At 41.6% G+C, this 234,265-nt stretch overlaps 5 protein-coding genes and 1 long non-coding RNA gene across 21 annotated transcripts; 1 reads left to right on the top strand and 5 right to left on the bottom strand.

The window, feature by feature from the left end:
- Positions 1–63,783: 63,783 nt before the first annotated feature.
- LOC132330202 (uncharacterized) lies at positions 63,784–67,226 on the bottom strand. The gene is made up of 2 exons (XR_009487244.1): positions 66,524–67,226; positions 63,784–65,448 (listed from the first exon to the last, which is right to left on the bottom strand). It is a non-coding gene; the product is annotated as an uncharacterized LOC132330202 (long non-coding RNA).
- A 1,281-nt stretch (positions 67,227–68,507) lies between these two features.
- On the bottom strand, positions 68,508–96,538 carry MSH4 (mutS homolog 4). Of its 5 annotated transcripts, none has more exons than XM_059852265.1 (20): positions 93,471–96,538; positions 91,375–91,539; positions 90,403–90,566; positions 87,695–87,805; positions 86,859–86,974; positions 86,047–86,220; positions 83,671–83,843; positions 82,828–82,895; positions 80,175–80,249; positions 79,644–79,708; positions 78,914–79,083; positions 77,946–78,082; positions 77,420–77,523; positions 76,403–76,527; positions 75,338–75,538; positions 74,046–74,164; positions 73,389–73,517; positions 71,722–71,896; positions 69,913–70,001; positions 68,508–69,566 (listed from the first exon to the last, which is right to left on the bottom strand). In XM_059852265.1, the coding sequence occupies exons 1-20, from the start codon at positions 93,886–93,888 to the stop codon at positions 69,381–69,383; spliced, it is 2,964 nt and encodes a 987-aa protein (XP_059708248.1). In that variant the 5' UTR covers positions 93,889–96,538; the 3' UTR covers positions 68,508–69,380. The 5 variants fall into 5 exon arrangements, 3 of the variants coding, with proteins under 3 accessions (XP_059708248.1, XP_059708249.1, XP_059708250.1); XM_059852266.1 differs by having other exon boundaries at positions 75,338–75,406; XM_059852267.1 differs by lacking the exons at positions 77,420–77,523; positions 77,946–78,082; positions 78,914–79,083.
- Positions 96,539–96,679: 141 nt separating this feature from the next.
- On the bottom strand, positions 96,680–129,407 carry ALDH18A1 (aldehyde dehydrogenase 18 family member A1). 8 transcript variants are annotated; one of them, XM_059852273.1, is made up of 18 exons: positions 129,277–129,407; positions 120,035–120,155; positions 117,227–117,444; positions 115,582–115,731; positions 115,365–115,469; positions 113,878–114,036; positions 113,255–113,345; positions 111,499–111,623; positions 108,981–109,125; positions 107,267–107,340; positions 106,520–106,619; positions 105,228–105,448; positions 102,396–102,533; positions 102,091–102,310; positions 101,822–101,943; positions 99,397–99,583; positions 98,418–98,513; positions 96,680–97,471 (listed from the first exon to the last, which is right to left on the bottom strand). In XM_059852273.1, the coding sequence occupies exons 2-18, from the start codon at positions 120,123–120,125 to the stop codon at positions 97,290–97,292; spliced, it is 2,424 nt and encodes an 807-aa protein (XP_059708256.1). In that variant the 5' UTR covers positions 120,126–120,155; positions 129,277–129,407; the 3' UTR covers positions 96,680–97,289. The 8 variants fall into 8 exon arrangements, with proteins under 8 accessions (XP_059708256.1, XP_059708258.1, XP_059708257.1 ...); XM_059852275.1 differs by lacking the exon at positions 129,277–129,407 and adding an exon at positions 128,746–129,232; XM_059852274.1 differs by lacking the exon at positions 129,277–129,407 and adding an exon at positions 128,784–129,232.
- Positions 129,408–130,609: 1,202 nt separating this feature from the next.
- Positions 130,610–145,644, bottom strand: TCTN3 (tectonic family member 3). 5 transcript variants are annotated; one of them, XR_009487242.1, is made up of 15 exons: positions 145,487–145,644; positions 144,657–144,778; positions 142,987–143,097; positions 141,812–141,942; positions 140,793–140,901; positions 140,600–140,718; positions 139,107–139,142; positions 138,695–138,769; positions 138,467–138,592; positions 137,129–137,224; positions 136,837–136,934; positions 136,096–136,261; positions 135,245–135,382; positions 134,382–134,469; positions 131,854–131,992 (listed from the first exon to the last, which is right to left on the bottom strand). XR_009487242.1 is itself a non-coding variant. In XM_059852277.1 (14 exons), exons 1-14 carry the CDS (start codon positions 145,591–145,593, stop codon positions 131,771–131,773), a joined length of 1,656 nt encoding a protein of 551 aa, XP_059708260.1. In that variant the 5' UTR covers positions 145,594–145,644; the 3' UTR covers positions 130,610–131,770. The 5 variants fall into 5 exon arrangements, 3 of the variants coding, with proteins under 3 accessions (XP_059708260.1, XP_059708261.1, XP_059708262.1); XR_009487243.1 differs by having other exon boundaries at positions 134,382–134,466; XM_059852277.1 differs by lacking the exon at positions 134,382–134,469 and having other exon boundaries at positions 130,610–131,992.
- A 3,886-nt stretch (positions 145,645–149,530) lies between these two features.
- CFAP46 (cilia and flagella associated protein 46) lies at positions 149,531–220,047 on the top strand. The gene is made up of 59 exons (XM_059852299.1): positions 149,531–149,829; positions 150,175–150,299; positions 151,247–151,378; positions 154,185–154,249; positions 154,762–154,926; positions 156,223–156,346; positions 157,676–157,770; positions 158,550–158,657; positions 159,677–159,776; positions 161,447–161,545; positions 162,813–163,003; positions 164,309–164,537; positions 165,542–165,662; positions 167,396–167,519; positions 168,415–168,545; positions 169,873–170,018; positions 170,538–170,671; positions 172,214–172,426; positions 173,660–173,864; positions 174,206–174,355; positions 175,102–175,209; positions 176,688–176,869; positions 178,668–178,799; positions 180,117–180,282; positions 182,987–183,071; positions 183,179–183,317; positions 183,856–184,039; positions 184,472–184,631; positions 186,844–187,070; positions 189,065–189,187; positions 189,566–189,733; positions 190,091–190,239; positions 191,654–191,752; positions 192,014–192,143; positions 193,047–193,193; positions 194,482–194,682; positions 195,850–195,956; positions 196,761–196,943; positions 198,267–198,402; positions 199,131–199,310; positions 199,722–199,910; positions 200,617–200,751; positions 201,643–201,822; positions 202,829–202,996; positions 203,832–203,929; positions 204,595–204,674; positions 205,091–205,242; positions 207,633–207,754; positions 208,151–208,236; positions 209,157–209,321; positions 211,005–211,081; positions 211,692–211,752; positions 211,844–211,879; positions 212,812–212,914; positions 214,105–214,217; positions 216,378–216,459; positions 217,984–218,120; positions 218,608–218,694; positions 219,472–220,047. The coding sequence occupies exons 1-59, from the start codon at positions 149,781–149,783 to the stop codon at positions 219,606–219,608; spliced, it is 7,920 nt and encodes a 2,639-aa protein (XP_059708282.1). The 5' UTR covers positions 149,531–149,780; the 3' UTR covers positions 219,609–220,047.
- Positions 220,048–224,582: 4,535 nt separating this feature from the next.
- LOC132330197 (opsin-VA-like) lies at positions 224,583–233,731 on the bottom strand. Its single transcript, XM_059852264.1, has 5 exons — positions 233,389–233,731; positions 231,718–231,928; positions 230,994–231,111; positions 228,457–228,696; positions 224,583–227,348 (listed from the first exon to the last, which is right to left on the bottom strand). The coding sequence occupies exons 1-5, from the start codon at positions 233,729–233,731 to the stop codon at positions 227,151–227,153; spliced, it is 1,110 nt and encodes a 369-aa protein (XP_059708247.1). The 3' UTR covers positions 224,583–227,150.
- Positions 233,732–234,265: the final 534 nt, after the last annotated feature.

Genomic DNA, 234,265 nt, shown 5'->3' with positions numbered 1-234,265 from the left:
CCTAACCCTAACCCTAACCCTAACCCTAACCCTAACCCTAACCCTAACCCTAACCCTAACCCTATACCCTAACCCTAACCCTAACCCTAACCCTAACCCTAACCCTAACCCTAACCCTAACCCTAACCCTAACCCTAACCCTAACCCTAACCCTAACCCTAACCCTAACCCTAACCCTAACCCTAACCCTAACCCTAACCCTAACCCTAACCCTAACCCTAACCCTAACCCTAACCCTAACCCTAACCCTAACCCTAACCCTAACCCTAACCCTAACCCTAACCCTAACCCTAACCCTAACCCTAACCCTAACCCTAACCCTAACCCTAACCCTAACCCTAACCCTAACCCTAACCCTAACCCTAACCCTAACCCTAACCCTAACCCTAACCCTAACCCTAACCCTAACCCTAACCCTAACCCTAACCCTAACCCTAACCCTAACCCTAACCCTAACCCTAACCCTAACCCTAACCCTAACCCTAACCCTAACCCTAACCCTAACCCTAACCCTAACCCTAACCCTAACCCTAACCCTAACCCTAACCCTAACCCTAACCCTAACCCTAACCCTAACCCTAACCCTAACCCTAACCCTAACCCTAACCCTAACCCTAACCCTAACCCTAACCCTAACCCTAACCCTAACCCTAACCCTAACCCTAACCCTAACCCTAACCCTAACCCTAACCCTAACCCTAACCCTAACCCTAACCCTAACCCTAACCCTAACCCTAACCCTAACCCTAACCCTAACCCTAACCCTAACCCTAACCCTAACCCTAACCCTAACCCTAACCCTAACCCTAACCCTAACCCTAACCCTAACCCTAACCCTAACCCTAACCCTAACCCTAACCCTAACCCTAACCCTAACCCTAACCCTAACCCTAACCCTAACCCTAACCCTAACCCTAACCCTAACCCTAACCCTAACCCTAACCCTAACCCTAACCCTAACCCTAACCCTAACCCTAACCCTAACCCTAACCCTAACCCTAACCCTAACCCTAACCCTAACCCTAACCCTAACCCTAACCCTAACCCTAACCCTAACCCTAACCCTAACCCTAACCCTAACCCTAACCCTAACCCTAACCCTAACCCTAACCCTAACCCTAACCCTAACCCTAACCCTAACCCTAACCCTAACCCTAACCCTAACCCTAACCCTAACCCTAACCCTAACCCTAACCCTAACCCTAACCCTAACCCTAACCCTAACCCTAACCCTAACCCTAACCCTAACCCTAACCCTAACCCTAACCCTAACCCTAACCCTAACCCTAACCCTAACCCTAACCCTAACCCTAACCCTAACCCTAACCCTAACCCTAACCCTAACCCTAACCCTAACCCTAACCCTAACCCTAACCCTAACCCTAACCCTAACCCTAACCCTAACCCTAACCCTAACCCTAACCCTAACCCTAACCCTAACCCTAACCCTAACCCTAACCCTAACCCTAACCCTAACCCTAACCCTAACCCTAACCCTAACCCTAACCCTAACCCTAACCCTAACCCTAACCCTAACCCTAACCCTAACCCTAACCCTAACCCTAACCCTAACCCTAACCCTAACCCTAACCCTAACCCTAACCCTAACCCTAACCCTAACCCTAACCCTAACCCTAACCCTAACCCTAACCCTAACCCTAACCCTAACCCTAACCCTAACCCTAACCCTAACCCTAACCCTAACCCTAACCCTAACCCTAACCCTAACCCTAACCCTAACCCTAACCCTAACCCTAACCCTAACCCTAACCCTAACCCTAACCCTAACCCTAACCCTAACCCTAACCCTAACCCTAACCCTAACCCTAACCCTAACCCTAACCCTAACCCTAACCCTAACCCTAACCCTAACCCTAACCCTAACCCTAACCCTAACCCTAACCCTAACCCTAACCCTAACCCTAACCCTAACCCTAACCCTAACCCTAACCCTAACCCTAACCCTAACCCTAACCCTAACCCTAACCCTAACCCTAACCCTAACCCTAACCCTAACCCTAACCCTAACCCTAACCCTAACCCTAACCCTAACCCTAACCCTAACCCTAACCCTAACCCTAACCCTAACCCTAACCCTAACCCTAACCCTAACCCTAACCCTAACCCTAACCCTAACCCTAACCCTAACCCTAACCCTAACCCTAACCCTAACCCTAACCCTAACCCTAACCCTAACCCTAACCCTAACCCTAACCCTAACCCTAACCCTAACCCTAACCCTAACCCTAACCCTAACCCTAACCCTAACCCTAACCCTAACCCTAACCCTAACCCTAACCCTAACCCTAACCCTAACCCTAACCCTAACCCTAACCCTAACCCTAACCCTAACCCTAACCCTAACCCTAACCCTAACCCTAACCCTAACCCTAACCCTAACCCTAACCCTAACCCTAACCCTAACCCTAACCCTAACCCTAACCCTAACCCTAACCCTAACCCTAACCCTAACCCTAACCCTAACCCTAACCCTAACCCTAACCCTAACCCTAACCCTAACCCTAACCCTAACCCTAACCCTAACCCTAACCCTAACCCTAACCCTAACCCTAACCCTAACCCTAACCCTAACCCTAACCCTAACCCTAACCCTAACCCTAACCCTAACCCTAACCCTAACCCTAACCCTAACCCTAACCCTAACCCTAACCCTAACCCTAACCCTAACCCTAACCCTAACCCTAACCCTAACCCTAACCCTAACCCTAACCCTAACCCTAACCCTAACCCTAACCCTAACCCTAACCCTAACCCTAACCCTAACCCTAACCCTAACCCTAACCCTAACCCTAACCCTAACCCTAACCCTAACCCTAACCCTAACCCTAACCCTAACCCTAACCCTAACCCTAACCCTAACCCTAACCCTAACCCTAACCCTAACCCTAACCCTAACCCTAACCCTAACCCTAACCCTAACCCTAACCCTAACCCTAACCCTAACCCTAACCCTAACCCTAACCCTAACCCTAACCCTAACCCTAACCCTAACCCTAACCCTAACCCTAACCCTAACCCTAACCCTAACCCTAACCCTAACCCTAACCCTAACCCTAACCCTAACCCTAACCCTAACCCTAACCCTAACCCTAACCCTAACCCTAACCCTAACCCTAACCCTAACCCTAACCCTAACCCTAACCCTAACCCTAACCCTAACCCTAACCCTAACCCTAACCCTAACCCTAACCCTAACCCTAACCCTAACCCTAACCCTAACCCTAACCCTAACCCTAACCCTAACCCTAACCCTAACCCTAACCCTAACCCTAACCCTAACCCTAACCCTAACCCTAACCCTAACCCTAACCCTAACCCTAACCCTAACCCTAACCCTAACCCTAACCCTAACCCTAACCCTAACCCTAACCCTAACCCTAACCCTAACCCTAACCCTAACCCTAACCCTAACCCTAACCCTAACCCTAACCCTAACCCTAACCCTAACCCTAACCCTAACCCTAACCCTAACCCTAACCCTAACCCTAACCCTAACCCTAACCCTAACCCTAACCCTAACCCTAACCCTAACCCTAACCCTAACCCTAACCCTAACCCTAACCCTAACCCTAACCCTAACCCTAACCCTAACCCTAACCCTAACCCTAACCCTAACCCTAACCCTAACCCTAACCCTAACCCTAACCCTAACCCTAACCCTAACCCTAACCCTAACCCTAACCCTAACCCTAACCCTAACCCTAACCCTAACCCTAACCCTAACCCTAACCCTAACCCTAACCCTAACCCTAACCCTAACCCTAACCCTAACCCTAACCCTAACCCTAACCCTAACCCTAACCCTAACCCTAACCCTAACCCTAACCCTAACCCTAACCCTAACCCTAACCCTAACCCTAACCCTAACCCTAACCCTAACCCTAACCCTAACCCTAACCCTAACCCTAACCCTAACCCTAACCCTAACCCTAACCCTAACCCTAACCCTAACCCTAACCCTAACCCTAACCCTAACCCTAACCCTAACCCTAACCCTAACCCTAACCCTAACCCTAACCCTAACCCTAACCCTAACCCTAACCCTAACCCTAACCCTAACCCTAACCCTAACCCTAACCCTAACCCTAACCCTAACCCTAACCCTAACCCTAACCCTAACCCTAACCCTAACCCTAACCCTAACCCTAACCCTAACCCTAACCCTAACCCTAACCCTAACCCTAACCCTAACCCTAACCCTAACCCTAACCCTAACCCTAACCCTAACCCTAACCCTAACCCTAACCCTAACCCTAACCCTAACCCTAACCCTAACCCTAACCCTAACCCTAACCCTAACCCTAACCCTAACCCTAACCCTAACCCTAACCCTAACCCTAACCCTAACCCTAACCCTAACCCTAACCCTAACCCTAACCCTAACCCTAACCCTAACCCTAACCCTAACCCTAACCCTAACCCTAACCCTAACCCTAACCCTAACCCTAACCCTAACCCTAACCCTAACCCTAACCCTAACCCTAACCCTAACCCTAACCCTAACCCTAACCCTAACCCTAACCCTAACCCTAACCCTAACCCTAACCCTAACCCTAACCCTAACCCTAACCCTAACCCTAACCCTAACCCTAACCCTAACCCTAACCCTAACCCTAACCCTAACCCTAACCCTAACCCTAACCCTAACCCTAACCCTAACCCTAACCCTAACCCTAACCCTAACCCTAACCCTAACCCTAACCCTAACCCTAACCCTAACCCTAACCCTAACCCTAACCCTAACCCTAACCCTAACCCTAACCCTAACCCTAACCCTAACCCTAACCCTAACCCTAACCCTAACCCTAACCCTAACCCTAACCCTAACCCTAACCCTAACCCTAACCCTAACCCTAACCCTAACCCTAACCCTAACCCTAACCCTAACCCTAACCCTAACCCTAACCCTAACCCTAACCCTAACCCTAACCCTAACCCTAACCCTAACCCTAACCCTAACCCTAACCCTAACCCTAACCCTAACCCTAACCCTAACCCTAACCCTAACCCTAACCCTAACCCTAACCCTAACCCTAACCCTAACCCGTGCCCTAACCCTAACCCGTGCCCTAACCCTAACCCTAACCCGTGCCCTAACCCTAACCCTAACCCGTGCCCTAACCCTAACCCGTGCCCTAACCCTAACCCTAACCCGTGCCCTAACCCTAACCCGTGCCCTAACCCGTGCCCTAACCCTAACCCGTGCCCTAACCCTAACCCGTGCCCTAACCCTAACCCGTGCCCTAACCCGTGCCCTAACCCTAACCCGTGCCCTAACCCGTGCCCTAACCCGTGCCCTAACCCGTGCCCTAACCCTAACCCGTGCCCTAACCCTAACCCGTGCCCTAACCCTAACCCTAACCCTAACCCGTGCCCTAACCCTAACCCTAACCCGTGCCCTAACCCGTGCCCTAACCCGTGCCCTAACCCTAACCCTAACCCGTGCCCTAACCCTAACCCTAACCCGTGCCCTAACCCTAACCCTAACCCGTGCCCTAACCCTAACCCTAACCCGTGCCCTAACCCTAACCCTAACCCTAACCCGTGCCCTAACCCGTGCCCTAACCCGTGCCCTAACCCGTGCCCTAACCCTAACCCGTGCCCTAACCCGTGCCCTAACCCGTGCCCTAACCCGTGCCCTAACCCGTGCCCTAACCCTAACCCGTGCCCTAACCTGTGCCCTAACCTGTGCCCTAACCTGTGCCCTAACCTGTGCCCTAACCTGTGCCCTAACCTGTGCCCTAACCCTAACCTGTGCCCTAACCCTAACCCTAACGTGCACCCTAACCCTAACCCTAACCATAACGTGCACCCTAACCCTAACCCTAACGTGCACCCTAACCCTAACCTGTGCCCTACCCCTAACCTGTGCCCTACCCTTAACGTGCACCCTAACCGTAACGTGCACCCTAGCCCTAACGTGCACCCTAGCCCTAACGCGCACCCTAACGCGCACCCTAACCCTGACATGTGCATATTACTCCTGCATGTAGCTCTAAGTGTACACCCTAACCCCTGGCAACTGTGGGGCGGGTGCTTGGGTCTAACCCTAACGTGCGTCCTAACCCTAATGTATGCATATTACTCCTGCATGTAGGTAAAAGTGTACACTCTAGCCCCTGGCAGCTGTGGGGTGGGTGCTTGGGTTGGGTGTTTGGGTCTTGGGCCTGGGTACTGGCATCTGTGGCCTTGGCCCCAGCTGTACCCACCAATCATGGTGTGTGGGTGTGGTTTTGGGTGTGGGCTTGTGGTCTTACCTGTAGGCCTTCAGATTGTACGCTGTAATGTCTTTGAAACCGTTAAAATCGTCGTGGATAGGTGTCTCCCTCTAATTTCCGGGTGGCATCCAACATGGCGGCGCCCATGCGCTCCCGTGGTGCCGGAAGAAGATGGCGGCGCCCATGCCGGCACGTGGTGCCGGAAGAAGATGGCGGCGCCCATGCCGGCACGTGGTGCCGGAAGAAGATGGCGGCGCCCATGCCGGCACGTGGTGCCGGAAGAAGATGGCGGCGCCCATGCCCTCACGTGGTGCCGGAAGAAGATGGCGGCGCCCATGCCGTCACGTGGTGCCGGAAGAAGATGGCGGCGCCCATGCCGGCACGTGGTGCCGGAAGGAGATGGCGGCGCCCATGCCGGCACGTGGTGCCGGAAGTAGATGGCGGCGCCCATGCCGGCACGTGGTGCCGGAGCAAAATGGCGGCGTTCGGGACCGGGGTTTTTTTTTCGCTTTTCGGCGCTTTTTTGCTGGACTGGCTCCGGTTCCCGGTGTTGGTTAGTGTGTTGCGGTACTCTCGTGTGGCCTGGGGTTGCGTGGGTTTGTTTTTTTGGGCGTGCGGGCCCTCACGCGGTGCCGGAAGAAGATGGCGGCGCCCGTGCCGGCACGTGGTGCCGGAAGAAGATGGCGGCGCCCGTGCCGGCACGTGGTGCCGGAAGAAGATGGCGGCGCCCGTGCCGGCACGTGGTGCCGGAAGAAGATGGCGGCGCCCGTGCCGGCACGTGGTGCCGGAAGAAGATGGCGGCGCCCGTGCCGGCACGTGGTGCCGGAAGAAGATGGCGGCGCCCGTGCCGGCACGTGGTGCCGGAGCAAAATGGCGGCGTTCGGGACCGGGGTTTTTTTTTTCCGCTTTTCGGCGCCTTTTTGCTGGACTGGCTCCGGTTCCCGGTGCTGGTTGGGGTGTTGCGGTACTCTCGTGCGGCCTGGGGTTGCGTGGGTTTGTTTTTTTGGGCGTGCGGTTTGTGTCGGGATTTCGATCGGGCATCTGCCCGGTCATCTCTGTCTTGGGGGTCCTTTCTGGGGGCGCGTCGCTCTGCTGACGTAGGACGTCGGTGTTGTGTGTGTAGTGCGCGGAGCGGGTCGGCAGGGGGCGCTGTTCTTGCGCCTCGCTATGTGTTACGGCATGGCGTGCTGTGGACGCAGCGCGTTGTGTGCGGCAGCAGCGGCTGGTGCTCGGGCTAGCGGGGGGCTGCGTATGCGGTCGGGTGTGGTGTAGGTGGGGGCTGGTGGTTATTGTGGACTGGTACCAGGTGGGGCATGGATTATGGGTCCCTATAGGGTATATAGGTAAAAAGAATAAAAACTATATGTCTGGTGCAGCAGTAGAAAATTTCAGGCTCCCCGGGAGTAAAAGGGTGTGGTTTTTTTTTTTTTTTTTTTCTCTTTTATTCCCGGGGAGCCTGAATGTTTCTACTGCTGCATTTGTATTCTAAAGCTAGAAAGGAAGACAAGTTATAGAAGAGGGGGAGAGAAAGGAGAGAAAAGAAGAGAGAGAGGAGAGAAAAGAGAGAGAGGAGAGGGAAAAGAACAGAGAGAGAGAGAGAGAGGAGAGGGAAAAGAACAGAGAGAGAGAGAGAGAGAGAGAGAGAGAGAGGAGAGGGAAAAGAACAGAGAGAGAGAGAGAGAGAAAAGAACAGAGAGAGAGAGAAAAGAACAGAGAGAGAGAAGAACACAAAGGGGGAGAAAAGAAAGGTAGAGAGAGAGAAGAGGTAGAGAGAGAATAGAGAAAAGCGTGAGTAAAAAAGAGGGAGAGAGAAAAAAGATTGAAGGAAGGGAGAAGGAAAAGAAAAAGGAGAGGGAGAAACTGAAGGAGAGGAGTTAGGAGTTAGAATGAAAATAAAAAGGAAAGGGAGAGTGAAGGAGAGGAGGAGTTAGAAGGGAAAGTGGTTAGGGTTAGAGTTGAAGTGAAGACTTGGGCTAGAGTGAAAAACAAAAAGAGTACGAGCAAAAAAGACAAACAGAGTAAAAAGAGAACACGGAGCAGAAAAGAAGGGAGAAGAGTTAAGGTTTAGAGGGAAAAGAAATAAGGTGCAAATTATAGACAACAGACAGAAAAATGAATACAGTCAGAGACAAATAGTGAAATGGACAAACAGAAAAAAGGAAGCATATGGAAACAGAGTTACAGAGGCAGAGGCACGGAGCTAGAAAGGGTGAGAAACGGAAACAAAAGGTTAGGGACAGATGGAAATTAAGTCAAGTCAGAAATAGAAAAGTAAAGTGAGGAGCAAAAGGGAGAAATACAGTGGAAAAGAATGAGACAAAACCACACGGAAAGGAGGCAGGGGCCAGGGTGGGGGTAGGGGTTGTCTTTATTAGGGTTGATTCAACTTTATTAAATGAATATTTTTATTTACACTTCAGCAAAATACATGGAAACAGTCTATACAAATGCAAGTACAGATGCAAGTACAGATACAATCTATAGACACACTGGTAAAAGTCTAATTTACATACAGAGCAATATGGGGAAGTGCAGCAGCTGATGCCAATACAGAGCAATATGGGGAAGTGCAGCAGCTGATGCCAATACAGAGCAATATGGGGAAGTGCAGCAGCTGATGCCAATACAGAGCAATATGGGGAAGTGCAGCAGCTGATGCCAATACAGAGCAATATGGGGAAGTGCAGCAGCTGATGCCAATACAGAGCAATATGGGGAAGTGCAGCAGCTGATGCCAATACAGAGCAATATGGGGAAGTGCAGCAGCTGATGCCAATACAGAGCAATATGGGGAAGTGCAGCAGCTGATGCCAATACAGAGCAATATGGGGAAGTGCAGCAGCTGATGCCAATACAGAGCAATACAGAGCAATACAGAGCAATACAGAGCAATACAGAGCAATACAGAGCAATACAGAGCAATACAGAGCAATACAGAGCAATACAGAGCAATACAGAGCAATACAGAGCAATACAGAGCAATACAGAGCAATACAGAGCAATACAGAGCAATACAGACCAATACAGACCAATACAGAGCAATACAGACCAATACAGACCAATACAGACCAATACAGACCAATACAGACCAATACAGACCAATACAGACCAATACAGACCAATACAGACCAATACAGACCAATACAGACCAATACAGACCAATACAGACCAATACAGACCAATACAGACCAATACAGACCAATACAGACCAATACAGACCAATACAGACCAATACAGACCAATACAGACCAATACAGACCAATACAGACCAATACAGACCAATACAGACCAATACAGACCAATACAGACCAATACAGACCAATACAGACCAATACAGACCAATACAGACCAATACAGACCAATACAGACCAATACAGACCAATACAGACCAATACAGACCAATACAGACCAATACAGACCAATACAGACCAGCACACTATGATAACCTTTTTCATATTTTCATTACAGGTTGATTTATTGTTACAGGAAACCCAAAACAACAAAAGCACATTGAAAACAACGCTCATCTACCATTTACACCCCCTTCCAACACAAAATCACCATTGCTCTGAGCACAACTGCTAAATTACACACTGGCAATCTTTGGTCCTCAGGAACACTGTTCCTGGGAGCCTCCAAAAAATCCTCCTGCCTGACGAAAACCCCGGTCCCTGGACGGTCCGCGCCCAAACTTTGGCGATGAACGTCGCCTCGCAGACCGGCCGGGACCGAGGAAAAAAAAACCCAGCCGGGGGGAAAAAAAAAAAACCCCCCGGCTGGGGATTTTTTATTCTAAATTTAAAAATGAGTTGAAAAACCTGAAAGGCAAAAGTCATACAAGGTGTTAGAAACCTTCAACACACACGCTTCCTTCAGCTTACACACAAACCCACCCTCGCTCACACCTCAACAGCTCTGCTAACCCCTGGCACTCATTCACAGCACTCCTCGGGAACACGGTTCCCGGGAGCCTCCAAAAAATCCTCCTGCCTGACGAAAACCCCGGTCCCTGGATGGTCCGCGCCCAAACTTTGGCGATGAACGTCGCCTCGCGGACCGGCCGGGACCGAGGAAAAAAAAACCCAGCCGGGGGGAAAAAAAAAAAAACCCCCCGGCTGGGGATTTTTTATTCTAAATTTAAAAATGAGTTGAAAAACCTGAAAGGCAAAAGTCATACAAGGTGTTAGAAACCTTCAACACACACGCTTCCTTCAGCTTACACACAAACCCACGCTCACTCACACCTCAACAGCTCTGCTAACCCCTGGCACTCATTCACAGCACTCCTCGGGAACACGGTTCCTGGGAGCCTCCAAAAAATCCTCCTGCCTGACGAAAACCCCGGTCCCTGGACGGTCCGCGCCCAAACTTTGGCGATGAACGTCGCCTCGCGGACCGGCCGGGACCGAGGAAAAAAAAACCCAGCCGGGGGGAAAAAAAAAAAACCCCCCGGCTGGGGATTTTTTATTCTAAATTTAAAAATGAGTTGAAAAACCTGAAAGGCAAAAGTCATACAAGGTGTTAGAAACCTTCAACACACACACACGCTTCCTTCAGCTTACACACAAACCCACGCTCACTCACACGTTAAATCCCTCTGCTAACCCCCGGCACTCATTCGTAGCGCTCTTCAGGAACATGGTTCCCGGGAGCCTCCAAAAAACAATCCTCCTGCCTGACAAAAACCCCGGCCCCTGGACGGTCCGCGCCCAAACTCTGGCGATGAACGTCGCCTCGCGGACCGACCGGGACCGAGGAAAAAAAAACCCAGCCGGGGGGGAAAAAAAAAAAACCCCCCGGCTGGGGATTTTTTATTCTAAATTTAAAAATGAGTTGAAAAACCTGAAAAGCAAAAGGTCATACACACAAGGTTAGTTCCGGTCAGCATGCGCTCACACGTGCAGAGACGAGCAGACACAGACGGCCACGTGCTCTCACACGCTTCTGACTTGGATGCTCACTGCGGCCCTTACTTGAAACGCTGGAGAACGTGCTTCGACGCATCTTCTGGCTGCTGCTCCTTGATGTCAAATGGTAGATTCTGGGGAGAAATCGGTAGCCTCGGGGACCTGCGAGACAAGAGGAAGTGGTCAATGAGGGGCTGACAGCTAGGACTTGTCCCCGCTCCGGACCAATAAAATTTCTACCCAAAATCCCATAGAAGACAGATGAGCAGTAAAGTTTTTTTAACTGTTCTACCTAGCTGTGACTAAGTGCCAGGGCAGGGCAGCTCCAATCGTAACAGGTACAAAATAAGTAAACACGATATAAGCCGACGCGTACAGTGCAAGTGTACATATGGTGTAAGTACAGACACTAAGTACATACACTATAAGCCAACGTAATTACAGACAATGTAGGCCAACGTAGGTACATACAAGTACATACACTATAAGCCAACGTAATTACAGACAATATAAGCCAACATAGGTACAGACAATGTAAGCCAACATAGGTACAGACACTATAATTACAGACACTATAAGCCAACATAGGTACAGACACTAAAGGTACAGACACTATAAGCCAACATAATTACAGACAATATAAGCCAACATAGGTACAGACAATATAAGTACATACACTACAAGCCAACATAATTACAGACAATATAAGCCAACATAGGTACAGACAATATAAGTACATACACTATAAGCCAACATGGGTACAGACAATATAGAGTACATACACTATAAGCCAACATAATTACAGACAATATAGAGTACATGCAATATAAGCCAACACAGGTAGATAAGGTATAAGCCAGGACTTGACATAACTCTCTGAAAGATTAATTCTTGAGCCCTATACCCTTTGAGAAGATGGAAACTACAGAACTACTGCAGTCACATGAAAAGGGTGTAAGACACTCCCTCTAAAAGTCCAAGAGAATGGCATGGAAGAAAAGGCACTACCAAAGCCGGTAGTGAGAAGGAAGATGGATGAGGACATCTTGTGTAATCCTTCCTGTCTCAAAGAGTAAAGATGTAAAGATGGCGGAATAAGTGAAGGAATGTGTGTAAAATATGGCCGATATGGCACAAAATAGTGCCCGTAAAGAGTTGAGATGGAACAAAGGCCTATGACGTGGAAGACAGTGGACACGGATGACATAACACAGACACGGATGACATAACACAGACACGGATGACATAACACAGACACGGATGACATAACACAGACGAGACGAGTGGAAACCGCCTGGCGCTTTCACCTTATGGACCCGAGATTCCTAGCGCAAGATGAGCTGGGGGCTGATGATGCCAAAGGAAAGAAAGCCCTATGACGATAGGATGTAATGATGAAATGTAACTCGTTAAAAGAAGTTAGTGCCAGAGCAGTTAAGAGGATGCTCGAGAGGCTCGGTGGGCCTAGAGAAGGAAGCGGAGACCGCCGGTTGACGGTGGCCGTAGCTCCGGACCTGAAGGCGAGCTCCTTGGGTGAAAGATCTGTGACGATGTCGAGTTGAAGAAGGCTGATGACTCGGTTTACGACAATGTGGAGATGGGTCGGAACTGCCCTGCCCGGCAAAGGCTCTGGTGAGGCTGAAGAGAAACCCTCTCCCTTTACTTCCAGAGAGCTTGTCCCACTACAGACCTCTGTGCTAAGCTGACATCAAATTGCCCCCTGTGATAGTAAAGGTTTTTCCCCTTCTCCCAACTACTGGCCCCGACACTTAGCTTTTGGAAAACGGGCGGACGAATTCCATCGTCGGTTGGACGTGGACGTCGAGACGTTCTCCGCGTGTGCTTCGGTGCTGCCGCTTGCAAACTTTGGCTACGAATCTCCACGGGGTGCCTAAGACAAAACAGAAAAGGTGACTATTGCCCTCAAAAGGAGTAATCCCCAGGACTCCTCCCCACCGCTGCCCCAGATCACCTCAAATCTTGATTTGACTCCGGAAGCTGCCCAGAAGATGCCTGCAAAAAGAGAAGGTACACGCTTAGCATGCTGCTGCTTAAAACTCACCTATGAGTCACCCCGCCTAAACACCGACTCACCTGCTCTCGTCTGTTCCCTGGCATGCCTAGGGCAGCGACAGCACCTGCAAAGAAACGAAGCAGAAAAGCATGCTGAGATACTGTGAAAACCCAACCTCCCTAATCTGACAATTATGCCACACCGATACCTTAAGATTACACCCACCTGGCATGGGCGTGCTTGGCCATGATAGATAGCAAGTGGACCACCTATAAAAAAAAATTGTAGAAACTTAGAGCCGCCCCAGAAACTGAGACCTCAGCAATAACAACTGCCTCTGTACTCTACTCAACGCTCACCTTGCCCACTCAGCCTTGACTGCTGCGCCCTGCCTTGACTTCCTGAAAGGAAAGACAAAGAACAGTGCTGTAACAGAGTCACCATTTATGCTTCCCCTGCAGGCGCAAGCAGTGACTGACCTGCTCGGGGGAAACGCCTCACCCGGGATGGGGTGCTCTGCCATGGATTTTATCCTTCTGCATCTGAAAAAAAAGTTAGGACAAAAGTCAAACTGTTGCAGGATAACTTAAGAGCACCAGATATCTTGTGTCTGTCTACAAATCCCATCTAGAGTCCAACAACACCCCACATTACAAACTTCAAGGCCCCGGGACTTCTCCTACTGCACCAGGCTGTGCAGCAGGGCAGAGCGGCTCCGGCACAAATATGTGCAGACACCAGTGACATGGGACGGGACGTGACAAACAAAGGGGGACACGACACACACAGACATCTCTTGGCAAGGGAAATGACTGCAAGGACCGAGAGAATGCAAAATGAGATGACCGAGGTGGGACCGATGGAGAGCTGATGAGGCTCAGAGAACCCTGGAGGAAGAAGATGCTAACTGAATGATTTATTCCAAGAACCGCAAAGATGGATGCCTGAGAATCCTACGGTCAAAATCCTCTGCCTAACCTTGCATTCTGACAAGCCCTAACCTGCCATAATGGATCTTTGTGGGGCGCAGCTGTCCATACAGCTCGGAACAAGACCTGAGAAGACATCTGTCTGGATGCTTCTAAAGAGACATGCGAGTCTGATGGCAGTCTGAGCTCCCAAGTCAGAGGTTCTAAGGCATTGGTGCCAGAATAAAGAACGCAGATCACAGATGCCAAGACTGGTTTCTGATCGGCCCCTCAAAGGCCTGAGGTAAAAGACATGACATATACAAACAACACAGAATGCACGCTAGACAAGTGACACGACACACACCGGGACTGCTCTGCCCTGTGCACCTCGGCACTGTGATCAAAAGCGATACTTTCCCTTTACAGGGCCTAAGGAGGCATTACTTGGACTTCCCCATCTCCAAAGCCGAATCAAAATCCCCTCCCCGTGAGTTGTGACCCAGACCCCGCTTTCATCCCCTCTGTGGGTCGTAGCCCTCTACTTATCTCTCGGACAGGTGGGCGTGCCGATCCGTGCTGGGGGGAAAGAAGGCGGACCCGCTATCTGGGAAGTCCCTGCTGACACCGGGCTGTTGTCTCTTAGTCTGCCAGAAGAAAGGAAACCAAACGTGATTGCACGATCTTAGCAGCACAGCGGCCAAAACGTGACAATTTTCCTACTCACCGTTCTCCTGAGAATGCCCGGCTCCTCGGGCCACACACTTCAGACCTGCTCGGCAGCTGATGCCGTTGTCGCAGGGTGCACCTGGGTTAAAGTGGAGACAAGGGGATCTGGCATTGCTGAGACCTGAGTGGAGCCTCCCTCCTCCTCCCTGCCTCCTCCACTCACCGCAACTCCTCGGCTGTTCCTGAGGGCTGCCAGGATGGGACCATGAAATAGAAAAGTTGAAGGCTTCATCACAGACTCCTGTAACACTTCCACGGGGCTCACATTTGCAGGAAACCAGGTGCATCGGCCGGTGGGTGACGGGGGCTGCACGTACGCCGGGTCGATTGCCTAAAGTGCGCAAACGAAAACAGATGCTTAGAGCTGCAGCGGAACCTGCGACCTCAGCAATAACTGCTTCTGTACACTACTCAATGCTCACCTTGCCCACTTGGCCTTGACTGCTGCTCTCTGCCTTGACTTCCTAAAAAGAAAGAACACTGCTATAACAGAGTCACCATTTACACTTCTGCTGCAGAGACAAACAGTGAGTGACTTGCTCAGGGGACCCCCTCACCATGGATAGGGCCCTCTGGGACAGATTTAATCCATCTGGATCTGAAAAAAAGTTAGGGCAACAGTCAAACTGTTGCAGGATAACTTAACTTGCAGAGCTCCAGACATCTTGTGCCCATCTACAAATCCCATCTAGAGTCCAACAACACCACATTACAAACTTCAAGGCCCCGGGACTTCTCCTACTGCACCAGGCTGTGCGGCAGGGCAGAGCGGCTCCGACACAAATGTGTGCAGACACCCGTGACGGGACGTGACAAACAAGGGGGACACGACACACACAGACATCACTTGGCAAGGGAAATGACTGCAAGGACCGAGAGAATGCAAAATGAGATGACCGAGGTGGGACCGATGGAGAGCTGATGAGGCTCAGAGAACCCTGGAGGAAGAAGAGGCTAACTGAATGATTTATTCCAAGAACCGCAAAGATGGACGCCCGAGAATCCTACGGTCACAATCCTCCGCCTAACCTTGCATTCTGACAAGTCCTAACCTGTCATAATGGATCTTTGTGGGGCGCAGCTGTCCGTACAGCTCGGAACAAGACCTGAGAAGACATCTGTCTGGATGCTTCTAAAGAGACATGCGATTCTGATGGCAGTCTGAGATCCTAAGTCAAAGGTTCTATGGCATTGGTGCCAGAATAAAGAATGCAGATCACAGATGCCAAGAGTGGTTTCTGATCGGCCCCTCAAAGGCCTGAGGTAAAAGACATGACATATACAAACAAACAACACAGAATGCACGCTAGACAAGTGACACGACACACACCGGGACTGCTCTGCCCTGTGCACCTCGGCACTGTGATCAAAAGCGACATTTTACCTTTACTTGGCCTAAGGGGGCATTACTTGGACTTCCCCGTCTCCAAAGCCAAATCAAAATCCCCTCCCCGTGAGTTGTGACCCAGACCCTGCTTTCATCCCCTCTGTGGGTCGTAGCCCTCTACGTATCTCTCGGACAGGTGGGCGTTCCGATCCGTGCTGGGGGGAAAGAAAGCGGACCCGCTATCTGGGAAGTCCCTGCTGACACCAGGCTGTTGTCTCTTAGTCTGCCAGGAGAAAGGAAACCAAACGTGATTGCATGATCTTAGCAGCACAGCGGCCAAAACACGACGGTGTTGCTACTCACCGTTCTCCTGAGAAGGCCCGGCTCCTCGGACCACACGCTTCAGGCCTGCTCGATGGCTGACACCGTCATCACACCTGGGTTAAAGTGGAGACAAGGTGATCTGGCATTGCTGAGACCTGAGTGGAGCCTCCCTCCTCCTCCCTGCCTCCTTGACTCACCGCAACTCCTTGGCCGTTCCTGAGGGCTGCCAGGATGGGACCATGAAATAGAAAAGTTGAAGGCTTCATCATCACAGACTCCTGTAATACTTCCACGGGGCTCACCGATGCAGGAAACTCGGTGCATCGGCCGGTTGGTGACGGGGGCTGGACGTACACCGAGTCGATTGCCTAAAGTGCACAAACGAGAATGGATGCTTAGAGTTGCACCAGAAAGTGAGACTTGAGCAATAACAACTGCTCCTGTACACTGCTCAACGCTCACCTTGCCTACTCGGACTTGACTGCGGCTCTCTGCCTTGACTTCCTAAAAAGAAAGACAAAGAACAGTGATGTAACAGAGTCACCATTTACGCTTCTGCTGCAGAGACAAACAGTGAGTGACTGACCTGCTCAGGAGGATGCCCGCACCCAGGAGAGGGCCCTCTGGGACAGATTTGATCCATATGAACCTGAAAGAAAGGTTAGGACAATAGTCAAACTGTTGCAAGATAACAACCTGCAGAGCTCCAGACATCTTGTGCCCATCTAGAGTCCACAACACCCCACATTACAAACTTCAGGGCCCCAGGACTTCTCCTACAGCACTAGGCTATGCGGCAGGGCAGAGCAGCTCCGACACAAATGCGTGCAGGCACCCGTGACACGGGACGGGACGTGACAAACAAGGGGGACACAACACGGACAGAAATCTCTTGGCAAGAGGAATGACTGCAAGGACCGAGAGAATGCAAAATTAGATGACCGAGGTGAGACCGATGGAGAGCTGATGAGGCTCAGAGAACCCTGGAGGAAGAGGATGCTAACTGAATGATTTATTCCAAGAACTGCCAAGATGGATGCCTGGGAATCCTACGGTCAGAATCTTCTACCTAAGCTCGCATTCTTACAAGTCCTAACCTGCCGTAATGGATCTTTGTGGGCCGCGGCTGTCCGTACAGCTCGGAACAGGACCCGAGAAGACATCTGACTGGATGCTTGTCAAGAGAGATGCGAGTCTGATGGCAGTCTGAGATCCTAAGTCAAAGGTTCTATGGCATTGGTGCCAGAATAAAGAAAGCAGATGACAGATGCCAAGACTGGTTTCTGATCGGCCCCTCAAAGGCCTGAGGTAAAAGACATGACATATCCAAACACACAATGCACAATAGACAAGTGACACGACACACACCGGGACTGCTCTGCCCTGTGCACCTTGGCACTGTGATCAAAAGTGACACTTTCCCTTTACAGGGCCTAAGGGGCCATTGCTTGGACATCCCTGTCTCCAAAGCTGGATCAAAATCCCCTCAAGGTGAGTCATGACCCAGACCCAGCTTTCATCCCCTCTGTGGGTCGCAGCCCTCTACTTATCTCTCGGACAGGTGGGCGTGCCGATCCATGCCAGGTGCGAAGGAAAGCGGACGCGCCGTCTGGGAAGTCCCTGCTGACACCAGCGACTGCTGTCTCTTAGTCTGCCAGGAGAAAGGAAACCAAACATCAGTGCACAATCTCAGCAGCACGGCAGCCAAAATATGACAGTTTTGCTACTCACCCCTCTCCTAAGAACGCCCAGGTCCTCGGGCCGCATGCTTCAGGCTTGCTCGGAGGCCATCGCCATTGTTGCAGGATGCACCTAGGTTAAAGTGGAGACAAGGTGATTTATCATGGCTGGGACCTGAGTGGAGCCTCGCTCCTCCTCCCCGCCTCCTCCACTCACCGCAACTCCTCGGCTGTTCCTGAGGGCTGCCAGGATGGGACCATGAAATAGAAAATTTAAAGGCTTCATCATCACAGAGTCCTGTAATACTTCCACACGACTTGCATTTGCAAGAAACCCGGTGCATCGGCCGGTTGGTGACGGGGGCTGCACGTACGCCGAGTCGATTGCCTAAAGTGCACAAACGAGAACGGATGCTGAGAGCTGCACCGGAACCTGAGACCTCAGCAATAACTGCTTGTGTACACTACTCAATGCTCACCTTGCCCACTTGGCCTTGACTGCTGCTCTCTGCCTTGACTTCCTAAAAAGAAAGACAAAGAACAGTGCTGTAACAGTCACCATTTACACTTCTGCTGCAGAGACAAACAGTGAGTGACTGACCTGCTCAGGAGGATGGCCACACCCAGGATAGGGCCCTCTGGGACAGATTTGATCCATATGAATCTGAAAAAAAGTTAGGGCAACAGTCAAACCGTTGCAGGATAACTTAACTCGCAGAGCTCCAGGCATCTTGTGCCCATCCAGAGTCCAACAACACCCCACATTACAAACTTCAAGGCCCCGGGACTTCTCCTACTGCACCAGGCTGTGCGGCAGGGCAGAGCGGCTCCGACACAAATGTGTGCAGACACCCGTGACACGGGACGGGACGTGACCAACAAGGGGGACACGACACACACAGACATCTCTTGGCAAGGGAAATGACTGCAAGGACCGAGAGAATGCAAAATGAGATGACCGAGGTGGGACCGATGGAGAGCTGATGAGGCTCAGAGAACCCTGGAGGAAGAAGATGCTAACTGAATGATTTATTCCAAGAACCGCAAAGATGGATGCCTGAGAATCCTACGGTCAAAATCCTCTGCCTAACCTTGCATTCTGACAAGCCCTAACCTGCCATAATGGATCTTTGTGGGGCGCAGCTGTCCGTACAGCTCGGAACAAGACCTGAGAAGACATCTGACTGGATGCTTCTAAAGAGACATGCAATTCTGATGGCAGTCTGAGCTCCCAAGTCAGAAGTTCTAAGGCATTGGTGCCAGAATAAAGAACGCAGATCACAGATGCCAAGAGTGGTTTCTGATCGGCCCCTCAAAGGCCTGAGGTAAAAGACATGACATATACAAACAACACAGAATGCACGCTAGACAAGTGACACGACACACACCGGGACTGCTCTGCCCTGTGCACCTCGGCACTGTGATCAAAAGCGACATTTTACCTTTACAGGGCCTAAGGAGGCATTACTTGGACTTCCCCATCTCCAAAGCCGAATCAAAATCCCCTCCCCGTGAGTTGTGACCCAGACCCCGCTTTCATCCCCTCTGTGGGTCGTAGCCCTCTACTTATCTCTCGGACAGGTGGGCGTGCCGATCCGTGCTGGGTGGAAAGAAGGCGGACCCGCTATCTGGGAAGTCCCTGCTGACACCGGGCTGTTGTCTCTTAGTCTGCCAGGAGAAAGGAAACCAAACGTGAGTGCAAAATCTTAGCGGCACAGCGGCCAAAACGTGACAATTTTCCTACTCACCGTTCTCCTGAGAATGCCCGGCTCCTCGGGCCACACACTTCAGGCCTGCTCGGCAGCTGACACCCTCATCGCACCTGGGTTAAAGTGGAGACAAGGTGATCTGGCATTGCTGAGACCTGAGCGGAGCCTCCCTCCTCCTCCCTGCCTCCTTGACTCACCGCAACTCCTTGGCCGTTCCTGAGGGCTGCTAGGATGGGACCATGAAATAGAAAAGTTGAAGGCTTCATCATCACAGACTCCTGTAACACTTCCACGGGGCTCACATTTGCAGGAAACCAGGTGCATCGGCCGGTGGGTGACGGGGGCTGGACGTACGCTGTGTCGATTGCCTAAAGTGCGCAAACGAGAACGGATGCTTAGAGTTCCACCGGAAAGTGAGACTTGAGCAATAACAGAAGCTTCTGCCCGCTAGTCACTGCTCACCTTGCCCTCTTCAACTTGGCCACTGCTATCCAGCTTGACTTCCTGAAAATAAAGGCAAGGAACAGTGCTGTAACAGTCACACTTTACACTCCCCCCGCAGAGAACAGAGACTGACCTGTTCAGGGGAACCCACTCACCTGGAATGAAGCGCTCTGGCACGGATGTAATGCATCTGCATCTGAAAGAAAGTTAGGACAAAAGTCAAAGGTCTGCAGGACAACTACACAGCTCCAGACATCCCATGTCAATCTAGGAATGCCATCTAGAGTCCAACTGCACCCCACATTACAAACTTCAAATCCCCGGGACTTGTCCTATTATTCGAGGCTATGCAGCAGGGCAGAGCAGCTCTGGCACAAATATGTGCAGACACCCGTGACACAGGACAGACAGGACGTGACAAACAACGGGGACACGACACAGACAGAAATTTCTTGGCAAGATAAATGACTGCAAGGACCGAGAGAATGCAAAATGAGATGACCGAGGTGGGACCGATGGAGAGCTGATGAGGCCCAGAGAACACTGGAGAAAGAAGATGCTAACTGAATGATTTATTCCAAGAACTGCAAAGATGGATGCCTGGGAATCCTACGGTCAGAGTCCTCTACTTATCCTCACATTCTTACGAGTCCTAATCGGCCATAATGGATCCTTGTGGGGCACGGCTGTCCGTACAGCTCAGAACAGGACCTGAAGAGACATCTGACTGGATGCTTCTAAAGAGAGATGCCTGTCTGATGCCTGGCTGAGCTGCCAAGTCAAAAGTTCTATGGCATGGGTGCCAGGACAAGGAACGCAGAGATCACGGATGCTAAGAATGGTGCCAAGGTTTCTGATAGGCCCCTCAAAGGGCTAAGGTAAAAGACATGTGACGTGGGATATCCAGACAACACATAATGCACGATAAACATGTGACGTGACACACGCCGGGACTGCTCTGCCCTGCGCACCTCAGCGCTGTGATCAAAAGTGACACTTTATGGGGCCTAAGGGGCCACTGCTTGGACATCCCGGTCTACAAAGCTGACCCAAAAACCCCTCCCAGTGACTCCTGACCCGGCACCCCCCTTTCATCCCCTCTGTGGGTCACAGCCCTCTACTTATCTCTCAGAGAGGTGGGCATGCCAGTCTCTGTCAGGTGCAAAAGAGGCCTCGCCATCTGGCAAGTCCTTGCTGTCTCCAGTCTGTTGCCTCTTACTCTGCCAAGAGAAGGAAAACCAAACATCAGTGCGCAAGCTTAGCAGCACATGTGACAAAACCCAACACGTCTGCTACTCACCATTCTCCTAAGAATGCCCGGCTCCTCAGGTCACACGCTTCAGCCGGACTCTGAGGCTGACCCTGTCGTTGCGGGGTCTGCCTGGGTTAAGCAGAGACAAGGTGATTTGGCATTGCCGAAACCTGAGGGGACCCTTGCTCCTATCCCCTACCTCCTAGACTCACCGCAACTCCACGGCCATTCCCGAGGGCTACCCAGACTGGACCGTGAAACAGAATATTTGAAGGCTTCATCATCAAGTCCTGTAATACGTTCAGAGGGCTCACGGGAGCAGCAAACCCGGTGCATCGACCGGTTGGTGACGGGCACTGGACACGCGCCAAGTCGATTGCCTAAAGCGCACAAACGAGAATGGATGCTTGGAGCTGTACCAGAAGGGGAGACCTGAGCAATAACAACTACTTCTGTGCACTACTTAATGCTCACCTTGTCCACTCAGCCTCAACTGCTGCTATCTGCCTTGACTTCCTGAAAATTAAGACAAAGAACAGTGCTGAAACAGAGTCACGATTTATGCTTCCTCTGCAGATACAAACAGTGACTGACCTGCTCGTGAGAACCCCCTCGTCCGGAATGGGGCCCTCTGGCACAGATTTTATCCTTCTGCATCTGAAAGAAAGGACAAAAGTCAAACAGCTGCAGGATAACTCAGCCACAAGCACCTTATGTCAATCTAGGAATAGCATCTAGAGTCCCCACATTACAAATTCCAGGTCCCTGAGGCTTGTCCTATTATAACAGGCTATGCAGCAGGGCAGAGCAGCTCCGGCACAAACGTGTGGACACCCGTGACACAGAATGTGACAAACGAGGGGATGCTAAACACAAACAACACATTATGCTGCAAGCAGTGTGACACAAGGATGAGAGAAAAATTCCTGTCAAGATTAATAATGGCAAGGAGTGAGAGGATGCCAAAAGAGATGACTGCTGCTAACGCAACAGCGGATGCATGAGGCTCCTCCAAGGAGCAGAAGAAAAGACTGGAACAGAGCGACCTGTTATAGGAACTGTTGGTCACGATGATCAAGATGGCTGTGAGAAAATGCTATGTTTAGAATGCTCTCCATATCAGACAATCTTATAAGCCCCAGGACATTACAACTCACAGCCAGAATGGATGGATGGTGATACAGCTGGGAACAAGGCCTCAAAAGACATCCAACTCGACGCTTCTGAGAAGGGACTCGGACATCGTGCCGAGGAGTGCAAAAGTTCGAGACCCGAGAGGTGACGGCTGATGCTTGTGATAAGGGCCTCGAGGGGAAAAGGCAGAGATATCTGATCCCAAAGATACACCTGGTAACACAGTACACAACACGACACAGACCAGAGCTGTTCTGCACTGCACATCCTACAGCTGCAATCAAAAGTAAAGCCTCTCCCTTTAGCTGTCCTAAGAGACCTCTTAGAGGATATCCCTTTACCCTCTGCTAATTTTTACATCAGTCCCAGGAATTTCCAACCCAGTACTCTCCTATCATCCCATCTTCAGGCCGCGGCCCCTGGCTTATATTTTAGATGACCGGTGATGTGAGTCCACGTTGGACCTCAAATGAGTCTGCCTCGGAGGGCCCCATGATCGCCTGTTAGCCTCTCACACAGCTACAATGAAGAAAACAAAAAACAATGTATGAGTTTAGTGTTATGTGGGCCAAATCCCAGCAAGTCAGCTACTTGCCCTCTCCAGAATGTACCTGGGTCCTCGAGGCTCCAGCTTCATCCCGAGTCCAAGGCTGTGCCTGTTATTATGAGCGGCACCCGGGTTAGAGAGAGGCAAAGTTACATGGCATTTCTGTGACTGCAGTGGATAAGCTTGTATGCTATAAGACATGTAAATGCCTCTACTACACAGGTAAAAAGCCTTGAGGGGCCCTTGAATAGACACTGTTTCTCACCCTGCTGCCTTCAAAGCCCACCCCCCCCCCCCCAATAACTCCTAATCACATACCTGCTCACCCTCCCTCTCCTAGTCACAATCCTCAACTCATCTGAAGCCTCAATCTCAAACATCACCTTTGAAGCTGGGCAGATGCTTTTTTGTGACACAACAAATCTGTTGAAAAAAAGTGTTGCATTTGACACAATCTGGAATTTCAGGGAGTTGCACTCCTAAAAAAAAAAAAAAACACAAAACAAAAGAAAAGAAACCAAAACAAAACAAAGAAACCCCCAGAAATTACAAAAGTACCTTACCATTCCTGAACACACACTCCAAAATCACAAACTTAAATACTCTGTATTCAATGCTGTTTTCTTCGCAGTATCTTCAAAGCCTCTGTTGCTTTAGATGCCCAGAAGCACCTGCTGAAAACAAGCTAAGAAAAACCGAAAAAGCCTCTTCACTGAAATGAGAGGAGACCTCTTATACTGGATGATCCTAGAGAGGGAATGAAGGCCCTTAGCAAAGGCTGGGGTTAATATACCCCTGATGATGCCCCACCTCTCGTTCCCATGGCACCCAGGAAAAGGGAGGGGGCAAAGCCCACCAGGTATAAAAGCCCTCAGAGCAGCTGCAGCTGTTTGGCTCTTCTGACTTAAATTCAAGGGAAGTAAATGGCTTGATAAAGGAGAAAACTGTGCAGGGAAATAACAATGCTTTCTTTTTTGCTACAACTACCTGGAGTAAAAGGGCAGAGAACTGGTAAGAAATAAAGCTTTCTGTTTAGGCAGCATAACTAGATAAATTGGGTAATTTGCTGTTAACTTACATAATAATTCCTTAGTGGCTACTTAGTACTTTGCATGTGACTAAGTAGGGTGGCAAAGAATACTAATGATATGAATTGTCTAAGTCACCTTAGGACCTCTAATTAGGGCTATCTACATTATAAATAAAAATAAGAGAAATAGTACCCTCCTGGGCAGTGTAAGGGTTAAGTACATGCCAGGCTCACCCTTCTCTGAGATATTTGGTACTAGGGCACAGAAAGAAGTGCCCTGAAATGTAGTTTTAAACCCTTAAAATGCTGAAAAAGGCAGAGCTTCCTTCAAGGGGTCCCCTTAAAATGAGGAAATGGGGCAGTTACCTTTACTGCAAGAAATACAACGGCAAATAAATAGCTTCTGCCCTTTAATGTAATCTCCTGAAGTTTTGGGAACAGAGGGGTTTTCATCGCTTTAAATCTCTCAATTGATGAGAAAAGATGGATTTTCCCCTCAATTCAAACCCTTAAGATGGGGGGACAGCTGGACTTCCCCCTCACTTTAGGGCTTAGGACAACAAAAAGGGGGCAGTTACCCTTAACTCAAACCCATAAGAAACATCATCGAGGTTTTCCCCTTCTAATTAAACTGGAATACATCAAAAATGGGGACTCGCTGTCAATTAACAGCCCTAACAGCATAGAAAAGGCAGGGATTCTTTCAACTGAGACCATTAAAATTATAGGGGAAGCAGGGTCCCTCGCAATTTGAACACAAAAAATAATGGGAAAGGAAGCTTTTTCCCTGTTTTAACCCTTTTTCTCCTAATAACACCTCTCTTTTCTGGGAGTGCTGAGGAGGGTCTGGAGGCTCTGGGGAGGGACTGACACAGTAAAAGGGGAAAGTTGAAATCTCTCCCCTGGAACCCCACGTGCTGCCCGGCCCGCTCAGATGCTGCCCCTTGGCAAGAGGGCTCTTCCCTTGGCGTTTTCTCGAAGCGATGCTCTGCGCCCGGGTTGGTCTGGCTGCTCCCTAGTCCCTGCTGGATGCTCCAACCATAGCTCCTGGAGGGGCGGTTGGGATACCCCCGTTAGCCCCTCTGGACTAGGAGCTCCCTGTGCGGGTGTGCCCGGGTACCCCTCTGAAAGCAGCTGGTCACATGGGGGGCTGCTAGACCTTGGAGTGGGGGGTGAGGTGAAGAAAGGTCCTGTGGGGAGTTCCTTCCTCTACACAGCCCTTTGTCTGCCCCTTAAACAATGGGGTGCCAGACTTTCCTTTCCAAGGAAATTAACAGTCTTTCCTCTCTGTGTGCCCGTGGCTGAAACTGGAATTTGCCTCCAAAACTGCAGACATAGAACAATTTCTTGGAGACTGCAGCTACCAACACCAAGAACTCTTGCTGCCCTTGGAGTGCCACGTGCCTGCTGTGAATGGACATCGACACAGAGGAGAAGTGGGTTTGGTTTTGCAGGGAAGACGGCCAGCGCAGGATTTCTCCAGGAGTGAAACTGCCCCTGCCGAGAACTCGGGCTGCCCTGGCGGTGCCAAGCACCTCCTGCAAACTGGCATCAGGAAACTCAGGGGGTGAGTTTTTCTGTGCAGAAGTTCTCCCAGACTAAAGCTGAGATCATCTAACCCTAACCACAACAACTTAGCTGGGTCTAAAGCTTACAACCTTCGGACTGGCAGTGTGGGACCCAATCCATTGTGCCACCACTGGCCCACTTCTAAAGCATTCCGCTGCAGTCCTAAAACTTTGCCGTTTCAGAGGGTGTTTGCTCTGACCCTGACCATAATCTTGAAAATATGCTAAAGAATCCTAAAATGGCTTTGAAAAGGCCCCAACAATACCCTAAAAAATCCCAGAAAAGTCTTAAGAAACCTTCCAAAATCCCCTAGATATCTTTAAAAGTCCTGGAAAAAACCTTCAAAAGACATGCTCAGACTCCAAACTTTACCTCTTGCTCTCCAGCCCGCAGATGCCATCACTACCTTTTTGCAGTGGGTCTTCTTGTCCTCTGAAGGTTCTGTCATTGTCCTGGTATGAGGGTTGCTGTCTTGTCCGACCGGGAGGGTTCCGGGGTGATCTCGCTGTTAGGGTTGCTGTGTTGTGCTGCTCTTGGGGGAAAAGGCTGCTGTCAGGGGAGCTGGTTAGGGGGAGGTATGGGCTGGGCTGAGGGGTGGTGCGCCTGTACCCTAACTTGCCTCCTAAGCTGTACCCTGTAGCCCTGATCTCCATGGGACTGTCCAGCCCTCAAGACCTCTCCCTTTACCCCTCAACCCCTCCTTCTGTCCCCCCTCAGTTCCTGTGTGTCACCCTTAACCCCTCTCCTTTGCCCCTCAGTCCCCAGCTTGTCTGTGTCATCCTCCAGCTGCCCCTGCCACCCTCAGCATTTTTGTGTCACCCACTGCCCCCTCTCCCTGTTCCTCCCTCTGCTCCCAGCCTCTGCCACCCTCAAGCTGCCCCACAGTGCCCCTCAAGCTGCCCCTCAGCCTCCATGTGTTGTGTCATGAAAAGACCCTAAAAACCCCTAAAAACTCCCTGAAAAAACCCTTATCTTCAAAATGCCCTAAAAACTACACAAAAACCTAAAAATAGCCTTGGAATACTGTTAAAATACACTAAAAATACCCTACTTTTAAAAAAACCCTAAAAATTCCCAAAGAGCCTTTAAAAAAATCCCTAAATAGTCCTGAAAGAGCTCTAAAAATGCCCAAAAAATCCTTAAAATGCCGTGACAAGACCCTAAAAAAGCCTAAAAATTCCCTCAAAAACCCTAAAAATACCCTAGTCCTAAAAAGTCCTCCACATACCCTCAACAGTCCTAAAAAAGCCCCAAGAACACCCAAACCGCAGCCCCAAATATTCTTAAAAGTACTAAGAAAGCCCGTAAAATACCCTAACAAAATCTTTTAAAAGTCCTGAAAAAAGTCCTAAAAGTATCCTAAACATTCCCAGAAAATTCCTGAAAAACTCCTCTGAAAAAGCCCTAAAATATCTTTTCAAGGCCATGAGAAAAACCCTAAAAAAAAAGCCCCAAAAAACCTGCTCAGCCCCCAACTCCTACCTGTCACTCTCCAGACCACAAACATCATTGCTACCTTTTTTATTAGGGCTGCTGCCTGCAGCTGCTGGGAGAGTTCTGGGGCTGTCCCAGCATTACCGTTGCAGCCTTGTGCTGCTTTTGGGGAAAACTGGGGTCCTAGGGGTGCTGTTTAGGCTGACCTTAGGGTTGGGGTGAGGGCTGCTGCACCTGTACCCTAACCCTACCTGGTACCCTGTGTCCTTTGTACCCCTAACCCTCGGTGTGAACTCTCCACCTGTCAAGCCGCCCCTCTTTGCCCCTCAGCCAGCAATGTCTGTGTGTCACCCCAAGCCCTCTGACATTGTCCCTTGGCCCCCTAACCTCCACTGTGCACTCTCCACCTGGTTAGGGGTGGTTTTTAGGGTGAGGTTAGGGGTGGTGTTAGAGCTGGTTCACCAGTCACCCTCAAGCAGCCCCCACTTTGTCCCTCAAGGCATTTGCTCACCCTCTTCTTGTCAGCCTCAGGTTCCCCACTGCAGCCTCTCAGCATCTCTGTGCCACCCTGGGCCCCCCCCCAGTTGCTCCTAAAGCCCCCTTCTGCCGCTCAGCTCCCCCCATGCTCTGTGTCACCCTCCAGCCCCCTCCCCTCAGTCCGCAGCCCTTTGTGACACCCTGCAGCCCACAGACGTTGTCCCTGCCTGTCTTATTTGGGTGTTGTCTTGCGGCGAGAGCTGCACTGCGCGCCGAGGGTTCAGGCTCCCACGTGCTGCTGCAGAGTCACGGCCATGCGGTGGGTGAAGTAACGGATGGAGCGGGGAGCGTGGTGGGAGGGGTGAAGGGCGGAGTGAGGGATGGAGCAAGGGCGGGCTGGACAACAGTAGGGATTAGTGGCAGAGAAGGGTACAAAGCGTAGGGGGCTGAGCTGAGGAGATGAGGGTTAGGAGGAAGCACCCCGTAAGTCCAAGAGCAAACCTGCAGCCAATGAGAACTCTGAGTGACCTGGGAGTGCCAAACGCCTTTGGCAAACTGATGCGAGGAAACTGGGCTGGTGAGTTTTGTTTCCCATGGAAAAGGGACGGCATTCGTGTCCGTGGGCCTGCACCCTGCCCAGGACCTTTGGTCTCGAGTGGGCTGCCACCTCCTAAAATTTCAAACATCGCAGGTGAGAAGGGGGGTTGGAAATTTGACTTGGGGTAGAAACCAATTTTGGATTTAGTGAAGTCTGCTGGTGAAACTTGTGTAGTCTGTTAATTGGTGTGCTTGCAAAAAGGCCTGCAGAGGGAACAAAGGAAGTTCAAGGCTACTTAGAAAGGAATGCAGGCATCCAAGCTGAAGATAGATAAGGAGAGGGGGCCCCCACCGTAGGAAAAAGTGAATCTAGGTTACAACTGAGTGCAGGGCCTTGTCCCTGTGCGAGTAAAAGTTTGAGGATTTGCCGGCAGCCATCGCCGAGTGCTGAGGGATCCCCTGGTTGATAGGGACCCCTTGGGGCAGGTATAATTTTAACTCAAGTCTCGGGACAGAGCTGGTGGCTCCTTTAGCACAAGAGTATTTACATGTAGAAGCAATTCCCTCACTTTCATCTCATTTTTATTTAATCCCAATAATTCAATACATATCACAAGCAATGTGCAGTTCTGGTTTTTCCCTGTACACCATTTGTACAAAGGACTTGGACACAACATGCAGTCATGATTCAATTGAATAAATCCTGGTTTACATTTCAAAGGATCTTGCTGTGAATAACATGTTCACTCTCTTGTGAAGATTTAAAAAGTTTATTAAAGGACAAGAGGAGACAAGGACCATAAAGCAAAGGTTATTATGGCTGGGTGCATCTTGGCACTGAGCCAAGACCACGATGTTACCTTGGAGGATACTCCTTAAATACCTTTTCCTTTATGCCTTTTTGCATATTCATAGACCCTTATGCATGTCCATAAACTAGGGTACATTTTCCAGGAACTATTTTATGTGGCTCCTCCTCACTTCCGTCTTTTAGAGCATGCATGTTTCTTGGCTGTGGGTTTGTCTCCTCTTTACTGCTTCTAGTTTGGGCCTTGGTCCGTATTTTAGACAGATGGAGAGTGCCAGTTGGCATATCTGTAGCAGGTGTCCTCATTCTGTGTTCATTGGATGTTTTCCCATCCAAGCAGGCATTTGACTGCAAGCATAGATATTTCACTGCTATGTCTAGGCTTCATTAACAGTAAAAATACAAGCTATATCTTTATAACAAAGTTACCTTAACATCACACATAAAAAAATCCATTTTAATATATGTGAAAAGCCAATATTATAAGATGTATCTAAAACATGGCACTGCATATTTGCAGATCTGAACTGCTCAACTACCCTTGAGGCCACATTCAAGTATGTGTGCAGCCCCAATCACAGTCCTGCAGTGCTTACAGCACGAGCCCTACAAGTCCCCTTTCTAAACCCGAGTGATTTTAGCTCTTAACCCACAAGCTTTACTTCACTACCAGCTCTGTTCTTCCAGCTCGAGCTGCACATTTCTCCAGCTCTGCTTCAGGGCAGGTTCTGTTGCCCTTGAAAGGGCAGCATCTTGGTCTTGGCTACAGCTCTGCAACAATTCAGCTCCCCCCGAGGGTCGTTAAGCCCACCCCACCATCAATATCCCAGCTCCACCAAGACTGCTACTCCTGACCTACAATCCCCTGTCACTGTGACAGCTCCTGCATCAGTTCACCTCGATGCCCACAGGCCCATTCTCAGGTCTAGTTTCTTTTCCAATTTCATTCAAAGTCCCAGCCCTGCAGCCCACTTCCCAGCTCCAGAGTGATTTCACCTCCAGCCCTACACTGGCCATCACAGACCTAGGCAATATCCTGGCATGTCTGGGATTTTGAGGGACAGTGTTGCAGCTCCCTTTTCAGCTCCAGGCATCTTTCAGTCACTATACCCAGCGCTAGCATCGACATCCTGGACCTACAAGTATATTGGCGCAAGACCACTACAGTCTTTGTGCCAACTCGATAGTTCCTATCATGTGTTAATCCCTGATGCCAGCCCAACAGTGATGAGAGTTCCGGCCCAAGAAGTCCCCTTCCAAGCCACAGTAAATTTGGCTCTTGTCATGTGAGCTTTATTTCACCGCCAGCTCTCTTCCTCCAGCTCTGTGCTACCCCAGCTTCAAAGGGCAGCATCTTGGTCTTGGCTCCAGCTCTGCAACAATTCAGCTCCTACCCAAAGGTCTCAAAGCCCACCCCAGCATCAATATGCCAGCCCCACGGTGAGTTCAGTGCCTGCCTTACTGTTCCCAGTCAAAATGCCTGTCCCAATATGATTTCTCACTGCTGCACACTGCCCAGATCCCAGGACTGGAATTTTCCATTTTCACTCCAAGTCCCAGCCCATCAGTCCACTTCCCAGGCCCTCAGTGTTTTCTGCTCCATGCCAGGAGGTGCCCTCCCTGGCCCAGGCAATATCCTGGCACCGACGGGGCTTTCGGCGTCAGCAACGCGTCAGCCCCCTGTTCCTCTCCACACAACCCATTTTTATTTCAGTCACAATACCCAGCCCCTTCACCCGTGACACGGGCCGGCAGTGTTTTCGGCGCAAGGAGACTACGGTGCCCGTGCCAGCCCTGTGGTTCCTGTGCCACGTTCAGCCCCGATCCCAGGCGGGCAATGATGAGTCCAGGCCCAGTGATGTCAGCCCTTTCAGCTGTAATCCCACAAGCTTTATTTCACTGGCAGCTCTGTTCTTCCAGCTCCAGCTGGACGGTTGTCCGGCTTCGAAGGGCAGCATCTTGGCCTTGGCTCCAGCTCTGCAACAATTCAGCTCCTAGCCAAGGGTCTCAAAGCCCACGCCAGCATCAATATGCCAGCCCCCCATGGTTTCAGGTCCAGATCCTCAATCCCCAGCCACGGTGCCAGCCCCTGCTTAAGTTCACCTGGATGGCCACAGCCCCGGTTACAGGCCTAGTATCTTTTCCATTTTCAATGCAAATGCCAGCCCCTCCGTGTTCTCTGCTCCATGCCAGGCGGTGCCCTCCCTGGCCCAGGCAATATCCTGGCACCGACGGGGCTTTCGGCGCAACGTGTCAGCCCCCTGTTCCTCTCCACACAACCCATTTTTATTTCAGTCACAATACCCAGCCCCTTCACCCGTGACACGGGCCGGCAGTGTTTTCGGCGCAAGGAGACTACGGTGCCCGTGCCAGCCCTGTGGTTCCTGTGCCACGTTCAGCCCCGATCCCAGGCGGGCAATGATGAGTCCAGGCCCAGTGATGTCAGCCCTTTCAGCTGTAATCCCACAAGCTTTATTTCACTGGCAGCTCTGTTCTTCCAGCTCCAGCTGGACGGTTGTCCGGCTTCGAAGGGCAGCATCTTGGCCTTGGCTCCAGCTCTGCAACAATTCAGCTCCTAGCCAAGGGTCTCAAAGCCCACGCCAGCATCAATATGCCAGCCCCCCATGGTTTCAGGTCCAGATCCTCAATCCCCAGCCACGGTGCCAGCCCCTGCTTAAGTTCACCTGGATGGCCACAGCCCCGGTTACAGGCCTAGTATCTTTTCCATTTTCAATGCAAGTGCCAGCCCCTCCGTGTTCTCTGCTCCATGCCAGGCGGTGCCCTCCCTGGCCCAGGCAATATCCTGGCACCGACGGGGCTTTCGGCGTCAGCAACGCGTCAGCCCCCTGTTCCTCTCCACACAACCCATTTTTATTTCAGTCACAATACCCAGCCCCTTCACCCGTGACACGGGCCGGCAGTGTTTTCGGCGCAAGGAGACTACGGTGCCCGTGCCAGCCCTGTGGTTCCTGTGCCACGTTCAGCCCCGATCCCAGGCGGGCAATGATGAGTCCAGGCCCAGTGATGTCAGCCCTTTCAGCTGTAATCCCACAAGCTTTATTTCACTGGCAGCTCTGTTCTTCCAGCTCCAGCTGGACGGTTGTCCGGCTTCGAAGGGCAGCATCTTGGCCTTGGCTCCAGCTCTGCAACAATTCAGCTCCTAGCCAAGGGTCTCAAAGCCCACGCCAGCATCAATATGCCAGCCCCCCATGGTTTCAGGTCCAGATCCTCAATCCCCAGCCACGGTGGCAGCCCCTGCTTAAGTTCAGCTGGATGGCCACAGCCCCGGTTACAGGCCTAGTATCTTTTCCATTTTCAATGCAAGTGCCAGCCCCTCCGTGTTCTCTGCTCCATGCCAGGCGGTGCCCTCCCTGGCCCAGGCAATATCCTGGCACCGACGGGGCTTTCGGCGTCAGCAACGCGTCAGCCCCCTGTTCCTCTCCACACAACCCATTTTTATTTCAGTCACAATACCCAGCCCCTTCACCCGTGACACGGGCCGGCAGTGTTTTCGGCGCAAGGAGACTACGGTGCCCGTGCCAGCCCTGTGGTTCCTGTGCCACGTTCAGCCCCGATCCCAGGCGGGCAATGATGAGTCCAGGCCCAGTGATGTCAGCCCTTTCAGCTGTAATCCCACAAGCTTTATTTCACTGGCAGCTCTGTTCTTCCAGCTCCAGCTGGACGGTTGTCCGGCTTCGAAGGGCAGCATCTTGGCCTTGGCTCCAGCTCTGCAACAATTCAGCTCCTAGCCAAGGGTCTCAAAGCCCACGCCAGCATCAATATGCCAGCCCCCCATGGTTTCAGGTCCAGATCCTCAATCCCCAGCCACGGTGGCAGCCCCTGCTTAAGTTCACCTGGATGGCCACAGCCCCAGTTACAGGCCTAACATCTTTTCCATTTTCATTGCAAGTGCCAGCCCCTCAGTGTTCTCTGCTCCATGCCAGGAGGTGCCCTCCCTGGCCCAGGCAATATCCTGGCACCGACGGGGCTTTCGGCGCAACACGTCAGCCCCCTGTTCCTCTCCACACAACCCATTTTTATTTCAGTCACAATACCCAGCCCCTTCACCCGTGACACGGGCCGGCAGTGTTTTCGGCGCAAGGAGACTACGGTGCCCGTGCCAGCCCTGTGGTTCCTGTGCCACGTTCAGCCCCGATCCCAGGCGGGCAATGATGAGTCCAGGCCCAGTGATGTCAGCCCTTTCAGCTGTAATCCCACAAGCTTTATTTCACTGGCAGCTCTGTTCTTCCAGCTCCAGCTGGACGGTTGTCCGGCTTCGAAGGGCAGCATCTTGGCCTTGGCTCCAGCTCTGCAACAATTCAGCTCCTAGCCAAGGGTCTCAAAGCCCACGCCAGCATCAATATGCCAGCCCCCCATGATTTCAGGTCCAGATCCTCAATCCCCAGCCACGGTGCCAGCCCCTGCTTCAGTTCACCTGGATGGCCACAGCCCCGGTTACAGGCCTAGTATCTTTTCCATTTTCAATGCAAGTGCCAGCCCCTCCGTGTTCTCTGCTCCATGCCAGGCGGTGCCCTCCCTGGCCCAGGCAATATCCTGGCACCGACGGGGCTTTCGGCGTCAGCAACGCGTCAGCCCCCTTTTCCTCTCCACACAACCCATTTTTATTTCAGTCACAATACCCAGCCCCTTCACCCGTGACACGGGCCGGCAGTGTTTTCGGCGCAAGGAGACTACGGTGCCTGTGCCAGCCCTGTGGTTCCTGTGCCACGTTCAGCCCCGATCCCAGGCGGGCAATGATGAGTCCAGGCCCAGTGATGTCAGCCCTTTCAGCTGTAATCCCACAAGCTTTATTTCACTGGCAGCTCTGTTCTTCCAGCTCCAGCTGGACGGTTGTCCGGCTTCGAAGGGCAGCATCTTGGCCTTGGCTCCAGCTCTGCAACAATTCAGCTCCTAGCCAAGGGTCTCAAAGCCCACGCCAGCATCAATATGCCAGCCCCCCATGATTTCAGGTCCAGATCCTCAATCCCCAGCCACGGTGCCAGCCCCTGCTTAAGTTCACCTGGATGGCCACAGCCCCGGTTACAGGCCTAGTATCTTTTCCATTTTCAATGCAAATGCCAGCCCCTCCGTGTTCTCTGCTCCATGCCAGGCGGTGCCCTCCCTGGCCCAGGCAATATCCTGGCACCGACGGGGCTTTCGGCGCAACGTGTCAGCCCCCTGTTCCTCTCCACACAACCCATTTTTATTTCAGTCACAATACCCAGCCCCTTCACCCGTGACACGGGCCGGCAGTGTTTTCGGCGCAAGGAGACTACGGTGCCCGTGCCAGCCCTGTGGTTCCTGTGCCACGTTCAGCCCCGATCCCAGGCGGGCAATGATGAGTCCAGGCCCAGTGATGTCAGCCCTTTCAGCTGTAATCCCACAAGCTTTATTTCACTGGCAGCTCTGTTCTTCCAGCTCCAGCTGGACGGTTGTCCGGCTTCGAAGGGCAGCATCTTGGCCTTGGCTCCAGCTCTGCAACAATTCAGCTCCTAGCCAAGGGTCTCAAAGCCCACGCCAGCATCAATATGCCAGCCCCCCATGGTTTCAGGTCCAGATCCTCAATCCCCAGCCACGGTGGCAGCCCCTGCTTAAGTTCACCTGGATGGCCACAGCCCCGGTTACAGGCCTAGTATCTTTTCCATTTTCAATGCAAGTGCCAGCCCCTCCGTGTTCTCTGCTCCATGCCAGGCGGTGCCCTCCCTGGCCCAGGCAATATCCTGGCACCGACGGGGCTTTCGGCGTCAGCAACGCGTCAGCCCCCTGTTCCTCTCCACACAACCCATTTTTATTTCAGTCACAATACCCAGCCCCTTCACCCGTGACACGGGCCGGCAGTGTTTTCGGCGCAAGGAGACTACGGTGCCCGTGCCAGCCCTGTGGTTCCTGTGCCACGTTCAGCCCCGATCCCAGGCGGGCAATGATGAGTCCAGGCCCAGTGATGTCAGCCCTTTCAGCTGTAATCCCACAAGCTTTATTTCACTGGCAGCTCTGTTCTTCCAGCTCCAGCTGGACGGTTGTCCGGCTTCGAAGGGCAGCATCTTGGCCTTGGCTCCAGCTCTGCAACAATTCAGCTCCTAGCCAAGGGTCTCAAAGCCCACGCCAGCATCAATATGCCAGCCCCCCATGGTTTCAGGTCCAGATCCTCAATCCCCAGCCACGGTGGCAGCCCCTGCTTAAGTTCACCTGGATGGCCACAGCCCCAGTTACAGGCCTAACATCTTTTCCATTTTCATTGCAAGTGCCAGCCCCTCAGTGTTCTCTGCTCCATGCCAGGAGGTGCCCTCCCTGGCCCAGGCAATATCCTGGCACCGACGGGGCTTTCGGCGCAACACGTCAGCCCCCTGTTCCTCTCCACACAACCCATTTTTATTTCAGTCACAATACCCAGCCCCTTCACCCGTGACACGGGCCGGCAGTGTTTTCGGCGCAAGGAGACTACGGTGCCCGTGCCAGCCCTGTGGTTCCTGTGCCACGTTCAGCCCCGATCCCAGGCGGGCAATGATGAGTCCAGGCCCAGTGATGTCAGCCCTTTCAGCTGTAATCCCACAAGCTTTATTTCACTGGCAGCTCTGTTCTTCCAGCTCCAGCTGGACGGTTGTCCGGCTTCGAAGGGCAGCATCTTGGCCTTGGCTCCAGCTCTGCAACAATTCAGCTCCTAGCCAAGGGTCTCAAAGCCCACGCCAGCATCAATATGCCAGCCCCCCATGATTTCAGGTCCAGATCCTCAATCCCCAGCCACGGTGGCAGCCCCTGCTTCAGTTCACCTGGATGGCCACAGCCCCGGTTACAGGCCTAGTATCTTTTCCATTTTCAATGCAAGTGCCAGCCCCTCCGTGTTCTCTGCTCCATGCCAGGCGGTGCCCTCCCTGGCCCAGGCAATATCCTGGCACCGACGGGGCTTTCGGCGTCAGCAACGCGTCAGCCCCCTTTTCCTCTCCACACAACCCATTTTTATTTCAGTCACAATACCCAGCCCCTTCACCCGTGACACGGGCCGGCAGTGTTTTCGGCGCAAGGAGACTACGGTGCCTGTGCCAGCCCTGTGGTTCCTGTGCCACGTTCAGCCCCGATCCCAGGCGGGCAATGATGAGTCCAGGCCCAGTGATGTCAGCCCTTTCAGCTGTAATCCCACAAGCTTTATTTCACTGGCAGCTCTGTTCTTCCAGCTCCAGCTGGACGGTTGTCCGGCTTCGAAGGGCAGCATCTTGGCCTTGGCTCCAGCTCTGCAACAATTCAGCTCCTAGCCAAGGGTCTCAAAGCCCACGCCAGCATCAATATGCCAGCCCCCCATGATTTCAGGTCCAGATCCTCAATCCCCAGCCACGGTGCCAGAGCCTGCTTAAGTTCACCTGGATGGCCACAGCCCCGGTTACAGGCCTAGTATCTTTTCCATTTTCAATGCAAATGCCAGCCCCTCCGTGTTCTCTGCTCCATGCCAGGCGGTGCCCTCCCTGGCCCAGGCAATATCCTGGCACCGACGGGGCTTTCGGCGCAACGTGTCAGCCCCCTGTTCCTCTCCACACAACCCATTTTTATTTCAGTCACAATACCCAGCCCCTTCACCCGTGACACGGGCCGGCAGTGTTTTCGGCGCAAGGAGACTACGGTGCCCGTGCCAGCCCTGTGGTTCCTGTGCCACGTTCAGCCCCGATCCCAGGCGGGCAATGATGAGTCCAGGCCCAGTGATGTCAGCCCTTTCAGCTGTAATCCCACAAGCTTTATTTCACTGGCAGCTCTGTTCTTCCAGCTCCAGCTGGACGGTTGTCCGGCTTCGAAGGGCAGCATCTTGGCCTTGGCTCCAGCTCTGCAACAATTCAGCTCCTAGCCAAGGGTCTCAAAGCCCACGCCAGCATCAATATGCCAGCCCCCCATGGTTTCAGGTCCAGATCCTCAATCCCCAGCCACGGTGCCAGCCCCTGCTTAAGTTCACCTGGATGGCCACAGCCCCGGTTACAGGCCTAGTATCTTTTCCATTTTCAATGCAAATGCCAGCCCCTCCGTGTTCTCTGCTCCATGCCAGGAGGTGCCCTCCCTGGCCCAGGCAATATCCTGGCACCGACGGGGCTTTCGGCGCAACGTGTCAGCCCCCTGTTCCTCTCCACACAACCCATTTTTATTTCAGTCACAATACCCAGCCCCTTCACCCGTGACACGGGCCGGCAGTGTTTTCGGCGCAAGGAGACTACGGTGCCCGTGCCAGCCCTGTGGTTCCTGTGCCACGTTCAGCCCCGATCCCAGGCGGGCAATGATGAGTCCAGGCCCAGTGATGTCAGCCCTTTCAGCTGTAATCCCACAAGCTTTATTTCACTGGCAGCTCTGTTCTTCCAGCTCCAGCTGGACGGTTGTCCGGCTTCGAAGGGCAGCATCTTGGCCTTGGCTCCAGCTCTGCAACAATTCAGCTCCTAGCCAAGGGTCTCAAAGCCCACGCCAGCATCAATATGCCAGCCCCCCATGGTTTCAGGTCCAGATCCTCAATCCCCAGCCACGGTGGCAGCCCCTGCTTAAGTTCACCTGGATGGCCACAGCCCCGGTTACAGGCCTAGTATCTTTTCCATTTTCAATGCAAGTGCCAGCCCCTCCGTGTTCTCTGCTCCATGCCAGGCGGTGCCCTCCCTGGCCCAGGCAATATCCTGGCACCGACGGGGCTTTCGGCGTCAGCAACGCGTCAGCCCCCTGTTCCTCTCCACACAACCCATTTTTATTTCAGTCACAATACCCAGCCCCTTCACCCGTGACACGGGCCGGCAGTGTTTTCGGCGCAAGGAGACTACGGTGCCCGTGCCAGCCCTGTGGTTCCTGTGCCACGTTCAGCCCCGATCCCAGGCGGGCAATGATGAGTCCAGGCCCAGTGATGTCAGCCCTTTCAGCTGTAATCCCACAAGCTTTATTTCACTGGCAGCTCTGTTCTTCCAGCTCCAGCTGGACGGTTGTCCGGCTTCGAAGGGCAGCATCTTGGCCTTGGCTCCAGCTCTGCAACAATTCAGCTCCTAGCCAAGGGTCTCAAAGCCCACGCCAGCATCAATATGCCAGCCCCCCATGGTTTCAGGTCCAGATCCTCAATCCCCAGCCACGGTGGCAGCCCCTGCTTAAGTTCACCTGGATGGCCACAGCCCCAGTTACAGGCCTAACATCTTTTCCATTTTCATTGCAAGTGCCAGCCCCTCAGTGTTCTCTGCTCCATGCCAGGAGGTGCCCTCCCTGGCCCAGGCAATATCCTGGCACCGACGGGGCTTTCGGCGCAACACGTCAGCCCCCTGTTCCTCTCCACACAACCCATTTTTATTTCAGTCACAATACCCAGCCCCTTCACCCGTGACACGGGCCGGCAGTGTTTTCGGCGCAAGGAGACTACGGTGCCCGTGCCAGCCCTGTGGTTCCTGTGCCACGTTCAGCCCCGATCCCAGGCGGGCAATGATGAGTCCAGGCCCAGTGATGTCAGCCCTTTCAGCTGTAATCCCACAAGCTTTATTTCACTGGCAGCTCTGTTCTTCCAGCTCCAGCTGGACGGTTGTCCGGCTTCGAAGGGCAGCATCTTGGCCTTGGCTCCAGCTCTGCAACAATTCAGCTCCTAGCCAAGGGTCTCAAAGCCCACGCCAGCATCAATATGCCAGCCCCCCATGATTTCAGGTCCAGATCCTCAATCCCCAGCCACGGTGCCAGCCCCTGCTTCAGTTCACCTGGATGGCCACAGCCCCGGTTACAGGCCTAGTATCTTTTCCATTTTCAATGCAAGTGCCAGCCCCTCCGTGTTCTCTGCTCCATGCCAGGCGGTGCCCTCCCTGGCCCAGGCAATATCCTGGCACCGACGGGGCTTTCGGCGTCAGCAACGCGTCAGCCCCCTTTTCCTCTCCACACAACCCATTTTTATTTCAGTCACAATACCCAGCCCCTTCACCCGTGACACGGGCCGGCAGTGTTTTCGGCGCAAGGAGACTACGGTGCCTGTGCCAGCCCTGTGGTTCCTGTGCCACGTTCAGCCCCGATCCCAGGCGGGCAATGATGAGTCCAGGCCCAGTGATGTCAGCCCTTTCAGCTGTAATCCCACAAGCTTTATTTCACTGGCAGCTCTGTTCTTCCAGCTCCAGCTGGACGGTTGTCCGGCTTCGAAGGGCAGCATCTTGGCCTTGGCTCCAGCTCTGCAACAATTCAGCTCCTAGCCAAGGGTCTCAAAGCCCACGCCAGCATCAATATGCCAGCCCCCCATGATTTCAGGTCCAGATCCTCAATCCCCAGCCACGGTGCCAGAGCCTGCTTAAGTTCACCTGGATGGCCACAGCCCCGGTTACAGGCCTAGTATCTTTTCCATTTTCAATGCAAATGCCAGCCCCTCCGTGTTCTCTGCTCCATGCCAGGCGGTGCCCTCCCTGGCCCAGGCAATATCCTGGCACCGACGGGGCTTTCGGCGCAACGTGTCAGCCCCCTGTTCCTCTCCACACAACCCATTTTTATTTCAGTCACAATACCCAGCCCCTTCACCCGTGACACGGGCCGGCAGTGTTTTCGGCGCAAGGAGACTACGGTGCCCGTGCCAGCCCTGTGGTTCCTGTGCCACGTTCAGCCCCGATCCCAGGCGGGCAATGATGAGTCCAGGCCCAGTGATGTCAGCCCTTTCAGCTGTAATCCCACAAGCTTTATTTCACTGGCAGCTCTGTTCTTCCAGCTCCAGCTGGACGGTTGTCCGGCTTCGAAGGGCAGCATCTTGGCCTTGGCTCCAGCTCTGCAACAATTCAGCTCCTAGCCAAGGGTCTCAAAGCCCACGCCAGCATCAATATGCCAGCCCCCCATGGTTTCAGGTCCAGATCCTCAATCCCCAGCCACGGTGCCAGCCCCTGCTTAAGTTCACCTGGATGGCCACAGCCCCGGTTACAGGCCTAGTATCTTTTCCATTTTCAATGCAAATGCCAGCCCCTCCGTGTTCTCTGCTCCATGCCAGGAGGTGCCCTCCCTGGCCCAGGCAATATCCTGGCACCGACGGGGCTTTCGGCGCAACGTGTCAGCCCCCTGTTCCTCTCCACACAACCCATTTTTATTTCAGTCACAATACCCAGCCCCTTCACCCGTGACACGGGCCGGCAGTGTTTTCGGCGCAAGGAGACTACGGTGCCCGTGCCAGCCCTGTGGTTCCTGTGCCACGTTCAGCCCCGATCCCAGGCGGGCAATGATGAGTCCAGGCCCAGTGATGTCAGCCCTTTCAGCTGTAATCCCACAAGCTTTATTTCACTGGCAGCTCTGTTCTTCCAGCTCCAGCTGGACGGTTGTCCGGCTTCGAAGGGCAGCATCTTGGCCTTGGCTCCAGCTCTGCAACAATTCAGCTCCTAGCCAAGGGTCTCAAAGCCCACGCCAGCATCAATATGCCAGCCCCCCATGGTTTCAGGTCCAGATCCTCAATCCCCAGCCACGGTGGCAGCCCCTGCTTAAGTTCACCTGGATGGCCACAGCCCCGGTTACAGGCCTAGTATCTTTTCCATTTTCAATGCAAGTGCCAGCCCCTCCGTGTTCTCTGCTCCATGCCAGGCGGTGCCCTCCCTGGCCCAGGCAATATCCTGGCACCGACGGGGCTTTCGGCGTCAGCAACGCGTCAGCCCCCTGTTCCTCTCCACACAACCCATTTTTATTTCAGTCACAATACCCAGCCCCTTCACCCGTGACACGGGCCGGCAGTGTTTTCGGCGCAAGGAGACTACGGTGCCCGTGCCAGCCCTGTGGTTCCTGTGCCACGTTCAGCCCCGATCCCAGGCGGGCAATGATGAGTCCAGGCCCAGTGATGTCAGCCCTTTCAGCTGTAATCCCACAAGCTTTATTTCACTGGCAGCTCTGTTCTTCCAGCTCCAGCTGGACGGTTGTCCGGCTTCGAAGGGCAGCATCTTGGCCTTGGCTCCAGCTCTACAAGGCTTGGAGCCCCCGGCAAAGGGTCTCAAAGCCCACGCCAGCATCAATATGCCAGCCCCCCATGATTTCAGGTCCAGAGCATCAATCCCCAGCCACGGTGCCAGCCCCTGCTTAAGTTCACCTGGATGTCCACAGCCCCAGTTACAGGCCTAACATCTTTTCCATTTTCATTGCAAGTCATAGCCCCTCCGTGTTTTCCACTCCATGCCAGGAGGTGCCATCCCTGGCCCAGTGATTTTAGCTCCAGTCCCACAAGCTTTATTTCACTGCCAGTTCTTCTGCTCCACTTGTTCCTCAACATCCCCCCAGGAGTGCCACATAATGCTACTTGGGCTCCTCGGGGCAGGATCTTTGTTTTAGCTCTAGCTCTGTGTGGTTTGAGCTCAGATCGCAGCCCTTACAGCAATTTCAGCTCGGACCATGGAGTTCACCTCCCAGCTCCACATTCCCTATCCCAGCTCCACAAGGGTTTTACCCCAAACCCTACCATATTTCTGTCTCCTCCAGCTCTGCTGCCTCAGCTCCAGCTCCTCTGCTTTCTACTGCCTGCAGCTAAAAGCTGCTTCCGCTTCTCACTTGGGGCTGTTGATAAGGTCACAAATCAGTTACTGCCATCATTTCAATGTCTCTAGAAGCTGTCCCACCCACCCACCCTAATGGGATCCCAAGTTTGGGGACACTTGAGGCCTGAAGCCCAACATCTACCTTCCCCCCTCACCCTAGGCCTCAGCCCAGCACCTGCACTAAGACCCCCTCACCTCCCCCCAGGCAGCTCCAGGGGCTGGGAATAAGCCCCTGGGCTCCTGCTCCCCCATCCCAAACGGCACCCTTGGGCTCATTCTTGGGCCCTTGAGGTCTCTGAGCCCCCACACACTCAGCCTCTACTTGGTACCAAGGGGAACCCCCAGGCATGTCCTGCAGGCCCTGCGCTGCCGCTCCATGCCCTTCTCCCGGTGGCATTTATCCAGCCCCAGCATTTCCACTGCTCCATGCTGTTTCGGGCCTGCCTCATGCCAAAGTCCTTATTCCACACCCTGGGGCTTTATGTCCCCACTGATCTCACAACTGGTGTTTCAGCCCCAATCCCACAACTCTTACTGAATTAACATCAGGTATCTAGTAAAGAAAACACATCAAAAAAAAAAAAAAAAAAAAAGACCAAAATAATAAAACAAAGCAATAAAGAAAGAAATCATGGTTATTACAAGTAAAAACAAAATAAAGTAATTAAAACGCAAAAAGCCAGCTTTATTCCCGGTATTCGGAACGTTACTTTAAATCCAAAAACGGCGAAATGTCTAGCTGCTGGCCAGCAGTAACAGCGGGCGGTCCCCGCCTGCACCACTCCAGCCCCCGCCTACCCGAACCGCGCAGGGTGCGGCGGGGAGAACTGGACAGCGCCAGCCCCCAGATACTGCCGCAGGCGTCCCACCCGTGCTCACCGGCGCTCCCCGGATCAGCTGCCGCGGAGGGGCCGTCCTGGCGCAGCGCCGCTCCTCGAATCGCGCAAGCGCACCTCTCGTCGCTCCCAGCTTCACCGCCGAACTGACGCCTGCGCCGCCCCAACGCACGCTATTTATCCCCCAGGGCCGGGCCAGCCAGCCAATCACAACCCGAGGCAGCGCCGGCCCCACCAATCCCAGCCCGCCCCTTCCCTCCGCGCTCGGCTCCGAGACCCCCCGCGGTCCCCTCAAGCCGGGCTCGCGCCGCCGCCATTGCCGGGGCCGAGTCCGCCAGCTCCCAGCCCTCTGCCCGCTTCCCTGGGAGAAATCCAGGCAAGGACCTCAACTGGAAGCTCCCGCCCGCCCTTCCCGGCCCCAACAGCGCCTGCCGAGGCTGCGGCAGCGGGGACACAGTATCTTTTCCATTTTCATTGCAAGCCCCAGCCCCTCTGTGTTTTCTGCTCCATGCCAGGAGGTGGAAAGGGGAAACACGTGCTAGTGAACAGCAGCTCAGAAACAATTCTTGTCCAATGTTACCTGCTCTACTTGGCAGCTCACTAACACAAGTCTAATTTTATCACTGCAGGGAGAATTCTGTAAGAAAGTGTCTGATGAGCAGCGACAAGGGCTTCACTCCCTGCTACGCAGCCTGCAACACCCTTGAGAGAGCAGAGCAGCAAAATCACCAAACTCTTCTTGCCATGGGGCAGGGTAGAAGATCACTGTGGGAGGCACATAAAAAGAGGGGAAATGGTCTATAAATGCACAGACATTTGATTTCAGAAGCCCAGAGATACGGATTTTCTCTAGGAAGCCAGACGTGACATGATATTTCTAAGATTTTCTTCTTCATTGAAGGAAATGTATGTGTATATATACACATCTACAAATGATTGTATGAGGTTTTTTCTTTTTTTCTTTTGAAGCTCCAAGAATTATTTCCCATCTTGAGTCACTCAGGAAGAAATGGCCCCTGTGACTCAGGACAGAAGGGCTGCCTGCTTTTTTGATCATGACAGCTTTTGGCTGTACCCGGGAAGCAGGAGCAGCAGCCAGAGCTGAGGCTCAGCAGAGGCTGAAACCGGCCAGCCCCTTCCTCACTTCCCTGTGTCACAACCCTTCCAGGCAGAAGGACGCAAAGCAGGTTACGATTTCTCTCCTAGATAGGTTTTTTAAAAATAATACTTCCAGGGGTGATCACAATGGGGGCACAGAAAAACACAAAGAATGAAAACTACTGTGTTTGGTGTTTTATCAAAGGGTGTGTCTTCCCTACCATGTCCGGAAGCTGGATCGATGCACCAAACTTTTCACTGCACTCCTGTCATTGCTTCTGAGCCATCTTCACCAGCTGCTCTTGGGAAGTGCTTGTATTGCCTTGGAAAGGTGATTACCCTGCATGAAACTGTAGGCTGAGCTTTCGGCCTCTGGAGGAGGGAGCTGTGCCGTGGATCCCGTCCCGATGGCGCTGCAGACGCCGACACCCGCGGGAGGACTGGGGGGACTCCGAGCTCCACCTCTCTCTGCCCAGGCCCTGGGGGAGATGGGGGAGCTATTCTCCAGAAGCATCACCCCTGCAATCATCACCTCCCTCAACATTCTGAGAGCGCTTTTGTTTTTAATAAAGAGCAACCCTGATTTGCCATTTGCAGATCACAATAGGAATGAACCTGGAAGACAAAACACAAGATCAATTCACAGCTGGACGTTCAAATCTTTTTCTCCAAAATCCAATCAACATGCAGCTTTTCCCTTAAGCTGAAGTACGGACCAAAGTCATAGAATCGTTCAGGTCAGAAAAGACCTTCAGGCAGTGAAGATGAGCATTTAGGTGTGGCATGAAGCTTGGGGAGCACTGAAGAAGCGGTAAAGGTCAACTGATATTCTTTGGAAATTAGAAACAAAATGAAGTAATTAACTAACAAGGAATCCTCTGCGGAAACGACACAAGGGACAGCCTGCAGGGGAGATGCCTGAAAGCCAAAGCTGCGCTTCAGTGGCATCTAAGGTGGGAATTTTGCAGAGTGCCTGTACACAAGTTTGTTTTCACTGGGATCAGTGAGCAGTGGCCACCGCAGAGCAGGAGGTGCTGTGGCTCAGAAGACCTGGCTGTGAAAAGTACAGGTTATTGTCCCCAAACACATGCCAGCGGTCTGGAAAAGGGTGATCTGGCTTGACACTGCTGGTGTGCTTGCTAAAGGGGGGGAGCAGCTCAGTCCTCGTCACTTACCTGATGGTCCCAGTTGTGGTGCAGTCGAACGGCACCAGTTGGCCGTGTTTCACCTCCCTGGGTATTTTCTGTGCAGGGAACTGCAATGCCATTGCAACTTTTCTGTTCTTGCATAATTCTTCTAGAAAAAACCAATACGTTGAAGGGGAAACTGCCTTGTCACCGTCCCAAAATCCTTTATCGCTTGTGGTAACCCACGGCACACTCCCTGCCCGTGTTATCTTCACGTTAACTCTGTTTACAAGTGCTGTGAATAAACCCAAATCCAATTGAGAAAGCTCCTCTTTCCTCACATTTCAATACAAGGCTGGAACTATCACCTTGCAAAGAACTTTCCTCTACCAGTGCTAGATGCAAAAGAAAAAAAGCCAACCTAGGAATGCCTGCCACACCGGAGTACACAAAGCTGCTGCTGCTGCTTTCAATGGCTTAGGCTGATGGCTTCTGTGTTCTTCTTTTGCCCTTCTAACGGGAAGGACTGGCTTTGACTGTCTTTGAACTAGCTACAGATATGAAAGATTTAGTAAACAAGTATTCTTTATCCCATTTCTCTTAAGAGTGTGTCCTGACAGATGTCTTCTTCCTCCTGAGGTTTAGACCACTGTTTGATCTTTTTTTCTTTTCCCCCCGCTTTTTTCCCCCCTTTATTCCCTGAAGCATTTCACACCATGATGGGCAAAGGCCCAGCAGTAATTAGACGGAACACTGGACACGGAGACAAAAGAAAAGGCTGGAAGTTACTCTTGTTCTCCAGGCTGGCACTGCCAGCTCCTGAGGGCTCAGTCAGGACAGTCAACATTTCTGAGAGTACCTGTACACAGGCGTGTGCAGACCTTGGGTCCTGCTGCGGCTCGGAGCTGCAGGCTCAGATACGCACACGGAGCTCCTGGATCCTCCACGACAGAGCCGCCTCTCCCTGCTGATCCCGTGCTGTGCCTGCGGAGCAGGGAGGGAAGGAGAGGCACACAGGTTAGCACAGTGGCAGTGCACAAGCTGCCAGGCCTCACCCATCGGACCTGCACCGAAGAGGAAATCTTACTTTTCAAAACTCTCCATCGTGCCATACAAAACACCGAATCCTTCCCAATCTGGAAGGGACAGCCTGGCGTGATGCCCCTCAGGTCACATCTTACATAAAGGGTTCTTCTTCTCCTGCACAATGCTCTATAGTCTACTTTTACTTTTTATCTTTCTATAGATATAAAAATATCTACAGAAACTATCGATATTCACTAAGCGACCTTCAATCGTAACAGCCAGGCCTCCGCATGACTGCACTTAACTCCTGCTTAGCTCAGGGCATCTACCCGGTCTTCAGACTCCAGAAACCACTGAAACTCCCCTGTTTTCCTGGGGGCTGCCTGCTGGCAGCTGCCCTCCTCTCTCCAACGGGGTCACCTGCCAGGCTCTCTAGAGGGCACAGCAGGGCACAGCATCCTCCAAGGGGAGCATTCGTCTGTTTGAGAAGTGAATAAAGGCCTGGGGGGGAAAAAAAAGCTGGGTGATACTGTGGCTCTGAAGGAGCAAGAATCACCAGCCCTGGAGATGTGAAGGTCCCCTGGCTCGCGCTGAGCACGCTCTCTGGTCGCTTCACCTGAGTGCTCAGCTGGAGAGATCCATTTCCACGTGCTGGGCTGGCTCCATCTCTGTCCCTGCTGTGAGAAGGTGTTCTGGGGGGATGGCACCGCCTGCTCAGCAGAGGCTGCACACACTCTGCCGTCAGCAGGGGCAGCCTTTGAGGCCACACCAGCCTGGTGGAGAGTGAGCGAGCCATTCTGACAGTGTTAACATCACCACTGATCAATCAATCCTCAACTTGAATGCAAAAATTGCACCAGAGCAGTTCTTCCCAAATCTTCTGCTAACAGCTGCACAGAGCAGTTCCTCTGCTCTTTCCCAGCTGCAGATATGCGCCAGCACAGGAATATCAGTGTTATTTTTTTCCTCAACATCTATCTGATTAAGACCTTTTGGCTGTAATATTGACATTGTTGTGACTATTGAGTCATTGGAGACTCATCCACGCTTAAATAAAATAAACCCCCTACTTTTAAGTACTAAATTCCCTACCAAAGCACGCGTTTTACTGACGCCTACACGGGCATACCGGGCAGCTTATTTTCATTCGGAAAAATAAAATAAGCTTCCCCAGTACAAAACTCCCCTCCAGCAGCAGAGGATGCACCGTGAGTACCTCGGCGAAGAGAGGCCACCACGCCAGTGCCCGTCAGCGGCCCCCCAAAACCCGCCCGCCCGCGGCGCTGCCGAGCCCACAGCCCGCCAGCCCCGCACCGGAACCACCGCGGAAAGCCCCGACGGGCCGGCGCCGCCACGGGGGCGCCGTGCGGGCAGCGCAGCGAACGGACCGCGAGCCTCGACTGCGCCCCCCTTCGTGCCGCCATCTTGGGAAGGTCACCCGGCTCCCGGCCGAGCCTCTCCCGAGTCCCGGGACGGCGGCGGCTGCGGGTCCCCGGCAGAGAGAGGCGTCCGTGCCATTGCCTGTCGGCGCCCGCCCACCACCCGCCCGCCAGCGGCGCCACTGACCCATGGCCCGTGTGCTCGGCGCTGCATACCTCACGGAAAATCCCGCCGGGGCGGCGTCGGGGCGGCGGGCAGGCAGTCTAGTATACAGACCGTGGTGCTCCTTTTTCCCGCCCTTTTTGCCGCCATCTTGGGAAGGTCAAGCGCGTCCCGGCCGAGCCGCCCCCCAGGGCGCGATCGCGCGCGGGCCTCGGCACGGACGCGTCCCGGCCGCTGCCCGTCCGGGGGGCGGTACCGCGCTCTGCTGCGGGCGGGGAAGGCGGGCAAAAAACCGGCTGCCATCCCCTAAAAAATCCTTTGAAATAAACGCCGAAAACCTGCCTCTTACCCAACAGGAACGAAACAAGCGCCCTTTCCTTAAAACCATATTTAAATATATTTTATATTTAAATTTTTCATGTTTACATTCACATGCATCTTTATACCGGACATGATGTGTTAGGTAATTTATATAATATATTACATCTACTCCTACGGTTTCTATTTATTTATATTTTGCGTTTTTATAAATATCTGTCTATATTGACTGTATATTTCTTTATTTATATTTATATTTATATAATACTTCTATTATTCAAAATAAAAACCCTGTCTCTAACAAAATAAATACAACCCCCCCTTATTTTAAACGACATTGAAATATTTTTATTTATACTTTCTAATTTTATATTCACATATAATTCTTTCGTTTCTTTTGATGCATTATAATAATGATTACATATAAGATATATAAAATTCTAAAAAAGTATTTAAATTATTGTTTCTATTATGTATCATATCTACTGCTACAACTAATTTTTTCTTATATTTTAAAATTTTATATATATCTGTATGTATTTATGATATATTTCTATACTTAGATTTCTACCTTTATATTATTTGTATTTAAAATTTTTAGAATCAAAACCCTGCCTATTGACAAAAAAAAAAACCCGCTTTACTATTTAAAAATATTTTTATATTTATAATTTTTATATTTATAATTTGTTATATATTATACGATAACATAATATATTGATGTACTATACTTATATATATCCAATACATATTTCTATAATATATTATCATAAGATATATACAGTATTACTTGTATTATGTATTGTATCGATTTTCATAATTCTGTATTTATAATTATCTTATATTTTTATATATGTCTGCATATATTTGTCATCCATTTCTATATTTATATTTTGATTGGGGCTTTGTTTCTATTTATAATCTATATCTTTATATATCTATAAACGTATATAATACTCTGTATTAAAAATTATAATAGCCTATTGTAATATATAATGATTCATGTTACATGTTTCACTTTTATATATTCGGTCTATATTTAAATTTTAAGGGGGTTTATTCCCATTTTTATACATATATTTGTTTTGTTTAGTTATCGTTATAGTTATAATGTTACATTTAAAATCCAATTCCTAAATAAAATGACAAAACAAACAGCATCAAATTCCCACCAATATCCTCCAAAAACATCCAGATACCTCCACCAGCCAACCAACGGCCAGCAAAAAACCACACAACGCTCTTTGCCGTAACAATTCTCATCACATCAGAAAAATGCAACGAAAAGAAAACCCAATGGAAACAGACACAGCAAATCACAAAAACTACGAAGAAAAATTCAAACCACCTTACTAAACTCCAAACAGTGCCAATGACCCTGAACTTTACTAAAAAAAAAAAACCAAAATTCTACCTCTACACTAAGTCAAAGAATAACCAATACTCTGTAAAAATAACTTTAAAAACCGAACTAATTAACGAAATAGAAAAAAAATTCTCAACCACTGCAAAATAAGAAAATAACTACCCAAATAAAAAAACTACTTTAAAAGACCCACCCTATAAATACCCATGTTCCAAAAAAAACCCTGATAAACAACAACCAAATACATCAAAGGCAAAAAAAAAAAAAAAACACACCAAAAAAAAACCCACCAAAAACCCAACCGAAAACTTAAATTTAAATAAACTTAAATTTACAACAACAACAAAAAAATCCTAACTGAATAAACCCAGAGTGCCTCAATCTGTCAAAATAAAATGCCGCCTAGAAATAAACACAAAGCCTAAAGAGAAACATAACCATAAACAATATCTCCCAAATGATCCGTAACAATAAAACATACAAATGATCCGTAACAATAAAACATACGCTACAATCGAACAAACCAAATAAATGAAAGCCCTGTAAGACGATAAACACAAATGCAATTATAAATATTTTAAAAACCCCGCTGCTATTAACTACCTGACGCTACCTCAAGCCCACCAGAACAAACGCTACACACTCACGCTAATAAAAGCCACCACAACAGTATTAAACGCCTAACCTCTTCTTCACGCTACGACCCATAAAAACCATCGCACACCTTTAAAAAACATCGCACACCCCGGCAAAAAAAAAAATATATCTGACAACAAAACTCCATTCAAAACAAACCTTTATCATCACCACCTGAACCGAGATCCATAGCATTCAGGAAAAACACCCTATCCCTTAGCATCCACCAACTGCAAACAGAACAAACTGATGCAATCGATTCCCAAAACCCGCCTCGAAACCACGACGTCCAAGAACTTTCAGCAATCGAAGCCCGCGCTGCCGGCACGGACGGAGCGCGGCTGCCGGCAGGACAGCGGCTCCTCCGGCGCGCAGGGGCGGCGCCGCCCCGGAGCCCCCCGCCCGCTCCCCCGGCCCGGCGGGGCCGGCACCGGGCCCAGGGGGCCCCGGCGGCGCCCGAGCCCCGCGCCCGGAGGGGGCAGAGCGGCCGGCACCGGCCGGGCCAGCGCAGGGCCCGGGCCGCCTCTCCCGCCCGCCGGCCCGGCACAGCCCCGCTCGGCTCCGGCACGGCTCGCACCGGCGCTGCCGCGGCAGCCCCGCCGCGCCAAATTCCCCGTCCGCCTCAGCGAGCGCCCGGGCGGTGCCGGGAGGGCTCCCGAGCGGGAACGTTCGGGGCCGGGCCACGGGCAGAAGAAGCGCCCTCGAATGCAGCGGCACGGCCCGATTGCAACCCTGCGAACGCTGCGAGAGCTGGAGGTTCCCGCAATTGTACCCCGAAACTGACGCCGCAGGCGGGGCTCACCTCGCTTCAACAAGGGCGAATAAATGTGTTCTCCCCTTCAGTTTCATCCCCTGTAATAACAGAAAATTAGGGGTTCTCCTCAAATGAAAGCCTTCAACTGATGGCAAAGAGGGATTTTGACCTCAATTCAAACCCTTGAGAAGGAGGGACAACAGGGCTGCCCCCTCAATTTAAACCTTAGGATGATGAAAATGGGGTGGCTGCCTTCAAATCAAACTCATAATACGACAACGATAATTTCCCAATTCCCCTTAAAACAGAACGCAGGGATTCCCTGTCGCCCCTGTGATACCCCTAACAGCCTGGAAAAGGCAGGTTTTCCTTCAATCAACACCCTTAAAACCACAAGTGAAGGCAGATCCCCCCGCGGTTCAAACACAGACAATAATAGAAGAGTAGCTGCTTCCCTCTGTTTAATTTTCTTTTGTCCTAAAAAGCTCCTTTTTTTTTTTTTTTCCTGGGGAACCGGGGAGGGACTGGCAAGATGAAATTGAGAAGGGAAAGGACAAAAGTCCCCGCTCCAAGTCCACACGGGCTCACCCGTTCGACTGCCGCTTCCCGGCACAAAGCTTTGTCCCTCGGCACCTCCTTTAAGCAACGCTCCACGTATCCAAGCGCGCATCCTGGTGTTCCCCCAGACCCCGTGAGAAGCTCTCACCGTCCTTCCATGAGACAGCCCCGGGAGCCCCCCATAAACCCCGCTACTCAGCAGCACCATGCGAAAGGGAGCTGAGGCAAACCCTCCCCCTAAAACAGACCCCGGCAGGAGCCGGCCCCTCCTCATCCTCACACTCACACTCACACCTGGGGCTGCTCCGAGCCCTCATCATCCTCACGCTCACACCTGGCGCTGGTGCCACTCTCCAACAGCGCCTCTCGGTGACCAGCGCAGAGTCCGCTTCTCACAGACCCAGAGCAAACAGAAATCTGCTACGGGTGTTGGATTTTCTCGTTCCGTCTGGCTCCACAACTAAAATGCGTTCGTGCGCTGATGGCATTGAGAGAAAGCTTTCCAGGGGAGAGAACTGTCATTCTGGTAGCACACTTTGATACACCTTCAGAAAAAGCAGAATCAGCGCCAACTCCTAAGACCCCTGCTGAGGAACCCAGAGCTCCTTGAGACACCCAATGCACCTCGAAAAAGGAGGGGAAAAGTCAAGCTTGGAGTGGAAAAAGAGAATATAAATACATTCCTGGATAGAGAGTGGCTAGAGAGAGGGTTTCTTCCCAAATGAATTTAGAGACAAATTCCTATTCTTTACCATTACCTATAAAAACGAATAACTGGACAGGTTTTAGCATTCTCCACGCACCCCTCCCTGTGAATTTTGAGGCAGCTTTGGGTCCCTCTGGGGGACGGCACCCAGCATGACGCCCCTCGTCCGCCACCTGCCTGCTCCCCCACCGCAGTGAGTGTGTCTCGCTCTCCCAGGGACCTTGGGGTGCCCCAAATGGCAACAGAGCCCCGAGTCTTTACCCCCTTTTCCTCACCCCCGAAGAAGGCACAGAACGAGTCCAACTGCCCTGGAGAGCAGCGCAGCGCTTCCTTGGAGCCCTTTCCACATGTACATCCCCCCAGAAGGGGATTCTGCTGCAACAAGAAAGGGGGGACAGCCCCCCGGCAGGGCTGAGGTTCCTCCCCAGCCTCGCTGTCACGGGCGAGGGGCAGCGAGGGGGAGTGACAGAGACGGCGGGGACGGGACGGCACAGAGCGGGGGCCACTCTCAGCGGGATGTCGGGAAAGCCGCAGGTGCGGCGGTGTCTGGCGGGGTGTTTGACCGGCACGGGGGGATCCGCCGAGAGCCTCCGGCCCCGTGCGGGGACGCCTGCAGGGGCCGAGGGGCGCCGGGCTCCGGCCCTCTGGGCTTTATTCTCCGGCACCCCGAGCCCCGCGGCTGCGGGGGAAAAGAAGGAAAGGGGGGACGGAAGCGATAGCAGGGGAGGAGAAAGGGCAGGGAGGGTGGTCGGGCTGTGGGGGAAAGCGGGAGGGGAAGGGAAAGCCCGGGAGGGGGGAAGAGGGATGGTGGACTGAGGAGAGAGAGACGGGGAATAGAAGGGAGTAGCGGGATAGGGACAGGAAAGGAAGGAGCCGGGCTTGCGGGGACGAGGAAATGGGGGAAAGGGAGCGAGAGAAGAGGAGGAGGGGATGGGGAAGGAGGGATAGAGAGGGACAGGCGGGGAAGCCCCACAGAGCCCCGGCTCCACCCGGAGCCCGCCCGGCGCCCCGCCCTGCCCGGGATGCTGCGCTCGGCTGAGCTAGTCTCGGTTAGGCGACGGTCTGCTAGAGTCGGCTGTTCGGCTGAATTCAGCTATTTTTTTTTTTTTTTTTTTTGCTAAACTCGGATATTATCGGCTGCATCCAGCGAGATTCAGCTGTTCGGCAGCGCTGGGCTCGCTTCGGCCGAACTCGGAGCCGCTCTGTGTGTTCGGCGCGGCTCGGTTCGGCTCCCTGAGGTCGGGAAAGCGGCGCCGCCTCACGTTAAACTCGCACAGCTCGGGGCTCTCCTGCTGCCGCGGGCGGCCCGGCCGTCGCACGGACACGGACGGCAGCGCGGGGTTGGTCAGGAGCTCATTAGGCTGTGACCGCACTCGCGCTAATTAGCGGGCACGAGAGCAGGCGGCTCGGTTCGGCTGAGCTCGCTTCGGTTCAGCCAGCCTCGTAAGCTTCGCCTCGGTTCGGTCGAGGTCGCAAGGTCGGGCTGGTCTCGCCTTGGTTCGGCTGAGCTCGTTCGATTCGGCCGAAGGCGGCGACGTTCGGTTCTGTTCCATTGAACTCGGCTAAATTCGGCTGGGTTCGGTTCTTCGGCTACACTCGGCTATTTTCGTCTACACTCGGCTATTTTCGGTTCTTCGGCTCAACTCGGCTATTGTCGGCCAACCTCGGGGGGCTGCAGTACCGCGCTCTGCCCACCAGGCGGCAAAAAAGCAAAAAAAAAGTCAACAAAGAACAACCCAACCCTTTCTTTTAAACAATATTTAAATATATTTTATTTTCAAATTTTTCATGTTTATACCCAAATTTCGATTTATGATGTATTTTGATGCATAATGTTGATTTATATATTTATAATTTTCTATTGATATATAAATTTATACTCTATATTTAATCTATTCCTATTACTTAGATTTATTATTATATTTTTATTACTTAGATTTACTATTACTATTACTTAGATTTACTATTACTATTACTTAGATTTATTATTATATTTTTACCTATTGATTATATATTTCTGGTTAAGATTTTATAATTCTGTAACAATCATATTATTTCAAATTAAACCCCTGCCTCTACCCAAATAAAAGCCAAAAAGAACCCCTTTCTTTTAAACTTTATTTAATTTTTTTGAATTATGTTTTTCGTATTTATACTCCCAATTACATTTTAAATGTATATTAATGTGTAGTGTTATTTGTGTTCTATATTACATCTCTTCCTATTATATTTATTTCTATTTTATATTTCTCTATCTATATATTTATATCCTGGTTATATATTTCTAAATTTAGAAATATACAAAAATAATATCTATATTCATATTATTTAAAACAAAAACCCTGCCTCTAACCCAATAAAAATGAAAAAAAAAAAAACCCAACCCAACCCTTTGTTGTAAAAAAATATTTAAATTTTTAAATTTTTTTTTTAGATTTATATTCATTTCTATTTAAAATGTATATTGATATATAACGTTTATTTGGACATTTATGTTTATCGTTTTCTATCTATATATAAATTTATATTCTATATTACATACATTCCTATTATTTATATTTATTTACATATTTTTATACATGTGTTTTTATATTGATTATACATGTCTGGTTAAGTTGTTTACTTCTGTAACACTTCTATTATTTAAAAAATAAACCTGCCTCTAACCAAATAAAAGCCAAGAAGAACCACTTTTTTTTAACTGTATTTAATTTTTTTTTACTTATGGTTTTTATATTTAGACTCACATTTACATTTCAAATGTATATTAATGTACAGTGTTATTTGTGCTCTCTATTACATCTCTTCCTATTATTTCTATTGGTTTATACTTTATATATACATTTATATCCTGATTATATAGTTCTATATTTAGAAATATAAAACAATAATACCTATATTCATATTATTTAAAATACAAACCCTGCCTCTAACCAAATAAAAACGAAAAAAACCCTTTCTTTTAAGCTATATCTTTATATTTACATTTTTCATATTTATCTACACATTTATACTAAATAATTATTTTGCCGTCTAATATTATTTATATTCTAAATTACACCTCTTCATATTACTTACATATATTTATATTTAAATTTAAATTTATAGTTTAGTTATAGGTGTATATCTTTATACATTTATTTTATCTTTCAATATTTAGATATACATTTCTAAAATATTTACATTATGTAAAATAAAACCCTTGCCTCTAACCAAATGAAAACCAGAAACACCCCTTTATTTACAACATATTTAAAGATTTAAAAATAATTTTGTTATGCATAATTATATTTACATGTCCATTTATAATTTTTATTAATTATATTTATAGATGTTATATATATTCTAGAGAAAACCTTTTAATCTATCAGATATATTATTTTTATAATAGGTATTTCTATAAGTTAAATTTCTTTATATTAGATATTTACAGGTATCGGTATATATGGTATATATTTGTATAGTCGGATTTATATTTTTATATTATTTATATCTATATTATTTTTCAAAAACCCCAGCCTATAACCTAATAAAAACCAAAAAAGCCCCAATTTATTTTAAACGGCATTTAAATATTTTTCTATTTACAATCCCTATTTATATCTCTTTGTACAGATCTCTATCACTTTACCGCCCTTTTTGCGGTCGCTTCCAACGCCTGGGGATGGGCAGGGCGCTGGCTCGGGGGGGCTGCAGTACCGCTCTCTGTCCACAAGGCGGCAGACTTACCGGGAGGGGCGCTCTTCGATTTTCCCGCCCTTTTTGCCGCCACCTTGAAAAGGTCAAGGGAGTCCGCGACATCCGCGACACTCCACTCCCAACATGGCGGCCTAACGAGGACCCCCCCCCCCACCCCCTCGTGAGGCATTTACGCAGATGCCTTTAAGAAACGCTCCAAATTACAACCGCCTGCGGCGCCGCTGAGCTCACAGCCCGTGTCCGCGGCACTTGAAACGCCACAAAAAATCCCGCCGTGGCGGCGCAGGCGTCAGGGTGCTGTGCAGGCAGTCCGGTTAGACGAACGGCAAGGGGTCTTCAATTTTCCCGCCCTTTTTGCCGCCATTTTGAGAAGGTCAAAGAAAGTCCGCGACATTCGCGATACGCCACTCCCAACATGGCGGCCGCGAGAAGCCCCAGCAGCAGAGAGAGGCGTTTACGCAGATGCCTGTCAGAAACCCGCCGAAAAGCGCCCGCCCACCGCGCCGCTGAGCCGACAGCCCGCGTCCGGGACACATGAAACGCCACAGAAAATCCTGCCGGGGCCGCCCTGGCGTCGGGGTTCCGTGCAGGCAGTTCGGAAAGACAGACCGCGGGTCTTCAACTTTCCCGCCGTTTTGGCCGCCACCTTGAGAAGGTCAAGCGGCTCCGCGACATCCGCCACACGCCACTCCCAACATGGCGGCCGCGGGGCTGCCTGTCGCTTCAGGGCTGCAGTACCGCGCTCTGCCCACAAGGCGGCAGCACCGCCGCGCGCCCCAGCCGGGGGCAGCCGCGCGCCTTGGGGCTGCGGGCAGGGAAGGCGGCGAGAGAGAACAGGGGCGGCCCCCGCCGAAAACTCCTCTGAAATAAATGCCAAAAAACAAGCCGGAAGAAATTAAACCCTGCCTCTCACCCAATAAGAAACAAAAATAAAAACACAAAACAAAAAAACCCCAAAAACCAGCCCAAACCAAAACATTCCTTTAAAACAATATCTATTTTACTTTTTATATTTTTTCATATTTATATTCACATTTATATCTATCATGTGTATTGGTGTATAATGCAATTTAAAAATTTATACTTACAAATTTCTATTTAGATATAAATTGAATTTCTATATTTCATCTGTTCCTATTACTTAGGTTTATTTCTATGGTTTTATACATATTTTTATATATTGATTAGATATTTCGGGTTGAGATTTTTACTTCTGTAACACTTATATTATTTCTAATTAAACCCCTGCCTCTACCCAAATAAAAGCCAAAAAAACCCTAAACCCTTTCCTTTAAAATGTATTTAATTTTTTTTTAATTTTATTTTTCATATTTATATTCATATATATCTTAATGTATGGTGTAATTTGTGTTCTATATTACACCTCTTCCTATTATTTATATTTATTTCTATCTTATATTTCTACATCTGTATTTTCGTATCTTATTTCTATATTTCTATATTTAGAAATATAAAACAATAATATCTATATTCATATTATTTAAAATAAAAACCCTGCCTCAAACCAAATAAAAAGAAAAGAAGACCTTTCTTTTAAATTATATTAACATATTTTATATTAATATTTTCATATTTATTTTCCCATTTATATTTATAATTTCAATTGCCCTATGATGCTATTGATATTCTATATTACATCTCTTCACATTACTTACATATATTTATATTTTGGTTTATATTTATAGTTTAATTATATTTATATATCTTTATATATTTATATCATATTTCCATATTTAGATTTACATTTCTATAATACTTACATTATTTAAAATAAAGCCCCTGTCTCTAACCAAATGAAAACCAAAGAAACCACTTCAGCTAAACCATATTTAAAAGTTTAATAATAATTTTATTTTTCATAATTATATTCACATGTACATTTCTATTTTTTACTATATTTATAGATTATATAGCATAGAGAATGCCTTTAGGAACAGATCTGTCTTTATACTATATATTTATATTACTTATTTATATTAAATATTTATAGGCATCAGTAGATATATTATATATTTGTATAGTTGGATTTATAGTTTTATATTATTTATATTTCTATTATTTATAAAAAACCCAGCCTATAACCTAATAAAAACAAAAAAAAAATCCTCAATTTCTTTTAAACTATAGTTAATATTTTTATATTTACAATCTCTATTTATATATGTGTATATATATTAGACTATTTTCTATATATTATAGTATGTCACAATAATATACATTATATTATAGTTTTACATATTTATCTGTTTTCCATGTTTATGTTTACAGTTATAGTTTTAGATTTCCTTTCAAATTTATTTTTATTTCTATTTTTACCTGTCTAGTAAACCATATAAACTCACTCACCTGACCCGTCAGAACCACAGAAATCCCGCGCCTCGGTCAGCGCCGGCGCGCAGGGCACGCTCGTCCCATCGCAGCACATTGAAACAAAACCTATTTCTGCTACTAACAAAGAACAAAGGCCCCACTACATTTCACCCCATTAAAAACTCACAGAAACCCAACTGGAAATAAATTTTAAACCCCCTCTATAACTAGCCCAAACCCCCCCATCCATTCTAATCCTAAACTTCCTCCCAAACCAGTATCTCAGAAACCCAAAAAACTCAAACACACATTGAAAATGAAATAACTGCTAATAAAAACAAAAACCTGTAAAAAATAAATCAAACCGACTCACTAAACTCAAAACTGTGCAACTGACCCTAAACATTACTACAAAAAGCCCCACCTTTATGCTAACTCACAAATAAGAATAATCTATAAAAATTATCTTAAAAATTTAAAAAACTAATTAAAAGCATACAAATAAGAAATCTAAACTATTAAAATACTAAAAATACCACTACCTAAATTTTAAAAAATGTTGCCTATAAAAACCCACCATAAAAATGCCCCGTCCCCAAAGATAAAACTAAAAAAAACCCATCACACCAGAAATAAATCGGAACTTGGGAACGTTAAAACCGTAACACTCAAGAAGTACACCATATCCCTTATTATACACCAGCTACAAACAGCATAAAACAATACAATCAATTCTTAAAAACCACCTTTAAACCACGACCTTTTTAAGAAAACTTTCAAAAATTAAAAACGGCATTTAACAAAAGCCATCTAATAAATTAACACCCAACACTCCAGCAGCCGAGCTAGCCCTACCAAATCTCTCTGTTTATACATCCAATAAACAAAACCAAAATCCCAACAATATCCCAAGCCTATTAAAGAAACCTACTGAAATTAATCCTACTCAAATACAAACCAACCCATCCATAAAGTTAGCCTCACTCAAAAAAAACAATGACACAGAGTTAGTAACACCAATAAATAAAACAACACACCATACACCACCAACGAATATAATATTCAAGAAAAAAAACCCACATTTTTTTCTTTTTTTTTTAAACTAAATTCTTTTATTAGCTAGAACAAAAGATTTTGCCAGGACTGTAACAACAACTTCTGCTCCTCCTTCCTCTTCTTCTGAAATGTCCCATCTCATTCCCAAATTCCTTACAACTTTTGAGCTTAAATCCAAGCAAAAAGCAAAACTCGTGCACTTGTGCGTCGGATGCTCCTGCCAGGTTCTCCATTGCACCCCACATCTTCTTACACGTTCAGTCTTCGTGCTGACCTGCCGGGATGAGTTTCACAGATGAATTGGCACATGTGAAGAGAGGATTTCCCTCCCTCCCTCCCTATCCAGGTGCTGTGTTAGAGCCAGGGGGGGTCAAGGCTGTTCAGAACCATAGGATCCTTTAGGTTGGAAAAGCCTTCTAAGGTCACCGAGCCCAGCTGTTGCCCCGGCACTGCCAAGCCCCTCCCAAATCAGGTCCCTAAACACTACAGCTGGACACCCTTTAAATGTCTCCAGGGATGGGGGCTTCCCTGAGCAGCCTGCTCCTAGGCCTGACCACCCTTTCAGTGAAGAAATTTTTCCTCAAATCCAACCTAAGCCTTCCCTGCTGCAACTTGAGGCCATTTCCTTTTGTATGTCGCTTCTTACTTGGGAGATCTCGGTACTTAAACGTTACCCGCTTGTTCCCTAGGAGGTCTCTGGCTTGGCTGGAGAAGAGAAACACTCCCAGCATCGGAATGGGAGCTCAGGAGGTCCCACACCAAGGCAGAGGGAGCGGCAGTCCTCACCAGAGCTCACACGTCAGTTCTCAGTGCTTGGCTCTGCTCTTCCTCCCGGGCAGATCTCTGCAGAGTGCTTCAGAATTGGCTGTTTGGAAGAGGGAGGAAAAATAGGTTAGCCAAGTTTTTTATCCAGACTTATCTTTGCCTGCTTTGCCTCTTCCAGACTTCCTTCTGCTAAGAAAACAGCTGCCTTTGGACTTCTAGGGGGAACTTTCATGTAATGCTTGAAAAGGAGCTACAGAAAAGCGCCTCATTTTTTAAGACTCGGCCGAGAAGACAGAAAATTGCAGCTTCTCCATCCCCACTGCCTGCAGAGCTGGCAGGCACCAGGCCAGCTCTGCTCCTCCTTCATTCTGTTCCCAAACCTGCTGGAAGAACTGAAGGCTACTTTGGCATTCCATTGCTCTACTTTTCCCGAAAAAAGATCTTTTGGTGCTGCTATCGCTCCATGGGAAGTGCCTTTCTGTCTCACACACTTGGTGACACGAGGCTGCACGAAGCTGCAGCGGCCTCTGCTCCGGGTGGGAAGGGCTTTCTGCCTCCTCTGGCACCTGGCTGGCACAGGTTGCTCAGAGATGCTGCGGCTGCCCCACGCCTGGAAGTGTTCAAGGCCCATTGGTGCTCTGGGATGAGGCTCTGAGCAAGCTGCTCTAGGGAAAGATGTCCCTGCCCACGACAGCAGACTTGGAATTAGGTGATTTTTAGAGCCCCTTTCACATAATTCTGTGAACTCAAAACACCTGGGGAATAAATATGTAAAGGTCACCAAATACATAAAAGCACATCCGCATTGGTCTAATACTCACCAGCCCATCCGGCCAAGGTCAGAGCTCTCTGCCCACCGAGGACACGGCATGCAGCAAGGACCTTTCACCCACTCTCCAACACGGACCTGCGAAGCCAGAGAGAAGTTCACAGAGACAGGGAGGCGGACGGACAGGAAGGGCGACCGGCCTGACCTTCCAAAGACGGCGGCCGAAAGGGCGGGGAGCGCCCGGACCCCGCTCCGCCTCCTGCGCCGCCTGCACGCCGCCCCGGCAGCGCCCCGCCGGGATTTTCCGGGACGCGGTCGCTTCCGCCGCCTGGAGAGGGGCGCGCACGGGGGTCCAGGGGTGCAGCCCTGTTCCGACGCCGCTCGCTCGCCCCAGCCCGCTGTTCCCGGAGCGCTGCGACGGCGCCTCCGCCGCCCGCCGAAACCGGCCCCGCCGGGCCGCCCCCCCGCCATTTTTCTCAGCCATCGTGTCCCTTCGAATTCCAGAATCCCCTTCACTCCTCCCCTCTATTTACAGACACCGCCCCGCCCGCCGCTCGCCCCTCGCCCCTCGCCCTTCCCTCGCTCGGCAGCCGTCCTTGCCTCGCCCCCCAGCACCCGGCGGCGAGGGGCAGAGCCTTGGTCGGGGGTCTGCAGTACCGCACTCTGTCCACAAGGCGGCAGACTTACCGGGCACTTCGATTTACCCGCCCTTTGTGCCGCCACCTTGAGAAGGTCAAGCGAGTCCGCGACATCCACGACACGCCACTCCCAACATGGCGGGAACACGAGGCCCCCTGGACCGAGTGAGGCGTTTACGCAGATACCTGTCAGAAACTCTCACAATTACAACCGCCCACCACGCTCCTGAGCCGACAGCTCGTGTCCGCGGCGCTTGAAACGCCACAAAAAAATCCCGCCAGGGCCGCGCCGGCGATGGGGTGCGTTCAGGCAGTCAGTGTGTCAGGCCGCAGGTCTTCGTTTTTCCCGCCCTTTTTGCTGCCATTTTGAGAAGGTCGGAGAAAGTCCGCGACATTCGCGACATGCCACTCCCAACATGGAAGCCAAAAGAGGACCGCGGCAGAGAGAGGCGTTTACGCAGATGCCTGTCATAAATTCACTAAAATACGCCCGCTTGATGCGCCGCTGAGGTCATAGACCGCGTCCTCGGCACTTGAAACGCCACAGAAAATCCTTTCGGAGTCGTGCCGGCGTCGGGGTGCTGTGCAGGCAGTCCGGTTAGATGAACAGCGGGGCCTTAATTTTCCCGCCCTTTTCCCCGCCATTTTGAGAAGGTCAAAGAATGTCCGCGACATTCGCGATACGCCACTTTCAATATGGAAGCCGCGAGAAGACCCGCAGCAGAGAGAGGCGTTTACGCAGATGCCTGTCAGAAACCCGCCGAATTACCCTCGCACCCCGCGCCGCTGAGCCCTCAGCCCGTATTCGGGACATATGAAACGCCTCAGAAAATCCCGTCGGAGCCACGCCGGCGTCGGGGTGCCGTGCAGGCAGTCCGGTTAGCTCGACCGGCGGTCCTCAATTTTCCCGGCTTTTTCGCCGCTATTTTGAGAAGGTCAGGCGACTCCGCGACATTCGCGACGTGCCACTCCCAACATGGCGGCCGCGGGGCTGCCTGTCGCTTCAGGGCTGCAGTACCGCGCTCTGCCCACAAGGCGGCAGCACCGCCGCGCGCCCCAGCCGGGGGCAGCCGCGCGCCTTGGGGCTGCGGGCAGGGAAGGCGGCGAGAGAGAACAGGGGCGGCCCCCGCCGAAAACTCCTCTGAAAGAAATGCCAAAAAACAACCCGGGAAGAAAACCGAAAAACCTGTCACTATAGGAACCAAAATAAAGACGCCTTTCTTTTAAACAACATTTAAATATATTTTATCTTTTTATATTTCAAATTAATATTTATTTTTATATTTATAATATATATTGCTGTATAGTTTGATTTATAATCTATATTACATCTATTCCTATTTCTATATTGATATTTCTATTTCTATAAATATCTTTATATATTGGTTATATATTTAATTATTTAGATTTATATTTCTATAATGCTTAAATTATTTAAATAAAACCCCTCCTCTACCCAAATAAAAGCCAAAAAGAACCCTTTTCTTTTAAACAGTATTTATTTTTTAAAATTTATATTTTTCATGTTTATTTTCACATCTAAGATGTATAGTGAAGTATAGTGGAATTTTTATTCTATATTACATCTCTTCCTATTATTTATATTTTTTCATATTTTGTATTTTTATATATATCTTTTTTAATTGATTTTATATTTCTATATTTATAACGATATAAATATAAAATATATAGTCATATTTTTTAAAACAAAACCCTTGCCTCTAACCAAATAAAAACAAAAAAAAGCTCTTTCTTTTAAATTATATTTAAATATTTTCATATCTATATTTTTAATTATTATATACACATTTTCCTATTTAGTTTATATAGGTGTATTAAATCTATTAACATATATAATATGCATCATTATGTAATAATATAACTTATTATTTATACTATATCTCATATGTACTGCTAATACTTACATTATTTTAAAATTAAAATTTTATATATATTCGTGTTTATATTATATATTTCATGGTTAGATATCTACCTTTATCTATATTTATAATTTTATAATAAAAACTTGCCGGCTACCATATAAAAACAAAAAAATACCTTTTTTTAAACTATATTTCAATCTTTTTAGATTTATATTTTTGATATTTAAATTCTTAAGTGTTGTATACTATATTATAATATATTTACTTTATTATATTACTATATTATATTATATTATATTTAGTGTTATATGTGCTATATTTAGATATGTAATATGTATGATATATAAAAAGATATATACAGTAAAATTTGTATTATGTATTGTATCGATTTCTATTATTTTGTATTTATTTATATTTATATACATCCTATATAAATATATACATTTATATACATTGTATATATTTATATTTATTTACGCACAATATTTTCCTCCTTCCATTTAAAATAGAACGCAGGGATTCCCTGTCACCCATGTGATACCCCTTACAGCCTGGAAAAGGCAGGTTTTCCTTCAATCAACACCCTTAAAACCACAAATGAAGGGGGATCCTCCCCAGTTCAAACACAGACAATAATGGAGGAGTAGCTGCTTCCTCTCCTTAATTTCTTTTCTCCTCATAGGCTCCATTTTTATTGCCCTCTGGGCTTTATTCTCCGGCACCCCGAGCCCCGCGGCTGCGGGGGAAAGAAGGAAAGGGGGGACGGGAGGAGAGGAGGGATGGCAGGGGATGGGAAAGGGCAGGGAGGGAGCTCGGGCTGTGGAGGAAAGCGGGAGGGGAAGGGAAAGGCTGGGAGGTAGGGACAGGCGGGGAAGCCTCCCAGAGCCCCGGCTCCATCCCGAGCCCGCCCCGGCTCCATCCCGGCAGCGGGGAGTGGGGAGGGCGTGCAGAGCCCGCTGCGGGCTCTGGGCGCCTCTTCCCGCACACTGCTTCCGCTTCTGCGGGGACTTGGCCTGCCCCGACGGGCCGAGATCAGCACCCTGGCCGAAGTTAAGTGCCCGCGTCCCCTGCCCGCCCTCCGCCTGCTGCGGTCTCGCTGCTCACCCTCGTTTTCCCCCACAGTGGTCAGATGCTATAGATGATTAAATAATATTGGCTTTCGCATTCATAGATTAGCTTTTTGCATTAGCTTTGCAAGTGTTTTGATATGGTACAACTTACACTTTTAACTCCTTTGTATCGTATAATATGCCAGTTTATGTATGCACTGTATATTTCATATGAATAGTAGTGTGATAAATATATCATAGGCTTTAGCAAAATGTTAAAATAGAAACTAAAATACTTCTATGTAACTAACACATAGAATGGTGTAAAGCAGTGATTCTGTTTCTTGTATCTGCGGACTGGCCCTACTAAGTGATAACAGTGACAAAAACAGAGCATAAGCATCCAGGAAGGATTTATCGACTCTATCAGCACTATCAGGGAGTGTGAAGCACCAGGATAAAACTACAGGAAGAAATAAAATATGTAGACCTAATTTACAGAATGTTCTGCAGACAAGTCAGAAGTTAAAACCAAACAAGAGAGTTCCTGGAACAACAAAAACTCAAAGGAATGTTTGAATAATGTATTAGCTAATTAATATGCATGTAACCCCCAGCAATGTAACCATAAGTAGTGAACCTGATTTTAAACTACCTCTGTGCTCTTTGGCTGTGTGCCAAAAGCACCCCAGTGCTGGATTATTTTGTCCTTTTATTCTTATTAAACTTCTTACAATTTTAAAGAGTGTTTATCACATCAGTGAAGCTTAAGCTGATCTGCATCCAGGTGCTTCGGGACCTGCTGGGGGAGGCCATCGAGATTAGTGCAGGGCTACCGCATCGGATGCCAAGTATTTCAACACTACAATAGCATAATCAACAACATTAATAATTTTGTGTTCTTCATGCAAACCTCAGCGTTAGGAATGCTATCAGCCTCTACTAGTGTTAATAATATGCATAGTAAGTGTTATTAATATTTAGGTAAGAATTGTTAGTGTTAACACTGGTAGTGAGTGTGTGAGCTGGTGTTTACTGAGAAGCTCTGCTCTCCCACAGTATGACAAGATCCTGAAGCTGACCTCAGGTGCAAAGTTAGGTGAGCATTGCTGTCCTTACCACGATCCCCCGATGGAGCCAGGCTCCAGAGATGGGCAGCAGTGAGTCTGCAGATGCCTTCCCAAGGCGACAGAGCTCGCCCTCCCTCCCATCTGCAGTCAGGGGCTGTGAAGGCAACCTTTGCTGTCCTTGGCTACATCCTCTCCAGAGCAGCCAAGCACAGTATAGACAGTGAGTCTCTGTCAAGTGAGCTGCAGCAGCTGGGACTGCCCAGAGGCAGGGGAAACCCTCAGGGTGGCACCATGAGCCAGACCTGGTGGGATGTTGCTGACAGTTTCCAGCCCTGCCTTCTTCACACCTACATGGAGGGCAGGCTGCCTGCTGTGCTGTGCTCCATCACCTCCCTTCTGTGCCATCAATCCCTGGGGCTCCTCAGGTGCATTGGTGAGGTTTGGCAGCTGCAGGTCTGGTGTGAGCAGAGGGATTCTTCTCATCTCTCATTAGCAGAGCATGCCAGCCAGTTGTGCTGTTTTACATGTGACTGACCCACAAAACTGCAGGAGACTGAAGACTTGTAACAGGTGCAGGACAGATTCAGAAGGAACTTGGGAGAAAACCTCTGTTTTTCTTAGTCCAAAGGGACAGCAGAGCTCACATCTGCTCACAATAATCCTCTGGAGAGTGGAGCAATGTTTGTATGGAAAGATGACTGGGGGTAAAATCAGAGGAAATAGAGAAGTTAATTTTGTATCCTAACAGGAGTTATAACGGGACAGAAATTTTAGGGTAAAATACAGGTGCTGTTCCCAGGATGGAACTGGGTTGGCATGCTCCGCAATGATTCCCCATACAACCATAAGCACCTCCTAAGGTGGGTGGAGAGGAATGGAGACACCACAACCAGGCTGTGTCAAAATCTTTGCAGAGGCAGCAACTTGATGGTACTTTGAAGCTGATTAGCTGCATAGCAAGGGCTATTTGGCATATGCAGGAACACTTTACAACTTAGCATCTGAAGACCAGTTTAGAGGAGGCACCTCTAAGTCCAAAGCCAGACAGACCTTATGTTCTTAGCAGCATTCATTTATAAGAATTCCTGTGACATTTGCAAATTTAAGAGGGGACACCCCCATTCAGATGGTGGCTCCTGGGTGCAAACAATAGCTCTTTTCAACAGCAAGGAAATCTGCATGCCCTATTGTCTCAAGGTCACTTCACTTGAGAGTCCCGAGACCCAAATCCAGCCAGAATCCTAGTTCCCAGAAAATTTCTGCTATCAGAAATCCTGCAAAGTTTGCAATTCTAGTGGAGATATCACAGGAAACACAATGCTTCAGGCTCCAATGGGATCTTTTTTCCACACAATGGAAAACTCAGCAAGCCCTTCTGGCAAGACCAGTTCACAGGAGGCTGACAACTCTCAAGGGCCAGGCAGATCTGACTCCACAGAAGCTTTAATCTGAGAAAAATCATGTGATGTTGGTACTTTTAAATGGGAGAATGGCACATTTAAACCCTGGCCAATACTTCGGAGTGATCCTTTTACACAGTAAATAAAGATTTCCATTCCAATGTCTGTAGGTCACTTTGGAGACAGCCCCTGAAATCCAAGACCAAGAAGAGCCATTGCTCCCGGCAGCTGTCATCTGGGAGGAATCTTATGATATTCATGATTCAAGAAACCGAACCCAAAATTTCAACACCTCATACGCAGATGCAAAAGACTGCCGTTTTCCTAAGAAATACTTCAAACCTAACATTTGGAAGGAGTTCAGAATACATACCCAGGACTGCCATGCCCCCCAAAGTGCTGCCTCCTGGCAGATTGTCTCTATGGTAAACTCTGTCACACTAGAAATGTTAAGAAGCAGAATCCAAACTACGGCACAAGCACCTGTAAGGAAAAGGTACCTCTGTTCAATTGGTAGAATAATCTCACCCTAATGTTTCAGAGTAAGTTGACATGAGGGCCTAAGGGAGGCCAAGGCCACCTACAGCTCTACTCCCTAGAACCGCTGGTGTCAGAGGAACACTGCGATGTTTGCGGTTTTACAACTGGAAGGAGAACTGGCGCTGGGTGGCGGGGCGGCAGTACCGCTCTCTGTCCACAAGGCGGCAGCAGTACCGCCGAGCTCAGCCCGGGGCTGCGGCGCGCTTTAGGGGCGGGCAGAGAACGGAGGCAAAAGGCGCCGGAGAGCCCTTTCCATTCCCTTCAGCCCGGGCAGCTGTTCTTACGGTTTCAGGGCATTTGATTGGTTCATTCCTAGATAAAAACGTTGTCTTCATTTTCAAAACTACTACCCATCTCTAGTCAGAGTTTCCTGTTTACAAATGAGTGGACAGAGAGAATGAATTCAGAGATAAATGCCTTTTATTTGCCAATACCTATAAAAATTAAAAACTTGCCAGGTTTTAGTATTCTACACCCACCGCTCCTTGTGAAATTTCTAGCAGCTTTGGGTCCCTCTGGGGGAGGGCAACTCAGCTTGACCCCCCCCCCCCCCCCCCCACCGCCTTCCTCGGTCCCCACTCACCTGCTCCTCCACCGCAGTGTGGCTCCCTCTCCTAGGGACCTTGGGGTGCCCCAAATGACACCAAAGCCCCGAGTCTTCACCCTCTTTTCCTTACCCCCAAAGGAGGCACAGAACGTGTCATATTGCCCTGGACAGCTGCGCAGCGCTTCTTTCAGTCCCCTTCCACGTGTACATCCCCCCAGAAAGGGACTCCGCTGCAACAAGAAAGAGGGGGCAGCCCCCAGAAGGGCTGAGGTTCCTCCCCAGCCTCGCTGTCACAGGCGAGAGGCAGAAACAGGAACCGACAGCGGAGAGGACACAGGAAGAAAAGAAAGAACGGGGTGTAGGATGAAATTGACAACCCCCCCAAAAACCAACCAACCAAACAAAAAAACCCCAAAACCAAAACACACACACACACACAAAAAACCAACCACAAAAAACCAAAAAAACAACCAAAACAAAACAAAAAAAAAACCCGAAAAAAAACCTAACCCAACCAAACAAAACACCCCTGGGATGTGTAGCATGACAGAGAGGGATTAAAAAGAACAGGAGGAACAATGGCACGGGGAGCACCAGAGAGCCGCAGAGAATAAAAAAGGAACACGAGTGAGGCATGGAGGAGTACAGAGAAAAAGACAGAGTCCTACACACACGGTAAGGACAGAGGGTTACAGAGATGAAGAGGGAAACAAGGACTGAGAGGGGAAATGATCATGGCACATGCAGGTGGGGAAAGGCCGGCCAGGCACAGCAGAGGAATGGAGAAAGAGAGGCATGGGCAGCAGGTCAGAGGCTTACCAAGGGAAGGGTACAATGAGGGAGAAGGGCTGGGCTGCAGGTGCAGACAGGTACAGGCCAAAGGACAGTGAGAGGGACAAAGAAATACAGTCACGGTGCAGGACAAGAGAAAAAGGAGAGAAAGAAAGGAGGAGAAATTAAGATGCAAGCAGGGAGGGAGACAGAGACAAAAAGAAGAGGAGAGGGATTCAGTAATATTTAATAAATAAATATTGAGTGTTTATTTCTTGAAAGAAGAACAAGAAGAAGAGAGTAAAGTAGTGAAAGGGAACAGGAGGGGGAGCACACAGGACAAGAAAGGTACACAAAAGACACACCAGACAGAGAGAAGAAAAGGGGTGGAAAGTTGGATGTAAGGCTGCAAAGAGTAACAGGAACTAATCCTAGGACTAAGTATTGGAGAGTGTGGCTAATGAAGGTGTCAAAAAACCACCAGTTTGAACAGAACAGATTACTGTCATGGCTTGGCCTGGGACTCTTTAATTAACATCTGTCTCTTGGCAGGGCCATAAACCCCCCGATAAAACATCAGGGGAAAGCAGAATGGTTGATGTGCTCCAGCTTTGGTGCTGCTCAGCCCTCATCCCAGCCCATGCCATCAGTGAACACCCTAATCTCTGAGCCTTTTCTCAGGGAAATTTCACCTTTATCCATTCTCTTCCCCCTCAGTATTTCTGTGTGATCAGAATGAACACGATGAGAGCTTCTCCACTGCAGAGTCTTTGGAAATCCTGCAGTGACTTGGAGACTGAGCAAGAGGAGTGTGAGAAAAACTGGAACCTTTACCACCAACTAACACTAAACACCTTGCTCTGGAGAAGAGAGAACAGCTTATTTTTACACATCCAAATTCCTTCACGTTTCAGTATCATCTGTTTCTCACTTCCTGTGAGAAGTGTTTAGCACAGCAGCGTGAATAAAATGGTTTCATTTTCAGAAGACACAACTGAACATGAACAGACAGCAAAACTGCTTTGAGGCAATTTGGGCACACGTTTCCCTTTTTGCAATCTGAGCTTTCTTTTGTATCACGCCCAAAATTCTGAGTTCCTTAGAGTTGCCCCAGTCCTTCCCTCTCAGCGCTGCTCTAAAATGATTTGTATTTTTTGTCAAAAAGAATTGTGTTCCTCATAGAAGGCAAATGCTTTTATTCCAGGTATGTCGGGGTGGGGGAAACCCATAAAGGATATGGTCTTCCATTACTTGAGTGGAATTTAGACTGATAATTAAAAATATAACACCATGTGAAAAGACTGTACTAATACTGTGGGAAAAACCAGAATTGTCTTGCAGTCATAAGTATTAGAACAGCCTATGCCACATGTTACTGTTGCTCATCATTTTTTCTGGGTGTGGGACAACTGGCTTCATACTTTTTCTTCAGGGCTTTCAAATATACACGCAAACTGTCAGGGTCCAGTCGAGAATTTCTGGCAGTCTGAACCAATCTCATTGCTAACTGGTATGCAGCTCTCTGTTTCATCATCTCAGGAGTGCTCTTCTGTCTGTGCTGTTTTTAAAAATATACATTCATTAAAACACAAAATTTTGTTCTATTATAAAAAAACCCCCAATAGTATTAGCTATTTTCTAGCCTGTTTTTGATCTCCCAATTCTTGGTTTGCATACAAACATTACACCCAACACTCCTTTACCGGAAGGGCCATTTTGTATTGTCAGCTAACAGTGACCTTCAATATAATCTTTAAGAACTGGTTCCAGAAATACAAAGTTTAATGAAATCTATTTTCATTAAAACATAGGCAGCACTTATCCTGTAACCTTTCAGAAACTGGAAATACATTTGAGTAGTAAAAAAACTGTGAAATACAGCATTATAATTTTCTACTACATACCAAAATTTGTTTTGCAATGTGACTTGTGATTTCCTTTGCATCCAAAATTATGGATGATGGTAGGGAGGACACTTCTGCAGCTTTTAGACCTAAACATACAAAACACAAATAAGGATTTTTTAATGTAATTTTTATCCCTACCTTCCATTTTATGTCTTCCAGAATTAACTTCGCCTGTTTTTCTAAAGGGTAAACATTTAATTTTAATTTTTATTAAAATAATTTATGTGTATTTTTTCTTTGTGTGGGGGTTTTTTTTTGGGGGGGGGGTTTGGTTTTGCATTTTTCTTGTTTTGTTTGGGATTTTTTTTTTTTTGTTAATGAACACTAAGGTTTGGAGAGATACAAAATAACACATCTACTTTGTTTTAATGCTATCTGAAACAGACCTCAGTATCAAGATACCGCCGGGTAATACTGAAAATGGGTAGAATGAGAGATATTAGGGGGTTAAAATGAAAAAAAACCAGCACCATGGTGTTATCAGCTTTCTCGGTTCAGGTTTTTTAATTTGGCAGAAAATATAGCAGTTTTGCTAACTGCACTCTCAATTATATCCAGACGTCCAGTGGACAGGGATGTGATTTTTCAACTTCTTTGTTGCCAATAGGCAAACTTCCAGATACTAACGGTACCTAGATGTAGAGATGTAGATATTTTTTCCTGCCCTAACATGATTTTTTAACTTTTTCCTTTATCCGTACCCCTGGAAAACCTGTGTGGTTCATTGGGTGGTTTGATACTACAGGTTTAAAAATGAAAAAGGGTCATGAAGAGCCCTTGCACCCTTTCTTGGAATGTGACTTTACTCAAAGTAAGGTAAAACCAAGACATGAACACTGAGTTTCTAAAGGTCTCCTGTTCTCAGAAACTACTCTCTAAACATACAGTTCTGTGGAGTTAATGTTGGTGTAGCATCTAAAATTGAGCTTGTGCTGCTGAAGTTTAAACAAACTTATTCTGAAATTCCGATCAAGGTGAGTTTTAAGTACTGTTACTTGAAGCTTAGCTGGAATAATTCCTAGTCTTCAGTCACCAATAGCTTGCAAAAGTCATGTGCAGCTAATTTCCTCTTGCTTAAATGTTACCTAAATCAAGCAATCAACATCCAAATCTAGTATTTGGAAACATACAGATTTCTATAAATCTTTGTCATTCACTCTTGACCCATAATTTATCAATCTGTACAATCTATAATTTATTCTGAAGTTAAAAGATAAGTAAATCCACTTTTCAGAGAACACTGATCCTTTTGTAGACCCTCTCAAAATTGTCTTAGCCTAATATACTGTAAAATTCCTCTCCTTTTTTAAAGAAACTTGATTCCTTTTTGCTAATTGAGAAGAGCCAACCTGCTGTTAACCAGTCATATCACTGCTTATGGCAGACACATCTTTAAGTCACTAAAGAACTTAAAGACGTGTCTGCCATACATACATTCATTCACTTCCATAAGAGCAGATAAAATGAACTCAAGTAGCATATGCTCAGAAATGACCCAACTCATTCAAACAGACATGAATCAAGGAGATACTGGCATTACTAAGACTTCAGTAAGATTTTTTTTTTCACTACAAAATATGTAAGTTCTTCGTACTACCCAAAACTGCTGTCTCACTATGTGGTGACCTAAAACACATAATTCTTTGGAACAAATTATAGACCTGCATATTTCTGTATCTCTCTCTTTGAGAGAGACACAAACTCAAGAGAAACCTGTCATCAGAAAAAATACTGTTCGATGCCTAGTAACTGAAATAGCATCTTGTGTAACTTTTGCTAACTGTAAGTCACAGTGGAATCCATTACCGTAGTTCTTTTCCTCTGTGTACCCTTTAGAAAGTGTGTAAGTGTAAGCAATTTTCTCCTTATTTCCAGCACTGCTTCTCACATGTTGCACTTCAAAATGGTAGTTTTCCACATTGGGATATAAAGCGTCTATATGACACAGTTCCAGGAAATGCGTAGCAAACAGTGTAAATGCCTAAATAAGGAAACAAGAAAGAAAATTTATTTTGGCAAGGATCCAGAAATAAATCACAATAATAAAATAAATTACAATAAAAATAAGAAAAATTAAATAATCTCACAGATGTCCAGGTTTTCCTCCAAAACACTTAAAAGCTGTCTCTACACTACTAAAGCAAATGAAAATCCTTAAGGGATGCGTTCTAGGATTGGCAAGTACATATTTTCCAATTGAGAAGTCTTCTGCTCATTTCTCAAAAGAAGGAAAACAATATCAGAAACAAAGAAGAATCCACTATGCTTACAAAATCTGACTGGTGTGGATTGGAACGACTGTCAAATGGTTACTTAATTCTCTCAAGGAATTCTTTATCAAAAGTACAAGTGACAGAAAGTATCTGAGCTTTTTGAAACCAAAACCCCCTCAAAAGTACTCTGAATAAACTCTGAGGAGAAACAAACACCTGCACGCTGAAAAGGTTCGTAACAGCCCCCTGAGGTTGATCACAAAACTAGCAACAGAGGTGAAACTTGCAATCCATCTGAAATTACCTGCCACTTTTCTAAACAAGTTTCTAACCTCTGTGACCAATGCATAAGTTGTGTGGAACTACCACTGTACTTTGAAAGGTAACCACCAGGTAAAGAGGTTCACTTTTAACATTCAAGCATAAAGCAAAACTAAAACTAAACTAAATAAGTAAAACTAAACAAACTGGGTTATTCTCTTTCTAGACAGAGTTACAAGCTTGCAGGCAAGCTGAAAAGATATGGTGACCAGTGTTCCGGTTTTAAATGGACTAGAGCTAGTTTTCTTCATAGTAGCTTGTGTTGGGCTGCTTTGGATTTGTGACCAAGACAGTACAAATAACTCACCCATGTTTTAGCTTCTGCAGAGCAACATTTGCACAGCACCAAGGGCCGTTCCGCTCCCCACCCTGTCCCACCAGCAAGAAGGCTGGGGGGTGTTCATGGAGCTGTAGAGGGACGCAGCCAGGATGGCAGACCCAAATCCACCCCAGGGATATCTCACACCATACTACACCACCACAATAAGAACTGTGAGGAAGGAGGGACATTTGGCATTTTGGTAACAGTCACTGTGGGGAAACGGCATAGCAGTAAAACGAATGAACATCTGCCTGCCGATAGGAAGCAGTGAATGAATTCCGTAGTTTGCTTCTGCATATGGCTTTCCTTACTTACTAAACCATCTTTATCTCAGCCCACAAGTTCTTGGGCTTGGACTCTTGCTTGGGAGCAAGCAGCTGTGTGGTGTTTAGCAACTGACTGGGATTAAATCACAACAACCAGTGAATAGAACCGCAGCTTATGTCAGCATGTTTCCTCTACCACTGCAATTCTTACTATTCACTGGTTATGGTAAAAACACCTTATTTAGCCAAGAAATCTTTGCAAAACTGTTGTTAAATTATGAGAAAATACTGTATTTACTTTCAGGATGACAAAACAATTCTAAGGCTTAAATGCCTTTAAAACAGAATTACCTTTAGGTTCAACAGATATTCGCAAGCAGCATAACAAATTCCAATACCTTCTTCAGCACTGGTACCTCTGCCAAGTTCATCAATAATGATGAGTGATTTATCATTAGCATTTTGTATGATGTACGTTATCTAGAAAAAGATTCAAAGTGTTATCACACCTATTAATGTGGATTTTTAAAAAGGAATTTTTTGTTATTCAGATGGAACATAATGCAGAAATTAAAAAAAAAAAAATCTCTTGAGATACAGCAATTTTACCTTTTCAAAGCTTTCAAACAGCGGTCAATTCTAATCAAACAAAGTGTCACACCACAGCATTCTTTCTCTTTTTCGCTGAACATATCACTTACCTTCAAAATGGTATCAGTTTGTGAGAGGAAACTGAGAGAGCTTAGGCCCCGACAAATGATATTTTAACATCTAAGCTGACCCAAAAATACTGAAAGTACTATCCAACAAAGCACTGATTTTTATTCACACTGGAATATCTTTCTATTTAAGAGATGCCTAGTTTTCTACGGTTTATCATAAAAGAGAGGAAGGCTGAATTTTTGACTGTTTTTCAAATTATACTCTTTCAGTGGAAATAGACTAGTACAATTTCTATTAGCTCAACAGTAAAAATGGGCCTTGGACCTGGATAGCTATATTTCATACCTCTTTCATTTCCTTCATGAATGTTGATGCATTTGTTTCAATATCATCATCCATACCTATTCTGGTAAAAATCTGCTCTGCGATTCGAAAAGAACAATACTCTGCTGGGACATAAGAACCTACAAAGCAAGTAAAATACAAGTTTCTCTCATCATTAAAACATTTGCCTGACTACATCACTGGGAAAAAAAATTACTTTTACATTTGGTTTTTGTGCACAGCAGAGAAAGCATCTTACGTGGTAAAGTTCTGTAAGATTAAGTTCTACCATTAATTTATAAGAAAAAAGTTATTATATAGATAGGATAATTAAAGAAGCTTATCAGTGAAACTTGTAAGAAATTATACTCCTGAAGCTGTTTGTCAGTCTCAAGGGATGCAGAAAAACAATGAACTCTAGGATTGTTTTACATTTCTGTGGCCACTGATTTACTAATCCCAAGAAATGTTAGTTTCCCAAAATCGAGATGGTGTTGCCTTTATCAGACTTCAAAGCATAGTAGTTTTACTGAACAGGAACCTTCTGCCAAAAACTTCACAGTCCACTTTATTCATATTAAACTCACAGTTTTGAGAGCAATTCCTCAGGAACTTGCAGTTATTGGAGACTGAACCCACAAATGAATGATGGATAAATTTTATTCTCCACTACTAAGTAGCTTCATTCTATAGAGTTAGGTCTTTGACAAGTGCTACCAGACTTTTAAGAAAAAAGTCATGAGGAATTCCTGAATATAGGAACAAATCTCAGTAAAGACTTTACAAAAAGTTGGTTTCCTTTTATAACTTTAGTAACAGAACCTTGCAATATTTGATACTACTTTTATTTGAAGTAGTTGATTATTTATCTACTAACTGTACTTGTCTGGAAACATGTTTCTCTATGGAATTTAAGTATGCTCAAAGTCATGTGTTTCTTTTGGATGACTGACGCGTGTCTGATCAGCATACTTGAAGAACGTTCGCTATCAATCTAGCAGAAGGTGCTAGATTGGATTATGGTGCTCCAAAGAATTAGGGCATGCAACTGTGCTTCTCTGAAGACAGACTGGGGAGGCTTCAAGACACACAGATGGGGCCCCACACGTTTCCAGCAGCAGATGAAAAACCTTACAGTCGCCTCTGTAAACAATGCAAGAGCTTGTAGAAGAAAATACACTACAAATTACCTGTTAATATTTTATTAAGATATAATGTTATTCTGGAAGCTAAATCACTCAACTTTGTAAATATTTTTAACCAGAAAAAAAATGTGCTGCAGAAGATGAATAATATTGTATGCTCTTACTCACCAATCTGTGCCATAATTTGACAGAGAGCAATCTGTTTCAGGTACGTTGATTTTCCACTCATATTTGGTCCTGTAATAATGACAAAATTGTTGCCCTCTGTCAGGTACGTGTTGTTAGACACAGGTTTTTCCATAGCTATCTTTTCAAGAATGGGATGCCATCCCTGCTTGATTGCTAAAGTATCGGTAAATTCTGGACGAACTAAATGAAGAAAAAAGATGTAAAACACTGAGGAGTTAGTGTGGGAACCTTTACATTACTAAGCTACTATGTTTTGAAATAAAGTTAATTCTTCCAGAGCAGAGCTCTTGGGAAGAATTACCAGCCACTTTCAGGTACAGATTCTCATTACCATGCAAGCCTTCATAATTTATGACTACAAAAAGAAACCCATAACTGAAACTTAATTTCAAAATTAATGTTCTGTGGTGTTGTTCCCTAGTAAGTAGGGCTGAACTCCAGCAATAAAAATGCAAAGAGATAAAGTATTTTTATAAAGTACAAGGGTTGTGAACTCCTGCTACTTTTAGATATGTACTCTGTATTTGCATGCTAAACAGGAAAGTAGCATTCCTTCTATTTTTATGTTACCATACTGATTATTTGGAAATGTACCTTGCCTACAAAGATCCATTTGATGCTGGAACTATTACCATGCCTACAAAGATCCATTTGATGCTGGAACTATCTCTATGGATTTCTGTCAGAATAAAGTTCTTTTCTGAACCAATTACACATGGCTCCTTTATCTACCAGCATTAATGGAACAGAAAAAGGCATGAACGGAGAGCGTCCATACACTTCATGCTTTTGAGTGTAATATGCTTAAACTGTCTATTTCGGGAAGAGTGACTGGGAAGGCTTATGGCAGCTAACTAACAGAATTTAATTTCGATGAATGGAAGGAGAAAGAACATCAGCATAAAACTGGCAAAGACAGAACAGAGATACCCACCTAAGGACTACTGAGACAGAAAAAGAAATGGAACCAGACAAAATAGTCTAGTTATTCTCCATCAGAAGGGTCTTTATCTAACCCATAACAGAATCAAAGAAGACACTTACCATAATCGGAAAGAGTGCAGGCGTGGGCAAATGAAAGCAGCATATCCAGCATAGACACAATGTCGGACAGCTTGTATAAGCAATGAATGTGTTCATAGATCTCATTCAGTAGTTTACATACTATTCTGAAATAAGACACGGATTCAGCTGTTGCACAGTTGACACCCTGTCAACTTTATACAATTTACAAAAATAAAGGATTTATAATGTCCATGCTGCATACCTTAGGATAAAAGGTCACTCATCAAACACAATCATGTATACCAGATGGGAACAAACGTATAAATTTCTTGGAAGTAAATTAAGATCTTGTACCATCATCTCAAGCTAACATTTTGCTGATCAGACATAAGACACACACCTCAAATACCAACAGCTCTTTTGAAAGCTTCACACAGAGAATGAACTAAAAATATAGCTATGGAATCAAGTATGTTTTATTAACATGGGAAATGTGACTATAATTCTCTTAGATCTTCATGTTAAAAAAACCCTACATAGTTGTTAGGAAGAATTTCCATTCAACTGGCAGGTAACATTATACTTACTAAGTTGTGAATCAGAGGAGAGCAACATGACATGCAGCAAGGACAAGATACAGAAATAGACAGTTCTGCTCTATATATAAGGAACTGACTAGAAGTACCAATTCCGCATAACAGATCCAAAACTAATGCATTCATTGTGCCATTTTGTGCAGGTAATTAACCCATTAAAATTTACAGGATTACCACTTCTATTAATAAATGCCAACATATTTGCGAACATGTTTAATACAATACATAATTTATGGGGGGTTTTTTGTCTCAGGAGGTACACTTGAACAGTGCTGCTTTAGAATATGGCTGTAAGAAGCCATAATTTAACAGAAAGAGACCTTTAAAAGCCCATGTACAGATAATTAAAGAAAATAAATATACTTAGCAAAGTATATTTATTTATTAATATAGTATATTTATTAAGTAAGTATATTTATATAAAAAAGTCTATTTATATAATAGTTTTAGGAGGTCTTACAAGTAGGTCATGTGATATATTTCTCTCAGGGACTCCTGACATCTTTCATTCATTTTTATTAAATCTGCTGAAGTGAAGCTGTATGTGTTTTTCATTTTTGTGATCTAGGGGGAATTGAAACCAACAGTAAGAGCTTGTCTCATTATCAGTAGGAAAAATAGCTTCTAAAACCAGAATTGGAAACCATATGGGGAAACAAAAGAGAAAAAACAATGTCCAGTTTCATTTTCACTGCATAATTTTTTATGAAAATTCCATTTAAGATAACAATTAGCAAGATATATAACTTTATTCTTGCACAAAACATAATTGCATGTACTTGCACATTTTTGATTATATAACTGAATATAGGGTAGTTATAAAAACATCTCAATTAAAACTTAATTTACTTCTAAATATCTTCTGTGAAATTATTTTTATTGTTATTTACTGTATAATGTGCAGTTTATTAATATATTATATAAAGTAAATAAAGTATAGTAAATAAAGTAAATATATTATGCTAAAATATATTTTGTACAGCTACCTTTGTAAATTCTGAGGGAAGCTGGCCATTAGGTAATGTTGAACAATCAGCATTCATCTGGATAAAAAATCCACGAGCAGAGCTGAAACTTGTTTTCATGGGCAGGCTGTACTTTTCAGCAAGTTGCGTTATCATACCTACATACCACATATAGAGATTTAACCCAAATTACATACATTCAGGAACTCGCCTCTCCCTCTCCTCCTTGTGGTGGTACCAAGACGGAAACTGTTAGTGGAAGGTTTCAGAAACACAGAACTAGTACCATCTGTGTTTTTCACTATGCATGAATGTAGGATTAGAATAAAACAGGAACTTCATGACATATGACAGGTGCTAAAGCTTCTGACGCTTTTTTAGGTTTCCAACTATAGACTAAACTAAGATGGTCCTTTCTAGAAATCAATAATTTATACTAAAAAAAAGGAAATCAGTTTCAGACAAAATTTTTTTCTTCTATTTTGACATAATGATAAACTGGAAGGTTACTAAAACACAGTAATGCACATCATGCTAAAACTCCTTTTGTTCGTATTTTCCAACTCTTAAAACCTTAGCTAAAAGGTAGTCCACAGATAGATCAAGACAGCTTAAAATATAAAGAACAAAGAACACAGATATTTTAAATGAAGAAACGAAACCAAAGATTTAAATGTTTTATGCAGAATGTTTTAGATGGAGTAATTCTGTTCCATTACTTCAACTTTTTTGCACTTTAAGAGAACAAGGACCAGCAGAGCTTTGAATACAGGAATCACCATATAATTATTCAATTATATTAAAATAAAACTGAGGTTTTATCCAGAAATGGAGAATCTCAGTTGCTTATCAATGACAATCAATTCATACCAATACTAAATACTTTTTACATATGAGAAGGTTATAACACGTACAAATACATGGCTTCTATATGTCAAGCGTGATCTACTTTAAACTCCAAATAAATACAAATTTTAGTTTAGAAATACCTGCTATGTCATCAACAATTTCTGTATATGTTCTACGAGCTATGTCAAGGAATTCATTGATGTTAGGCTTAACAGCGTAGCACTTCTGGGTCCTCATACTCAGACATCCTTTTGTGTATCTTGTATCATCATTAATTACACTTGTAATCTTTTCAAGTATAATTCCAAATCTGCAATGTTTGTATATTTTGTATCACTAATTAGATACATAATACTTTATGATTTTTACTTGCAGTACCACCCCCAAATTACAAGTAGCAGTATTACAAGTGAAGCTATTTTTAAATTTTCTACTGTTAAAACACTACATTTCTATTTTCACCTCAGAATGAATTGTGACTATACTTAAGTCTGCATAAAAATAAAAATACTATTCACATCTTTGGGAGATATAAATTATTTCTCAAAGATACATTTTTTTCAAATACACAACACTTGATTTTTTGCATTATTATGGAGACTCTAGGAAACCACTACTCTTGTCTTTCCAGAATTATTTCTAAGGGAGTTCAGTTTAGCAGCAACTCCACGATCACAGCCAGCTCTCTTGCTTTTATCCCTGTATTCATTAGCTGAAAATTAAGATTTTCTGACAATTAGAATCAGCTTTAAGCAAAAGAATTGAGCTATACTCATAACTATAAATAGGCAAAGATGCAACATCTTTTATCTTACAGGCAATTTTGAGATGAGAGTTTCCAACACAATAGCTAAGTATTATGAGAAATACCTTGTATCTTCAAGAGAATTGTAGTAAGCCTTTAGCAGCTGTGTGTTACAGCTTCTTAAAGCAGCCTGTTAAAGATTAAAACATGAACATGACAGTTACTTCTTTTTGCAGCCTTTTTAAAGGACTGAAAGTTTTTAGATTCAGTGAGGCTAATCAGCATTTTTGTAAATAGTCTGTGGAATCTGAGCAGGAGTTTCAGTTAAATGCTTGGTATATAATCCATTATTCAGGTAATGGTAGGAATCCTGCTCTTCAGGGCAGAGACACAAATGCGTATTTCCGACTGGCGTTAAGAATCAACATTGGCAGTATGTCGGCAGTATGTTGGCAGTATTGTCTTCTGTAACTATATTATATTTTTACTCTATCCATCCCTTCCAACTTGAGATACTCTATGAAATTTAATAAACTGCACTTCATAAAAATAAGGAAAAAATGGTCTGTACTTTATTAAGAAATAAAAACCAAAAAACAAACAAACAAACAAAAAAAACCACCAAAAAACCCCCCAAAAAACCAAAGACCACTTACTTTCAGAGGCTCCACAAGTTCTAAGGTATGCTTCAGGTAGATTAAATTAGTTATTTTTGATTCAGCAGTTTTAACCTGTTGAAAAATATTCCGAATATTGACGGTTCTAAAAGGTACTTAAGAACTAGTAGAACTTATATTCTTAACAGTAAGAGACTTATACATTTAATGAAAATTCCTGAAATGCTTCGTAAGCCCGCTTTGACAACTTTGCATCTGCACAAAAAATGTTTACCTAAATTTTACAGTGCCTGCTGTGATAGTTTGACCATTGGTAAGATTTTCCTGTGCTTGAACTGATAATGACTGACTCTAAGAATACCCTGCTAGCCCAAGCTGTGAAAACTTTTCATCTTCTATGTATACTTAACTCTATACAAGCTCTACACAATTTGTAGACTTTTTCAAAGCAAATACATTATGTATTATAATGAAGCTCACAACCTTTTCCATTAATGCTGTTAAACACAACATAACCCAGTTTGGTTGATTTCTCTTTGGTTAATATACGTACATCTTAGACATCTGCTCATATGATTAAAAAAAATTCCAGTAAATCCTTCAAAATTTTTTTCACAATAATGACTGTTCTTCAAAATCTTTCACTCACAGAAACCCTTGACCTTGTTTTCTATGCCCCATTAACACTCACGATAAAAAATTTTGCTGCTGACATTAGGATATAACATATGCAGTACATATGCACTGTGCAAAAGAATTTTAAGGAAATAACACAGATAAATGTAGATAAGCACATGAACATAGGAGCATGACCCCATGGGAAACCTTCTCATTAATATATAATATCTCTTTTCTCTTGTGGCTGAAGGCATCTCATGACTTAGTCATATAAAGGGTTTTTTTGTAAAGACAAAACTAAACAGTGCTAAATGCATGAATGAAAGAATGCTAATCTCCAAATAAATATGGGGTCTAAGTCCCATGAAGGAATCAGAGATCTGATCTGAAAAGAACTGATGTTTCATACAGGAAAAAGTGGTAGTGGAATGGATCTTTGACTAATTAGTTCTTACAGGAATTTCAACTGAACTAGTGTTACAAGTGAATCTCTGCACATGATACTCTCCAACCCAAAGGCAGTAAATGATTTCACTATTGACATGATTTTTCAAGTATACATCTCACCAAGACTGGATCAAGCAGTTTTTGAAGGCTTTTCTCCCTTGGAGTCTCCCTGAAGTGCAAGATATTATTTATGCAATGAATATTATTTTTTTTAAAAAAAGACAATTAGTCCCTCCAAGAAACTCGTGCTTTTTCCTAACTACTTTGTAACTGCATGACATAACCTGGAGAGAGAGCAGTAATTTTTAAAAAATGGACCTTTCCAAACCTATTTTTTAAAGTCCTGCTGGGAGAGGTGGTGGAGTCACCGTCCTTGGATGTGTTTAAAAAAAGACTGGATGTGGCATTAGGTGCCAGGGTTAGGTTGAGATGTTAGGACTTGGGTTGAAGTTGATGATCTTGAAGGTCTCTTCAAACCTGGTGATTCTGTGATTCTGTGTGAGTGACAGCCTTTTTAGGATAAGAGAATGTTCATGCAGAATATACCACACACATTTAGTAACTGAAACTGTAGGCTTCTCAGATGTGCATCTCATCTGCTGACTGATGGAAGATTTACAATGAAAATTTTTATGGAGAGTAGGAATGAAACATAGTGGATAGCCTAATATAGCATTTGATAAAAGCAACTGAACTAGCACTTGAATAAGCATGTCTGTTGCATGCATAGTATGCTCTGCTATACTGGAACCAGTCAACAGTGAAAACACCGCAGTAAAAATGTTTGGTGTACATGGTCCTATGCATAGATAAAAGCATCCTGTGTGGCAGTTTTAGTCATAAAGATGAACTCATGAGTTCATGTTACACATTACTACAAGGAAAGCTGCGAAAAATAAACATTCTGGGTTTTGATTATGTCATTAAAGAGATTTATCTTCATTTATTACTACTGTCCTGTTTGAGTCTGTACCTGATTTCTTTAACTAGAATTGGACAAATCCTTTATCTAAGCAGGTAAATCAGCATGTGAGAAGACACTGAATGGTGAAAGAGTTGAGAATATCTAAAATGCTGGCAGACAAGCATAAACATAGGTAATCACCAACCTCAAAAGCAGTGGCAGACATATCCAACTTGAGTACGGTAGGCAAATGTAACTTTTAACACCATGGTTTCAATATGCTTAGTGGAAACAGAGCTGAGGTTCAGTAACCTCAGGCTCTCTGTAGTTAATTGTTGGATCTGGTCTCAACCAAGATTCACTGGTGAACTACGTGTATTTATTCCATTTTGATATTTGTATTACATGTGTTAACATGCAGACTGATATATGAGGCAAGGTCTAATGAAAAAATAATCTTGCTCTTAGATATAACAGTCACTAAGACTGTAAGTCACTAAACACTTTTTCCATTTATGCTGATGTGAAGAAAATTCCTCTCTCTCATTTAAGTACTGTTGAATAAAATGTACACTTATGAAGAATAAAGGTGGGGAGTGATGAAAGAGCAAACATTTTTGGAAGTACATTTGCATAAATTAGGATGAATTATAGGCATCACATTTATATAGGGCATGTTACGGACAGATAATTGATTTTTCCAAGGCGTATTTTGAAACATACTGTATCCTGCTTAGGAATCTGTACCAAAACCGAAAGTAGTTGTTCTGTATCCAGGAATTTTGAGATAACTGTAAAACAAAAGTATACACATCAGAAATTAAACTGAAATTTTAAGATGTATTTTCTTTGAAAGGACACAATTAATTAGCTATACTACTGCTAATCTTTTTCTTATATTCTATTGTCACAAATGATTTACAGCATAAAAACTAGCTTAAAAACAACTAACATCTGAATTATTTTGTCATAACTACACTTATGACTTACTATACCTAAGTGATTATTGCAGTGATTATTGTACAGGTAGACATCTGTCAATTCAGAAATACTTTTTGTTTCTTAGATTAAATTGTGTTTCTCTTCTGACACAGATGAAGATTATATGATCCAGTTTCAGGGGGACTAATTCTAGTATTGTATTTTGCCTTCCTCTGGATCATATGTTTTATGAAGCAACAGGAAGAAATATTTATACGCAAGTATTACTTAAGCAATGTGTTTGCTTTTTCATTTATACATTATATATACTTGTATACATCAAACATAATGCATACCCAGCCATAGAGGTAAAGATACAAACTCCAACTCTTTTACAAAGCTATTGGCTCACAGATTTCTATACTCTGTTTCAGAGAAATTCAACTTTTCTAAGCAAAGTACTTGAGAAAAGTATCGCTATGATAATATAGATTACTTCAAAAAATTAAGTGTTTACTATGTCACCTAACAAACCATTAAAAAATACTTTTCAAACATACTGAGTCACACTACGTATTTTCCTATATTAGAAAAACAATGTTTAAAAAGAAATATAGTATTAGGTGTTACAAAATAAACTACTACCTCCTTGAAGACCAAAAAAGAGCTCCTCATCCTGGAGTAATTCCTGAACACAGTCCAGTCTTGTGTTAATTGTTTCAGCATCAACTAGAGGTTCCAGGATATTGGATCTAAGTCTTCGACTTCCACCAGGAGTTTTAGTGTAATTTAGAACACCAAGAAGTGTGTGACCATTCCTTTGAAAATAAAATAGATGTGAAGAATACATACACCAAAAAAAGAGATGGTAAGTGTCGGGAGACATTTATAGGCTAGACTATCCTACAAATCTGAGGCATGCTTTGGCATGCTTAGCATCTCCCTGTTTGCCATATATTAAACAATAGCAGTTTAGGAAGCTAAGTAATTCAATGTAATTTAATATAATATTAGCCCTCAATTATGTAGTATAGAAATACATTTGAACTTGGTATTTTATTCATATTTTTAGTAGTATTTCATTGCTACTGCAGTGGTAAAGTTCACAATTTCCCTCTCAGTTAAACTAATTAAAATGAACAAACCAACCTACACAAGAAGGCAAATTATCAAGTTATAATCAGAGATCAAATATTAATTAGAATAATTTACTTGAAATACATTTCTGAAAATAATTTAAAACACTTAGAAGTCAAAAAGAGAAATAATTTTTTGTTTTATTATTTTAAAGAACATATTTTAGTCAATACAGGAGCTAAATAACATGCTTATAATTTCTAAGTATTAGTTTCATCTTTATGGCTTTTACATGTTACATATCCCAGGGTTTCACACTTAAATGTGATTGCATCTATGCAGAATAAGCCATCTGTAATATTTACACCCACTACATGGTCAAATAGTTTTAGAAACCTGAAATCTTCTATGCTATTGGCTGGAAGATGACCCATGAAATACCGGGGCCATAACAACATATCGATTTTAACCAGAACTTGAATAGGAAGAAACCTAATACAAGTACACAAAACAAACACCATGAAGATAGATAAGTAGATAGGTAGGCAGGCAGGTAGGTAGGGAGGTAGGGAGGCAGAGTGAGCAGAAACACCCTGAAATACCATGGTATAAAAAATGCAAAGCAATAGTCCAGAGAATTTTTTAAAAATGGGGAAATTCAAACCCAGCTGTATAAAGGGTGCATTTTCTGCACGGCGCAACCCGTGACAACACTTAAGTGCAACTCTACATTTGGGAGAGTATCCACAGTGCCTATCTTCACGCAGTTGAGGACTTATTTCCCTGCACAGTTAAATGAAGAAAGACAAGTCCCTCCAGAATTAAGACTGGCACCCAAATTCGACTTAGGTCGAATAAGTGTGCACCTGAGCTATTAACTTTTACCTGCTGATACCTCATACAAAGATAACTAACCAGGCTTTGGGGGTAAGATCTATGTAATCAAAATAGCTATGTCAGGCTGATTCAAACTTGCCAATGGATCAGCAAAAATTCTGCATCGATAATACTAAAAAAAAAAAACAAACGAACAACCAACAGAGAAACTTAAAGCAGTTTACTGTTGCTCAGTTCCTCCTGTAACCACTTTCCTCTCAAAACCATCTATGAAATTAAGAACAGAAAAATATTTTTTCAGAAAAGTATTACTCCAAAAGTACCTTCCTATGCAAGGCATTCTGTGGTTCTACTGTACCTCCCCAAGGGGAAAGCTCTTATGAACAGTACTTGGAGAGTGAGAAATCTCCAGGCTCCCCTTTTTATATGATTAAGAGGGCATCTAAACAGAGGTGGATCTCAGAACCTGACAGGCAGCAAAATGCAAGTTCCAGGTATTTCTCTTGCTAACCCACAAGTGTTAATAGTCTGGACAAGGTAAGCCTTGAAGTTTCTTCTGCCTACACGGCAACTAACTGCCAATTAAGGAAGTATTCCAAGCATCGATCTCAATGTGGAAAACTACCACGCAATCAAGTACCACACTGCACATTCCCATCATTATAGAAATTACTCTTTCCCACTATTATATCTAAAAGGAAACAAAAAAACCTTTCAAGGCTGAAGTACGTCTCTTGCATAAAATGAGTAAAATGTAGGTGTTTCAATCCAACATAAGAAACTTGCAGAAATACTGCCACTTTCATTTCCCAGTCTGTAAAATTTTGCATAAATAAATTTTTAAAGTCTGAATAAAACATACACATCAACGTAAGGATGATTATGCATCATCTCTTTCTACAATTCACTTTAGGATTTTCTGTGCTAGAAATTTTGTGCTGAATTGTAACATATTTCTCTGTCAAGGTATTTTTTTAGAAGCTCAGAATAGTATGCAAGTTCTCTCATATAGAAATAAATATAATGGTCAGCTCTTTGACACAAATATCAAGGAACCTTAGATAAATCCATCTTTATAAAAACATAACTTGAAAAAACTATTCTTACCGAGAATCTCTGTTATTAATCACTAGTTCAAGATTTTGTGCTGAGGATGAATCTATCATAGCTGTTTTCTCACTCCCCTGGAAACGAACCTTTAGTGATTTAGGAGCATAAACGGCGTTTTGGATAAATTCAACGTATTTTAGCAAAGCTGCTGCAGCTGCAAGACAGTAATACCTTGGAAAGAAACAATATTTTATGAATGTTGAATACTGCTACAAAAATACCACAAAAGTAGTGCACTACAGAAACAACATTTACACTACTGTGGCTTGGCAACTACTGCGATTGACAGCACTGAAAAAGCAGAATATTTCAAATATGAAATATGCACAAACCCATGTCTAGTGAACATATATTCATGCAGATCAAATGTTCACAAATGTCTGAGGCTCTGTACACTTGACAGCCTCCACTATATCACTGGTATTGTGAACATGCATATTTGAACAGACACAAGTGATTGAAAGACCCTGGTCACCAAGTATCAACACTTAAAATTGTTGATACATAGAAAATGCTTGCTGAGGCCAGAAAAAAGGCAGTCACAGCTAGCTCTTGAAAGGTATCTTTAAGGAAAGAATAAAAACAACAAAGTGGAAAGCTGTGAAAACTCAAAAAACCACTCAACTGTAACAGGCTTTCTATTTACATTTCTACATATATCAGAAACACTGGAGGGCAAAATAAAAAGACAGATGTCTTAAGAGTTTCCTAACTTTTGCAACATGACACAGATATATGTAATAAGTACATAAAATGATTTTGTTAAAAACTTATCTGGACACAGTATGCTCTTCCTTATTGAAACATACTTTGATTGGACTTCCATGAAAATGGTGCTAAATTCAGATGCACACAATTGTTCTATGTACTCCAAACCCTTTGTTTCATTGAAGTATTTTCTCTGGACAGTTGTAAAAGTCACATTCTGTGAAGATGGGGATGAAAGCAAATAGCTTTAAAAGTTACATCAGAGAGACTTCTATATTTTTCTAGTGATACATGTTTCCAAGAAATCTATCAACTGATTCTGCAATCTGTCTTCATAGAAGTATTCATTCTAGCTTACTAGCACAAGCAGGTCAATGTGAGGTGTGTGATGCACATGTGATTTATGTGAGAGAAAGAGGAGAGAGGTCAGGAAGTAGAAGAACACTCATGAAGAAGCCATCAACTCTGCAGCAATGAAGCAATTCAGGTAGTAATTAAGAGGTTTTTTTAAAGGTTCTGAGGCTTTCATACACATAAATTACTTATACTAGTTCATTTTATCCTCTTTTACCCTGACAGTGCTCTTTTTCTGATTCTATGATACATCAGCCCCATTGATTTATCAGGTTGAGAGAACGAGGGAGAATGCTTTATTTTTTAATTTCTGTATCTTTCCTAGGTTTGGTATTACCCAATGCCACAAATTCAAAACTTTCAGCTTTCATCAGCAATATACCTATCTCTGTAACTGTCAGTATTAGAAGTAGCAGCGGGGGAGCTGCATTTAGTTTATTCACTACCATTCTAAAATTAGACCCGAAAATCATAGAAAACAAAATCTGAAGATTTTAAAAGTTGTGTAAAACTTTTAAACCAACCATCATATAAAAGTGATCAACAAGAACTCTAGAACATTGAATGAAATTTTAGATCTTACCTTGAAATGCTCCGTTATCAGACTGAATAATTTTGTTGTATTCCCTGCATCACAGGCAGTGTTTGACATTATTATTTCTAGTGGTGTTAAAATCTTGAGTTTAGTAATAACCTGGACAAAAAAAATCAAAATAATTCAATAAAAAATACATAATCTCAAATATTTTAAATAATGACAAACAATAACAAAATACAGAACCCTTGTATTTTAGAATCAGTTCAAGTTCCAAATTATCTGCTAACTTCTACACTAGCATGTTGTGAGTCAAATTAATATGTATCTAAATATACATGAAACTAATTTAAAAACAAACAAACAAAATTTAGAGCTTATCCACTGCTATTTGAACACAGAATTATGCTCGCTGTTGAAGCAAGAGATGAATATCCCAAACTATGTTCCATGATGGGGGGAAAAGGACTTATTTCAACAGATGGCAGCTTTCTGGGCTTGCAGATGGAAGGTCAATGGTGCTCTGGATGATGAAGAAATAAGACATGTCTGAATACTACTAATCTTTTGATTGAGACTAGTTTTTTGTTTTGTTTTAATCTCCTCTAGTAACACTTATCTCAGTATTAACATAGCTAAAAATCTGTATATTTTACCAGCATTATGTTACGCACACTCCCTGTAAGGATTATTAGTAGATTATATGCTCTTCTACTGTATAAGAAAGGACAAACAACCTTATGCACTTATGTTCATTTTTACCAGCATTCACAAATTCTCAAGGGAGAAACATAAAAAAACAGACTATATTTTAACTGCTTACAAGTTAAGATGTGCAAGAAGGGACAGATGATGTCCCAGTAAAAAGCTAAACAAGTACAAAAAATACACCAAAAAAAAATTATCTAAGGGCATTTGGGATGGGTATGTTGTCACTGCCCTTCTTAGCTGCTAACCACTAGGAAGTTTTTTTCCAGTAGCATCACAGTTCAGCAAATCTTGAAAAACTTAAATAATACGAGAAAACTTTCCTGCAATTATCTGCAGAATGTTCAGAAACAGAAGTATGCCCAAGAAAGAGAAAATTCAGTAGGCTGGATTCCAATCACTAGGCAAACCATGAATTCTGAGAGTGTAAGAAAACAGCTGAGCAGCAGATAACACAGAATTGTTGACAGGAATACCATGAATGTGTCTTTACAAACAGATTGCGTCAATCTGCCTGCAGATAGGGCCAGACTTGTAGATAAGGAAGTAACAGGACAAACCATTAATTTCAAAAAATGTTACCAATTGACACGGACTGCTGCTTAGCCAAGGTCATTGTCAGCTCCTGAACTTTGAGAAGGACAAAGACTTAATAGGGTTACGAATATTAACTTCCCCAGCCAGGGTGGACTTCAAGCTAATTTTATTGGTCACGTACCATAGTTACACAGGGGAGAGCATATTAAGGGGCACACTTAGCAGGCAGATCAGGAAGTCTGTACCTCCCAAGTACCTCAGCCAGTAGAGAATGGGCAAAGGTTCCACAGCTGGGATGAGGACAAAAAGCAGGCTGCAGTCCTCCAACAACTTGAGAGACCCCATCAGGAAATGCCCCATGGCCTCTCCCTTTGTTCAAGAATAAAAGGTACAGAACTCCTCTGTCTCTTCCGTGGGCATAAACTTCTGACCATGGATTTTTTCACACATTGTTAAAGGTGTGAGAGATTAAGGCAAGAAATTGGGCTGTTAGGCCATTTCCTGCATTAGGGGAAAAGTAGTTGCACACTAGCATCTCTCTTTCTTTGACTGGATGGTGAATGCAGTATCAGGTATGAGCACAGAATGGAGAACTCAGTAATGTTAATGGAAAATGAGGAACATATGTGTACAAAGAAAATGCCAGCTTTTATATTGGTAAGGCAGGAAAACAATGAACAATCTATAGCGGCCTGAGAGGCAGCTATAAAGGATGTTCAATTTGTAGCTATGTATGTTAAGAACAGAACAGGTTTTATAAGCACTAATGCTTGAAAATAAAGCCTGTTATACAACATTGTACATTATACAATTGTAATGGACACCAATGTTGTACAATATTACACTGTACAACATTATACAACACCTGTTTTAGTAAACAGATTTGATGGTTGTTTATATTCTGATTCAGAGCTACTTACTGTCCTAATAAAGCTTTTGTTTCTTTGAATATTGTAAAGATGTTACAAGTCACATTATTTTTTAGCACGCACAACTACAAAATAACCCATGAATTAAGATGTTCCACTAATGCCGTTGCTGCATAAACCAGAGATTACTCACCAAATTAATGTAGAATATGCAGTGCAGGCTGTAAATTGAGTGAATTTCATTTCAAACTGAGATGGAGTATTTATGTAACAAACGCCAGAACTATAATTACTTTATCACACACACACACATTAATGCACTTCTGTTCTCAGAGTTGTTTTGCCTGGTGAAGAATAGCTGCATGTTCTACTACCATGTATTGCCCAATGCTCTTCAAAACGAGACATCTCAGTCCCACAGTGTATTTTGCAGAAAGGCTATTTTTCTTTTGAAAAACATTCTTGCCTCTTAGATATCTAAGGCACAGTAAGGAAAAGATCAGTCTTTTCAACACTGCACATTTTCTAGAACTTGTTACTTCCACTTCTGAGAAATCTCTTCCACAAACTAGAAATTTAATTTTCCATTAGTCATAAGCTTTTTTCAAGAAAGTAAATTGCAATGATTAGACCATAAAATACCTTGGCATAAGTTGTATTGTCTGCAAATTGTGATAATATCATCTCAGGATTTTTTAAATCTATACTGGCCATTCCTACTTCACCTCTGGCAAGGCCTCTTCCTTCAACTACAGCTACAATAACTGATGCAACAGTATGAGCAGAAACTGCAGATGAGGATGTAACTGTAAAACAGTCATATATATATTCAGTTACATTCCATACAGATTAATGAAAGATTGATCAACGAGCATCATAGACGACAGAGCAAGAATAAACAAATATACAGATGCAGGAAGGAATCATTATCAGTTCAGTCTTTAAGAACATTAGAGACTGAACTGATAATGATTAGTCAAGACTGTGAAAGAAGTAACTTTATATCCCATTACTTTCATATTATGAGAGCACATATGATACATATAACATGGCACAAGGCATCATTACCCTGTAACACCATTTTGCTCATAGGAAGTACTGCAAGATGTACCATCAGCTACTAAATGTTCTGGAGAACTAGTGCTCTACACCTCTGAACATGTCAACACAAAATACATAAAACTTGCATCAAGAAACTTGATAATTATGTTATATATGATGTCTAAAGCATTACAAGCCTAAAAATGAACCCTGATTAGAGATGTGCATGAATTTGGGCTCTTTAATGACCACACTACATGTTCACATGTCCACAAATACAATTTGATTTTGGACAATTTGAAAGAAGTCTGAATTCTAACTACACTGATAATTCATACATGAATGTAAAGTAAGTAGTAAGAGGATGCAATACTAAAACATCTTCTTAGTACGTAAAGTAGTGTATTCTTGTTCGTGTATAGTTCCTTGGCAGCATCCTCTGTGGTACGAAACACACTGTGTTTTGAGTTTGTTTTAGTATCTTAATATAATCACATTAAAAATTAAACTGCTTAATAAAATAACATCAGAAATATAAGTTGGACTGTTTCCTCTAAGACCTGTTAATCTTACCCGAACATCCCATAAGCGGGGTATGGCTTCTGCAACCAGATCTACCAGAAGAGAGAGGTGTTTTTCCTATACATGTGCTATTCAGGCCTCGCAGGGAAGAAGAACTCGTGAGATTCAATGCGTTAGCATTTTCTACACAGGAACTTTTGTCCCCAAAATATGATTCTGGGCGGAGAGAAATAAGTAAATTATGAAAACAGCCAAAACAAATTTTTATTCAGAAAGCAACATACAAAAAAACAGCTTACAAAACTTCAATTTTTATTAGCAGAAATAGAGATATGCAAACAAAATGTCATTCTATGAAAGGGTATAAAGTGAAATAAATCAGACTGCTTTGAAAACAAGCTTGCATTAAAATGATTATCTTTTACAATGAGATTACCTGCAGTGCTAATAAAAAATTATTTACATTGTTGAACAGAAATAATACAACAGAAGTCACTTTACTAAGTATCATTTCATATGCTAATGAATTCTAAATTTATGAAAGAATGCTTTAAATCAACTTTATCTCACATTTGCCCATCATTTGAAAAATCATTATCTAAAACTGCACATGTGTTTATGAAAACCTTTTTTAAAAGCTGAGCATTCCTTTCAAAAAACAGGACGATAAAAGAAAAAAAAGAACCACTTGGGAATGATAACTCTTTGAATTTATGGGGATCAACTCTCAGAAATTATGCAGTAATCTGGGATATATTTGTTATCAGCAGTTTCTTTCACATGTCTTTAAGATCTACCTACATTTTTTAAGTCATGCAAAATATCTTTGTCTCAGAACACTGTAAATTTTTAATAAATTATTTAAGTAATTTACTTGTTTTAAATTCTCTTGATATGACGGAAGACATCCTTAATCTAGTTTAGATAACTGCTTTCTAAGATTTAAAAAATGAATGAAAATATAAACAGCAGATCCACTTAAAAAACTCCAGGTATTATAAAACAGGCAAACACAAATGTTTCTGTTTCTTATAATATATTAAAAACTGACACATGAGACAAAATACATAAGTAATGGTTTTAGATGATCAGTTAACTGCATGAGTCTTTTTCGAGGCTGGGTGGTAGAAAAATATCTGCTGTACTGGGATTCTGGAGTTTGTTCCGGTGAGGTGGGATTTTCTTTGTGTTTGTTTGGTTGGGAGTTTTTTTTAATCTTAAAACTGTGACAAGTGATAATATTAGCTCAGATCTTTGGTTGGGGACTTCTTTAAGAGTGGACACATCAGCATTGCAATGCACACATATATTTTTTTTTAAATAGCATTCACTTAGATTTTGGCCTAAGTTCAGTCAGAATTTTGGCAGAAGAGACCTCCTGTAGAAGGCACCGAATCTGGCATAACAGGGGGAAAACAGTAATTTTAAAGAGCAAATGAACCAAGTGATATACAGCTATTTCTCGAAGCCAACATTTAAATCGTCCTGTTTGAATTAGCATTCTGTTTGGGGTTTTTTTTAGGATTCCTCAGTAGCCATATATAATATCCAAACGTATTTTACCTAATTTCCAATTTATACACAATGGAGACACATGTGCATCAGAATTCATTGCAGCAAGTGTTAAAATAATTTCCAACTCTTTTCCTAGTTTCTTTTCATCTGAAAATACCACAATTTTAACTTCTTTTTGCTGCCTGCCAAGATACAGACTTTGACAGTAGATTTTTATAAAGAATGGCAAATAGCAGTATTGCATGGTAGGAACACAACATTCTTACCATACACCGAGACCGACAGGCTCTTAAAACTATTTCAAAGCCAGGCGTAAAAATAAAAACAAAACCAAAAATCAACAAAACTCCTGAAACAACCAACAAATCAAACACAAACTCGAAACTCACAATCAGTGTTTCGTTTCTCTCCTGTAAAGCAAACGCTGTGCAGCAATTCAAACACGTTTATTGTTCCCACCAGAGAGCTCGGCTACTATTCCATTGTTCTGTCCGGCTAAATGACAAAGGTCGCTATGAAGGTTAGCTGCTGCCGCCCCATGTCAGTAAGGACGGCTTTTAACTGCTCGAGTCGGGTTCGAAAGAGCTAAGGCAGCAGAAAGAAAGAGATAAAGGCCCGAGCAGAGAGCGTACCTCCCCTTTCGGACACCGACGGCTTCACCGCGCTGTTCTCGGCAGCCCGGCCGGCTGCGAGGCCTTCCCCGCTGGAGCCGCCCGGCGGTGCCCCGCCGCCGGAGGAGCCGCCGGTCCTCTCCGAGCTGTGTGGCGTTTGCAGAAGCCCCAGGGTATAGCGGGGCGTGTGCTCCGCCCGCCCGCCCACGCCCGGCGTGGAAGAGCCGCGGCCCGTGTAAGACTCCGAGGTAGCCGAGGCGGCGGCCCGCCCGCCCGCGCCCGCCATGGTGCGAGCCCTCAGCACCGCCCCGCGCCCACCGCCGGCACCCGGGCCCGCGCTGCCGCACCCAGAGACGGGCTCTGCTGGTAAAAGCTGTCGAGCCGCAGCTATAAACGATACAGCAGCGCACAGAGCTGCTGGCGCTGCAACGGGTTTCATTATAACTATGCAAGGACCACTGCCACGCAAGGAAAGTGCTTTCTCTGCTCTTTAAAGCAAGAGTACTGTTTTTCGACATAATTTACCCTGCATTAATTCTTCACCATTCAGACTTCTTTAGCAAGAGCTTCAGCAATGTTTTCTTCCTGCTCAGGAGTTTGGGTACAAAAAGATCCCTGAAATAACCACAAAGCTAGTTTACCTCTGTAGTTGTCTTAAACACCTGCTCGTAAGAATGTTTTAGGACACTAACATTGCTTTCTATATTACCATCATGTAACATACACCACTAAAATGTTTCAATTCGCATTTTGACTCGCCACAATTTTGTCTCTGGCACTAAATACACCCGCATTATGAAACACTCCACATACTCACACCTTTTTTAACCTATAATTGTATAAGATCTTTAGAAATCACAGCTGACTTAGGAAATTACATTGATCAAATTTTCATCTGAGAACTCCAATAATATTAACAGGATTTCAATCTAAACTGAAATGTTCTACACTTCGGTGCAATATCACCCACCTATTAATTCTCAGGCTATCTCATTCTGTAAGAGACTACAAATTCTGAAGACAATTCCATTTTGTCTACAGAACATGGAAAAATAGCAACTTTCTAGCTACTAAACTGTGTTTGCCTGGATGAAAACAAGTGCACTTGCAAAGAAAACCATAATGAAATTTTAAAAAATTACTTTAAAATTGTTGGTTAACCTTTACAGTTAAATAAAACCTCATCAGCACTCTCATGCCCTCACACTCAACACAAAGCCTTTTTTGTGAGGCTTTTAATTGTAACTTTTTTCCCAAACCTTGAAAGATAAAATTCCAGGATTTGACCAAACAATTCATCAAGCAAGTGGGCAGTGAAAAGAAGTAGAGTTTTTTACCTTAACTAAAAACCTGTGGGCTTTAAAAATTCATTAGAAATACCTGAGCACTCAAATTCACATTTTGTTTTTGAAATCCATGACAAGTAAAGGTCTATCAAACATTGACTTTGTCCAGTTCTAGCTTACTCTACGCTAACACAGCTAAAAGAACCCAGATATTGAGCTCCACCTGTATAAGGCAAAGCACATTCAAGATCCAGCCACTCCATTACCATACCAGCTACTGCTCCCTGAAGGTCAGAGCCTGGCACCCTCAAAAGACAAAGATAACTGTTCCCACTGTCTACAGCCCAGAGATGAATCGTATGGTCTTTGCCAAAAGTATCTAGACAGATCAACATACTACTACACCACCCTGAGGCTGTGCTACCCTGTCTTTAGTATCGCTACACCCTTGGGCAGGGCAGCCCCAACAGACACAGACGCCCAACACCACAAGCACTGTGACTGTGAGATGCGATAAGTGCACAAGCAACAATGACCTCCACAGGGAATATGGCACCCACCAGCAGAGAAGTCCAACAGTGCCATGACAGTGCAGGTCCTCTACAGCAGCCCCGGAAAGTGGTGACTGCTACGGCCACCAGCGGAGATGTGGATGAGAGCCATCAAAAGAAGAATGATGGATGAGCAAGAAGCCAAGCTTTAACAAAAGACTGTTATGGACATGGGGACGCAATCCCTGGAGACAACTCTGTCAAAAAAAACCTCACAGAAATGGAAGTGAAGGCCCTACCTGGCTCACCACTGTGAGGGATGACTGCTCAGAAAAATCTACAATATGATAGACACCAGAGAGATCCACACCTTAAGCTGGAATTGCAAGACAAGAAAGGCTTGACAGGCACTAAGCTGATGTGGCAATGCACTTGCAACTTGCAGGAAGGCTACCAAGGTGCCTAGTGATCACTAAGAGCTATGGAGACATCAAGACCCAAGGAAGGTACAGTGTACAATGCAGAAGACAGACTAACAGAGTTTATACAACACAGACACATGCTGGAACTGCTTTCCTTGGCACAGTTCTCACATCATGTTGAGAACTAACCTGCTCCCTTGACTTGCCCCAAGGGAATTGCTCCTGAAGAGCTCTGTCCCCTACACTGACTGTAAACCCCTCCCTGCAATTCCCAACTTTGCCCCCTCTCCACAGAGACATCCCCCCCCTCCATCAGCATCCTTCCCTCACCTTCACTTCAGCGGAATAAGGTTCTTAAGCCACTTTCCTTACTACTCGCCAGCAAGCCCAAGCAGGGGAGCCTCAGTACCACTGCCCTGCTTTGGGGCCCACCTGCTGCTGGGTGTCTGTGCACCCGTGGCTGACTGCACACACTGACCGTGGTCATAACACCACCACAGCCCTCATGACCAGGCAAAGCCCTCACTGTAGCCTCTGCATTGCAAACCTCAGATCTCAGCTCTCCTGCCGTGCCACCTTCAGCGAACAGGAGCCATCTGCACCTACCGAGGCGTCTCACTCGCCTCACCCATGCCCAGCAGCCTATGGCATCTGCTCAGAGGAGAGATGCACCCTGCGCCCTATTGTGATGCCCCTGTGACCGGAGAAAGGGGTGCAGCAGCACCGGATCCCAAGCACAGTGTGTCCACCACCCATGCCAGGACAGCAGTGGAGAGCAGCTGGCAGGAAAGGAAACGACGCCCCGATGGGGCAGTAGCACACTGGGCCCCCCCAGTTGAGAGCGGGATGTCCTGCAGCCATCGGGGAGCTCTGGCTGCCAGCCGTGTGGAAGGGCTGCAGTGCACCATGAGAAGGAAGTGTTCATGCAAGTGGAGAGCTTCATTCTGGACAAGCCATGATCAAAATGCTGTTGGAGTAAGTTTTATATAAACCGAAGAAAAATAAACCTCTGATACAAGTAAGTAACAAAATTAATGTAGCAGACAATGATGTTTTTTATCTACAATAGTAAACAATACAAAGAATTAGATATAAAAGGTTTCTTGGCAAAAGTTTACTATACATTTGGAACATCTGTCCCCCTATCTCAAGACTGATCAAATACAAAGAAATTAAGCATAAAGCTTCCCGGCCCTCAAGAGATGCCATGATCCTAAGACTGAAGAAAAAAACCCTCAAAACCAAAACTGCTGTGTCTGTTCTCAAGAACAGATACTTGAATAAAACAAAACTTAGGAAAAAAAAAAATTAGGCTCCACCACCAAATATATTTGCTACAGAGAGCACTGGGATAAAAAAGGAATGTAGTCGATACTGAAATCCTTATGTTACCTATATAATTTGAAAAAATCTGTCTTTGGGAGAATTGAGGTCAGTTTGCAGATTCTGTCTAAGAAAACTGAAAGGGGGGGGAGGGGGAGAATTCTCATTGATGGGATCATTTCGTATTCATTGCACTGCAAAATGACCAAGGACAATGTTTCTCACGATGAAAAACAAACTCCTTCACCTTCAGAGATTATCCTGAAGCCTGAACAACTTCAGGAAATAATTATATCCTGGATTTTCTCCCTATTGTTTTCAGTTGGCATTTCTCTGAGGGAGAGGGAGACTTTCATGAAGATACTTCATGCTCCCATGCTCTGAAAAGTCAGAAACAACGTGATTGTCCCCCCTCAACAACCACTTCGTAGTTAAGAGTCCTTCAATTCCCACTGGTCCACGTGCATGGATACGCGAAGTACTAATTCCCACTTCAGCACCTGTAGGAAACACCCAAAATAAAGGTAGTTAATCCTCTGATGATGCTCACTTCATACTAAATGTTTTTGTACCTCGAAGTAGAAAAATCTGCCTGCCTTTCAGAGACCTGCCATTCTGTCTCTGCTCCTCTCCAAATACCAGTTCCATTTCCCCAACAGAGAAGCTCAAGGAGATTAACTATTACATTATTAATTGTAATGCTTATACTGCTGGCTACTACAGTTACTTTCAGAAAGAAAGATAAGAGAGAGAGAGAGAGAGAGGTATCTCCTACATTGCTCTTAGACTGATCTAAGGGCATAATCCTTCAAACAAGAAAAAAAGCTAAACTAGTGAAGATTATGATCTTACATCCTTTTTTATCACATCGAGGAGATATTGGAAGACCTTAACTGGAATTCTTCAGTCACATGGAACACTGTTCCATCTAACACAACAATAGCGCGTAGTGGAGACTTCTGATTTTCTACCTCATCAAGGAATGGTTCCTTTATCTTCTGCAATTCACAGTAGCTGCACCTGTTTATTTAATCAGCTGATACTCAGTTTAGTTCCTACCCTTCATTCCTTAACACTGCAGGGCTTGCACACTGGACAGCACCTCAATCTGCCTAGCAGGACTGAAGCATTGCATTCTTTACAGCATTATTAGGAGGAGAAACAAAAGGAAAGCTGTTCAGCAGTTTCACATCCTGTACTGCATTGTTCTATCACTATACGCATGCAGCATACTTTATTGCAATTGAATAGAGCTTCAAAGGATCCAAAATATCTTTGTGTGGATGAAATTTCTAGGCTTCAACTTCTTGTACAGTACCTTTCCTGAAAATCATTTATTAGACAGTAAGATAAGAGACTAATCCTATCTTTCAAGATTCATACTGCCACACTGTTCACACACCACAAAATTCTGCAGTCACAACACTACAATATCTTCCCTCTTACCAAGTCCAAACCTATAGCCATCAGAGAATCGGGTACTGGCATTCCAGAAAACACAAGCACTGTCCACATGCTGGAGGAAGAACTCTGCTGTTTTCTCTGGGAAAGAGGCAGAGAAAAACAAAACCCATTACATACAGAATGATCATGTATTTCAATAAACACTGCATAAAACAGTGAACATACGTAACAATACAACTTTCACGTGCAACCTTATCAGACAGTATTTAAACAGCCTGGGCTAAGCCACACTCATTTTTACCTTCCTCCCAGTACGGTTACCAATTAGACACAACTGCAAATCTTAGAATAAGCTCACAAAGGTTAGAAGCAAGCAAAAAGATGTCTAATTCTAACTCCATTCAGTTTAGTCAAAGAGAGATTTAGTTGCATGACCAAGGAGAAAGAACAGCTGCCCCAAACAGCATTTTGAGACAGTTAAGCTACAGTCAGCTCTCCATTAGTCTCAAACATGGAATTGTTCCAAATCCTGAGAAATCCTAAACTCAATTGCTACTGCAAGTACTGTTTGAGAACTACTATGCAGAAATGCCACACATAAGAAACTTGGAGGTCAGTAGCCCTTAGCAACAAGACAGACATTCAAGAGCAACTCTATTTCCAAAAGAAATCACTAGTTCACCAGGTCCTGTGGCAGTAGTTATGGTATCGAATGCATGCCTTTTAGTGACAAGCGTTTAAGCTCAGCAAGAGTGTAGAAACAGAAGCCTACTTGACTCACAATGGCCAGCCGCAGATCAACATGACCTTAACTGCAGCTGATTGACAGAAGTTCTGGGCCTGGATTGGTTGGAGAGTCAACCTTTGTCTTGGCACAGCTCTAGTAAGGCTTTGAACTGGCACAGACCCTGGCACAGACCCAACAGACGAACGACTACCATGTATGTAGTTAGTTGCACTAACACCAGGAATCAGCAGTCAAACCAAAACAGCAGCTTAAAGAAGGAGCCAGGTCACTAACCATTCTCTGTGATAATAACATCTGTATGGGAACTTCCATACTTGTGGATATGTTCAACAGCCTCTTGAACGCTGTCCACCACCTCAATGCAGCACTCCAGGTCCCCATATTCTATGCGCAGAGATTTCACTTCTGAAGGACTGAATGTCAAGTAAGATGCAAACTTTGGGCCAGCATGAATCTTCACCTGCAACACCAGGAACATTTTGTTTGTGGCTACTGACCATACCAGAGCCTTTCAGGTGAAAGTGTAGTTTCTTGTACTCAATATGGGACGGACAGCAGTCCCTGCGGTGCTATGTTTTGGACTTCTGACTAAAACAGTGTTAAAAACACACCAATGTTTTGGCTGTTGCTGAACAGAGCTTGCACAACATCAAGGTTCTCTCTCTCCCCCCGCCCCCCCGTTCTAACTCTGTGCCCCTGGTGCGAAGACTGGGAGCATGCAGGAGTTTGGGAGGGGACACAGCCAAGAGCTGACCAGAACTGACCAAAGGAGTGTTCCATGCCATAAAATGTCATGTACTGCAATACAAACTGACAGGAGGGGGTTTTTGAAGAAGGTAGGCATTGCCCAAGAGACTGGCTGGGCATTGGTTTTTTGTGGCAGACAGCAAGTAATTAGCTTTTTTATTGGGTCATTTCCTCCTCTTTGTCCCCTTTCTTCTTCCTCTTTCCTTCACTTATTAAGCTATCTTTCAACCTACAAGCTTCCTTGGTTTTGTTCTAATTTCCTCTTCCTGTCCCACTTGGAGCAGGGGAGAGCAAGCAGGCAGCTGGATGGTGCTTAGTTACCAAGTGGAGCTACTCCACAATATGCATGCAGTGTAAGAAAAATACACCAATACTTTGGAAAACTTGGCCTATAGGTGAATTAGCTACGAGGTACAATAAATTACATGCTAGGTTGGCTACCTATCATGACAAACTCTAATTCAGGACTCATTTGAAATTACTTAAAGCAATAGCATCACTTAGTCACCAGGCAGAAAAGGCCAGTACAGCACTGCTAGGAAAACAGCTAAAATACTGATGCCAGCCTTTGTTTTAAGACGGCAACTGCAATGCAGAGAATAACGAAAGGAATGCTTCCAGGTTTGCACCTACAGGAGTCTTAAGATCTTGAATGACTTTTATCCTTTTACTTTATAAATTGATACCAGCCATCTCTGAAGCACATCTAAGACACAAAGGAGTTACTGGGTCCAGTAAGACAGATATTTTTCATTTGTTATAAAGAAAATTTTAACACATTATCAACCTCTGCCAAAACACCTAAACAATGAGAGATAATTTAGAACAGATACAGCACAGAAATTCCATGCAGATGAATTTCCACTCAAACAGGAAATTTTGACAAGAGAAGCATAAATAGGAAATAAGGCATAAGTCTATTAAATATGAAGGCTTTTAAGACAATATCTGTAAACCAGCATTTTCTTGTGCAACTATCAATCACTTTAATTGCATAATCCTGCCCAATATTTGCATATTTCTTATTGTCAGGTTAGATTAGACAGAGGTAATATCCTCCCCACTGTATAAGCAGATCGGGTAGGGTTGGTGGTGGAAATGCACTGGTACACATATTCCTCCCATCCAAAATACAAACATTTACCTTGCACTCTACCCTTCCCAAGAAACAACTAAACAAGACATTAAAGAGCCCCAGACATTGAGAACTTGATTCTTGACTAATTACTAGCTTCTTTTACTATAACCCTTTTAACAGCATCAAAACATATGACCTCTCTATCCTCCATTAATCACTGCCTGTGCACTCTATTTGTCAAATACACAGTGCTGTGTGAAAACTCTTGATTTATGTGCAATTCATACTACTTCATGGATACTTCCTCCTGATGCATCTCTGCTATCTTTACTGAAAAAACATTGCTTGTGTCTAGATAACTAATTAGTATGCTGGCCTTTTGATATCCTTTTACATACCAGGAGGGAAAATGGGTGGGAACAAAGGGCATCCAAGAGGAAAATTTTAAAAAACACACGTATGAAGCAAATTCAGAAAGGATTAAAACAGAAGGGAATTCACTTGGGTAAGAAGCTAAATTAATAGATTCAGGAAGACAAGGCTTTGCATATGACTGAATTTGAAAAGGTAGAGAAAGGTTGTGTATATGCTTTAATTGGCAGAAGATTATTTTTGCTATATACAAGGAAGGATATAGCAAAGGTATCCCAGTAATAGCCTGTAGCTGTCCTGAATAAGCTGCTTTCATATCATTTCTACAGAAACACTTGATGCTGTCTGGAGAAGTTCATTGACATGTACTAAGACACATGTGGGTAACTAAAATGTTATGCCATGTAAACAGGGCTACACCAGCCAGACCAAATGCTTCGAAAGTTTTAGAAAAAAAACAGACAAAAAATACAAAAAAACCCACAGATATGAGTGACTAACCTGTTCAACTCTCAACATGTCTATGATCTGATCAAACAACGGGGTTCTCAGCAAGTCTCGATGAATTAAGAGCGTTTCCAGAGCATTACAGGCAGCAGGATATTCACACTTTGAGTCTCTGACTGAGGTTTAAGAGTGCGTAATTAGTTACACAGCATTTACAACAAAGATTTTTGGATAATATATAAATTCTAAATTACCATAACTACATTGCATACTCCAAAGTTCAATTACAACCATGAGATTCAAGTCACCCTCCCACAGCTTACTTATTCGTGTGACCTTCTCAACACTGGCATCCGTGTCAACATACACATGACAGATCCCTTCACTGTGACCCATCACTGGGATTCCCTTAGCAGCTCTCTGGATATTCCTGACTAGCTGTGATGAACCACGTGGAATGATGAGATCTATCAGCTTATCCAAACGGCAGAGATCTTCTACTTCCTCTCTTGTGTTCACCTGTGGTAGTTGCAACACAAAGAGCTTACAGTTTTACCTCTCAGGTTTTGCCCACACTTTTTATACATACCACAGCAAAGAAATAGTCGATTTAACTCTAGGCACTTACCAGTTGCACTGCATCTCTGACTCCATGAATAGAGAGTGCTTCTTGTGTCAGATGATGAAGGATTTGATTGCTATGTGCTGCCTCTTTCCCTCCTTTAAGCAGTAAGCCATTTCCACTGGCTATGGCCAAAGCAGACACCTGTCAAAGGAGTTTATTATTGGGGAAAAAAAAACCCCTTTAAATGTATTTTGGTTCTTTTGTCAGAAGAACACCCACAAAATAAAACCAGGATTTTTTTTCAGTTGATTTACTCAATATTAATCTACAGTTTTCCTTTCATGGCTCTGAAAAACCATTATAAGTAGCAGCACATTTAACTCCAGAAATTAAATATGCTAATTTCAAGAACAAACTTGAGTTTTCAGGGTACTATTGTGATGCAGAGACTACAGTGAACAAGTCAGAAGAAACTATGGACATAGGGCTTCATATGAATTGCATAGCTGTGTGGGCAATTACCCCAAGGAGAAAAACTTTAGCTGCAAGAACTCTTGTCTCTAACCATTCCAGCAGAGAGTGGTAAATAAGCTCTTCCTATGAACAGGAAAAACATTTTCATCATGCTGTCTAAAACAGCAGTCATAAACAGACAACACTTGCTCTAAGCAAAAAAAAAGAAAATTTGAGATAATAGGCCCAGCATCATCTTTGCTTCCACGTTTATCACCAGAAGAAACCAATAGATATTGTTGCCCTTCTGTTCAAGGTGTTAGATTTCACCCATTTAAGTCCAGCAATGCAAGAGAGTTTTGCTCCTTTCTACCTCGGAATATGTCACAAGCAATAAAGCTCTTTTTCAAAACTTATATTACTTTTGTATTCTTTTTGGTATTCCTCATCCCAACTTCATTCACTATGGTCTCACAATTTGTCCACCTACTTAAAAAAAGTTTAAAAGTATGCGCTCCTTTGAAAAACAAAATCACCTCCTCCCCAGAGGTGAGTTTATTCTCTTTAGAATAAACAAACTCAGTATTTTAAGTTATTTTGCTGTATTACTGTCTTCTGGGAAAGATTATATATATCATTATCATCACCTGTATATATATTTACCAAACGTACACTCATTAGAGTATTCATTGTATATTGTTGAGATGCTGATGCCAAAATTAGTCAGGGTCACATCTAATAAGAAGTTAGCTTGGTGGCACACTTTAGATCATGATTCATAAAACAACCAGCCAGATACATCTTTCCCCTTCTAGTATCAAATAGGTAATTATCAAAATGCTTGATAATCTACCTCATTTGAAAAGAATATTATAAACAAGAAACACATTAGAAAAACACACTGAAGTGTAACTGTCTGGGAAGTCTGCCTTACATAACTATCACGTGTCTTTTTAACTTTTATAATTAGACATTAAAAAGCCATCTGATTGTATTTCAAAAGTACCTTCTATCTGCCCCTCCAGATCACTATCACAAAAGGAAACTAAATAAATAAGCTTATTGAAGTAAAGAGGCATAAGATTAAAAGAAAGGTTTCTACCTGGTTTGAAAAATGAAAAGAAAAAATACTAAGAATTAAGACACAAAAATAAAAAATTTGTGTGAATAAAAGTAGAACACAAGATAAGTGGTTTCAAAATGGTTCAGTCTCAAAGACTAGTAGAACATGACTACACTTCTGAACAACAACTGGATTTGGTGGAATCTATAAAATACAGTCTCTGAAGGATGCCTGCAATTTCACCCTTTAAGTATTAGAGGCAAACATGCTGTTTGTATATGTTCACTTGAAGCTTATTAAATCTTAACCCAAACAAGCATGAGATGCAGTAGTAGACTAAGAAGAGAGAACTGGTCCTCTCAATCAGAGACCCTCCTACTATCAGATACAGGACGGGACAGAAATCATGCAATTCAAATGCAGAGTTATCAAAGATGATCCTCTGAAGTTGCATCAGGAAGCCTAATGTGAGTATGAGGACAGGAGGTTAGCAAGAAGCAAAGCAACTACCAAGACAAGCTATTCCAAGTCTGTAAAACAAAGCAGGGGAAGGGAGGGCAGGGCAGGGAAGCCAGTAGGAGTCAGTCTGGTGTAAGTTCTAAGATACAACAAAGAGAAAGAGGAAGGCATCAGCTATGCAAGGCAAGAGACCTGGGCTGCAGCCCAGGAAGACAGACTCAAATTCAACAAGGCAACATATTGGTTATCTGTAACAAACAGAGCTGGTAGTCAAGGAAGACTAGTGCCTTTTTGTTTCACGGGAACTTTTCTTACAGCATATTCCTTTTCACTGTAAATGGGGACTACTCACAAAAATCTGGCATGAAGTACGAAGCTGTCCACTCATTGAGCCTCACATCCTCAAAGTGGCTGTACCCATAATTTTCTACTCAAACACCTGCTCATTCGAAAACTCCTCAATCAAGCTTCCTAGATACCTAATGTTAATTGTGGGAAGAAATGTTGCTAATCAGGTTTTTTTGTTCGTTTGTTTTCATTTTAAAATCTACTTCAGTTGCTCAGTGAAGCAGCCGTGAGTTAGAAAGTAAGACCAAGGCTGCTCCTGCAACATTAGTTCAGCACCCGTATTTTCATACATTTTGTAACAGGATTTACTTATAGCAACACTTCCACACAGTGCTGCAGAGGAAAGCATTTGCCCTTAACATACCTGCCTTATTCCTGGCATAAGACAAATGACAAAACTGAACACTGCAGAAGCAATTCCTGAAAACACCTCTGCATAAAAAACAGCAATGCCAAAAAAAATCAATTGTAGAAGAATCCAGGCAAGAGTCCTTTGAAACAATACTTTTTATAGTCTCTTGTTTGCTTGCCAACAGAAATACTCAACAGTGTAATCTACCTTGCTTACAAACCTGTGGAAGGCAGTCAGGACGAGATTCAAAGATCACGAGAAGGACACCAATTGGCACTGTAACCTGCTCCAAATCCAGGTCTTTTGCTATTCGAGTTCGACGAATCACACGGCCGACGCTGTCCTGCGAGGATGCCGCAATCTGACGCAGACCAATAGCCAAGCTGTTTAGCTTTGAAGTAGACAGACTAAGGCGTTTCAACAAAGGGAGGGCTAATCTCCCTAAAAGAAATAAAAAGTTGTGCTGAAGATAGATTGGTCTTCCTAGGCTCAAGCAGAAGTGACTTAAATGAGTGCTGAAGCTAAGGAAAATTAAGATATTTCCCACACCCTAGCAAGTAATCTACCTGAGATTAAAAATGCATAGCATCAAGTCTGGTAGTCACAATAAAACCCCTCAAATATGATGACTATTTCACCCACATTTTCAATTAATGAGGTTTAAGTGCTTTGTACATGAAGCAACCACACAAACTACCAACATCCAGAAAGATAAGGTTTGTCCTATTTCACGTACTGAATGCATTACTGAATTTCCTACAAATTTCTACTCTTGCAGTATTTCTGGAAGGTCCAGGCAGTAATTGCATCCTTCTGTTTTACAAACAGAAACATCAAAGCGCAGACACATGCATAGCATTTCTGTGCAGACTGGGCAAGAACAACTTGAATTTTCAAGTCTGAACACATTCAAACAGTAAGTTAACCCAGCAATGTCCCCTCAAATACTCTGGTCAGTGGTGCCTTCCACATAGTATTACAATTCAAGATGTGTCCTTTTCATATACTTGTTACGCCACCATGTACACATCTCAATCCCAGCTTCTCAATGAAAGTATCAGTCTAACACAGAAGAGGGGGTTTCAACTGAGCCACATAAAGAGAACCTTCCTCAATCAGAAGGGGACAACTGATGCTTTGGCGAGCATCAATTTAAGTGTAGAGATGATAGCCCTTCCTTTAGGAACCAAACATTACATTGACCAGCCTAGAAGACACTCACTTTGTTCATGACAGTAACAGAGATATTCCATTTTTTAAAAAATTTTTTACAAAACACCACTTAGTGTTTTGCACTGCCTCAGTATTTTCTCTGATGAAGGCATCTGTTTTATGCAATGAAGGAAGCTGTGGCTGTTTACACTGACAAGCTCTTAAAGTCCCGGGTTCAATAATCTGTGTCAGCCATACTGCCTAATCCCAGGTGACAGAAGATTCTAGTTCTGCTCATTTGTCTTGAGGCCCAGAGAGGTCCAAGATGATAGTATTACTATGGAAGGTTTGAAGCAGTACCTTTATTTTCAGCCTCCTCTAAGTCCTTCTTGTTTGCCAAGAGAATTTCATCCCTCTGGTCCGTTAGTAAGTCAGCAAGACGATAAATAATCTCTGCTCTCTGAAAGAGAAAACATATTCTAAACTGACTTCTTACTCAAAGTCCATGCTGTTTGACACCTAGTTCCTATAGTCCATTTATGCTGACCACATCCTCTCACTATCTTAACCTCCCCAATACTTGGGCAGCTGATTTTTCCAGCCCGCATCACACTGAAAAAGAAGACCGAACACTGCTACAGCCTTTACCTTGCTTTTATTATCTTGCTTTCCTTTCCCAGTCTTCTTCACCAAACTCACGTGGTCTTCCTTTAAGACCACCTTGTACTACATCATACTCACCTAGCTGCAGAGTAGTAATTGTCTACAGCTCCACTTTTGTATACAAGTTGTATGCTAAACTCAGGTGTGAATGGAGCAAGTTATTCCAGCCAATTCTTCAGCAGCATGAATCACAATTCACTTTTGTGCGTTACTTAATGCTATCAAAATTTTTATAAACCCCACATGAAAGCTAATATTACTTCACAACCCGAAGGAACACGATCTTTTTGCTTTTATCATCTTTAAGCAGGCTACAATACAAACAATGGATCTGGCACAGAAATAATAGATTCTTGTCCCAAGAATCATTTATGTTATAAGCCTATGTTGTAAAACTTGCCACACATGCACATTATTAACAATTTGGCCCTACTGTTCTGTCACCTGCTCAGGCTGTAGAGCCGCCAAGGTCCTGCCACCAGCTCGAGCCATTTCAGCCTGCTGTTCTACAGTAGGGCCTGCAAAAAAACCCCAAAAATATGGTATGCAGACAAAGTAACAGCACAGGCAGAAGTGAGCACTAGCCCATTCGTCTTCCAATTCTTTATTTAGAGCATGAAACCGTTTTTAATAGACAAATTCAAGAAAAATGTTGTATCCTAATACAGAAAAGTCTGTAGCTGACACAAAAATACTGCTATGGTCCCTACATAAAGAATCATCACAAAGATTCTGTCTCTGTGTAACAGCAAGTGTGCAGCATGTATCAAAAAGGCTCGATAAAGGCCAAAAGAACAACAGGATAGCTAAGTCATCAGGGCATAGTAGGCTACTGAAAGAAAAAAGGCAAATTTTGAAAAGTTTCAGTATCCAGCTGAGGAATGTATGCATGGGAACACACAAACAATAATGGAAGCCAAAACCCTAGTAACAGCTTGCAGAAAAATTGCTTTCCCTGCCTTTCCATGTATGCATTTTAGAAGCAAGGTGCTGAAATTATATAAAACAGATTGTGTTTCTGTTTCAAGTCACTGTGTTCAAGTAGCATTTCTGCAAAGAATTCACAAGTAGCTTGTGAAAAATCTGCCATTTTTAACTCTCCTGAAGTAGCCTGTAAACCAGGTATCTTGAACCCAACTTCCATTTAAGAAGAGTCCCATGGAAACTGCCAGAGTAGAAATTACAAAGAGGTATAGTGGGAAGTGTAAGAAAATAACTTGTGGACATGAAATTAATTAGACTAATTTAAGACATCTTAAACCAGCTTCTTGAAGTGATATCATACTTTACAAAATACAGCATTTTTTAGTATTCTTGGAGAAAAATTATGTATATAACCAGATATACTCGATTTTTTAAGGTTATCTGAATTTCCAAAGTGTGGGTTTTGGAAGATAGAAGACAAAGAGATGACTGAAATAAAGACCACAACAGTCCACAGGGACAGACTTTTGCTACTGACAGTATTTGCGACTCAGAATGGGATCACAAAATTAGAAGCTTTACTGTTGATACCAACTTATTATACTGAGGCTAACCAAAAAGGCACTTGAGCATAACGACACCAAGTGCGTTCAAAGGATGATTTGACATATTTATACAAGAAATCCATTAAGGATTACTATACACAAAGAAATTCACTTGGCTTAAAGTGAAAGTCAAAAGTATCACCCCAGTATCTATTCTGCTAAGGTGAGGGATCTTTGGTCTGATTTTATCCAACAATTAATACACTGTTCCAGCAATGCAGTGGCAGGAAAACATTCCTACCTACCATGCTAGATAACTGAGTCATAAAAGAAATTAATGATAAAAAATAAACCTAAACACTACCTTAGTTCAGTAGCACATTCTATATCCATATCCTCACAGTGAAATCATGGATACTTGATGAAAACTCTTAAGACTACAAAAGGCAAAACTTCTATTCTACTCACTGCATTCTTCAAATGCAAGTATGATGTACCAGTTTATCAGCTGGAGGGAAGAAGAGCAGGGAATTCAGCAGTTTCTACCCCTACTTCAGAAAATACCTTTCAAAATCCATTTTGCAACAGAGAGTGGTCTTCCAGTTATTGCACAGCTCTAGACAAATTTTAACTCTAATTTTTCAGGAAATCTCTACAACTCTCAAGGTACACATTAACTCTGTACTCACCTGCAGGTTTTACCTCTGAAAAAAAAGTTCCAACTTTTTTCCCTTCTACAATATCTGTGATGACGTGACCTGAGATCTTTGGGTGGGTTCCATTTGCAATCACTACTGAAGTGCCTCCTTGCAGGGCCCACAGAGCTGCTTTCACCTGCAGGAAAGGACAGAGACAGTTGCAAGAGATTCACTGGTTATTTGAATCACCACTCTCAACAAGACTTCTTGGTCCACTCTGATGGCCAGATTGATCACTTATGCTTTCAGAGAGCATTCAACACACTTTGGGAATCTACAAACTTCAGGGCTGGAATACTGATATTTGCTTAATCCTTCTGCATTATGTTAAGTTTACATAATGATTAGCTCATTAGTAAGGGTCCTTTGAAATCCCTGTTTACTGACTGGACCTAAGATTAGCCTCTTTGCACATCTTTGAGCAGAATATGATTTCTCTCAAATCCCAGCTGCTACCTGCTGAAGAGGTACTGCTAGTGATTTCCTTCATTTATTTTCCCAGTCAAGTATTTACCAATATGGGCAATATTATCCACTACTTATATTTAATTATGTGTCATTTATTTAATTGCAAAAGCTTCTCTGCTTACTCACTTCTATGCTTTCCTTAGACGGTTCTACAATTTGGTATTACAGTCCACAGTCATTAAGAGACACAAACGTCAGACAGGCCTATCACATCAAACTGGCTACCAAAAGATCATCAGCTGCTTCATTATTGCTCAAATTTCACGCTGAAAAACGAGATTTGTTCTTTGAGCCACTATCTGTTTTCTATTACTGATGCTACAGTTTTCCAAAAATGCCTCCTACACTCTCAACTGTAGCCAATTTTTGTTACAACACCTGCATCAAGATTTGACTCAAAAGACACCAAGTAACTTACAGATTATTACTTTTACAATAAAGTACTCTCTAACCTTGGCAGCTTTACCTTCAATACCTGGAATTGTTTAAATTATCCTAGCAGCCAGATACGGGAAAGTCATTCCTGAATAAGCTTTGTACATTCCATAGCTACAAATGTCTCCTCCTTTTGCCACCTTCCAGCCCATGCTCTGATACCCAAGAACGTGCCTTACCTGAGTCTTCAAAAAATCAACAACATAACTGGTGAAGAATTTTAACTTTGGTCTTTTCCTGCTTAGTCAAGATCTGCTTTGGCTTTTACAGACAACTTTCTAGATACGTCCCAGGGAAACCTGCAGCAATTAATACTACAGCAGTGCGTACCTCAGCCTCATGAGAGACATATGCTGAAGTCAAACAACACACCCATGTTTACGTACTCACAGCAATGAATACTGAGACCACCTGACTGTACACAGGACTAAAACCCATTAGCCCTGCCACCAATTACCTTGGTCTCCACCAATATATCCTTCAGAAGCAAACAGTACATTGTACAAACTCAGAAAGGAGAGGGAGGTACCATCTCAGATTTAAGAGACAGGGATTCCCAAAGTCTTTGAATTATCACAGAAGAAAGAATTGAGACGGACTCTTACTTTAATTTAAAACACAAAAATACAGATCCAAATGTCACCATTTAAAATCTACTTGAGTGTAATTCTTAACTTGGTCTTTTCAATTCACATCGACCTAAAAGAAAAGCAAAAGGAACTCACATACCATTTCAGAGTACTCAAAGAACAGCTGAGGCTAGAAAGGATCCCTGGAAATCATACAGTCCAACTGCCTGCTCAAAGCAGGGTCAACTAGAGCAAGTTACTTCAGACATCATCCAGCCAGGTTTTGAACATCTCCAAATAGAGAATCCAAAGGTTGTCTTGGCAACCCACTCCAGTGCTTCAGCAACCTCACTGTAAAATTCTTACATTTCAGTTTATTCACTTGTATTTCATTCTGAGCCCATGGCCTCTTGTCTGTTCCCTGGATACCACCAAGAAGAATCTTGTTCTGCCTTCTGTAAACCCTTCTCTCAGCTACTTATACCCAAATGTTCTCTTTTCCAGTGTAAACAATCCTAGCTCTCAGCCTCTCTTAGTGTGACAGTGCTCCAATTCTTTAATCATATTCATGTCTCTCTGCTGGTTTCACTGTAGCATGCCATGTCCTTCCTGTACTGCAGTATCTAGAACCACACACAACTCCACAGACGTGGTTTCACTAGTGCTGAGTAGATGAAAGTAATGATTTTTCCTTGACCTGCTGGCTATGTTCTTTTCCATACAACCCTGGACACTGCTGGTCTGCTTTGCCCAAAGGCCATATTGCTGGTGTACATTCCATTTGGTGTCTACCAGGATCCCTATGCCTTTTCACTGAACCTGCATTCAAGGCAGTCAGTTCTCCAGCCCATACCAGTGTCCCTAGGCATAAGACTCAGCATTTCCTTTTATTGAATTCCTAAGGTTCCTGCCTGCCCATTCCTGCAGCCTGCTAAGATCTATCTGAAGCACAAGATCCATCCCGCAGCTCAAAGCACAACCATCTCATGTAGCTCTCTCTCCTTCACAATTGTGAAGTAAATGTTCCATATTTCTACCTTTGCTTCCATGCCACCCATTCCCACTCGGGATTTGGTTCCAAATGTTACAGACTGCTGGTCTCCTGGGTAGAATATGTCAATAAGCTTTGCGTCATCAGACCCTGGAGGGCTGTCAAAGAGTCCTGAAATAAATCATAAAAATCAGTTATATACCTTCATGTCGAAAGCTCACCCATGAAAAAAGGAAAAAAAGAGAAAAAAACAAAAGCAACCAACATGAGGCTAAAAAGCTGTGTTCCACTTTATAGCATTGAAAACTTCCACTGAACCCTTCTTGTCATGGGACCGAAAGCACAAAATTCTTAACTGGCAGACCCAAAAGGTATAGGTTTATTGAAAACCTAAAAATAAGAAGCCAAAAGCCCACATGATGAATAGCAGCAAGCAAGCTGCGAGGAAATGACATTTGGTTGAGGTTTGAGACAGTTTGCAGCTTTCAGATGTTCAAAGTCAGGCCTTACACACACCGCAACCAAACTGGCAAAGAATAGTCCTCCTCACCAAACACTCAGACAATAACCTTGAAAGGTGGACTGCACAGTGAGAAAACAGGCAATTCAGAAATATGTAAACAGGATAACTATACAATTCTACTAAGAAGGAACACAACACTACAGATACATACTCCCATTAGCATTTTTTAAAATAAGTAATTTAATGTCACTATGCTTGAAGTGGAATGACACTTTGATTACTCAATATATTAAACTTCAGCTCTACCACTACACTTCCCAGAAATGCTATGTGCACAAATACTGCCACAACAAACTAGAGAGCACAAATGCAGTCTATCTGTGCCCATCCTCGATAGCCTGGGAAGTAGAGGACATCTCTCCATAAACAAGCTGTCACACTGAATGAATAAGCTTGGAGGAGAGGTGGGCTGGTTTTGGGTATTTTTACAAACTCTTTCGGCTATTTCTGAATTGTTCTAAGACAGTCATTTTGACTAGAATTAACCAGCTAGAACAGAATTAACCAGCTAGACTAGAATGAAATGCAGCTGCATCTGCTAAAAGAAACAGTGCTTATTATGGAAAGACACCTCTTTCCTCCTCAGGGTCTCAAGCATGTGCTGAAGGCCAGGATCTACTGAAAGAAACCCATCTGGACAAGATGAAAAAAATATGTGACTTAGGGTGATCTGGACTGCATTGATCTGAAACTGTACCCACTACCCTCCTCTCTCTAGAACAGGAAATTCAACATCCATAGGTGACAGGCTTATGTCACAACAATGCAGCTCAGAAGACTAGAGCAGTGTAAGCCAAAAGGGAGACAGAAAAAGCTAGGAAGATCCAAGTATCTGGAAAACAATGACCAGGACTTGCTCGACACTGATAATTCACTGACAGAACCTGCTGCCAGAGGAAACAAACTATTGTAGAATAGTATTTGGTTTATACTCCTGATTCAAGACGCATAGCTTTTATCCTGCATACTATTCCCGACTATCATACAACTCTGAGAAGCTCGCAGAAGTACCATAGTACATGTGGTATTCTGGGATCTGGAACAGGTCTCAGGTTCACATGCATTCTCATCCACCCAGATTCAACAGTGTGTCAGACAGTGTTTGGTTTATGCCACAGCACCAACATCGGGTATTAGGTCTTAAGGAGTTATTGTAGTACATTGCAATTGTCCTTGAAAAACAGATGAACTGAAGAGATAAGTAAAACAGGAAAAGAGGTTGGTTTGACAATCTGATGTGCTTCACTAAAACCAGAAATTAGAAAAATTGCTCACAAACCTTCCACATCTGAAAGAACAATCAGGAGATCAGTTTTCATTTCCACAGCCAGTCGTGCTGCCAGACTGTCGTTATCCTTCACACTAATTACCTGCAATACACATGCACATCAGAAGCAGTGAACAGTGCAAGGAACTAAGAGATATTTGGTGCCAATATAAAAAAGCAATTTACCTCAGCACTAACAAGTCCTTCTGAGCTACTTTTTTCACACCCACTGGAAACTTCAAAGGTGATATTTGTGTGAAAGTACATATGCTTCAGTAAAGTGGTATCCAAATGACAAGCAGTGTCATCAGTACTTCCATTTCTCCACCCTAGTGCCCAGTGACAGGGCAAGAGGCACTAACTGACGCTGTTTTAAGAAGGGGTGCTGGATTAGATGACCTGCAGAAGCATGCTTGTTTTTGATAAAGCAGACAATATTTGCCCTGGGTTCAGCCCACAACACTGTATCATGCCAAATACAGACAGTCTTCCAGTACTCTCTGTCCACATACTAATTCTGTATCTTTGTCTCTGCTGCAGACTTCAGAGGTCCCCTGTTATGGCATTAGTCAAGTACACATTAGTGCTGCATCATCTGCAAGCAGGACCCCCCTCCATTGCAATACTTTACCCACATTTACCCCCTGCAGATCACTGTTTGGCTCTGGAGGTGGAACAACTGCATCGTTAGTGTTAATTATAGGGACAATATTCATCCTTAAAAGTTCATGTAATGTTCCATTTAAGTTGCGACGCTTCTGTTCATCGTGGAAATCCAGATTGGTGACTAAAATCTAAAAGGAAAAAAGAAACTACTTAGCCTACCACCATTCCTATAAGAACATCATATAAACTTATGTATTTACATGTCAAAACAGAGCAGTCATGCCTTTTGCATCACTACAGAAACAAAAGCCACATTTAAAAGATATAGAATACAAGTGAGAAATATTCTTTCCACCATATGAGCAGGTTTATTCCACTGAAGCCTGTAACAGCCTATCTCAAGCTGGTAGGTCACACGTGCCAAGAATGAACTTGGAAAACAAGATCAAACAAAGATTGCTCACTATAACTACTAAGGCCCTAGACAATTCAACAGATTGCTCAAGATGCTGCCTTTCCAGTTTTTCCTCCCACTTTAATGTTCCTACTTGTAGCGAGCAGAAGGAATGCTTTATATCAAAACTTTTCTTCCACTCACTAGAGCTCACTTGCTCTTCTGAAATAATCTTACCTCCTGCACGCAGATAGCACCTCTTTCTTTCGGTTGTTTTTCGTTTTAAGACAAAGAACACCCTCAATGTCTGTTCTGGAGAGATTTTTTTTTTTTGTTTTTACTCTGTCATTGGACATTTGAGAACCAAGCAAACAACTCCACCACTCAAATGTACAATAGCACTTGGAATCAATGTGTATGCTAAGTTTTTTAGCATGGGCAATTATTTTACATCAAAGGAATGATGGTTATCTACAGATTTGAACAAGATTACAATCCAGCATGACCTATCATGATTTTTAGCTATGTTATAAACAATTTGGCATATTGTCTCTACCATATTACAGTAAGGCGTTCCTCCAAGAAAACTTCATACTAGGCTCCTAAATTTGTTAAAAGTGTCTAAACAAATAAGGCCTTACAGTTAAAGCAATTCTGCATTTTCAGAGTATCTAAGATAAGCAAAGCCTGTTTAAGACTAATTCAACTGACAAAAGAGTAATTCAACTTGCAGCCTTCAGTATAAGACCCAGGCCAGGGATACCATCATCCACAAGTTGGAAAGGTTCCAAGAGGAGATGGACAGCAAATTCTGATGTGTGGATATGCACTTCTGTCAGCTTTACAGAATGTGTCGCAGTTTACCCACTTGCGGTTTTTAAACCCTCCCTTTGGACCATCAACTTCAGGTTTTGTGAAGAGATCTTAACAGACCTTCCCTGCCTATAAAAGAGCAGGACACACCTGAACTCCAAAAAGAAAAAGCATATTCCTTTTATGTTGACAATAGGTAACTCAGTTTCTGAAATATTTAGCAAGGCACTCTTGTATAAGCTACCATTTATGTGACAATAATAAGCTCCAAAAGTAGCAGGTCAATCTAGGAAAGAAGGAGTGCCTTACTTGAGCTGCACAGATGCTGTATTGTGTAAACATGGCCTCATACAGAGCCATTAATCCACTCTGTCCAGCTGCTGCACAGGCTCGGGCCTCCAAGACCGGAATAGCCTACAAAGACAAAGAGCAGCTGTCAGGCAATGACTTGAACAGGTAGTTCTTGACTTGAGATCCTGTAGTACCCAACACTCAAGGAAAAGCAGGAGTGCCATCAGCCTCTCACCATATCTTTTAGCTGACTCTGGCCTGAATGAAGTGCTTGTCTCACACTCTGAGAAAGCAAGATCTCATGACGCAACCGCTGCTTTCCAAAAGCTACAGCCCCACTGGTGACAATCATCATCTCTCGGCCCTGATTTTGCAGCATTGAGACCTGTAAGTACAGGAAATAAGAACCAGCGCCTGGCATATGATCAGTGAGAGCAAAACAGTCCTGGCTACTATAACCTTGTGCTCACCAATTCCTGCTAACACAAGGATTTTGATTTCTCTGTGGATGTGCAAAGCAAGGCAATCACCCTTCGTGATACTTCTGCACACTTTCCCAGCCACCTGGAAGCTATGCCAAGGACTGCATGCAATCTTCAAACCTTCTTTTCACAATACCAGCTTTTGTGACTGAAAAATGCTTGAATCCATCCATTCCCAAAGCTACCATTATATAGTAACTTTGAATTCTAGAAGTGAGGAGGCCAACTCCCAATAGTAAAGCTTTTGATTACTTCTTCCTTACATGCATCTGGCCAGATTCCTTTCAAAGCCCCAAAGCTAAATGTCTTACATTAATTTAATGTATTAGCTTTACTTTACTTTCCAGAAAGGACATGTCCAGTGCTCACCAAGATAACCCTTTCATTTTGGAGAAGAAATACATGAGTTGATCCCATCAGTTTTTCCTAGAAGTAATGAGGTTTCAGGCTTTTCTTTGGAGGACTTCTGCTAATGCGCAAGCGATCAAGAAGGGTTGACTCATTTTGCAGAGTTCACATCCTTCAGCGCCACCTTCCCACTACAGACAGCTAATGCCCCGGCCACATCTTACGTATTGCACAAAATATCACTGTGCAAATCTCTCCCTATATACTCGGTTTGGCCAAGATGGAGTTAACATTCTTTACAAGAGTCTGTATGATACTGTGTTTCAGATTTCAGTTCTAAAACAGTTTTGGTAACATTCCAACGTTTTGCCTATTGCTAAATAGTGCTTGCACAGCATCAAAGCCTCATCTTTCCCCCATGAGGAGCAGCACTAGCAGAGTCAAGGCTTTCCTTGTTCCACTATGTCTGATCCCAGCAGGTAAGGTAGCAGCTGGGCACAAAGTTCAGAGAGGACACATTTGAGACAGCTGACCTTAAACTGCCCAAAGGGACTTTTCACATCATATAATGTCACACACAGTAATAGAGTTGCAGAATAGGAAGATGCAGGAGGTTGTCTTCCAAGATGGCCACCACTCAAGAACTAGCAGGGCATTGGTCTGCTTGTGTGAGGTAGTGACTGCCATCACAGATTTCTTTTCCGCTCTCCTTGACTTATTAAACTATCTTTATTTCAACCCATGAGTTTTCTTACTTTTGCTATTCCCATTTTCTTTCCAATCCTACTGGTGGTGGGAACAGGCGAGGGGAGCAAACAAGAATCTATGTGGATGCTTAGCTGATAGTCAGGATCAACCCACCACACCTTCAAGAAACAATTTAGTGTGTTACGTGGTTTATAGTACTGCAGCATAGGGGGTTGAAAAGGGAAAGGCTAACACATTGTTTTAAAGAGTATCAATATTTTATAATGGTTACTACAATCTTCTGTAGTATGCAACAATCACTGAGTACCTGAAGTAAACACAAATGTTCAGTCACAGAATTACCTGCTCTACAATAGAAGCCAGCCTCCCAAGGGCCAAGCCACACTCATCCCCTCGAGTAACAACAGCACTACCCAGCTTTACTACAATCCGTTTTGCATGCTTCAGCTCGCTGCGGTGTGCAAATGATTTTCCATGTGCACGGCTGAGTGGCACGGTGATAAATGGAATGTTGCTCCAACAACGGATGGATTCATTCCTTAATCTTTGGGAAGGGAGATCTGTGGATAGAGAAAGAAAAAAAAAAAAACAAACCAGTTTTAAGTGTTTCATTGAGACTTTTGACTCTTCACAGTACACTTCCCAGTAACTGGGAATGAGAAGCTAGCTTTCAATTCACTAAAATGAAGTGAGAAACAGGAGTATCTGAGCAGCATTAACCATCCCTAAGGTACAGAAAGCAAAATTCCATGCAACACAGAGCTCTGACTCTGGGAATCTAGAAGACCAAACTGAAAGACACAGTAAAAGAGCCTATATAGCTCACACCTCAAGGACTAGTTTTAAAAACAATCTACTTTGCCTTGCCTCATTACATAACAGTTTCAGAGAGTCTTCCTGTCTGAAGTAGTACAGAAAGCCTGATTTTTAGAAAAGAAACATAGCTTTTAAAACATCTCTAAGCCAGGTATTTCTGCACATTGCTCAACTAGTGAAAATGAAGGGGCATGACAGATTTACGAACTCCAAGTCACACGCTGACATTGCGGCGTTCAAGCCCTTGAACAGGCCTCTTGAAGATGCGTTTGTGCTCCAAGCCTGTCAATGTTCCAGAGACATCTGGACAATGCCCATAGTGTGCTTTAGCTTTGGGCAGTCCTGAAGCATCAGGCTATGGGACTAGCTGACCACTCTGTCTGACAACTAACTATGCTATTCCAGTCAATCCTAATCAATGTATCATCTGAAGATGCAGAGGTATCTTTACAAATCAGAGAACTGTTGGGAATTGGTTACATGACAAAGGTCACGTAGACATGCTCTGGATAGCTGAGAATTGGAAAAGTACTGGCCCAGCTAATCTGGGCCCTGCACCTGCAAGGCTGCAGTGGCCTTGGGTATAGTTGTAGTCTGATAACAGGATGATGTAGCCGAAAGCAGAGCATGAGAAAAGGGGGATGTAAGTTGTAAAGAATGAAGAAGTAAGAATAACCAATAGACTGCTTAGCTTACAGAATATGCATGAGCTTATTACATGTTGTGCTTAAATGTCTGATGCTCTAATCAATAAACGAAGCTTGCTGATTCTCACATTGAGATGACCCGAGCTTCCTGCACTGTGACAGTGAACATTATACCTTACTATTTAGTACTACTATTTAGTATTTGCCTAACCTACACAGTATAATCAGAAAGGAGTTTATTTCCAGTTCTCTTGGCTTTAGGGTTTAGAAGGTTCCGAGAAGGTAGCTCTTGAGAGCTAACCAGTATCTGAAAAGAAACCCTTTACTTTTTAAAAGAAAAATAAGGGAAAAGACCACAGTTCTAGAACAAGCAGAGAATTCAATTCATCCCCACTAAAGTCCTAATCATTACTCTTGCTCTATGGCCACATAAATCTACCTCTTTTAGTTATTTTACACTGGACCGACATGTGAAATTGGCTCCCACATTACACATGCAGAACATTTATGAAGATGCAATTAATCTGCTCCATATACAACTAGGAAGGAACTGACACAGCCATCCAGTCCAGGTTTTGGACAAGTAGGCTTAACGGGATTTCAGTTTTTATATCCCATACCTGTCAACAGTTTCACTTCCTTAATAAAGAAAGGGACACATATGAAACATACTTAAGTATTTGGAACTGCAGATCCTTCACTGTGTAGCCTGCACAAGGCTTGCTTCTCAGGAGTAAAGAAAAAGAATTTCAAAACACACAAGCTGAACAGAATAGGAAAAAAATGTGGAGAACAAACAGAAAGCAGTGGAGAACAAAAAAAAAATCCCTGTCATAAATGATGACTCCAGCTTTAGATCACAACTGATGAAGTGACAGGAGTTGCTCCACTGCTGGATACTATCAATACTTGGGAACAAACTTCTCATAGGTAGCACTGTGAAAATTACCGATTTCAGAAAATGAGGAATACTTGGAAATGTTACAAAAACAGAAGTCAACAGAGCTGTAGCTCATAAATAAAAAGTTTAGAATTTTCAAGATTTTAACATCTAATTCATATAGTTATTAATAAAAGAGAACTGTTAATAGACCAGTGAGAAATCATTCTTGCATGCAATGGTAAACAGCTTCTCTCTTGATCTAATACAGTTTATCTGTCCTTACCTTTCGTATTTCAGACCATTAATCAAGCAGACACTGAATGGTTCTCTTAAATTAAGTCTTCAGGGAAGAACTATTTACAGGGCACCTATGTATTTAAACTCAGGTTTCCTGCATGCACTTTCCACTTCAATTTAATCCAAGTAAATTTGAGTTTTGCCCTTTGCTTCACTCAAGACATCTGAAAATGCAGATGGGGGAGCAGACACAATCAGATCTTGTTTTCCAGGAACGTATGAGGTTGAAATAAGGAACTTTTACAGCAGCAGTACTTTTACAACTTTTTTTTTTCCTTGAAATGTATGTCAGAATGAAAAATACACAGACATCCAGATGAATATTATTGAGTTAAGGGAGAAAGTAACATTGAGAAAGTAGAGCTTCAACTACAGCTCACTTCAGAGGTTGTAAGTTTTCAACAACGTTAATGAGGTGGTTTGCCTTTCAACATAGGAAAGAGTAGAGGCATGTCCAGACACATACTGACCAACATTTTAGAAATGTCTGCTTTCTCTCATACATACATAGACGGGAAATGGCTGCGGTGACACGTGGCGGTGAGACAAAGCACCATCCAGGGGACCAGACAAGAGGGCTCAGAGCAGCTCGAAACATTTTGAGATGCCTTCTGCAAATCAAGGATATCTGCAAGATAAAACGAAGGGAGGATGGTTAAATAGCAATGACTGTCCATCTATATTTCCCTCCTCGCCCACTCCCTCAGTCCAATTCCTCTTTTCCTGTACCATCTTAATACAATTTCCTCGTGCCCACTCTCCATTTTGCAGAATTTGCACATGGACTATGATGTAGAAGAACTGAAGGCCCCTCTTCCTTACTTGCTGCCAGATCTTTATTAAAGGTAAAGAATAAAACATGGCTCCTTGAGAAGGGAAAACACTATTAGTGAATGTACCTACAGTGGATAAAAGTAATATTTTTTTCATGGAGAAGCCTGGAAGAAAAAGATAAAAGTAGAGAGGTTGTATCATACAGACTTCTCTGTACACCTCACAAGAGACCATCTTACTGTATTTCTCATGAATCTCAGCCCTATTCAATACAGGAAATATGTTCATTCACTTTTCCCCGAAAACAATCAAATTACAAGATCTTATCTTGATTACGAGTAAACACACAAATTTCCCAGCACTTGGCATTAGTTTCCCTTGACTGAACCTTTAAACACTCAGGATTCTTCTAACTCTAAAATTCACTAGAGTAAGTACATAGCAAACAAGGGATATACAACTACCCATCTCCTATGACAGGTCTAGTTCAAGTAATGCACCTAGTTTCACCATGGAAACAAACGAGATAAAGAAGAATCCAGTTCTCCCAGACAGACAGTATTTACACCACAAAACCTCTCCTTCCCCTTTTACAAACCTTTCCTTCCTTTCCTTGCTTTCAATCCATTTTCCAGCAACATTGAAATATAGCAAAAAAACTGCACAAACTATGGTACAGAGCAAGCATTTAAAAGAGGACACTTGAAGAGGCCTCATTACCCTGCATCAGCGTACTATTATCCCTCACTATAATCCTTACCAAAATATACACAACTACATTAGACAAGGCAGCCACCAGCACATAATGCTCCTCCTGTCTAGTAAAGCTTACATTGCACGGCACTTTAACAATATTAATCTGCAATGTCCTTCACAGTTCTGTATTTCCAGGATGAGCCAGACAAAGGATTCCGAGCAGATCATGCAACGCTGTCACAAAGTTCTCTTCTCATAATAGGGTAAGCTTAAAGCGAGGGAACAGTAGTACCTAGACAAAGGTTCCCCCTTAGAACCCTTACCAGGCACCTCATGCACCTGCCTCCAGGGTTGCACAATTCCCACTATTTATGTTTCAACCTTCCACCTTCAAGCTCACCTTGACCTCTTCTGTTAGACACTGTCTTCTCAAGGGGGTCTTAGCTAGGTCTCAGAGAGATGCTCCAGATCCAGCAGCTCCTGACATGAGCTGGCAAATATCAGGTTCTTTATCCAGACCCCTTTCCACAACAAACCCTCTGAGTGGAACTGCCCGGTCCTCTTCAGCTCCCTCTACAGACTATGCCTCTTAAAGGACAGAAACAGGCATGCTACCTGAAATTTCACCTCCAGACACCTCCTCTTACCTCTCCTGTCAGACCTGCAACTCCTGCTATAGTAATAACCTCCACCTGGCGCTTCGCTGTCACAGAATACAGACCCATACTGGCCAGATCAAACTGTGCCATCTCCTTGGCTGCTCCTACTCATCTGCTGGAAAACCACATTCTCACTACAGGCTGCTTGCAACTAAGAGCAACCTTGTCCTTCTGGAAGACTGTCTCCCATTTCCCTTTGCCAAAAGCAGGCAGACAATGCGGAGTGAGAAGTGTCAGTGTGGATCTTTTGAAGGAAAAAGATTATAAAATATAGCATGTTTTTGAAACTAGTTTGTGAGAGAAAGCAAGGACAGCAAGTTAACAAGAAAACAGAGAGTTTAAAACAGCAGCAGGTATCAGTATGTGAAATGGAAATGGATGCTGCCAGAAACCACAAATAGAGCACAGTTTATGATATGTAACTACAGGCTTTTTTCAGGCTAATCAAACTCCTTCTCTCCTCTCACACAGTCAAGGATTTAAAGTTAATTTTAATCCTCATTTTCCATTCCACTCACATTTCCACCATTTCCATAGCTGGAAGGGTTCTGAGATTCAGTGACCAAAAAAAAAAAGGTGTAGAATTAAAATTAATTTTTTAAAAAATAAAACTTTCCTGCCTTACTTGGAGGAAGCAATAAAAAAAAAGAAAAATGCATTATTCAGGTATTCCTCCTAGCATCAGCTTAAATTTTTTTTCCACTACCAGAAAAACCTAAGTCTTCCAAACTAGTCTCCAAACATGACCTTTAAAAATATCATTTTCCTATTATCTTTTTAAATAATGAAAGTTATCCTTGTATTATTGCTCATAGAAAGCAATACTATGACCTAGTTTTCATGTATTTATTATCATAAAAACAGCTGTTAAGTAGCACAGTACATTTAGATGCTGTTCCAGATCAGAGCAAAGAGATTTAGCTACCCTCCAAAGCAACCAGCGATCTCAAATTCTAAAATTTGTGCCTTGAAAACCAGAGTCTATAACACTGTTCAGTCTGTTGGCTGCAGAGCCATAGCATGTCCACAATTACTTTTAGTGAATTGATTAAACTAAATAAACTGTTTTCACAGTTTTGGATATAAAGGCAAATATCTGAGCATTAAGACATTCCACAAGCAAAAAAAATCTGGAAGTCAAACTCTGATCGACAGAACTACTTTACAAAACACTTAAGCACAGAAACAAGTTCAAAGGAAATGCACATAATTTCTATGAAGTAAGTCTTTCCCACAACACAAATTTTAAGTCCTCGGTAACATTCAGAGGCTTTTATTATTTAAACCGCTTCATTACCTTACCAACTGCAAGGGAAAAAAAAGATCTGCAGCTCTTCGTGCAAACTTTAACCCTAGAAACATTCCCAGAGAGAAACCAGTTCAGAAGAACTGACTAAAATAAATGAAAACTTCAAATAAATGGTCTTTTGAGCAGCTCGCATATAGGTTCACCAGGGTTCTGCAGATGGTATACGTGCAGAGAAGCGGCAGTTCAGAGCAGCAAGTACCATGCGATTCCTTTCTCTCAAGAACGCATCCCAGCAGTACAGCCCGGTCACGGCAGTACTGCCTGGCGCAGCAGAGCAGCCCCTCGTCCTGGCCTCGGAACCCTTCCGAGTGCTTCACAGGGCAGTACCTGCAGGAGCCTGGTGTTAGTCCATTCCGCCAGATCCAGCCTATAAATGAGTTCTGCAGCACAGGAGAGGCTGTAGAGCAGCAGCGGCGGCCGGGCCCTCGGCGGCCTCCCGGCGGAGCGGCGGCCGCGGGGCCGCGCGGCTCTCCCGAGGCTCTCGGACCCCGCGCGCTCCGCGGGCCCACGGAGCAGCACGCGCAGGCAGCCCGGCCACACACGGGCGCGCTCCCGCCGCCGCGGCCCCGCTGACCCACCGCAGCCAATCCCTGCCCGGAGCGCCCTCTGCCGCAGCCAATCCGCGGCCGCGGCGGCAGCAGCCACGTCACGTCACCGACCGCCGCCTCGCCGTACCCGCCCGCGCTCCTTCCCCCCGGCGCTAGCGGAGATGATGTAATTCCACTCCACGTTGCAGCACAAAATCCTGGCCTTTGTAAGTTACAGCATTAACAACTGTTTAGTCTAGCCCCAGACTAGTCCAGACAGCCCAACCCAAAGCACAAGCTGCTGAGCCATCTCCCACAGCGGCCTCCCTTAACCTGGATTTTCCTTGCTCTCACATGTTTGCAGTCTGCTGCACAGCAGATGAAAGGGATCTGCAGCCAACCTCCTGAGACTGGCTTTAGCTCGTTACGCCGTTTACATCCTTTCTTTTCTCCACTGCAGCCCAAACCTCTTCACTAGTGCAAGAGTGCTGGCTTGGCTCTCCACTTACTTCCCATATCCCATTTGAAGTCACTTCTAAATTAAGGGAATTGGGGTAATTTAGAACCATAGAATATCCTGAGCACTGAAGGACCCACAGGGATCATCAAAGTCCAGCTCCTGGCCCTGCATAGGACAGCTCCAACCATCACACCACATGCCTGAATCGTTCAAATGCTTCTTGAGCTCTGTCAGCCTTGGGCCCATGACCGGGGTCTGACCACCCTCTAGGGGATGAACCTTTTCCTGATGTTTCAGTCCTTGACACAGTTCCAGCGGTTTCCTCAGGTCCTGTCACTGGTCACAGAGAGCAGAGGTCATTGTCTTGTCCCTCCACTGCCCCTTGGGAGGAAGATGCAGCGTGCAACGATGTCTCCCCTCAGACTCCTCCAGACTGAACAAGCTAAGTGCCCTCAACAGCTCCTCGTACGGCTTTCCCTGGAGACCTGTCACCATCTTTGCAGCCCTCTTTTGGATGCATCCCTGACTGCAGCGGCCTTAGATGCAACCAATCGGCAACCGTGGTGGCCCTAATCCAACCCTAAGCGTCACACCTACACAGCTAGGAAAAGCACTGTCAGCTGCCATGGGCACTGCCTGATGCTTTAGATCCCTCCAGGGATGGTGACTCTATCACTACTGTGAGCAGTGAATGGGTGCCAGTGCCTCACCACCTTTTCTGTGAAGAGTTTTTCCTAATATCCAACCTAAACCTCCCTTGGCACTTCTTGAGGCCATTTCCTCTCATCCTGTCACTGGTTCCTGGGGAACAGAGACAGACTCCCACCTGGCTGCATCCTCCTGTCAGGGAGGATGGCACAGAGCAAGACAGTTTCCCCCTGAGCCTTCTTTTCTGCAGGCTGAACCCCCTCAGCTACCTCAGCTTCTCCTCATGTGACTTGTGCTCAACACTGTTCCCTAGCTCCATTCCCTTCCCAGGACACACTCTAGTCCCTCACTGTCCTTCTTACAGTGGAGAGCCCCAACACTGACTTGAGGATTAAAGCTGCAGGCCTCACCAGTGCCCAGTGAAGGGCAATGGTCACTACCCTGGGCTTGTGGCCACACCATGGCTGATACAAGCCAGATGCCATTGGTGTTGTCACGTGGGCTCATATTCAGCCAGTCGACCAGCACACCCTGCCTTCTCCTGTCATTCTTCCCCCAGCCTGGAGCACTCCATGGGGCTGTGGTCACCTACAGGCAGGAATAGCACTTCACTTTGTTGACCCTCATACCACTGGTCTTGGCCCACCAATCCAGCCTGTCCAGATCCTTCTGGAGAGCCTTCCTGCACAACAGCAGACAAACATTCCTGTGCAACTCAGTGTCATCTTCAAGCACTCATCACTGCAATTGGCAGAAAGCAAAAATCTACAGCTTTTCATCTTCAAAGACACCACCAAATACACAGTAGACCCCCAGTTTAACTCAGACACTAGTTATACTGTTTCCTGTCCTCACCTATGTTATATTACCACTGTTATATTCCTATTAGAATTCAAATAAATTCCAACAGTATCAATTCCCATATTGTTGCAAGGGAGTTGTTCTGTGGGCTATTTTTGTTTATTTGTTTGGGGGGCTGTTTATTTTTTAGTTTAGTTTAGTTTTCTTTTCTTAAATTGTAAACATCACCTTCTGGGATCAAGAAACAATCTTAAATTAAGGTCTCAAAATTGCAGAGGAAACTTCACAAAGAATGTAGAATATTCAAGTGGTGGGAAGTGGAGTTCAAGACATTTGGAAAAACTTCAGTGTCTCAAGAATTAACAGAAAATCCAACTCACAATTATCTGTCATTAACATATCACTCTCTCCAAACAAGGGAGACTCCCCCAGCTCTTGCTAAAAAGAAGAAAAAATACCAAAACCATAAGATCCTCCCCATCCTTCTCCCCCCAAAAACCCCAAACAAACAAAAAAAACATACCCCAAAAATAATGTCATCATAAGGTCTTTGTTAGAAGACTATTAGGAGATCTTTACTTTGCCAGAAGTGGAATTTGGTTTAATCATCTTAATGCAGGTAAGCCCTGCTCTCCCCTCCTCCCCACTCCAATTATTAGCAATTGTAGAGTAAAACAAATGACAACTCCAGAATGCTGGTCACTCACAAAAAAATTAGAATGGTAACTAAAGGTATATCACAACAGTTGACTTATTTTTTCTTGTATTAAGACAAGCCTTTTTTCTATATTAAGTCAAGCCTTTCAGGAGGTGGACTTTGCTGATCCCTTCCCACACAGAATATTCTGTGATTCATTTCGAAAAGCTAACAAGAAATGGAAATGCTCTCATTGTAAGCTCACCTGGCCAATTTTTAGCATGTGCAACTTCTGTAAAATGCGCTTCCAAATAAAAAGCAAAAGGTTCTCCATAACCATTGCAGATACTGAGGAGCTGCTTTTCTTTTTCAGATACTCAAATAGGTATTGAATTGGTAAGAGAAAATGCATACAAAATAAATCAGTGGTTTCATTTGCCACACGAAACCAGTAGTTTTTATGGAAGGACCCTTGTTAGTGGCAGGGAATCCTAGATTTCCTGTGGTCAGCAGTTACTAACCCTAGTGTACTTCGCAAGTATACTAAGAAGTGAGCAATGTAAACTGCAGTTTCAGGCAATTAAAGATAGTGAACTTTCAGTAATCCTAAAGAGAGCTCCATCTTCAAGAAGAAGTATGGAACTATCCTAACGGTAATAACCATATGTGAAGGCACACATGCTTCCGTCCACCTGCCTGCATCCCAGACATAACTGCAAGAAACACAAGTACATCTCTGTGCAAATATCTTATTCCCCAGCTAATTAAAAAGACAAAAAAAGAGGAAAAAAAAATCACACAGAGTATCTGCTTTAGTCAAACTTTCTAAGTGAGGAACATAAGCTCAGGTTAATTTAATCAAGCACGATTAAACCACTAATAAACCTCAATAAAGGATTATTTAGCAACTTTCAAGCATTTCCTTCTTCCTAACATCTCTTTACTCTTGCCTCAATTAAATCTTGCTACTTTCTTCTACCACCTGTTTTGAGCACTGAGCAGCAAAACATCAGGTTGCATCAGCTGTTAAGATAAAGATGATACAATTAGCATCCCATTCTGTTCTAGTTTCCCTACATCCATCAAATGAAGTTTGTACAATTGCCAGACATCACATAAGTAAACAAAATAAAACAAAACTCATAGGTCAAACAGCAGTCTATCAGATGCCCAGATAAAGTACATGGGGAGGACAAGAAAGCAATCAAAACTAGTAGAATACTCTCCTAGTTTCCAGCTTTGTGGAGACTGGGCTTATTCACCTTCATCCGACTGATGATTTTACAGACCTGCAGTGCAACTACCTCCTCATTCCTCCATCTGCTGTCATGCTCGAGTTGTCCCTGAACAATTCTAGCACCAGAGGTGCACCACTTTTGCCACCCCTTCTGATCAAAGCTGCAATTCCTGTCCCCAAGCAAGACACCTTGATCATGGTAATATTGTGCTCAGAGACTAACTGACCCACCCATCTATACAAGTGAATATTAGCACCAGAAAGAGAGAAGCACAGCAATTCCTTAGACTACACTGCCACTAAGACATCTGCATAGGATGCTCTTACTTTCCTTATATCAAGGCTATTTCATATATATGTAATGATCTCCAGTGCTCTTCCTCCACCTCCTTGATTAGTCCAAACACAGTGCCACATGCTAGCCAAGGGAGAGTCTGGAACGGCAGTACAGAGCAGAGTACTCAAATTTGGACGAAGAAAGGATTAATATACTGGCATAATACGGTCTTTTATTCTGCATTTCATTCCTTCAGTGATAATTTCTACTATTCTATTTACTTTTTTTTTCCCACTACATCTTGAACTGACTTCTCAGAGTATCATGCACAGTGACTCTCAGATGTTTTATTCCCCAGATGCAGCAGAAAACCATAAAAATACCATTGCTTTTGTATTCCTAGTAACACAACATGCAGTACGAACAGCTGAACAATTACTGAAGCTAAGCTTGAAAGATGCTTACTTTGCTATTGAACACAACTTTTACGACAATCATGACAAAACAGTGGCTTAGAAGAGCAAGGAAATACAGCAAAAAAATAAACTAGCAAAGCAGTTTACACAACAAAAAATATTCACTGACACAAATACGGAACAGGCAATATTGTTTCCAAAGTGACTAAACATAAATAGCTTACTACAGAGCAGAAAAGAAGAAAAGTTTATTTTAACCCATCATAAATTGCTTCTCAGTATCCTCAAGAGCAAACCTGGGAAGAGGAAGAAGGTAAACACTCCAAGTATCCATCAGTTTCAAGGTACAGCATCAGCATAGGCATAAGCAGGTGGAAAATTTTTATAAGCATATGGAAATATTTGAGTTATTTTTCAGTTGAAAAATTAAAACTCTTGACTTCATAATATGGACACAGTTGTCAAATAATTCTGGTAAACCATTTAAGCTTTGCTTTAGTCTCCATTATCTAGAGTTTGATTACTCTTTCCAGAGAGCTATCAGGTTACTTAAAAAAACCTCTAATCTGACCCTGTTCTGTCTACTGTGAAGAAACAGTATGTGAAGAACACAGGCTTATCACAAAGTGGGGTCAAAACCTAGGGAGTGACTGTTAGCTATCATGCAAGTGTCAGGAGGGTTTAAATACTTTCTTTGGGCATGAAGAAATCTTGTAAGTAGGCACAAGAGACCGGCAAAGAAAAAGAAACCTCTAGAGGAGCAACAGCTCTGCTCACCCAGATCTCCGGATGGATGAGGCCCGTGCAGCTCTTACCAGTTCGTCGGGTGCTCGCAGGGCATCAAACAGCAATTTCACACTGCCGGGAACTCCCGCAGCAGTAACGCTCTGAGACCGCCGAGAAAAAGCGACCCCGAATCTGTGCAGCTCTGGAGAGTCTGCGGGGTCCGAGAGATCGGCGGTGCGCGGTGCACGCCGCCAGTTCAAAGGCTGAGCTCACTTCTTTCCCTCCAGAGCCCCCAACCTTCCATCACGAGCGACACAGCAGCCGCGCCCAGTTCTCCACGCGAAAGGGAACGAGCAGCACAGACGAAGGGCGGGCAGCACCCAGCACGGGAGCGCCCCTCCGCCGAGGAACCCCGCGCTCCCTCTGCCACCTCCGCCCGCCGGGCCGGCTGGAGCCGAGCCGCAACCCCGCGCCCGACGCCCAGTCCACTTCTCCGCTCCGGGCACGGCCGAGGCTGCCGTGGCCAGCTCAGCTCGGCGCTGCCCAGCCTGGCTCGGTTCGGCTCGGCCCGTCCCCACTCACCCGCCTGGCTCTCCACGGCGCGGCCCGGCTGGCCACTGCCTCCCGTCGCTTCCGGCCCCGCGCCGCCCCGCCCCCGGCTTCTACAATTGCTCCTGCTTTGAAATTTAAAATTACATTTTCTAAAGAAACGAGGGTTGTTTGGAAAGGACTTTAAAAACTACCTAGTAAAGATCGTCTGCACTCGGACAGTGTAAAAACAGACCTACTGCCTCAAAAAAGGGAGATGTTGGAAAGATGGCTCTAGCTAGAATGGTGGCAGCAGAAAAAGTTTTGTCTCAGCCCTTTGACATGGAGTACAAACCCTCCATTCCTGTACATCTGACATACGAGTCTGCCTTGTGTGTGACAGAGTCATAATGTTGCCTGATATTGAATTGCAACACAGGCTATTTCAGATCAAGCAGGGGTAAAAACAAAACATGATAAAGTAGACATGAAAACGCACTGCCATAGCTAAGTGCAGATTCTAAATCCACAAGCACTGCTGTCGTGTGGCTAGAATTTGAATATGCCTTAATTCAGGCTGGACCAGAATATGGACAAGGCTCTTTCAAGCTCTTTTTTCTTGCTTTGACAAAATGTGACAGGAGACAAACATGAGCTAAAAAATAGGATGTTGGAGCTCAGATAATTACAGTATAAAAGGTGATGCATTCTTACAGCATTTCATGTATTTGCAGCCCATAGAGCAAACAGTATCTCTGTGGCTATACCTAAGTGAATTACCTCAATAATGGTAAAACATGGATGCCAGATCCTTTTCATTCAAGCCCTATCTATCCAAACACATTTAGCATGTTACATTTGGGAAGTTTCTCCAGCTAACCCTTTGTAATTCAGTTACTGTCACCTCTAAATTAATTTCCTGGATTCCACAAACTAGGGACATGAGAGGACATGGGACACACTATAAATGTGTTCTGAGAAAAGCTTTTCAAAAGTATTACAGGCACATCTGAGAAGCCCTACCTACCTAAAAATCAAAGGTTGGTGCTGTGTAACAGTACAGTCCTGTGTAATACTGGAATGCACACAGCTCTAAATGTTCAAACCAGCTTGGTTGGGCTGCCCCAGAATAGGAATCAACAGACACTGAAGACACTTGCACAGAATTCGTTCTCAGTAATAAACCATGCAAATAAGGACAAAGATAAATATGTGACATTAACCCAGAAGCTTTTAGATGGGTTGTAGTTTAGTTTTACTTGTGTTATCTCCTTTGATATCCTAATTACTAGTTTTTCAGTTTATTTTTGCATTCTTTTATAAGTTTGTAATGAGGAGAAGCAACAGAGTTGCTACGTGCAGTATAGGTACAAAAGAAACAAATACATTTTATTAAAACTAGGCTCTGAAATTTTTGGCCTTTATTGATTCCATTGAAGCACTTGGCATCAGATGGGGCAGATTTCTCCGTCATCTGAAGAAGATAAATAATAAAATCGTTTGTTAAAAAAATATACTTTCATCCAACAGCTTCCTGGAACAAGTCTAGATAATCAGACCACCTTTAACTTCAAAAACACTAATTTCCTAGTCCCAGAGATTGAGCCAGATGTAAGGTATCTCAGCAAGCTTCAGTCTCGATACACCTACATATTTTCCTAAAATATTCCATGTTTTAGCTTCAGAACTATTCACAAGTCTCTCTGATCTGCTACTAGAATTTCAGTAGTTATCATTTTCAGTTCAGTTCCTATCTGGAACAAGAGAATGTTTGTTATCTAGGAAAAAGTCTATTCAAGCCCATTTCTTCCAGGGGGGAAAAAAAAGATCAGGAAGATATTTTGACAAACCACTAGAATTCAACTGTATTTCAGAGCATTCACAATTGCTTTGCTCTGTGCAACAGTGTTGCAAATGTAAAAAGTGTTAAACAATGAAAATTGAATATCTGTATTTGAAAAGACACAAAAAAGCAAGATTCAAAAAATGTCACCGAAGTGTGGTTGTCATCATCTAACAAGGACAGGTTAGGGGTGACTGGCACACATGTTTACTTATAAAATAAGAATTCAGGCCACCTGGAAGAGCTTCTGTATTTTAAATGTTCAATTAGTTTCACACAGAAAAATCAAATGCTTCTCCAACAGGAAAGCAGCTCCAAAATCAGATGCTTCTCCAACTGAAAGCAGGTCCAAAATCCTTGGATTGAACTTTGCTCCTCTCTCCATACTCCCTGGTTTAGAGAGCATTCTTGGCTTCTGGGAAGACGGAATAATAGTTTTGACGTTCTCTTCCTTGTCCCTCATTAAAGCAATGTCCCTGGATCTCTTCATTTCTCAAGTGTGTCACTGCAATGATGTTCACAGATGGTTCACGTACAAACAGGAACATGAGAGGACAAGCAGCCCACATGGCTTAATCCAAGAACAGAAGGCACACAGATACCACAGAAATGGTATAAAAACCTGATGACAAAAGTCCATCATCTGGGTCATATCCTGAATATATCAATTCACTCACCACATTTTAAATAAAGTCTCCATCTATTTCAAAAGTAGAAAATACTAGACATTATTAGAATCAACAATAAATACCCAGCCAGATCACCTCTGTAAATTCTTTCTACATTCAGGGCTACCTTGAATGGAAAAAAGATATCAAATGGGAGTTTCCAGTGCATTTGGGGCTGGCCTCGTGGAGGTTCTGGCCAATCCGTCAGGTCAGTGAAGGTAACAACAGTTGTCACAGGTACCATGCTCATGTTTAGAAACTGCAGCAAGAAGGGAAGCAAGAAGAGTTTAGCAGTCTTAATACAAAAGGCATACCCCTCTTCAATTTTCTAATAGGGACTCACTGTAAATGACTGGCAAGCATGATGTCTTTGGGATGGTAAGAGTTAAGTGTCCTAGGAATAAGACCTCTTTCCCAAAATTGATACTTAGCAGGTAAATTGAGGGTGTAGTAAAGATCAGTAGCTACTTTAGACACGTCCAAAATGGCAGCAGTGACTTAAGGTCTGCTACAGTAAGCCTTCTACTCAGAGGAAAGACATACCAGCTAGTTAGTAATTAGAACAAATGCAAGCTAGCTTTTATTTTTATAAAAGATCAGCTGGCTCCTTGGACAAGTGCTTGCTACCATAAAGAACTACCACAAGATGCAATCCTATCAATAAATGTCAATAAACTAAAGCAGGGACCCAATACAATATAAATTTATTGCTGACATTTTAGGATGTTGTTTCAGGAAGGAGACAGATCACTGAAGATCACACAGAGGACCGAACATTTAAGTTCTCAGTTCTGTTCTGTTTTAACGGAATGCTGCAAGAAAATTAATACACTGGCTCTTTGAACTGCATGGAGTTTCATGGCTACCTTGGGCTGATTTAAGACCATGCTGCTGCCAAAAGAGCAAACTCACTCCCTGCCCCACTTCCCAGCCCTGCACGCTAACATTGAGAGGGCATTTACCAGCAGCACACCTTCTGTGCTTGCACTGGTTTATGCCAACCTGTGAAATTACCATCTCAATCACTTCCCTGAGAAGAATTTCAAAGATTGCCTTTATAGCAAAATTCTGTAGGAAGCATTAAAAAAATCTGCAAGAGAGAGTTCATGACTCTTAAAAATACTGCGACTCCTATTGGAGAATTTTTGTGGCATCCCTCAAGGTGAATTAAAAAATACGTCTGTGCTTAAATTAAAGAAAAAACCAAAAAACAAACAAACAAAATGAACAATGCATTGAGTACAGTCTTGGTTCTACAGGGAGTGTGCCATGAGGCATCATGACCAGATTCCTTGTGCACCTTTGCATCTGCAGCACCAGTCCTGAGAGAATCAGTAAACGGCACTTCAGCCTGCCATGGGTCCATTCCCCAGGCCTGCTCTGCTGCCCAAAGGTGGCCTCTGAGCAGTTCCCATTCCAAAATGGCTACAAGAAAATGCTGAGGTTATTTCTTCTCTCATCACCCGGAAACTTCGCTCACTTGCAAGGTGTCCTAACGTTCCTCCTTCCAGCCAGTTTAACACCTTCTTGCCCTCTATGCCAGATAAGACCTTGACCACAATTCACCACTGCTGAGCAGTTACAAGTAGAATTTCCCAAACAATTCTGATATAAGTTCTATCAATGAATAAACACACTCAAAAATAGGCCCTACTCAACAAGAAGCCTCAAGATGATTGATTTAAGTGTCTGGACCTTCAAAAACTGCCTTAAAATCAGAGAGATTAGTGCAGGGAAAAAAACTCCGTACACAATCCCTCCTGAACAGCTGGGAGAAGGCAACCATTAGCAACTTCCAGCATGCTCTTGTAGAACTCTACATCATTTTAAAACGTCCTGTATTTTCATCAAGTCCAAATATAACTGTAAGTAGATGGGTGGATGGGTGTGGAAATCGGGATGTCTTCCCTGGGTTCTCTGTTTTCTGGTCAATTACTTAGGGAACTTTCCAGTGACGCAGTGTTGTCTAAATTAAAAAAGTTTCTCTAAAGAATACTAAAGGAACTAAAGGATAGTTCTCAGCTAGAGAATCTATAGGCTAAAGCTGGGAAGTGGCATAATTTGAAAGTAATGTGCAGCCTAGTATGCTTACAAATAGTTGCACTTCATAACTGCTAGCTATAGAGCAAGTTGGTCCTTTCCTAAAATGTCTTTACTAACAATCCCAAATTGTGGATTTGTAATGTCACCGATGAATCAGTACTGATTTTAATGACATGGGGTTTTTTTGCTGTCAGAAACTTACTTTCTTAGAGTTAGATTTGCAATATACCTTAAGGGCCTAAAGTAATTAGCATCAGTTGCTCAAGCAAATAAAATCTGAATCTCATTCTTCTTAATTAGCTAATCCTGAAGGATTTGCACCCTACACTTTTACTAGGAATATAAGTCTTCTTCCTCAGACAGAAGATTTGTTAATGAAGCCATGTAACAGATGATTTAAAAAATATTTTCACGGGGTGGGAGTATCACTTTGCCTCAGGGCAATATGAGTTTTACATGGTAAACATCTTCCTATCCTCTTCTCTTCACGTATTTTGCAAGAAGGGAGAACAAAAGGGTACCATGAGATGCATTCAAACAAGTGTGTAAAACCTCATTTAGACTGAGTCTGAAGTTCAAAGAGTGTTAACAGATCAGACAGATACCTTCCTCACAGTCATGAAGATGCATGGGTGTGTGTCAGCTGCTTCCCCTAAGCCCTTACAGAGAGGTGTAAGCCTTGAAATATTTCTGCTGTCCAAAAAAAAAAAAAAAAAATCACAATGGGATCCACTGACCCATGCTTGAAAAAGACTGCTTATTGTCCTCTGTGGTCATGTTAGCTGACCCATTCCTTCCTAATGACATCACAAAATCACAGAATGAACTGGGCTGGAAGGGACCTTTAAAGGTCACCTGCTTCAAGCCTTCTATGATGAGCAAGGATGCCTTCAACTAGATCAGATAGTTCAGAACTCCATCCAACCTAGCCTTGAATACCCTCTCTCTGGCTTACAGCCTTCCTCCCCAGTTCTCCAAATATGCTGCCATCAGCATTAGTTACTTCCTCAGCTACCTGTTGGTGATTTCAGAAGCTCTAGAGGAACAGAAATCTTCTGCACAGATTATCAGCATTCTGTGGAGTCTGTGAAATATTACTAAACTCAAATCCCATATTAAGGTTTTAAGAGACAACTAAATATTAAACATGGAGCTACTGCATGTTTGTAACTACAACTTTATACCAACCATAACTGGAAGTTTAAAGATTGAGTCCTTAAGTGGCAGAAAGTGGTTCAGGGGGAAAGAAGGTCTCTTTTCCAGTAATACAACTGAGTGAGGACAGTACTGAAAAGACCACAAATCAACCTTCCTCTATAGAAGGCTACCATTGCAGCCAGACAACTGCTAAAATTCAGTAAATCTCAACTTACTTAGTTTCAAGACCATTTGATTCCTTGGTTCTTAAATAATCTGTAAACCCCCTTTAATTACCTCTGCGTGTGAGGGAGGGTTTTTGATTCCATACCTTGAGGGGCTGACACTGGTAAAAGTGCCGTGTACCCAGTACTTGAGCTTGTGGGTTGGATAGGAGGCCCACTTTAGCCCACAATATCTGTATCTCCAGGGCCACAGGAACCATACAACAGGAAGTGCAATTCACAGCCTGAAAATAAAATATATGCTAATCAATTTAATATAGTATTTTAAAAGTGATAAAGGACCATTATGGCCAAAGTCTAATATTTTGGATAATACAGGTCATAGAACCTGAATCATTCACTTCAGTACTATCTCTGTAACTTTTGGTCATGTCAACCACCCATTCTGGAGCTACATACATCTCATTGTCATCTCAGTTCCAATTAGAATTTGTCTCAGCTTTACCTCTTGGATTTCACATTCCACTTAGGCATCCCCCTACAGATTAACAATTATTACAGTGCAATTGGCTCACAAACTTTAACCTTATTAGGAAATATAATAGGATATAAATAGCCCTACAAAAATATTCGCTACTCTGGAAAAACAGAAAGGATTACAATAATAATTAATAGGAAGTAGCCAGCTACTATCAGTTCCAAAAGGCTGTCAGAAAATTATATAACACTGGATTCAGTATTTAACTCTTTTTGCCCATTTAAATAGCAGGAACAGGATTCAAGAGAGAGGAAATCTGTCGGGGTTTGTTGGGTTTGAAGTTTTTTTTTGTTAAGTACTCTAATAATATGAACCACCATGACTGCTTTCACATATTAAGACCCCTGAGAGTCATAGGATCATTATACAAAAAAAGTCCAGATGCCCCCACCTCCCCAAGGCAATACAAAGATATGAAAAAAAAAGTATTTACAGTTGATCTTTTTGCATTCATATTACCTCCACACTGCAATTCTCAATCAGAATGGTCATCCACTCTTCTGCCTGGGTTGAATGAGCACTACCAGTTATAGCAAAGTCTTCTGTTCTGTTCATCCCCTGAAAAGCCTTGTATAACTTCTGCTGTATATAACTACAGTTCCTGTCTTCCAGTATTGGGGATAGGCTGGAAATGAGAAAAGAACACCTGTAAGAAAGTGATTTCCAGGGAAAAAAAAAAAATCCAAACCACTATCAACATCCCTTCTTTGCAATAAGTATTCCTTCTGCTCTTATAATGAATCAAGAAGTACTGGTATTAAACAGATGTAGTTTCAATCCTCTCAACAATGAAAAAGGAGAAAAATATGGCAGGGATAACGATAAGGAAAACTGACAGCTCTTCAGCCATCTTATTGCATCACTGGTCCTATACTTGCCCTGTCAAAGGAACAATCTAAATCATCAAAACAACCACTTTTTAAGATTCACTCCTCAACTCTACTCTTGCCCAAGACATACTGCCAGACTAGAGACTCAAAATGTCCCAGAAGACCTTCACAATGCTCAGATTATTCTAGTAGTCCACCATCTTTCCTACATTCATGTTCTCCTAGAAATATGTGAAAGATCTGTAGAGACACATGGGTGAGCTCAGGGAAGGACCTAGGCTCCACAGCAGTACATAAGATATTACAGAAAAACATGCTGAGCCCACAACTTCCAACTGTTGGAAAGGATGACTGCAGAGTGTGTTGTTACCTGATTTTGCAGCCTGTTCTCATATTCCTTCCAAAATGTACTTTGTGCCTGAGGAATTGTGAACAACTTCCATCACTTTCACTCCTTAATATGCTCATCTGACAGACTGCATATCAAGAAGCCAAACAAAAGTATAAACAGACAACATACAACACTCATCTCATTTAACAATCCGCTCACCCCATATTTCTCCTTATCCCTAGTAGCGCACTATAAAAGTTCAGAGAGTACAGTAACAGAAATAAAAAAAAACCCCAGTGATAAACAAAAACTCATAGCAGAAAAAGGATACGTGTTGCTTGGCACCACTGTTTGCAATCAACAGTGGTGCTCCAGTGATATAGCCAGGGTTTCCACTTCTAGGCAACATATGAGAAAGAGTCCTGGTCTACAAAGCAACAAAGAGAAGAAATAGAGGAAAAAGACGAAAATATTAACATCAATGACATCCATTCATCTCCAAAGATCAAATTTGCATTCTCAAAAATGTAAATGTAAGCTGTTTTTTGAATGACAGATTATTACATACTACTTAAACTTTTTGTTTCCAAGGACTCTTTCTTACCTGGCCAATTTCGTTTACAGTCCAGGAGGTAAAAAACTAAATGTCAGTATCCTGAAATGTGGATAACACCAGGAAAACTCTCAAAACAATGAACTGCTATTGCTCAACATTTGTCTCTGAGGAAGTGAACACATTAGTCAGGGCAATTCTACAGAAGAACTGCAGAACAAACCCTGCCTTGACCCTGATTCTTAGTGAACCATTCTACTTCTAAATGGTTATATGGCACTCTGGGCATAACTTCAACAAAGTTGCATTGCACATTTACCAACCCCTGAGGTCATCACTTACTCAATTTTACACTGCCTCCATGGGACATGATTTATGTGAACTTAACACACATTAGTATTTCCCAAATTTCTACCCCTGCAAAGTAACTTTCTTTCCTGCTGCACAGGCAAAAGTGTGAAGTACCTGGAATGAATTTAGTAACTTCTTTCACAAACACTGAACATGTCAGATACAGCCCTAGCTTCAACCCTTTCCTTCACAAGGCCATGCTGCTGACTTATCATCTTCCCTTCTACCTCAACAAACAAACAAATAAAAACAAAAAAACAACCCCCCCCAAAAAACACCAAACCCAAATACTCCAACAAAACAAACCAAAAACCAAAACAATGCCCCCAAAACAAACAAACCAAAAACCCAATGAAAAGACAACAGTGCCAAAAAGCCCAAAACCAAACCAAGCAAACAAAAAAAAACCCCAAAATCCCACCCTCAAAAAAAACCACCAAGAACCCCCAAACATACAAAAAAACACCTAAAACCAAACCACCAAACCAAACCAAGAGCAAAAACAGTCATATAAAAATAATCAGCTCCTTGAAATTTTTTCAATGAAAGACTGCATACTTGCACTGAGCCTGGATTTTTCTACTAGCATGCTTTATTTGAGACCAGAAATGCCTCCCCTCTTCAATCATCTGTACCCCAGGGTTCTGTTACTACTGTATCACAGTGAAACTGCTCTAACCTCTCCAGGTGTCTTCTGTATAAAAATTAATTACAAGCTACAGACTACAAACATGGTAAAATTCCAGGGAGGATGGGGATACTAACCCAGAAGTGCATGGTGAAGTGCTGCTGCAGAGAGGATCTGGAGTTCACAGAGATGTTGCTGACTTTGAACTGGACAGAAACACTCTGAATCCCACTTGTCCCACTATATTCTATCTCATAGATCACCTGAAAGTCCAATTTAGAGAATAACAGGAGACAGAGTAAGGTAACAGGGCAATGGATTTAAACTGCGGTGAGCTGCTCAAAAAGGAAAGAAGATTCACATACCTCAGAAACAACATTGATGCATGTATTGTCTTTCACGTGGGGAGCTCCAGGTGGTGAGACTGCAGTGACATTTACCTGGAGACAGTATGCATATTAACAATCAGTAACTGTTTAAAAGGAGAGTGCACTTTTTACTCTTTTTCACTGCTTTTCCATCCAAGTCAGATTTACCTCCTTGCTGTGATCTGGGGGGCACATCACACTGTTCCAGATCCCCAATCTTTTTCCAGGAAAATAAGCTACCTCCCTGACTTTAGTTCTATCTATGCCCATTCATCCAAAAATACACCCTTACTTATGTCCTTTTTTTCTATAATGTCCTACTTTTGTCAGGAAAAATCTTGTTAGACACAGCACATTCCCATTTTCCCTTCAGAACCAGAAATTATTTTCATTGGCAATAGAGACTGACCTTCATGGATGGCATAATGGTGTCATTAATTGGGACCTGGGGAAAATAAGCAAACCATTTTTACAATACCAATAAAAAGTGAAGTAAATTGCTGTGTTTGTAACTAAAGCCATAAAATCATTACAACAGAACCTGAATATTTATTGACAACATTACTTTGTTTATTCCAGATGTGAAAACGTCATCATTTTGCAATCTATAAATCACAGACATAGTTCACAGAAGGCATTTTAAAATACCGAAAGAGAAATTTAAGCTTGGCCTAGCTAATGTCTGCAGGTACTTTTAAGTGCCACAACTCTGATCCATTCCTGAAACTCCATCTTCTGCAATCAAGTACTTCAGCATCCAGTTAAGGAAAAACTGTACTCTGGCAACAGTGAAAAAGAAAGTTCTGAAAACATTAATTAAATCTGATCAACAGACTATTCTCTACTAGTTAAGTAGATTTAGATTTCCAGTAGAAGGGTATACTGAGTCATCAGCCTTAATAAGTACTCCTATATACATGTTGTTTCCTCTTGGAAAACCAGAAAAACTCTACAAGATGAGGAGACATTTTCATAAAAGCATTCAGTAAAACAAGTGGGATGAACCCAGAACAGTAAACTGGTTGCTTTGAATTTATTGTCAGGATAAATAGTAGAGAAATTGATATGGATATAAATAGAGCTAATATTAATAAGGGGGCATCAGTATGATTTTAGAGATAGCACTTTATGTAAAAAAACCACCATAATTCTTTACTGAGAACATGTACTGCTTGGTTGATCAAGCTGATGGAACAGACAGGATATACTCTGATAAACAATCTGTTTAAAATGCGAGAGAATTTTAGATAGGCCATTAGAACTATGAGGTATCAATGAAGTACCTGTTAAATACATTAAGAATTTGCTAATAATGGAAGTTTATTGGAAAGTAGTTTGAATTGAAAGATTACCACCAGTCATGACATTTTTAACACGTTTCCTCTTGTAGCACAGCGTCCCCAACATGGTGATAATTAGCATTGACTCATGATTCTAGAAGGCTGATCAATCACTTTATGATACTACACTTACTAAGAAACTCATCGTCCTTACTGACAGTCCGATACAGGTTTTCTTAATTGGTCCTTGAATCTAAACACAATCACCATTGGCCAATTAAGAAATCACCCTTTGGTAAACAAATCTCCATAACACATTCTACATGTTCACAACAACAGGTCCAGCAAGTGAAGACAAGAATTGTTTATCATTCTTTTCTCTGATCTTCTCACAGTCTTCCCTAGGACAATGCCTGGGAAAGTTGTACCTGCTGCTCTCTCTGGCCAGAGAGCAGCTACTACAGTTTCCCAGCAAGAAGGCCCCACAGCAATTGGGAGATCAGGAATGACATACCAAATGACCTTCAGTTTTACAGTTATCTGAAGTCACAGTGGAAGGCAATGCAAACAACTAAGTCAAACAACTAAGATTTTGAACAAAAGCAAGAAATCTGAAATGGACCTTTAACACAGTGAAGTCACGGTAGTAGGAAGCAGCATCTAGAGCAGGGTCAGTCATGCAGCTCTTGCTCAAGTTGGCAAAAATCCGAGTACAGCTTGTGCTTTTATTGTCCAGGAAGCCTGGGTGAGTTAAGACATGACAACAGATAAAACAGAAGCAAACCACCCTAAGATATTCTTCCCCCTTTACTAACCAGCAGGATTGCCATCAACACAAAGTCCACTGGCTCCTATTTTTATTGGCTGTCTAAGCATGCTCAATACAGATGACGAATCAAAGTAGATGAGGATTGGGTCACCAGCCTGAAAAGAGAATTTGGAGAAATCACAAAGTTACAGCAGAATACTAATGCCAAGGGCAAGAGACATATCTATACTTCTTTGTGTACACCTGGTTTTGTCTAAAAGGTTGTCCAACCTCTTAAATACAAGGCAGCTGATCAGAAATACTTTATACACTAAGGAATGGAAAGTACTGAGAGATAAGCACTTCAACAAAGTTCAACAATGTGCTCTGGTAGCCAGGAGGGCCATCTGTGTCCTGGGGTGCATCTGGCTCAGCATCACCAGCTGCTACCACTCTGCTCTACACGATGGTATGGCCTCACCCTGAGGGCACTTTTGGGTGCCCCAACATAAGCCATAAAGCTGTTGGAGAGCATCCAAAAGAGGGCTACAAAGATGGTGAAGGGTCCACAGGGGAAGCCATACAAGGAATCACTAAAGTCACTCGGCTTGTTGAGCCTGGAGGAGACTGAGGGGAGATCTCACTGCACTCTGCAGCTTCCTCCCAAAGGGCAGACACTGATCTCTGCTCTCTGCGACAAGGGACAGGACTCAAAGAAACTGCTGGAAGTGTGTCAGGGGAGGCTCAGGCTGGATATCAGGAAAAGGTTCTTCCCCAGAGGGTGGCTGGGCCCTGAACAGGCTCCCCAGGGAATGGTCACAGTCTCAAGGCTGACAGAGCCCAATAAGCTTTTGGACAACACTCTCAGGCACAGGGTGGAATTGCTGGGGAGTCCTGTGCAGGGTCAGCAGCTGGACTCAATGATCCTTGTGGGTTCCAGCCAACTCAGGATATGCTATGATCCTATGATAATATGGCTTCTAGGTACAAAATAAGAATCTTTCAATCTGTTCTCATTAGACATCATTACAGACAGGTTTAGTAAAAGCATATGTGCAAATTGATTGCTATCTTCTTTCAACTCACGCGGTAAAAAGCAGAGAACGATGGCTGAACTTGTGATGGTGCTAAGAAAGAGTGCCTGCCATACTTCTCTAAGAACTCCGCAAAATCAGATTCTTTGATATCCTGTGGTTGTTGAAAATAGTTTGGCTGTGCTAGAGTTTGAAAAGAGAAAAAAAAGAAATCCACCAATATTAAGTTACTAGAGAAGACAAGAGTAAATACTGTGCCAATACTTTTAAAAGGAATAACTTTAGTAATTGTAAGCTACTTGGTGCCTTATATTAATTAATCCATAGTAACACTTTTAATAGGCTAATATGATCTACAAAACAGGATAATATCATGACTACAGTTCATAGGAAACAAGTATTAATACACAAAGCAACTTTCCAAAAAGCATGGGACTCCTTACTTAACAGCTACATTAATATGTGCTGTAATTTCTGTGAGATGCCCATATTAGACACACATGAAATCTGAATTACAAATTTAATCACCCATTTGTGAGTTCACTAAAGGCAACATTAAATGGATTAAAAATAATTAAGTAAAACTGGTAATTGGTAAAACTCAAGATAAGTATTAATAGATAATAGGCATCCTAAAAAAACCAGACTTTCTATTGGTATCCTACAGTGATACCTTCCTGACCTGGTGGTATTCAATGGTATGGTTATGATGCTATAATGTATTCATTTATTACTGCTAAAGCACTGTTATAAAATGGCAAATTATTAAAGGCATGCTACATAGATTCATCCTAATATGAATAACTTTTCAATGCATTTAAATAAAGCATCTTAGAAGACTCAAAGATTACATATTCTACTGACAACAGAAGCAAGCGGCAGTTGTCTCAATTACAGTAGTATCAAAAAGAATTTATATAATCCAGTGGATTTTAGGGGAAAAAAAAGAACAGTAAAAAAAGAACCTTAAGCTCTCAATGCAATTCTGCTGTTCAAGGGCACAGTGGATGCTCAAAGGTACAGCACAGCTAGCAGAAACAAAAGCTTTTTAATATCCAAATACACTATTAATTAAGCAGTCAAATCTTTCAAGGAGATAAAAGTCAAAGAAATATTAAGCTCCTACAAGGTTCACAAAAATAGGTGCATACAGCAGCTTGCTTAATAATCACTTAAGGGCATCATCATTAGACTGAAAAAGAAAACATTTGCAGTTACGCTACTCACAGCCATTTAATTGATTTGGGAACCAGTTCATCAAATACTCTTCCATTATTAAAGCTGAATACTTGCTGCCACAGATTACCAACATGACATAATGCAAAATATACCTGAAAACTGGAAGGAAATACTTTCTGCAACAAAACCTAAAATATTCAAACTGCTTAAGTTCAGATACCAAACATTATTTAATCTCATAGGAAAAGGCAAAATAAAATTTAATCTGCTAGCAATGGTTTCCATGAGGTGAAGTCAACCTGTGCACGACTTTCACTGGCCACAATAATTCATTATGGCTTGATTATATCTCTGGCAATGGTAGCTCATCACAACATCCTGAAAAAGCTGCTGCCACAATCAGCTGAATAAAATATATGTGTTTCTGTGTTTCCGTGGGAAAGGCCACTAGGGAGAAGCCTGTTTCCTACCAGAAAACATTATGATCCTTCAGGTGATCCCAACTAAAGTCTTCCCCATATGTCCTTCAATCAACAAGCACAGAAAAGGCTGTGTGAACAGTGAATTCTGTTCCTAGGTGTGCTACAACTAACATCCACATGCAGTCAAATGTTTAGGCCTCTTCAGTGGGCCTAATCATGTGATAGATAAAGGGCCCAAATATCAAATGACTAAAACAATCTGGTGCCATCAGTCTAGACACGGATGTTTTTCACTCTGCACAACATTAAAAATTCAGAATCCTTTTAATCTTACTTTTAGGATATTATAAGTGGTATGGGAAAAGGGTAAAATTTAGATTCCAAGTTACAGGCTGAAAAGCCCAGGTCTCTGAAAGCACTTTAAACTGTGGTTAAACTCTTATCTAAATTCATCTTTACTGTGAGACCTACTGAAAATTGGAACAGGTAAAGTTCTAGTGCTACTACCTATCATACTATATATTATGAAGCTCTTATAATTTCTTTGCTCTTTCCTGTATGCAAAACACAAACAAAATCTGTAAAGAGCTGAAAGCGGGACAAGATAATAAAAATCTAACCTTGTTTTGACTAGGTGTTGCGTCTGTTAATCTCCTGAGCCCCTCCCAACCTCAAATACTCAAAGATTTCAGTCAGAAGCAGATGGAACTGTGGATCACAATTCCCAAACAAATAACTCGAACAAGAAAATGGTAAGTGCTCAAATGTGAGACCACAGCAATAGCACTGAATGCCAGGAACTGGACATTGAATCACTCAAATGAAGAACAATGTGGAAAGCAAAAAGAGAAAAGAATGTTACCGACATATCCTACAGGATATATGATTACCAGTGAAAAAAATCACCATCAGCAGAGAAGAAAGGATGAAAATAAGCATACATAATAAAGAATCCAAGACACAATAAGAAAAACACTTTCTGAAAATTATAGCAGTGGGACACTTTAAATGTCAACCCTTATCTGCTGCTCTATGTGTAGCCAACTCTGTAAGGTATCTTATGTATCTCAGATACATAAGCAATTAATAAAGACTTCTTTGTGCTCAGCCAGAAACCCTACCCTTAATAATAGTGCAATAATCTTTGTCTTTGGGGATCAGACCCTGATTCACTATGGTCTCTCCAAAACTGTAACAGTCAAAATAATTAGCAACAATTACAACTTGCAGTTCAAAAAATATTCCCTAAGCAAAGGCAATCTATGAAAAAAATATGTGAAAAGAAAGATTGCTTACAGTCATCCAACTGCACACAGAACAGTGGATCTTGTCCACCAGGATCAGAAACGATGTCTGTAGAATAAGGGGTATTACTTCTGAAAATTAGTGACTTTTCCACACACACTTGACTCACAGACCTGTAAAGACAAGCCCCCCCGGCCCAGCAAACTATAAATTGGACTATACTTGCATAATCTCATATTTTACATTACATAATGCCAAGCACGCAACACAGTTTTATTTGATGAAAATAAACTTTTCATAAGTTTAGATAGCTGTTTTACAATCTGCATTGATAATCAATTACAGAAAGCCTCTCTTGTCATTGTAGTAACTTTGTGGACACTCAGTTAGGGTAATTAAAAATCACTCTGACATTTCCTGGAAAAAAAAAAAGTGATTAAAAACAAAATCAGTGCCCGTATATTACAGCTCCTCTTGGTCCGCATCACAAGGCCAATCTGCAAAGACAGATTTTACTATCTAATAGCTGAAACCATCTTCCTCACTGACAGCATCTTGCGGTCCGTACTTGTTTGACCGTCTCCTCATAGCATCCCAAAGCTCCTTTTACTTAAACCCAGACTTCCCAGCTCCCACCGCCAACCGCCTCATTACGGAGTAACCAAGCCTCGCTTCATCTCGGCCACTGTGCTGTCGGCCCCGGGAAGCCTTTCCCGGTCCCCGGCCCAGCGCTAAGATGACCCTGGGGCCGGGGGCGCGGCAACACCACCGCGAAGCACAGGCGGCCAAGCCACAGCTCCCGCCGGGAGCGCGGCCCGAGCCCGGTCTACGAGCCCGCCTCGGGCCGCTCCGGCAGCGGCAGAAGCCCATCCCCCACCCACCTGCTACCGCGGGAGCGCTGGAACGCGCCCGCGGGGCTGAAGGCGGGCAGGGACGCCAGCAGCAGGGGCAGCAGGGGCAGCAGGGACACCGCGCGGGGCCCGCGCATGGCCGCACACCAGCGCGGGACACCCGCGGAGCCACAGCGCCTGCGCGGCACAAAGGGGCGGAGCCGGGCCGGGCAGGGGCGGGGCGGGGCGGGGCCGGGGCGGGGCAACGCGTGTTTAAAAGGGTTAATTTCAGGTTACTGTAGCTACTGTATGTTGACAGCTACTAGCAATCATCTACCATTAATGAATTCATGTTATTTCATAATGACTGCGTAGAGAGCAGTTGTGTCTAACACTCAACATGAGCTACCCTATTCGGTGATCATTTATATAATTTATATTAAATTATAAATTGAGTGGGTCACTAAGCAATCACTGCTTTGCATTACGTTAGAGTGCATACATTGGTCTGCAGAGCTGCCTAGGTTAAAACACAGTGTTTCACTAATTCTAGACTGTATCACAAGCATTTCTACACAGTGGACCAGATGGGAGAAGATTCTTAATTTTGACATCATGAATTTTTTTCCCAAACAAATGCCAGAGCTTAGTTAAAATTCCACACAGATAAATCCTGGGAGAGTTTGGCTTTTACAGTTGTATCTTTTAAATAAAAATATTTTTCGAGGTACTTTTTGTGAGGTTCTTTTTCATACAATATCTACCTAACATCTGAATCTGACTGGCACAATGTAGTGGAGATTTAAAAGTCAATGTGTATTCAAGGAGTCAAATAAGCCAAATTCATGAAAGGAAGCATGCCAAAGGTCATCAAAAATGCAGGTACTGTAACAGGGCCTGCTCCAGTTTGCTGGTTTTAAGCTGTTGGACGCTTCAGGGATTCCTTACTCTGGAAATATTGCAATACCCTGTTTGAAACTCTTCCTTAGCCTGCTACTGCTCATGTCTGTCAAAGGAAAGCTCACTGGCTAGGCCTTTGTTCCGATCTAGTTTCATTCCTACATTCAGTGTGTACTAGATTTTCATCAGAAGCAAAGATGGAGAAGAGATACCTTAAGCCATTACATTTTGGCAAGTAAGGACAGCACAGACAATAGAGGCGTAGTGTCATTGGATATTTACTTATCATTTACTGTCTTTCATTCTATATAAAATACACCCACTCCTCAGTAGATTAACTGCTTCAGTGATTTTGTTCTAAGTGCTTTCTAGGAACAAGTGATTAAACTTAAATAAAACCAGATTGATTTAAACTTTTATTCAGATTGATAATGGAAAATAATTTAATAATACAAGTTATGTGATCATGATCAATTTCTGAACAAAGAAAATAAGATGCATAGTGTCTATAGATAATACTTCCAGTTTGTCTAAATCTCTTTGCAACCTTTTGTTTCTCCCCTTCATTGTCCTTTATGTGCATTCATGGCTCTACATTAGTATGCAGTTTGGAAATAGAATCTATATGTCTAGTCTCCTCCGGCTCACACACTAATTCCATGGTATGCAATGAGAAGGGACAGCTCTCACAGTACAGAAAATGAAGTTGGCCTTAAGCTGCCTTAGGACAGAACAGAAAGAAAGGAGCAACAGGTGAGAAAACGTTACAGAAAACCATTTGTGTATTTTCTTACGTGTTAAAAAAGCACACTGCATCAAAGCCCTTTGAGAAGGACAAACATGTAACACATGAAATGAGATATTTGAACCTGTAAATCAGAATGCAAAAGAATCAGGAAGTAATTATAATAAAAAAGCCGATGGAGCAAACCAATGGTTCCTTTGACATCCATATAATTCTCATTAGAGAGTATTTGGTCTGTACTATTTCTCATTCTCTCTAGACTCACCTTGCCTGTAAGAGGACTGGAATCAGGCATGTAATCTAGTTCCTCATCTATTCAAGAAAAATAAAAGAAATCCAATAGAAGGCAAGTGGACTATAAAGTAATCTCCCTGGTGCACTTTCTTTTGACCATTTACAGGAGATGCCCTATTTTTAAAGTTTTTACTATGTGGGTTAATATGACTACTTTAATATCTCATTTGTACAGACATGTGACTCTAGTGGCAGTAAAGGACACAGACACTTTACCAGAAGCTACCAGCAATTTGCCACTAGTTTCTGTTTTATAAAGTGTCAGGAGATCATAACTGTTGTTGCATAACACCTTCAGGGCGGAGATCACAGCCCCAGAGCTATCAGCTGCCAGGCTTCACACAGACCCCGGCACCAAAGGGTGGGATGAAAAAGGCTCTGTGTGTGTGTTGGAAAATCCTCTGGTCAGAGGCGCAGTGACCGCCCATCCTGCGCTGTGCCGAGGAGCCCAGCTGAGGGACCCCTTCACCCGGGGAAAAAGCCGCAACCACTGAGGGACAGCAGCGGGGTGTCACGGCCCATCGAAGCCCCCCCCAAAGGGTCCCCAGAGCCTGCACCAGAGCGCTGCAGCACGATGCAACAAATCCAGCGTCTTGCAAGGGTCAGTGTCAAACTGGCCCCCTGCAAGGGAGGCACGTGGGCGTTCCCACCTTGCCCAAAGCCACATTAATCCGTGGGACTCTGCACTCCTCGGCGTGGCGCGGCGTGGCGGTGACAGGGGACCCACCGCCAGGAAGACCAGATCGATGGGAGCCACGAGAAGTCGCTGGGACCCACGGATGAGTGATGTGCTTCCACCTAAGCCTTGTCAGTCTCCCCCGGTTCCCCCACCCCCCCATGCACTTCTTTTTCTATTTATTTATGTATTTTCTCTTTCTTTGTCTTTGCCTCTTTTACTATTAAATAAAAGATATCCATTTTTGGCAACAACATTTGACCTCGTTTGGTTTTAGTCACGTTTTTTGGATACATTTTGAACCTTCAAGGTTCTCTCTATTTTATGCAGAGAGACTTATTTTTCTTTGCTCTTCTGGGTTTAAACTGGATCATAACACCCAGGTATTTCATTAGGATGAATCAGTAATAGAAAAATTTTAGATGTTTATGTTATGGTGGTGCCATTTTGGCTATTACCTACATTACAGAAGTCAGTTGAGCTTTCATATACTCATTTGTATATGAAGAGACACTTGTCTTACCTGAGTCTGGGATTCTGCCAGTAGACGTTCAGAAGTGTCTGGGCTGTAGCCAAGTAAAAGTTACAAAGTTTGGGTACAAACATCGTGTGTATATATATATATACAGATACATCACAGTAAGCCGTAGTAAGCCATTGTTATTATTATCTAACATGATTACACAAGACCAATATATCGCTTTCTGCTTCAGAAATCAACACAGGTTTGCTATAGGGTTTTTTCCTTGCCCACCTAATTTCAGATTAGTTTTGTTTCTGCTCATCGATATTCATAGAAGCAAGACAGTTACTTGATTTAAATGGGTACTGTGGCCAGGGAGGGGTTATGTAGTACAGGTAGGGATTGAGTCTACTCCTGAATTCTTTCCAGACCCCTGTACTGGAACACCCTACTGGTATAGAGTTGCAGTCTAGTTCAAAGTGCAAACGGCTTAGGTTTAAAATTGAATTTATGTACATGAGCCTTTAAATTGTCTTCATGACCACAGTGATTTCTCTCACAGAATCTGGTATGACTCAGTAGGTGAGGGCAGTGGTGAGGCTCTAAACATTTGGTATGTGTTGATATCAGTCCAGTCAGGCAGCTTCTTTTCTTTCTTTTGTCTTTTCCTTTTCCTTTTCTTTTTTCTTCTTTTCCTCACCTATGAGTTCTTCTTGCACTGACGGATGTGATCCCAACGTTCCTGGGCATTTTTTCCTGCTTTAGGTGGTGTACGCTGCATTTCCAAAGGCTTCGCGTTAGAAGCTCTCAACACGGGACAAAAAATACTGGTTCCAGCATTTCTTAGCGCTACGTTCATTGGCAGGAAGGCGTCGGTCGTTGCCTGTGCCGGCCCTCGAGCCGCGCCCGCCCCGGCGCTGCCCGCTGCCGCCGCGGGCCGCTAACAGCTCCCCCGCCCGCGAGCGCAGCCGGGGCCGCGGGGGCGGCTCCCTGCCGGCTCGCCCGGCCCCTCGAGCGAGGCCGAGGGCCGAGGGGAGGGCGAAAGGGAGGGCTGGTCTGCGGATGTTGTGAAAGCGCTGCCGGGATACGCGCCTGTGTTGTGGGAAACGCGAGCGGCCGAGGGGCAGCCTACGGATGTCCGGCGGGCACCTCCGGCAGCCGCATCCCTGGGCTGCCCGGGCAAGCGTTCGGGACCTTCGGGAAAGCCTCTCGCTGGCGGCTTGGAGCTCCCCACGGCACTCGCGGCGAAGCCTCGTCCAGCCGCGGGATGGAGCTGGCGGCGAGGGAGCAGCTGCTCGCCGCAGAGAGCGCCGGAGGTGAGCGGGCGAGCGACCGCGCGACCGTCTTTAGAATGATGTGAAATTAAAATCCGACTTCAGATAGGAAAGCAGCTTGATCCTAGCCTGATTTCTAAATTCCCTTCCTAGTGTGCTAGTGTCGGTGACTTTAAATAGTAAGAGAGTTGTTAGTTGTTATGATGTTGCTCCATGTTAGAACTATGCCTGACTTCGATCAACGCGTGTGTGTGTGACATTATTTTCCTTAAACATTCTTAATATATTTCTGCAGAGGAGAGACTGGATATCGTGTAGCTCATTTGAATGCAATCGTGTCAGTACACCTGGAAACAAAGATTTCTTTATTACTTTTTTTAATTTCAGATGTTCAGGCTTTGAAGAATGCTTACAAGTTAATCAAATCAGCCAGTGAAAGACAATCTGCACTTGATTCAACAGATAACATCAGCACTGATTTATATGTTTTATGTGCTGAACAAGCACTTCAGGTTTGTAATTTAGGTCTTTTATCTGTATTAAATAAAAACATGTAGATAATGCACTGTATTTACAGCTGTTACAGTTACTATTTTAAAAATCTCAGAAGTACTCGAGGAAAGTATTACACCATTCTGGTTTTGGAGATCAGTTGTTTAAACACGCATTTTCCATTAAAACTCTGTGGTTTGTGATTTTTGTAATCACACCTAAATTATCAAGGTGTACTGTGATATATACAAAAATGTTTGCCGTGCCTGTTTTTTTTCTTATTATGGAAAACTAAGCATTAAGCAATTTGGTTCAGACTGAGGAAAATACATTGGTGAACAGGCAAAAGAACTCTAATAAAAATACTCATAACCCTGGTCCATTCTAATGATGAAAGGCTGTTGCTAATTAAATTACTTCTGTAAAATGTGGTCAAGATTTTAAATTTTGAAGTATTTGTTAATGTTCAATTTATGATCATAAGTGATTGGGTTTTAAGTTGACAGAGTTTGTAGTAAGACTTTTTTTTTCCCCCCGGCAAGCTGTAATCCAGTCAAAATCTGCCTGTGGTCTGGAAACTGACATGTAGCACTGACAAATCCTGCCTCCTTAAAAAAAAACAAACCAGTATTATTTTTAGAATTTTGTCTTTATGTCACCAATTGTTTTTAAAAAGGAAACATTTTTTGGGTACTGTAAGCAATACTATGACTGAATGAGAAGTTTTGTTAAATAAAGAAGCTTTTTTTATCAAATACATTTGGAATGACAAAAATTGCCTTTAATAAATGGTAATAGACTTATATTACAACTAGTATGCATCTCTGTGGAATATTGCTTACATACTGGTATGGAGTTAGATGTTACCCTTGATTAGGCATGCATTTAAGAAAGCTAACAATTCTTAATATTCTTAATTATTTGTTGCAATTTTTAAAATATTGAAATGCTGTTTTTTGGGTTTTAGCTGGGATATCTGGAAATTAGCAGTGATTGCCTACAGATGTATTTTAAAGGAAGATTTCCTGTGAACCAGTTTCTTGGCAGAGCATACTTGTGCCAAGGCCAGTTGCATGCCCCACGTTCTACAGATAATTTGGTGAGAAATCATGAAGGTTGCTCTATATTAAGCCTGGTTTTATAGGTATTTACTACTAGGTTTTATGTGTTGCTTTCAGTCATGTAAAATACACAAGGATAATCAGGACTCTGCAAAAAATCCAAGGAAATGTATTAACAAGTAATTTGGGAGTAAACAAAACTTACCGTCTGAATCAGACTAATATTTCAGAGATTTTGGAGAAGAAAAAAAATACTTGTAAACTTTTTCGGGTGGTTGATTGTTTTAAGTCACCCTCTTAACTTTTTACTTAAATATGATGCATTCAGACCAAATTAGCTGTAACTGTTAAAACATTCAGCAATTTTATTTGGGAAGCATTTCATAGGTTTTTGGGAAGTGGAGGGCTGAAGAGGCCCTCAGAGAGGTTGTACAGCTCATTTCTGTGTCAGTGTACTTCCAGCACTCATCAGTAACATGTCCATGTAATACTTGGATGTGGCTTTTTGTAGTGAGAGGTGGTAGCACCTCAGCAGGATACTTCTGCTTCTGTGTATTGCTTTGAGGTGTTACAATTCCCTTTATATGAAAAGCAGTTTTTATCTCCTGCTGCTTTTGAAATGGAGTGGGATCTGTTTTCTGTCTTCAGTATTTCACTTGTCCTTGTACTGTGATGAGTCAGCTTTGATCATCGGTAAATGATATCTAGCCCCCCAAAATAGCTTTAACAGATGTTTGGAATCATAGAGTATTCCCAGTTGGAAGGGACCCACAAGGATCATCAAAGTCCAGCTCCTGGCTCTGCACAGGAATACCGCTAAAATGCCACCCTGTGCCTGAGAGAATTATTCAAATGCTCCTTGAGCTCTGTCAGCCTTGGGGCCATTACCACTGCCTGTTCAGTGTCCAGCCATCCTCAGGCAGAAGAAACTTTTCCTGATGTCCAGCCTAAGCATTCCCTGACACAGCTCCAGTGGTTCCCTTGGATCCTGTCACTGGTCACAGAGAGCAGAGGTCGGTGCTGCCCCTCCAGTGCCTCTGAGGAGGAAGCTGCTGAGTGCAATGAGGTGTCCCCTCAGACTCCACCAGGCTGAACAAACCAAGGGACCTCAGCCAGTCCTTATATGGCTTTCCCACTAGGCCTTTACCATCTTTGTAGCTCATAGTTTGTGTTATTTGTGTTCACAAATGTACCTAAGAAAAGTTTTAGTAGTTTCTTTGAATAATGTGTTTGAATTAACTTTCAAGCTAGAATCTTTTCCCTGTTATATTTTCTGTATTGTCTTTCTTCTGTGAGCACATGTGCAGAATAACTGATCAGTGGTCACTTTAAAACTTCATGCATGTTTGAAACATCCAATGTCCACTTATGTTTCTAAATTAACAAACTATTCTGTTATGTTTTGTGAATCTCAATCAATATTTGCTGTTTTCTTCTTGGCTCTTGCTAACTTCTTTGAAGTTAAAAATGATCCCCGGTTGTACAGTCCTGGCTTGGTTCCTTGTGTCATTTATGCTCCTTTAAGATCCAGTTTGCATCAGTTATAAAGTTTTTTCACTGTTGTGTTCCTAGATAATTTATGAAAGTATGAGTGGCACAACATCTCATGCTGTGTGACTAAGTAATCATCATTCACTTAAAAAGATAAATTTGTCCTTATTTTGATTTCCATCCTGAGGAATCCTTCTTAATTAAGATGTTTGTGTTCTTAAGGGCCAAGTGTAACTTCTCTATTTTAGTACATATTTCATCTCTGTTTTTCTCTTTATCTAGGCAGTTCCCATTTATTGCTCAGTACCCTTTTTATAGCACCCCAGAGCTCAGTAAGTCAGTCCCAATTCTCTTGGAGATTTTAGTTTATCTTTTCTAGCATACTATAGAGACCCCCTCTGGTGTCATCCCATTCCTGCTCATCCAGCTACACCTTGGCTTTCCTATTTGCAATGCATCCTTCTCCTACACTTTCAAAAATCCCTCTATAATACTATCTCTCCCATCTTCTTTACACCCTGCCTTCAGGAATTTGTACATACTGATGAGATCTTCCCCGAGCTGCCTTTTTCAGGCTCAACAGTCTCAGCTCTCTGTCTTTCCCCATATGAGAGATACTTCAGTTCTTTCTTGACCTTTGCAGCTCCTTCTTGGACTCTCCACAGCAGCTACTGAGGAGCCCAGAACTGGGAGCAGTGTTCCTCACCACTGCTGAGCAGAAGGGAAAGATCACATCCCTCAGCCTGCTGGCTGCACTCCTCCTGCGGCATCCCTGGACACTCTCAGCCGCCTTTGCAGCAAGGGAATGCCGCTGGCTGGTGCTCTTCGCCTTGGTGTCCGCCAGGACACCTAGTTCCTCCTCTGAAGAGCTGGTTCCCGGCTCCTTTAATGATAAAAAGGGCATGCCTGTCACAATTTTCTGTTGACAAACTCCTGTTGGAGCCTTTTTGAAGAAAATAATTCCTCAAGATTTTTAATGGGACAAATGAATATAACTTTTTTTCCTGCTGGATTTACTCTTGGATATTTCTGAACTTTCTTTGCCGAAAGCTTAAAAAGTATGCAGCTTTCTAGTTTTGGAACATTTTGGTCCTGATAATTAATTTGGCAGAAATCAAGTAAGTTGAAAATGCAGTCTTAAAATTTAAAATCTGGAAAACGTATAAATAGGCTATCAACCAGTCTTTAGTTATTCTGTTTCTATAGCAACAACTTCTTTTGGCGGTATATTTTAGTTGAGATTGGTCTGAAAATTAAATTTATGAAATATGCTCATATTGAAATAGGAAAAGAATCTACTGATTTGTACAATCTATATTCAAATTGCACTTGCTTTTCTTTGTTCTGTTTTAGGAAGAGTTTGAAAAGTTTGTGCTGTTTTTTATGAAGGCAATAGATTTTGCAACCTATGAAAGAAGGTAGGCCCTACTGACAGGATTAACTCTAAGTCCCAGAAAATGCTACTGATCTGTCTTTTCAATTGTTTGTCATGATTTTCATTAGGTAGCATGGAGTTGTGTTTTTTGGGTTTTTCCTTTAGATTTTTCCTTCCATTTTGTAACTTCTGTTACTGCTGTGTTTGTTGTAACAACATAAGGATACTGCAGTCTTACATTGACAGAGTGTAAGGTCCTGTTTAAAGCTGTTAGATATCTCAGCATTTCTTACCCTTTTATAGTTATGATCTATAGAATGAAAGCAATATGTTAGCTTATTTTTAAGTGGTTAATTATTGAGTATAGTTGCAAGAGTTACCATATTCTTCTTGTGCTGTACTTGTCTTCTCAATTCTTAGTCAGGATTGCCTCCAATGAAAAGTCAAAGTTGCACCTTTGAACTTCGTAGAAGTGTCTTACGGTACTCAAGCTGTAATTTTTTGTTTATTCAAGTTCATTAAATACTAAATTTTTTTTCATTCTTGTTTTTTCAGGTATTTTTTTCTGGTATATAATGCCTCAGTTCTTTATTGGCAACTTGTGAGGCCATTTCTTAAGCCTGGATTCCGCTATTGCCTTATTCCCAGCCTTTCACAGATTGTTACAGCATTAAACCAAATTGAAGAGCAAGACAATGAATGGCGAGCAGAACTTATGATGTAAGTTTAATTGTATTTTTTCATAGGGGCATTCTGTAGTCCTTTTGGGACTGCTAGCTGAGGCAACCTTTAATAAGGTATATTTCACTGGTAATGTTGTAGATGTATTTATTGTGAAAACCTTAATTAATAACTTTTTAAAGAGACATAAATGTACTGAACGTCAAAAGGTGCTTCATTTCTATCTTGACTTTAAGCTTGAAGTTTTAGTGAAAGAAACAGCAGTGCCCTAGATTGGACCTGAAGTTTCACAGTAATTTTGGATGTAGTGTTTGAGTCATTGATAGTAATTGGAAATAAATGGTGTATAAACATCAATGTATTACCATTCTTGCATTTCCTGAGCAAAGCTGGAGCATAAACCTTGAGATAACTGTACTGAAAAAAACATTTTTATGTGCACAAAGAGGAGTGTCTATGTAATTTTTCAAGGTCCCACAACCTTTTGGCAGAGATGTTTTGATCCCCTATTCAGCAGACTGATTCCAGTTCCTCTTGCACTCCTACCATAGTTTTTTCCCTTTCTCTTTGTGGAATTTTTTGTTTCTGTGGTCTGTGATTGTGGTTTATTGCTATGTAGCATTTTCTTTATAAACTCAAACTGGAGGGAAGTAACAAAACATTCCAAGGGGTGTGCTAAGGACTATCTGTAATACATGCAGTTTCCTGGTATCAAACTCTTGATGGGGTATTGATGAAAGCAAACAAATGCACACAGTGTGTTTGTGTTATAACACTAATGGTTGTATTTTTTTAAGTTGTATTTATTAATAATTTCTTTTAAAATTATGGTTATTGTTGTTGTTCATGTATGTTGTGGGTTCACAGGCTCTTTTTCAGTCAAATCAGATAAAGTATAGAAAATCCAGTAGATATGTTGCTGTTTCCAGTGTGAATAGTTTTCTTTTGCTAAGTGTCTTTGAAATACTAGCCTTTGCAGTAGTTAAGGGAGAATCTTACAATATGTCCCACAGAAATGTTTTTCTCATACACTTTTAAATAGTTAATCTTTTTAATTCCAGGTATATTGTTGAGAAAAGTTTTCACAAAAAAACTCCACAAATTTCCAAGATTCTTATTGTGATCTGCACTAAATATGTGTATATATCTGGAAGAAGCAAAAATGTAGAAATTAGAGGGTCTCTTTTGTGTTAAGTCAATGCTTTATAGCACAAATTGCTTGTACTGCATTTAGAAGTGGTATCTTGAATACAAAGACTGTTAAAAAAATACAGCTAACGATTATTTTGGAAAGTGTTAATAAATACTTAATATAAACATTTATTTGATCTGCAGAAATTTACTTGAGTGCTTCCTCGATGCTTCAAAACTGGAAGAAGCAAAAGAGTTTTCATCTGCTGCAGCAGTCTTTATTAAGGAAAATGTTCCAGATAAATACTCTCAAATATTTTCTTTAATGGTAATGATGAAAAATATTTTAAAGCCCCACTAAGACAGGAGCTGTCTCTGCGTTTTCATAAGATCATAGTTGTAATTTAAATTTGGTTATCTACCAAACAATTCAGTAGATATGCAGAGATTTTCACTAATTGTATATTTTTGATACTATAAGCTAAAGAGCTCCTTACTACTCCTTGTTCTTTTGACACATCAATATAATGGGGATAACTGTGGCTAACCCTAAAAATTCTGTTTGGGATTAATTCCTGTTGTAAGAGAAGGTGTAGTGAGGGCAACTTAACCGGACATATGCCACTGAGGGCGTATTTAGTATCTGTTTGGTATTTCTCATGCTGATAAATACTTCAGTGATTCAGCTTGAACCCTTCAAATAGTTCTGAAAATTAGAGGATATGACATTAGTTTACATTTCTTGCATGCTCTTAATTTAGGAAATAAGAGGGCAAAGACAAATGTGGCAGAAGCAGAAAAAGGCAAATAAAACTCGGAAGTTGTGTGCAGGCGTATTTTCTTTCATTCTGCTACATTGTCTGTTGTCTTTGTCTGTCTACCCCCCAATCACTGCATTCCAAAAGTGTATGTTTATATTACAAATTTCTCTAAGAGAACTGATATGCAGCACTCCAAAGGTGTGATAATAATAAAGCAATCACCCTGGGGCAAGCTTGAAATTGCTTTTGTATTTTGATAAGAATTACTGAGCAGAGCAGAGCCGTTTGACAATGTCCTTAAAGAGAAGACTGAAGTAGTTCTACAACTGTGCTTGGGCTACAGAAGTATGATCCAAGCTATTGAGTGCTTTAGTAGCAGCATACTGGAGTCCTGTAAAACTTAGTGTTCCAGTACAGCTTAATTGATAGGTGTGGGCAGTCAGTGTGAGAGTCAAAGGAAATGATCTGCGCACTATTAATGTGTAACTCTACAGCTAAATTGAAGTATCTGCAGTTTACTGTAATGTCTTAATAATATTTTTTTCCCTGCCTATAATCTATAGGTACAGATAAAATTTAATTGTTTGTCTCAGCTGGATGAGATGATTTCAGAATGAGTTCTATCACAAAGTGTTCAAAATGCATTAATTAGGATTCTAACCCAGGAGGTAGTTCCACGTTTATATTTCGGCTTATAGTTCTGATCCTGACTCTTGGAAGGTGATTCTTGGAGGGTGATCTTTGTATTATCTGTGCAGAACTACATAGATTATCATAGTAGCCACATTGCCCTTAAAGTCTATGAAAACAGTCAACATACCTGTTTTATTTTAGCCCTGTTGAGTGTTGGTCCTTTGCTAATTTAATCAAATAATAATTAAATTGTTATTTTATAGGTGTATCACAAACTAATGGATATTTCCCAGGTAGAGAAGGAAATACAAAATTCCATCTGTCTTTCAGTTATTTATAAAATGCAGTTGTTAAAGTTGTAAGTATGAAAATGTATCCTTTCACTCGTACTTTGATGCTGCATGTTACAGAGGTAGGATCAGGTTCAGGGATCCCATATGCTTGTAGAAAAAATCAACTGCAGAGTTTAACTCCTCAAAAGGAAAATCATAATGACAGTTTGGGTGGTAACAGTCAAGTCTGTCTAAACAGCTTCATCAAAAAAGTGAGCTAGCTCTTTGGGAATGTAGGGGTTAGTGTGTTGTACAGGTATAGCCAGGAGAAAGAATATAGGAATCTGAAAGACATTTTAGTATCAAATGGACTCCGCTTCCATTCCCAAACTGTGTACAAGAAAATAAAAATAAAGTGGGGAAATCACCTAAAATGCAGTGTACAAATCGTGGAGCATAATGCTTTTAAAATTCTTTAAATTTTAAAGGTATAAGAAAAATTTGAAAATTGGACTTCATAGCAAAATCTCATGTAATTTTTTTCAGTGTCTCAAGATTTCCCCATTTAAAAAAATATTGATTCTTTTCTTACTAGCAGTGGATTAATCCATACTGACATTATGGGAAAGGATTCTTGCACACCTGTTTTTTTTTTCTTCTGGAATAAAATTTACTGTCTGAAATACTAATTCACATACTGAAGTTAGGTTTTATAGATTTTTTTCTTGATATTTCAATATCCAGGCAGCCCACTGATACCTTGGAATAAGAGCCATCCATTCTGAAGTTAGGAGAGTTATTTCAAATTTTTAATACAATAACATTTCTCACAAAAAATTATGACCCAATTCCTCATATGTTGCAGGCAGTGGGACACCAATGTATTTCCAAGAGATGCCAGCGCAAGTCTGAATTCTTTATATGTGCTTTTGAAGCAACACGATGTACCTCCCGCATCTGTTCTCAGTGTGAAGTGAGTTTTATTTGTCATAGCCCCTTGGAAATTGATGATGAAGCTGATCCTGCTTCCGTTGAATTCTGTCAAAATTCCTGATGACCTTGCAGAGCTTGAACTCTTACTTAGTGTTTGTGTTGTGTTAACACATAGGTCATCTTAAAAAAGCACAAAATCCTATTAAACTTTATGACAGAACCCAAGATTAAATATCTTTTTCCATACAGCTGTTTATATAACATTATTAAATCTTTCCATAATAATTTCTTTTTGATAAAATGAGATTTTTAGAAGGTCTTAAAGTTGATATGTACTTTTCAGACTGTAGTTAGTTTTTAACTTTTCCTGGGGCCCTTCCCAACTCTTCAGCATAAGTTTGAAAGACTAAACTGACCACTGTTCCAGTAGTTGCATCACAGCTGTTACATATGGAAGCAATATTACATTTTTATTTGTTAAGGTAAACACTCTTTAACAATATTCAGATATCTCATCACTTCTTCTGTTCCAGACAATACACTATGCTCATCTGGTTATTTACAGACATCCAAACAGTTAGAATATAGTCTCCATCTCTGTGTCTGTGTTCTTAGTTCCTGGGTAGCAGACTGATGGATTTAACTGCTTTGTGTGCCAGTTCATTGAATTGTAATTCCAAAATTTTCTGCAATCTTTCTGGAATCTGAAGTTTCTTACTTCACCATGTCTCTGCTTCATGCATTTAATTCTGTATTTCTTGTCTTCTTCAGGGACTGTTTGTGCAGATTGCATAGGAGTATGCTAATTATTTTCCATAAACAGATTAATTTTTATATTTTTAATGTAGCCAACTTTGAACTCTTTTTTTTCCTTATTAACTGTGAGCATTATTAGTATAACTATAATAATATTTAACATTATAATAATAATTCCTCTAGTATTCATATGACTTTAAGGTTTTCAGGCGCATTGCACAGTTAGTTTCAAAAAGTGGTTTTTTAATTCCATGGAAGAGAATATCAAAATCTCTGAATTTTTTTTTTCTTGTGTTTTTGAAGGATTCCTTTGATTTTGGAATTAGCTCATTTTTCTCTGAAAGTAAACTGCACTGAGCTTGCAGCTCGTTGTATATTTGATTTGAAGAGCACTCCAATTACTGTAAGTTTTAACTGCGTGGGTTTGGATTTTTTTTACACACACCCCCACACTCCCACACCCCTTTTGTGTTTACATTTAAAAAATAGTAGTAATGGTTCTGCGGTATTCTGTCCATCTGTGTATTGTTTATATATTCATTGATATATAATTATTGTGATACTTGATCTATTCCTGATGCATGGTCAGAAAGTAGGCTGTGGGTAGACTAGGGTGATTAGCAGTACATTTTATTTTGGCAAATAAATATTAACTGTAAATTTTTTCTATGTTTTTAAAATGTTGCCTGTGCAAGAGTATGATTAGTAAGTAATCTCCAATTTCTATTATAATGATCCCACTTAGAGTTACTGATAAAATTTAACTTATCCTCACAGAATTTTTTTTTTAATTCCAGGTGTCTGATTCAGGCACATTATTCTGAACATTTCCTGACAGTCTAAAATCATATACAAATCCATAGCATTCCACTGGAAGATGTGTTTAAATCCCCTAGCTCAAAGATTCACAAGGATTTAATCTAAGTATTTGTGTAGACAGTAGTGGGAAATATCTGTTGTGTGGCAGCAACAGAGAAACTTGGTTTCTACTTCAGCATTCTCCATTGGAGTTAGTGTGTTTTTAAGTGACCGTCTTCTGATTGTTCAGCATCACTTGACAGTGATTTCTTGTTATAGTAGAGTGAGGGAAATCTATGTTAAAATTTCAGTTCCTTGTCTTTTGCTAAGTACTTGCAAATTTCTCAGTCATAACATGAATTCCATCTCAGTGTGTATTTGTCATTAATTTTTTCGCGATCTCTTTTCTCTTTTCCAGTCGTGGGAATGTTCAGTTACCAAAGGTCATGCTGAGTGATTTTATAATAGCTCATAATGAATTAGGAATGAAGAGGCTGTCTGAATTTCCTTACTACACCAATTTAACCCAAATACAGCTTAACTTAGGTGTTTCTATGATCCGTACATATAATTTATACGATTTAATGGTCAGCCCTTTCCTAAGCTGTTAAAAGTCTAATCTCATTTTTCACTTATAAGTTTCACTGCCCACCAAGCTGAATCCTTTCTGTCTTGACTAGTGCCTGTTTATTCCAAGCATGTACCCTTTTAATAACGTTAACGTTAATGAGTAAATGGAAGAGGGCAGATTTAAATCAGATATTGTGAAAATAGTATTGCTTGTGATAGTGGTGAGGCCCTGGCACAGGTTGCCCAGAAATGCTGTGGCTGCTCCATGCCTGGAAGTGTTCGAGGTCAGGTTGGATGGGGTTTGGGGCATATTGGGATAGTGGAAGGTGTCCCTGCCCATAGCAGGGTGTTGGAACTGCATGGGGTTTAAGGTCCCTTCCAACCCAAACCATTCTGTGATTCTATTATTCTATTAGAACTGAAATCAAATTACAGTATGGGAGGAATCAGGTGTACACTGTTTTTCTTACTGCAAATTCTGGCAATGAACAGCTTAAAAGTTATTTTGCTTCCAGTGAGAAACAAGTGACTGCAGTTCAAACAAGAAATTCTGTTCCCTTTGTATCATTGCAGTTAACTGGCTAGTATAGTGGTAATTTCAGTAGGAAAGTACAGTGCTGTGTTACTGTAATTGCATGGGTTTAACCATTATGGTATTTCTTTTTAATTATTAAAATTAATATTTTGTGTGTTAATACTTTGTAGGAGCAAGGGAAACTTATTGAGATAGAATGTCTGGAATGTGAATATGAAATGAAGAAAGATGGCACAGAAATTGTGACTTATACCAAAGGAGTTGTTGAGGTACATTCTTTAAATTTGAGAAAAAAGTAAAAGTTTTAATTTGTTAAATGTGGAATATTGCATTTGACTGTGTCTGTTAATTACATTGTACTGATAAGGAATTCTCTTAACCTTCATACTCTTTTAGATTGGACTTCCAAGAAGGAAACGGAGAAAAATAAACCACAGTTGTATGTTGCTCCCTTAAGTTTTCTGACTGACCATAAAAGTTCATAATAGATTGCTTTCCAAGGGCAAAGATGGTAGCATTGAGGCATGTTTTCATATTTTTGCCTTTATGGGATCTCTTTCCATGGAATATCTTGGGTTGGAAAGGACCACTAGGGATCATTGAGTCCATCTCAACTGTGATTGTATGCTATGGTCAATCTAATACAAATTCTTATGTCAGAAAAATGTGGATTGTTCCTGATCACACTAGGAAGGATTTTATTGAATTTCTGTGGTTGGTTGGCTCAGTTGTAATTCAGACCATCAAAGTTAGAAGCCTAAATTTCAATATTATCAATGGTGTTAGAGAGATACCTACAATGAGCAGTTTAGACCAGTTCTTAGAGTCACCTTAAGTTCCTTCAGTAGGAAGTAGGAATATGTTTAAGGGAACTTGGTATTGGAAAGACTTACTCCTATCTAGGACTATTATCATTTTGGAGTTCAGAAATTCCACTCACCTTTTGAAAAAAACCTTCTTGTTAATGAATTCTTCATAACATGAAGCACTACTAATACTAAAATGTAAAACAAGATATTTAGGTATTTCTAAACTTTAAGTCTATAGTGTATGCAGTTGGAGAGGGATTTTGTTGGATTTTTTTTCTGATTTTTTTTTTTTACTTGCATAACCTCTAAAAACAATGTAATAAATGGCAAGTCTGTTACTTTAGGTAATATTGGCTTCTAGATTTAGTAAGAACCAAGTTTAATTGACAGTATGGCAAATTCCATTCATAATATTTCTTTTTTTTCCTCTTTTGTACTGCATCTGTAGCTGAATGTGAAAAAAAAAACGCAAATGGCTAAACCTTCTGAATTCACAAGTATTCACAATTATCAGTTTTTGTTTATCTTAAGAATGGGGAGTAGCTGACATACTTCTGCCAGAAATACATGATAGCAGCCTGGAGCATCTAAAATAAATACTTTCCAAAGTTTGCTGACTGAGGGACTGCTTTCTACTGAAAACAGTCCTAAGATTAAAATTTGGAGGAACATGTAAGAAATTCCATTTATTAATGCAGTGGTGCTAATTAATTCTTCATGTATGTAGGCTCAGCTGAAATTGATCAAAAATCTTGAATTAAAGTTAAAACGTGCAGTTCAGTTGGGAGATCCTGGTGTGATTCAGGTTGTTTGTGCAACCCAGTGGAATCTGTGCTTACCACTACTACAACACAATTTGCATCAACATGTACGAAAGCCATTGCTCTCAGTTGCTGAAGTCCTTGAAGAGATTGACAGGTAATTTTCAATGTTGTATAGTTTTTTGAAAGGTCCTTTGCAGTAGAGCGAGTCAGAATTGACCCAGTCTGCCGTTTGAGCAGGACAGTAGGTGGTTTCTGCTGCATGTATTGCAGAGGAGGGTGAGGAATCTAGTTTCAGTGTTTTAAAATTTTTTTTTCAGTTGTATAAAGAGTGGATATACGCATGCATGAAAGCACTATATTGTAGTATTGTACTCTTATTCTGTTTTCATATAGAAAATTCAAGATCAGCAGAGACAACTTTGAAATTTGTACTAAATGTTAGTAATGGCATTTTTTCTCTACAAGCCTGCAGGGAGACTTTGGAGAGATTAGGGTTTGAGGGTTTGTAACGTGTATATTCTTAGCAATCCAGCAGACTCAGCCTCAATTCTGATGTGGTACTGTCTCTGGAGACTGAATGAAGTAATTTGTGTCTATTAATTTGCCTGTCTTAATTTTTGGTTTGATAGCAGCATTAATTGTGGCTACTTTGGTCCATGGGAAAAGGGTGCTACTTGCTCAGTCAGGCTGGCTCTGATGTGGACATACATTAGTTCTATGGCATGATATTTGATAGCCTTGAAAACCTTTCTTCTCTCTCTTTTTCATAACATTGCTTTAATTTATCTGATTTTCTGTTTTTCTTCCTGAAAATAATCAGTAGTAGTATGTAGAGGTCTGAACTGTCATGAGCAGCCTCCTGGGGCAGGTGGTGGATAGGGAGCTAGGCGTGCCCGAGACTGGAGAACATGCAGTTTTTGGTGAAGACAGGCTGGCTTCATAGAGTGAAGTCAACAACACCTGGATAGAGCCCGTACTTAGAGTGAGTGTGTATGCCTGAGGTGAGCCACATCTTAAAGAGTTGAGCAAATATGACCAGGGCTAGAGTTTCAGGAGTATTAGCGTCTACTTAAATGTTAGGAGCAGAGAGTGAACTTTTGTCAAAAGTCCTTATCCAACACATTGTAGTTTCTCTGTCAGTTAACTACTTTTGAAAACCTCCTCACCTGATTTGCATGCCTAAGCAGTACTACTAGGAAAAAGAGTTCTACAGATATGTAAGGACCAGTTAGTCCACAAGATGGGTTGCTTTCTCCTGCAGGGTCAGTGAAAATAATATACAGTTAAATTTTCTTATTAATTTCAGTTAAAAAGGCATGATAGTGAAAATTAAAGCAATGAGTCAGTTAAAAAGAGAATATCAGTTTTAATACTGGAGTCACTTTAAATTACTGAGTTTCACCTCAGAATTTTAGTGTGCCTTATTTTAACAGTTTACATTTAAATTTGTAATCCTTAGCATGTTGATTTTGTTGCGTTGTCAAGTTCATATGGAAATAGCTCGTATTGAAGAAGATGGGGATAGACTAGACGCTGCTCTGGAGCATTTGCAAAAAGCTATGCACCTGAACAACAGTGGGCAGTATCAAGAACATCTAAGACTGAGTTTTCAGCGCCTCCGTTTGAGCGCTATGCTGTATGAGTCACCTGTGCATCTAGAGGATCAGGCGGTAATGCTGATTGAACAGGTAAGCCTGGAGAACAAAGTCTGTAGCTGAAATAGGCTTGCTTATTAAATTCCAGCAGAGGAGAGACAGCTGTTTAGTAGAACTGCATATAAGTAGAGCCAGCATCAGTTTGTTTTCAGCAAACTGTCTTTGCTTTGTTGCCTTGAAGTGGTTGTGCTGCTTCACAGTCCGAAGATCATAATAAAGGATTTTTTTCCCAATTCTTTCAAAGCTTATTAGGAAAGGCAGGGAGCTGTTAATTAGCAGAAATATCAGCAAAAAAAAGAATAGCGGTTGTCAATAATTAGGATTTCATTGCATGAAACAGTTTTATTTAATGAGAAGCACAGTGTCCCAATTGCTAAACATCCTCGCTGGCTATGAGATAAATCAATATAATGTGGCTCTCACAAATGCCCCTAAACAATATACTCTACAGTCACAATATGGGCACTGTCAAGAGTTACTGCATCTAATTCTGTTGTGCTGCCTTAGCACCTGAACAAAAATCCTACTAGCAACTGATTGTTTTCCTGGTTTAAATGCTTTTCCATGCAAGCTTACTCAGTTTAAATGTTGCTTCAAAAAACCCATGCCTCTTCTGACTTTAGTTAGTTCTTAGCAGATTGGGATTTTTTTCTATTTTATAGCAATTCCTAGCTACTGCACACTGGATATGTTACTGTTGGTTGTGAATAAATTCTGTTCTTTGTTTGAAAAGGTATAACATAATGTCAGGTTGTATACTGAGAAATATACTGTAAAGATTCATGAGAAGCAGAAACAGCACTTTGTATTAAATTATCTGTGGTGTAATCATGTGAATATCAACAGAAGTTCCACAGTCACTTTCAATGACAGTCATCCTGTAGAATGATGTGTAAGATACCTAAAGATAGGCAAGTCTGTGGGTATTTTTATGGTAGTTGCAAGTTATATGATGTGTATTCTGTAATGTTTAGTAAATAAGATCTAGTTGGAATATAAAATGAGCCTTATGACAATGAGTTCTTTTCTTTATGTAGGCTAAAAGGGGAAAACAAAAGGATAATATGAGGAAAAAGAGATCACTTCTGGTAAATGCAGGTCTTGCATTAGCCCCTGACACATTTCAAATAGTCCTTGATAGTGAAAATGAAGCTAAAGGTAAAGTATGTGCATGTAACTAAAGGTTACTGACTTTGCTTTGCACACTCTTAAAGGCTGGACAACATCTGGTGGCAACACATAGGGAATATTGCAATACAGATGAAGTGATAGTTCTGCTGAATTCTGTGGCAGACTTCCTGTTATTTTCATTAGGGATAAAAAAGTTGAATGGTGATACTGGAAAAGGTGTTGATTCCCCTCCAAATTCCTCTGAATCCTACTGTTGTGCTGTAGTGTGCTGTAAGTAGTTCTGTTTTCACTATGTACAATTCCTGAATGTTTTTAACCAAGGTCATTTTTAAGTGGTGTTTTCAGAAATTTCACGTAATAATACCCAGTGTTAATTACACTGAGTATTCCTTCTATATTGTAATTGTTTTTCTCTTCTAAGATCTTGCCTTTGAGAGCTCTAGTTTTGCACAGAGATTTAGGTGTGAATTCATTATTTACTTTCTGAAACATGCAACATAAATGGATACATTCCTTATGCCCCAAACAGAAAAACAAAATCAGTTTGTGATTATACAGCTTCTGGTTGAGGAAGAGTGGACAGGGAACACACTTTCCAGATTGCTTAAAATGTTTTGCACTATCTTGGCAATAGATCAAGTGTGTGTATGTGACTAATTGTACTAACTTTGAGTAAAACCAGTGTGCTCCTGCAGTAGAGATTGTTCTGGAGGAGGGGAATGCTACAGGAAGAGTCCTGTTGCCTCCAGAGAAGCCTGTGTGTGCTGTGGAACACCATGCAGCTCTCTCATGCTGTCTGTTCAGCCAGGCCACAAAGTTCACCTTTCATATCCCTGTTTCAGACTTGATTAACTAATCACTTACAAGCCAGAGTCATATTTATAGATCAGCTATTCCACTCTGTGCAGTCCTTTTAAGAATGTGAAAACTATGTTGCTGGAAAACATTTTCATAGATTATTTAAAGTGATAAAATTTATCATATTTGTGAAATGAAGAGAATTAAAATCATGGACATCTCCTTGCTGTTAAAATTTAACTTGACAACTGTACAATTACTTTTGAGGTTCCTCTGAGAATAAATCTGAGCACACATTAGCCTTCCAGGTTGAGTCTTTAAAATGAGTGAGATTATTGCAACATTGAAGCTATTACAAGACTTCTTTTGACATAATATTTATAAAATTTTGTTCTGAAAAATTTCAGTTGTTTCTTAGGCTGTCATCCAAGCAGTGAGTTTTTCCTTTTTCTATGATTAAGTTGCCACAAGCTTACACATGTGCATTGAAGGAGTAAGAAAATACATATGCAAATTTAGTACAATAAATGTACATAGGACAGAACATCAGATTTATATGGTTATTTTTTCTTTTCAGTTGCATAAAAAACTTTCTGTTTTCAGAGTGAGTGTGTGCTTTACATATTTCGTGGTTCACTTGCTATTGAATGACCCTAACTAGAGCACTACGTGTCCTGTCAGAAAAGAGGGCTGTTTGAGATATTTGGACGCTAAACAAGCATAGATCAGTTTTGGGTGGGACAACTGTATTTCAAGATACAGGAAAAATTCTAAACGGATGTTGGTAGACTACGTGATTTTATGCTGGTTGGTTGGTTTGGGGAAAGCTTGAAGAAATGAGAAAAGGGCTGGATTTTGAGTGTTTCAGCAAGGAATTACAGATCTAATTCCTTGCCATTCTTGTGGATTTTAAAATGTCTAGTATATAAAAAGCTACCATTAATTTTTATTTCTTTACCAAGTTTTCTCAGGTAAAAGTAATAGTCAAATAAGCTACCTCTGTGCAAAAGCCCAACATCATACTAAAAGTGTGAAGAAAGTTGATGAACATTTGAAACACTTAAAAAATGAAAATGGCAGAGAAAGGTAAATTGCTACAGACCAGAAGTGTCTCTTTCATCTTTTGTAGAAGTCTTTACGAGGAAAGGTTCTGTCTCAGAGGTTTTTAGTGGATGGTACCTTGTAAGGCAGCATATTGAAGCATATGTATAATTTCTTGTTCAGAAAGCTCTGTTACATTTCCATGCTATGCAGAATTTTTTTCTTTCCCTGTTTCTAATCTCTCTCACATGCACACTTAAACTCACCTGTTCCATTGATATGAGCCCAACATGCAGAGGGATGCATGGGTTAAGGCTTGTACTTGATGAAGAATTGGTACTTGCAAGTGTCTTCTTAAGTCCTTGTACCTAGGAAACACATCATGTGCTGTAACTTTTTTGGTAAAAAAACAAAGTAGTTCATCTGGGAGTCAGAAAGACTAGTCTGTAGAAAAATGACAGGTTTCATTTTGGCTATTTATATATCATATTGTCATTCTTTAGTTAAAAGGATGTGTCTACCTTTTTGCTGCACTAAAAACTCCTGTGCTGAAATTTTAAGGCAGTTGTTTTCTAAAATATTCTAAATCCAAACTAGTTTTCAAGCCTTATTTTTAAATTCTCAACATTAGTTTTGAAATATTTAGTTTACTTTATGAGATAGAAAATGAGGGTTGTCACACCTGTTTTGAAACTTTAGTAGAATTACCATCCAAGAGAAGAATTCTGTCTCTTGGTATGCTGAAGAGATTATTTTTAATAGATAAAGTAATAGTGTAACCTTTCTTACTGACAAGAAGTCTTCCATTTATTTATTTTGATTAGATGTAATTTTTTTTCCTGATGGTCATCATTATTGACATGATTATTTTTGTCAGTCCTGAACTGTGGAACCTAATCCTGCTTATTAACTAATTTTATTTATGCTTTTTCTCTGGTAGAATTATACTTTGGGCAGATTTGGCAAAAGTTGCATGTAAACAGGAAGTGTGGGATGTCTGTCGTGCAGCATGTAGATTTTGCCTCTTGTATGATGATATTTTTTTTAGGGAGGCAACAAAGCATAAACAAAGTAAGTGACAAATAATTTCTAATGTTGTAAGGAACTTTTTAATCATTTATTTAGTTACTAAAAAGAGAGACAGATGATATTGTTTTATTTCCTCGCATTCCCAAAGTTCCCTGAGTTTCTTTTCTGGCACTGCATGTTGGCATACATGGAATATTCTTTCTACTTCCAAATCTAGAAATCAGTCATTATGTTTTTTTGTAGAAGCCATACTCTGCGGCCTGAAGTGTTTCACCAGTGCTGTGGAGAAGCACTTCTATGAAATACATCTGCCTGTCTTAAGAACACAGGCAAATTCCCTCATGGTCATCTAGGTCCATATCATTCATGTCTGATGGAGCTGTAGAAAAATGGGGTGTTAGTCACTTTGTATGAGGCTCACGTGTTAACATTTTTTACCCTTTAATCCCCTCTTAGTGAGTGGTTCCTCTGAGGTATCCAACATTGTACCTTGTTCCTTGAGGGTCTGCTGGAAACCTAGTGCATGTTAAGGGTTTTTAACTTGGGGAAAAGCACTTTCAAATCGCTCTCTGCTTACTGGCTTTTAAAGATGGCTTTGTCAGGGAATTTGTAAAACTCACATTTAAGAATAGTTGAAATGGTTTTTCTTTTCACTAGCCAAAGTTAATCGAACCTATTCCATATTTTTTCCAAAGTCCACTTAAAATAGCACATCAGTTTGCTGGTTTTCTTTCACAAGCTTTGCATCTTCAAAGAGCCATGTTTAGTCTTTTGTCTTCTTTCCAAACAAAATGTGGGAAAAGTAAGTACACTTACCAGAAACTGAAGGCAACCAGGCACCAAAAGCATCATGATAGAAACTGGTGTGTTCTTACAAACTTTGTGTTTATATTAAAACAATCTTAGCCCTTTCTCTTCATTATTAAACTAAATTTCTCTTTACCAATGTGTGCATTACCAGAAAGTCAACCCGGTCCATGATTCAAATGCACAAAGACTTTAGCCTCTGCATAACCCAGTTCTATGCTCCGCTTCCACTTAGGCAATAAAATTGAACTAGAGGCCGTGGAGTCTATTCACACTGAAATTTCAGTATGCATACTATGACTGGAGCAAGTTATTTGCTGCAAATATTGCAGATTATAAATAAATTGAAATGCAGCAAAATCACAGGTAACAAATTATTCAGCACTGCTTGAGAACAGGTTTTGAGTGCAATAAATGGCAAAAATGCAAAAGTTAGTTGACATAATTTTAAATCTTTTCTTGCTAACTATTCCTTGTGAATTTAAGAATATGTAGGGATTTGTAATTTAAAAATGAAGATGATGATTTGCATGGAAATAATAATGGATTGATTTATTTTTAGCACAGAAGAACAAAGCTAATGCAACTGTGATGATTGATGGTCAAGGTGGCAGCTCATCAGGAGAATCATTGCTGCAGGCTAAATCCTTTTCTTTTGAAGCATATTTATTCAGAATACTAGCAGAAATAAGATTTATTAATGCAGAGGTAAATAAATTACATAACTGTCATTCATATTTTTTTAGTTTTGTTTTATATACAAATCTTGAAGCACCAGAATTTTGAGCGTAGTTATTTTCTATCTCCATAGGAAGTAAAGGAAGAAGTGGTTTCATGAAGCAACCTTATCAAAGTACTGTGTGAAAGTAACTGTAGCTATAGTTATAGTGCTGATCACACTTCTTTACAAGAGATTCTACTGTAAATTTTTGACATCTGATGTTGCATTTCTGGATCCATGAAGTTCCAGCATGATTAAAAAACTTACATATGTAAATTATGGGATTTGCTTCATGTAGTTATTTAGTAAAATTAGCTGTAGACAATTTTAAGCTTATGAAGTACTGAGCATTGTATTTAATATACTTGTACATGCCTGTACAGCATTTGAAAAAACATTTTGTGTTTTTTTTAGTTTTTGAAGAGGTAGCAGCACTTATATGAAGTAATAATCTGTTTTTACAATGATAACCTGGGTAGAGAATTTATTTCTTTGTGTCTTTTCAGGCAACTGTCCATTTATTAAGATTGCAGGGAGTCAAACTGAATGATCATGCTGTACCTCCAGAAGCTACAAACCAGTGTCGTCCAGGATACGTTTCATATCTTCCTGACAGTGATCCAGAATGGAAAACATACAGGTACTTTTTTGTAACTCATTTCAAGACCAAGGAACTCTTAACAGATCATTAATATGAGACACCGATGATAACTGCAAAAACTGTTTCTCCTTAGTGAAATTGTCACCAGATTCTTCATTTTTGTGGGTAGTCACGGGAAATGGAAAAAAGATCTAAAAAATAGTTTGAAATATTTTTTCTTAGGTTTCCTTTCATTCTGGAGTGTGGATTTTATTTTACATTTAACGTTTGTTTCTCTGAAACTAGAAGCTAGTGTTCCAAGCTGAAAAATAATTAAATAGTTGTCCATTGACACTTAGATAATTAAATTCTGTATTTAAAAATATGTTTTCTCAATTCAAAAAGCTCTTTTTGTCTTGCTTTATAGCTCCTATACATATAATGATTTCATAGTACTGAATGCATATGATGAATTATTCCAGTTTGCGAATCTAGTGTGCTCCATCCAATCAACTGAAATGAGTTTGGGAGAGTAGAATATAGCAAGCACTGTTTTTTACTAGTCTGATTATTTCTTGCAAAGGAGAAGAAGGAGGAGAGAGATTTCTGAAGATGATGCTTAGACTCTCTGCTGTTCACATTCATAGTAATATCAGCCTTACTGTTACAGTGGTCATGTCCTGAGAGATCAGGATGGCAGAGCTGTGTCCATAGGTCTGTTCATGAAATCTGAAAATTAAGTAAATTTCTCACACTGTCTGCTTGCAAATGTTCAGTGGAATGGGAAAAATTATAAACTGATCAGAGCCAAGGAGCAAAGAAGATGAGAACTCTGTTCCAAAATTTGCTATTAGCTATTTTTGAGTTTACCTAATAAGATTAAAAACCCATAGGAAAAAAAGGACTTTGGTCTGGTACTGTGTCCTGTACCATTGTTGACATAGTAATACCCATTGTCAGTTTGTGCTTTTGAATTTATGACTTTGGCACCATGGCAATTCTATATGATCATTCCAGACTGTATTTTTAGTATTGTTTTTTCAAAGTAATTGTACATTTGGATAATAAAAAGAGAAAATAAATTTATTGAAAGTTATTGCATTGACTGTGAAGAAAATGTTCTTCTATTTAAAACTATTACAGCATTTCAAAGCACCTGGAAATGTCTGTAAGTGCAACAACACATGCAGTTTTGAGTAAAAAAGATGTGTCCTTAACTCTCAGATGGCATGCCTCACTCATATCTATGTTCAAGTAGAGACTTGACATGGTTATTTGATTTCTAGCACTGATGGGTGATTCACACACTCATTTAAAAAACCCGCACATGTGGATGAAACGTGAACCATAGACACTGGTTTTTAAGCTAATAGCATTTGAATGTCAGAGACTAGTCATTTTATGTCGGTAGTACTTTCTTTTCTGAACCATCTTCTCATTGAAATAAAATATAAGTCAGTGGATGAGAACTTAATAAATGCAACGGAAAAGTAATTAAATTTTTGTTCTTGTTGCTGGTAGTACGGCATATTTAACGTTACGATAGAATTCATTCTAGTGTTGGAGCTTTGGAATAACAGCTTCTTTGTACTAATTTTATAGTTTATGGATAGACAACTTATCTCAGTATGCCATGGAAAACTTCCAACGTGCAGCTGAAATAGGAGAAGAATTGAATGAAGCCTGGATTGTTCACAATGCTGTGGTGTATGTCTTAAATTATAACAGACATGTGATTTCTTCAGGAAGACAGAGGGACATTATTGAGTATCTGCAGACTCTTCTTCGAGCCATCAAGACTGTTGGGCACAATGGGTAAATTGAGATGTTTGGATATGAACATACTCTTTTTTCTAGAACACAGAAAATATTATTGCAAACATCGAAAGTCACTTTGTGCTGTGAAATATTTATTGCTGGCTTTCATTGGCAGTGAAGGAGTCTTGGGATATATAGAGTAGCTCAGGAGATAAATTGTGAAAATTACGTGTTAGTCCTTTCTGTTTGTTCTTTGCTACTATACACTGTAAGCCATGCTAACTTCAGACCAGTAAATATTACTTTCTCTTCAGTGTAGACTAGCAACATGTGCATGCAAAATAGCATTTTGTTAAGTTAGTCAGAAAAATGGGAAAATTCTCTGAGACTCTGAATTTGCATGACAGCTCAACATGCATTTGCTTGCTGTCAGTTCTCTGATCTTGAATTATTTTGTAAAGATATTTCATTGCAAATAGTTCTAACCAGTGTAAGCTGGTTACTACTAGTTCTGAAATATGAAAAAATAGAAAACAAAAGAAATAAAGAGAATGTGCTCATTAGTAGACCACGAAAATGGAACATGGATTCCACAGTGGTTTAGAGAAATCCTGTTCTGCAGTAAATGCAGTGGGAGAATGATCAACCATTGTGGTGTAGATACTCTAGTCAAAGTCTGACTATAGGACAAATTCTGAGATATTTTGGAACTTCGTTGGGAGTGACCTCACCACTAGGCAGAGTAACGACCAGCAACAAAGAGACCACCAGAGACAGTGGTGGTCTTCTAACAGTACTGGGGAATAAAATTAAAATTTCTCTTTGGGCAGAGATGAAGACTGGTAATACCTGCTTATTTATTTTGATACTTACCTCAATATGTACTAGCAATAATCTCTTAGATATAATTAGGTTCATGTTTTCTGAAAAAAAACCAAACAAAACACCAAAACCCAAAAAACACAAAAATTTCAGCTTGGCACTGGATTGGCATGATAACCATAAAAAATGTGATGGGCTTTGTTTAGGGTACTTTTTTTGGAAAATAGTTCCTGTTTTCATATGAGAAAAATTGATGTTAACTGAAAATTAATTCTGGGTTTTGTATTTTTAATCAGTAAACTGCTTTACCAGCAGGCAGGTGTTTTTGGGTAATATCCATAATTTTGCTTTCTATGAAAAAGCTAGACTTTCAAGTAATGCTTACTTTTTGAAATCAATAACTTTATTCCTGCCTTTTTATTTTGATCTGATGCGGTATGCACTTCTGATTTTTGTTTTCTTCTACAGAAGTACTGAAATTTTACTGATGTTATGCAATGCTTTGGCTCGAGGCCTAATTATTTCTTGGATTCCGAAGTCAAAACCTGTTGAGAAGATAGAAGATACAGCAGTAGAGAGTAGCAGAAAAGCTGCAACAAAGGAAAAAGAAAATATAATCCAGTCTTTTTCAGTAGATCCTAGTGGATTTCCTGATATCAAAGCAGCCTTAGAGGTGCAAACCCCTGATTTTTTGTAGTCCTTTTCATTCTGTTGTCATATATTACAGCAGAATGAATTCCTCCAAATTCAAGAGTAGAAGTTTTTTTTAAAAAAAGCTCTCTTCTTTTACAGTTTCTGTCACCACAAATCCTCCCCAAATGCACATTGGAGCTCCTTACCAACTTGGGGCTGGGGACTGTAACTTCTGTTTGCCTTGGGTTGGCTTAAAGCAGATGTTAGGCTTAGAGATGCATGTGCAATAACCTAAAAATACCTAATGCATAGCATGTTCCATACAAGAAACTTTCCACATTCTCCTGTATTTCACTTTTTTTTTCTCTTTTTGGTGTTTAGATTTGTGAATTTGCCCTGAAGGCAATGACTGGAGCCAAACCTAATGAAAAAGTCTCTCTTGCTGCACAGCAACAGATCATTGCTACCTGGGTGAAAGCAAAGCAGTTAAATCAGCAGCAGATCAGACATCAGCTTGGGACTCGGGGGGAGGTATGATTTCCCTGAAATCCTGCACAGTGTTGAAACTTTACAAAGAAAAGTTAAATTCATAAATTCATTTAATAATGATTGAAATTATCAAGGTACATTTTCTTCTGTATATTTGAACATAATGTAAAAATAAATTTTGTCTGCAGCTCCTTACAGAACACAGCAAATTTTTCACATTGGGTATAGCAGTGAGTCTACATTTCTTAGCTCTTCCTTATGCTATTTGCTGCCATGGTGATGTTTGTCATGTGATGACTGTTGAGCAAAATTGATTTTGAATTCACAAATGTAAAATAATAAAATGGCTGCGTTAAAAGTGTTAAGAAAAATCAGCTATATTAATGTCAACATTTACTATGGCCTCTTTATATATATACATTATAGACCTAGTAAGCTTGAAAGACATATTTAATTCTTATATTTTTATTTTATACTGGAAACCTACAATGACATATGAAATTTGCCTTCATTGTATTGTTGATATGGGCTTTTAGTGTTGAAACTAGTAGTTCAGAGTTCACAGTGTTAATTAAAAATCTATAAAGACAAAAACCCAACCATTTTAAGGACACAGTAGAGAGAAGGAATTGCTTACAGAAAATTGAGGTTATAAAACATTATTATTATTATTATTATTATTATTATTATTATTATTATTATTACTTAATCTCAATTATTGTTCTTAATAATATTAACCTGAAAAAAAAAATCTCTGAATGTGATTTTTTTTTTTTATTTCTGCTTAGAATAATGATGGAGTACAAAATCCTCTGGGAAGAATTCTTGTTGGTCTGGAAATGTATTCATGTAATGGCTTGGGTCTCATGGATTTCACTGTTCCTAGCTTATCTCAGGTATTTAGGGCTTATTTTATAAGCTCTTGAGTTTTAAGAAATTGTGTACTATGAATTTGATTTCAAATTCAATTTAAATGGAATTGAAATTATTTTCTTAAACCAAGTGATTAAATATTTATGACAGGAAGGAGATTTTTGTGACAGGAGATTTTTATTTATCCAAAGACCAGATACCATTAGAATATAAATATTCCGTTTATGCTTATGTTGCTCTAGCAGATTGTGTCAGTAGCCCTCAAACGAGCATAACAGGTTCAGGTGAATTCTATACAGAACCATACTTCTAACCTTTCATTTTTCTTGTGGAGAAAACTTAATAGAAGCTTAAAGTTGTTTAGGTTAGAAGAGCCCTCCGAGACCACGGAGTCCAGCTGTTGCCCCAGAGCTGCCAAAGTCACCAAGTGCCACATCCACACAACTTTTAAATTCATCCAGGGATGGGGACTCCCTTTCAGTGAAGGAATTTTCCCAATATCCAACCTAAACCTCCTCTGGTGCGACTTGAGGCTGTTTCCTCTTGTCCTGTTGCTTGTTACCTGGGAAAAGACACTGAAGCCTCCCTGGCTCCAGCCTCCTTGGGTAGTTTTAGGGAGGTTTGGGTTTGTATTAGAAGCATTCAACATTTCAACAGAAAACTTCACATTAGAGTGAATTTTCTTCTGACACTTGCAAGGTAGGGCACAGCTACACTTGGTTACTATTGACTGACTGTGTAAAATAAAAGGAGCATGTTGGCAGGACAACCACAAGCTATTACTGACAACTAGGAACTGGGTCCTTATGAATAAATAAGTATCTGATTCTAGTTGGTGTACAGATTTATGTCAAATATTATGAGTTGACTTTAGCTATCACTTCACTGGTGTAGTTTTGTATAGCAGTGTTGTAGTATCTTCGTTTGGACCAATTAATTAATAATTACCATTATCCTAACAAGGAGGACCTTTGACATGTACAAATGAAATGAAACCATTTAGATCCTATAAAGAAACTATCTGTAACTATCTCTGTGTGTGTATGTATGTTTAGATTGGAAAAGACCTGTAAGATCGTTAAGAGCCCAAGCTCTCCCGAGCTGCCACACACGTGACAGCATACACAGCAACTTCTTACGACAGTTACTGGTTGTTGCCAAACCGCTTCTATGTCCCACTCTTACTTTCGGCTTAACTAAAATGGGCTCTGAGTTTTGAAAGTCTTATTCCACTGGTTTTTGAAAGATGACTGAGGACATAGAACAAGTCCTGACAGACACTTCTGGCCAGAAGGCATGTATAATTATACCTGGATTTGCACACACTGTGTTAGTACTTACTACATGGTGAACGAGGCCTCTCTATTGCATATTTTGGTTGTACTTGTAGCTCTTTCATTTTCTAGATGGCTTTATCATATGCTTGTTCCATGCCCAGGTAGGTTGTTAAAAAAAAGCATATAAAAACCTTTAATTTAATCCTTTTTTTTTTAAATCCTAGTTACTGGATCTGGCTTTAGAATGCAGTTGGTCAGATTCCTTAGTGGAATTGCAGACACTGACTCGACTTACATATTTTGCATATGTATCACAAGACTATAAAAGAGTGATGACTTGTTCCAAAAGGATCTTGGAATCAGATGATAATTTTGTCCCCAATAGAAATATTAAGAAATATCGCATGTAAGTACATAGAATTTCCTATGGTATGGTAATGTACTTTAACTAAGTTTTAAGTAAAGAGGGTAAATGTGTCTGGTCACAAACAAAATGGAAGAATCTTTTTTCCAAAAAAATTGTGCAGCTACAGATGAAAATGAAAGTAAAAGGCAGTGGGCGATCCAGATTGTGGCTCTGGACCCCATTCCGATAGATGAAGCTTGCTATCCAAGGGAGTCAGAAGCTTGTACATCTGTGTGTTTGGGTGTCTTCCAGGAGCACTGCTACTCTGAAATGGTGTCTGGCAATCATAGTATTTTGGCTCTTTTATAATCTCTAAGCAGAAAATAGCTGGTTCTACTTCTTTTGATAAAGCAAATTGCTTGCAGTGCTCCTCTGGCTCTAGTACACTGAAGGGCTGTGTAGTTCATGGACCAAGTTGAAGCTGGGGTGATGGAAGATACGAGCAGTTCCTGTATTCCAGGCTCTGCTGTCAGGTAGTCTGACAGCACTAAATTGCCAGCTATGCATGTGGGCACAATAGGAATGTAACTAATTCCTTTAAAAGCCCAGTCTCTTATTTTACTGATATTTTGAAACTTGGCTTTAAAAAAAAATAATTTAAAAAAGCATATATAAATGGATCTATTGGTGAAGTCCTTTATCATAAAAAAAAGTGATACCCTTTGAGCCCTCTATTTCGAAAAATAATTTCTTCCAAAAGTAGAATTTAATTTTATCCAAAGAGGAAAGAATCAACTCCATTTAATAGCAGTTTTTCTGAATGTAGGAAGTTTGAAATAAACATGTGAAAGATTTCAGATACAATATAGTGTTCATTTTTTTTTCTCTGCAAAATAATTGAACTTATAAAAACAGTATTCTGCTCCCTTGAAACTCCTAGTTGTTTTCTACATGGGTTTAAAAACACGTAAAACCCAGTAAGTTATCTTAATATTAAATAGATCGTTGCAGAACTTCACGGAAATTCAGAGACTACTTGCTTCACATGTGGCAGTCTGCAAACGAATGAAGGATGAAATGTGTGATGGTGCAGCCCTGCGCTGTCGGTGCTGGTTCAGAGGGCAGCCTTGCCGGGCTGAAGCGCCGAGCGTGCCCGGGGCCGTTGGAGGCCGCCCTGCCGGGTCAGCTCCTGCTGCGGCAGCGAGGATGCTTCTAACCCAAACCCAAACCTCCCTGTGGTGGGCACGGCCGCGCCCTCCGCGCCCGCGCTCGGGAGCCGAGGCACTGGGAACTCCTGCACGTCGTAGTTACTCTCTTCTTACGAGGGTGCTGTTAGTCAATGGTATTAACCTATGGTATCAATTTATTTCTGTAGTAATTTTTAACTGGTAAACTCTGGAACTGAAATCTATATTATTTCCTTCTACATGTAGTGGAGTGGGATCCATATCAATTTCTCCAGAGCCCGGGGGATACTTTACCAGACACAAGCATGACAAATCTCAAAATAAAGTATCAAAAATTGTCTCATTTTCCTGATTTCTGTTTTTAATTGCTTGGTGTATAAATTTGACTTAGACCTAATATTTTTTTGATGTACAATAGTGAAAAATATGGAGAAAATGATAAATCTATGTTCTTTTTTCTGAATATAGGTAATAGGTTTTTAAAATCTGATTTCACAGTTATTTTCGGTTATTTTCACAGTTATTTTTAAAAGAAAACTCAATAAAAGGATTTGTAACTTCCTAAGCAAGGGACATCTATATAGAAGCAACTTGAATACATCATTGCTAGGAATTGGTATGATCTTAGCCTGTAAGACTTAGCACTTCTTGAAATATTTGCCTTTATGCAGGCTTGGTAACAGGGTGAGACAAGAAATGTTAAGCATTGCGGCCTGTATACAAGGAAAGAGCATAATGGAGAATTTATCTGGAAGAAAACATCTGCGTGTAGCAGCATCGAAAACCTTTGTTCAGAGTGCCAGGTATGTTTTATTTTGAGAGAAAACTAACATAAAACAGATCTAAAATTTAGTTACTGTTTCGATGATCATCATATTTTCTCCCAAGACTGATAAAAATCAACGTAATTGTGAGTTGAAATCTTTAACAAAGGATTTGACAGATTTCTGCACTTCAGTAAATTTATCAACTACTTTCCACATAGCTGACTTTGTAGTGTCAGAGAATCATACCATCCTCAGAAGGGATCTAGTTCAGACTCCTGCTCAAAGCAGGGCCAGTCCAGGGCTTTATCCAGCCTGGCTGTGGAGACATGCAGCTTCTGTGAAGAACCTGCTGCACTGAGTGGTTGTACCCATGGGGGACATTTCTGCACCTTTCTCATTTTAACTTTTGCCTGTTCTTGCTTGTCCTGCCATTCATGGGAAGGCCTGGCTGTTGCTTCTCGTTAACTTTGTTAGGTTGTTGAGAAACTTCCCCTTGTTAGGACTCCTAAAGCCACCCCTTCAACCAGCCCTCTTCTCAAGGCAAGTGCAGTCCAGTCCTTGGATCATCTCAGTGGCGCTTCCCTGAGCTCCTTGAGGTTTCTCCATGTCTGGCATGTATTGGGTGGCCTAGAGCTGGATATAGCAATCTAAATGTGATTTAAAGAGTGCTGTTTAGAGGGTGATCATATTGACAGTTTCAAAAAAGTGCTTTTTTTAAAACAGTAACGCTAATCAGTTGGTGATTACATCAATCTGTAATTTTTCACCAAAATGCCAGGCTTTATTCTCACTCAGATGAGTACTGTGTTGTGTCACAATGTGGAGGATTATTAACTTTTATTAATTCAAAGTATCTTTTGCAGAAATATTCTCAAAGCAATTTGAATGCAGCTAGTGGCATTTGGGCCATATTCTTGTGTTACAGTGGTACTGTACTAAGCAAAATCCACAGTACAGTAATAATTATTATGTTTTATTTTTTAATGTTTTTTTGGAACGAGAAATTGATGTTATAGGAAGCCAAATAAAGTACATTATTCCAACGAGAACATCTTGAGGAGGCTTCTGCTATTGTTTAAATGAATGCTCTTGAGCTAAGATTATGTAGAAATACAGTAAAATTAATTATTATAATTAATATGCTACTTACTTATTCCTAGTTCTGCTGAGTGTGTTAAATTGTTTGGTATACAAAAATGGAAAATAGCTTTTCTATGAAGCTCTTATGCTAAGACCTCATTGCTGAGGTGATCCATAGATCAGCTAAATCCAAATGTTCCTAAAAGTAAAATTTTTTATTATAGCTTAAGTGTGGCTGTTCTTCCTTATGAAGTTCTGTTTCCTTTTCTTCAGGCATGCAGGTGAAGCTGGAAATTATTCCCTTGTAATGTTTGCAGCAGCACACTTTTGGAATGCAACTTTACCTTTGCTAGGCTCACCACATGACCGAGAACAGTTTAAAGAACCTACCAAAATAATTCTTAAGAACATAATTAAAGCAGAATCTAAAAACAAACAGGTGAGAATTTCTAATAGGTATTGCTTGTTTTTAGTGATTGGTGCTGATGGTAAAGAAACTTCAGGATACTTTTCCTAAGAGGCAAAAGTGACTTATTTGTCATAAACACATTTCTGGTTTCTTACCTGCAGTCACATACTCTTGTATTCCATTTGGTGATTCCTTTGGTTTTGGGCAGTTGTCAAGCTCTCAACAATTTTCTGCAAAGTAATTTGCTGTCTGATTTCCACTATAGTGTTTCACTTCATGAAGCTTACAAAAAAGAATTTTTAGAAGTCACTTCTGGCAAGTATGATAATAGATTTGGAAAATATGATAACAGATCCTAAAACACTAACTCAGGGGAAAAAAAGTTACTGAATTAAGGTTTCTCCCACCTGCAGACTTAAATTTTTTCTACCTGCAAAAGGAAGGTTTTGCTCTCCATATCTTCAGGTTTTTAACAGACTGTTTGGGACTTTGGCAGTAGGAAGGAGTCAGAATTTAGATTGTGCTGGAAATCTGTGATAAAATTAAATACTTGTTGGTTATGAGCAGCATGTGTATTCCAAGAAAGTTATCCTCTTGAAACGGTATGCAGGTGATGAGTGTCATATAACACATCTCACGAGGTGGAATTTCTTCTGCACACTGAAACTTCATGCACATTTACAACTTTTCTTACTTTAAAACTCCACAGAGCTTATCCATTTCTCTTTCTTGGTTTGATTTACATGTCAGTGGAGCTGCTGTGAGTTTTCCTGTATATTTCCATGGGCACAATTGTTGATGACTTTTGCATTCAAGCTTAGTGATACAAATACGGGTCTGCATCTCAGATCAAGTGGGATCATACAAGAATAGAAACCTTTATTTTGATTTCTCATCAAGCCATGTATAAATCACAAATAATCAGTGATGGTGACTGGCCTGCTTATTCTGGGTGTGTAGGAACTGATGAGAACAGTGTTTACTTAAAAGCACAGTGATAATTGTGGGTTTAATGGAACTTTGACAGTGTTTAGATGCATAACGGTAATTGCCCATAGACACAGTCCTAAAGTTTGTCATTTGTAGAGATACTTTTAAAACCAGTAAAAAGGAATACTTAATTATGTGTATATAGTTAACTCTCCACCACAGCATAAATTCAGAGTGAATCCTTAATAAGTGGTATTAAGAAGTAATTTTATGTAGATAATGAAAATTTACAGTTACAGGTAGCATAGGTATTTTTTGTCTGCAAAAATGTTAGTAATTCTTATGAGTTAGAAATTAGTGACTTCTGATAGCAGTTAAGGAAAAAAATTCCTGTTAACAGAGTGCTCTATAATTGATTATTTCTGGAGTTACTGAGTTTATAAAATACATATACACTGTAGTAACCATTGTGAGAGGCAGGAGCTGCTCTCCAGTGGTTCTTGACCAGGATAACTAGTCAATTTTTAAATGCAGTCACATCTGGAGAAGGATCTACCAGCAGATGTCCAGATTCTCATCTACCAGTACTCCCAAATCCTATCCTTCACCACAGGACTGCTCTTGTTTCATCTCCTGGGCTGCACTGAAACTGGGGTTTGCCCTGACTCAGGTGGAGGACCTTGCACTTGATCTTGTTGAGCTTCTAAAGGTTGCCTCAGGCCCACTCATGGAGCTTGTCACTCCCTCTAGGTGACATCTCTTCCCTCTCATCAATCAACCACACCACTCACCTTGGTGTCATCAGCAGGTTTGCTGGGGGTGCACTCAATCCAATCCTTGCTATATCAGCAAGGAAGGTTTGAACAATATTGCTTCCAGTATCCCTGGTATTGGTATCCCTCGAGGTATCCCAGTTGTAACTGGTTTCCTCTGGATACTGAGCCGTTTGGACATTGAGCCAGTGACTGTAGTCCATCCATCAAACCATCCACCACCATCAGACTTCTATCTCCAACTCAGCGGCAGCAAGGTTACAGACCAGCATATCAAAGGCCTTACAGAAATCCAAGTGGATGACATCTGCAGTTCGTGTCCATTGGTGCAGCCACTCCGTTGTAGAAGGCCACTAAATTAGACAATCTTGGTGCCTTCGTGGATGTAAATGCTTAGTATACCAAATCTGGCAAATCTTTGATGATGCTAATGTAATACTTACCCAAATGTTGTGGCTACAGCTTAGTTAACTTCTTAGCATCATCCTACATTAATTTAATGGTTAGTGTATCATATATGGATCTGTTTGAGAAACAAGACAGTAAATTTCTCTTTGAAGATGCAGAATTGTGCTGTAGAGGAGAGGGAAGCAGCAGGTCTTTGACCTTTGGGTGAGAATTGTGATAATCAAATTTTCACAGGTGAAGAGTGGAGCCTGCTTTAGGCAGGCGTGTAGGCAGACAGCTCTGTAGGATCTCTGCCAACCTCAGCTGCTCTGTGACTCTGAGAGTACTTCAGGATTTAATGTTATTTAATGAGTGTAAGTAATTTAGTATTACTAAGTCTGGTTATTTTTGTATTGGGTTTGCAGTATAGGACTCACTCTGAGAAATGCTTGTAGCTTTCATCTGGTCAAGGAACTATTTAAGTTACAGCATATTTTTCATATCAATGATATGGCCCCGTTCACAGACAAAACAAAAGTTCAATAATACTTAGAGATATATGTTAACTGAAAGATAAAGGGGTTTTTTGTGTTTTGTTTTGGTTTTTGTGTTTTGATGGTTTTGTTTTTCTTTTTTTTTTTAAGGAAAAGAAAGATACATGTCCTTTGCATCAGTGGATTACAAAGGATTTTCAAAACATTGGGTTATCAGTTGGATACTTTCTCCCAGGCATGTTCTTCTTTCTGTTGATCTGGTAATAAATGAAAACCCAGTATTTTGTAATAATTATTCTAATTCTGCAGTGTATTAATAAATCATTTGAACATACTTCAAAGGTGCTGAGGAAGATCTGACATTAAGAACCTCCTTATATGGTCTGTTATTTCACATCTATGCTGATAAAGCTGACTGGGAGACAGCACTAAAACTCCTGGATGAAGCTATTCAAGTTTTGCCTCAGAAAAGACACAAACTGTAAGCTAGTTGACTTGTTTTTATTAAAATAAGCATTTTGGTTCTTAAGAAGTATAAAACTTTTGAGTATTTTTCATTTTATATGCATTGGAAAAGTATTAGGATTACTTTTGAGCAGCCTGTCCTTACAACACAAAGCATTCTTGTGTCTTTTCCATGAAAAAGACACACATAGGCAGTGCTTCCTATCATTAATCTGCTAATACTTGTGAATTTAATACTTGTACATTTTATTTTTTAAAAACTTATATAAAAGTGGTATCTTACTTCCCAAGCAAATAGATGCATGAAATGTGGCTATATAGCAGAAGCTTTAGTTTTCCTAACTGCAAACCCTTCTTCATTAAATGGAAACAAAATTATTTGGGAAACTGTTTATATAATCTTGTCTGAGTTGGTTTTGTGCCCTTTTATGCCAATTTATAAGCTTTGCATCTTTGTACTATACAGATATGAGCTAGTATATGTGTCTTACTCACAAAGTAACTTTACAGGTACAGATGCAAGTAATTTGTAATTTGTTTGATCTTTTTTCTAGCCTGATTTTCAAACTTATGGCTGCAGTGAGGGCAGGATCAAGATGCAATTTTATGATGGCCATTCAGAAAGCCAGTCATGAAAGTGAAGATTACTTGTCACATGTGTGGCGACACTTGGTAACAGTCTCCAGAAGTATTGTTGGGCAGTTAAGCTGTTTTCAAAATGCAATCATTGCTTTGCAGGTTTGTCAGTTCTTACTGTTTGTTCCCATGCTGATAGAATGATGTTTCTCAAGTGAGTCATAGGACTGCAAGTTCCTGAATGGGTAGGGAGGCCATATACTTGACCATTGCTTTTTATGACTTTGAGATTACTCTTCAGTAAGAAAACTCTCTATGGTTGAATCTTCATATCCAGGAGAATTTTCATTGAGTTCTGCCAAAGAAAAATGTCTAAGAGTAGTAAGTGGTTTTAATAAAACGAAGATCTAACTTGTGGTGGAGTTTTCTGTTACATTCCGTTTATCATAATTCTGATTATGTGATGCCAATAAAACTGCTTGATGTCAAATTATTGTTTTTTGCTTCTGTTAAGACTACCTGAAACTTAAGAATATAATTTTGATGGTTTATATAAATGAATACAAATTAACTCCTCCTTTATTACTTTTATAGAAACAAGAAGATGAATGGCAGAGAGTTGATTACCTGATGGAATTTGCTGAATGCTTATATTGTAATCAGTTTCCCCTCAATGATGCTATTAAACCTCTGCAGTGGGCAGTAGATCTTCTGCTTTGTATGAAATTCCCTATGCCATCCTCACAAGAGGAAGGTATGTAATGGGTGTTTCTCCTTCAGAGCAATTTCTCAGCAGGAAACACAAGTGAGATTTTAAATTTGCAGCTTAGTTATCAAAAGGAATGGCCCAAGCTTGCTTGTATTTTCTCGTGCACTTACTGTCATTTATTCAATGCAAGTTCAGTTTATCTGTGAATTCTGTGTTATTCTATGGAGAATTACCCTCAGTCTTTGATACAGTAAGATACTGCATCCCTCTGGCACAGGGATTCCTGAGATCCGAGATGCTACCAGAAAGCAATGCTGGACAGTTTGCTTCAAGTGAGTTCTCATGGAGGGACAGATGAAACTGAAGGAAATAGTTTCTATGGCAAGATTTGGGAACCCAAGTCCATTATCCTTTCCTTGGCTTTATCTTAGCATTAATTTTTCAAAAATGACTTTCAAAGGAATGTGTGGCTTCAAGTACTTTGTAACTGTAAAAATTCTTTGCTCCTTTCACACGAATATCTGCTTTTACTGGTATGACCTTAGTGATCTATTCTGATAGGATACCCCAATATTCATTTGGGGAAAAAAAGTATCTGATTTCTGGAACCATACTGTCCTGTGTGGTATTAGTGAACATCTGCTCTGCTGGGTTTTTGTGTGGATAGACGACATGGATCAGACGAGTACCTCTGGTGTTTTCATTGAGAAAGATAAATATGCAGTGTCTCTATCACACAGTTGATTAGTAACAGTAACAACCTTCTGTTCATACTTTCCTGTTAGCGGTTCTGTTGGGGTTTTTTTTAACAGTCCTGTGGTGATTTAAGTTTTCATAGAATTCACAGAATCACTGGGTTGGAAGAGACCTTCACGATCACTGAGTCCAACCCATGCCCCAACAGCTCAACTAAACCCTGGCCCCCAGTGCCACATCCAGGCTTTTTTTAAACACATCCAGGGATGGGGACTCCACCACCTCCCCAGGCAGCCATTCCAGAACTTTATCACCCTTTCTGTAAAAAACGTTTTCCTAATATCCAACCTGTATTTCCCTTGGTGCAGCTGGAGGCTGTGAGCTCTGGTTGTGTCGGTGCTGCTGCAGACAGAGCCCAGCCCCAGCTGAGCACAGGCACCTTTCAGGAGCTGTGAGGGTGATGGGGGCACCCCTGAGTCTCCTTTTCTCCAGGCTGAGCACCCCCAGCTCCCTCAGGGGTTCCTCTCAGGCTTTGTGTTCCCAGCCCCTCTCCAGCCTCCTCTGGACACCCTCAAGTGAGCCAAGGTCCTTCCCAAGCTGAGGGGCCAGAACTGGACACAGCACTCGAGGTGTGCCCTCAGCAGTGCTGAGCGCAGGGGCAGAATGAGCTCCCTGCTCCTGCTGGCTGCACCATTCCTGATACTGGCCAGGGGCCATTGGCCTTCTTGGCCACCAGGGCACACTGCTGGCTCATGTTCAGCCGGCTGTCACCAGCACCCCCGGGTCCCTCTGTGCCTGGGCACTGACCGGCCGCAGCCTGTAACACTGCAGGGGGCTATTGGGGCCAAAATGCAGTACTCAGCACTTGGATTTATTAAACTTCATCCTGTTAGACTCAGCCCATCCATCCAACCATTCCAGGTCCCTCTGCAGAGCCCTCCTACCTTCCAGCAGATCAACACACGATCCCAGCTTAGTGTCATCCACAAACTTACTGATGAAAGACTCAATCCCTTCATCCATGTCACCAGCAAAGATACTGAACAGAACTGGCCCCAGCACAGAGCCCTGAGGGACTGTGCTGCCAGCAGCATGCAGCACCGTTCACCACCCTCTGGGACCGGCCATCCAGCCAGTGCTGAACCCAGCAGAGTGTTTTTGTATTAGTTCTGTAAGCCACCCAGATTCCGCAGTTTGCTTATGATTACTATCCTTGCAAAGCTCTTAATGGAAATTCAAGTAATATAATAAGGGAAATTAGATTTAAATATAAAACAGCCCAGGTTGGAAGGAACCTCAGAAGATCATCTGGTCCAGCCTTTTGAGGATTTAATTTCTCTATCAGGCTTACATAATTTATTATACAGAACTGTTACATTGTCTATTAAAAACATGGTACGAGTAGCATTGCATCACTTTAACAAGAACATCTTTAGCAGATAGATTTCCATTTTTCTTTTCTTTCCCTAAGTATTTCTATTTTCAATTCAGAAATTTAAACTTTTAAATACATTTTTAAAATGCTGTCACTGTGAGCATGTGTTTGCTGGGTTTATTTTAGCAGAAAGCAATGCTATACCAAAATTGTTGCCTACAGAAAATGCTAAGATGGACAATGGAGCAAATGGTACCACACCCCAAATGAATTTGGAAGATTTGAGTAATATTAAACAACTGGAAGCTTTGTTTAGAGCACAGACATTAATGGCTTTATTTTCTGGTCATGGATCTTCTTTTCATCAGCAGCACTGTTTGATGGCCTATGCCTGTATCATCCGTATCTGGCAGGTGAGATTGTATGAGATTATATGTTGTATTGTGTTATAATAATGTGGCTAGTATATTTTACATTTCCTCATGTAGTTATGATAGCAGCTATTCATTTGGTGTTTAACTCTGCCCTTAAGAGTTTTGTGTTTTATGGTGCAGTTAGTGTATTTTCTCAGGTTTAAGGATTAAGCAAGAAAATAGTTTCTCTCAGGAAAACAGAGAGGAGACACTAAGGGTAAAAGCAGTGGGCCGTTGTTTCTCAGGAGTCCATTGATATGTTTTGTGCAATAGGTTCTCAAATTTCATATTTTTCATTTGTTAAGGAATCTCAGTAGTGGCAGAATGCATACTGAAGACATTTCTGTCAGTTCTGAAGGTGGACCTTCATGAAATTGAACCAAAAGGACTGTCATTTGACTGAAAAGGATTGTGGAGGCCGGCAGTGTTCACTGATTGATTTCTCTAATTACTTTTTCATAGTTAGAGCATTTCAAATCAATCAGATCTACTTCACTTCTCATAGACATGCCCAATTGAAATGGCTATTCAGAATCGCAGCAATGATCATAGGAAAACAATTATATGTTAAGTAAAGTAAATATTTGAAGTTATTAAATATGTACTTGATAATAGTAATGCAACAAATCATTATAGGAACAGTCTCAGTTGGGACCTACCAAGTAGATTGGTAAGCTATGGCTTGTATATCATTTTACTCCAATTAGAAGTGAAAGCCTGCAACTTGTTACCACTTATTTGTGATAATTATGAGCAAGAATTTAAAATAAAATAAAAATCAATGTAATATGTGATGTGAGACAGGAATTTGCAAAGTAAAAATGGAATATTGACGTTTTTAAATTTACACAAGCATAACTTTTAATATCCAGCGCTTGACTGTGCATCTTACTAGGGAAAAAAAACTACCTGAAGAGAGTACTACTGTTTGAATAAGCTATTAAAACTAAGAGTTGATGCTGCCATCAGTGCCAGTTGTAAGATATTGATAGTAATACTAAGAATCATATTTACAGCTGAACGGTATTGTGAGAAAAGAAATAACCATATGGTATTAAAGGAATTAAAGTACTTCAGGATACCTTGTTTTGGCTTGACAAAGTAAAGCAGACCTGGCTGCAGACATCCCCCTGAAAGCAGGCTCTTTAGTTAACACTGGGACTCCAAAAATAAGTCAGTAGAAGATCTTAAAAAAATTATCTGAAAAAATCAGCTGCCTCTGACTTTTTAAAGATGTGTTACCTTTAATTTGAAATTTTGTTTTGCTTTGAGTATCCAGCATTATTTTTTGCTTCGTATTTTGTATTCTAGTCTTGATTCCTCCAGCAAAACATATTAGTCTTCTCAAATTAATGTGGCTTTTGGTTTTTTTTTTGTTGTTGTTTGGTTGGTTTTTTGTTTAGTTGGTTTTGGTTTTGTTTGTTGTTGGGGTTTTTTTGTTTCTTTTTAATTTTAGGTAAGATTATAATCTATGCTCCTGCTTGTACAGAGAAAGTTTTGATTAATTCTTTTGTATGCTTACATATTCAGAATTTTTTTAAATATAATATTCAGTAGTAGCATTGTAAAAGACTGACCCAGAAAGAGCACAGAGTGACTCTGCCATCTTGCAGATTACTTCCTTATAAAATTCATCCCTTGCAGAAAATAAAGCTAGTTGGACAAATGGTTTGAAAAAACGAATTCCATTTTCAACCATATAAGTTAAAAAAAGGTAGTGTAGTATTTACCCCAAGGATGATCTTGTCTTTTGACAGTTCTGCTGCTTAGTTGCATTGCCATGCTTGTATAAAAAATTCAAGCATCAGGGAGTCTCTGAAATTGTTATTTTACTGAGGAAAACTATTATGCAAGCAGACTATGATATGTGACAATTGTTAATAGCTGTAGATACTGACTTGCAGTGGATAATAACTATTACTGGAAAATGAGATTATTATTTTTATTAATATTGCAAATTGAAATTAATTAAATGTAATTATTTGATAATCTAGGTGTCATTGTCAGCATCAGGGATTATTACAAAAGCATTCTCAAAGACTCCACAACCTACAAGTCATCAGAAAGTGCAGTCAAAAACTCCTAAAAAAGACAAGGACAGAAAGAAAGATAAACAAGTAAGACCCACTTATCTGTGGAATTAAAACAACACTTTCTTAGAGGTGTTTCCCTGGGGTCCTTTGGTGAATTGTTCAGATGCTTTACTGTACCCACTCTCCTAACCTGGGAAGAATTTCTCTGTGAATCTGTGGATCATTCCTCCACTCTTGATCACATCTCAGACATCATGAATTTACAAATACTTTTTCTTTTGTTTGCTGCCTTGGTCAAGATGCTGCTGTTTTGTAAAACCCACGGTCTAGAGATCCCAAAACCACACCAAATTTGACAAAACTTTAAAGGACATTAAGCAAAATCTTTCATTTTTTAGCTGAATATTTAATACCAATAGGATTGTTGATTTGATCTCGTAAGTGTTCTTGTTTTTATTATAGGTTGAAGTTTCTGTTTCAAAGGAGAAGCCTAAAGGGAAAGAATCAGTTGATAACTTACCAGCAGATGTGGAAGAATGGGCCCAGTATGACTGTCCCAATGAAATCAGAGATACTTTTAAACAGAAAACAAATAGTTATGGTATTCACTGGGATAATTTCCCAAAACCTGTAAGTATACTCCTCAAAAATCTAGAGCATTTACTATTTAGGAATAAATCAGTACCAGAAAATGGTTTTATTTTAGTTTTTCTGTCTGTGTATTTTCAGACAGTTGTCCCAAATACTTTTGTATTGTCGTATTCATTAATAATTCGAGGTGTTAGCCTATCCCCTGAATGCTGAAATGAAGCTAACTTAGAGAAGAGACACCAGCTTTCTGTGTACCTTGCTGCTCTTTCAGCTAGAAAGTTTCTTTATGTCTTTTTTCAGGATTATTTTGGAAGTGAAGATGTAGTCATTAATTTAAAATTTATTTTCTACAAAATTATGTTTATACTGACTGAATTTTAAAAAATTTCTTTTCAGACTTGCACTTTGTATTTTATGGACCTTTTATCAAGAGAACTACAGAAAATTTTTTGCCCCCACTTGATTCTTCCAGTCTTTCAGCTAGCTGAAGTTATTGCTAGTGAAGTGCTGGAATGTAGAAGTCTGGCTGATCTCTATCACCTTCGGTTTGTATCCTTTATTTATTTTAAATGAAAGAGAAACTGAATGGACTGGACCATCCATTAATATCTCACCAAGTAGTAACAAAAATTTTTGTGACTTACCATTTTATATTTGTAATGGATTTTTATTTATTTTCCTTTCTTTTTAAATGCATTTTAGTAGAATTTTGGTGAATAGGTTTGTGGGATTAAAGCCACTAAATTTATTTGTTACAAAAATCATCACCCATGTGGAAAGCATATTAGATTATGAAGTCACGCCACTTTCATGTGAAAAATCTTTGAAATGCCTTATTGTCATCTAACTGAAAAAAGCAAAGTCAAGAAAATTTCTATGAAAGTCTTCTCTATTAAGTATTCAAAAGGCGGGCTCCCTATTTGCATCAAAAATAAATTCTCCACCATAAGGGCACAAAGAAGTTGCTCTGGTAAGTGCATTTTTAGAGAGACTTGTCTTTGTGACCAAAATGATGTTATTTTTTATGGATGATAACCCCTAAAAGTTGTGATTTAAAAGTATTTAATATGCATGCAATTGAAAATTCTTGCTGTTTTAGTTAAAGCATTTTATCATGCTTTTTTGATGGGTATTAAATAATGTTTGCCTAATTAGTAACAGTCATAAGTAATAATTGTTTCCTTATTTTCTGATGGTTCATGGAGTACCACATAATGAACCTTTAAAATGCCTGAAACTGATCCCACTGGACAGAGTAGATATTCATGTATGCAAATATACCTGTTTCTCTGCCAGTTGATTACTGAGTTGCTTTCTTACAAGACTAAAAGGGACTTTCTGGTAGGAAATTATTTTCAGCCAAGTTTTGCCAGACAGGTTTTTTTTTGTTGATTCCTCAATACTTGTGTTTATTTCATGGTATTCCATATATATCTATGACCTGATGTCTGTACATGATTAGACAGATGTGTCTGCATATATTACTCTTAAATCAGGACAGAAAAGTAGATTAGCAAATACACATGGAGGGGCAGGGTGGAGGTGGTTGCATGCTATTGTGAAACCATATAAATATTTTCATACTTTCAGTACTTAATTTTTGCCATTAAGCTGGAGTGATACAGGTTTGATGGACTAGACTGGGGCTACTGGTGGATGTCCCATCCCTGGACAAAGTCCGACTGGATGCAAGGGCATCTTTCACAAAGATCATCTCAAGATAAGATATCTTTAGAAGTTCCTGCCAGCCCAAACTGTTCTTTGATTCTGTGACCTCTGTCCATGGGTAATTTTCCCTGCTTTTATTTACAATCTTTGTCATTGCCAGCATTAATCAAGACACTAGAAGGTAGGATTGACAAATGGGGAATATGTGCTATGTATATATAATGTGCTTATATGAAGCAACATATGAAGGGTTCAGATTGTTTCTTAAACATTTCTTCTTTTTATTTGTAGGATTGCCCTGATATGCTCAGATTTAAAACTGAGTCAGGCATCTGTGTATCATGAGAAAGCTGCTGGAGACGTATACATTAGTGAATTAGAGCAAGCAATGTATGTATTTTCACTGCTGAGGGGGTATTTATTTGGGACTGTTTTCCCTACAGTTGATAAGTGTTATTGAGGGAAAATAGTGAAAAAATTTATCTTGTAACACACCTTTGGTATTTTAGCTATGCCCTAAAATTCTGTGCATGTTTGGTCAGTGTTTATCTACAGAGCAGTATATGGTAAAGATTCCTTGCACACTAATACTTTGTTATGAAATTCTTTTTCAAATATACTTGAGTTTACTTTTTCATTCTTGTGATTTAGGTGTAGGCAAGAGATTGCACTGAAAAAAGAAAAAAATGTATGCATGAAGACAGAAGAAAGAAAAGTACTATTTGAAAATGCTCAGTTTAATGGTAGTAGGAATGAGAATATCCTTACTTCAAGGGAAAAGGTTTTTATTTCTGCTTCTGTTTCTATACTAAGTTACTCTTCCCCCTTTTTTAAATGCACTTGCTAGTTTGTTTTCAGATAATACTTGAGTAATACATGAACACAAAAATAATGAAAAGTGCATGCTATCAAGATTCTGCTAGCAATCATCTGAAGCTGAGGTTTGCCTGGCATATTATTTATATTGAGGAGAAACAAGATTGGAATCTTTATTCATACAAAGTAAAGCTACTTTCCTACAAATGGATTTGGGGACTAATGCAAATGGATTAAAAAGACTGAGAAGCAAAAAAGATACTGTATTCACTTTTGTTCTTGTTTTTTCTCTTCTTTCTCCATTACATCAGCATGTACTGTTTTGCTTCTGCTTACATATTGTTTTAAGGGCATGCAAGTATTTCAGCTCTGTCTTTCCTGTCTCTTTTTTAGGGAGATAATTGACTTACTGATTCTTTAACGCTTACCTCCACTTTGCTCTTTATTGTGGCAATGCTGTCTGGATTGTCATCACACCATTTTGCTCTCTTTGTATATTTTTTCCATACTTGTGCATTGTTTTTCTAATTACTAATCCCTCTCAAATCACCTCTTTTAGCTGTTGTAAATAGTATTCCTCTTTTAGTTTTAGTTATTACCAAAAGTCAACTTTGTGACAGCAGCATTTCTGAAGTAGTTAATCTGTCATACAGTTAGTTTAAATAATATCTACTTACTAGTTCAATGCCTTTTGAGGATTGTAAAATCCAAATCTCATAAACTACCTGTTGTTCCTGTAATATAATGTTAAATTTTGAAGTTAGAAAATACAAATACAGCTGAGGTGTGGGATATCACAGTTAACAACTTGTATTCTTCCAGGTTTTTTGACGTTTATGAAGATGTAATACTTCTTTAATTTTTTCAGGGTTTTGAGGTAAATGCAGTAACAGGAAAAGGACTGAGTGCACTTTCTTTTCCTCGCTTGTGGCTTGAAAAAGCTGAAGTACTGATTCAGCTAGGCCTGTATCAGCCAGCAAGGCTTCTGCTTTCAGAGGCCCATGCTGCAACTCAGGTACAATACAAATTAAATAGGAAAAGAAACGCTAATGACATGTGTAGGGAAAATGCAATTATTCGTCAGAAAAATAATAATCAAACTACAAAGCTGAGCCTTCTCCCACCACCCCAAACCAATTTCTTATTACATTTAACATATATAATATGTACATTTAAATATATGGCATTTCAGTCCAACTGTATGGGAGTTGTCTGAAGGTTATATAAATTTGTGAAGTAGTGTCAGCATCTCCATCTGCTTTGTAGTAGCCTAGGAAGATACAGGTATATTTCAACCATATTTGATTAAATAGGTGGGAAGAGTTCAAGGTTTGTTCAGAAGAGAGAGAGAGAGCATTTAGCCCCATCCTCTCCATATTTTACTTGTTTGAAAGTCTGATTATTTAATTTTGAGCTTCATTATGGATTTACTGCAATTTTTGATAAAACTGAAATTATTTCCTAGAATTATGGCAGATCTGAAATAAGTGTCCATATAAGTGTTCCACCTAACAGATTAGCATCATCTTATTATTATAAAGGATTATACATTACAGATATTTTCCCTATATCTAACATTATCCACTTTAGCCCTTGCTCCATTATAAAAGTTTTTGAAATATAGTAATTACAGTAAAGCTTTTATTTAAAGAAAATGGAATTGATATCCTGTTACTTTGTGTAATATTTTTTCTCCTGTAAGAAAACACGGCCTGTGTAAATTTAGTACAATCATGAATACTTTGAATAATAATATGTGAATGATATTAATGAATAATACATGCCTCTTTATAAAGCATTAATTAAGCATTGTATATTGAGGAAAGTTCAAAATACATTAGGGAGAACAGTAATTTTAATTATGTAATTTGTCAATAGAATCCTGTATGTCTGTATGCTAGTATACAAATATTATACATTATTTGTTCCTTATACAGGACAAGTTATATAACTAGTGTAAAGCAACATTGTGAATTTCCTGGAACTCCAGTGTATCTGTACCATTGACAAAAAAGTCTTTCAATGTCACATTTCTTCATCAGACGCTGACAAACACTAGCAGATATATACATACTAAATAATAGCAGAAAAATAGTTTATTTTACTGGTGCAATAGAAGGTATGGGAACAGAAAGAAATATGAAGTAGATGTACCATAAGGAATAACTAAGAAATTCAGCAGATACTTGGGGGAATAGCATTTGCTCTCTGTTTCTTTAAGATTAATATAAAATATGGACAGACAAAAATACAAATAGCAGTAGTGGATTTTGAGTGTATAGATAACATCTCTCTCTTTCTAGGAATTGGGGGCCCTATCTGATTTGTCAAGGTGCTTGTACTTACTTGCTATGTTGGCTAACCTGGAAAGAAACCACAGACAAGCTAAAGCACTCCTTGAGAAAGCACAGCTTCTGGGAGGAGATGAACAATTTTGGTATAACAGTACTCTTGGTCTAACGGAAGCAATTCTAGAGGAAGAGGGGGAAGGAAAACAGAGCTTGGTAAGGAAATTTTTTAGGTTTGGAGATTGTGGTTTGGGGATTTTTTCAACAATGGTCTCTCTCAGTGAAGTATTCCAGCCTTTCCATTTCAATAAAAGCAAAATTAGGTGTTAAATGTAGTTAATGTTGTTTTCTCTGAGCATTTAACAGACATTAATTACAGGTTCCAAACAGATGCAGGACACTCAGAATGAGATTCTATCCACAGAAGTTTAGGATGTTTTTATGATAAGCTGTATGTTCTTCTATTGAAATAAAACCAGTTATAATCTAATATGTATGACTAAACCCCCAGAGATCTGATTCTCTTAATTGGAATTCTTTTGTATTCAGACAGTTCTGTTAACACTGGGGTATTTATTTTTTGTAGTCGATAAAAATCAAACCTTTCAGTATTATTTTCTATTATGCTTTTCCTTCCCAAGTGTTTCAAATAGTTTTACAAATATTATTTCTAGATTCTGGAAGATACTTCTGTAACACTTTTTTTTTTTTTACTAAAGCCCTATAACATCAAAATACCCACTTACTGATAAATCCTTAACTTTCATGAGTTTCAGCATAAATAAAGTCTTATGTCTGTGATGATCTAACCTGTCTTGATAAACTGTTCAAGGCTGTGTCATGTAGAGGGATTATTTTGATGAACCTCCTATTTATTGTCTTTTGCTACATACCTCCTAGATGAATCTGGCTCCATCTTCTCTTCTTGTATGTATGTGCACCATTCTTGTAATCATCAAAGTATCTAAGTATGATCACAACACAGAGAGGAGGACAGAGTCTTAAGCTGTGCCAAGGGCAATATAGGCTCTGAATATAGAATATAGGCTGGATATTAGGAAAAGGTTTTTTATGGAAAGAGTGATCAAGTACTTGTCCCCATCCCTGGGTGTGTTTAACAAAGCCTGGATGTGGCACTGGGTGCCAGGGTTCAGCTGGATGTTGGAGGTGGGTTGGGCTCGATGATCTTGAGGGTCTCTTCCAACCTGGTGATTCTGTGATTCTGTAACTCAAACTTTCTAGACTAATTTACAGTTATCGAGAGCCAGCCATCTTTGGGATAACTAACATGTTCTGTACAAAAGTTAAGCTTTCTAAATAAATTTTCATTATTATCTGTAGACGTTTAAAATAGAATTATGAAAATTCTGGTGTTACCTGCAGGCTTGTGAGATATTGGAACATACTGTAAGTGTGCTTCGATCTACTTTATTGAAGAGACCTGGCAGGCAATCAGAATTGGGTTTTATGATTGCATCCCTTGAAGCCAGGTGAGCTGTATTTTCTCTAAAATATGCCCAGCTTCTAAAATGCAGCTACATTGCAAATATATGAACTTTTTACAATACTGTCTTATTTTAGTACAGCAAATTCTGTGAATTCTCAAATATCTTTGTTCTAAGTTATTTATGTGGTGGTTTGGTTTTTTAAAGTTTAAATTTCTTTCCAAATTTCTGTATTTCCTTCTCAAATGCTGGCATGTAGCCCCACTACCTGTTGTGTTGGTAAACTAGACAGCAACTGCATAGCTTGCAGCGCAGGTTACCTAAAGGTGCAGTGGGTATTTGCCTGTGCAGAGGGATCTGTTTGAACACTCCCACAACACTACTGCAGTCGACAGTATTGACTTCTGTTCTCAACATGAACCAAGAAGCCTGTTCATGGTGAAACTAAACAATGATTTCAGTTCTGCTGAAATCCAAGCACAGAGACCTTAAAATGTGTTGGTGAAGGGAGAGAAGTGCACAACAGTTACACTCCTGTCTTTCCATAGATGGGAAGCTTTTCTACTAGAAAAGGAAGACTGTTATCAGTCTTCTCAGTTCATCTGTTCTTAGAAGACTAATTAGGAGTAAGATGGAATAATTAGATACATGGAACAAGTGATACCTCTTCTCTAATCTCAAAATATAATCTTTGGATTTTTTCAGAATTACTATAATTTGTAAAGCACACAATTGTGGGGCTTTTTGTAGACTTCTTAGAATTTAAAGGAAGGCAGAGAGAAATGTGTTTGTTCTCAAAAATAGCCTGTGCTTTCTGATTGCTATCTTGTATTTCATTTTTCTTTCCAGAAAAACACTTATTCAGATACATTTTGCCCAGGATCGTATGACAATTGATGCCAGTTCTGCTCAGTTGTCACACATTCTTCATGAATCCTACAATAAATTAGTTCAAGTTGAGAAGGACTTTCTTCAGCATGGGCATAAAAACTACAGTGCTGAAATACTGCTGGAATGTGCAAATATTTGTAGGTAAGAATATACCTCTACTGAAAAATTTTAAACTAGTCCATGAAGTGTCTTGTTTACTTTTTATAGTCTAATTAAGATGGAAAAGAGCAGATAACATAATTAGGTTTTATATACTGGTGCTAGATGTCTGTTTGCATTCCTCATGTGTTCTGTATTCAGAAACGTACTGTAAAATCAAAAATTGTTTTCACTGAAGGCAGAGTTCTCTTTTGTTCTCTTTTGAGGTCAAAACAAAGTGTTTGGGTCTCTTAAGTGAGATTTTTGACTTCCCATTTGTAGACATATTTTAGCAGCCACACCAATCATTCTCTAGTATTTACAGGCTTTTACAATTCTTACTGTTGAAATGTTTGTCCTGGACTGCAAAGCAGATTGTATCTGTTTGCCATCTGTTTGGCAGTTGTCTTCTGTTAAGTGGGTGGTTTTCCTTATCTCTTCCACACCCACTCCTCCATCTGCTGATAACATGACTGATAAGAGCTACAGCATCCCTCTGGGAGATGTGAGCCCAGAGGGAGGAGCCAGGCATTCTACCCAGTTATAATCTGAGATTCTGGAATACCAGCACAGCTTCTCCACTGGATTTCCCAGAGAAACAGCTGCCTCTTCTTCCACTGGGTCTTCAGAGGAAGACTACATCCTTTTCTACATGGTCCCTGCTCCAGCAGAACCACCCCTGGCACTGCAGGAGGGCTGAGCCACAATTCCAGTGGGACTGCTGCCAGCACCCTGACCCACAGGTGTCAGTTGTGCTCTGACTCTGGCAGTGTTGGTTTAGTTTACTGCATTGTTTATTTTATCTTTTTATTCCCCTTTAAAGAACTGTCATTTCTGCTCCTGCCTTCCTTAGCAGACTCCTGTCTTTCCAAACCAAGTCAGTGTTTTTCTAGAAACTGCTGCAATAGTAAGAGTGCATAACATGGTGTGCTGGAATCCCAGCTGTTTGCAAGGCACCCCTTAAAACAACTGAGATATGTTTTGTACCTGCTATACTGCCATTGTGTTCCTGCTAAAAACATACTCTAGAATATGATCTGCCTTTCTTCTCTTTGAGTCTTGGCATCTTCTTGCATTGCAGCCATACAGTTCTAAGAGTAAGACCTTGGAAAAATAACTTGTAAAGGTTCACTTACCCTATTTGTACTTTTCAAAAACACACATACAAATTTAATAGTTTTAAATCTATAATTAATCTATTTGATCTATGAATTAATAGATTCATTATTTTATTATATATGTTCAACAGTGTTGATACTGTAAAAATAAGCACTTTGTTATGTTAGTTCTTTAGAGTTTATGGTGTTGTTTTGGTTTTTTTTTCAGGATGACTGCCAAGCAGGAAAGGAACAAAAGAAACAAACACAGTCACTATTTAGATGCTTATAGCTTAGCTCAGAGAGCAGTATCCAAAACAGAGGAAGTACTTCATAACGTTTGTAGTTTATTTGCATTGAATGAGGTATTGACTTTTTTTTACCTTAATAGTGGAAAGGAAACATAGTTTTGTTGTAATATTCAGTCATTCTTGAATAATCTCATTTGGGGCTTCCAGGATTTATCTTCTTGTAATGATAAACATTCTTTGTATATAGAAGGAAAAATTGCATGCCAGAAGAGTTTACATTTGAAAAAGGTATGAAGAGAGGTTTGTTTGGTCTTTTTCAAGTTTATTTAATTCTGGCATTTATCTAATAGCTACAAAAGAAAAAAAAAGTATAAATTTGGAGATATTTTTAATTTGCTAAATACCTTGAAAGTTTAAAATTCCTCAAAATGTGTTTCTTCTCAGTAAAAACAAAAAATCTTCACAAAGCATTATAAATAAAGAATATCTGTCTTCAAAATAGTGTATTTTGGGTAATGAAAGCCTGCAGCCTACTTTGCTAGTGTGTATGTAGCATTATTAGATTTTACATATTTGTACCAGGTACATAAAGCATGAAAAACAAAAACCCAGCTGCTCTTACTCTATGGAGCTACTTTGATTGCCTTGTAATATATTTGACATCATTGAAATTTTTGTTTTAAATTACTTAAATATCTTCATTGCAATATTTCTGCTCGAACAAGGTGGTAATGTTAAAATGTTTGTTTCTTTGGTTAAAATAAATACAACGTTCTAACTTATTATGAGGTTAATTTGCAAAAATACTTGAAATTAAAATAGTATTTTCTTTTGTATTTCAGAGTGAAAATGTTAGTATCCCATTAATGAGACAACTAGCCCTTAGAAAAATCAATTTTGTGGAAATTCTTTTGGATATTTTTCATCTTGTCATTACTGAGAAAAAGTTTAAAAATATGGGAGAAGCATCATTTCATGAATTTATGGAGGAAATCATTATTGAAGATGATGCAATAGAACAGGTAATACAAAATATTTAGTCCTATGATTTGCATAAAAGGTATAACAAGGTTTTCCATAGCAACACTTCTTCCACTGCTGAGGAAATGGGTTCCCAGAGCAGTCATGTGGTTTTGTAGCTACAGAGGTTGGAGTGTGTGGTTTTAGTCTTGGGGATGGTTTGCTGGCCTCCCTGCCCTTATCCCTCGTTTTCCACTGGTTGAACTTTGCTTATGGATGTCACATTAAACTTTTTTTTCTTAATCAGTTAATGAATTTGTACATCTATTAAAGATAGCTCATTTGTAGTTGAAAGTGTAATCACATTTAACATATGAATTTGTATGTGAATATATATGTGTTGCATTTTTTTAAAATGCATTTTTCTGTGTGGGGATATATGAGCAAATAAATATAAATATGTATTTTACCAGGACTGGAAGTATATGAAGCGCACCATGGCTCATATTACACTGGCTCAGTTGGCAAACATACAGAGTCTGTGCAAAGGCTGTCCCAACATCAAATCCAAATGCCTGTATCTAACTGGAAGAACCCTTCATTTACTTGCCATCAATGTGGATCCCATACATTCAGAGATTTACTGGAAGCCAAATGTTATGGTATGCATTCTTTTCTTCGGTTAAATTTATTTTTCTGTGTAAAGTTTATCTGCTCTAACATTTTTTCTATATACATTTGTGTAAAATGTAGGGCTAGGTTTTATATACTGCATGCAAGCCATAATAAAAATAGATGGCAAAACCAGCAGTTTTAAAAACATGCTTCTGCCTGCATCCTCGTGTAGCTAATTTTTGATGTGTTTGTGAGATTTACTAGTTACAACATTTTCAAAAGAGAGGTAGAAAAATTCCTCGAATGCCGTAAAGGGTGAGTGAGGTATGGTCTGTGAATCCATGCCTTCAGGTATGTAGATTAAAAGCTTGGGTTTGCAAGTTCCTTCTGTGCTGCAGTAAGAACCCTTGTAAAGAGCCCTTGTAAAAAAGGAGAATCGATAGAGGCATTATAGATTCAGTGATGAATTCAGGTTTTCAGAAGAAATCAGTGAAGGACAAATATGAGAAAGTCAAACTCTCAGGAGTTGGATGGGGGGGCTTTTTTAGTTTATGTTGGTCATATTGCCTTCATAACACACTAAGAAATTTTGATGGTTGATAGTATTACTAAATCTCTCACCATGAAGGAATTAAGATAGCGATTTCTATTAAGATTAATTCAGTTTCCATATAAGCTTTCATGAAAGAAATGAAGCCTGCCTTACTTAATGGAGTGATTAATTGTTCGTTTTTTTTTAACTGTGATGGGTAGGAAGATGCTATATCAGACACCAGAAAATCTTCGCTGACTTCAGCAGAATGCAGTGAACAGGATGTGACAGAAAATGGCTTATCAACTAATAAATGTCATAATGATAAGTATAGGAGGAAAATACAGGAATTAAAGGTATATAAGAGCTTGAATTAGAATTTGAGTGCTTTCTTTTTATGGAATAATACTCAACTTATCAGTTCTGTTTAAACTGATAATGGAAATGTTGTAACAAAAACTTGATCTTAAAAAAGAAAAAATCTACAAAACACCTTCCAACGAACAGCTTTCCATCAGTCTCCGCTGTGTAGCTCAGTCCTGCTCCTCAGTAAATTGTGTGGGAGCTCCTGTGTGAGCTTACCCAGTTGTTCTCAGAAAGAAATAATTTCTCCTTCAGTGGTTTCCCACTGTTTGAGCATGTAGCAACCAGGACTGGATGAGCAGGCAGGTTCTTTCTGCCTCACAGATACGACTTTTTAAGGGAGCATAACATTTTGCAGACTGGGAACAAAGAAAGAAATTACTTCAGTCACAAAACATTTGTGAAATTCAGTGAGCTGAACTCTGTTAATTACTGCTGTAAAAAGCACACTGGGAATTGGGAGAGTACAGTTTGTGTTGCTAGTAAAATCAATAAATACCTGAGGTAAGAAATTTGTGGGTTGGTTTGGACTAAATATATTAACTGTCCACAGAAACAATTGTATTGATCCTTGGTTCTGAACTGCTCATATTGCCTGGAATTTAAAGTCTGTTCTGCTGAGTACACGTTTTATATTAAAAGAAATTTCTTTGTTAGACCAAATATTTTTTAATGTTGTAAAACATATGTTGGTGTCTGCTAAAAAATTAATCAGTATTTGCATATTTTGATCATACATTAAGTGCCTTAAAAAGAAAATTCATTAAAATTGCTCATTAGAAAGCAATATTTGTCTTCTCGAACATGCTGTAATTGGTGTATGTATAACAAATACTTAATATTAACCAGTTTTAATATAAAGCTTTTTTTTTTTTTTCATCTAGACACAACAAAGGATGGCTCAAAAGTATCTTTCTCAATCCAGTGAGGCTTTGCTACAGTCTGTGGCTATTGCATTCAGTCATAATGTTACTGAGGTTCTGGCTCTTGCTAGTTTGGAAATGGCTGAATGCTTTAGACAGTTTGATCCAATTTCAGCTAGCCAGTTTTTGGCACTTCATCAGGTGAGGCAACTAATGTTTGTGCTGCTTTTCAGTGGGAGGATGTTTGAAGTTGCAAAAACAAAACTGTATTTGCATAGTCTGAAAATTGGCCGTAGAGAGCACATGTAGGGTTCCACGTATAAGACCCAGAGTGTAATATAGGTCATCAAATAGATGGTATATTTGCTAAGCTCAGAACATTCAATCAGTAGTTTGTTAACAATTCTAATTTCTGCTGTGTTTGACCTGACATTTTCATTGATGATTGCATACATGAAAAAATTTTAATAGGAATAAATTACTATATTGTCATTAGCAAAGATAAGACATTGCCACAAAATAATTTCATCCTTCCCTAACAAATAATTTAAAAAATGTTTCTCTGGATTTGTTCAGTCGTTATTTTAAAGTGGATAATTCAGTTGACATTCAGTTTCTCGGGTTGATACCTGCACAAAATGGTCCCATAGATGGCTTGAAGGTGTAGGCATATGAGTATATGCCTCCATCAAAGAAAAGATGCAGAAAAGCTGTAGGGCTTATATTCCCTGTATCAGGAACAAATAACTCATATTTCCTAGTTCAAATGACAGGATTAGTATGTTTGCTGAAAGGAAAGTTGATAGTCTTACCCATTATTTTGCATTTCATAGAAGTCCGCCATGTGATGTGATGGGTGTCTGTTAAAGCACAGAAACAGAAAAGACTCAGCTTGCTTGAAAGGCTAAGCTAAGAACACAGTATTTACCATTCCATGTAGACCTTAGATGACTAAATGCAGGAACCTCGATGGCAAATGTAGACAAAGAGATCAATTCCAGCTATTTGTATTTAAGAAATCTTCCTTAGTTATTGTCAGACTGTTTACATTAACCTGTAAAAACAAACAGCAGTCTTCTGCTAGCTCATCTCACCTTTCAGGGTAGAGAACTTCTCTTCAACATAGATATATGTTATAAAAACATAGTTTATATATTTATTATTTTATTTTTGTGAAGGAAAATAAATAGATGTAAAAATTTTGCAGAGTTGTTCAGTATCTATGATGATGAAGAATATCCTTCTAACTGCTACATCCAACACCAGCAGCTCTCAGCTGGCAGCATTGCTACATCTGCAGAATCAGTTAAAACAGAACAGAAACACAAGTGATCTTCTAAAATGTGTGGAACAGCAACTGACTGCTAATTCACTGGTAACTTTCTGAGCTACTTATTGTTTTATTGTATGTTACATAAATGCACACAGAGAGATATATGTGTGTATACAGGACGTGGGTTGGTGGTGGGTTGGCAGTGCTGAGAGAGTGGTTGAACTCGATGGTCTCTGAGGGCTTTTCCCACCTGAACAATTCTGAGATTCTAAGAGCCACCCCTGTACCTTCCCCTGCTATCAAAATCTTGCCATGTAAACCAAATGCAGTTTTATATAGTACTTGTTGGTGAACTGTCTCTAGCAAAACTTTTTTTCAAAAGTAAATGTTACTATGAATTATTCTGCTAATTTCCTTTGCTAATACTCTGCTATTATTTGACAGCATTTTAACTTCAGAAACTGTGTAGTGGCCATAAAGGTCGTGTTGGTATGGAGAGTGGACCAAGATGCAGTATTTTTTATTTGCTTTAATTATTTATAAGTTCTTCTGAACTGCACAAAAATTACACGATCATAGAATGGTTGAGGTTATAAAAAATCTCTGAAGGTCATCTTGTAAACCCCTCCTCCTCAAGCAAGGGCCACCCAGAGCTTGTTGTCCACAACCATGTCCAGATAGCTTTTGAATTATCTCCAAGAATGGAGGCTCCACAGCCCCCTTGGACAACTTGTGCCAGTGCTTGCTTCCCTCACAGGGAAGCAGTATTTCCTGTTGCTTGGACAGAGCCTACTGTCCTGGCACATCTGCTGAGTGAGTGGGACTTCAAGTACCTTCTTTCCTAGAGTTACTATCAATTTGATAGTAATAATGAAATAACTGAGAATGGGATTTATAAAGTCTATGAAAATAATAGTACTTTTGAACTACTGTACAGGCATGGAGAAACCTCTGTATTCCTGTTGAACATTTTAATATAGTGGATGAATTGCCATCCAGTTTCTGCATAGTTATTCTCCAGCATTCAGAAGACAGGTATAAAATTTCATAATTTTGATTTAGTGCTGTTTGTTACAAATATAGTCTTTTTTAAATGTGGTTGAATATTGCCTTTCACTTCTAATTTTGATGGACTTGAATTTTAGGATAATGAACTAATTAATATATAAATAAAACTGCCTGCAGCTCAATGTTACGTTTTTTTGTTCTTTCCATTTCCCTAATTATCTCTTCAATCCCCAGAGGTCAAAGGTTTCAAGCCATTCTTAATAGGATTCCTAAGTTCTGTAAAGAGTTTTCTGCTTTTATTGTTTATGCTCTTGGAAGCGTTAGAAGGGGTCATATTTAGCTTTATAAAGCCACCAATTATCTGATTATTGCAGCCTAATTAGCTGCAATAAACTAGCTCATAAATTGAGCAACTGACTATGAGAGCATTCACCAGTTTAAAAAGTCTTTAACACTTGTCTTGGGACAAATAAAAATCTACCTGGTTACACAGTGATAAAAGAATTTACCTTACCACTCTCAGTTTGTTCTAGCTAGAATTTGCACCCAAGGTGGGAGTAGTTAATGCATCATGAGAGTATTTGTGAGCACATTAAATTAGAGGGCAATAATTACTCATCTAATAAATCTGAGTCATATGAACAAGGCTAGACAGTCAAATAATCTATTCAGCAATTTTCTGGTTTCCATAGATCACACTTGTACAGTTCATTGATTGAGGTGCCCAAAGTAAGTACTGCAAGGCAGAAAGGAAAACTCACTCAGCGGATGGGTAAGCACTTCTTACTTTTAAGAGATAAAAATCATTGCACTGATATTATGAGAAGGCTCATATCTTTCACTGTTGCAGTTAGTAAATATATTTTAGATACTTTTAAAAAGAATTTTAATTCTTCCTAATTGCCAAGAAACATAAATTCATAAATATGTGTCTCATTATTAGATGTCATGTATCTAGTCACAATTTATATAATTTTTGTTTATATTTGAAGACTGAAGTTGTTACAAATAAATAATAGAGTTTTTTCATTGTACATATCTGTATATATTTTGTGCTTATTTATCTATCTAGATTTTATTTTCAAATAATACCATGACTAGAAACTGATGGTGTTTATGCAATAATTTCTTCAAGTACAAATATGTCTCAAAAAGACTCTTATGAGGGTGTTGTCCTTCTTTTAATAGTGCAGGCAAAAGTTTCTCGATTTCCTGTGAATCCTGATGTGTTTTGTATTTTGTTGGAAAAAATGCATCTTTACAAGCAGCGAAGGATGAAGAATCATCTTAAACAAACTCTTATTCACAACTTGAAAGAGTGTGTCTCCAAAACAGATGTGGTAATATATTTTATTACCTTATATAAATATTTACTAAAAATATGATAGACATTCTTTATGCAGAATTTTTCAGTTTGTTCCAAGTGTGGCATCCCGAGTCTTCACAGTTACGATATGCTTGGTACTCTGCTTCAAAATTTAGTCTTACTGTGCTATAGTTGCTGTATTTGTCATTCAGGAGCTTTGAAATGTTCAGTAGTTAATCAGAATTAAAGTGGCGCAGTTGAGATCAGTTTACTTGAAAATGGGCTATATTTCAGAGATTTCAGGCAGCTGGCACACTCTGGCGACTGGCACTTGGTGGAGGGCTGGAACCTGGGGCTTTGCCTTCCTCTCAAGAGAAGACAGCAGGGCAGCTGGCTGGGGAAACTCGGTGCCCTCTCACCTCAGCTGGGCACTCTGGGGTGACCACGTAGAGCTGGGCCACTCTGCTCCTCTCTCGGTGCCAGCTGCGGACAGGCACTCTTGGGATTTACTCTGGGGTGACCGCGTAGAGCTGGGCCACTCTGCTCCTCTCTTGGTGCTAGCTGAGGACAGGCACTCTTGGAATTTGCCCAGAGGACACCCAGGACTGTGAAATGGAACCTCTCAGGGAGGGGAGGTGAAAAACCCCTCTCGTGGCAACTTCTGAAAAAAATGCAAGAGAAAATCCAGAAGGGGAACCTCCACCTGCACTGCCTCAGCTCTACAGCGAAAGCCAAGAGGCAGGAGAGAGCTGAGGCACGGGAGGGCTGAGGCACGGGAGAGCTGAGGCACGGGAGAGCTGAGGCACGGGAGAGCTGAGGCACAAGAGAGAGGAGGCACGGGAGAGCTGAGGCACAGGGGAGCTGAGGCACGGGAGAGCTGAGGCACAGGGGAGCTGAGGCACGGGAGAGCTGAGGCCCAGGGGAGCTGAGGCCCAGGAGAGCTGAGGCCCGGGAGAGCTGAGGCACGGGAGAGCTGAGGCCCGGGAGAGCTGAGGCACGGGAGAGCTGAGGCCCAGGGGAGCTGAGGCCCGGGAGAGCTGAGGCCCGGGAGAGCTGAGGCACGGGAGAGCTGAGGCACGGGAGAGCTGAGGCACAGGGGAGCTGAGGCACGGGAGAGCTGAGGCACGGGAGAGCTGAGGCACAAGAGAGAGGAGGCACGGGAGAGCTGAGGCACGGGAGAGCTGAGGCACGGGAGAGCTGAGGCACGGGAGAGCTGAGGCCCAGGGGAGCTGAGGCACGGGAGAGCTGAGGCACGGGAGAGCTGAGGCACGGGAGAGCTGAGGCACAGGGGAGCTGAGGCCCGGGAGAGCTGAGGCCCGGGAGAGCTGAGGCCCGGGAGAGCTGAGGCACAGGAGAGCTCTGCTTGGGCGACCGACTTGGACAGGGCGTTGGCACTCCCTGCCGCCTGGTTCTGGTTCTGGTTCTGGCTGCAGGGCCTGAAAGAAGCAGTGCCAGTTTTGGGCCCAGGTAGATACGGGATACAGTAACAGTCTGGGTTACCCTGCGCATTGACAAATCTGGTTCTTGAATTGTAATTCTGTTTTATTCATCACATTACCATCTTTCAGTTGAAATACCGAGTATTGAAGGTGGTTGAAGTGTTGATGATCACTTTCTCTTGCCTATGGCCAACCTTTGTTGTATTGGCAAGTTTGTAAAGATTGCTGTATTTGTGTAAGTCAAAAAAGAGGGTGTGAACATAGTGTCAGGTTGAACAGGTGAAAAAAACAAGTGACTTAGGTTTTTAAAAAGCATAAGAATTAAACTTCTAGAACTTATGCATGCACCCTATACTGAGCCACACAAGCCTTGGATGAGGATTTAATTAATTAATAGCAGCACTCTTCAGCATTTAGTGGAGTTTGTTCAGTTAGTGGATTTTTGTCCATCTGGGTTGATTTTACAATCCTCAGTTTTCCATGTCTTTCTCTCCTGCACGATTCTATTTTCTCCTTCTCTATTTTCTTCATTCTGATTAATTTTTTCCCTGAATTGGCTCCACTGATCTCTGCATATGCTTTCATTTGCTTCTTCTATATTCATCATACAGTTTCTATTCTCTTCTCAAAGTTGTCCTTGTGCAGTTTCTTCTCATTATTTGAAGGAACACATTATAATTTCTTTCTGCTGTAGTTTTCTGCCATTCTCCATTGAAATTGCTGAAGTATATTAATTGTTTAAACAATAAGTATTGACACTTTCTAGTAATTCTAATGTTAGAGTATTTTGCAAAATGCTGGTACAAAATTTTGAAATAAAGTAGTATTAAAACCAACTTCTTATATTTTTATTTTCCATTTTATGATCTTTCACATTATTTTATTTAGTCTCTGATTAAAATATTACAAAATTTATATATAATATGGTGTTTAACAGGAATGGATATTGAAAGTATTCTAATTTTTGTTTCTATGTGTGTGAAAGACTCCAACAGAGAAAACAGGTGATAGCGAGCTTGATTTGGCATCAGATTTCTCTGAAATAATAGAAATTATGGAAGACTATCTGAAACCAACCCTGTCACAGTTTGATTTTTCTGCTGTCAGGTAAGATATATTGACTTTGATTATCATTTGTGAAAACAGATCTGTGACTCAAGTCCCTCAAATAAAGGAATGGTTTTACAAAGGATACCCTATTGAATGAAGGTTTCATGTCTTGAAAGAGAGTATACTCAGGATATGTCAGACTAAGAGACTGAGCAGTATGAAGGACAAATGACCTTTTCTGAGAAGCATTGTTCTCCAGCTTAAGTTATACTTAAGTTGAAGATCAAGATACAACAGTAAAATTAAAATTATTAATTATACTGTTGGGAGTGTAGAGATGGGATTTCTAAAGGACAGGAAATTCTAAGGGAGAGTGTCCTTTGTGTAAAATTTCATTGGAACTGATGCAAAAATTGAAGCTGGTAATATTTCCCATTAATTTCCTCTTCCCAGAGAATCCCAGTGTGTATCAGTTTCAGCATCGGAAACAGGAAAAAAGAAAGTGAAAGATAAGGACACCAGACAAGTTGGAATGCAGGGTATGTGCTCCCTTGAGTTGTGTGTGTGTCTGTGTATGTGTATGGACAGATACTAAAATCCAGTAATTTTAATTTTAATTTTATTTAAAACAAGGAGAGGACAAAGGCTTTAGCATTGTTTTTCTCTGTTTTATTTTCTGTACAAGTCAAATATTTCAGTATACTTTCAAAGACAGATTTAGATGCTGGAGCAATGCTTCTGCATTTATTTAGAGTCTTCCAAACCATGCAGTCTGTAGACACCTAAATGAAATGGCTTTATCACAAACCATTTTTCAGGAGAAGAGCTAGAATAAAGAACTTTCTTAAGTTGGTAGATTGGTAGATGTCTTTGTTTTGTCTTTTTTTTGCTTTTAGCTGTATGGACTCTCACAGGATGATAGCTTGCATACAGACCTAATGCTACAGTATGTCTCTAAACACATCTCAAGAATACACATCTGCAACAACTGGATAAATTATCTTCTGTGCATATGATCTTTCTCCGAAGAGCAGAAATATTGCCATAATAATATTTAGTACTTTTTTCCCTAAATAACAGAAACAAATTTTTTCTACAGAACAACACAGTATTGGATAAGAGTGCCTTTACAGCTCTATTTTTTTTTAGCCAGTCACTGCTGTGGCAATTTTGCATTTCCAAATATTGTTTTCCTGAATGTATTGTATATACCTGAACTTGGACCTGTGATGGTTGGTTATTAATTCAGGGATGTTTTTCCCTCTGAAGAACTGGTGCTGACAACATCTTAAGAGTAATTATATAAAAATAAATATTTTTTCTTAATGCACTTAATCCACAGTACAATGAAGTTCATGTGTCATACAATGGAGGAAACTTAGGTTTTTGCATCTAACTGCAATTGTTTGTAGACAAACTGAGAACTAAATCTCAATCATGTTCTGTTACATCTCTTTAGATACTCCTGTGGATTTAGGATTGTGTGTGGTATTGCTAGGGGATACATTACTGATGGAGTTGCCTTTGGAAGCTCTGAGTATATTTCAGGAAGAAGGAATAAGTTCTGTTTCCAGAGATTTTTCTCTACAGTTTCTCTACAATCGACTTCATTGGGCTGAGTCAGGTACTATTAGATAAACATTTTTTCCTTTAGCATAATGATGCATAAAAAAGATATTTAAAAATTTAAATATGAATTGTGGTGTATATTTTACTGGAAGACAAGCACATGCAGTAGGTTTCCAGTATCTTTGGTGGACTAGATAGAGCAGTAGACTTATTTCAATAATGTACAGGCTGATCATAGGAGCAGTGGTAGCTAATTTAAAATAACCCTGACACATTACAGAATTATGTAAAACTCAGGGGAATCTAAAACTGTAAAGAAACTTACAAGCATGTTGTTAAAACTTCAAAGCTATTTTCAGCTGCAATGAAAAAAAGGAAGTAAGAATTTACACTTCTGTATTTTTTTTTATCGCTACTCTAAGACTTTGCTTAAAATACCAAATGTAAAATTTTACTCTCTGAAATACTTTCCTCAGTTCTTGTGCTACACCTGTGCCATATCAAATCCCCACTTCATGAACTTTCCCTACTGCTGGCACTTATACTCTACATAACTCTAGCAAATTGAGGTTAAGTAAACCAATTGGACAGCTGGTAAACTTCTCCTTATGGCATCTTAAAACTAATTTCTTAGATCTAGAAGTGAGTAATAAATGCAGACACCAAGCCATTTTTGTATGAATCAAAGATACCTTCTACTAATAAAGTTAAAAATTTTAAGCTGCATTTCTCATATGTAGAGAAAACCATATAAAATTATTAAAACAAGTTGGTACAAGATAAAAAATAGACCAAGTATAGAAAATCTCACTCTGTATCATGAAAGTATGCTGTGCTAGAGAGGTTCTTGTATTGTGTCCATATCTGTAATATTTAGTAATATTTAGCCTCCAGTATAACCTTTTCTGTTTTTCCATTTCACTCGTCCTTTCTAAAGGGAAAGAATTGTAAGTAATCTGAGATTATCATATTTTTAGTTTACGTACTATCACAGGCCTTTCAGAAATACAAGTTTTAGAACATGTAGGTTTTTTTCTATTTCTGTTTTTCCCTTTTTCATAGTGGAACTTATGGTTACATAATATAAGAAGTAGATAAATGAGAGGAAGCATAGTTGAAAAGTCTCTGTTCTTTCAGTTATGACAGAGGCTACTGAATGAGGAAACAGGAGCAGTGTGATCTCAAGCTTCCAGGGCACTCAGTAATAACTGGCTGAGATGTACTCCTGGTGATAATCATGTATACAGTGAGAAAGATAAGACAGTTTTCTGTGCTTTTTGAAATTCCCATAAAGAAATAAAAAATCCAATTCAAATATGAAACTTCCTTTTTCCTTTGGATCTCTGTGTGTCCCACAGAAACTTCAGTTATTACATTAACATCAACAGTTAATAGATGTGGTAAATTACTTAGAATGCTTTGGTGATCACTGTTCAACTCTATCCAAAATTGGCAGTGTAATGAAGCATTTCATGTCTAAGGGATCACATCTCCTTGTTTTTCACTTTAAAGCCTTTATTTTTAGACAAGAAGGCTTGGGTAATGTCCTTACCTTGCTGTGTTTTGAAATTAATTTTTATGTTTTTATTTTAATTTATTGTTGTTATTGTTTGTATTATTCCTGCTAGCAGTACTATTACTACTACTACTTCATGATATTAAATATATACAGTCCTTCAAGGACATTTATTTTAGAAAACTGTCCATACTTTTTTTTTTTCTCTTTTCATTTTCACAGAAACTGAATTAAAAAAAAAAGTTGAAACATCTAAAGAAAAAACCACAAAAGCTCATCAGAAAAAGAATGTCCAAATGGTGAACTTTCCACATTTTTTGTAAATAACCAGAGAACATGCATAGAAAAGGGTGAAAGTGGGTTGCATAAAAGCTCATTATGTGTGCTAGAATTCGGAAGTGAAGTGAATGTCTCATAAGTCCATAAGAATCTTGCTTCCTGTTGATTTTGCAAGGAGTTTTTCTTTGAAGAATCCCACTTTATAATTGGGGCATATTTAATAACCTACAAAGGAAGCTACTTAAAGTTACTGAAAATAATATATATACTATTTACTTCAGTAACTAAAGTTACTTAAAATAATTTGTATAGTAAAAATAATACGGCAACAAAATATTGTATTTTATATAGTGATTGCATATGTTTTTATAAATTTATATTTCTATGTGCGTATATATTGACATACGTGAGCACACGTGTGTATATGTGTAATGTATGTATATGCATTGTAGCTAATGCAGAATAGTTTATTAATTTTCACTGACAATTGAATGCCGTGATGCTTTTAAACCCAGATTCAAAACTTTGTTAATTGTTTGACATGTTTTTCTCTTAGTTGTTTGACACAAATAATGCAATACTGTTAGAATTTGATTGAAACTTTAACGTATGTATTATTTTTAATTGTAGGCACCAAGTAATCGTGGTCTACCTTCTAATTGCTTGCCTGTTGATACATGTAATTTAAAATGTATCCTTTCACAACCTATAGGCTAAGTGTATCAGCTAAATTTCCTTCTTTTGTTGTTTGAATACATTGTTTGTGATTAACTGTTTATCAGATATTGTGGACCCCTATAATGAAGGAAGCGAAGCAGGTAATATATATTAAATAATATTTTATTCATGATATACCCATGGAAGTTAGAATTGTTTTGTACCAAAAAATGAAGTCATGACATCAAGATGTTGGCAAAAAAGCATTCCTTTTTCATCAGAACAGCACAGCTTATCCCCTGTATATGGTGCATCTGTGAAGCAGCACAACTAAGAGTTAATGGATGTTTTTAGTTCCAGAAAGACAGACTGGTTTGGGCTGGAAGGGACCTATAGGCTCATCTCATTCTACCCCTGCCACAGACAAGGACATCTTCCACTGTCCCGGGTGCTCCAAGCCTCATCCAGCCTGGCCTTGGGCAGTGCCAGGGATCCAGGGGCAGCCCCAGCCATCCTGTGCCAGGGCCTGCCCACCCTGCATGGGAACAATTCCTTCCTGATACCTGACCTGAACCCGCTGTGTTTCAGTGTGAAGCCGTTCACCCTGGTCCTGTCACTGTCTGTTCTTGTAAATAGTCTTTCTCCAGTCTTGTTGGCTCCCTTCAGGTGTTGAAGTAGTTACTAAGTCTAAACACCGTGCAAAAGAAGCTACAGAACAATCAGTAGCATAACAGAGTGTGTCTCCATGTGTTTGCAGTTCTCCTTCAGAGCAGATCAATATAAAACACTTCATGTGCTCAATATCTGACTCTAGAGTGTATCTTTTAACTTATACTAGTATGAAAATGTAGTCAAAAGGAGAAAATGGTCACTATAAAAGACACCATTCAAACGGGTGCCCTGATTTTATTCTGAAAATGTCAAAATTGTTTTAATTTTAAAATCCAGACTTAGGTTTCAAAAAACATTAAATCTAATGATGACTTAAAACCCCATAAATATGATAGTGTCATTTTAAAGTTATTGAAATTGATATTGCCCAAAGTAGTTTGTAGTATATTACATTCATAATGATGAAATTCTGTTGTTACAGAAGCTTCAAGTCCTTCTCGAAAAATTCAGGAAATACTAGAAAAATACTATGACCAATTTACAGTGCAGTGGGAAGGTGTCATTGGCAATATGCGTGCTCCAAGGTATGTGATATTTTATCTGCTTTCTTGTTTTATCCATGTTTCTTGTTTAAAATTGTGCCTATTTTCAGAGACTTTGTCCATAAAATAGGGTCACATTTTGCTGAGCTAATAAACACATAGCAAACCATTGTTGTTGTATCAAACACAGATCTAGGTTTGTAGACAGAATATTTTAGGGATCTGAAGTAGGGTGCCGCAAAGTGATTTAAGCGGGCTGGTTTTGTAAGAGTTGCTGTATATGTAAATAATCTAATTCCGATAGAAAGTCTTCTGGTGCAGTCTTTGATGAATACACATATGTGGGCAGAAGTGTAATTTCTGGCTTTGCTCATAATTGCCTGCAAATGCAAGTCGTAAAACCAGAGCATCTGCATGTGCCTTCAGCCGGCCGCACACGGGAGCGCAGGTTTCGGAGGCAGTGAAGGTGCAGCACTCAGTTTCCCATTTCAGACATTGATCATGAAGCTACTACCATTTTATGGAGTCTACACATAAACACATTTTCTTCTTTATAGACATACTTTACTTTTAAGATCATAGCTGTAGGGGAATAAAAGGGGTCAAACAGAGGCAAGCCCTGTGAGACCACATGGCCATCACTGGACCTTCCTTCCTTGCTGCTAGTTCAGCAGTCAGTCCTTTGGAATTTTGTCTACTTAGCTAATACCACTGAGTAGGTACTCTGCTATTTTTTCATAAAAATTGTAGAAGATCTTTATAACCAAATGAAAGTTTTTGCTGCCAGCTGGCCTGATTATCCACATCTCTTTTCAAAAACCAATTGCTCATGTCCTGGTGGCTATACACATGACTACTCCATTTGAATGTTAGACAAAGACTGTATTTTAAAGCTGTACCATACATACAGTGATGATTTTTTTAAATTTTGTGTTTTTGATGGAGAGGCTGGTATTTATCTAAAAATACACTATGCCTCTTGCTCACTATGAGATGTTACTGATTAATCATTTAAATAAAAGAGCATAGTATTAATAATTCATATGAGTTATTACACTTCTCACAGAATTCTGCAGCCATATTCATCTTCTTGCTTTGCATGCTGACTTTTGTTATAATTATTCCTGGAGTAAATAGCACTGAACTGTTTGCTATGGATAATTTCTGAAAAGTATGCTTGTAAAAGAGTAACATGAAAGTAACTTGCTTTCTTCCTTCTTCTTTCCTTTCAGCCAAGCTGAATGGGAGCAGCTGCTGACAAACTGTAGTGCATTTCTGTTCTATGGGATGGAGAGATTCATGTCTCATGTGTTGCTTAATTGGTTGGTTGCTATGAACATCCCAAGTAAGATAAGCAAATTGAGAAATATTTTTAATTACACCAACTTTTATTCCTAGATGTGTCCTATTGTATCATTATCACAATATTGATGTTGGCAATTAAGGGCTTTTTTCTAGATCCAGGGTTTTTACTCAGAAAACCTTTGTATTATGTAGGTTTTATTCTGTTGCACAGCTTTCTTGTAAATCCTCTCAAATAAACTTAGTCCTTCTTCACTTCCATGCATTGGAATTTTGTAGGTTTCAAAAATTAAGTCAATATCTAATGTTTTTCTCAGTAAACCATCTCATTTTCTTTGGAATTTAGTATTTGGTTGCAAGATATTTTTTAATGGTAAGAACAACCTCTGCAGTGCCACTTCAAGTGCCAAAATTCATAAGTCTCTGCTGAGGCAAGCAAGAATTGTCCATCAGGGCTAGGTTAATGCTGAAGGATTACTCTGGTGTTACAGAGCATTTGTGGACTCTGTAAAATCTCTGTACCCTCTGTAGAGGGTATTTTTTCTCTGTTTCTTCCAACTAATTAGTCCTTCTGTTGTAGCATAAGGCTTAGATTCAGGACTGGTTTTTCAGATTAACAATCTTCATTTCTCCTCCTGTTTTCCTTGCACATCTGGAAGAAGCTTGATTTCAGAGTTGTGCTGAATTTGTCAGGGTAGCTATATTGTGTTGCCATGTGAAAGTGAGGACAGTACACATCAGATTGTGAAGCACTGTAGAGCAACAGGAAGCTTCTTTATGAAGGTTTGATTTTAAAAGTGATTTAAATATCTATATGTAAATATTACAAGAAATATGAAAATATGTTTTCTCTGTATTCATGGATCATGTCTGAAGATGGTGTTTCAGATGTCCATAGACCAGATATTTACAGGTCTGGCAACTTTTGGAAAGTTGTTAAACCTTGCCCCTTTTCCTACTCTTAAAATATGCCAGGATTAATTCTGTCTGAGATTTCTGAAAGCTCTAACCTAGACCAAATATTACAAAGTATTTGGTTTGGTCATTTATGTGATGAAATAAAATAAATAATTGCTAAATCTGAGCATGAGACCAGGCTGACAAAGAGAACGCAGTGGTTTAGAAAATCCTGAAATGCAAGATTATGGTACAAATGAACCTGGCTTTATGCGGGGTGTAATTTGGGAAAGTCTAATGGGAGATATTATACTTCAGGGAAAATAATCAGTTAATCATTAGTAAGTTAAGGTATGACTGCTTAAGGGGTAGAGTTACAGAGCAGACTCAAGAGATGGATCACAAATTAAGCAACGTACCCTTGCCAGTGTTAAAAACCCCCACGGTCTGTATGGGGTAGCTATTCAGGAGTGTCATGTGCAAGCTGTGTGAAATAATTTCCCACTCTGCATAGTATTCCAAAGGTCTCAGCTGGAGAAAAATATCAACCACACAGAGTAAGTTACTGCTGGAGAACATTAGGAGTGGTCAAAAGGCTGTACCACAGCTTTTGTGCTTAGATTTATTAATAAATATGTATGCATTGATTTGTTTATATGCATTTAAAACATGTTTTCAGAGGAAAGATTGACATATTGATAGGAGGTGTGATAAAAGTTTTAAGTGTGTCAAAGACTTTCCAGGCAGAGAAGTAATTTACTTCTCATCTGCTTGGGAGAAGAGAATTAGTTACAGATTTAAGCTACAGCAAACCAAACAGTAGGCAAAGCCTTTTAATTCTGAGAGGATTCTGAGTTGTTTCACTAGAGACTTTTAAGGAAAATAAGGAATGTTAGGGATGTAACTTGGTTGTGCATTGTGGAGAGGAGCTGTGGAACAAAAAAATTTCAACACCTGCATACCATAAACTTCCAAGAGTTCATAACTACAGTTGGGTCATACAGGTCATTGGCTGTAATAAGATGGGGTGTGGGCTTCATTTCCAATTATGCTAATGTGGCATAGGGAAAAAAACTCTGCAAAACACTATGGAAAAGTGTAGCAAAATTACATGAAATAATGCTAGGATGACTATTAGTGTACTTTTACATAATACTTGACAATTGCAGCTGAAATATGTAGGTTTTATACTAGTGGTTTACACTGTGTTCAAGAAAGTAATTAACTTACAAAAGGCCTGATTTACTTTAATTATTATGCTGGGCATTATTTTCAGTGCAAACACCATTGCTATCTTTTTTTCCAGAATGCCGTTTGGTGATTCTTCTGGATCTGGTAAGATCACAGAAAAGTCACCAAAGAATTGAAAACTCTGATTTCCACAAAAGGTAGGTAAAGTCAGTTTCAGTAAAGTCCACAATAAAGTAGATTATTTCAAAGAAAAGTTAAAATTTTGAGTTATGAATATTATCCTTTATTTCTGCAAGAAAAAGAGCTTCTTTACAGGACTAAATAGAATGAAAGCTCTGTTAGAAGGCAATGATAAGAAAATATGGCACAGAAACCTTGCTGTATTACTCATACCTCACAAGTCTGAGGACAAGATTCTCAAAATGTTCTAATTGAATATATAAAATTTTCCTTTGACAGATAAACTGCTAAGAGTCCCCCTGAGGGTTCATACATGGAAAAGTTTAACAATCGGATTTTTATTTAAACAAATTATTATACCATGTAAAATAACCTGTTCAGAATTTTTTGTATTGATTGCAGCTTTTTTAAAATCTTTTAAGAGCATTTCAGTATTTTCTTTGCTTTTAAGTTGGCAGGTAGTAGGGTTTACATTCTTTTATTGCATGTTCAGTATGAGTTCTTGACAGATGCCACAGTGTCCTAATTTTATTCATTAATTATTTAGACCATGCTGAATGTTCAAATAACCTGGTCATATTCTTGAGGGATGAGATGCCTTGCAGAGGGATGTAGATTGGTTGGAGCATTGGGCAATCAACAGTGACATGAAATTTAGCAAGAGCAAATGACAGACTCTTCACTGGTAACAAAGTAATGCTGGACACAAGTGTAAAAACACAATTCCCTAAACTAGTTTTCCAAACTCAAAAATTTTAAAGTCTCAGTTCAATAGTTTAGTGAATTTACCACTAAGAGTTTCATGTTTAAGTCCAAAGGCTTCCTGAAAATTTAGAATAACATTCATTTAAAAAATGAGTCACATGGACAGTCAGATAGCATCTCGCCAAAAGATTGCAGAAATCTTTAATTATCACCTTTTGATAAAGTTATTATAAAAAGCGGGTCTGAATAAAACCAAAATGCAACCTTCTATTTACTGCAGTTTCAACCCTAGAGTATCACTCCCCTTTTATGACAAAAATAATTTTGCTGAAGATGCTTACTGAAATATTCAGCAGTAAAATCTCAAATCCCACATTGCACGTGATTTCCTTTTAAGCCTCCTAATCAGCACCATACTTAGGACAAAGAACAAGGTTTCTGTTCCTGCCATATTTTATGTCTAAACATGTCTTTTCACACCTGAGTCTCAATTTTTTGACTGTCTTATAAAAGGTATTCTGCAGTGTTTTGTAAAAATTAGGGTCTTACTACTCCTTTCAGATTTCCAGAGATGTCCAGAACTATAGTAATATGACAAGAGAGTAAATCCCATGGTAAAACTGCATCATGAAAAGATGCTGAGAGAAGGTTACCTGAATTCATTGTATTAAATTCAAAGTGCCATATGAATGTTGGAAAACACGATGATCAGCATACAAGAAAATTCATTCTGACATTCTTTCTCCTTCTATCAAAAAACATTGTACATTTAGTTATATTTTTATGTATTATGTACATTTTTCTTTTATTGATCTCATAATTCTGATCCTCTTTAGTTGTCTGCGTATTGCTCTGGAGAGACCAACAGAGACAGCAATGCTTCTAAGCCTTACAGGTGCTGGTTCTGTAATAGCCCCCCAGTGGTACACAAGCTTGGAGGAGAATGCAGGAAGGCTGGAGACCTTGTTTGAGAGTGAGTGTTTGTGTTTGCCTTCGCTGGTGTGTGTGTGCAGTGCTCCAGACCCAGGTGTGGGTGTGCTCGGGCCCTGTCTCCCGTCTCTTCTTTCCTTGCTCCTCACCAAACTCTGCCTGCAGTTTCCACGGGATGCAGGCAGGAGCCAGCATTGACAGGCTGATCTTGCACACAGAACAATAACCTACTTAAAACAGATTTGGTGGGGTGTTTGTTTATGGCCATGTGGTAAGAATAGGATTTATATGGTGAGAAGCACTGCCCCAGGACATGGCCATCTGCAGTTACAGAAACTATGGGGAAGAAATCCCCTGGATGTAACTTAGATCTGCACAGATACATTGCTTAAATCTGTAAAGAGATCCTTTTTCATTACATTTTAAGTGAAAAAAAATTTCATGGTGAAAGTAGCAGGCTGTATGGTTGATATTTTCTTGTTTTTCAAAACTTTCACTAAAAACTCACAGAAACTAACATTTCTTTCCAGATTTGCTAAGCTTTGGTAAAACGACTGGGCAGACAGTTCATGTTCTTCAGAAAAGTAGAAGTCATTGGAAAAGGCATTCCATTAAAAGTAAGAATTAAAAGGCTTAATATAAAACACTGGCTCTAAACACTAACTAGACCCTTCAGATAGGTAGTTCACAGGTGTAAGTGAAACCTTATAGATGAGCTATTACAATTTGCTCTGAAATTTCTTGAAAGAGCTGGGAGTTGGAAGACCACTGATGCAATATCATAATTGGAGTAGCTACATTTCATATAAATAAAATTTTGGGGAGGCTTTGACATAGCTGACTAAAGGCTAAAATTTTTTCTCCACTGAACAAATAAGGTAGTGTTACTAACAAGGTAAATCAGGAGCACAACATGGACAAATAAATGGTAAGGGATTATAAACTGCAAAAAGATCAGTAGGATCTGCAGTGATTTTAGACAGTCTGCATTGTACAGGGCATACTAGACATAAGAAATATCTGGCATCTTGTTGGAGAGAGGGGAAGAATTTCTGAGTAAAACAATTTCTAATATACTGTCTATGAAATTGTACTGCTGTTTTTCAATGTACAGGACCTACCTTTTAAAATAAGGTTTAATAAAATGAATTTTAATTATAGCTTGAACTATCATAGAATTGAAGAAAGAACTCAGATCAGAAATATTTCCTAGTTTTCTGTTTTTCTTTTTCAGAAAATGCTTCTTCAGTATAGTGACAGTTCTTAATATTTGTATGAATGTTAAAGAACCACAAGTATTAATCAAAGAGAAGATGTGTTAAATGATGGCATGTACAGCAGTCTTATATTTAGTCATATTCAGAAGTAACATGGTTTTTAATGCATTTTTACAGTGGAAGCAGATTCTCACAGCTCTCCTGGAGACAAAATAGAAGAGCAGACTGCTTGCACTTCCTCAGATCCTCCTGCAAGTCATCCATCATTTTTTAATTGTGTGCTCTATGGTTTACCCAACATAATTCTGATGTAATTTGTGTCAATATTTTCATGCTGATCTAAGGAGAGATGAGATTAAGAAAATGTACATATTGCTGTTTCAGATTGTAACAGTTTGATATTAGCCTGTCAGGAAAATAGCATATATAGCTCAGAAATTTCAGCTAGTGCTCTAAGGGTTTTTTAACTTAGTGATTCCTTTAAAAATTTGGCAAGTACCAACATATTTTAAAGAAAAGTGGGCTTGGTGCATGAATGGAATTGGAATGTATCGATGTCAGTGCTTCCATTTGGAAAAACATTTCCTTTATGTATTTTATTTTTGCATGGACAATTCATCAGAAACATATCTAGAAAATTTACCAAGTGACCTTATTCTGAATGAACTGATCTTTTTATGTGGAAGTAGTTGTAGTTTAATTAGAAAACAAATTAGTGTTAAATAAAATGCTTAATAATTTTTGCTTTCTTTATTTTCCTGTGTTTTTCTTTAATAACATTTCCGACATAATTCCTTCCCAATCTCCCACCCAGCCCTGCCCTCTGGCAGTGGGAGCCATTCCCTGGGTCCTGTCCCTCCATCCTTGTCCCCAGTCCCTCTCCAGCTCCCCTGGAGCCCCTCCAGGCCCTGCCAGGGCTCTGAGCTCTCCCTGGAGCTGCTCCTGCCCAGGTGAGCCCCCCCAGGTGTCCCAGCCTGGCTCCAGAGGGGCTCCAGCCCTGCAGCAGCTCCAGGGCCTCCTCTGGACTCTCTCTTATGCTGGGAACTCTTGAGCTAGATGGAGTTCTCCATCTGGACTTTCACAAGAGTGAGAAATTATTTTTATTATATTAATCAGTCAATTGTTTTAATGAAATGAAAATATCAAATTAAAATATTTTAAAATTTAAACTACTAATCTGATTTTTAAAAATAATTCTAAAATATTAATTTATTTGACTTTGAGCTCTTAATTTTTACAATATTATATAGTGTTCAGCAACCTGGAGGAAAAAAATCCTACCAACTAATGACCCAGAAATAAATTACAGTAGATGCAGTTTGGGACGTATGAGTTCTCTTGTCGAATGACATTGGCACAAGCCCAAACAACAAGAATAAGAGCTTCTGAAAATATTTCATTTACGTGGCACTACATCATTCCCATGCACTGTATTCATTCATACAAGAAATATTAAGCAGTTAGTGCTATTCCATGCATCAAGGGCTTTAAAATAACTTTCTGAATTATGTCTCAGGAACATAACAAATCACACTATCAATTAGCTTTTATAACAGAAATGACATTTCATAATATATTTTAGCATGAAAAGAATTGGTTAGCTAAAATTTATGTAATCTGAAAAATGCGAGGAAGAAAAAAATCACGGTGGATTTATTGATGATATTCTAGGACAAGAACATCATTTGAGTTGTACATAGCTGTCCAAGAAAAGTGTGTGGTTCTAAATAGTCTGCAGTAAAAAGCTGCAGCAAGTTTGCTACAAAATGATAAACAACAATAAGAGTATGTCTGTCCTTAGTCCCTGGTTTAACCTCTTTAAAATTAAGCAGTCATTCAAGGATGTCGTGCCCCACGTGCGTCCCTCTCTCCAGAGCTGCCGTGCTGGTCCTGCCAGCAGGGCTGCTGCATGCTTGGCAGAGGGATGCAGGGCAGCAGACACCGGAACGGAGCAGCTGCTGCTGCAGGTGTTCGTAGGCAGGGAAATTACAGCAGACTTGAGTGTGGTGGACAGATCATTCCCATAATTATTTAAGACCATTCATCTTGAGTCTGAACACTAATTTTGTGATTTTACAACCTTCTAAGCCTTCCAGCCTGTGCTTTGGCACCGTCTGGTCTGGAAGCTCTCCCAAAATGGGGTGTCAGAGGGAATTCAGCCATCCTATATGAGTGTAAATTTCCTGAAAAGGCATCTAAAAATATTTTTATAATGTTCTGGCTTTTGTGATGACTTAATTTTCTTAAAGAAATTGAACTTAATGTCATAAGTTTCTTAGCAAGGTGGATGGTTAGAGCTTGTGGTTTTTACAGGACTACCATAACCATAATCAACAAATTCGCAATTCCAAGTTGACATAACTTTTCTGTGCTATAGGTACACTGAGATAAGCTGCAGATAATAACAGTGAAGTAAACTGAAGAATCAGATTCATTTTTGTCTAAAATTATTTTTAATTTTGAGTGGGTTTTTTCTTAATTTTGCCCATGTCAGTTGTGAAAGAAGTTCAGGGAGAGGTTCAGAAATCAAAGAAAAAAACCAAAATGAACCTGAGTTTTTCACAAGTGCAGATGGTAATATCCCTTGACAATCATAAACTGTACTGGCTTCTGTGTGAAAATATTATGTAATACAGGTGTTTTATTATCTGACTGGATACAAGGTAATAGATCAAATTTATATCATAGCAACAGTGCCCACACTGCTCTTCGCTGTCTTCTTTTTGATGCCAAAATTCTAAGAAAGAGATCAGTGTTCCCAAAGTGTTTTGATTAGTGCAATGAAGACATGGTCATCACCCATCAGTAAGGGAGTTTCATGTTGTAGGACAGAAGTGTTGATTTGGAAAACTGCAGGCAATGGCTTGGAGAACAGCCTCTTAAGTACAAAGTGGGTTTGATGAGAGAACAGTGACAGTGGAATTACAGTTAAGACCTGTAATCTGCAATATCCTGGAAGAAGAATGTAGGGAAACAAGTTTGTGTTGAAAACATTTAATCTGCTCAGAGCAGACATGTGACCTTCATTCTGGTGGTAATGAGCTTGTCTGCTGGAGTTCTCAGCATTGTAGGAGCAGCCAGAACAGTCTGTTCTCCCACTGATGTGTATTAATTACCTGTCCGTACACCAGTGGAGAGAATTAACTAAGATTTCCTGATGGAACAAAAGAACGGGTTTCAGAAATATTTGCAGTTCTGTCATATCCTCAAAATTTATCTGAGCCTGTAACTCTTGAAGTAGGTTACAGAGTAGAAGCTGAGTATGGATTACGCTGCAGCTGAGGTGTGCAGATGACCACCTGTACTTTGGTTAGACCTGACAGTGAGGCAGCAGCTAAACTGCATAGGTCACTATGCATGATACTGACACAGAGCTCCCATCTTGTCATTCTGCATCTGAGCCTCTCTGGGCCATTATTTTTTTCTGATGATTAGCAAGTAATCCTGTCACTGTCAGTAAAAACACAGGTGCATGCTTTCTCCTGCACTGCTGCTCACGAAGCTCAGATACCCATGGATACAGAGGTGCAGGCACAGAGTGGGAACAGACTTCTTCACCATGGAGATACACTGTCAGTATGCTTTGCTTATGGTGCGTCTGTAGCAAAATATCACTGACACAACTACCTTCTGAATTTTCATCATATATGGAACAGAAACTGTTTCCAGCTTATAAGTTATAACGGCATAACTTTAGCTTTTCTTCATACGTGATCTGTGTGGGCACCAGATAATTGAGAGGTATTTCATCTGAAAGGATTTTGTCCCTTGCCACTCCATGACGGGCCCACACGTGGATGCACAGTTTGTGTAGAAAAAGTCCACCCATAGTCCCAGAATGGCACAGAAGCCAACACTGAGATATTTGTAACCATGTACTGCTATCAAATATTTATACACTGGGTGTCTTCCTGACACAAAAGCATATACTACATTTTCTGGTCCAGCAGAAACAGAATTTAAGCACTACGATTCCCATAAGTAAAGGAAATGTTCATTTTGCTCCTTTGGTATAGTCACATCTGTGCCCTTGGGCAGTATCTGTGTTTGCCCCAGCACACTGGCCACTGTGCTCCTTTTATAGTTTTCGGCTTTTTCTCCTCCAACAGAGCTGGCTGGTATTTCTCCTAATGACATTGACTTTTATTTCATCTGAAAATACATATTTGGCATTTTTTGGTTATTAGTATTGCAAGAAGGCATTAGAATCTGAAATGGGATCCACATTGAAATAAATTTGCACTGGAATTCCACAAACCTTTCTGCTTCTTCATCAGTGTGATTCAAGGGACATGGCCTACATCTGCACTCAATCAAACAGGGCTGTGTTGGCCAATATAATCTAATTGTTTGACATTTTTATAGTAATTCATTGAGACTAAAGAGAGATGACTACATTAATATCTTGATGCAGCTAGATAATAGTTGAGATGAAACTGGTGTGCCAAATTGCTGAAAGGCCCTTAAATTCTCTTACAGATTTTTAACTATTTGTGACATAGAAAAGGAAAGAGACTTCAATATAATGTAATAAAGAGAAAAAATAGTACAATCTATAATACTAAGTATTATAATAAGGAACATTATCATAAATTTTCTAGGAATCTTCTCTTCACCAATCATTTAAAATTATATTTCTTAATAATTGAGATGAGAATTATTGTTAATGTTCATGATTCTGTTTTCTTGGATAATCATTTTCACTGAGGTCATAATTAAACAGAAATGTTCTAGCCATATAATATGTATGTTATTCCTCTAGCTAGACTGTGAACAAATATCTCAAATATATCTGCCCTGTGTGTATCTGTGGGAACACTCAGGCTGGAAAAGTGTGGAAGAACATCATGGACACTCTAAACATAGGTGAATGCTGAGCCTGCTTAGGCTTAGGCCTCATCTCACTGTCCAACCCTTCTCTCCTTTGCAAGTGCATTTGTAGGGGGAAGGAGTCTCCTCTGAGTGGGATGTCAGATCTGCAGGTAAGAGCAACCAGGAGGAGAATATTACAGGTGTTTTATTTTGGAGGTGTTGCTTTGAACACAGTGAAGAAACAAATGGAAGAGAAAGCAGGAAACAAACAAACAAACAAAAGCAGGAATTAATATTTCCTCCAAATCAGAAACAGAGAGAAATGTGTTTCTCAAACGTGGTTTGACTGATAGTTGCATTTTTGCTTTCAGAGCCCTTGGCAATAAAGGTTCAGTGTGGGTAAGGGCAAGGTCTTATCACTCACAAGTGAAAGAAACTCAGATACATGGTTCCCAATCAAGTATAAGCAAGCTGACTTTGGCAGTGTAACATCTTTTATTCATGAAATCTTAGTGTCTTAAAACCATCCATTGCCTGTGTTACTTTTTGTATATGGTAAAATGTTCATGTCATGCTCTTACCACATACTGCAAAAATGTGTCCCTTTAATTACTGTGCAGAACTCTGAACCCCTACTTTTGTTTGTAGTTCTAAAATTTTTTTTATTAAGTTACATTGAAAGACAACAACCAGCTCCTGGGAGCCCTGTAATATTTTGCTCACAGGCTGATACTGTTCTGGTGTCAAGGTGTTCACACTTTTTAAAATGTGCTTTCTGACCAGTAAGTGGGAAAAAAAAGTATCCTCCTCCTCCTGAAAAACATTATTGAAGACAATTTAAATTAAAATACCCATTGATTCTATTATTCCTTGTTTCTGTCAGGGATGGGTACATCTCATAGAGACAGCTTGCTGTTTCCTACTGATTCCACACATTTTTACATCATTTCCATGCATTTCTACATTTCTTTTTTATTTGGGATTACTTAATTTTTGTTGCTTTATTTTGTACTACAGAGCTATACTTTACATATCCTCACCTTCTCCAGAGATAAAATAATTCTGTTGCTTTTAATTAAACACTAGCACTTCTGCCAATTCTTCATGATTTAATATATGTAATACCATTAACTTGTGATTAACCTAGGTCAATATATCCTTGAAAGAGAAAATCTGAGTCTTAAATGCAAGAATTTTCACTTTCAAATCATATCTGGCTGTTTTAATGGACTAATGAGCACAAAAAGGTGCAGAGAATTAATAACTGAATACCATAGTCTTCCTCACAGTATTTCCAAAACATTTTAAAAAGGCATATACATCTGTTCATTGCTCTGCTACAGATAACACAGGATTAAAGAATGGTAAAGAATGTGCCTGTCAGAATAAGGATCAACATTTGTGTTTAAGACTGAGCCCTGCAAAAGTTCAAGCCAAAATTACACCCTAAAAGGCAGTCACCTTGTGAAATTTTGTGAGATGAATAGGAAAACTGTACAGTCTTTTGCAGTGAGTTCTCACATGTTCAGCTCATGATTTTATTTGTAGATTAACTCCTCTCTTTGGCTCTTGCCATCCCAAAATGAAATCAGGGCAACGGAATCTGAACATCCTCCTAATCAGAAAACAGAAAAGGATCTGATGCTTCCTAACCTCTCCTCCTCCTCTGCAAAGGACACCTTGTGGGCAAGGTCCAAGGGGCCTTTGTAAGGTGCAGAACAAAGGGCACGGCTGTCCGTGGGTGTGGGTGCTGTGAGGGCAGGAACAGATGGCCAAGCAGTTCACCAGGCCTGCCAAGGCCAGAGTGGCTCGGGGACTCGCTCCCGTGCCTGGCCCTCCTCCCCAGCAGGGAGCTACAGCTCTCCTCCTCACGACCAGGGGAGCCACACAGAAACCAGGGCTTCAGGATATGCTTTGTGCTGGATGCCTGTACTACCTTTTCCTGACCCTCCAGCATCTCCAGTTGCTGCAGGAGCGGTTCTTGACCTCTAAGTCAGCAAGGTACTGCTTAGGGACTAGCTTTGACCACAGGTATCTCAGGTAGTCCCACTCTTTTTCAAGGCAATATAGTTTTTCAAACATTAACTTAGCAGAAAGCAGAAAAAAAAATTGATAGAAATGAAATTTATTTATTCTGTGTAAAATAATTCTATTTTTTTGGACGTAAAACTGAACCATGGATGATTCATTCCATATCACATTTCTATAGCTAAGGCCTGTACAGGGTGGAGCTACTGTAACTTCTCTATACCATTATGGAACAACATTTGTTCCAGCTGGCATTGTTCTAATGTCTTCTCTAGAAATAATGGTTTTCCATCCTAAAGCATTTAAATACAGTCATCCTTTGCCTTTTCTCCTAAAATGCATTCCATTAAAGATGGATTTTATCTAGGATTAAAATTCCAATGTGCCTTAGCACAAGCTTAGTTCTTAGCAAGATTTCATACAATGATCCCAAACACTTTATAAAACAGAAGTCTGTCTTTATGACACTCATAACCTGGTTTGGCTTTTCATGTGCGAGTGACATTCCACTAAAGCTAAATATATTGCTGCACTTCATTGTGTGAATTTAATATGAGATGGAATACAGACACAGAAAGCTGGCAATTTCCATTTGCTTCTGTTTACAGAAGCAGTATTTGTGTTATAGTCCTTGCTTCTGAAAGCAGGGGTGTAGTAACAAGTTAATAATTTATTCTAGAATCAGCAGCCCAATTAAAGCAGTGAGGACGTGACTTAAGCAGAAACAGGCACTAAGGGAGTGCAGGGAGAGACACAGCGGTGTGGTGCCAGCACCTGCTGCAAGTTGGTTGTGGATTGGCAGCGGAGGAAGGACTCACCTTGTGGCCGGATGTTTGACTGCACCCACGGGCCAAGCAGCTCTTACACACACTGAGGAGCAGGGGACTTCAAAGCTCGTGTCCACAGGACACAGTGTCCCCCGTGACAACATCTCTCTATATTAGGTGATCGTAACAATTAAATACACTGTGGCATTGCATTAATGACCTCATCTCCCACTCTGTCTTCTGAAGCTGTCAACAAAGCCAAAGGTTGCAGCTTGTGTATTCATCTCCAGTTTTCCTCTCAGAAATGGAGCTATGAACGGCCATGGGGGCCATCTCCTTGCCTCTTCTGTCCGGGGTTAGCACTGCTCTCTGTGCAGTCAGGTTCACGTTGGACTCTGCAGTTCCCATGGCACTGCAACTGAACAATTGAATCAGACACTGCCTGAACTAAAAGGTGAAAAAACAGGAGGTCAGTCAAAACACATTAGAAATGTAAATACAATTCTATAAATCGATCTGCATATTAACTAAAAGTCTTGGAAATTCTCTCATGAATCAGTTGGGAATATAAAGTACTAACCCCAAAAAATAGATCTGCCTATGCCACCGCAAAGAACTCTAAACCTAAAAATTAACTGTGTTCTGGAAAGAGCCAATCTTAATCTAGAAAACAATTTTTCTTTTCTGCTTCTAGGTAATCATATCTAATGGACATGATTGGTCATTTCTCCAGACTCATGCCTTCACATACTAAATTCCTGGCTACTCAAAGATGGGTTTTTGTTGTTCTCATCCACAAACAGGGTAAAGTGTAGCACACATCTACATGGTTTGGGAGATCAGGGTGCTGTCCACAGGATGTGAGATAAGCAATAGCTCTCTCTGCAGGACTGGATAAATAAATTCAACATATCTAATTCAACAGTCATTTAACTGTTATTCCTTATTTAATTTATGAGCTTAATGCCACCACTCTCAGTTGCTGCATTCATTGCACTAATCTGCCCATGTTTACTATCATGCCAGTTATCACTGTGAACACACAGCACTCTGGTTCATCCCCATGTCTATTTTTTTCTGCATCCAATCCTCTGCACTTGTTTCAGAGAAAAAAGCTCCCTGTTAAATGGGCATCTGCAATACTTCTCCCCCCTGCACAGGAACCACAAATGCCTCATTTTCCCAAGACAAATTCAAGCTTTGAAAAGGTGCACCCCACCTCAAGATCAACTTAATGCTGTTGCGTTCTTAAAGAATTATTGAAATATATTGGGACAGTCTTGAGAACATCATTTTCATACAGGAAGCTAACTCATGTTCCCTAAGGGCTGATTTTTCCTTTATAATATCAAAACCTAATAATTACCAACATTTATATTTCAATAATGCTCAGAGGTTTACGCTATCTTCCACCAGGCAGATTATTTTTTCATTCTAAATGCTGGATATTGTAACGCTCGTTAGCTAACACATAGGTAGGTAGAAGTCATTCGTTATAAATCAAGACAAAATAGCAAAATATGAGTGTTAGAGACACTCTGAGAGCATACAGTACCTGTTTGTTCATAAAGACATAAATAATTGGATTATAAACGGTAGCTGTTTTGGAAAAGAAGGCCGGAATTGCTGCCAGACGGGGATCCAGCTCAATGGAGGGATGTGCAGTGACTAGGATAGAAAAGGTGGCGTATGGCATCCAGCAGATTAGAAAGGCAATGATCATAAAAACAACCATTCTAGTCACTTGTCTTTCAGGTCTCCTGGTAGTTCCCAGCCTGCCTTGGGCATCTGACACCTTTTAAGAAAAGAGAAAAGATTCTAGAAAAAAAGCAAGGTGTCCAACCAGTGACTTTAGCGAGCTGTCCGGTTGCCACGCTAGAAGGAAAGACCTGCTCTTCCCAAGTGCAGCAGCACAGAGGGACAGGTGCCCAAGTTACTGCTGAGGGACACAAATTACCACATATCAGCATTAGTAAATTTTCCTTTGCTTAAGTATCTTTATAATTTTATTGTCAAAGTGAAAAAGAAGGTCATCATGGTGAGTCATAAGCAGATAGTGGGCAGAATTCAAGCACTTTCTAGTCCATGTAGCTTTTGCAGACAGCTGGGTGTCTGGCATGGCTATTACAGACAGCACACTGCTGAGGCTGTGCAACCTCCTCACCAAGGGGCAGATTTGCACCAGGCGAGTCTGTTTGGCTCAGGGGTGCTTTATGGCCTTCCCCAGAAGAGGATTCATGATCTAATGATACCCGAATTAAAGTGGGATTGGGGCGTTTAGTAGGAATGCTCTCCCTTTTCCTCAGTGATCATGCAAGAAACTTAAACACAGAGGTTCATGCAGAAATTAGCTGATGTCAAACAGTGTCTTTCTGGGAAACATCTCTGTTTGGTTTCTGATGACTTAGCGAAACAAGGTGCTGTTATGAAATGTTATTTTACATGAGAAATAATTAATAACTCTGTGTGGCTTCAGAAAAACCTAATGCCAGGTCTTGCAATATTACATTATAATAAAATATGATTTGTTTGCATAGCATGGCCTTTTAACTTCCTGCAGTAATATTAGAACTCTATGGAGACATTTTTCCTAATACTTTTGAACTGCACTGGGAGAATTCAATGGTTGTGCCTAAAGAGGTATAGATGCACCTCCTAGGAAGGGCAATGTCCTCACCTCTGTAGAAAGTTGAAATTCGCGTCAGTTTTTACCAAATATAAACATGACAACAACAACAACAACAACAACAGTAATGAATCGTTACAATAACTGCAAGTTATTAATCATTAATAAAGGCTGTGTTTGGTACTGATAAGATAGTCCCTGCCAATATATGAGATTTCTATAGCAGTTTTTAATGTGTGCTGTTCCTACACAGAGAGCAGCCCAGCCTCCCTTTCAGCAGAATTGCAGTCCCCTGAAAAAGGAACACTGTCTCCTGTATTGCACTTTCTAAGGTTTCGTCTTGGTCTCGTATCAGCCTGGTCTTTTTTTCACATATAGCTTTTCCTTTCTCTCTAAATACTGATAAAGAAAAACATACTGGTGCTTTATCTTCCAAGCAAAAGAATATTGCCATAATAATTTACTTTGATTGCAAACTGCTAATTTGTTATTTCCCCAAAGATTAATTTCTTCATCAACTTTGATGTTGAAGTGAAAGCTGCAATTAGCACTGTAAAGCTGGGGTCACTGGGACTGAGGGCACATTATTCCACTCAGGAGCAAGCCTGCACTGTGACAAGCGTGGATCAAAATACATGAAGAGGGATGGCTGGGAACATCAAGACACCAGTTCTGGTGCTTGGATCTCTCTCTCTGTTCCCTGTAGTCAGATATTGAAAATGAGCTTAGTTGTGAGATATAATCATATGGCAATTCAATACAGAGTTACAGAATGGGTTGCAGGTACTGGCTTTTCAGAGCTTTGCAGTAAATAGAAATATCAATATTGTCCCAAAATCTTGTCCCCAAATCCTGGAGCAAATAGGAATTTTCCTGTTCTATTGTCTTCTTTGTCACTTTTTGCAGCTTCACTTTTTGATCAGGTCAACACAACCATTAAAGAAAATTCAAAAGCATTTCTCAAGTCTTTTAGAGATTCCTGGACAATCTAATATTTTGTATATTAAACAGCACTGCACTATTTACAAAGCTACATCTTATTTTGAGCATATTACTAAGTAGTAGGCAGCACTCTTAAATTTACAACTACAGTAATTTTAAGCTGCATTCTAATTTGCCTGGTTTGAGTCTTGTGAAATATTACTGAATTGAAGCATAATTGTGAATAAAGCAGTACTGGATCATTCTGTTTATTTATGAGGTAGACATTCTTTCACTTGTATGATGTTTGACTAATGAGATGTACTGATAAGTGATATGAACTCCACACTTTAAAACATCACTTCTAATCATAGCATGAATCTCTGTGTGTAAGGGTAATTATATAACAAGGGATGTAACTGAGTGTGTTTGCTGCCTGCAAATCTGACCTGCTTATATCTGATCTCTATAGAAAATCAAACACAATTCCGAACTTTTGCATGCACACACATTTTAAAAGTTTACTTATGGGTGCTTCTTCTTACCTTTTTTAACTTCTGCACCAATTTTCCATAGGATACCAAAATCACCAATAAGGGTACTATAAAACAGGTGGTGAAGAACGTAATAATGTATGTACGGTCAGCATCAGCTCCTGAGTACCTGTATAAAATACAAAATACCTTTGTATGTATTACTACTACATGTTCTTATTGTTTTCTTGGAATATTAATCTTTCTTTTCAAAGATGTCACTAGAATTTTTGTCAAATGTTTTTATTCAACGTGCCCCTTTGCAGCTCTAGTCATATCCCCAGCTGGAGCCCTGGGCCATCTCCCTGCCCGGGGGCTCGGAGGGGATCCTGCAACTACAGGTACAGTATGAAAGAACTGGGGGGCTGACTACATGGCAAGGGACATGTGGTCCAGCATCCTGCTCCAAGCAGAGCCAGCTATGTGCTCAGACTAGCTGGCTCAGAGCTTAGTCCAGTCTTCTGTAAAAAATCTATCTCTGTCCTTTGACTGCTGACAAAAAGCACAAGGTCTAGGGTGATTATTTTCATTAGAGATGGAGGCTCCACCCTTTAGAAATTTTTGTTTTAGAAACTGATCACAGAAAATTTTGATCTGTTTTATAACAACTTTCTTTATATCTGTTTTTTTCCAGGGATTTACATAATCTTTAACCCTTTCCTTTAAATTCCTGGCCCTGAGGCATCCTGAACTGCAAGTTTCATTTTTTTACCATACTCTGTGAGAGTGGCCTTACCAGTTAGGCTCACAAGTAGTTCCAATCTTACTGGGGGTGTAACTGCTCCAGCCACTTGTTGGTGGAATGGTCCAAATGAAGGAAAAGCTCCACACAAAGACAATACCTAGAGCTGCATGCTTCCCCCTCAAGTGCGCATTTCTCAGCGGGCGGCAGACCACAACGTAACGCTCAAAGGCCAGCAGAGCAAGAGACCAGAGAGCTACAATGCCTGCAGCAAGAGAACACAGCAGCATCACATTTGGGTAGATCAACGAGCAGCAAACATCATCCCAAATCATAGAATCCCTGAACTGTTTATTTTGAAAAGCATCTCAAGCACTGTCCATCCAGCAGGTTGTTCAGGACCAAGTCCAGCTGGCTTTTGAGTATCTTTGGAGATGAAGACTCTGCAACAACTCTGGGCAACCAGTTACACTCTTTGACTACCCACAACATCAGACACCTTTTCTATCAACACAAGTTATAAAAGGATGAGCAATTTATGTGCATTATTCTGATACTAATGAAGAGCATAAGAATTGCATGTTTGTCCAGTTTGCCAGTCTACAGTATAAGGGCTACAAAACCAAGAAGCTAATCAGGCCAGTTAAGTGATTAGGACTTGCACTTTTAGTTCTACACTGAAAAGCTGCAAATTATGTGTAGCGTACAAATTAATTAACAAAAATCTTCAAAACATTATGCTTGCAAAAATTATTTCAGGCTATCAGAAAACTCAAACCTGCAGACAGGTGCCCACAACATCAAATTATCAATTTAGGCACATATTACATGGTGGAACACCAAAATCTTGAAACAGCCTGATCTTTCTCCACAGGACATGGCTTACATGCCACAAACGAATGTAGAAGCATTGTCCCTCAGTGACATTCCCTCTGTCTAGCTTAAACAGGCAGAGAGCAGCTGTGGGACTCCTTTTCAGGCTGAGGATCAGCACTGTGATTTAGAGCAGGGACAAGCACTACTGGCTGTCTTCATGCAGCCTCAGAGACGGGGACAGGTGGCAGGAATGAGTGTCTGTCTCAAGTGAGCAGACGCCCCGTTCTAACCTAACATCCCATTTACTCTGCAGAGGTGTATTTACATGGGGTACTGGGTGGTGAGGATTTTTCCTCTTAGAGTACTTCTAATATCTTTTTGTAGTAAGTGAACAAAGCCATGAAAAAAAACCACAAAAAGATGTTGGTGTGCGGACTGGCTGTTACAGGTGTGTCCCTGTTCCTCAGAGCCCCTGGAGGACAGAGAACACAAGATGTTCCATGCCCTGAGATTTTCCACAGTTTATGGGCAGCCACTCACTCTTTTTCTCTCTCTCTCGTATTTATCCATATATGCACACACCTAAATATAAATATTGAAAACAGCTATGCATAAGGACTTTTTTCCTGAAACTGTTTTACCATAAGCCCCACAACTCTGCTATTCTATTGGAAAGCTTTTCCTCATTCTGTGAAACATATTCAATGACCACTACACATGCAACAGGCCATGTATATGACAGGGATAGAGAGATATATTTTTCACTCTCCACTACAGAATACATGTAACAGGGGAAAATACCAGGGAATTCAAAGGCATGCAAAGTCAGTGACTTAGGAAGCTACAGTAGAATACATTGAAGGAAGTTTAAAAAATAGAACATACAATGACAAACAAAACCAAGCTTACCAAAAAATGTGACAGCAAATCCTTCCAATATGCAAGCCCAGTATCCCATAAAAAAATAACCTTTTAGATTTGTTAAAAAGCTGATGGTACCACCAGTCAGTGAGACCAGGAAATCAGCCACAGACAAATTGACTATAATATAATTGACAGGTTGTCTCAATTGCTTGAACTGTAAAGTTACCAGGATTACAGCCAGGTTCTCAGCAAGTGACAGGGAGGTCACCAACAACATTAGTGCTGCTAGAAGCCTGAATTGCCAGGGCTGGATGGAGTCCAAGGGACGACGGAAGGGATCCCATCTGGCAGGAGCAGACCCATTTTCAAATGCTCTGAATGCATCCATTTCTTTGTTCAGTAGCAAAAATAATGTCATATAATATTGGAGTTTCAAATCTGTAAATAATATTCAGGATTAAAAGGAGATGTTTGCTCTCTCCAACAGAAGTGTGAACAAACTCCCCTTCCTATTGCTCTCCAAAAATAACTGAGCACAAAATGTTTCAGTTGGAGGAAAGTTTAGTGCTGCAGAGTGAAAGTGGGAAGAGGGATTAGCAAGAATATCTCTTAGAGCAACTTCTGTGCCTCTCTGCCCACTGCCTCTCTCTCACTGCAGCTGTGCCTTTATCTGTAGTAGGTTTCCTCCTCCTACAGCAGCCAGAAGTGCTGAAACACCCCTCAGCTCAGCCCTACTCTGCTGGGAAAAAAAATCAGTGTTTGCTTGTAAGCCTCCCACACTTCCATCACTTTAAAAAGAAAGGCTGCCTGGTGAGAGGGAGTTGTCCTTGGTGAGCCAGAGAGCTTACAGGAATTGGGAAAAGCAACTGTAAATGTTGAAATCAAAATAATGGGATGTTTGACATTGTACTGACACTTTTCA

This window comes from Haemorhous mexicanus, chromosome 7, assembly GCF_027477595.1.
Source record: "Haemorhous mexicanus isolate bHaeMex1 chromosome 7, bHaeMex1.pri, whole genome shotgun sequence".
Taxonomy (NCBI): Eukaryota; Metazoa; Chordata; class Aves; order Passeriformes; family Fringillidae; genus Haemorhous; species Haemorhous mexicanus.
This window is presented reverse-complemented; position numbering and strand designations above follow the sequence as displayed.

Bases quoted from the DNA above. Each gene is read 5' to 3' on its own strand.
- MSH4 (XM_059852265.1), bottom strand. From the start codon at position 93,888: ATGAAACCCGTTGCAGCGCCAGCAGCTCTGTGCGCTGCTGTATCGTTT. The intron at 86,975-87,694 runs GTAAGATCTAAA...CCATCTTCACAG, and splicing joins TGATAACGGAGCATTTCAAG to AATGTGACTTTTACAACTGT. The intron at 76,528-77,419 runs GTAAGACCTCCT...GTCTTATTTCAG, and splicing joins ATATATCACATGACCTACTT to AATAGTATGTAAACTACTGA.
- ALDH18A1 (XM_059852273.1), bottom strand. From the start codon at position 120,125: ATGTTTCGAGCTGCTCTGAGCCCTCTTGTCTGGTCCCCTGGATGGTGC. The intron at 111,624-113,254 runs GTTTGTGAGCAA...GATTTATTTCAG, and splicing joins TGTTCTTTCAGATGTGGAAG to GACTCTTTGACAGCCCTCCA. The intron at 98,514-99,396 runs GTTAGTGACCTG...CCTCTTTCCCAG, and splicing joins TGTTATTATCACAGAGAATG to AGAAAACAGCAGAGTTCTTC.
- TCTN3 (XM_059852277.1), bottom strand. From the start codon at position 145,593: ATGCGCGGGCCCCGCGCGGTGTCCCTGCTGCCCCTGCTGCCCCTGCTG. The intron at 136,935-137,128 runs GTATCCTTTTTC...GCAGTCTGTCAG, and splicing joins ACAGTGGTGCCAAGCAACAC to ATGAGCATATTAAGGAGTGA. The intron at 135,383-136,095 runs GTAATATGAATG...TTTTATTTTCAG, and splicing joins TTGAGAATTGCAGTGTGGAG to GCTGTGAATTGCACTTCCTG.
- CFAP46 (XM_059852299.1), top strand. From the start codon at position 149,781: ATGGAGCTGGCGGCGAGGGAGCAGCTGCTCGCCGCAGAGAGCGCCGGA. The intron at 150,300-151,246 runs GTTTGTAATTTA...TTTGGGTTTTAG, and splicing joins GTGCTGAACAAGCACTTCAG to CTGGGATATCTGGAAATTAG. The intron at 180,283-182,986 runs GTGAGAATTTCT...TTTTTTTTTAAG, and splicing joins CAGAATCTAAAAACAAACAG to GAAAAGAAAGATACATGTCC.
- LOC132330197 (XM_059852264.1), bottom strand. From the start codon at position 233,731: ATGGATGCATTCAGAGCATTTGAAAATGGGTCTGCTCCTGCCAGATGG. The intron at 228,697-230,993 runs GTAAGAAGAAGC...TTTTCTTAAAAG, and splicing joins TGGTGCAGAAGTTAAAAAAG to GTGTCAGATGCCCAAGGCAG. The intron at 227,349-228,456 runs GTACTGTATGCT...TTCACCTTTTAG, and splicing joins ATGTCTTTATGAACAAACAG to TTCAGGCAGTGTCTGATTCA.